This window comes from Ursus arctos, unplaced genomic scaffold (genome assembly GCF_023065955.2).
Source record: "Ursus arctos isolate Adak ecotype North America unplaced genomic scaffold, UrsArc2.0 scaffold_15, whole genome shotgun sequence".
NCBI classification, from domain to species: domain Eukaryota; kingdom Metazoa; phylum Chordata; class Mammalia; order Carnivora; family Ursidae; genus Ursus; species Ursus arctos.
This window is the reverse complement of record NW_026622819.1, coordinates 62,993,067-63,247,500: the sequence shown is the minus strand read 5'-3', so window position 1 is coordinate 63,247,500 and position 254,434 is coordinate 62,993,067. Positions and strand designations below refer to the sequence as shown.

The 254,434-nt window shown below is 52.0% G+C and overlaps 6 protein-coding genes and 1 long non-coding RNA gene across 44 annotated transcripts; 4 read left to right on the top strand and 3 right to left on the bottom strand.

Moving 5' to 3' along the window:
* Positions 1 to 134,576: 134,576 nt before the first annotated feature.
* FAM193B (family with sequence similarity 193 member B) lies at positions 134,577 to 166,242 on the top strand. Of its 13 annotated transcripts, XM_057312373.1 has the most exons (12): positions 135,863 to 135,959; positions 140,894 to 140,954; positions 146,894 to 146,956; positions 148,400 to 148,642; positions 149,473 to 149,701; positions 150,929 to 151,316; positions 154,489 to 154,690; positions 155,594 to 155,833; positions 161,902 to 162,913; positions 163,075 to 163,150; positions 163,943 to 164,040; positions 165,862 to 166,242. In XM_057312373.1, exons 4-11 carry the CDS (start codon positions 148,529 to 148,531, stop codon positions 164,037 to 164,039), a joined length of 2,358 nt encoding a protein of 785 aa, XP_057168356.1. In that variant the 5' UTR covers positions 135,863 to 135,959; positions 140,894 to 140,954; positions 146,894 to 146,956; positions 148,400 to 148,528; the 3' UTR covers position 164,040; positions 165,862 to 166,242. The 13 variants fall into 13 exon arrangements, 11 of the variants coding, with proteins under 11 accessions (XP_026366889.1, XP_026366888.1, XP_044244551.1 ...); XM_026511110.4 differs by lacking the exon at positions 146,894 to 146,956; XM_026511104.4 differs by lacking the exons at positions 135,863 to 135,959; positions 140,894 to 140,954; positions 146,894 to 146,956 and adding an exon at positions 134,577 to 134,880 and having other exon boundaries at positions 154,492 to 154,690.
* Positions 156,084 to 187,693, bottom strand: LOC123001704 (uncharacterized). Of its 3 annotated transcripts, XR_008959283.1 has the most exons (4): positions 187,593 to 187,693; positions 181,206 to 181,429; positions 168,633 to 176,447; positions 156,084 to 162,051 (listed from the first exon to the last, which is right to left on the bottom strand). It is a non-coding gene; the product is annotated as an uncharacterized LOC123001704 (long non-coding RNA). The 3 variants fall into 3 exon arrangements; XR_008959284.1 differs by lacking the exon at positions 156,084 to 162,051 and having other exon boundaries at positions 176,339 to 176,447; positions 187,563 to 187,693; XR_006410894.3 differs by lacking the exons at positions 156,084 to 162,051; positions 168,633 to 176,447 and adding an exon at positions 179,301 to 180,999 and having other exon boundaries at positions 187,563 to 187,693.
* Positions 176,294 to 181,195, top strand: DOK3 (docking protein 3). The gene is made up of 5 exons (XM_026511102.3): positions 176,294 to 176,377; positions 177,344 to 177,649; positions 179,800 to 179,899; positions 180,011 to 180,183; positions 180,286 to 181,195. The coding sequence occupies exons 1-5, from the start codon at positions 176,312 to 176,314 to the stop codon at positions 180,982 to 180,984; spliced, it is 1,344 nt and encodes a 447-aa protein (XP_026366887.1). The 5' UTR covers positions 176,294 to 176,311; the 3' UTR covers positions 180,985 to 181,195.
* On the top strand, positions 187,133 to 203,095 carry PDLIM7 (PDZ and LIM domain 7). 19 transcript variants are annotated; one of them, XM_057312376.1, is made up of 14 exons: positions 187,133 to 187,233; positions 188,193 to 188,293; positions 191,847 to 191,998; positions 192,079 to 192,109; positions 192,578 to 192,696; positions 193,082 to 193,102; positions 193,342 to 193,478; positions 193,640 to 193,676; positions 194,597 to 194,667; positions 194,812 to 195,058; positions 196,002 to 196,182; positions 202,270 to 202,390; positions 202,484 to 202,599; positions 202,749 to 203,095. In XM_057312376.1, the coding sequence occupies exons 2-14, from the start codon at positions 188,198 to 188,200 to the stop codon at positions 202,833 to 202,835; spliced, it is 1,416 nt and encodes a 471-aa protein (XP_057168359.1). In that variant the 5' UTR covers positions 187,133 to 187,233; positions 188,193 to 188,197; the 3' UTR covers positions 202,836 to 203,095. The 19 variants fall into 19 exon arrangements, with proteins under 19 accessions (XP_057168359.1, XP_057168358.1, XP_048080233.1 ...); XM_057312375.1 differs by having other exon boundaries at positions 194,582 to 194,667; XM_044388612.3 differs by having other exon boundaries at positions 187,134 to 187,233; positions 188,188 to 188,293; positions 194,606 to 194,667.
* Positions 203,096 to 210,505: 7,410 nt separating this feature from the next.
* On the top strand, positions 210,506 to 225,450 carry DBN1 (drebrin 1). Of its 3 annotated transcripts, XM_057312372.1 has the most exons (15): positions 210,506 to 210,758; positions 215,439 to 215,494; positions 216,095 to 216,207; positions 216,377 to 216,451; positions 216,570 to 216,716; positions 216,861 to 216,938; positions 217,210 to 217,361; positions 217,446 to 217,509; positions 221,245 to 221,304; positions 221,387 to 221,510; positions 222,245 to 222,382; positions 222,703 to 222,867; positions 223,315 to 223,979; positions 224,246 to 224,348; positions 224,565 to 225,450. In XM_057312372.1, the coding sequence occupies exons 1-15, from the start codon at positions 210,673 to 210,675 to the stop codon at positions 224,633 to 224,635; spliced, it is 2,097 nt and encodes a 698-aa protein (XP_057168355.1). In that variant the 5' UTR covers positions 210,506 to 210,672; the 3' UTR covers positions 224,636 to 225,450. The 3 variants fall into 3 exon arrangements, with proteins under 3 accessions (XP_057168355.1, XP_026366865.2, XP_026366866.2); XM_026511080.4 differs by lacking the exon at positions 222,245 to 222,382 and having other exon boundaries at positions 210,508 to 210,758; positions 216,570 to 216,776; XM_026511081.4 differs by lacking the exon at positions 222,245 to 222,382 and having other exon boundaries at positions 210,509 to 210,758.
* A 373-nt stretch (positions 225,451 to 225,823) lies between these two features.
* On the bottom strand, positions 225,824 to 239,019 carry PRR7 (proline rich 7, synaptic). Its single transcript, XM_026511086.4, has 3 exons — positions 235,447 to 239,019; positions 226,532 to 227,184; positions 225,824 to 226,302 (listed from the first exon to the last, which is right to left on the bottom strand). Exons 2-3 carry the CDS (start codon positions 226,941 to 226,943, stop codon positions 225,905 to 225,907), a joined length of 810 nt encoding a protein of 269 aa, XP_026366871.1. The 5' UTR covers positions 226,944 to 227,184; positions 235,447 to 239,019; the 3' UTR covers positions 225,824 to 225,904.
* A 90-nt stretch (positions 239,020 to 239,109) lies between these two features.
* On the bottom strand, positions 239,110 to 254,112 carry GRK6 (G protein-coupled receptor kinase 6). Of its 4 annotated transcripts, XM_057312371.1 has the most exons (17): positions 253,938 to 254,112; positions 250,177 to 250,272; positions 249,081 to 249,193; positions 248,886 to 248,963; positions 248,438 to 248,538; positions 248,021 to 248,113; positions 247,852 to 247,915; positions 247,574 to 247,714; positions 247,093 to 247,283; positions 246,262 to 246,299; positions 246,077 to 246,166; positions 244,920 to 245,128; positions 244,702 to 244,839; positions 241,131 to 241,268; positions 240,914 to 241,048; positions 240,721 to 240,722; positions 239,110 to 240,244 (listed from the first exon to the last, which is right to left on the bottom strand). In XM_057312371.1, the coding sequence occupies exons 1-17, from the start codon at positions 253,987 to 253,989 to the stop codon at positions 240,136 to 240,138; spliced, it is 1,788 nt and encodes a 595-aa protein (XP_057168354.1). In that variant the 5' UTR covers positions 253,990 to 254,112; the 3' UTR covers positions 239,110 to 240,135. The 4 variants fall into 4 exon arrangements, with proteins under 4 accessions (XP_057168354.1, XP_044244542.1, XP_026366869.1 ...); XM_044388607.3 differs by having other exon boundaries at positions 239,110 to 240,722; positions 253,938 to 254,110; XM_026511084.4 differs by lacking the exon at positions 240,721 to 240,722 and having other exon boundaries at positions 253,938 to 254,110.
* Between the last annotated feature and the right edge of the window lie 322 nt (positions 254,113 to 254,434).

Genomic DNA, 254,434 nt, shown 5'->3' with positions numbered 1-254,434 from the left:
GAACCTTAACCCTAACCCTAACCCAAACCCAAACCCTAACCCTAACCCTAACCCTAACCCTATCCCTAACCTGAATCTAAACCCTAACCCTAATCCGAACCCGAACCCTAACCCTAACCCTAAACGTATCCCTAAAGCGAACCCTAACCCTAACCCGACCCTAACCCAAACCTATCCCTAACCCTAACCCTAACACTAAACCGAACCCTAACCCTAAACTGAACCCTAACCCTAACCCTAACCCAAACCCTTACCCTAACCCTAACCTTAACCCTAACCCTAACCCTAACCCTAACCTGAAACCTAACCCTAACCCGAACCCTAACCCTAACCCTAACCCTAACCATAACCCGAACCCTACCCTAACCCTAACCAAACTCACCGGAACCCTAACCCTAACCCATATCCAAACCCTAACCCTAACCCAAACCCTAACCCTAACACGAACCCGAACCCGAACCCAAACCCAAAATCTAACCCTAACCCGAACCCTAACCCTAACCCTAACCGTAACCCTAACCCTAACCCTAAACCGAATCCGAACCCTAAACCGAACCCTAACCCTATCCCTAACCCTAACCCTAATCCGAACCCGAACCCGAACCCTAACCCTAACCCTAACCCTATCCCTAACCTGAAACCTAACCCTAACCTTAACCCTAACCCGAAACCTAACTCTAACCCTAAACATAACCGGAACCCTAACCCTGACTCGAACCCAAACCCGAACCCTAAACCTAACCCTAACCCAACCCGAAACCTAACCCGAACCCTAACGCTCACCCGAACTCTAAACCTAACCCTAACCCGAGCCGGAACACAAACCCTAACCCTAAGCCTAATCTAACCCAAACCGTAACCCGAACCCTAACCCGACCCTTACCCTAACCCTTTCCCTAACTTGAACACGAACCCTAACCCTAAACCTAACACTAACCCGAACCCGAACTCTAACCCTAATCCTAACCCTAACCCTAACCTGAAACCTAACCATAACCCTAACCCTAACCCGAACCCGAACCCTAACGCTAACCCGAACCCTAACCCTAACCCTAACCCGAGCCAGAACACAAACCCTAACCCTAACCCTAACCTAACCCGAACCGTAACCCGAACCCTAACCCGACCCTTACCCTAACCCTTTCCCTAACTTGAACACTAACCCTAACCCTAACCCTAACCCTATCCCAATCCTGAACCCTAACCCTAACCCAAAGCCATCTCCGAACCCGAATCGTAACCCTAACCCTAACCGTAACCCTAACCCTAACCCTAACCATAATCAGAACCCGAAACCTAACCCTAACCCGAACCCTAACCCTAACCCTAAAGCGAACCCGAACCCGAATCCAAACCCTAACCCTAACCCGAACCCTAACCCGAACTCTAACCCTAACCCTAACCCTAACCCTATCCCGATCCCTAACCCGAACCCGAACCCTAAATCTAACCCGACCCTACACCTAACCCTATCCCTAAGCGGAACCCTAACCCTAACCCTAACCCTAAACCGAACCCGAAACCTAACCCTAACCCTAACCCTAACCCTGATCCGAACCCTAACCCTAACGCTAACACGAACCCTAACTCTAAACCTAACGTGAACCCGAAGCCAAACACTAACCATAACACAAACGATACCCGAACCCGAAACCTAAACCAAAACCGATCCCGCACCCTAACCCTAACCCGAAACCTAATACTAACCCCAACCCTAACCCTAACCCTAACACGAACCCTAACCCAAAACTTTACCCTAACCCTAACCCTACTCCGAACCCGAACCCAAACCCTAACCCTACCCCGAACCCTAACCCGAACCCAAACCCTACCCCTAATCCGACCCCTAACCCTAAACCAAACCCTAATCCTAACACGAACCCAAAACCGAACCTGAACCCAAAATCTAACCCTAACCCGAACTCTAACCCTACCACGAACCCTAACCCTAGCCCGAAACCTAACCCTAATCCTAACCCTAACCCGAACCCTAACCGTAACCCCATCCATAACCCGAACCGGAACCCGACCCGAACCGTCAACCGAACACGAACCCTAACCCTGACACTGACCCTGACCCTGATCCTGACCATGACCCTGACCCTAATCCTAACCCTAAACCCTAATACCTGACCCTGACCCCAACCCTAACCCTGACCCTGACCCTGACCCTAAACCCTAAACCCTGAACCTGACCCTGACCCTACCCTAACCCGAACCCTGACCGGAACCCGAACCCTAACCCTGACATGAATCTGAACCCTAACCCTAAGCCGAACACGAACCCGAATCCCTAACACGAACCAAAAGCCGAACCCATAACCCGAACCCTAACCCTAAACCGAACCCTAGCCCTAACGCGAATCCCTAACCCGAAGCCAAAACCGAACCCCTAACCCGAACCCTAACCCTAATCCGAACCCTAGCCCTAACCCGAACCCTAACCCGAACCCGAATCCTAACCGGAACTCTAACCCTAACCCTAACCATACCCGAAATATAACCGTAAACCTAACCCTAACCCGAACCCGAACCCTAACCCTAACACTAACCGTAACCCTACCCCTAACCCGACCCTAACCCGAAACCGAACCCTAACCCTAACCCTAACGCTAAACCTAAACCGAACCCGAACCCGAACCCTAAACTAACCGAAACCGAACCCGAACCCTAACCCTAAACCGAACCCTAACCCTAACCCGAAACCTAACCCTAACCCTAACCTAACGATAACCCTAACTCTAACCCTAACCCTAACCCTAACCCTAACCCTAACTCGACCCTAACCCTAACCCTATCCCTAACCTGAACCCTAACCATAAACCTAACCCGACCCCAAACCCGAATCGTAACCCTAACCCTAACCGTAACCCTAACCCTAATGCTAACCATAAACCGAACCCGAAACCTAACCCTAACCCGAACCCTAACCCTAACCCTACCCTAACCCTAACCCTAGCCCTAAACGGAAACCTAACCCTAACCCTAACCCTAACCCTAGCCCTAAACGGAAACCTAACCCTAACCCTATCCCTAACCTGAAACCTAACCCTAACCTTAACCCTAACCCGAAACCTAACTCTAACCCTAAACATAACCGGAACCCTAACCCTGACTCGAACCCAAACCCGAACCCTGAACCTAACCCTAACCCAACCCGAAACCTAACCCGAACCCTAACTCTAACCAGAACCCGAACCCGAACCCTAACGCTAACCCGAACCCTAACCCTAACCCTAACCCTAACCTTAACCCTAACCCTAACCCTAACCGTAACCCGAACCCAAACCCTAAACCTAAACCGAAAGCGAACCCAAACCCAAAATCTAACCCTAACCCGAACCCTAACCCAAACCCAAACCCTAACCCTAACCCTAACCCTACCCTAACCCTATCCCTAACCTGAAACTAAACCCTAACCCGAACCCGAACCCGAACCCTAACCCTAACCCTAAACGTATCCCTAACGCGAACCCTAACCCTAACCCGACCCTAACCCTAACCCTAACCCTATCCCTAACCCTAACCCTAACACTAAACCGAACCCTAACCCTAAACTGAACCCTAACCCTAACCCTAACCCAAACCCTAACCCTAACCCTAACCTTAACCCTAACCCTAACCCTAACCCTAACCTGAAACCTAACCCTAACCCGAACCCTAACCCTAACCCTAACCCTAACCCTAACCATAACCCGAACGCTACCCTAACCCTAACCAAACTCACCGGAACCCTAACCCTAACCCTAATCCAAACCCTAACCCTAACCCAAACCCTAACCCTAACACGAACCCGACCCGAACCCAAACCCAAAATCTAACCCTAACCCGAACCCTAACCCTAACCCTAACCGTAACCCTAACCCTAACCCTAAACCGAATCCGAACCCTAAACCGAACCCTAACCCTATCCCTAACCCTAACCCTAACCCGAACCCGAACCCGAACCCGAACCCTAACCCTAACCCTAACCCTATCCCTAACCTGAAACCTAACCCTAACCTTAACCCTAACCCGAAACCTAACTCTAACCCTAAACATAACCGGAACCCTAACCCTGACTCGAACCCAAACCCGAACCCTAAACCTAACCCTAACCCAACCCGAAACCTAACCCGAACCCTAACGCTCACCCGAACTCTAAACCTAACCCTAACCCGAGCCGGAACACAAACCCTAACCCTAAGCCTAACCTAACCCGAACCGTAACCCGAACCCTAACCCGACCCTTACCCTAACCTTTTCCCTAACTTGAACATGAACCCTAACCCTAAACCTAACACTAACCCGAACCCGAACCCTAACCCTAATCCTAACCCTAACCCTAACCTGAAACCTAACCCTAACCCTAACCCGAACCCGAACCCTAACGCTAACCCGAACCCTAACCCTAACCCTAACCCGAGCCAGAACACAAACCCTAACCCTAACCCTAACCTAACCCGAACCGTAACCCGAACCCTAACCCGACCCTTACCCTAACCCTTTCCCTAACTTGAACACTAACCCTAACCCTAACCCTAACCCTATCCCAATCCTGAACCCTAACCCTAACCCAAAGCCATCTCCGAACCCGAATCGTAACCCTAACCCTAACCGTAACCCTAACCCTAACCCTAACCATAATCAGAACCCGAAACCTAACCCTAACCCGAACCCTAACCCTAACCCTAACCATAAAGCGAACCCGAACCCGAATCCAAACCCTAACCCTAACCCGAACCCTAACCCGAATTCTAACCCTAACCCTAACCCTAACCCTAACCCTAACCCTAACCCTAACGCAAACCCGAACGCGAACACTTACCCGAGCACTAACCCTAACCCGAACCCTAATCGAAACGCTAACCCTAACCCTAACTCGAACCCGAACCCTAACCCGACCCTAACCCGAACCCTAAACCTAACCCTAACCTTAACCCGAACCCGAACCCAAACCCTCACCGTAAACCTAAACCTAACCCGAACCCTAACCCAAACCGTAACCCTAACCCTAACCTGAACCCTAACCCGAACCCTAACCTGAACCCTAACCCTAATCTGAACGCTAACCCTAAACCTAACCGAACCCTAACCCTAACGCTAACCTAACTCTACCTTAACCCTAACCCTAACCCTAACCCAACCCTAAACCTAGCCCTCACGCGAACCCTAACCCTAACCATAACCCTAACCCGAAACCGAACCCGAACCCTAACCCTAACACTAACCCTAACCCTCACCCGGCCCCTAACCCTAACCCTAACCCTCACCCTAACCCGAACCCTAACCCTTACCCTAACCCTAACCCGAAACCAAACCCGAACCCTAACCCTAACCTTACCCCTAACTTTAGCTCTAACACTAAACCTAACGCGAACCCTAACCTGAACCCAAACCCTAACCCGAACACTAACCCTCTAACCCAAACCCGAACCCGAACCCGAACCCGAACCCAAACCCGAACCCGAAACCCGAACCCGAACCCTAACCCTCTAACCCGAAACAGAACCCGAATCCGAACCCGAACCCGAATCCAAAACCCAAACCCGAACCCGAACCCGAACCCGAACCCAAAACCAAAACCCGAACCCGAACCCGAACTCTAACCCGAACCCTAACCCTCTAACCCGTACCCGAACCCGAACCCTCTAACCCGAACCCTCTAACCCAAACCAGAACCAGAACCAGAACCCCTAACCCGAATCCGAACCCAAACCAGAACCCTGAACCAAACCCTAACCCTCTAACCCTAACCCTCACCCTCTAACTCGAACCAGAACCAGAACCAGAACCCTGCTGGCCTCCTGGGGGCTAACCCTAACCCTAGGTCGGTCCCGGATGGGTCCCCCCAAGAGGCTTGGAGCCACAATGCCGGGGATTGTGGACCCCCGAGCCCCAGCGTTGGTCTCACCCTGTCGCCCCACCGCCACCTGGGCCGCTTGGGGCATCACCGGTCATTCAGGGCAGGAGAACAGTCAGGGCCCCCAGAGCCCCCGGCGACCTTCAGAGGCCCTCGGTGCCAAAACACTTGGCCTGAAGCTCAAGCTCGCCCCTGCCCACACCTAGGCCCGCCCCTCCGCTCACCGTACAGGCGGCAGATTGGGCCGGCTGGCCTCTAGGGTCTAACCCTAACCCTAGGTTGTCCCCCGACGGGCCCCTCCCAAGGGGCCTGGTGCTGCAACGCCGGGGATTGGGGACACCCGAGCCACAGCGCCGGACTCACCCTGCCGCCCACCTCCACCGGGGCCGCTGGGGGCGCCGCCGGTCATTCAGGGCGGGAGAAAGGGCAGGGCCCTCCGAGCCACCCGCGACAAAATGCTTGGGCCCCCGCTCCCGTTCGCCAGCGCCCTCATCTCAGCCCGCCCCTCCGCTCGCCACACAGAAAGCGGATCGAGCCTGCCGGCCTCCTGTGGGCTAACCCTAACCCTAGGTCGGCCCCCGAGGGGCCCCTCCCAAGGGGCCTGGTGCCGCAACGCCAGGGATTGAGAACCCCCGAGCCCCAGCGCCAGACTCACCCTGCCGCTCCGCCACCACCCGGGCCGCTAGGGGTGCCGCCGGTCATTCAGGGCGGGAGAACGGGCAGGGCCCTCCGATCCCCCAGCGACCTTCGAATGCCCCCCGTGCCAAATCGCATGGGCCCACGCTCCCGCTCGCCAGAACCCTCACCTCCGCCCTCCCGCTCCGCTCGCCACACAGCCGGTGGATTGGGCCTTCCGGCCTCCAGGGTGGTAACCTTAACCCTAGGTCGGCCCCTGAGGGGCTCCTCCCATGGGCCTGGCACTGCATGCTGGGGATTGGGGACCCCCAAATCCCAGCACTGGACTCACCCTACCGCCCCTCCACCACCCGGGCCGCTAGGGGCACCGCTGGTCATTCAGGGCGGGAGAACGGGAAGGGACCTCCGAGGCCCCACCGACTTTCGAAGGCACCCCCGTGCCAAAACACTTGGGCCCACGCTCCCGCTCCCCAGCGCCCTCACCTCGACCCGCCCCTCCGCTCGCCACACAGGCGGGGGATCGGGCCTGCCGGCCTCCTGGGGCTAACCCTAACCCTAGGTCGGCCCCCAAAGGTCCCCTCCCAAGGGGCCTGGCACCGCAACGCCGGGGACTGGGGACCCCCGAACCCCAGCACCAGACTCACCCTGCCGCCCCGCCACCACCCTGGCCTCTAGGGGCGCCGCCGGTCTTTCGGGGCGGGAGAAAGGACAGGGCCCTCTGAGCCCCCGGCAACCTTCGAAGGCCCCACGCACCAAAACGCTTGTGCCCACGCCCACGCTCTCCAGTGACCCATCTTGGCCCGCCACTCTGCGTGCCCCACAGCTAGTGGATCAGACCTGCGGCCCTCCTAGGGTCTAACACTAACCCTAGACGGCCCCCGAAGGTCCCCTCCCAAGGGGCCTGGCGCCGCAACGTCGGGGATTGAGGACCCCCGAGCCCCGGTGCCAGACTCACCCTGCCGCCCCACCGCCACCCAGGCCACTAGGGGCGCCGCCGGTCATTCAGAGCAGGAGAACGGGCAGGGACCTCCAAGCCCCCAGCGACCTTTGAAAGCCCCCCACGCCAAAACGCTTGGGCCCACGCTCCCGCTCGCCAGCGCCCTCGCCTCGGCCCGCCCCTCTGCATGCTGCACAGCCTGCGGATCGGGCTTGCCGGCCTCCAGGCTGCTAACCTTAACCCTAGGTTGGCCCCTAAGGGGATCCTCCCATGGGGCCTGGCGCTGCTATGCCGGGGATTGGGGACCCCCGAGCCCCAGCACTGGACTCACCCTGTCGCCCTTCCGCCGGTCATTCAGGGCGAGAGAACAGGAAGGGCCCTCTGAGCCCCACTGACTTTCAAAGGCTCCTCACGCCAAGACGCTTGGGACCATGTTCCCGCTCGCCAGCGCCCTCACCTCGGCCCGCCCCACCGCTCACCGCACAGCCAGTGGATCGGGGCTACCAGCCTCCTGTGGGCTAACCCTAACCCTAGGTCAGCCGCCAAGGGACCCCTCCCAAGGGGCCCGGCCCCACAACAACAGGTTTGGGGACATCCGAGCCCCAGCGCAAGACTCACCTTGCTGCCCCGCCGACACCTGGGTGGCTAGGTACGCCACCGGTCATTCAGGGCGGTAGAACGGGCAGGGCCCTCCGAGCCCCTGGCGACCTTTGAAGCCCCCCCGCGCCAAAATGCTTGGGCCCAAGCTACAGCTCGCCAGTGGCCCACCTCAGCCTGCCACTCCGCACGCCGCACAGCTAGCGGATCAGGCCTGCTGGCCTCCTGGGTGCTAACCCTAACCCTAGACGGCCCCTGTAGGTCTCCTCCCAAGGGGCCTGGCGCCACAACGTCGGGGATTGAGGACCCCCGAGCCCCGGTGCCAGACTCACCCTGCGGCCCCACCACCAACTGGGCCACTAGGGGCCCCGCCGGTCATTCAGAGCGGGAGAACGGGCAGGGACCTCCGAGCCCCGGGCAACCTTCGAAGGCCACCCGCACCAAAACGTTTGGGCCCACACTCCTGCTCGCCAGCGCCCTCACCTCGGCCCTCCCCTCTGCGTGCCACACAGCCGGCGGATAGGGCCTGCCGGCCTCCTGGGGGCTAACTCTAACCCTAGGTCGGTCCCCGAGGGGCCCCTCCCACGGGTCTGACGCTGCAACGCCAGGGATTGGGGACATCTGAGCCCCAGTGCAGGACTCACTCTGCCGCCCCTCCAACACCCAGGTGGCTAGGGACGCCGCCGGTCATTCAGGGCCATAGAACGTGTAGGGACCTCCAAATCCCCGGCGACCTTCGAAGGCCCCCCGCGCCATAACGCTTGGGCCCACACTCCCACTAGCCAGTCCCCTCACCTTGGCCTGACCCTCCGCTCGCCGCACAGCTGGCAGATCGGGCCTGCCAGCCTCCTGGTGGCTAACCCTAACCCTAGGTCGGCCCCCGAGTAGCCCCTCCCAAAGGGAGTGGAGCCACAACGCCGGGGATTGGGGACCCCCGAACCCCAGCACCAGACTCACCCTGCCAACCTGCCACCACCCGGGCCGCTAGGGGCGCCGCCAGTCATTCAGGGCGGGAGAATGGGTAGGTCCCTGTGAGCCCCCGGTGACCTTCGAAGGCCCCCCGTGCCAAAATGCTTGGGCCCACGCTCCCGCCTGCGAGCAGCCCACCTCTGCCCATCACTCCACACACTGTACAGCTAGCGGATCGGGCCTGCCGGCCTCCTGGGTCTACCCTAACCCTAGACTGCCCCCGATGGTCCACTCCCAAGGGGCCTGGTGCCACAACGCCAGGTTTGGGAACATCCGAGCCCCAGTACAGGACTCACCCTGCCGCCTCACCGACACCCGGGCCGCTAGGGATGCCGCCGGTCATTCAGGGCAGGAGAACGGGCAAGGACCTCCAAAACCCCAGCGACCTTCGAAGGCCCCCCGCGCCAAAACGCTTTGGCCCACGCTCCCACTCGCTAGCGCCCTCACCTCGGCCCACCCCTCTGATCGCCGCACAGCTGGCGCACTGGGCCTGCCAGCCTCCTGGTGCCTAACCCTAACCCTAGGTCGGCCCCCAAGGGCCCCCTTCCAAGGGGCCTGGCAATGCAACATCGGCGATTGTGGACCCCCGAGCCCAAGCGCTGGACTCACCCTGCCGCCGGATGCCACCCGGGTCGCTAGGTGCGCTGAGGTCATTCAGGGCTAAAGAACTGGCCCCTTGGGAGGGGTTGCATTTTGGCGCGGGCCGAGGTGAGGGCGCTGTTGAGCAGGAACATAGGCCAAAGCATTTTGGGGCGAAGGGCCTTTGAAGGTCACTGGGCGCTCGGAGGTCCCTGCCAGTGTTCCCTCCTTGAATGACCGGCCCCTCAGGGGCCGACCTAGGGTTACGGTTAGCTCCCATGAGGCTGGCAAGCCCGATCCGCCAGCTGTGCGGTGAGCAGAGGGGCGTGCCAAGATGAGGGTGCTGGCGAGCGGGAGAGTGGGCCCAAGCGTTTTGGTGTGGGGGGCCTTCGAAGGTTGCCAGGGGCTCGGATGGCCCACCCGTTCTCAGGTCCTGAATGACCGGCGGCGCCCCTAGGGGCCGGGGTGGTGGCGGGTGGCAGGGTGAGTCCAGTGCTGGGACTCGGGGGCCCCTGCCCGTTCTCCCTCCCTGAATGACCTGCGGCGACCCTACTGGCATGGGTGGCGGCGGGGTGGCAGGGTGAGTCCAGCGCTGGGGCTAGGGGGTCCCCAATCCCGGCGTTGCGGCGCCAGGCCCCTTGGGGGGGCCATTCTGTTGCTGACCTAGGGTTGTGGTTAGCCCCCAGGAGAACAGTAGGCCCGATCCACCAGCTGTGCGACGAGCAGAGGGCGGGCCGAGGTGAGGGCACTGGCAAGCGGGAGCGGGGGCCCAAGCATTTTGGCGTGGGGAGCTTTCGAAGGTGTCCGGGGGCTCAGAGTGCACTGCAAATTCTCCCGCCTGAATGACCGGAGGCGCCCCTAGCGGCCCAGTTGCGGCAGGGCAGCAGGGTAAGTCCAGCGCTGGCGCTAGGGGTTTCCCAATCCCCGGCGTTTCAGCGCCAGGTCCCTTGGTAGTGGCCCCTCGGGGGCCGACTTAGGGTTAGGGTTAGCCCCCAGGAGGCCGGCAGGCCCGATCCGCCAGCTGTGCGGCGAGCAGAGGGGCGGGCCGAGGTGAGGGCGTTGGTGAGCGGGAGCGAGGGCCCAAGCCGTTTTGCACGGAGGGCCTTCGAAGGTCGCCAGGGGCTCGGAGGGCACTGCCCGTTCTCCCGCCCTGAATGACCGGCGGTGCCCCTAGTGGCCCGGGTGGTGGCAGGGCAGCAGGATGAGGTGGTGCTGGATCTCAGGAGTCCCCAATCCCCGGCGTTGTGGCGCCAGGCACCTTGGGTGGGCCCCTCCGGGGCCAACATAGTGTTAGGGTTAGCCCCCAGGAGGCCGGCAGGCCCGATCCGCCGGCTGTGCATCTTTCGGAGAGGCAGGCCAAGGTGAGGGCGTTGGCGAGCAGGAGCGTGGGCTGGAGCGTTTTGGCGCAGGGGCCTTCGAAGGTCGCTGTGGGATCGGAGGGCCCTGCCCCTTCTCCAGCCGTGAATGAGCGGCGGCGCCCCTAGCGGCCCGGGTGGCACCGGGGCAGCGGGTGATTCTGGCGCTGGGGCTCAGGGGTCCCCAATCCCCGGCGTTGCGGCACCAGGCACCTTGGGAGGGACCCCTCGGGGGCCGACCTAGGGTTAGGGTTAGTCCTCAGGAGGCCGGCAGGCCAGATCCGCCAGCTGTGCAGTGAGCAGAGGGGCGGGCTGAGGTGAGGGCGCTGACGAGCGGGAGCATGGGCCCAAGCCTTTTTGCGGGGGGGGTCTTCGAAGTCGCCGGGGGCTCGGAGGGCCCTACCCATTCTCCCTCCCTGAATGACCAGCGGCGCCCCTAGCGGCCCAGGTGACAGCGGGGCGACAGGGTGAGTCCGGCGCTGGGGCTCGGGGGTCCCAAATCGCCGGCGTTGAGGCACCAGGCCCCTTGAGAGGGGCCCCTCAGGAGTCGACCTAGGGTTAGGGTTAGCCACCATGAGGCCGGCAGGCATGATCCACCAGCTATGCGGTGCGCAGAGGGGAGGGCTGAGGTGAGGGTGCTGGCGAGCGGGTGCGTGGGCCCAATCCTTTTGGCGCAGGGGGCCTTCAAAGGGCACCGGGGACTCAGAGGGCCCTGCCTGTTGTCCCGTCCTGAATGACTGGTGCCACTCCTAGCAGCCTGGGTGGTGGCGGGGTGGCAGTTTGAGTCCGGCGCTGGGGCTCGGGGGTCCCCAATCCCCGGAGTTGTGGCGCCAAGCCCCTTAGGAGGGGCTGATGGGGGCGGACCTAGGGTTAGTGTTAGCCCCCAGAACACCATAAGGCCCGATCCTCCAGCTGTGCCTCAAGCGCAGGGGCAGGCCGAGGTGAAGGCTCTGGCGAGCAGGAGCGTGGGCCCAAGCGTTATGGCATGGGGGGCCTTCGAAGGAAGCCAGGGGCTTGGAGGGCCCTGCCCGTTCTCCCGCCCTGAATGACCGGCGGCGCCCCTAGTGCCGGGTGGCAGCGGGGCAGCAGGGTGAGTCCGGCACTGGGGCTCAGGGGTCCCCAATAACCGGCGTTGCGGCACCAGGCCCCAAGGATGACCCCCTCGGGGGCAGACCTAGGGTTAGGGTTAGCCTCCAGGAGGCCGGCAGGCCCGATCCACCAGCTGTGTGGCGAGCAGAGAGCCGAGCCGAGGTGAGGGAGCAGGCGAGGTGTTGCGTGGGCCCAAGCGTTTTGGTACGGGGGGCCTTCAAAGGTCGCCAGGGGCTCAGAGGGCCCTGCCCGTTCTCCCGCCCTGAATGACCGGCGGCGCCCGTAGCAGCCCGGGTGGTGGCAGGGCGGCAGGGAGAGTCCGGTGCTGGGGCTCAGGGGTCCCCAATCCCCGGCGTTGCGGCGCCAGGCACCTTGGGATTGACCCCTCAGGGGCCGACTTAGGGTTAGGGTTATCACATAGGAGGCCGGCAGGCCCGATCTGCCGGCTGTGCGGCAAGTAGAGGGGCAGGCCGAGGTGAGGGCGCTGGTGAGCGGGAGCGTGGGCCCAAACGTTTTGGCGCGGGGGGGCCTTCAAAGGTCGCCGGGGACTCGGAGGGCCCTGCCCGTTCTCCCTCCCTGAATGACCGGCGGCCCCCCTAGTGGCCTGGGTGGCGGCGGGGAGGTGGGGTGAGTCCAGCGCTGGGGCTCAGGGGTCCCCAATCCCCGGCGTTGCAGCGCCAGGCCCCTTGGGAAGGGCCCCTCGGGGGCCGACCTAGGGTTAGGGTTATCCCCCAGGAGGCCAGCAGGCACGATCCGCCGGCTCTGCGGCGAGTTGAAGGGCGGTCCGAGGAGATGGCACTGGCGAGCGGGAGCGTGGGCCCAAGCGTTTTGTCGCGGGGGGCCTTCAAAGTTCCCTGGGGGCTCGGTGGGCCCTGCATGTTCCACCGCCCTGAATGACTGGGGGCGCCCCTAGCGGCCCGGGTGGCGGCGGGACGGTAGGGTGAGTCTGGCGCTGGGGCTCGGTGGTCCCCAATCCCAGGCATTGTGGCACCAGGCCCCTTGGGAGGGGCAATTCTGGGGCCGACATACGGTTAGGGTTAGCCCCCAGGAGGCCTGCAGGCCCGTTCTGCCAGCTGTGCGGTGAGTGGAGGGGCGGGCCGAGGTGAGGGTGCTGGCGAGTGGGAGCGGGGGCCCAAAAGTTTTGGCGTAGAGGGCCTTCAAATGTCGCCAGGGGCTCAGAGGGCCCTGCCCGTTCTCCTGCCCTGAACGACCGGCGGCACCCCTGGTGGCCCAGGTGGCAGCGGGACGGCAGGGTGAGTCCGGCGCTGAGGCTCGGGGGTCCCCAATCCCCAGCGTTTCGGCGCCAGGCCCCTTGGGAGGGGCCCCTCGGTGGCCGACCTAGGGTTAGGGTTAGCCCCCAGGAGGCCGGCAGGCTAGATCCGTCGTCTGTGCGGCGAGCAGAGGGGTGGGCCGAGGTGAGCGCGCTGGCGAGCGGGATCGTGGGCCTAAGCGTTTTGGCGTAGAGGGCCTTCGAAGGTTGCCGGGGGCTCGGAGGCCCTGCCTGTTCTCTCGCAATGAATGACCGGCGGCGCCCCTAGCGGCCTGGGTGGTGGAGGTGCGGCGGGGTGAGTCCGAGGCTGGGGCTTGGGGGTCCCCAATCCCCAGCGATGCGGCGCCAGGCCCCTTGGGAGGGGCCCCTCGGGGGCCGACCTAGGGTTAGTGTTAGCCCCCAGGAGGCTGGCAGGCCTGATCCGCTGGCTGTGTGGTGAGCAGAGGGTCGGGCCTAGGTGTGGGCACTGGCGAGCAGGAGCATGGGCCCAAGCGTTTTGGCACGGTGGCTTCAAAAGTCGCTGGGGTCTCGGAGGGCCCTGCCCATTCTCCTGCCCTGAATGACCCGTGGCTCACCTAGCAGCCCAGGTGGGGGCGGGGCGGCAGGGTGCCTCCGGAACTGGGGCTCGAGGGTCCCCAATCCCTGGCGTTGAGTTGCCAGGCCCCTTGGGAAGGGCCCCTCGGGGGCCTACCTTGGGTTAGGGTTAGCCCTCAAGAGGCCGGCAGACTCGATCCACCAGCTGTGTAGAAACTGGAGGGGCGGGACAAAGTGTGGGCGCTGGCGAGCAGGAGCATGGGCCCAAGCGTTTTGGCACAGGGGGCTTTCGATAGTCGCCGGGGGCTCAGAGGGCCCTGCCCATTCTCCTGCCCTGAATGACCCGTGGCTCACCTAGCGGCCCCGGTGGTGGCGGGGTGGCAGGGTGACTCTGGACCTGGGGCTTGGGGGTCCCCAATCCCCGGCGTTGAGTTGCCAGGCCCCTTGGGAAGGGCCCCTCGGGGGCCGACCTAGGGTTAGGGTTAGCCACCAAGAGGCCGGCAGGCTCACCACCTGTGTGGCTAGCGGAGGGGCGGGCCGAAGTGTGGGCACTGGCGAGCTGGAGCATGGGCCCAAGCGTTTTGGCGCGGGGGGCCTTCGAAGGTCGCTGTGGGCTCAGGGTCCTGCCTCTTCTCCCGCCCTGAATGCTCTACAGGGCCCAGAGGAGCCTGGGTTGCGGCGTGGCGGCAGCCTGAGTCAGGTGCTGGGGCTCAGGGGTCCCCAATCCTAGGCGCTGTGGCGCTAAGGCCCCTTGGAAGTGGGCCCCTTGGCAGCTGACCTAGGGTTAGGGTTAGCCCCCAGAAGGCCGGCAGGCCCGATCCGCAGGCTGTGCGGCGAGCATAGGGGCGAGCCAAGGTGAGGGCACTGGCGAGCGGGAGCGTGGGCCCCAGCATTTTGGCGCAGGGGTCCTTTGAATGTCGCCTTGGGCTCGGAGGGCCCTGCCCGTTCTCCCGCCCTGAATGACCGGTGGTGCCCCTAGCAGCCCGGGTGGCGGCGGATGGCAGGGTGAGTCCGGCGCTGGGGCTGGGGGATTCCCAATCCCCGGCGTTGCGGCGCCAGGTCCCTTGGGATCGGCACCTCGGGGGCCGACCTAGGGTTAGGGATACCCTCAGGAGGCCGGCAGGCCCGATTCTCCTGTTGTGCCGCGAGCAGAGGGGCGGGCCGAGGTGAGGTCGCTGTGGAGCGGGAGCGTGGGCCCAAGCATTTTGGCGCGGGGGACATTCGAAAGTCCCCAGGGCTCGGAGGACCCTGCCCGTACTCCCCCCTTGAATGACCGGCAGCGCCCTTAGCAGCACTGGTGGCGGCGAGCCGCATGGTGAGTCCGGCACGGAGGCTAAGGGGTCCCCAATCCTGGCGTTGCGGCGCCAGACCCATTGGGAGGGGCCCCTTGGGGGCCGACCAGGGTTAGGGTTAGACTCAAGGAGGCCGGCAGGCCTGATCCGCCGGTTGTGCAGCAAGCGGAGGGGCGGGCCGAGGTGAGAGCGCTGTCGATCTGGAGCGAGGGTCAAAGCGTTTTGGCATGGGGGGCCTTCGAAGGTCGCCGGGGGCTCGGAGGGCCCTCCCTTTCTCGGATCCTGAATGACCGGCAGCGCCCCTAGGGGCCGGGGTGGTGGCGGGTGGCAGGGTGAGTCCAGCGCTGGGACTTGGGTGTCCCCAATCTCAGGCATTGCGGCGCCAGGCCCTTTGGGCGGGGCCCCTCAGGGGCCGACCTAGTGTTAGGGTTAGCTTTAGGAGGCCACCAGTCCCGATCCGCCAGTTGGGCGGCGAGTGTAGGGGTGGGCCGAGGTGAAGGCGCTGGCGAGTGGGAGCGTGGGACCCAGCATTTTGGCGCGGGGGGCCTTTGAAGGTCACCAGGGACTCGGAGGGCCCTGCCAGTTCTCCCGCCCTGAATGACCGGCAGTGCTCCTAGCAGCCCGGGTGGTGGCGGGGTGGCAGGGTGAGTATGGCGCTGGGGCTCGGGGGTCCAATTCATGGTGTTGCGGCGCCAGGCCCCTTGGGAAGGTCTCCCTGAGGGCGGACCTAGGGTTAGGGTTAGCCCCCAGGAGGCCAACAGGCCCGATTCGCCAGCTCTGTGGCGAGCTTAGGGGCGTGCCGAAATGAGGGCGCTCGCGAGCGGGAGCGTGAGCGCAAGTGTTTGGCGCGGGTGACCTTCGAAGTTCGACCAGGGCTCAGGGGCCCTCTCCGTTCTCCAGCCCTGAATGACCTTTGGCGTCCTAGCGGCCCGGGTGGCGGCGGGCTTCAGGTTGAGTTCGGCGCTGGGTCTAAGGGGTCCCCAATCCCAACGTTGCGGCACCAGGCCCCTTGGGAGGGGCCCCTCGGGGGCAACCTAGGGTTAGCGTTAGCCCCCAGGAGGCCAGCAGGCCCCATCCGCCGGTGTGCGGCAAGCGAAGGGGTGGGTCGAGTTGAGAGCGCTGGCGATCGGGAGCGTGGGCCCAAGAGTTTTGGCGTGGGGGGCCTTCGAAGGTCGCCGGGGGCTCGCAGGGCCCTGCCTGTTCTCGGGCCCTGAATGACCGGCGGCGCCCCTAGCGGCCCGGGTGGCGGCGGGTGGCAGGGTGAGTCCAGAGCTGGGACTCGGGTGTCCCCAATCTCAGGTGTTGTGGCGCCAGGCCCCTTGGGAGGGGCCCCTCGGGGGCTGACCTAGGATTAGGGTTAGCTTTAGGAGGCCACCAGTCCCAATCCACCGGTTAGGCAGCGAGTGTAGGGGCGGGCCGAGGTGAGGGCGTTGGCGAGCGGGAGCGTTGGACTCAGAATTTTGGCGCCTGGGGCCTTCGAAGGTCGCCGGAGACTCAGAGGGCCCTGCCCATTCTCCCGCCCCAAATGACCAGTGGCGCCCCTAGCGGCGCGGGTGGCGGCAGGTCGGCAATGTGAGTCCGGCGGTGGTTCTCGTGGATCCCCAATGGCTGGCTTTGCGGCGCCAGGACCCTTGGGAGGGGCCCCTCGGGGGCCGAACTAGGGTTAGGGTTAGTCCCCAGGAGGCCCCCAGGCCTGATCTGCCGGATGTGCGGCCAACGGAGGGGCGGGCCGAGGTGAGGGCGCTGGTGAGCGGGAGCGTGGGCGCAAGCGTTTGGAACGGGTGGCCTTCGAATGTCGCCGGGGGCTCAGAGGGCCCTGCCCGTTCTCCCGCCCTGAATGACTTTCGGCGCCCTATCGGCTCGGGTGGCGGTGGGGCATCATGTTGAGTCTGGCGCTGGGACGGGGGTCCCCAATCCCCGGCGTTGCTGCGCCAGGCCCCTTGGAATGGCTCCCTCGGGGGCCGACCTAGGGTTAGGGTTAGACCCCAGCAGGTCGGCAGGCCCAATCCGCAGGCTGTGCAGAGAGCGGAGGGGTGGACCAAGGTGAGGGCGCTCCGAGCGGGAGCGTGGACCCAAGCGTTTTGACGCAGGGGGCCTCCGAAGGTCGCCGGGGGCTTGGACGGCCCTGTCCGGTCTCCTGCCCTGAATGACCGGCGGCGCCCCTGGCGACCCAGGTGGCGGCAGGGGGGGCAGGGCGAGTCCAGCGCTAGGGCTTGGGGGTCCCCAATCCCAGGTGTTGCGGCACCAGGCCCCTTGACAGGGGCCCCTCGGGGGCAGACCTATGGTTAGGGTTAGTCCCAAGGAAGCCTGCAGGCAGGATCTGCCAGCTGTGCAGCGAACGGATGGGCGGGCCGAGGTGAGGGTGCTGGCGAGTGGAGTGTGGGCCCCAGCGTTTTGGCGCGGGGGGCCTTTGAAGGTCGCTGGGGGCTCGGATGGCCCTGCCCGTTCTCCCTCCCTGAATGACCGGCAGTGCCCCTAGGGGCCCAGGTGGCGGAGGGGCGGCAGGGTGAGTCCGGTGCTGGGGCTGGGGGTCCCCAATCCCCGGCGTTGCGGCACCAGGCCCCTTGCGAGGGGCCCCTCAGGGGCCGACCTACGGTTAGGGTTAGCCCCCAGGAGGCCGTCAGGCCCCATCCGCTGGCTGTGTGGCGAGCAGTGTAGGGGGCCGAGGTGAGAGCACGGGGTAGGGGAATCGTGGGCCCAAGTGTTGTGGCCCGGGGGGGCCTTTGAAGGTCGCTGTGGGCTCAGAGTGGCCTGCCTCTTCTCCCATCCTGAATGCCCTACAGCACCCAGAGGAGCCCAGGTTGTGGCGTGGCGGCAGCCTGAGTCAGGTGCTGGGGCTCAGGGTCCCCAATTCTAGGCGCTGTGGCGCTAAGGCCCCTTGGGAGTGGGCCCCTTGGCAGCTGACCTATGGTTAGGGTTAGCCCCCAGAAGGCCGGCAGGCCCGATATGCCAGCTGATGGGCGAGCGGGGCGGTGGACCAAGGTGAGAGCATGGGGCAGGGGGAGCATGGGCCCAAGCGTTGTGTCCTAGGATGCCGTCGAGGGTGACAGGGGTCTTGGGACCTCTGCCGGTTCTCCCACCCTGAATGCTCGGCGTCACCTCTAGGGATTCAGGTGGCCTTCTGGTAGTAAGCTGAGTGCTGCTGGGGCTCGGGGTTCCCCAGTCCTATGTGGTGCTGCGCCAGGCCCCTAGTAAAGGGCCCCTCAGCCCCCAACCGACGTTTAGGGTTAGGCCCCAGGATCGCAACAAGCCCGATCTTCCATCTGGGTGGTGAGCAAGGCAGCTTGCCAAGGTGAAGGTGTCGGGGAGGGGGAGCGTGGGCCCAAGCGTTGTGGCATGGGGGGCCATCGAATTTTGCTGGGGGCTCGGGGGTCCCTGCCATTCTCCCGCCCTGAATGCTGGGCAGCACCCCGAGGGCCCCAGGGGGGCTGCACAGTGGCAGGCTGAGTCCAGCGCTTGGGCTCAGGGGTCCCCAATCCCTGGCGCTGCGGCGCCAGGCCCCTGGGGAGGCTCCCCTTGGTGGCCAATCTAGGGTTAGGGTTAGGCCCCAGGAGCCCGGCAGGCCCGATCCGCTGGCTGTGCTGCGATTGGAGCGGTGGGCAGAGGTGATGACGCAGGGTAGTGGTAGCATGGTCCCAAGTGTTGTGACGCTGGGGGCCGTCGAAGTCGCTGGGGGCTCGGGGGCCCTGCCGGTTTTCCTGAATGTTCGTCTGAACACTGAGTCCTGCATGCTCGGCGGCGCCCTGAGGGGACCAGTTGGCTGCAGGTGGGCAGGCTGAGTCCAGCGCTGTGGTCAGGGGTCCCCTATACCTGGCACTGTGGCTCCAGGCCCCTGCGGAGGGACCCCTAGTCGACTGACCTAGGGTTAGGGTTAGGCCCCAGGAGCCTAACAGGCCCGATCCGCTGGCTGTGCGGGGAGCAGAGCGGCGGGCTGAGGTGAGTACGTGGGGGAGGGGGAGCATGGCCCCCAGTGTTGGGGCACAGGGGGCCTTCAAATGTCCCTGGTTTTTTTTCTCCTTCTGTAAAGCTCTGGATTTGGACTGCTCACACTTGCTTTCAGATTTTATCATCTACATTGAGAAGAGTTGCTCTGGAATTCCTTTCCCTATCACGGGTTGCTGGGATGGCATCAAGATCCTCCTGATCCACTGAGAGCAGTGTGGTGTATTCCCTTCGTGTGTTCTGTGTATGAGTATGGACAAAATTGTCATTCAGAAACAGTCCAATTTTCTGAATTTAGAAGCTATTTAAGGAAGCCAGTTTCATTGAAAAATCAAAATTAACTAATATGGAAAACCTAGAATTTTCATCTGAAACTGTGGACAAATTGGAGTGTGGAAATGAAAAGAAAAATTTAAAAAAGAAACAAATTTCTCTAAAAGTGAGGCAGCCAACTTGAGAGAAGGAATTCAGAAAATTGACACGAACATACCTGTAGAAAAACAGTTCAGATTTCCCATCGTGGGGAGCTTCACACCTGTTAACCAAACTGCAAGGGCTGGGCTCACAGAGTGACAGTAGAAATGGAAGGGAAGGTGTGCATCATCATCAGGTTGCCGTGGCGATGGCTCATGCTAGAACTTTCAGAGCCCAAGGCAGCTCTGCACACTGTGCATTGATAGAGGAAAGTGGGTCGGGGTTGGGTAGATGGATGATGGGTATGAAGGAGGACACAGATCAGCACTAAGTGTTGTATGTAAGTGATGAATGACCAAATTCTACTCCAGAAGCCAATACTGTACTGTATGTTAACTAACAAAAAAAAAAAAAGATACCCCTGGCAGGGACACATAGGAGACTTAAATTTTCTTTTTACATCTGCTATTCTATAAAACTTTTATTAGTAAAACACTGTTTAAAAAAGTCTTTCCTGGGTTTCCTGGGTGGCTTAGTGAGTTAAGCATCTGCCTTCAGCTCAAGTCAGGCTCCTGGACTCCAGGGATCAAACCCAGCATCAAGCTCCCCACTCAGTGGGGAGTCTGCATCTCCCTCTGCCCCTCACCCCACTTGTGCACTCTGTCTTGTTCTCTTTTGCTCTCTCAAATAAATAAGATCCCCAGGATGTCCCTGTTTTCCTTCCAAGGAGCCCTTTGAAGCCAAGAGTGACACTAATGTCTCAGGGGAGGACTGCCTGAGCCACAAGCTAAGTATGCAAACATATCTCCCTCATTTTCCAATAAATTTCATTAATTTGGATTCCAAGTTTCCTTTCTGCAGGGGATAGAAAGACATTCTTGGAAACACTGGATTTCTCCTGTGTTTCAGATTATAAAGGTCCTTAGTGCATTGACCTCCCTCTCTCCTGCCCTCCATCCTAAATTTCCATTGTGTAATGTGGATAGTTCTGTGTGGACAGCAGGTCCTCCCCACCACTGGATGGGGCCTCCCGTGGTGTGTGTGCAGGTCATGGGGCCAGGCTACTCTTGCAGTGGGTGTCCTGCATGGACTCATAAGATGAGGCAGGTCCCAGCTGGGCAGGACCCTCTGGCTGCTGAGGTCAGTCTGTGCACTCTGAGTGTTTGGACCCCACACCTCTCTGCTGGTTTCACCCCTTGTCCACCCACTCCCTAGAGCTGTCATGCAGGGGACCACATAAATTGTAACCATCTGCCAGACCAGCAACATGCTCTGTGTGATCCCTTGCAAAATGAAAATTCAGAACCCTGTGGGCAGAAAGCTAGAGATAATAAGCAGTTCTAGGCAAGAAAGATAGAAATGATTTTCTTTAAAGTATTTTATGGCTTAGATAACATAATAGGATTAAAGAATCCATGAGTAACAGCATAAATTTACACATGACGAAGCCATCCTTTTGCTTCTAGGGGTAATGCAATCATGCCATTTTATCCAATTGATACCTAAACAGATCATTTTTCTGGCACAGTTTTGTAAAACTTTATGAAATATGTCATTAAATGGATACTTTTAAGAAGTTAATTTTTGGATAATATCATCAAGTAATCGCTGTCACTTTGGCAAATGTTGGATAACAACTATTCTTAGTTTATGCCTTTGAGAGGATTTTTGTTGGTGGTGGTGGTGTGAATGTAAGTATAGGTATTTAGAGTACCTTATAGGCTGTGATGGATCACAATGAATGGATTTCTGAAGTGATGTCAAAGTATAAATTATATTTATAAAACCCAGAGCTGATTCTTGTGAACTAAAGTTTCCACAAAGATTTATTTGTTTTATTTTTATTTCTTTTAGATGTTATTTATTTATTTGACAGAGAGAGAGATAGCCAGTGAGACAGGGAACACAAGCAGGAGAGTGGGAGAGAAAGGAGCAGGCTCCCAGTGGAGGAGCCCCATGTGGGGCTCGATCCCAGGACTCCAGGATCACGCCCTGACCTGAAGGCAGATGCTTAACAACTGAGCCACCCAGGTGCCCCTCCAAAAAGATGTAAATGGAAACAACTCAATTTCAGGAACCTCAATTTAACTTGAAGTGTACTTTGTCATTTTCATGTTTCCTCTGGTATTTGCCATAACCTGATGATGTGTCAATAGCCTCGAGTGGGCTCTGCATTTGCACATCATTCGTGTCCATCAAGAGTAGATGCTGGAAAACACCTGAAACCTCAATTTGGGGAAGTAGGGACGGTCATCTGGGAGACAAGGATTGGTGAGAAATCTGGTGTGCCCCTTATTTTCAGCAGGGAGAGCAGGTCTATGAAGGAAAAACACAGGCACTTGTTTTGAAAGAACTGTGGTGAGGGCTGGCCGCTAACAGTTGTTACATTGTCTCTAGTTCAGTCCAAAGTAGAAGGCTGTGTTGGAGGAGGTGGTCCGGTTGTAGCTGAGCAGTTACAAGTGCCAGGAGTCCACAGTTCGTGGTGTTCAGAAACTGAAAGAGGAGATGTGCAGATGCATTACTTCTGTGTCCTCGTTTCCACTCTAGTTGGAGTGGCTCTCTTAGCAAAACTTACTTCATTTTGAATCTTTTTTAAAATTTTTTATTGTGTTATGTTAGTCACCATACAGTACATCCTTAGTTTTGGATATAATGTTCCATGATTCATTGTTTGCGTATAATACCCAGTGCTCCATGCAATATGTGCCTTCCCACTCACTCAACATACATACACTCTCCTTACTCTTGTTCCCTCTTTCATCCCCCCTCCCTCTTAACTCATCCCTGTTTACCTTATACATTTAATGTACACTTGGTATTTCCTGAGTACCTGCTATCCTCCCTAGAATGTAAGGTGCCCCAAGGCAGCGATTTCGTTCTTGCTCGTTGCTCTGTCCCAGAGCTTAGAACAATAACATAACACGTGCCGTGAAGGGTTGTTTAAGAAATGAGCAAACAGGGGCGCCTGGGTAGCACAGCGGTTAAGCGTCTGCCTTCAGCTCAGGGCATGATCCCGGCGTTCTGGGATCGAGCCCCATATCAGGCTCCTCTGCTATGAGCCTGCTTCTTCCTCTCCCACTCCCCCTGCTTGTGTTCCCTCTCTCGCTGGCTGTCTCTATCTCTGTCAAATAAATAAATAAAATCTTAAAAAAAAAAAAAAGAAATGAGCAAACAGAGCTTAGTTAAGTGTTTGGCTTAACGTTACACCTCATTTTTAAGGCTTAATTTATAGTGGGGTTAACACTGTTTACCTCACAATGGATATGTGATGCAAAGAGATGGAAAAGCATTCTTTCAACTCTCTATTGTCATAGTCTGTGAAAATAAAGAGAAGCCTTGTCAAAGCGAACTCGGGGGAAGCTGGAAGGGACAATCACAGCACTCAGTGTCAGTTACAGGAAGGATTGTCAATTACAGACCCAACAGAAGAATCCTCAACAGGAAAGAATCATCAATTACAGGCCCCAGCAGGAAAAGATGTACATTGCATGTCCTATAAGAAATTGACTACCCCTGCAACCCAGACAATGAGAAACTGTCATCACCCCCAATTCTTGCTTTTCTGCAATGGACTTTCCTTCAAAACAGCCTCTCCCAACTTCCTCCTTCTTTGCCATAAAATAAGTCCCTCTCCTTTGTTTGTTGAACTTGGCTATGGTTTTGCCATAGCTTGCAGGTCCTGAATTGTAATCTCTGTTAATCCCAAATAAATGCATTTTTGCTGGTAAAATATCTGATTGTTTTATTTTTAGGTGGAACAATCCAAACTCAGGATGTCCCAAAGGGAACTGTCTTCATTTATTTAAAGAAAAAATAGTAGATGCCTCTCACTCCCCTGCTCTCATATAACTTTCATGCTAGTTAGAAAGACACATATTCAACAATCACAGAGTTACAGAATTCAAAATTGTTATAGATGACATAAGAAATAACGGCAACAATAATAATAATCAGCAACAATAATACTGAGTTTAGGCATCCACAAAGAATATTGCCATTAGGCTGGCAGAGTTCTTTTGTAGATATCTGCCCTGGGAAATGCTGGAATGTAGGGCGTGCAACAAACCTCTGCCTGCAAGAAGGAAGGAGAAAGCTTCTCTTTAGCCAAGATCAGGGACCTGACTCATTTTTCATGGTGGGTCAATTAGTGAGTGCATCCTAATATCCATGGGTACCTGCTGTCTTTAAAAACAGAAAGAAGCTGGGGCTCCTGGGTGGCTCAGTTGGTTGAGTGTCTGCCTTCAACTCAGGTCATGATCCCGGGGCCAGGTCATGATCCCAGGGTCATGGGATTGAGCCCTGTGTTGGCCTCCCCGCTTGGAGGGTAGCCTACTTCTCCCTTTCCCCGGCTTGTGCTCTCTCTCTCTCTCTCTCAAATAAATAAATGAAATCTTAAAAAAAGAAAAAAGTAGTACAGCATAGTGACAAGGCCTCCAATCTCAGTCTTCCTGCCCATTAGATCACCTTTCTGGTCTCAGTGTTTGCATCTATAAAATGGGGATGATAGTAAGAGCATTTGCTTCTACATTGGTAGATGGTTGAATGAGATAATACATGTAAATGACATGATGCATTATGAGTGACTGAGATTATTCTGGAATTATTTTGGAAAATACATCCTAGAAAAGTGGGCTTAAAATGGACCCTAAAAATCATTATAGTCTACCTAATAGTTCGTGGATTATTGCAATGCCTAGCTTTATTTTCTTTCTTTAGCTGCCATATCATTTAACCATTTCAGTTTAAACGCATACACACTTCAATAAAAGGATTAGGGAAAAAAGGAGAATAAGCTATTATTTAATGTACCGTGTGTAATAATGCCCCAGGCACTTCGGCCTCATTTTTGTTTTTCTGCTTCAGGATTTTTACTGTTCCCTTTGCCTGCAATGCTTTTCCCTGGGGCATGTGCACAGAAGGCAGCTATACACCACTGAGGCCTCCACTCAAGGGTCTGTTCCTCAGAATGCCCTTTCCGGAGCCCCCGACACAGCCTCCACACTCAGCCCACCTTCTCCTATAGTTGTCATTACTATATCAAGTGATTCTGTTCTTTAATGTTCCCCTGCTGTTGCCTGTCTTCCCTCCAAACTGTGAACTCCATGAAGGCAGGACAATGTCTATCTGGTTCACCCCTCTGCCCCTGGTGCCTGGAACAGTCCTGGGAACAGGAAAGTTTTCTCAAATGTCTGTCAGGTGGAGGTGGAGCAATAATGTGGAGTACGCAAAAGGGCCAGGGGAGGAAGAAAAACAATAAAAATACTGAAAATAGGGGGCGCCTGGGTGGCTCAGTCATTGGGCGTCTGCCTTCAGCTCAGGGCGTGATCCTGGAGTTCTGGGATCGAGCCCCATGTTGGGCTTTTCCGCTGGGAGCCTGCTTCTTCCTTTCCCACTCCCCCTGCTTGTGTTCCCTCTCTAACTGGCTGTCTCTATCTCTGTCAAATGAATGGGTAAGATCTAAAAAAAAAAAAAATACTGAAAATAGCCTGTTTTCTCCACTTAGTAACTTCACATATATTTGTACAGTACTAAAATAGCAGGCCATTTACAATTAAATATAATAATTTCTACCTCCAAATTCTCACAACCCTTGACTTTTTAAAATGATTTTTTTATTTATTTATTTATTTATTTATTTATTTATTTATTTATTTATTTGAGAGAGAGAGAGAGAACAGGCAGAGGAAGAGGAAGAAGCAGACTCCCCACTGAGCAAGGAGCCCAATGCAGTACTCGATCCTAGCACCCTGCGATCATGACCTGGGCCAAAGGCAAATGCTTAACTGACTGAGCCACCCAGGCGACCCACCCTTGAACTACTGATGCTCAGCGTATTGTACTTCATTTTCTGGTGACTTGTGAATGTCTTATTTCTCTAACTGGACTATAAATTTCTTCCATCAGGAGTGCAGGACATTCATTTAATTTTAATTTCACATAAACAATGAATAACAATTAGTAAAAGGACATTCCTAATATTGCATGGGATATCATATTTGTTGCTTATTCAGAGAAGCCAAACGAGGGCTCAAAGCCTGAGTCAGTCTGCCAAATTCCTGTCCCCTAGTGGAGAAAGATATACTCTGGGGCCTGAGCTCAAGGACTGAGTAAGGCAGAGAGAACAGGCAGGTCTCCATAACTGCACTTCTAATCCTGACCCGCCCTCCTGCTAGATGTCCAGGCCATTCGAACAGGCAGCGCCTCTTTCTCTTTGGACTGACTCTACCAAATTACTAGACTCCTAGAGGACTTGCATCAAGCCTCGCTCTGCAGATGTGAGACACATGGTGTATTTAGTCTTTGTCATCACATAGAAACTAACACACATCAATACAAATTCACATCCTTACTATAACGAACTGCACAGTCTGGATGAAGGCTAAGCATACCGCTGGCCCAGCAGTGAGTTCCAGGTCTGGGAAGTACTCGCCATGCAGAAGCATCATCTCATTTAGCCTTTGCAACAACCCTACAAGGCAGAATATCTATTATCACACCCATTTTACAGAAAACGGACCTGAGGCCCACAGAGATTAAGTCACATAGCTAGAAAGAAGCAGAGTGAGAACTTGACCCCAAGCATCTTGGCTCAAGCGTCTATGCTTGTAACTACCTCATTCTACTTTTGCCTGGAGCAGTTCAGGGTACAGAGAGAGGAAAATAAACAGATTTTCCAAAAGGAAAGTTAGAAGCATGTGGTAAGGAAAATGATGGGGTCGTGGCGCTTTTCCAGACCCTAGAATGTACAGAGAAAAAAAACTGGCTTCAAGTCACATAATCCAAGCATGAAGCAATCGCTTGTGAATTCTGCTGTATCGCAAATGTCTCATTTAACCCCTTCAGATCTAGAGTTAAGTGTGCCCTTCAGTCCCCATTTCAGTGGAAGTGTCAATACTAGGGTCTTGAGGCAAAGACAAGTTACGTGCCACAGCCCCTAAGGAAATACTGAGCATCCAGCTAATGTAAATATCAGGGTAATTTTTTCAAGGATCCTTTACCCCACCCTGCCCTCTCCCTGGGCAAGAGTGCACCCTTTCCACACAAATTCCAAAGCCTAGAAAATGAGACAAATGAACTTGTGTTTGTTTCCTATAGATTGGGGAAAAGTGTTTGGTGGCAGATTCCAAATGGTTTACTTGTTGCCGGAGTTAGTTCCTGGTCTTAACACCAACTCTGAAAGGACATTATTGCAACAACAACAAAGCAGCAGCAGCTTCATTTGCACAAAAAACTCCCTGGCCAGGGACACAAGTCTCTGGAATACAGTTGTGACTTGGTGTCAAACAAAATATGTAACTTTGGAAACGCTCAAAGTAGGTGTGCTCAGATGGGCAGAAGGTAAAAGCTGCCAGAGTTGATGGTTTTAAAATGTGAACAGAACTAAATTTCACCTTGTCTCAGGACACAAGAGCATAAACATGATTTTGTTTGAGGGAAATAAAAAAGGCAACATCGGAACATTCATCAACAACGGAAGGCACAAATGGTGCAGGAGAAGACCTTTGTTTCTCTTCCCAAAATGTAGCTGAAAATATACATTTTGCAGCTGTATTTTAAAATACATAACATTTTTGGAAGCCAGTCCCTTGTCATCAATCTGACAGTCCACTTCTGCCGGAGCTTTAACATTTTCAAAACGTAATCTTCAAAGCCCAAACAAGAAAAAGAGTCTAAAGGACATGAAGGATCCCTGGGGGGATCCCTGTTTGATGATAACACACACTGCCATGAATTGCCCCTGTCAGAGGGAGGAGGCGAGAGAGCAGTGTTAGCTGACCAGACAGGTGAACAACAGAGACAGCCATTCCGTTTGCTCAGGTGACTGGAGTACTTCTTCCACTCAGGTTTCTCTGGATCCACCATGTGTCAGGACCCTTTCGGGTGAAAATCACAGCCACCCAACTCAACAAACAAGCTAAAGCAAGAAATGAAATCGATTGGCTTACATGACTGCATGACTGCACGTGAGTTCCACGTGACTGCAAAATGTAGCCCAGGAGTCCCAGGCTAGATGCTCAGTGTCACGAGACTTCCACTGTTTCCATCACTGTGGTCCTCTCAGATCTCTTTCCTTCCGTGTTGACTTCATCATCCCAACAGAGACCCAAAATGGCCTTCAACAACTCAGGCAAAAAAAAGGGGGGGGGGCTTTGGTATAATTCCCATTGGTCTAGCTCTGAGTCACATGCTCCAGGTTCTGAACCAATCACTGTAGCCAGAGGGATGGCTGATGCTGATTGGTCACATCTGGGGCATGTGTTCACTGGTGGCGCTAGGAATGAGGTGTGTTACCTTATAAACCTGGAAGGATGGTGACTCCACCCCCCCCCCGGGTCACCTGCTATAACTGGTAGGAGGGGAATAGATCCTGGGCAGGCAAGAGCAGAATTCATTCTATCTTCACCATGGGATGTCCTGAGCCTTCTTGCACATCTCCAGTGATTCTTCAAATGTTCACTTCTTGTTCAGAACTTCTCCCATATGTTTTCCTATTACCCTTGGTGATTTCCTCAACACTCCTGAGGCCGGGGTTATAGGTTTAGGCTGAATCACCTCAAACATCTGACACGACCCCCCTTCCTTTATTGTCCAAGATGCCCCTATTATGCATTATTGTGCATAATCCCTGCTATGGTCTGAATGCTTATGGCCCCTTAAATCCATATATTAAAATCCTAACTCCCAATGTGATGGCATTAGGGGGTGGGGTCTTGGAGGTGTTTAGGTTATGAAGGTGGAGCCCTCATAAATGGGATTACAAAAGAGATCCCACAGGGGAACCTGGGTGGCTCAGCCTGTTGGGCATCTGCCTTCAGCTCAGGTCATGATCCCAGAATCCTAGGATTGAGCCCCACACTGGGCTCCCTGCTTGGCTGGGAGTCTGCTTCTCCCTCTCTCTCTGCTCTGCTCGTGTTCTCTCTCAGTCTCTCTCTCAAATAAATAAATAGAACCTTTTAAAAATTAATTAAATTAAATTTAAAAAAGAGAGATCCCACAGAGTTCCCTTGTCCCTTCCACCATGACAAAGTAAGAAGGTACCAGCTATGAACAAGGAAGGCAGAGCTCACCAGAAAATGACCATGATGCCCTAACAGCACTCCTTCTGGGCTTAAGGGGTAACTTGCTTCAAGTGAACACAGTCCTTACTTGCTGACCTAAGGCTCTTGACCTGTAACAGAACTAATTGCCTTGCTTTGAGGTTTGCAGGCCACTCACCTTAAGGAATGAAGAAACAGAACTTTCCCAGGCCACAGAGGTCAGCAAGTCTGTTTGAAGCCACCTAGGTTTTCTGATCAGCCTAGCAATTTTTTTTTGACCAAAATGTTTTTCTTTCTTTTAGGTCACACAAATGACTTTACTGACCTCCCTTGGCATGCCCTCCTTTGCAGAAAGAACAGAGGACTCCTGCACATCATGGAACAAGAACCAGATCCCCTTGCACAACCCCGGAGCACTGAAGCAACATTTGTAGCTGGCATGGAGTCTGCACATGATGAAGAAATGTTGCAGGCCACTCTACCCCCTTTGCTGATGAATGACCCTAAACCCCTTTAAAAATGCCTGGGCCAGGCGGAAACCTCAGAGTTGGCTTTTGGATAGGAGCCCACCTTCTCCCAAGGTTGCCGGTCTCTTGAATAAAGCTCAAATTCCTTTCCAATCGAAACTCTTCTATGATGATCTTTCAGGTGACGTGCAGCGAAACTTGGGTTCACTAACAATGCTGACTTGATCTTGGACTTTTCAGCCTCCAGAACTGTGAGCGAGCATTTTTGTTATTTACAAACTATCTAGGCTATGGTATGGACTAAGGACTTGGGCAGGGAGTGGGTTTGGAATTAGAGCATATCACAGAAAATCAGAGAACCCCAAATGCCAGATAGCACTGACGGTCCATCTTATGAGCCTTCTGATGCCAGAAGGCTGGGGTCAACTTCCTCCCCACACAGCCATTCTCCCAGCTCTTGTATCGTGCTCCCATCTCAAGGCCTCCGCCATGTGTTTTTCAAGCACCAGGTGAAAATCAGAAATTCAGATGATTTTGTTATTGGAGCAGTTTAGCTTCTTTTGTCTTCAGTTCTCCATTCCAGGCTATGCTCTGGGCTTTGCCTTTCATAACCAAAAAGGCCGCTGAAGTATTTTCCTAAATCACAGTCATAAAACACTTCTTTCCTAAGTTAAGACTGGCGCCTCCCATATCTTGGCTATTGTACCACAATGCTGCAGTCAACATAGGGGTGTATGTATCTTTCCGAATTAGATATACACACCTTATGTTTATTGTGGCACTATTTACAGTAGCCAAGCTATGGAAGCAGTCCTAATGTCCATGGGTAGATGAATAAAGATGTGGTACTTATATACAACAGAAAATTACTCAGTCATAAAAAGGAATGAAATCTTGCCATTTGCAATGACATAGGTAGAACTAGAGGGTATAATGCTAAGTGCAATAAGCCAGTCAGAGAAAGACAAATACCATATGATTTCACTCCTATGTGGAACTTAAGAAAAAAACAAATGAACAAAGAAAAAAAAGAGACAACCAAAAATCCAACTCTTTTTTTTTTTCAAAGATTTTTTTATTTATTTATTTTAACAGAGAGAGACAGCCAGCGAGAGAGGGAACAGAAGCAGGGGGAGTGGGAGAAAAAGAAGCAGGCTCCCAGCGGAAGAGCCTGATGCGGGGCTCGATCCCAGAACTCTGGGATCACACCCTGAACCGAAGGCAGATGCTCAACGACTGAGCCACCCAGGCGCCCCAAAAAAACAACTCTTAAGTATAGGTAAGAAACTGATGGTTGCCAGAGGGGAGGGAGGGCAGGGAACGAGTGAAATAGGTAATGGGAAGTAAGCTTATCATGACGAGCACTGAGAAATGTACAGAACTGTTGAATTGTAGGGCATCTGGGTGGCTCAGTTGGTTAAGTGTCTGACTCTTGGTCTCAGGTCAGGTCTTGATCTTGGGGTCATGAGTTTGGGCCCCACATTGGGCTCCATGCTGGGCATGAAGCCTACTTTAAAAAAATAAATAATTGTTGAATTGTTAAATTATACAATGAAACTAATATAACACTGTATGTTAATTGTATTGGAATTAAAAAATAAATATAATTAAAAAAAAAAACTGGTGCCTGTTAGTGGAAATCAAAACCACAATGATATATGACTTTAAAACTACTAGGATGGGGGTGTCTGGGTGACTCAATCAGTTGGGTGTTGGACCTTGATTTCAAGTAGGGTTGTGATCTCAGCATTGTGGGATCAAGCCCCATGTTGGGTGTAGAGATTACTTAGATAAATTAGACTTTAAAAAAAGAAATATATATAATGGAATATTTTTCAGCCACACAAAGGAATGAAATTTTGAAGTATGTGATCATATGAATGGACCTTGAAAACACTATGCTTAGTAAAATGAGCCAGACACAGAAGGACAAGTATTAGATGGTTCCATTTACATGAGGTACCCAGAATAGTTAAGTTCATAGGGACAGAAAGTGGAATAGAGTGACTGGGAGAGGGGAGAAGGGAGAGTTATTGTCTAATGGGTAGAGTGGTTTAGTGGAAGATGACGAATAAGTTTTGGATATAGATAACAGTAATGGTAATTATACAACATTGTACATTTATGTTGAATTGTACATTTATGAATGGTAAAAATGATAAATATTATGCTATGTACATTTAACCACAATATTAGTTGATTGATTAATTGGCAACACCCCAAAATTTGTCATTTTTGCTTTTGTTGAGGCTTCTGCAGGGAAAAACTATAAATAGAAATGTATCACCTGAAATGTAGGGACTTGGATATCACAGATAAACACTACAGTCTGTGATCATGCAAGCATTCAGAAACACATCCAGATGCTAGGGTTAAAGACATAAAAGATGAGCTAATGAGCAGCTGTTGGAATTTACTAGCGAGAGAGATCGCCAGCTCACCATCTTTTCCAGTTTTTATTCTTTCTACTCCAGTATCAAGAAAATGATTAATTTGAAATCTTGCTTTTAGCAAATGTTTTTGAGCTGACCATAATTCATCGTCGTATATTTTTTCTTTTTTTATTATGAAGTATAATTGAAATACATCCAGTATAATTGATATACACGTGATGTTATATTAGTTTTAGGTGCACAACATATTGATTTGATAATTCTATATGTTACTGTGTTCACCATGACGAGTGCAGTCACCATTTGTCACCATACAGTGTTACTAAAATATTATTATTACTTATTTAAAGATTTTATTTATTTGTCGAAGAAGGAGAGGTAGAGAGAGCAGAAGCAGGGAGGGTGGCAGGCAGAGGGAGAAGCAGGCTCCCTGTTGAGCAAGGAGCCGGATGTGGGACTTGGTCCCAGGACACAGGGATCATGGCCTGAGCTGAAGGCAGATGCTTAACTGACTGAGCCACCCAGGTGTCCCAAAATATTATTGACTGTATTCCCTATGCTGTACTTTTCATCTCCATGACTTATTTATTTTATATTTGGAAGTTTGTACCTCTTAATCCCCTTCATCTATTTCACCCATGCCCAACCCACCTCCCTTTGGCAATCACCAGTTTGTTCTCTGCATTTGTTCTCTGGTTTATTTCTTTTGTTTTTTTATATTCCACATATGAGTGAAATCACATGGCATTTGTCTTTCTCTAACTGACTTATTTCAATCAGCATAATACCCTTTAGATCCATTCATGTTGTTGCAAATGGAAGATTTCATTATTTTTTTTATGCCGGAGTAATATTCCAGTGTGTGTGTGTGTGTGTGTGTGTGTGTGTGTAACCCATCTTCATCTATTCACCTATTGATGGACACTTGAGTTGCTTCCATATCTTGGCTATTGTAAATAATTCTGCAATGAACATAGGGGGTGCGTATATCTTTTTGATTTAGTATTTTTGTTTTCTTTGGAAAAATACTCAGTAGTGACAGAGGAAGGAGGGCCTGGAGGATTATCAGAGTCCTGGGGTGGTGTGGAGGGTTTGCTCTAAGACGAGATGGGCTCTGTCCCCTGCCACTGCAGGGCCTAGGGACAGATGAGGAGCCCATGGAGCCTGGATTTTGGAGGGGAGGGAAGGAGCAGAGAAGGTGACCACTCAGAGCCAGTGCAGCCCCTGTCCATTGTCAGCCAGATCTTAGTCCAGGCTGCTCGGATGGCTGCTCAGATCAATAGTCAGACATTGAGGGTCCCAGACTCCATTCATTAAATTATCAGAGCACCAGCCTAGATGGCCATTTTCCCAGTTAATTGACAGGAACTGCTCAGCCAGGGTTGGTCAGTTGAAGGGAAGATAATTCTTGGCAGAGCTGACATGTGAGAGTTGTTTAGGAGTGTCCTGGGTTCCGAGTCAACCTGTGAGCTGAGCAGACCACTCGCTGGTCACTGAGGGTGGTCAGCTGGTCACCAGGAAGGCTCCAAGTGAGGAGGCTGATAGTGCAAAGATGCTGGGGGAGGACAGCCACAGTTGGGCTTCCCCCGGCCCTTCAGAGGGGCTTCACTTTGGGAGCATCTGCATTGGATTTTGGGTCAGGGATTAAAATCTAGAGGCAAGAGGCTAGGTCAGGGTTTGAGGTCTTTCCTCAGCCCAGGAAACTCTTTCAGGCATCAACTGTCTCCTGCAGAAATCTTGGGGCAGGATATTTTGAGAAAGAGTGAGAAGAGCCCTTGGTTTGTGTACAGGGCATGACCTAGTGGTCCCAGGTGTTCAGGGACCTCTGTCCTCAGGGAACCAACTACATTCCTGTCCCAGATGCATCACACGTCCGTGTTGTGACTCTGGACAAGCCACTTAAAATCTCTAAATTTCAATGCTGTGAACTCTATGATGTGGGTTACAATCCACAGGGCTGACGTGGGGACTGCAGGAGATGAGAACAGATCTCCAGACTGGCAGCCAAGTACAAGCAGAACCAGGTAATCCTCGCTTTCTTCTTTCTTGTATTACAGGTCTGGGAGAGCCTCCAAGTTTCGTCTCGGTGACACCACACACCACCTCCTCTGTTCTGATCCAGTGGCAGGTAAGGGCTGGGAAGGGCGGGGTGTTTCCTGAACTGGTGTCAGGAGCTGGGACCTGCCCGCCAGGCCACGTGACAGCATCCGAGGGTCGGTGGCAGGTCAGAGGACACGACGTGGTTGGTGTGCCTACCTGGGGGGAGCACCACGGACCACCCGAGCCCAGCTGTGGGAAGGAGCCTGAGCTTGGCTCTCTGAGGAGGGCCAGTGTGATGGCGTGGCTGGTGCAGAGCCTCCAGGGCTGAACGTTGCAGGCATTTGGGGAAGGGCGGCCCAGCAAGGCCTCCATGGTACACACAGAACTGGGTGTTGTACGACAGGGCCAAGAAACCATAGCCTGGGGAGTGATCTCTTCTACAGTGATCATCTCCTATCAGACAGAATACCCACAGGGTTACATGTGTCCTCCCTACATTCCAGGTGTTAATCCTCAGTGAAAGTCCTCTCAAGGCACCTCTATCCTAGATAATGAAGTAGTGTTGGTGGGCCATGGACAGCACCGGACACTCTGACCTCTCTTTGCCTTATTTCCAATTTGGGTACTTTTGCCAACAGCAACATGCATTGAAGACAAAAGTCACAGAGGGGAGAACTGGCAAGGAAGGCTGCCCTGTCCCAGCAAGGGTGTTCACCGGGTCTGTGGAGAGGGCTCAGCCAGGCTGGGGGGTTGGGTTCAGAAGCCTAGCTGGAGCTGGGCCAGAGAGGCACAACACAGCAACAGGCGGGCCAAGGGCAGCGATGAGAACGTCATGGGAACTCTGGTCAACAAGGGAAGTTCCTGAGGCCAGAATGGGGCAGCCTTCCTGGGGAGAGGGAGGGCAGTGCCTAGGGCAGAGGGTCATGGGGTAAGGAGATGGGAGCAGAAGCCCTGGTCTGTGTTCATGGCCACAGTGAGGTGAGGTCTGCCTAGAAGTGGCCACACTGGGCTAGTGGTCCACGGAGGGGTCTGTGCAGCTGATCTTCTTCCTCCAGGTTGATAAGATTGTCCAGGAGAGTGCCAGCATCACATCCAGACCAGGAAGGAGAGAGGGGATGGTTTGAGGTCAGGAGATGTAGGGGCCCTGGTGATGATGGAATCCAAAGCAAACTGTGGTCTAGACATGGCCTTGGAGAGGCAGATGCCATGCCTAGCTGGGGGCAGAGCCTGGCAAGATGGGAGGACTGGAAGGGACTCCGTTAAAAAGGGAGGGGCTGAAGGGCATGCGTGGGCATGCCAGGAAACCCAGAGGAGGCTCTAGGGGACCCTGTCCTAAATGGACTGCCTCCATGGGACTTGTAAGCCAGGACAGAACATGATGGAGACCCCTCCAGGCTAGAGCTGCTGCCCAGCAAGGAGCAAGGGGGAGAAGAGCCAGGTCAGGGGCACTCCCCAGCCATCCTGGTGCTGCTAATGGAGCAGGGGTGCTGGGTGGGAAGTCAGGACAGGAAGGCCACGGTTGGGGTGTGTACACCAGCCATGAGGGGGCTTCCTGAACTCTCAAGTGGTGGCCCCTAACCGCTGAAGGTTCCTGCTGCCTCTCCTTATGTGGCAGCTCAGTGGCATCAGTAGGTATTAGCTCCACTCGCGTGCAATTTGACCATGAGTGAGGAGCACGTTTAGAGGTTCTATGAGGGTTAAATGGACAGACTTGGGGGGGGTGGGGGAATGGGATAGACCGGTGATGGGTAGTAAGGAGGGCATGTATTGCATGGTGCACTGGGTGTTAGATGCAACTAATGAATCATTGAGCCTTACATCGGAAACCGGGGATGTACTGTATGGTGACTAACATAATATAATAAAAAATCATTTAAAAAAAAGAATTTACAAAAAAAAAAAGGACAGACTTGACACGGTTGCTCCAGGAGGGACGAGAGTGGGGCTTTCATAGCCTGGGCTCTGTGAGGCATGCAGAATGTGCAGGAATTGACGAAGTGGCTGTGGACCCTTCCTTCACTCCACTGCCAAGTGACACATCTCAAGAAGTGAAAGAACCCTTAAAGGTGACAGTTCCAAATGTCTTCCAATGAACATGGAAGTTTGCTGCCTGGTGTTCTGTAGTTTCCAGCCTCACCAGTGTGGGGACATGATGGGAACTGGCTCCCACCCCTGCCTCTGGGAAGCTGTATCCCCTGAGCTTGTCTCAGGGCCCCCACCGGCTCTAGGTCTGTGGACCCCAGTTTGCCAGTGGATGACGTGTCCCTGTTAGGCATGGCTGCCTCCCCATTCTTCCTCTGTAAAAATAGGAGGTTAAAGGTGAACTTCAAGATCTCTGATGTAAGGCCCATTAGGTCTCACAACCCCAGCTTCCTGTAGGGCCTTTGGTGGGAGGTGGGAGACTTTCAAAATGGAGATTCAAGGTCCCAAGAACTTCTGTTTCCCACCCTCCACTAACTTAATCAACCCAAAGATTGGTCTTCTCTACTGTGCTAAATTCTACCAGAAATTTAGCATTTCCTTTGTAGATGTGGCATTTGGCTTGCCAGTAACTAAGTAAGCTCTTTTCTATAAAGACATCTCAGAGCCTTGGAACAGACCATCACCTCTACAAAGTGGCTTTTGTCCCGTGCTGTCCTGGCCCCTGAGCACATGGGGCTCGGAGCCCCGTGGTTGCCATCGGACAGCTCTGTGACTGGCGGACGGCTGTACCAAAGGAACTTGGCATTCGTGTCCATCAGCTGTCCCCGTTCAGAGCCCAGTAGAACAAACTAATCGCAAGAAGCCCAGAGCAGGAGGTGGTCAATAGGATATATTGTAGAAATAAATACCTGTCAACTGCCGGGTAACTGAAGTATAAAAAAAATATGAGTAATTTACTAAATCAGAGCAAACAAAACGAAGAGACTATTTTTAAATATAGATTTGCATTCCAAATGAAATGCTTCACCTGTAAACCCCCTTCTTTCCCGTAATTTGTTTAAAAATGTGAACGCCACCTGTAATTTCAAGGCTGCTGGCCCACTTAAATGTCTCCTCCATTAGAAAATGTCAAGTTTGATTTTTCCTAGTAGGATAGTCAATCCCTGCCTTTCATGGGGCCCAGCATTATCTGAAATCTAAGGATTTGAGTGTGTTTTCTAGACAGTGGCGGTATTGTGGTCACACTGAGTACAACTCATAACAGACACCAGTGTTTCTCAATTGGTCACAACATTTAATCTGGCTGTTCTGAAACTTGCAGTGGCTCATACAGTCTGTCACTCAAGTGTAGTTCCCTTTGTGTGGCTATAGACTCTCCTAAGTGGATTTTGAGGCCATTTTTAAGCAGCAGCAGCAACAACAACAACAATAACAACAACAACAACAAAACCCCAAACAAAACAAAACAAAACAAAAAAACCCAAAAAACAAAACAAAACAAAATCTTAGCAATAGATCACATCACACACATTGGCCTCAGCAGAGGGTGGACCCAGTGTTGTATTAGGCACCTTCCTAAGAGGAGTGCGACTGCCACCTGGACGGGGGGAGCAGCAGCAGGGCCTTTTCAGGATGTATTTGGGGTTTGTTTCTTCTCTCACGTGGGCTCCATCACCTGCAGAAGACCAGGTCCTGTGTAGGGTGCCGATCACCCAGAGGTGGACAAGACAGACGCCAGGCCTTAAAGAGCTCCTGTTTCCTGGGCTGAGCCCTAGGACACATCAATGGGAAGACAGTGGAGAAGGAGCTGGGAGGAGACCCTGAGCAGGTTTGTTCACCTTCCTGAGCCTCGGATTTCTCACCTATACACAGCACCCACCCCTCCAGAGTCACAGGGGACTGAATGGCAATGTGGCCGTGGGGCGCATATAATGTGCCCTGCATGGTGTGCTCTCAGGGGACAGGTAAATGCAGGTGCTGGTAATGCTTCTGGTAATGGGCTGCTTTTTTCCACCTCTTTTTCCCCACAGGGCCATCCAGGAGATCCTGCTCACCAGCTCAGAAGGCCTGTGCCCTGGAGCCTCGAGTGAGAGGAGCCATTTCGATAGCGACTCGCAGCAGGCCATGGAGCTGTCTGCCAAAGAGCTGGAGGAGTGGGAGCTCCGGCTCTAGGGGAGGAGGAGGAGCTCCAGCAAGTCTTACAGCTGTCTCTCATGGAGAAATAGACATTTCTGCTCACGGGCTGCACAAAGCAGGGCTTCTGGGCTGCACGCGGGTGCTGCGTCACTCGTGCCCTGGGGCTGAAACAAATCAACAAATCATAAAATGGGCAGAAGATATGAACAGACACTTTTCCAATGAAGACATACAAATGGCACAGACAGACACATGAAAAAATGTTCAAAATCATTAGCCATCAGGGAAATTCAAATCAAAACCACACTAAGATACCACCTTACGCCAGTTAGAATGGCAAGAATTGACAAGCCAAGAAACAACAATTGCTGGAGAGGATGTGGAGAAAGGGGATCCCTCCTACATTGTTGGTGGGAATGCAAGTTGGTACAGCCACTCTGGAAAACAGTGTGGAGGTCCCTTAAAAAGTGAAAAATTAAGCGACCCTATGATCCAGCAGTTGCACTACTGGGTATTTACCCCAAAGATACAGACATAGTGAAGAGAAGGGCCATATGCACCCCAATGTTCATAGCAGCATTGTCCACAATAGCCAAAGCGTGGAAGGAACCAAGATGCCCCTCAACAGATGACTGGATTAAGAAGTTGTGGTCCATATATACACTGGAATATTACTCAGCTATCAAAAAGAACGATTTCTCAACATTTGCTGCAACATGGATGGCACTGGAGGAGATTATGCTAAGTGAAATAAGTCAAGCTGAGAAAGACAATTATCATATGGTTCCCCTCATCTATGGAACAGAAGAACTAGGAAGATCGGTAGGAGAAGAAACGGATAAAGAAAGGGGGGAATCAGAAGGGGGAATGAAGCATGAGAGACTATGGACTCTGGAAACAAACTGAGGGCTTCAGAGGGGAGGGGGTGGGGGAATGGAATAGGCTGGTGATGGGTAGTAGGGAGGGCACGTATTGCATGGTGCACTCGGTGTTATACGCAACCAAAGAATCATGGAACTTTACATCAAGAACCAGGGATGTACTGTATGGTGACTAACATAATATAATAAAAAAATATTCTTATAAAAAAATAAGTGCTCTGTAAGTGTTCAACTAGCTGCTGCCTCTAGAGAGGGGGCTTCAACGGCCACAGAGCAGGGAGGGTAGAGGTGTACTTCTCATCCTTTACGCGGGAGGATGCATTACCGCTCCTCAGGAATGCCAGTTCCCTCCTGGTTCTGGTGAGGAGGCAGGACCAGAGACTGGCTCGGGGGGTTGCTGGGGAAGCAAACCGGCAAACCAACATGCTGGCCTTGGCCTCCCTTCCCTGTGGATGCCCTTCTCTGCCTGTGGAGCTTGTTTCTGCCAGGATAGAAGGGACCAGATTCTGATGCCGATGACAAGATAACATCACACCTTTATCCCCCCCACCCCCCTGCAGACCCACATGGAGACACACAAAGGCGCTTGGCTGTCTTCCCTGGGAACCCTCTGGGGAGACTTCCTGCTCTCCCACATCTTCTCAGGGGCACACACCCATCCCTGGAGGAGAGGCATCATTTATTGGAGGGACTTAATTTAAAGAGGCTCTGAACAGGATAGAGGGTCAACCCAGGCCAGAGTGCTCTTGGTTTCAGACTCTAAGGGAGGGAGGCTGACTTCTGGGGGTGCAGGGACAGCTGCATGTTCCGGGCAATGGTGGGGCTCAGCTCTGCTCTCTGAAGGGCCAAGGTCATTTTGGCTCTGCCTTGGCCGTGCCCTACACGCTGGAAACTCAGTCCTGCACCATCTGTCTTGTCCCGCGGGCCTCCTCAGACACCCCTTCCCTACCCCTGCTCCCACTGAACCCAAAAGGCATACTGAGTTGGCCCTTGCATGGCTGCCCACTGTAAGATCCTGAGACGGTATATCAAATGTTTGGCAAGAGTCACTGAGTGGAATGACTGAGGCTGTTCTCCCCACCCCATACCCACTTGACTATCTGAGACTTGGCCTCTTGGTCACCTGCTCTGTGAGTCTCCTCTGCACCTGCCAGGGCACCCAGCACCGGGGACATGGCGGTATCAGCACACCTGCAGCCCCCCATCCTGCCTTCTGGGGAGCCCTCTACTGCATGTTCTCTGGCCTCCTGTTGGTCTGTCTGAAGTCCATGGTAGACCCTTACCTAGCTTTCCAGATCACACTGGATTGATGGCCTCTCAGTATCCCAACCACCATAACAAGAAAATGTTTATCAGCAAACCACCCACACATGGAAAGCCCCCCCACCGCCCCACCCCAGCCCAGGGCCCCCCAAGCCCCGGAGTCTGTGCAGCTCAGTGGCTCTGTGGTTCTGGGGGCGGTACCATGCAAACACAAGGCAGTCAACTGTGAAGAGAAACTGCAAATCTTTAAGGAGGAAGGTAACAGGATAGGTGCATCAAAAGAAAGGATTTAAATATCAAAGGATTGAGACAGGCTTTAGGAACCTGGAGAGGCCCTTGAATGTTTTTGTTTTTGTTTTTGTTTTTTCCAAAACAAGCCAGGTCTGCTGGAGCCTGAGCCTTGTAAGGGCAAAGGGAGTCTGCGGTGTCCTGCTCACTGGCTTGCAATTTCCTCAAAAACTCGGCAACAAAATCAGCTTGCTGTGTTTGCTTCCATCTGCTAAAAATCAGTGCTACTCCCAAACAGAACCCCAGCTGTGTTAAATGTAAGATTAAAATATGAGCCACAGAGACAACCAGTTTCACTGGGGGTCTGTCCTGGCGACAGGCGCCTTGCGTGTGCAGAAGAGGAATCTCTGCATAAGGCCGAGAAGCTGGAAGGGTCCCCCTGAACCTCTCTGTTGGTCCCCAGCTCACCCAAGGACTCACGTTAGGACCCATGCTCCCAGGTTATAAAAGAGGAAGATGGAAACGTGGGGAATGAGTACCCAGTGCTGCTGGGTGAGCTGAGGTCTCAGGTTTGCAGCCTGGGATCTGAGCCCCAGCATCTTGAAGCAAGAGCGACCTTCCTCTCCTAAAAGTTGGCCTGCCACTGGGCCTGGCAGGATCGGCACCCAAAAGCACAAGGGATCTTGGGGTCTGCTCCTGAGGTGGGAAACAATGGGTAAGAACCACCTGGAGCTTTCAGGGGATCTCAACTCAATCACTTCCCTGTGCTTTTGTCAAACGGCAAAACAGAGGAGTGGTTCGTGAATGAGAAAAATGGGGAAACCTCTCAAAACCCAGTATAAACTGAGGGCTTCAGAGGGGAGGGGGGTGGGGGAATGGGGTAGGCTGGTCATGGGTAGTAAGGAGGGCACGTATTGCATGGTGCACTGGGTGTTATACGCAACTAATGAATCATGGAACTTTACATCAAAAACTAGGGATGTACTGTATGATGATGAACATAATAAAAAACTATTCTTATAAAAAAAAACACCCGGTTATCCTTTGACCTTATAAATTATTCAAGTTCTAGGATGCTAATGAATCGTAGGGGTTTGGAAGCCAATCAAAGGAACCTCTGTTCCACTTGTGAGCCCTTGAAGTAGATTCACAGAGAGAAGCTTCGGAGTGCTCCGAGCTGTCTGCTGCTCACAGAACCCCACTGCTCAGCAGCCACTGCCCTCCCTCCCCAGGGTGACCCCTTCCTGGCTCGGGATGAAGCGGGGCCTCTCTGTGGGAGCCCATGTCTGCGGGTCCAAAGGCGGCAGCTATGGAAGATGCCCGTGTCTGCACGCCTGCCTGGGTCCCAGCTGGCTCACCGTCCTGCAGCATCGTCACCTCGTCCATCTCCGCACTAAAGTCACTGTCCCCAATGTCATTGGTGGCTTTCAGGCTCAGCTTGTAGGAAGTAAAGGGCCTCAGCCTGAACCACAGAAGAGCCACGAGGGCCTGAGCCCCTCGCCTTTGTCCTGCTCCCAGCTCTGGTCACAGGGAGCGGGCAGCCAGGAGGAAGAGGCACTCAGGGACCACGGGATCTGTCCTGCCCAGGGAGGGGCCCTCAGGCAGCCAGCGCTGTCCTCACAGCCTGCCCCCAGGAACAGAGGGCTTTCTGGGTGGAGGGGAGTGGGGAACGTCCAGGCAGGCCCAGGCTGGCGGTTTTACTCGGGGCCCCTCCTGTCATTAGAGCTTCTCCGGCAAAGCAAATCACCGCTCTCTGAGGGATGCGAGAATTTCTCAGGAGGAGCTGATTACCACAGCCCTCCCAGGATTCAGAGCCAGAAAAGAGGGCCCGCCTAACCACTTCCTTGCTCACCCAGAAGTGCCCCTTCGTGGGGGTCTGCCCTGGCCAGGCCCACCTGGCTCCAAAGACCATCTCTGCCTGCCCCTCGTTTCTGCACTTGTCCGGCTGGCAAGAGCGCCACGCCCTAGACAGGCAGTGCCCGGGTTCACTGCACAGCAGTTCTGTCTGCTGGACTTCCTGTGATTCCCATTGCAAGGACAAGAAAATCGAGGCCCAGTCCCATTAAGGCCCTTGCCCCCTACCAGAGGACTGGCCAGAGGCTTGGCTGGGGCTGGAAGAGGATCTTGTGTTGGGGCAACCTCTCCGCCGTACCTGAGACGAGGTAATGCCAGTTGTCCATGGGGGAAAATGTCCCCGCCTGCCTGCTGATGGGAATTTAAGGGGCACGAATACTCTGGGTGCGTGGCTCGTTGCCACCGCTCAGGCCTCCCTCCTTCCCTCCATTGAGCAGGTCCATGTTGATGGTCTCCTGTGCTGAGCTCTGTACCACACACACTCCAGACAGACTTCTAAGCAGAGGACATTCCAGTCTTCCTTGGGTCACTGGCTGGCCTGCTCCTGTGGCTTTCCTTGCCATTACTTCTGAAGGAGCAGATGAGGAGACCCCCCCCCCACCCCTGCCCCACTGGCAACAGCTCTGTTTCAGGTGAGGCTCTGCCCCTGTGTCCATCTCCCAGACCAGGAGAGCAGGAGTGGCTCTGGACTCTGCCTCCTTCCTCAGCTACCAGTGGGCAAACCCTCACCGCCTCTATGCTGGGCCTCTGTCCTCCCTCCCAGGCCAACCTGTAAACTCATGGGTTTCAAACCGAGCACCGTGGAACCCCCGGAGGCTCTAAGGGATCCTCTAGGAGACCAGAGGGTTCCCATGCCCCCCGAGTCAGACAACAGCAGCCCCACTTCCATCTGATTTGCAAATGGGGTCTGGGTAATCCTTTGCCTAGAGGAAGGTTCCTGTGTTTTCAAAGACTGATAACTATCTTTGGACACTGGATCAGAAGAATCTTCCTCTAACTGTTTTCATATGCCCTCCTGCCTAAGATGGAAGTACAGTGGTTCTCTGTCGGCCAGCACCTCAAAGGATGCTCTCATGCCTGCTTGCCCTACTACGGCTGGTCCGCGACCACAGGTCTGTCTCCTGACCTCTCTGTGCCCCCATTCCACAGCTGGAGAAGGCATGCCAGGTGACCTTGCTTTGGCCCTGGCTGTCCTGGGGGTGCTTCCAAAGTTCCATCCTTAAGAATGCTCTTTGTTCCTGGTTTCTGGGGGAGCTATCCTTTATAAAGTTAAAACAAATTGTTTCCTATCTGTTTCTGGCTTCCTAGGAACTATTTTATCTAATTCTGGTGACAACCACATGGTTTTCTCCTTGGGTTCCTGCCTCAACCACCTGAGGCCCCATATTTGCATTAGCTTCTCCTTCTTAGATTAGATGGTGGCCCAGGGTGGTTGTCAGGAACGTGCACTCTGAAGCCCAACAGCCTACATGCTGACCCCCACATAGCCTTGGGCAGGTCAGTGAGCCAGAAGTATCTCACCTGGGCTGACAGAAGCACTGAGATCATGAGGCGGTCATGCAGATTCCGTTCAGAAGCAGCACAGGAAAGAGACTCTAGTACCCAAGGCGCACTCACTGCATCCTGGCTGCTCTCCTTATCATCAGGACCCTCTGGCAGCAGCTCAAGTGTCTCCAGGAAGAGCCTGTGCCCTGCACACTGTCCTCTAGGCCCATCCATCCCCTCACCAACCCCACCATTATTTGTAAGTAACCGTTCCCCTCCTGGACAAGTGTCTGCCTTCCCCCACAGGGACAGGGACCGAGGTGGTCTCCTTTACTGCTGTGCCCTGAGCACCAAGAACAAGGCCCCGCACCTAGGAGGCACTTGGTGAGGAAGGGAGGAAGAGAGGAAGGAAGGGGAGGGAGGGAGGAAGGAATGGGGGTAGGACTCAGGAGGGGTGAATGAGAGGACGCTCGTCACCATCAACATGGTGTCTGGCACATGTCAGCGTGCCAGAAACGACCCTCGTCCTTGTATTTAGTGCTCGTGTTCACTTAGCATGTTACCTTGAGGACATGTGTCAGACATGTCATTGATCCCTCCATGTTTAGCACCTACTGTTCTCTAACGCTTTGTTTTGGAATCTGAGGCAGGGCCGCCTCCTCCATTCCCACCCCAGCACACACAGCAGGGGTGCAGTTCACACACTTCAGACAGCTGGAAGCTTCCGCCAGGGTCTGAGGTCAAGCAGAGGGTTCACGGAGAGCAGGAAGCAGAGTTCCCAGCTTTAGGCCTGTTTCCCGGGCTCATGTCATTTACAGGACTGTTAGCTGTCTCGGGGGCCACAGGGCACACCCAGGGGCTGAGCTGCAGGAGCACCCTCTCCTCGGGGTAGGAAGCCCACTAGGTGCCCTAAAAATAGACCAAGAGGGACCCAGCAGCAGTGAAGGGAGCTCCATGGGAGGTGACAACAGTCCCAGTGTCCCCTCTCCTGGGCCCCAGCCCCTGCAAGCTCACCCAGCCCTTCCTCCTCATCCCTGCATAGCCAGTCCTTTAGACCCCTAGTCTACCTCCCAGTCCTGAACTGGCCTCCACCCGCCCCCGGGCTCTTGCCGTGCTCCCCCCTGAGGCAGAGCAGGACTTCAGTGCTGGTGACCTGTGAAGAAAGGCACAAACCATCCTAGACCCTCTTCTTCAACCCCTCTCATTTCCCCCAGTTCTGTTCTCTGTTCACACGCCAGGCCCACATCAGGGTCGGCCCAACCAGAATCCAGAGTCTGGTCCTGGCATCCGAGCCTGGGCCAGTCCTCAAACTTCTCTGAGCCTCCCTTTATTCATCTGTGAGAATGGCAGTACCGGTACCCGGCCCTCCCAGGGCTGCCATGACAGTCACAGGACATGACCCCCTCATGGAATAGGCAATTCCTACATGTGACCTCCTCTTTCTTGTCTTCCCAAAGTCCTCCTCTACCCCTGCCCACAGTGACCTCGTTGTCCCCAGATGCATCTGCCACGCACAGACTCCCTTGGCCTTTTCCCACTCAGCACCCTCTACCTGCCAGCTTTCTGCCATCCACACTCGAAACTGGCTGGATTTAGGTAAATGTTTGAGGTAACACCTTTTCTTAAACTACAGCTGTCTGGGGAGGGAACAGGTCAGTGGCTCAGGACGCTCACTGTCCAAGCTCACAGGAAGCAAGCACAGTCAGAAACCAATCTTGTGCTTGACCTGCTGTTCAGCTCCACAGCCAAAGTACTCGGGTGAGGGTGGCACGGAGGCGGCTTCCCGTCCCTGTCCCTGTCCCTGCCATGGAGCTTGAGGCAGAGTCTCATACACGGAAGGAGCTCCCTACATTCATTTGCCCGGTTTGGTTATGAAAATAAAGCCTGAGTCCTGATCATTTTAGAGGCTACTTACCGCTGCCTTTATGCCTCATCTATTCAGAACTCGTGATTAGCATCACAAAGATCAAAGAATATTGAACCCATGCAGGATATCCCTGGCCATTTAAATTAACCTGACTTTTCACATGGCTTTATTTTTTTAAATGGCATGGAAGAAGCAAAGGAAGAACCCCGTGGAGATGGGGCCAGCATCCTGACTTGAACTGAATCCCTCTAGTTTCACACAGTAATCCCCTTCCGGCCCTCCTGGTTGGGTCCATCGCGTCGCCCTGGGGAAACGCAGAGGAACGGCAGGCCCTGTTATCGGTGGATACACAGCTGTCAGCTGAGCTCACACTGCCGCTGTCCCATCCTAGTAACACCCAGAATGTCTGTGTGGCTCTGGGCCCACGGGCCTTCTCCTCCTCTATGGTACTGCATGTCTGCGGGATGCAGCCCCGATATGTCCCTCAACCCAGAACCTCCCTCCTGCTCCAGACCCACACCCTCTAAATGTGGGGACGGCCACTTGATGTAGATGGCAAAACTTTTTGCTTTGAACTTTGGTTTAAACTTTTATGTTTTCTGGTCATTGGCAGATTTCAAGCAATCGGCAAATGTAAAATGTAAAAAGAACATCGAGAAAGAGGAGGATAAAGTTGCTCTGAGGCTGTTGAACAGGAGGGAGGCCACACCACGGCCATGTGCAAAGCGCTGCTTTCCTAGAAACTCGGCCCACGGCGTGTGTCTCCTGACGAGTGGAAGAGACCCTGGAGGGGACGGACCACAGCGTCTCCCACACCAAATCAAACTGTCTGCCGGGAAACATGGACCCCTCCTTTCCAATGTGACATCCCCTGCTCACCATTGTCTGTTTGATCTCAGGAAGCTCCAGGACAGAAAAAGCCATTGGAATTCCTTTTTCTCCTGTCTTTCACATGGCTACCCAAAGGGGTGACTCCCTGTGATGCCCAGTGCTGACCACACCCACGTGTGCATCACGTGGCACCCCAGTCACATGCTTACACCTTGAACCCAGGAGAGGGAGCTCCTTTTCTCTCTAAACTTTGCTGTTGCCACATGTCAGAGGCAGAGACAGAGTCACATGCCAGCCCCCACTCCTCCCCTACAGCTTGGGGAGAGGGTGCCTGAGGATCAAGGCCGGTGCAGGAGCTCCCCCACCCCGGCTGCTCCTTTCCCTTGGCTGAGGTTCAGCAGCATGCAGAAGCTGAGCTGGGCAGCCTTGCAAAGGAGGAGGGTCAGGAGGTGCACCCGTGGGTGGTGCTGGGGCTGCAGGCAAATATGACCTTTGCAATCCTCAGCTCTCCTCTGTAGAATGGGGACGATGATCTCCCCCCACTGGGCTATCATGTGGGTTCAATGAGAAATGTGAGATTTCACAGCACAGTGCTCAGAATAGGGGGGGAATCAGTACATGGTGTTCTATCTGAAAGGTGAGAGGAACATTGGCCAGCCTGGGAATGGGGTATAGGCCTCCTCCATCATCCCAATGAGAGGTGCTGGCCAGGGTCCTGGAACCCTCAGAGCAGGTGGGACACGCTCCTTCGTGGCCCCCTCACAGCCTGACGTGAGCTTCAGGGAATGTGACCACGGTCAGGGCCAGAGGAGGAGGACAGGAAAGATGTGAGGCCAGCTCCCCAGACAGGCCTGCCCACCAGAAAGACCCAGGGGGCTTCTACAGGGTGGCGTGAGCCTGCACAACCCAGGCCTGCTTGTGGAGACACGAGGCCTGAGGTCACTTCTGAGAACCCTCACCTAGATGGTTAGATAGCCCTGGTCTCCTATGAGCCATCATAAAGGAGAATGCCCTGGTCTCCAACCATAGCACGGGGGGGGTGCCCTCATCCCTCACTGCAGAGGGGGCTACCTTGGTCCCCCACTGTAGAGGGGGTGCCCTGCTCTCCCGCCATAGAGAGGGGGTGCCCTGGTCCCTCACTGCAGAGGGGGTGCTCTGGTCCCTCACTGTAGAAGGGGGTGGGAACATGAGGAGGGGCCCCAATGAGGCTGTAGGTGCCAAGAACTTAGCTGTGGTGGTTGGCACCACTCCCCTCTGCCTTTGCTTGGTGGTTCCCTCAGCAGCTGGATAAATGCTGGGTTCTCAAGGTGCGGTGGGGTTGCCTCTCCCATTTCCCTCCTCAGCCATCACTAATGGATGACAGAACAAGTCTGCCTTGCTGACTAGGACAGAGAGCACAAAGAGAAGGTGCAACTCTCTCAACCTCCCCCTCCTCCACATCTGCCTCTCAGGGGATAGGGCACTAGAGCCCATACTTCCAGGCTCCCTGGCCCCATCATCTGTGCCTCATCCATCTCTGGGTCCTGGGGTATGCACATGACATGCACAGGGCATGCCCAGAGGACAGACCCAGGGCAGAGGCCAGAGCGGCTCCAGGAGGTGGGAGACCTGGTCCCTGGTACAGGGAGTGTGCACTAGGAGAAGAGAGCTCAGCGGTCCAGGTGCATCTCTGGCCCACACATATTCCCTGCTCTGTTTCCTGGGGAAGGCGCGCCTGGCGCTGGGTACCTTTCAACAGCACAGGCTTTGGCCTTGTGGCGGATGGATGAGGAGTAGGTCTGCTGCTCTCCCCGGGGCAGCTCTCGCACCTGCACAGTGAAGTAGTGGATGGTGGTGGTGGTGGGGGCGTCGCTGCCCGTGATCCTCTGGAGCCGGAAGCTGTGCGCAGTCACTTCTGCCAGTGACACCAGGAGCTCTCGGGGGGGGGGGGGGCACTGGACGCTCTGCAACCAAAACAGAACAGACTAGGGACACGTGACCGGCTGTTTCTCCAGGAAGGCACCATGTGAGCTCAAGCATGAGGATGCGGGCTGCCCATGAGGGCAGAGAACAGGGAGCTCATTCCCAGTTCTTCAGGCACCTGCGGCTCCCTCACAGCCGACTCTGGACCTGCCCCAGCCTGGACCTCACAGGAGACCCTGGCTTGCTCCCAAAGCGCTGCTCTCTCCTGCCAGAGACAGTCGGACAGACAGGAGGATGAGCCCACACATGCTCCGTGGCAACCACACGTCCCTACAACATCTCGAAGTTGACACCTGGGCTCTGCTGAGCACATCCAGGCCCCTATGGACTCTCCCTGTGATCTCAGGCTCAGTGCATCTGTCATGCTGACTCCTTCTTCCTGGAAGCCAGCCCGAGCCTGAAACACAGACTGTGTCCCACTCGGCTCCTCCGGGGCGTGTCACCGCCACTCTGTCCCCACAGTGCTGGCGACTGGGAGTTCAGAGCGCAGGGAGCGGGGACCTGGCTCCCGAGCGTGGATCGTTCGCAGCATGCATCTCCCCGTCCCATCAATTGCAGCAGAGGAACCCCACAGAGGAAGGAATAATTGTTTATCATGAAGATGATTGATCCTGTTGAGAATGTGTGGTGAGTAATGAACAGTGATGATCGCAGACCCTGAGGTGATGGCGGGAGGAGCCCTTCCACCTGACTGTGGTCAGCACTCCTCTGGGAGCACACACTTGGGCTGTCGGGGTCCTCCTCCCTCAAAGAGCCCTGCATCCCCTCACCAGCCACAAGGACCACCCTCCTGGGCATACTGGCAATTGGTGAAGCTCTGCTGGGGGGGTCTGCAGGCCCTGGCAGACATCCCCTAAGCTCTATGGGCCCAAGGCAGGTGGTGCGGGTGGTTGGCATGTGGGCTGAGGTGTGGGCATGCATCCCCCAGCCCCAGCAGCAGCAGCCCCGCTGTGGACCAGGGTGCCTCCTGGAGGGCACTCCTGATAATGCTTCCATCTGGATTTAAGTCACGTCACACCTTTAGCAAACCTGGCTTTCCCTGTGCCTTAGAAAGTGCTGAATTTCCCTACGGGGCTGCATCAACTCTGAGGAAGATGGCAAGAGTCTTTGGGAGAGGCACTCAGGGCCCTGAGCATGCCCCGGACAAGAGGGAGCCTGAGGACCTGGGCCAAAGCTGCAGGAGGGGTTCTCCTGGTGCCTGTCCCCGGTCTTGCCAACCCCACCCCTGTGCTGGCAGCTGCAGGTCAGACAGCGCTATGTGCCAAAAGCCAGGGGCCAACTATGCATGGCTGTCTCTCCACCCACCTCAAGCTTTGGCATCTCCAGTGACTTCAAGGCTTCCTTCCTCCAGTTAGCAGTAGAGGTAACCTTTGTCAGAGAAGGGGCTGTGCATTTGTCTTCATCCTTGGGGGACTGAGGCTTGGCGGTTGAGGTCGGGGGACTCACAGCAGGCTATGGCCTTCCCCTGGAATGTGTGGGGCCCTGGAAGATCTGAAGCCACAGATGGGGGACACCAGCGTCCCCCCGTTGGCCATCACAAGGGTCAGCCGTGTGCCTGAGCCGAGCAGCCCTGTCCTGAGCAGCTGGGTGTTCCAGCCGGGGCGGCCTCCGAGCAGGTGCCAGAGCTCATGGGCCCTTCCACCTTGTGGGGCATCAGCTTCCCCAGATGCTCAGCCTGCTTGTGAGGGAATTTGAGAGAGCAGTGAGCCGCAGTGCCTGGAAGGTGGCCAGAGCGTGGTACGGGCTCAGTGCATGCTAGGCTCCTTTGCCTTCTACCTTTTGTAGGTTTCAGATCGGCCCTTGGGATGGTTTTCCAAGCACTCTGGGCTCAATTCATGCCTCCCTAAGACTGTCTAGATCTTCTCCTAGAGTGATCCCGCAGGCCACGGGGTCACTGGCTCACATTCTGAGTGCAGCCATGGCACCAGCTCTGTCCCTGGAGTTCTGCGGACCATGCTGGCCCTCAGGCTTCCCAAGAGGCCACCAGGTGAGTGCAGGGAACAGAGAGGGGAAGGGCCTTGCCTAAGGTCACACGGCTCCAGAGTCTGATGCTTGGGGACTCCCAGAGCCCACCTGTTTACTCTGTGCACAAGCACCTTCCTGTCATCCTCTTCCCTGAGACCTCTGGGTCAGGTCCTGATCTCCCAACCTGGAGCTGGGGTGGCCCTGGGGAGGGAGTCTTCTGAGGCAGATTCCAGAGTGAGCCTGGAGGGCATGTCAGGCGCTCGCTGAGATGGGAACCCACAGCAGATTTCTGTAGGTGGAGGAGACTGAGTGTCTGTGGAGGGTGTCCACGTCACGGCCTCACAGCTGTGGCCCCAGCAAATGACTGAATCCGTCTGGGCCCCACTTCTGTAGAACTGGGGCTCACAGCGCTTTGTTCCCCAGGCCTTTGTGAGGATAAACCAAGACAATGTACAATAAGCATCTCACCAGTGCTTGGAACGGAAGCAGCATCCATGGAGACAGATCTCCCTATGACTGCTGGGTAGAAAACTTGTTTATTGAGCCCCTGCTGAGCTGGGCACCTGGTTTTGACCATCAGCGATCAAGTGCCTGGCTTCAGGGAGCTGCGCTCCAACAGGATGACTCAGAGCCACCCTGGGCCAGTTACACAACCTCGCTGAGCCACGTCTCCAGCTTTAAACCTGGGACATTCCTGTCTTTCTGGTAAATGTCAGGCTGTGCAGACATGCAACAGTGCAGGGCCTGACCCAGGAAGCCGTGGACCCAGCAAGTTCACGGCTCCCATTTAGGCCCAGCTCTCCTCCCCACAGGACCACAACAGTGGACTTGGGCCCCGGGGTTGTACGTCTCTTCTCAGTGGTGATGACAGCGGCCACCAGCGGCAGCCCCTAGTGGTGTTTCGTCTTGGCCAAAAGCCTGAAGATGTATGCCGACTCCAGGGCCAGCTTGGCTGCTGTGAACTGCCTCACCGTGGTCCCCACCTCCACCGTCGTGAACGTGCTGGGGCTGTTGCTGGCCAGGCGGTAGGGGATCTGGTACCCTGTGGACAGGGCAGGAGGACCACACATTGGTCACGTCACCCCCTTTGGACCCCGCATTCCCGCCACCCTGCCACCACCACTCTGCTTTCTTTCCCCGACATTCTTCCTCCTCTGCCAGCATCTGAGAGGGAGGGCACAGCCGTGGTGATGGATGGAGACTCTGAGTGCTGGGCCCCCATGACCCTTGTTCCCCTTCATCCTTCCCACCACCAAGATGTGAACACAGTTTCATCTTCCCCAGGGCTGTTGGAGCTGAGAGAACATGGCGGGAACCAACCAGTGCTCCTGAGGGGCAGGCCCAGTGCTCCCTGCTTTTTCTCTTCCTCCTCACCCCTCCTGCCACCCCCCCATCCTCCCAGGGCCAAGGGCAGTGCCTCCTCCTAGAATGTTCCTTCAAGTGCGCCCTTCTCCCACGGTTACATGTCTTTCCCCTCAGTCATCCTCCCCATCTGTCCACAGATCCCAGCTTTGGGAATGGGAGCTGGTGCCAGCTCAGCACTGTCCCCTGCTGTCGGCTCCTCCTCTGCGCCCACCCCCAGGAAACCCCAGCGTGGCCCCCATCCTGGGGGTTCCCCTGCAAAGGAAGCAGTGGGGTGCATGTTATCAGTTCTGGGGGGCTTCTGCAGCTCTGAATGGCTCCTGAAGTTCCTTGGTTTTCAAGGGATTGCAGTTGATGAGATGTTATGAATGACCAAGCCTCCCAACCAGGCTGCGCCAAACCGCCTCCACGCATGTATGAAGAGGCAATGCCAACTGTCAGACCCAGCCCGGGACCCAGCTGTGCTCCTGCCCTGATTAAAACCAGAGCTGGTGGGGTGCGGTGGCATCCACAAACACAGAAGACAGCCAACCTGCTCATTGACAGATGATGTGGGCCTCAAAGTCGGGAAATCGTGGGGTCCAGAAAGAACTTGTGTTTACTCAATAGATGTGTGCCCCACAAACCCAGAAAGCTCTGGATCAGCAGAGGGGCTTCTTGGGTCCGTGACAGCAAGGGCAGAGTGGTGACAACGGTTACTGACCCCCTGGACTGTGTTCAGTCAGCCTCCAGGCCTCCCGGGTCCCTTTCTGCAGCCACCTATCGCAGTCAGTCCCTCCCAAATGTCCCCTGGGGGACACACTGCCCCTCCTGAGGACCATGGCTCCACAGTCGGACCCGCAGCACTTGCCTCCCCTGGGCCTCTCTGCTCTGCACTCTCCTCCCTTCTGTTCACCAACAGGCAGGAGCCTCTTCGGGTCCATCCAGCCAACTCCTGGTGGACCTGCAATCCCAGAACTGACCTAGGAAAAATTCCTCAGCCCCTCAAACTGCGAGAAGTGCCCTCCACTCTCTGTTCTGCTCACCACCTACTTGTTTACAGGCCACATGCCTTGATGAGACCCTGGACTCCCTGGAGACCTGGAAGGCATCTGTCTTGGCCTCCCCGCAAAGTCCTTGGAGTGGCAGGGTTTCAGGGCCCTGAAGTGGAATCATGCAATATTGGTCTTTCTCTCTGTGCTTTATCTCACAGAGCATAATATGTTTTCAAGGTCCGTCCATGTTGGGGCATATTTCAAAATTGAATTCCTTTCTAGACCTCCAGTTAATAAAAGTGTATCGATATTGTTTTGCTAATTATAACAAATGCACCACATCCATATAAGATGTTATTAGTGGAGGAATTGGGGTCGGGGGGCGTGGGTTATGGGAACTTTCTATGTTATCTGTTCAACTCTTAGATTTGTCTAAACCTCCTGTTGTCAATAATGCCTATTAATTTTTTAAAATCCGAGAACACTCTTTCAGGGAGCGATCTGTGTCAGCCAATATTGGTTCGAACATCAGCTAAAGGTCTGTACGTTAGCTAAAGATGTTGTTTACTGGTAAAGGTGAGCCCATTCTTGAGTTAGAAATGCCCATTGACTGCTGGAGTTACAGCGATACTGACTGACTTGATCATTTGCCTTTGCATACAGAAGAGAAGAATGTGGCTTCACATTTTGATGGTTTTCTCTTACATATGGGTCACTGAATAAAGTAGCATCATTCTTCTTGAATAAACCTAATGAGTTCATTCCCACAGTACCTTCAACTGGGTCATTGGTAGGGTGCCCCCTGTTGTTTGGCCAGAGGCAGAGTTTTCAGAATCACTGCTTGGGGTCAGGTGATACTCTTGACTTCAGGCAGGAGCCGCGAGCACCTGAGAAAGTTACGTAGACCCCTCTGTGTCTCATTTTCCTGTTCTGAGATGTTGAAATGTGACTGTGGCCTACTTATTAGAATTATGTTATGAGGCTAAAAGTAATTAAACACAAGGAAAGCCTTAAGAAAAATAAAATAAATGACTGGTGTTTCATAATCACCCTAAGTGTTCAATCACTGAGCGACTGCAAGAATAAGGTAGACACTTGGTGGTGGTGGAATCCAGAGAGGGGACGTGGATGGCTCCACAGCAAGAGAGGATGGACACTCACTCTTAGCTTTACATGGGAAGGATGCTTTACTGCTCGTGGACAATACCTGTTACCATCTCCTGTAATCCTCAGGTCAGCCCTATTGAGGTAGGTGGGGGCAGAGCAGGGGCTGTAAGCCATATTCTAGTGGGAGGCACTGAAACGTAGAGAGATTAAGTGACATGCCAAGAGTTACCAGTCACTTTTGCCAACATTAGAGATAGGTTTCTTACAGGCTTTTTCTATTTATGCACTTCCCACCAAAGGGAACACTGTTCTAATTTGGGGCATACGTAGTAATTCCCCCAAGTCGTGTGCCTGAATCATCAAAAGTGGCCTCGGTTTGGAGTTGACACAGGAGTTGGAATTTCCAACCTTGGTGATTCATTTCATTTGATGAAATCGGAAGTTCCCAGAGGGACTTACCATGGGGGGGTCCGTAGATGGATGGCACATCCAGCAGTCAGAAACCCAGGAGTGACGTCAGGGATGTTCTGACCTATCAAGGGTAATAATTAGTAGAATGAATAGAATAAGAAAACAGGAGTAAAGGGGTCATTCTGGGTGAATGGCAACAAGGGTTTATAGAAAATGAGAAGAATTATTTTAACTGAGCAGATACAAAACAGAAAAAGAATTAAATGGGAATCTTGACCCAATATCTTGTGTGGAAACTGCCCACTAGCAATCACAGTTTGCCTGTTCTGAAAATCTTGGGGCAACTGCCTGCTTCTGAAGACCGGCTATTTCCAGAGGATCTCTGAGAAGCTTCAGTTTGAGTAGCCCTCTAATTGTGTGAAATTCTGATTTTTTAAATTATTTTACTTATTTTAGTGGAGACATATGAAGCCAAGAGTGAACCCCCAGGAGTTACACTGCTTTGTTTTTAAACAGTACCTGAAGGGGTCCCTTCAGGGGATGTGTAAGGGCAGTTTTTCTCCGATGTCTCTTCCTGAGGTTGAAGATCATGAAGAGGCTTCTAGGAAGATTTCAGGAATGGAGGCCTGAAGCTGTTGGTGAAAAACTTGGGCACTATTACAAGAGCTCTTTGCAATATGCTGCCATGTCTGCACGTAGTAGGGTAGTGCAATCTAGTCTAGGTAGTGAAATTCCTAGAGATAAGGAACTTCCAGATACTCATTTAGTGGGAGAGCCCGTGTGTTCCCAAGGGAATGGACTGGAGAAAGTTTTGCTACTTTAAATGGAAGGATGAAAATGTTTTGCCCACTTGAAACAGTTTATGTCTTAAATAATGAACTGTGTTCCAGCAAAATTGTAATTTCTTGTGAAACTCTATTTCTTTTTGGCCAAGGTTGAGAGCAAGTAAAGAGAACCCTTTTTAGAGTCTTTTTTGTTCTCTGGACAAAGTCGGAGATCATTCACACATTGTATAAGAACTGAATTACAAGGGAAACCTAGATTTCCTTTTTCAGTCTTGATTGAGCACATGGGAAAAGGAGAGGGGCCTTCAGTGAACTCCTGGGCCATGACTGTCCAGGTATGCCACTGTTCTGTCCAGGAGAGAACAAAAAGGATATACCCTTCTGGTCTCTTAGTGAAACAACTTTGGATTCAGAATTTCTTTTGGAGGCCTCAACATAGCATCCAAAATGTGCTGCCCATTGGGCTTCCTCCTTTCCGATGATGCTTCTCAAATGAATGATTTCACTCCAATCAGGTTGTCTAGAGTTGGCCCTGAAAACCCAAATCATCGTTGGTGAAGTCGTGGGGAACAAGAATTCGGATTGTGATGAATGTACACATGAGCATCAGACATTTTTTTCTGGAAGAGGAGAGGGGTTAGGTTTAGAGGATTCCCAAGAGAGCTGGTGACAGTTGGTAGAAATAGAACATTTGTGCATCTCATGCCTTGAGCCCGAAAAATGACAGGGCTGAAGAGAGAGATGATAGATTTGAAGATCCAAGAACATCAAGTGCCTGGAGGAGCCCAGGTCCTGCAGGAGGAGGATCATAAAAAGCAGGAAAGAGGAACTTGGCCAAAGCTACAAAAAGGACCTTATCAATAAGAGAGAGGAGAGGGGTGCCTGGGTGGCAAAGGCGGGTAAGCATGTGACTCCTGATTTAGACTCAGGTCATGATCTCTGGGTCCTGGGGTCAAGTCCCATGTCAGGCTCTGCCCTCAGTGGGGATTCTGCTTTGGGGTCTCCCTCTCTCTTCCTCTGTCCCTCCCCCACTCGTGCCATCTCAGTCTCTCCCAAAATAAAATAAATAAATCTTTACAAAAAAAAAAAGAGTATAAAAATGAAAGAGGAAATAAATTACATGCGGATGGTGGATCTATGGGTCCGAGTCTTTGCAACCTGCGAAGTCGTCTTCCTTACGGATGACAGTGGGCATTGTCATGGCCTGGTCTTGGGAAAGGAAAGGGGACAATCAGGGTGAAGTGAGGACTCAGGCCACTGCCCCCGGGATTATGTCCCCAACCCCAAAACTCAATGCTGCCCTCAGCTCCGCAGTCCCCCCACCTCACCACCCATGGGGCTGTGATCCCTTTACCTCACTGATGAGAAAGGCGTCCAGGGTCTCTGGGCCCTTCCCAGCCCTCAGATTTCATAACTGGGACCAGGAAGCAGTGCCTGTCAGCCCATTCTTTCAAGAGGCAGCCACGGTGGTGCCCATGACTTTCTGTCCCCATGATTTCCTACCTTCCTCTGCTCCCTCCTGCTACCCTCCCTCCTCTCTCCCAGAACCATTAATTTCTTATTTCCCTTCTCCTGTCACCTCCAACAACCAGACTGTTCTCTGCAATGGGAACAGTGGAGGAACGATCATGGGTTTACTGACATGCTCCCTAGTCAATCAGTTGATCAATGAGCCAATGCAGCTAACATGGAGGCGGCTGCCATGGGCCTGGGGTGATGCTGGGCCATGAGAGTGACCATCAACTGGGCAATCAAGTGACTGCCCCGTGCCTGGGCTCATCTTGGGAACTTGAGACACACTTCCTATTGATGACAGCCCGTAAGTGTCCTAGCCCAGAGAGGAGATGAATGTGACAGTAGAGGTAATGGTACTTGTCCAAATTCCCCTAGTCTGTCAGTGGGGGGACGGGCATTCTCCAGCTGGTGTGGCCACATAAACACCAGTACCTGCAGTGTTCACCAAAGACCCTGAGACCTGGAAGGACTAGGGGCGGCCCTGAGCAGATGGATGGAAGGTCCGAGGGTGGGCCGTGACCACGATGTGGGGACCAGGCCCATCGCTGTCAGTGGGATCTGACAGGAGCAAAGACCCTGGCCACGCTTCCCAGAGCCTCTGTCCTGGGCCCAGTCAGTCCCAGGAGACCAGCTCAGAGGGACCATGAGAGCCAGTGTGTGCTGCCAGCCCAGCAGCCTTCACACAGGCCTCTAGAATTCCCGTCAGCCAGGGAGGGTCTCCGGGCAGCTGCATATGAGCCTCTCCCCCATAGAGCCAAGTGAAGGTCTTGCTCTGGTCCCAGTATAAGGGATGTGGTGAGGAGAAGAGAGAAATGTGCTCCAGGATGTACCTCTCACCTCACCTCTGCAGCAGAATGCCTCGGGGAGTACTGCTCGCTATGAATGGGATTAGAGCATATGGAGGCATTTGGTTCCCAGGCATGAGCTGAGGGCCACCGCTTGGCCTCCCGTGGTAATAGGGCTATAATATGTGCCCTGTGACGAGATTTCTTTATCTCGTCTTTTCGTTTCGTTTCTTTACTTTTAAATTCTTTTCTTTCTTTCTTTCTTTCTTTCTTTCTTTCTTTCCTTTTTCTTTCTTTCTTTTTCTTTTTTTTTTTTTTTGAGAATATGGACAATGGGAATTGTGTAGTGGCAGTGGGATACACCTCCTGGAGACATATGCAATCTCTCTCCCACTCTTTCCATCTCTCCCTCTCCCTCTCTGCATCTCTCTGTCTGTGTCTGACTCTCCCTGTCTCCCACACAAAATCACACACTCACAATCACACCACATAGAGCCACAAAAGACACCCCAACCCCAAGCCTCACGCACACACACCCACACCACACACAGGGAATACAATGGCTTCCTAGGACTATAGACACTTCTTCACCTGGGAAATCTACTGTCCACCAAGCCCCCACAACCCAATCAGGGCGGCTCGCCAGACTAAGGATTGGAAGGATGCCCCACCTGCATTAACATCTAGAGTTTTGTCTCAGGAAGAGGCTGATTCCAGAATACGTACCGCATTCACTGGATGGTGCTGTCACCTGCAGGTACAGAAAAGAGGACACCGTGAGGCTCAGGTCATGCTACACAATGTCTTTCTGCGTGAGCTTTATTTCCCTCAATGACTTTAGGAACCCAGATGGAACACAGTGGTTGAGTCCAACGACCCCAAAGTAAGTGAACTGGTTGCCTTAGGAAGTTGTTTTTCCTGGGGGACATGTCTGTCCAGTCCATTCAGGATGGTGACTACAAAATGCTTCATCCAAGCAGGAGAAAGTGTTACTGAGGGACAGGATCCTACCACAGCATTTAGAACCAGGTTTGGTGTCGCCAATGGTAAATGTCCTCTCGAATCAGCTAACGGTTGGCAGAGACAACCACTCGATGCTCTCCCAAAAAGGAAAATTGTATGAGATCTATATGTATAATCTCAAATATACATTGTCTGATTTTCATCTGAATTTGATTGAAAAGAAACCAAGAAAGCAACATCTGTTCCTGGGACAAAGAACTTCTAGCTCATCATGGTGAGAGGTGTCCCTCCAGCGCTGTCTCCTTTGATGGGATCGATGTCTTCCTCCAAGGCATCTAGGACACAGAGTACCCGTCAGCACATTCCTCTTTGCTCAAGAATATTCATGGAATGTTGCTTGATATGGACACGAGGCTGGGGTATATGGAGCCAGCTGGTTTCCAAGCATGGACTGAAGTGCCCCTGCTGGGCCACCCACTGCAGTAAGGCTCTAAAGTGCGCAGTGTGATAACATGGCTTTCAAGAAGGGTGACATCATGCAGTATCTGTCTGACATATCTCCTGGAGAAACACCTTTCTCTCCCTCTCTCCCCCTCTCTGTCTCTCTCTCTCTTTCTCGGTCATCTCTCTCTGTCTCTGTCTTTGTCTCTCTTTCTCTTGCTCTCTCCCTCTCTCTCTCTCTCTCTCTCACACACACACACACACACACACACACACACACACACACACTCACAATCACACTACACAAGACACCTAACCCCCAAGCCTCACGCACACACACCCACACCACCCAGGGGGAATGCATTGGTTTCCTAGGACTGGAGACACATGCACATAGTTTCTCACCTGGAGTCTGCTTTTCCCCACACTCCCAAGCCTCAGTCCTACCAGGAACCTGGAATCAGATGGCTCTCCAGACTGAGGACTGTGAGGACATCCCCCCAACCTGCTTTACCATCTAGAGTTTTTCCTCAGCAAGGGACTGATTCCAGAATACGTACCACCTCCACATGGTTCTGGGGCCACCTGCATTTACAGAAAAGAACACACCCTGAGAGTCAGGTCATATGCATACTGTGTCATCACTGGTTCTCTTAGTGACTATTGAAAACCAAATGAGAAACAGCAGGAAAGACAAAGGCCCGGAAAGGAAGCACAGTGTGCACCCATGGAAAAGGCATGAGCTTTTCCTGGGGGATGGATCTTTCAAATTCCCTGAAGCACAATTACAAAACTCTTAATTCAGGGAGGAAAAACCGCTTCTGAGTAAAAGGTCCCCTACCACACAGTTTACAACCTCCCCTCCCAACACCCCAAGAAAATGGTACCTCACGTCTAAAAACTACACTGTCATGTTGTCATAGCTGAACTCACTTCAAAAAGAGGAAACTCAAGTAAGAAACATTTCTTTCTCAGGCAAAGACAGCCAAGCTTACCCTGGATGTGTTGGGCCACAGTGCTTTCTTGCCAAGGTCCTCCTTGGTAGACTCTAAAAGGACACAGAGTAAGTGTCAGTCCATTGTTGGTCCTACTCCGGAATTACTCTGTGATCACTGTTGATATGGACATGGGACAAGACTGTATGGGAGTGACTGGTTAAGAAGCATGGGCTGAGCTGCTGCTGGGCCATTCTCCTTGGTGGGTGAGGAAAAGCAAACAAGAGGATGAGAAAACGAAGGAGAAACAGACCTTTGACTTTCTAGCTTAAGGCAACCTGGTCGATGTGAGTCAGTTAGTCTACAAAGAGGTCGCCTGGTTGCACACTGTGGTGTCGTGAGGGAGCCCCACCCCTCCCTCTGCCCGTAGTGAAGTCTCTCTATTTGTTCTGCCAGAACGAAGCTCATCCAACTGGCCATCCGAATGGGAGACAGACTAGAGGACACAGAGTACCTTCCCGCCACGGTGCTCTATCTCATGAATGACTCAGAGTGCTCTGCTTGACTTGAACGACAGAACAGTGGAGATGGATGTGGTTGGTTAAACAGCATGCAGTTGCCAATGGCAAGATTTGATTCCTTCTGATGGTTGAGTAATTTACAGTGTATCTACATTACAAACTGAGGGCTGCTGAAGGGGGGGATTGATGAGGGATGTGGTTGGTTTAACAGCATGCACTTCCCAATGACAAGATTTGAGTCCTTCAACAGTTGAGTAATATTCCCGTATATCTAGAGAACACACTGAGGCTGCTGAAGTGGGGGGATGGGATAATTGGGTGATGGGCCTTAAGGAGGGCACTTGATGGAATGACAACTGGCTGTTACCACAACAGATGAACCACTAAGTTCTACCCCTGAAACTACTAATACAGTATATGTTACCTAATTTGAATTTAAATTAAAAAAAAAAAAAGGCTGCAGTTGGCTATTGGTGAGCCCCCTTCTTCATGGAAGGAGATGCAGAGAAGAGAAGCAGCAAAGAAGGGAGAAACAGAGTCCCGGCTTTGCCATTGAAGGCAAAGGTATACCTGAAACGAATGGAATATGGTGTGTCAACTCAACTACTTCCATTAAAAAATAATAATGATGAAAAATAAAGACACCCTTAAGACAGAAGATAGTCCAAAAATTTAAAAATATGAAAGAAATAAAAATAACATCATTAATCTTATGGTATTTTCCTGTCCAGGGTGTGTCTCATGTATGTGTTCACTGAGTCGGGTGGCTCTCCGTGCTAGCAGTAGTCATCCACTAATGGGATGGTCCTTTACAGTGGGAGGCCTGGGTTCCTCCCAACGTCCTCTACCCCAGCTCTGTAAGAGAGGTGCAGGAAAAAGAGTGGACCCTGGGTTAGTAACCAAATGTTACTTGGAGTTCTTGTTTGTCCTTGTTGCTTGGGTGTGTCATTGCCAGCACTGGAGGCTTTCTGGGGCTCAGGGGGATCACGCAATCAAAGAGCACTAAACTATCTCTTGATTCCCGTTTGGGGCCAGCCTCTGAGAAGTGACCCAACACTGAGAGAGATTTACCAGGTTTTTCAATGTTGTGTTTCCCAGTCTCAAAATCTGTGAGCTGGGCAGACAGTTTAGACCTTCTGTGTGCTTTTCACACTAAGGGCTATGCCCAAGTATGCCCTCCATGTGACCACTGAGGCCACCTCATAATAGTAGACAGTACTTGGGATCTCTGTAGACTCATGCAGTTCAGATATATACACAGGCCTTGGAAAGATCCTGCATGGTTTCTGTTGAACCCATGGCTCAGAGCTATGCTTGTCAGTGTGGTAAGTGCAGTTCAGTATCTCAGAGTAGCAGCATGGGCCCAGCCACCTGGGTGCACATTTTGGCATTTCCACTTAAGAGCTGTGTGCTTGGGCACATTCAGCTCTGTGCCTGTTTCCCCATCTGAAGAGTGCCCTTAGCAAGCAAAGTACTGCATTGGTGGTGAGGGTTGAATGGTTAGTGTAAGTAAAGCATGCCGTGGAAATGCTCAGGAAGGTTCCTTGGAGGTGAAATGTCTCATCTGAGATGCCATAACTTCACAAAACTCAGAGCTGCAGTCAAACTCTGCTGTCCAAGCTCCCAGGCCAGTGCTTTCTCCACGACACACACCTGCTTTGTCTAAAAAAGGACTCCTTTATGTTAAGCCAGACCTGGTGTTTAAGGAGTCACATAAAGGTCTCAGAAATGCTTTTGCTGACTGCCTGAGGACACACTAAGTGGCCATTTCCCAAAATAATGTGCATGATGCTTCCAGAATGAATTAGTTGCCTGACCTGACAGCTATCTGGTCAAACACGACAAACACCAGTTTACTGGTGGGAGAGAGCTTATGTACATAACATACTCGTGTTCTACAACGTGTGAAACTCTATCATCTTGTGATTTCCTCCTCCTACATGTGAGCACCTCAAGCTAAGACCTGTTGCCCAGTCATGCAAATGACCAGAGCTTCGCCTTTGAACAGCGCGCTGGATGCAGACTCAGGGGACCTGACCTGTGCATTACCTCACAACCACATGAATAGAGGCTCATGCTTTTCTATGTGCACAAGGATGCAATTGTCTACATACAGAAATTCATATGTCTCTTCATCTCAAAACGTTACCTTTTCTTTTTTCTATGTTACTAACTCCCTATGTACATGCATATCTATCCATCTCTGTCAATGGGTTTCTTGGTCTGTCATTGTGTGTGAAAGGCTGGATATATGTAAAGACACATATATTCTCTATTTTCACTAGTCCATACCTCTGGGAGGGTAACACGTTGAGTGAAAGCATATGGCTGATATTTCTGTAAACCTCTAACTTAGGATAACAGCCAATGTAACAGGTGGAATGTCAAAGAAAACGTGTGTTTTGCTACGTAAGCTGACATCTAGACACAGGCTTCTTGGCAGTTTTTGGAGACCTGGTTATATGAATGGAAGCAGTGTGTGCCCAAATATCTTGAAGTCAAGACACATTTCAGGAGAAGGGAGATTGAAGGCACATGAAGACAAAAGTAGAGGGCTCCACATGCAAGGATCATGGAAATCACTGTCCACCCTACGAACAAGAAAAAGCCTGAGGACACTGAAAAATCAACCACTCTCAGATCCATGGAGAAGGGAGGACACAGGACAAACCATGGCCCTGAGGAGACAGGAAAGGGAACACAGGGAATCCAGGTTTCCTGGAGCACAGACTCTCTAGCAGAATATACTGTTTCTCCAGCTCACCTGGAACATTCAGCAAGAGACCACATTCTGGGCCATAAAACACACCCCAACACATCTCAAAGGGTAGAAGCAATACAACAGCTGCTCTCAGACCTCTATGAAATTAAACTAGAGCTCACCCACAGCAAGAAATCTTGGGAAATCCCCAAATAGCTGGAGATTTTAAAAAATGGTCAAAGAGGAAGTTTCAAGAGAAGCTTGAAAAGATTTTGAACTAAACGAAATGAAAATATACGTTGACAAAAATGTATGCAAAGGCAGTGCTTGGGAGAATTTATACTACTGAATGTCATCGTGTTGGAAAGTAAGAAAGATTCAAAGTGAATAGGCTTCCTCCTTAGAAAACAAGGAAAAAAGAGTCATGTCATATAAAGCAAGTAAGAGAAAAAAATAATATAATTGCAGATACCAATGAAATGGAACACAAAAAACTCTCAGACAAAATCAACCAAACCAAGACAAAAGCTGGTTCTTTGTAAATATCAGTAAAATGGATAAAGCTCTAGCCTGACTAACCATGAAGAAAGAGGGAAGACACACATTAACATGAGATGAAAGAGGAGACGTCACGTTGAAAGGATTCTAAAGGAATACATGGAAAAATTCTAGGATTCCTGAGAGGAAAGAGGCCAATTCCTTCAAAGTCACAAAACTACCAAAACACACTGAAAGGAAATAGATGATCTGAACAGGCATGTATCAAAGACATTTAACCGATCGTTAATACATTTCCCAGAAAGGAAGAGCCGGCCCCAGATGGTTTGACTGGTGAATCCTATCAAATCTTACAAAGCAAAGCACAGTCTTGCTGTGTCATCCAGCCATCTCACTCCTAGATATTTACCCAGTTGAGTTGAAAAATGTGTCCACATGAAAACTGGCCCAGGAGTGCTTCTATCGGCTTGATTTATGAACACCAAATCTAGAGGCGACTAAGCTGTCCTACACTAGGTGAACGGAGAAACAATCGGCAATACACCCTTACAATGCAATACGATTCGGTAATAAACATAGCTGAGCTACTGGAGCACATAGCTGGCTCACTTAGTTAAGCATCCAACTCTTGATTTTGGCTCAGGTCATGATCTCAGGGGCATGATATCCAGCCCCACGTCAGAGGGGTTCCCTGGTGAGCGTGGAGGCTGCTGAAGATTCTCTCTCCCTCTTCCTCTGCCCCTCCCCACACACCTTCACTCTTTCTCTCAAACAATAATACAAAGGAGATTAAAAAAAATAATTGAGCTATCAAGTCACAAAAAGACATCGACGAATGTGAACTGTATAGATGAAAGTGAAAGAAGTCAGTCTGGAAAAGCAACATGCTTTACGGTTCCAACTAGATGACATTCTGGAGAAAGGAAAGCTATAGAGATGACAAAAGGTCAACGGTTGTTAAGATTTCTAGAGAAAGAGCAAAGGCATGAATAGGTTAAACACAGGATTTTCAAGGCAGTGAAGTTACTCTGTACATGGTGGATACATGACTTTAAGCATTTGTCAAAACCCATACTCCCGCACAACACAGAGCAGACCTTCCTAGCGATGCTGGCCTTCAATGAGTATTAACATCGCTACACTGGTTTGTGATTCGTGACATGTGTTCCACACTGATGAAGCTTTTAAGGATTGTGGAAATTGTGCGCCAAGGGATAAGGGTGATAGGGAAACTTTTTATATTATCTGCTCAATTATTATCTTAATCTAAACCTATTCGAAGTAATAACGTCTATTCATTAAAAATAATAAAGATATATTTTTCCTAATATTTAACAACAGACTAATGTCCATTCGTTAGCTTCACTATGCCCACCGTGAAATGTGAACAGAGTTGAGTTGCAAATGCCATTTGACTCTTGTGGTTATAAACTAATGAGTGACCAGCTAAATTAAAATTTTCACATGTGAAACAAAAATAATATGGCTTGGCATTTTTGTCTTAAGTATGGGACACTGAAAACTAGTGTAATGATTCTTCTTCTTTTTTCTTTTAGAGACAAAGAGAGAGTGTGAGCAGGGGAGGGGCATAGGGAAAGGGAGAGAGAATCTGAAGCAGGCTCCATACCTAGCATGGAGCCCAACACGGGGCTCAGTCTCATGACCCTGACATCATGACCTGGGCCAAAATCAAGAGTTGGACACCACCCAGGTGCCCCTAGAATAATTATTCTTGAATCAACTTAATGAATGAATTTCCACAGTACCTTCAACAGGGTCAGAAGTGGGGTGAACCTTCGGCTTTATTCTCCTGGCCAGCTTCCGGAGACCTAGAGAAAATATGGATTTTTTTTCACTTTTGTTTTTTGTTTTCTCAGAGACCGTGGGAAATGCATGACAACAGAAAGAGCTGTTGACATCTTGCTATCAGAAGACCATAGAAAAAGGGGTAATAAGTTCATCAGAGTTCAAACTTTTGATCCCATGGTTCATCATTTGCCTAGCAAAGCCACCTGAGTCAGAGAGGGCTTTAGGAAGGTCTTAGGGTTCATATAGCCTTCAAATACCCCACAGAGAATGTAAACTGATGCAGTCACTATGAAAACACAATATGGGACTTCATCAAAAAAATTCACAAAAGAACTACCATTACACCCAGCAATCCCACTCTTGGATAAGAAATCCATTTGAATTCAAGTCTAGATTTCAGAGAAATATCTGCCCATGTTCAGCAGCACTATTTACCAAAGCCAAGCTATAGAGACTACTTAATGTTGAGTGGGGGAGCCGGGACAGGAATGGAGTTGTTTCCTTGGGGAGAGAGGTCCCGGAACATCTGACACCTGCCCAGACACCTGAGATCCAGCCCTGTAGCCCTGAACCAGGGCTCCCTCATCTCTTTCTTATATCCTCCAGCCCCAAGTTGTCTGTGGGAGACAGTGGATGCCCTGGGGGAGGTGCCTGAGCCAACAGCAAAGTCCAAATCCTAGCTCACCTTCGCACGTCTAGGTTTCAACCCCTGACCCAGAACACAGTGCAGATGCCCCTTGACAAGCCCCTCTGAAGGGCCAGGGGAAGCCCAACTGTGGCCATCCTCCCACAGCATTCACCCTACTAGCTGTCTGACGTGGAGCCTTCCCCGGGACCAGTTGAGCACCCTCAGGGACCAGTGGTCTGCAGGGCTCCCAAGCTGATTCAGAACCCAGTGACCAGCTGTCACATGACAGCTCTACCAAGAATTAGCTTCCCTTCAACTGACCAACCCTGGCTGAGCAGTTCCTGTGAATTAACTGGGAAAATGGCCACCTGGGCTAGTGCTTTGCTGGTTTAATAAATTAAGCCTATGACCTCTAGTATCTTACTGGTATTGATCTAAGTAAGTCTCCAAACTGCCTGGGCTAAGGCCTGGCTAAGAGTGAACCGAGACTGCACTGGCTCTGAATGGGCACCTTCCCTGTTCCTTCCTTCCTCCCCCAGATCCAGTCTTTATAGACTCCCCATCCTTCTCTAGACCCTGCAGTGGCAGGGCACCAAGCCCCACCTCCTTTGAGAGGGACCCCTCAGGGGCGCCTGTGTGGCTCAGTGGGTCACGTGTCTGACCTGGCTCAGGTCATGATCTCAGGGTCCTGGGATCGGGCCAGGCCTGTTTCTGCACTCAGCTTTGTGCCTGCTTGTCCCTCTTCTCCCTCCCCCCCCCCACATCCCCGTTACTCACCGCTTCTGCTCATTATCTCTCAAATAAAATCTTTTTTAAAAAAATCAGGGAATATACAAAGGACACATAGAGAGGAACCCTTCCATACCCACACCCTGGAGAAGCTCCCCTGTCACGACTCTCCGTAAGGATCACCCAGACCTGCTTTTGCATTTAAATCTATCATCTGCTGTATACTATTTTGCACGTGATAATAAGCAACCTTTTATTGAGAGACTTAGATTCAGATCTAAGCATGACTTTCTGTTGCATTTCATCTCACATTCTTTGTGAGGAAGCTCATCAATTGTTGATGATTTGTCAATAATGAAGTTCTATCATTGAAAACCAAGCACCATTATTCATTTGATGCTGTTTACTTCTAGTCTTGCTTTGCAAGGCTATGTGTATATAGTCATGAAGCATGGCCTCTCTCCATGCTTGCACTTACTAGCCAACAATGGGAGAGCTCCGGAAGGAGCAAAGGCCCCCACTGGAGCATGGACACTCCCTGGCCCAGCTGGACAAGCGCATCCAAACAAGGATGATGGACAGCAGGCTGTTACGAGTGTTTGAGTTCTTGTTGGTCACTGTCCCTAAAGTGTGTAGTTCATGGCATTCAAGCATTTTTTTAGGGCTCATGGGGAGAATGTTATCAAATCTATAACACTATGTCCCCGATTCTTTTCTCTCTGTTTTTAAAATAGGCTCCATGCCCAACATGGGGACTGAACTCACAACCCTGAGATCAAGAGTCAAATGCTCCACTGGTGGAGCCAGCCAGGCACCACCCAGCATGCTCCCTATTCTTATTCTATTTGTGCCATGCCCTGAAGAGTGACCATGCCATGACACTGATTGGCCAGGCCCTGACCAGCTCTGGACAGAAGGTTAATCATGAACTGGTTCTTTGAGTCTTATTTTTCCTTGTCCCAGGAGTGTCCCTAAGCTCACAGGATTTCAGCATGACTAGGGCTTACGCATACTGACAATGCCATCAAATACCATGAAAGGGTCTCCTCCATTCTGACCAGATTGAGGTCAGTTGCTGAGGAGTAGCCCAGCGTTTAAACAGAGTTTGACTGGCTTGTCCTAAACGGTGCCTCCAAACCCTCAGAATCTTTGAACTGAACACAATCATGGCTTCAAACGGACCAGGCTTTCTACATCCTTTTCAGATGAATGACTATGGCAAGATCTGGACTTCTATGGCTCAAGAGCTTCCCTGGGCATTGTAACCACCGAGCTGACCTCATAATGACAGTGTTTGGGATTCCCCTTGGCTCAGAGAATTCCTGACATCCACGCAGATGCTAAAGCTTCTTTGCACAGTAAATACTGATCCCATGGCTGAGTCATAAGTGCAGTTCAGTTCAGTAGTTAGAGCACGAGCACTGGACTGCAGGCCTGGGTTCACCTCCTGGCTCCTTTCCTTAGAGGAGTTCATGAACCTGGTCACATTCATCTCTGTGCCTCCATTCCTCCGCCTGAGGAATAGGGAGAGGAAACAAATCATCGCATAAGTGTGTGATGAGCATTTAATGAATGAACACCTGTCACGTGGTCAGAAAGGTGAATTAGAGTGTCTAGATCTTGTTTGAGATCTCACAATTTCACAAGTTCCAGAGCTGGATTCAAATCTGGGAGTCTGAGTTCCCAGACCATTGCTCTGTGACACACAGCTGCTTTGCCTAAATACAAGCATTTTATCCCAACACAATTTCTTTTGGACAGAATCAGAGGCAAACAACAACAACAACAACAACAACAACAACGACAGCAACAACAACAAAAAGCAAACGAGCAAACCTATTGCTGTCTCCCTGAATCCACTCTCTGGGGCCCTTGTCCACAAATATCCATGACTGTTCTCTAGAATGTTCCAGTTGCCTGTCTTAAGGTCAGCAGATCAAATGAGATGAATCCCAGTGTAAAGGAAGGGAGGGTCACTGTTACAAAGTCTTGTGTTTTCAAACATGTGAAACAATGCCATCTTGCATTATTTATTCCTCGCACAAATAGAAGTGCCTCCAAACAAACTAGGAGTTCCTGAGACCCTTGTCAACTCATAGAAAAAAAAAAAAACATAGCTTAGCTTTTGGGAAGAGATCTGGATGAAAGTTCAGGAGAACTAAGAAACACATTACATCAAAACCACTTTAATGTAGACACGTTCTGTTTTCAAGCTACAATCCTATGTGCAAATGTATGCAATCATCTATATATACATATATACTTACATATATAATGTGTGTGTCTCTGTTCTTGTGTCTACATCACCTATTTTTCTTTGTGCATCACTAATAATCTGTGTACTTGGTTATCGATCACTCATTAAATCGATCCATTAACCAGTTACCCATCTTTCACCATACATTAAAGGCCGGCTATTCATTACATCACTGAGAAAAGAAGGTCATGCTATTGTCACCATACTTACGTCTGGGGCGCTGAATGGGATGGGTGGTAGCATACCATTGAAATCTCTAGAAAATGTCATTTTGGATAACACCCAAAGTTCTTAGAAATGGAAATGTGTGTTTGGGGGTCATAAATTGAAACGTAGACTCTCATATTCTGAGGATCTCTTTGGGACAACTATTGATAGGAACGAACCCACATGTCTCCAAAATCCTGAAATCGATACCCCTTTGGGGATGAATGGTATAGGGCAGACGTTGTAAGACACTGAGAAAACAATGATAAATGTCCTCCATATCAACCTTTCTGGGTTCACTCTAAATTTCAGAAATGCATAACGTGAATATAGAATTTAGGATGCTTAAAAAAGCTTAAACGAGGGGCACCTGGGTGGCACAGCAGTTAAGCGTCTGCCTTCGGCTCAGGGCATGATCCCGGCATTATGGGATCGAGCCCCACATCAGGCTCTTCTGCTATGAGCCTGCTTCTTCCTCTCCCACTCCCCCTGCTTGTGTTCCCTCTCTCGCTGGCTGTCTCTATCTCTGTCGAATAAAAAAAAAAAAAAACTTAAATGAACATAGACACTGCCGTATTTTCCCCCCCTGAGAACCTAGGGGTGACAAGTGAGGGGTGCAGGATATCATAGGAAGTAGTCCATTGTTCTCCATGGAGGACAAAAACCAAGGCGGCTGGCTCAGTAGAACCACCAACAGTAGAAATCAAGGGATAGAACAAAACTATAAAACATATGTAGATGAAATTGGGAGAGAGGAAATTTTCAATGATGAGAAAAATGGTTTGAGAAAGAGTGAACTGAGTCATAGCAAACAGCATTCAGAAGATCATTATGAACATACCATCACAGAAGGAACCACAGCAGGAACCACAGCAATTTCCCATTCTGAGTTGGAGCAGCAGAGCAAACAACAATCCGCAGGAATGGGTCAGCTCAAAGAGTCCCAGCTGCAAAGGACAGCAGAGGTGTGGCTCAAGTCACCATGGCGACGGTGTCATCATAGACCTTTCAGAGTCAATGCAGCTGCACAGCGGCCAACTTCTGGTGTCAACAGGGGCCTGTCTTCACAGACAAGGGGGGCATGGGAGAGTAAACGCTTTGTTTCAAAAGTTGAACCCCAGTCTCACACATTCTCACTCTTTTTTTTTTTTTTAATAAATGACATGAGGGGGGATAACCTGCCATCCCCTCAAATAGAGTCACTAGCCAAACTTCAGGGTGAAGAGGGAAAAGAAAAACAGATTGAGAATAAATAGAGGTCCCACTCTTGATTTAAAACACCATCCTCACCCATTCTATCCTCCGGAGTCACCAGACATTTCCAGAACAAAGTTTAAAATGGGTCCCAGATGAAATGAAGAGCAGTGTTCACAGAAATTCCATTCTTCAAATCATATTTCTCTAAGCATATACTAATGAAATTATGTCATTCTCTCACCGTCTATGCATACTACCTGATTTTTCTCTGTGTATAGCTGAGAGGATGTACTTAGTTACCTCTCAACTTTGTGAATTTCTTGGTCAGTATGTGTATGTAAAGCAGACTCTTCCCTGAATAATGAGGGGGAAATATCACTGTATTTTCACCACTGCATTTCTGTAATAGTGAACGGGTTGAGGGCAATACATACAACTAGTACTTTTCTAAATGAAGTATTTTAAATACTCCCCAAAATGCAGGGTTCAGTGTGTGTTCTGGCTCATGGATGGGCACTCAATAGACACAGGATTTTGATCTGTTCATGAAAAGTAGCAATGGAAACGGAAGGAACCAGCTCCAAATATACATAAAGAAGGAAACCTTTTAGAACAAAACCAAGTGCCATGGACTTAACCAAGCAACTACAATACATGGTAAAAAAAAAAAAAAAAAGTGTATGTAGTCGGGGAACCTGGTGAATCCTTAGACTCTGAATTTTGGCTCAGGTCATGATCTCAGATTCGTGAGATCAAGCCCCAGAAAATAATGGCATAAAACAACCCCATTACTTTGGTAAAGTACTACTTTGGTAAACCTGGTCACAAGGTTAGGAATTCATCCAGGACACAATGCTGATGTTAGAAAATGAAAGGTTTCAAATATCCACACCCAGGATGATCCCCACTAGGTAGAACTTGGGGTCCATGAAAAGAGCAGCTCTAGGCCCAGTGCCAATAAATAAACGAGGGCTTTCTATTTCTCAAATCCACAATCCAGAATCCAAGTTTTGCAGGCAGTTGGAACTTCCTGTGTTAGTGAACAGATTCTTTGCAAATGCCCACATCTATTCTTTGCATGTTCCCCAGATCTACCTCCCAGTAGGGTGGCCAGAGGGCAACCAAGGGGAGTCCATGATGCCAGTTGTGTAGCACCTCTTTCGGATTCTATCTGAACCAAATACCCACTTTGGACACTCCTCAGGGTAGCAGAAATCATGAGGTTGTCATTGGGTGTATCTACATCTGAGGTCATACCCATTGGAGAGAAAAAACAAATTCAGCCACTGGTCAGAATGCAGAGCCTGGACATAGAAGAGGCCCACACATTCCTTTTGCATTTCAGTGGCTTATCTCTGTTTTTCCACAGTCAATAAACCTTCCCACAGAAATCTGTCCTGAACATCAAACTCAGGACTCAATTAATGATGCCGATAAGAGAGACCTTGTCTCACGATCATTAAGCAGTGAATCAGTAAAAATGTTGTAAGGAGGGAAATAAGCAAGACCAGACATAGGGGGCAGTATGATTTTTGAAGCCTTTGCTTTTTTTTTGCACTCTGGGGTAGCCACACCCTTTTCCATATCAAAAGGTTAAGACACACATTAGTAGTATCATTCTCCCCCCCCACAAAGCCAAGAAAAAGGACGAGACTGTGTTACATGTCTTGCGAGGGAAATCAAGAGACGAGGCAGGTGCTGTCCATAGGGAATAGATTCCACCTGAGGTTTGGCATGGCAGGGAGACCTTCCACAAGGGCACCAATCAAGAGCGCAAAGGAGGTGGGGAAGCAACAGGAAAGGAAGAGTGTAAGAGGCAATCACTCCTCCAAAGAATAGATGTCTCACAAGAAACTGATCTGTCCTGATAATGGACTCTGTCGGGTGGCTCACTTGTGTCCAGAGCAGGACTCAACCGTCAGTCTTTATCAGAGACCTACCAGATCACTCTACTCTGCACTTGGGACTGAGGGGCACAGGCCCATAAAATGCCCAAAGTCAGATAATTCCCACCTTTTGTGGGGAACCAACTGTGATATCACAATCTCTGAGTCCTTAGTGAGGAAGGGGGCAGTGGGGTCACTTTGGCATCCATGGCTTCACCTAGGTCTCAGCTAGGCTCCAGATCTTTGATCTTGGAAACCAACTTCCCCTACTGCCAGTTGAACCTGACTCCATTCTTCCAAGAGACCACAGAGCACAGAGGACCCCCATGGGGGGGCTTTATGCAGTCAATTGGTGCAGTGGAGGGAGGAGATGTGTTCATGTTTCAAGTACACCCGTGTGCTCTATTTCCTGACACCAACCACAACCAAATCGCCAAGTTCTCCAACAATTCAATTCATACTCCACGGATTTCAGGGCTCAGTCCCACAAGTCTGTCCCCACTGCAGAGGCCAGTCACAAATGGGGTGTTCAAGCTACCCACACTTCTGCCCAACCACAAGGTCAGGTATTCCTGCAGACCCTCTCCTTAGGGTTGATAATTTCACTAGAATGACTCACATCCACAAGTGGATGGATAAAGAAGATGGGCTCCATGTATACAAAGGAATATGACTCAGCCATTCGAAAGGATGAATTCTTACCACTTACATCAACCTGGACGGAACTGGAGTGTATTATACTGAGTGAAACACAGCAGTCAGAGAAAGACAAGTATATGGTTTCACTCATAGGTAGACTCTAAGACACAGTGCAGAAGATCATAGGGGAAGAGAGGGAAAACTGAACTGGAGGTCATCAGAGAGGGAGAAAAACCATGAGAGACATTTAAGTATATGAAACAAACTGAGGGTTGCTGGAGGTGAGGTGGGTGGGGGGATGAGGTAATTGGGTGATGGGCATTAAGGGGGGTGCGTGATGCGATGAGCACTGGGGGGTATACGCAAATGATATATTATTGAACACTACATCTGAAACTAACGATGTACTATATGCTGCCTAATTGAATTTAAATTTTAAAAAAGGAAAAAACAATTATAAATACACTGTAATAAAAGTTATGTGAATGAAGGGGGAAAAAAGATCGACTCAGAAGTCAGGAAAGCACTTTACTTACATCGACCAGTTTATTATAAAGAATACAACTCAGGAAACGCCCAATGGAAGAGATGCGTATAGCAAGGAAGGTCTAAAGGGGGTGGGGAGTGGTGGAGAGCTTCCACGCCATCTCTGGGGGAAAATCACTTTTCCAGAATATTAATGTGTTCACCAACCTCTTGTTCAAGACTTTTTATAACCCAATCTTCAGCCCCCTCCCCTCACAGATGGCCAGTGGCTGGGGCTGAAATTTCCAATCCTTGACTCCCAGTTTGGTCCTTCTTGTGACCAGCCCCACTGCAATGCCATTTCTGGGCCCCGCCCTATGTCAGCTCTTTAGCCTAAACTCTGGAGAGGTCTGTTGGAGATTTTATGACTAACAGAAGGCTCTCCTATCCCTCAGGAAACTGCAAGGATTTTAGGAGTCCTGTGCCAGGAACCAGAAATAAATAAATAAATAAATAAATAAATAAATAAATAAATAAATAAATTTATTTATTTATTTATTTATTTATTTATTTATTTATTTATTTATACATTTTCCACAAAGCACTTCTCCAGAAAGGCTAGGCAGACAGGACATTGGCTTGCCTCTTCAAACTACTTCATGGTGGCTTCCCAGAGGGAGATCACCTGGACAGCTGAATGGCAGGATCATCTGTGATTTAAATGCTATTGTTTCCTGAAATCCTTTCATCCTTAAAGTGGAAATACCTAACGGGTCCTAACTAAATGTCCTTTCTAGTGTTAAGGAATGAACACACAAAATCAAGGGCACATGGTCCAAACCGAGAGAGATCTGAAATGCCGATTGGAAACCAAGTCTAGAATCCTCACTGGGCTTTGAGCTGAGATGGAAGAAGGATCCGAACTTAGGTGGATCCCCAGCTCTGCCTGCAGGTCCTGCCTGGCCCAGACACTAACCCAGAGCAGGGTTGAGTTTAAGATGTCCTGACAGTGCAGAATTCTCCACCTTCTAGATCAGGGCTCTCTGATAAAAACCTAATGCAAGACACAGACATTGTTTCATGTTTTCTAATAAGCACACTGGAAACAAGAGCGATGATTATGGTGAAGTAAATGTAAATGATGTTTTGGGTTTGGTTTGGTTTTTTAAGGAGGCTCCTGCCCAGTGTGGAGTGCAAGGCAGAGATTGAACACACAACCATCAAGACCTGAGCTGAGATCAAGAGATGGTCTTTTAACCAACTGAGCCACCCAGGCACACTAAACAATGTATTTTTAATTCACTATCCCCCAAATGTTCACATTTCCACATGTGACACAAGAAAGGTGGCCACATTTCAAGGGCTCAAGAGCCACTCCGAGCTGGTGCTACCATATTGGACAGGGAAGACAGAGATTGTTTACATCACGGAATCCTATTGGCCAGTGCTGTTCAGGCTGTCTCAGGCTATACTGCACTTTGATTTATGAACATCCTGAAATAATCCACTTCTTCAGACTGAGTGCTGAGACTCACATCTGTGCCTGGGATTCTCAAACCCAGAGTCAATGTGGGACAAAATTACGTACATGTTGCCAGACATGGGTGGTAGTGGCTCAGTAACAGTTTAATCAACCTCGTCTAAACTCTCCATCTTGCTCTCACCTTAGCCACCCTCTGTAGAATGTGAGAAACCCATGAATGGAATGAATGATTATCAATCATTTTAATGAATGAAAATTAATGTAGGGCTCCTCTCTACTCGCCTTGAATCCTGGCCTCCAGGCATTTACACGGTGATGAGGCTTCCATTGGTGTTCTCGCTCTCCCTGTATTTACATCCCGTCAATGTCTCTTCGGTCTGAGATTATTTTTACTACATTAAGGGGTACATAATAGAATATTATACCCAGAGGGTGTATCTTCCCAGTTCTCTGGACACATTATATTGGCTTCCAGTGGTCCCCAAGCAGGGAGTGCTTTGGCCCCCAGGGAACACTTGGCAATGTCTGGGTACATTGAAGGTTCCCAACTGTGGGGCGGGTGCTACTGGCATTTGGCGGGTAGAGGCCGGGGATGCTGCTCCACACGCTACCAGGCTCCCTGCAGCTCCCACAAGAGTTCCCTTGCCCCAAATGTCAACAGAGCCGAGGTTGAGAAGCTCTGTCTTAAGCCATGTCTGCTAACACCCTTTAAGAAAAATGGGGGTTCCTAAGGGAGCCCCACATTGGGCTCTGCATTCAACATGGAGTCTGCTTGAGATTCTCCCTCTCCCTCTGCTCCTCCAACTCACGCTGTCTCTCTCTCTCTAAAATATACAAATAAGTCATTAAAAAAAAAGAATGAAAAATGGGGATTCCTCCTGATCTCTTTTAACCCAATATTAAACGGTCAATATCTATCTCTATGGAATTAGTCACAGACCCCACTGATGTAAAAAGGAATATACCTATTCTTATATTCAATTTTTTCAAAGTAGCGAAAGTGTTTTGGGAAGTGTTCTCTCAAAGCTCACTCTCTGGACCCAGTCATTTCTCCCCAACTGTTTTTCTCCATGATTGCAAATATGTATTTTCAAGCATTGTTAGACAAACTGGAACGGGCCCCAGACCACCCGAAATTGGACAACAGCCTTTCCTTTTTGAAAATTTTGCAAGAGAGCATAATAGAAACGAGACATCTAAAGTTGCAGTAAATCATATCGTGTCTTTTATCCAAACTAAAATTCATATTCACAGAACAATTATTACTGATCAGCCATTTCACACAATTTTTCACCCCTTGTTAATGCTAATAAAGTGTATGAGTTTTGAATCTGCGGGTGGCTGACCAAAGTGTGACCCCACAGCATGTATAGCCTGTTAGAAGGTTGTGTGCCTCACAGTCAAATCCAACCACCATTTCTAAATATTGCAACTCATGAGTTTCATATTTGCTTTCTTTTGTTCACCACAAATTTGGATACATTTGAAAATGTCCAAGAATAATGAGAATTGTAGACTTTACTTCTGAGATGGGAAATTACAAATAATTTTCATAACATCTTCATATTTCCCTTCTTTTCTTTTTAAAGATTTTATTTATTTATTTGACAGAGATAGAGACAGCCAGGGAGAGAGGGAACACAAGCAGGGGGAGTGGGAGAGGAAGAAGCAGGCTCATAGCGGAGGAGCCTGATGTGGGGCTCGATCCCATAACGCGGGGATCACGCCCTGAGCCGAAGGCAGATGCTTAACCGCTGTGTCACCCAGGCGCCCCCATATTTCCCTTCTTGACATCGTACCACAACTTAGGTAAATGGCCTTTGGTTTATTCTTTGCATAATGTCCAATCAAGTTTTCTCCCTTCAATTATGTTATATTGTTTTACATTACTCCTAGATAAGCAGGAAAGTGTAGGGAGCATGAAAATCAAGAGATAATATAAGGGAAATCAGATTGATTTCAAGTTATAAAATTAAATTCTACATCAATCCAATAATAACTATTTGTTGTCTACTTTTTGCTGGATACTCCTTGTAGTTGATATCCAAAATCAAGACCACAGACCCAGCTATTAAATTTGTCTCATTAAAAAAGAATTAAGACCACACCCATCCCAAAAGAAAAGAATAGTAACCAATTCTATTAGAAATGTTTATAAGTTGGGTACCTGTGTGCTTCAGTCAGATGGGCGTTGGATTCTTGGTTTCATCTCAGGTCATGATCTCAGGGTCCTGGGATCCAGCCCTGTGTCAGTTCCACACTCAGGAAGGAGTATGTTCCTCTCTCTCTCTCTCTCTCTGCTCCTTTCCCTGCTTGTGAGTGCTCTCACTCTAAAATAAATAAATAAAATATTTTTAAAAAGAGAGAAGGGAGAAAGAAGAAACAGCAGCATTTATAAGTTGTCCTGGGAGAGCAACATAAAGAAATTATTTGTCTTGGGACAAAAGGAAAGGTTCCTACAGGTAGGAATAATTGAGGGGAGACTGGATTTAGCCGAGTTTTGCCATGTCATTAAGGTTTAATGGGGCGCCTGGGTAGCTTAGTCACTTCAATGTCTGACTCTCGATTTTGACTCGGGTCATGATCTCAGGGTGGTGCAGTCATTAAGTGTCTGCCTTTGGCTCAGGGTGTGATCCCAGAGGTCTGGGATCGAGCCCCCCCATCAGGCTCCTCCGCTGGGAGCCTGCTTCTTCCTCTCCCACTCCCCCTGCTTGTGTTCCCTCTCTCTCTGGCTGTCTCTTTCTGGGTCAAATAAATAAATAAAATCTTTAAAATAAAACAAAATAAAAAAAGATTCTCTCTCTCCCTCTTCGTCTGCCGCTCTCCTCCCTATAAAAAGGATAAAGGTTTCCAGAAAGAAGGCAGGCTGAACATTTACCTATGAGTTTAAACTGCTCTAATTTTTAGTAGTCTTGTGAGGAGTGGGTGGTGAAGATACCCCTCATTATCAAGAGACAGAAATGTTTACTAAACTGAGCAGTTGTGGAATCAGATGGGTCCTTGCCCTCTGCTGGGCATTTCAGATAGTAGAATGGAGGAGGGGGTAAGCCTGGGTGGGGACAGGGAAGAGGGAAGAGCTGGCATAGTTTCAGACGCAGCACCACCTAGCGGCCGGCTGTGTTTACAACCACTGGACTCACCAAAAGTTCAGGTGTCACTCAAGCCCGAAAATCCACCAGGGCTTTCTCTATTTGAAGAGAAAAACACAAAATAAGTGAGGCACAACAACAAAAACCCCTCAAATTTCTCTGAGTGTTCGCCAAAAAGGATATTTAAAATACATATAATTTATGAACTGTTGTTATGACCTTCCCATATTTTGAATCTCACATATATTTGGCTCCATGGTTTTGATACACCTGTATTTTTATATTTCACTGTGCAATAAAACATGGTAGCAATAAGAGATTTCTTTTTTTTAGTCACTGAGTGGCAATAAAATCAACGTGAAGAATCTATCTCAGAGGATGGGAACGAAGCAGAGCCAAATGCCATCCCCCTTGCTTGGTTCCCCATGATTCCTTAGCAAATAGGTTGTGTGTCCATCAGTCTGGACCTGCATGTTCTAAATAGCTGAGCTAAAGTGAAAGAGAATTTGTACCGATATTAATGATGGGTGACTATTAATTAGTAAAGCTGAAGGCTTTAATATAACAAAATATGAGTCAAGTTGAAATTGGAATTTTACCTTCCATGGTGTGGATTAATGATGAAGCATGAATTTTTACAAGTATATGGAGTAATATATATGGAGTAATGTTGATGAAATTAAATACATGACTGATTTTGTCCAGAAGACAAGAAAAAAATTATACTTATTGGCCACAGGCAATTCTTGAGATTTGTAAATACTCAAATTCAAATTTTCTGAACGTGTAGCTCCCTTTGAAATTTTGGTCAATGCCGAATAAAACCATTTGTGGCACAAGCTTTCTGTCATCAGCAAATCGCTTTTCTCCTAGAATTAAATTAAAATGAATCAGATTCAAGAGGTGAATGCTGGTATGGTAGAAGAGAACACTTTCACAGAAAGTGCCCCTTGTGGATCATTCTTGTTCCAGAACCAAGTCACCTTTGGAGGGAGTGGGAGACCCGAGAAGAATCTCACAGAGGACACACCCAATCTTGTGCAATTTTGTTTTTAACTTCTCAGGGTTCTACAAAAGGCAAATACGAGAGAGCAAAGTCTGGGGAATGAAGTATTTTACTAATACAGCAAGTGTTTCTGAGCCCAATTCAATTCCAAGCACAGCATGTGCACCTAGAGACACTGGGGGCACTCAGGCTCTCTGCTCCTGGAGCTGTGGGCAGGACTAGATTTTCAATACCCACGCTGGAGAGATGACCAAGTCTTCCTTTTCCTTAACCAGATCATAGCTTGGACTGTGCCATGAGATGCTGAACTGAGCTCCCCATCGACTGCTTCCACCCCTCAGCTGCTGCTCCGGGTCTGAGTGGCGGCCAGGTGGGACCAGCTCCCTGAGCTGGAGGCCCTCTGAGCTGAGTCTGGCAGCATCTGGCAGACGTCTAATGTGACCCACCTGCGTCAATCATAACTTTTCTAGTAGCCACATTACACACAGTAAAAGGAGAAAAGTCAAAAGAATTGTAATTGGAAAAATGGTATCACTCCAACATGCATTTACGTCAATGAGACAGTGTTTTAAAAATCTCAATAAAATAATTTAAGTTCTCTTTCTTATTCTGGTTTCAGCATCCAGTGTGCATTTTACACTCAGAGCACATCTCAATTCAGGTGAGCTGAATTCCAGGTGCTTGAAGGCCACAGGTAGTTGGTGGCTACATTTTCGGACACCCCAGATCTGGTTCATTTCACCAGCTCAGGTCAAAGCTGAATGACCAAATGCACCATTTATTCTAAATAGCATCTCAGATATCAGAAGTTCTGGGCCAAGAGTCATTTATTTATATTTATATTCATATTCATATTTGTATTATGCTGTAGGCCATATCCTTGTAGAGGGATGAGAAATACTAGGTACGTGACAGGTCTATGCAAGCAAAGAGGATAAAACCTCAAGCCCTCATGGTCATTTGGGTCATTAGGAAACTCCAGTATACTTGTTATTCCCGAGAGTGGGTCTGGCTGAACATTTTAAAGAATGAAGCAAATGTCTCATCTACCTAGGTTATCTAGAAAAAGCTATGTACCTAAACTGTGCTTATATCCGCAGCCACTAGTGCATCAATTCATGGCTGAGGGAGCCCCATGGGAAAGGTTTGTCGTGTCCCTTCTGCTCTGTGGTCACTCAGAAGAATGAGATCAAGACACAGGGTCAGTTGGGGGAGCTGGTGTCCAAGATCAGGGATCTGGAGTCCTGGGTTCTGGGACGCACATCCAGGGACAAGAGGAAGGAATTGGGCCCTGCTAAGTGAGCTGCTGAAACACAGAGTCTAACCCAACCTTCCAGTCCAGAAACTATCCTGTGGGCAAGGAAGCTTCACCACGGTCCCAGGGGAAGGCAGGGAAGCTCCTCTCTATGCAAAGCTCCCACTGGGGAAGTTAATGTAGGTAACTCCAGGTGAGAAAGGCCAAGTCCCACCCTCTGGGCCTGTGAGGAGAGGGAGTCTGATGACAGAGGCTGAGAGTGGGGACCCTGCCCCCACCCCACCTGCAGTATGACCCATTCTGACACCAGCACCTGCACAATGGACAGAGACCTGAAACTGCCCTCTTTTCCTTGCTCACATTCCTTCTTCTTCCTCACTCGTCATCAAACCCTGCCTGTGACTTTCAGGTAAAAGCCAATCAGTACACCTCATGTTAGCATCATTACTCTTATGCCTTTATATATTCCCGCAAGAAGAGGGGGCGGAAGACACTGCTTTTTCAACTATAATACAAGTTGCATTTGTTTTATTTTTTTTTACAGAAGTGGAAAGTGAAATGTATGCAATTTTAATCCTAACTGCTTAACATATTCTGAATTCGCACTGCATGGAATTTCCTTCCCATCTGAGTGCTTCGTTTGGTTCTCATGTACATGAGTCATCTCCAGAGCCTGAGAAACGCTGCCGCGAGGTGACCCAAACCCTCCATATGTCTCCACAGAGGTGAGAAAGGAAACTAACTTGTCCAAATTCCTCTCCTCTGTCAGGGGGGTGACAGGGGCTCTACCACAGGTGCGGCCCCACCAACACCCGTGCCTGCCAGCGTTTGCCCCGAGAGCCGAGCCCTGAAAGGACTGGGGAGGCCCCGGGCAGGCCTGAGGGGAGGACCCAGGGTGGGCCGTGACCACGAGGTGGGAAGCAGGCCCATCGCTGTGTGGCTGGAGCAGCAGGTTGACAGGAACAGGGACTCTGGCTCTGGTGCTCAGAGCCTCTGTCCTGGGCCTGGCCGGTCCCAGGAGCTCAGTGAGACCATGAGAGCCATTGTGTGCAGCCAACCCAGCAGGCTTCACACAGGCCTCTAGAATTCCCGCCAGCAGGGGAGGGTCTCCAGGCCGCTGCACCCGGGCCTCTCTCCCACGGAGCCAAGTGCAGGTTTTATTCTGATCCCAGGACCGGGGATGTGGGCGAGGAGAGGAGGAGAGAGATGTGCTCCAGGGCGTGCCACCCACCTCACTTCTGCAGCAGGACCCAGGAGCAGTGAGGGAGCCCCACAGGGAACATTCTCTGTGCCGCCCTCCCTGGCAGCGCCCTTTCCCCTAGGGCAGACCTGAGGGCGGCCCCTGCAGGGGCTGGTCCGAGACCTGAAGGTGCAGAGAGAGAGGGTCCCCGGCGCCTCCCGCACCTGGCTCGAAGGGAAGCACTCTGTCTCCAGCTCAAGTGTGCAGGACAGACTGTATCCCACCAGACCGCCTCTGGCAGGGGTCATACCACACCCGACCCAGTAACTCCCCTGCTCAGTTCCCAACACACGAGATTCAAACATGAGCCAGGTTTGCTGCTTGGCAGACGCAGAGCAGAAAAGAGCAGGTCTTGGGGAAAGATCATCTTAAATAGCAGAGCACACCTGAAACCCATCCACATAATATCTCCTACTATTTTGTCATTGGTATATGAAGAAAACAAGACAAACATCACACATATTTACTTCTCTCTGATTTCACAACCCCAGTCTCCCACCTCAGTCTGCAAAGCAGCCGGTGAGCCAGACTGCTCCCGGAACCCTCCTCCCTGGATTCCTACCTGAATGTAGCTCTCTTCGGGAGGAGGGGGCAGCAAGCAGAGAGAGGAGTTGAAATGGGAGAGCACAGCAGGGGAGAGGGAGGGAAGAAGGAGAGATGAAGGGAAGGAAGGTCAACCACCAGTTTTGATTTTGTGCTTCCTAGTGTGGATGACACAGAGGTGATCTGTCAGCCCTTCTCACTTTCCAGAAAGTGAATGGAGACTGGATTGTTTGCCACAGCTCGCTGACATTATGGTGACCACATTAACTCCAGTAGGTGTAATCTGAGCGCTGAGCACGGGCCAGGCTCTTTTCACAAATCAGCTCCTTAACCCCCAAAAGGCCCTGTGATCTAAGTTCCCAACCTACCCACAAGGAAACTGGGTCTCAGAGGTGAAGTGACCTGCCCAGAGCTGCACAGCACATAACTAGACAGGCTGTATTTCAAACCCAAGTTCCCAGATTCCAAATGCCAGAGGCTTGACCACCACACTGTCCCACTCTCCAAGGAAATTGCTATTTACTGAGCTCTTACTATATGCTGGGTGCTGTGTGAGGCATGAGGGATACAGGGATGAATAAGACAGAGCCATTCTATGGGCAGCTTGTCATGTGTTGTCTGCACTGGGAACCTCGAGGATAGAGCCAACTTGTTCCCAATATCTAATATGGAGCATGGCCCACAGTGGGGTCTTAGTTGATGTTGGCTGAAGAAATGCACCCACATGTGCCCTTGGTTTCTTTCACTGATGGAGTCCCATGACTGCTGCCCATTTCAAAACCAGCAAAATAGCGCGACCAGACTGAAAACCAGAACTCCAGTGCGCTCACTGGAACCAGACTGAGACCGGGAGCTCCGGGAGCACGTGGGGGTGGCTGGCAGCTGGCAATGTTAGAAACACAAAGAACAGAGACACGCCGGCCCTGGAAGTGAGGGCTGGGACACCGGGTGTGGAGCGCACATCCCGGGACACTGCAGGGTTGAGCAGCACCAACAGAATCAGAGTTAAAGTGGCCAAAACATCAGTGGAGAATGGTCCACGATCCCTCTGTTCTGAGACAGAGGCTGAGATTCGGCCACTGCTGCTCTGACTCTCAGAAGAGGCATAGCAAACCGCCAGGGAAAGCCGCCAGAGAACAAAAGCCTGGAAATACTGGCTCAGTGTGCCCATCCCCATCCCCCCTCGCAGGGGACATGGAGGCACTGCCCAAACAGGGTTGCGTGAGTATCGGTGCGGCAGCCCCCTCCCCCAGAAGGTACGCTGAAAAATCAAGAAGCCCACATCCCTAAGATCCCTATAAAACAAGGGCACACGGCCTGGGTCCCAGTCAATAATTTGGGCTCTGGACAACCCCGCAACGTCTCCTCATCAGAATGAAGAGAAGGAGAAATCCCCCCAGCAAAGAAAAGACAATGAGTCTGTGGCCTCTGCCACAGAACTAATGGATACGGATATAACCAAATTATCAGAAATGGAGTTCAGAGTAACAATGGTCAAGATGATGTGTTGACTTGAAAAAAGTATTAACGAAAATGTTAATGAGAATATAGAATCTCTAAGGGTGGAAATGAGAGCGAATCTGGCAGAAATTAAAAATTCTATGAGCCAAATGCAGGCAAAACTAGAGGCTTTGACGGCCAGGGTAAATGAGGCAGAACATATCAGCGAATTGGAGGATGGGTTAGTAGAAGAGAAAGCTAGAATAGAATCTGGACTCAAAAAAATCCACGCTCAGGAATGTAGCTTACGGGAGATTCCTGACTCAATGAAACATTCCAATGACAGAATCATCAGCATCCCCGAGGGGGTGAAGAAAAACAGAGGTCTAGAAGAGATATTTGAACAAATTGTAGCTGAAAAGTTCCCTAATCTAGCAAGGGAAACAAACATTCGTGTCCAAGAGGCAGAGAGGATCCCTCCCAAGCTCAACCATGACAAACCTACGCCACGTCACGTCACAGTGCAATTCGCAAATATTAGAGCCAAGGATACACTATTGAAAGCGGCCAGGGCAAAGAAATTTCTCACATACCAAGGCAAAGGTATCAGAATTACGTCAGACCTGTCTACACAGACCTGGAATGAGAGAAAGGATTGGGGTAAAGCTCTTTCAGAGAAAAACATGCAGCCAAGGATCCTTTATCCAGCAAGGCCGTCATACAGAATTGATGGAGAGATAAAGACCTTCCAGAATCACCAGTCATTGACCAATTTCATAACCAGGAAACCAGCCCTACAGGAGATATTACGGGGGGGTTCTATAAAAGTAAAAAGGCCCCAAGAGTGATACAGAACAGAAAGTCACAATCTATAGAAAAAAAGACTTTACTGGCAACATGGCATCCTTAAAATCATATCTCTCAATAATCAGTCTCAATGTAAAGGGCCTAAATGCTCCCATAATGCCACAGGGTTGCAGATTGGATAAAAAGACATGACCCATTCATTTGCTGTCTACAAGAGACTCATTTTGAACCTAAAGATACATTCAGACTGAAAGTAAAGTGATGGAATACCATCTTTCATGACAATGGACCTCAAAAGAAAGCTGGGGTAGCAATTCTCATATCAGACAGATTGGATTTTAAACTAAAGACTATAGTTAGAGACACAGAAGGGCACTATATTATTCTTAAAGGATGTATCCAACAAGTGGATATGACAATTATAAATATATATGCCCCCAACAGGGGAGCAGCAAGATACACAAGACAACTCTTAACCACAATAAAGAGGCATAGAGATAAAAATACGCTAATAGTAGGGGACCTCAACACTCCACTATCAGCAATAGACAGATCACCAAAGCAAGAAATCAGCCAAGAAACAGGAGCTTTGAATGCCATACTCGACGAGTTGGACCTCATAGGTATATATAGAACACTACACCCCAAAACCAAAGAATACTCATTCTATTCTAATGCCCATGGAACATTCTCAAGAATAGACCATGTTCTGGGTCACAAAACAGGTCTCAACTGATAACAAAAGACTGAAATTATACCCTGCGTATTCTGAGACTGCAACACTCTGAAATTGGAACTCAACCACAAGGAAAAATTTGGAAGAAACTCAAACACTTGGAGACTAAGAACCATCCTGCTCAGGAATGACTCGATAAACCAGGAAATCAAAAATCAAATTAAACAATTTATGGAGACCAACGAGAATGAATACACAATGGTCCAAAACCTATGGGATACTGCAAAGGCAGTCCTAAGGGGGAAATACATACCCATTCAAGCCTCACTCAAAAGAATAGAAAAATCTAAAATGCAGTTTTTATATTCTCACCTCAAGAAGCTGGAACAGCTGGGGCGCCTGGGTGGCACAGCGGTTAAGCGTCTGCCTTTGGCTCAGGGCGTGATCCCGGCGTTATGGGATCGAGCCCCACGTCAGGCTACTCCGCTATGAGCCTGCTTCTTCCTCTCCCACTCCCCCTGCTTGTGTTCCCTCTCTCGCTGGCTGTCTCTATCTCTACAGAATAAATAAATAAAATCTTTAAAAAAAAAAAAAAAGAAGCTGGAACAGCAACAAAGGGACAGGCCTAATCCACACACAAGGAAGCAATTGACCAAGATTAGAGCAGAAATCAATGAATTAGAAACCAGGAGTACAGTAGAGCAGATCAACAGAACTAGAAGCTGGTTCTCTGAGACAATCAATAAAATTGACAGACCACTGGCAAGACTTATCCAAAAGAATAGAGAAAGGACCCAAATTAATAAAATTATGAATGAAAAAGGAGAGGTCACAACCAACACTAATGAAATTGGAAGGATTATTAGAAACTTTTATCAACAGCTTTATGCCAATAAATTAAGCACTCTGGATGAGATGGAGGCCTTCCTGGAAACCTATAAACTACCAAGACTGAAACAGGAAGAAATTGATTTCTTAAACAGGCCAATTAATTATGAAGAGATTGAGTCAGTGATAAACAACCTTCCAAAACACAAAACTCCAGACCCAGATGGTTTTCCTGGGGAATTCTACCAAACATTCAAAGAAGAAATAATACCTATTCTCCTGAAGGTCTTTCAAAATATAGAAACAGAAGGAAAGCTACCAAATTGATTCTATGAGGCCAGTATTACCTTGATCCCCAAACCAGGCAAAGACCCCATCAAAAAGGAGAATTACAGACCTATTTCCCTAATGAATATGGATGCCAAAATCCTCAACAAGATCCTGGCTAATAGAATCCAACAGTACATTAAAAGGATTATCCATCATGACCAAGTGGGATTCATCCCTGGGATGCAAGGGTGGTTTAACATTTGCAAATCTATCAGTGTCTTAGATTTTATCCAGAAAGAAAAATTCAAAAATCATATGATTCTCTCAATAGATGCAGAAAAAGCATTTGACAAAATACAGCATCCTTTCCTGATTAAAACACTTCAGAGTGTAGGGATAGAGGGTACATTCCTCAATCTCATAAAAAACCATCTATGAAAAGCCTACAGCAAATATCATTCTCAACGGGGAAAAGCTGGAAGCCTTTCCCTTAAGATCAGGAACACAACAAGGATGCCCACTCTCGCCACTATTATTCAACATAGTACTAGAAGCCCTTGCAACAGCAATCAGACAACAAAAAGGGATCAAATGTATCCAAATTGGCAAAGAAGAAGTCAAAATGTCTCTATTCACAGATGACATGATACTCAATATGGAAAACCCAAAAGAATCCACTCCCAAACTATTAGAAGTTATAGAGCAATTCAGTAATGTGGCGGGATACAAAATCAATGCTCAGAAATCAATTGTATTTCTATACATGAATAATGAGACTGAAGAAAGAGAAATTAGGGAATCCATCTCATTTACAATAGCACCAAAAACCATACGTTACCTTGGAATTAACTTAACCTGAGACGTAAAGGATCTATATTCTATAAAGTACAAATTACTCTTGAAATACATTGAAGAAGACACAAAAAGATGGAAAAATATTCCATGCTCATGGATCAAAAGAATTAACATAGTTAAAATGTCCATGCTTCCCAGAGCAATCTACACTTTCAATGCTATCCCGATCAAAATACCGAGGACATTTTTCAAAGAACTGGAACAAATAGTCCTTAAATTTGTATGGAAACAGAAAAGGCCCCAAATCGCCCAAGGAACTGTTGAAAAGGAAAAACAAAGCTGGGGGGCATCACGATGCTGGATTTCAAGCTGTATTACAAAGCTGTGATCACAAAGACAGCATGGTACTTGCACAAAAACAGACACATAGACCAATGGAACAGAATAGAGAACCCAGAAATGGACCCTCACCTCTTTGGGCAACTAATCTTTGATAAAGCAGGAAAAAACATCCGGTGGAAAAAAGATAGTCACTTCAATAAATGGTGCTGGGAAAATTGGACAGCTACATGCAAAAGAATGAAACTTGACCACTCTCTCACACCATACACAAAAATAAACTCCAAATGGATGAAAGACCTCGATGTGAGACAGGAATCCATCAAAATCCTAGAGGATAACACAGGCAGCAACCTCTACGACATCGGCCAAAGCAAACTTTTTCATGACACATCTCCAAAGGCAAGAGAAACAAAAGATAAAATGAACTTGTGGGACTTCATCAAGATAGAAAGCTTCTGCACAGCCAAGGAAAGAGTCAAAAAAACTAAGAGGCAGCCCACGGAATGGGAGAAGATATTTGCAAATGATGCTACAGATAAAAGACTTGTATCCAAGATCTACAAAGAACTTCTCAAACTCAATACACGAGAAACAAATAAATCATAAAATGGGCAGAAGATATGAACAGACACTTTTCCAATGAAGACATACAAATGGCTAACAGACACATGAAAAAATGTTCAAAATCATTAGCCATCAAGGAAATTCAAATCAAAACCACACTAAGATACCACCTTACGCCAGTTAGAATGGCAAGAATTGACAAGCCAAGAAACAACAATTGCTGGAGAGGATGTGGAGAAAGGGGATCCCTCCTACATTGTTAGTGGGAATGCAAGTTGGTACAGCCACTCTGGAAAACAGTGTGGAGGTCCCTTAAAAAGTTAAAAATTGAGCTACCCTATGACCCAGCCATTGCACTACTGGGTATTTACCCCAAAGATACAGACGTAGTGAAGAGAAGGGCCATATGCATCCCAATGTTCATAGCAGCATTGTCCACAATAGCTAAATCCTGGAAGGAACTGAGATGCCCTTCAACAGATGACTGGATTAAGAAGGTGTGGTCCATATATAGAATGGAATATTACTCAGCTATCAGAAAGAACGTGTTCTCAACATTTGCTGCAACATGGACGGCACTGGAGGAGATAATGCTAAGTGAAATAAGTCAAGCAGAGAAAGGCAATTATCATATGATTTCTCTCATCTATGAAACATGAGAACTAGGAAGATTGGTAGGGGAAGAAAGGGATAAAAAAAAGGGGGGTAATCAGAAGGGGGAATGAAGCATGAGAGACTATGGACTCTGAGAAACAAACTGAGGGCATCAGAGGGGAGGGGGTGGGGAAATGGGATAGACTGGTGATGGGTAGTAAGGAGGGCACGTATTGCATGGTGCACTGGGTGTTATACGCAACTAATGAATCATCGAAATTTACATCAGAAACTAGGGATGTACTGTATGGCGACTAACATAATCTAATAAAAAAACATTAAAATAAAAAAAAATGACAAAAAAAAAAAAGGCGCCGGGTGCTCGGGGTGCCCTGCCCATTCTCCCGCCCTGAATGCTCAGCGGCGCCCCGAGGGTCCCGGATGGCGGCGCGCAGCAGGCTGAGTCTGGCGCCGGGGCTCAGGGGTCCTCAATACCCGGCGTTGTGGCGCCAGGCCCCTGGGGAGGGGTCCCTCGGCGGCCGACCTAGGATTAGGGTTTGGCCCCAGGAGCCTGGCAGGCCCGATCCACTGTCTGGCGGCGAGCGGAGCGGCGGGCTGAGGTGAGGGCGCTGGGAGCTGGAGTTTTGCCCAAGGGTTGTAGAGCAGAGGTCGTCGAAGGTCGCCGGGGCCTCTGGAGGCCCTGCCCATTCTCAGGCCCTGAATGCTCCACGGTGCTCCAAGGTGCCTGGGTGGCAGTGCGTCAGCAGGCTGAGTTGGCGCGGGGGTTCGGGGGTCGCCAATCCCTGGCGCCGTGGCCCCAGGCCCCTGGGGAGGGGACCCTCAGTGGCTGACCTAGGGTTATGGTTAGGCCCCAGGAGCCCGGCAGGCCCGATCCACCAGCGGTTTAGCAAGCGGACCGGCGGGCCGAGATCAGGGCGCGGGAGAGGGGGACCATGGGCCCAAGGGTTGTGGTGCGGGGGACCGTCAAAAGTCCCCGGGGTCTCAGGAGGCCCTGCCCGTTCTCCCACCCTGAATGCTCGGTGCCGCCCTAAGGGGCCCGGATGGCTGCGCAGTGGCAGGCTGACTCCGGCGCTGAGGCTCAGGGGTCCCCATTCCCCAGCGCTGAGGTGCTGGGCCTCTGAGGTGGGGCTCCTCGGCAGCCAACGTAGGGTTAGGGTTAGGCCCCAGGAGCCCGGCAGGCCGATCCGCAGTCTGCCATGAGCGGAGTGGCGGGCCGAGGTGACGGCGCAGGGGAGGGAGAGGGGGAGCCCAAGGGTTGTGGCGCAGGGAGCCGTCGAAGGTCACCAGGGGCTCGGGGGGCCCTGCCCATTCTCCCGCAGTGAATGCTTGGCAGCTCCCTGAGAGGCCTGGGTGGTGGCGCGGCGGCAGGCTGAGTCTGCGCTGGGGCTCGGGGGTCTCCAATCCCCTGTGCTGCAGCTGCAGGCCCCTGCGGAGGGGAACCTCGGAGGCTGACCTAGGGTTAGGTTTAGGCCCCAGGAGTCGGGCAGGTCCAATCCGCCAGCTGTGCAGGGAGTGGAGTGGGGGGTCCGAGGTGAGGGCGCGGGGGAGGGGGAGCGTAAGACCAAGTGCTGTGGGGGTGGGCTGTCGAAGGTCGCTGGGGGCTCGGAGGGCCCTGCCCGTTCTCCCGCCCTGAATGCACAGTGGCGCCCCAAGGGGCCCGGGTGGCGGCGCAGCGGCAGGCTGAGTCCGGCCCTGGGTATCGGGGGTCCCCAGTCCCTGGCGCTGGGACGCCAGGCCCCTGGGGAGGAGTCTCTAGTCGGCCAACCTAGGGCTAGTGTTAGGTCTCAGGAGCCCAGCAGGCCCAATCCGCCGGCTGTGCAGTGAGCTGAGCAGTGGGCCAAGGTGAGGTCGCGGGGAGGGGGAGCGTGTGCCCAAGCGTTGTGGCCCAGAGGGCCATCGAATGTCGCCAGGGCGTCGGGTTCCCTGCCCATTCTCACGCCCTGAATTCTCGGGGGTGCCCCGAGGGGCCCAGGTGGTGGCGCGCCGGCAAGCTGAGTCCGCCGCTGGGGCTCAGGTGTCCCAAATCCCCGGCGCTGTGGTGCCAGGCCGCTGGGGAGAGGCCCCTTGGTGGCTGACCTAGGGTTAGGGTTAGGCCCCAGGAGCCTGGCAGACCCGATCAGCCAGCTGTCCAGTGAGCGGAGCGCTGGGCCGAGGCGAGGGCGCAGGGGAGGGGGAGCATGGGCCCAATTGTTGTGGCACGAGGGGCTGTCCAAGGTCGCCAGGGGCTCGAGGGGCCCTGCTCATTCTCTTGCCCTGAATGCACGGCGGCACCCCGAGTGTCCAGAGTGGCTGCACGGCAGCAGGGTTAGTTTGGCGCTGGGGCTCAGGTATCCCCAATCCCCGGTGCTGCGGCACCAGGCCCCCTTGGAGGGGCCCCTCACCAGCTGACCTAGAGTTAGGGTTAGGTCACAAGAGCCCAGCAGGCCTGATCCGCCAACTGTGCGACGAGCTGAGCAGCGGGACAAAGTGAGGTCACAGGTTAGAAGAAGTGTGAGCCAAAGGGTTGTGCCGCAGGGGGCCGTCGAAGGTTGCGGGGGGGGGGGGTGTTGGGGGGCCCTGCCGGTCTCCCTCCCTGAATGCTCAGCAGCGCCCCGTGGGGCCCGGGTTGCTGCGGGGTGGCAGGCTGAGTCTGGTGCTGGGGCTCAGGTGTCCCCAATCCCCAGCACTGTGGCACCAGGCGCCTGGGGAGGGGCGCCTCGGTGGCGGACCTAGGATTAGGGTCAGGCCCCAGGAGACCAGAAGGGCCGATCCACTACCAGTGCAGCGAGCTGGGCGGCCGTCGAGAGAGAGCGTGGGGGAGGGGGAGCGTGGGCCCAAGGGTTGTGGTGCAGGCAGCCATCGAAAGTCACTGAGGGCTCGGGGGGCCCTGCCGGTCTCACACCCTGAATGTTCGGCGGCACTCTGAGGGGCCCGGGTGGCTTCGAGGTGGTAGGCTGATTCGGCGCTGGGGCTCAGGTGTCCCCAATCCCTGGAGCTGCGACGCCAGGCCCCTGGGGAGGGGCCCCTTTGCGGCCGACCTAGCGTTAACGGTAGGGCCCAGAAGCCTGGGAGGCCCGATCTGCTGGGTGTGCGGCGAGCTGGGCGGCTGGCCGAGCTGACAGCGCAGGGGAGGGGGAGGGTGGACCACAGGGTGGGAGCACAGGGGGCCACAGAACGTCGCAGCTGGATTGGGGGGCCCTGCCATTTCTCCCACACTGAATGCTCGGCGGCACCGGAAGGGGCCCAGGTTGTTGCACGGCGGCAGGCTGAGTACAGTGCTGGGTCTTGGGTGTCCCCAATCCCTGGCACTACGGCGCCAGGCCCCTGGGGAGGGGCGCTTTAGCGGCAGACCTAGGGTTAGGGTTAGTCCCCAGGAGACCGGCAGGCCTGATCCGCCAGCAGTGCGTTGCATGGGTGGTGGTCTGAGGTGAGGGAGGGGGAGAGGGGGAGCGTGGGCGCCAGGGTTGGGGCGCGGGGGGTGATCAAAGGTCGCCAGGGGCTCAGGGGGCCCTGCCTGTTCTCCCACACTGAATGCTCAGCGGCACCCCAAGGGACCCGGGTTGCTGTGAGGTGGCATGCTGAGTCCGCCTTGGGGCTCAGGTGTCCCCAATCCCTGGCGCTGTGGTGCCAGGCCCCTGGGGAGAGGATGGGATAGGCTGGTGATGGGTAGTAAGGAGGGCACGTATTGCATGGTCCACTGGGTTGTATACACAACTAATGAATCATCGAACTTTACATCAAAAACCAGGGATGTACTGTATGGTGACTAACATAATATAATAAAAAAAATATTAAAAAAAAAAAAAGAAATGTCGTTTACTAAACTCTGACCACCAAGCCTCTGTATAGAGAATGCAACTTCAAACATCCTGATATATGAAGAGAGAAGCTTTTTCAAATATCTGTGTTGAACCCTAAGAGAAGTGCCATACACTTAACACTAAGAAACAGCACCACCTAGAGACAACCTTCCAAATCACATCTACCTTCATGAAGATGGATGTATTTTCCAAAAGTGTGTATGAAAACAAGGAACATGCTGTATGCTCAGGTAAGAACACCCTTTGGAAAAGACCTTCCAACTCACAACTTCTGTAATGAAGATGGAAGTACTTGCAGAAGTGTGAGTGAAAGCATAAGGAGAGGTTCTGTCTAAGTAGTTGTGAGAACCAAGTCTGTGTTGATAGAAGGCAACATCGAACTAACATTGCGACCCATGAACATACACACGGTTTCCAATATGTGTGTGGAACCTTAAGGAAAGGGCAATATATATAAATCTCAGTCAGAACACCGAATAGACACCATCTTCCAAGTCATATCTTCTGTTAGGAAGATGGCAAGTTTTTCTTCTTCTTTTTTTTTTTTTTTTAAAGATTTTATTTATTTATTTGACAGAGACAGCCAGTGAGAGAGGGAACACAAGCAGGGGGAATGGGAGAGGAAGAAGCAGGCTCATAGCGGATGAGCCTGATGTGGGGCTCGATCCTATAACGCCGGGATCACGCCCTGAGCCGAAGGCAGACGCTTAACCGCTGAGCCACCCAGGCGCCCCAATGGCAAGTTTTTCAAAAGTGTCTACGAATGCATAAAGAAAGTGTCACCTACTTTACTCTAGGAGAGAACACTCTATATAAAAGTATCTTGCACTTCAACAAGATCCTTGCTAATAGAACCCAACAGTACATTAAAAGGATTATCCATCATGACCAAGTGGGATTCAACCCTGGGATGCAAGGGTGGTTCAACATTCGCAAATCGATAAGTGTAACAGATTTTACCAACAAGCAAAAAGCCAAAAATCGTATGATGCTCTCAATAGATGCAGAAAAAGCATGTAACAAAATACAGCATCCTTTCTTGATTAAAACACTTCAGAGTGTAGGGATAGAGGGTACATTCCTCAATCTCATAAAAACCATCTATGAAAAGCCTACAGCAAATATCATTCTCAACGGGGAGAAGCTGGAAGCCTTTCCCTTAAGATCAGGAACACAACAAGGATGCCCACTCTCACCACTATTATTCAACAAAGTACTAGAAGTCCTTGCAACAGCAATCAGACAACAAAAAGGGATCAAAGGTATCCAAATCGGCAAAGAAGAAGTCAAACTGTCTCTTTTCGCAGATGACATGATACTGTATATGGAAAACCCAAAAGAAGCCACTCCCAAACTATTAGAAGTTATAGAGCAATTCAGTAATGTGGCGGAATACAAAATCAATGCTCAGAAATCAGTTGCATTTCTATACAAGAATAATGAGACTGAAGAAAGAAAAATTACGGAATCCATCCCATTTACAATAGCACCAAAAATCATACGTTACCTTGGAATCAACTTAACCAGAGACGTAAAGGACCTATATTCTAGAAACTACAAATCACTCTTGAAAGACATTGAGGAAGACACAAAAAGATGGGAAAATATTCCATGCTCATGGATCGGAAGAATTAACATAGTTAAAATGTCCATGCTTCCCAGAGCAATCTACACTTTCAATGCTATCCCGATCAAAATACCGAGGACATTTTTCAAAGAACTGGAACAACTAGTCCTTAAATTTGTATGGAACCAGAAAAGGCCCTGAATCTCCAATGAATTGTTGAAAAGGAAAAACAAAGCTGGGGGCATCACAATGCCGGATTTTGAGCTGTACTACAAAGCTGTGATCACAAAGACAGCATGGTTCTTGCACAAAAACAGACACATAGACCAATGGAACAGAATAGAGAACCCAGAAATGGACCCTCACCTCTTTGGGCAACTAATCTTTGATAAAGCAGGAAAAAACATCCGGTGGAAAAAAGTCTCTTCAATAAATGGTGCTGGGAAAATTGGACAGCTACATGCAAAAGAATGAAACTTGACCACTCTCTCACACCATACACAAAAATAAACTCCAAATGGATGAAAGACCTCGATGTGAGACAGGAATCCATCAAAATCCTAGAGGATAACACAGGCAGCAACCTCTACGACATCGGCCAAAGCAAACTTTTTCATGACACATCTCCAAAGGCAAGAGAAACAAAAGATAAAATGAACTTGTGGGACTTCATCAAGATAGAAAGCTTCTGCACAGCCAAGGAAAGAGTCAAAAAAACTAAGAGGCAGCCCACGGAATGGGAGAAGATATTTGCAAATGATGCTACAGATAAAAGACTTGTATCCAAGATCTACAAAGAACTTCTCAAACTCAATACACGAGAAACAAATAAACAAATCATAAAATGTGCAGAAGATATGAACAGACACTTTTCCAATGAGGACATACAAATGGCTAACAGACACATGAAAAAAGGTTCAAAATCATTAGCCATCAGGGAAATTCAAATCAAAACCACACTAAGATACCACCTTACGCCAGTTAGAATGGCAAGAATTGACAAGCCAAGAAACAACAATTGCTGGAGAGGATGTGGAGAAAGGGGATCCCTCCTACATTGTTGGTGGAATGCAAGTTGGTACAGCCACTCTGGAAAACAGTGTGGAGGTCCCTTAAAAAGTTAAAAATTGAGCTACTCTATGATCCAGCTATTGCACTACTGGGTATTTACCCCCAAGATACAGACGTAGTGAAGAGAAGGGCCACATGCACCCCAATGTTCATAACAGCATTGTCCACAATAGCTAAATCATGGAAGGAGCCGAGATGCCCTTCAACAGATGACTGGATTAAGAAGTTGTGGTCCAAACTAATGAATCATCGAGCCTTACATCGAAAACCGGGGATGTACTGTATGGTGACTAACATAATATAATAAAAAATCATTATAAAAAAAAAAAAGAAGTAAAAAGAAGTTGTGGTCCAGGAAGTTAAGATGGCGGAGGAGTAGGAGACACCTTTTTCAGCCGGTCCCCCAAGTTGAGCTGGATAGGTACCAGACCAGCCTAAACAACCACGGAACCAGCCTGAGACGCAGGAAGATGCATCTCGATCTCTACAAATGAACATCTCCAGCGCTGAGTATTGAGGTACGAAGCGGGAAACCATGAAACCGTGCACAGATATCGGAAGATAAACGGAAGGGGGAGGGAGCCGCCGCGTTCGGGCGCCGGGAAGTGGTAGCCACTTGCACGGCAGAGCGGGCGGGGCTCACGGACTGCAACCGCAAAACAGCAGACTGAGACCGTGAACCGGGTGCGCGCGCCACCAGGCATCTCGCGGAACACCGGAATCCCGGTGCGCTCACTGGATCCAGACTGAGACAGGGAACTTCCGGAGCACGCGCGGGGTGGCTGGCCGCTGGCGGCATTAGAAACACAAAGGACAGAGACGCGCCGGCCCTGGAAGTGAGGGCAGGGACGCCGGGTGTGGGGTGCACATCCCGGGACGCTGCAGGGTTGAGCAGCACCAACAGTAACAGAGTTAAAGTGGCCAGAACATTAGTAGAGAACGGGCCGCAATCCCTCTGTTCTGTGACAGAGGCTGAAATTCGGCCGCTGCTGCTCTGACTCTCAGAAGAGGCACAACAAACCGCCAGGGAAAGCCGCCAGAGAACAAAAGCCTGGAAATACCGGCTCAGAGAGTGCCGATCCCCATCCCCCCTCGCAGGGGACACGGAGACTCTACCCAAACAGGGTTGCCTGAGTATCAGCGCAGCAGGCCCCTCCCCCAGAAGGCAGGCTGAAAAATCAAGAAGCCCACAACCCGGGCGCCTGGGTGGCGCAGTCATGGAGCGCCTGTCTTCGGCTTAGGGCGGGATCCCGGCGTTCCGGAAAGGAGTCCCTCATCGGGCTCCTCCGCTTGGAGCCTGCTTCTTCCTCTCCCACTCCCCTGCTTCTGTTCCCTCTCTCGCTGGTTGGCTGCCACATAAATAAATAAATAAAATCTTTAAAGAAGAAGCCCACATCCCTAAGATCCCTATAAAACAAGGGGCATGGCCTGGGACCCAGTCAATAATTTGGGCTCTGGACAACCCCTCAACCTCTCCTCATCAGAATGACAAGAAGGAGAAGCCCCCCCCCCCAACAAAGAAAAGACAGTGAGTCTGTGGCCTCTGCCACAGAAATAATGGATATGGATGTAACCGAAGTATCAGAAATGGAATTCAGAGTAACGATGGTCAAAATGATGAGTAGAATTGAAAAAACTATTAACGAAAAGGTTACTGAGAATATAGAATCCCTAAGGACAGAAATGAGAGCGAATCTGACAGAAATTAAAAATTCTATGAGCCAAATGCAGGCAAAACTAGAGGCTCTGACGGCCAGGGTCACAGAGGCAGAGGAACGGGTTAGTGAATTGGAGGATGGATTAATAGAGGAAAAAACCAAAATAGAAGCTGCTCTTAAAAAATCCAAGCCCACGAATGTAGGTTACGAGAGATTACTGACTCAATGAAACGATCCAATGTTAGAATCATCGGCATCCCCAAGGGGGTGGAGAAAAACAGAGGTCTAGAAGAGGTATTTGAACAAATTGTAGCTGAAAACTTCCCTAATCTAGCGAGGGAAACAAACGTTCGTGTCCAAGAGGCAGAGAGGATCCCTCCCAAGCTCAACCACGAAAAACCTACGCCACATCTCGTCATAGTGCAATTCGCAAATATTAGAGCCAAGGATACAGTATTGAAAACGGCCAGGGCAAAGAAATTTCTCACGTACCAAGGCAAAGGCATCAGAATTACGTCAGACCTGTCTACACAGACCTGGAATGAGAGAAAGGGTTGGGGGAGCATTTTTAAAGCTCTTTCAGAGAAAAACATGCAGCCAAGGATCCTTTATCCAGCAAGGCTGTCATTCAGAATTGATGGAGAAATAAAGACATTTCAGAATCGCAGTCACTAACCAATTTCGTAAGCACGACACCAGCCCTACAGGAGATATTACGGGGGGTTCTATAAAAGTAAAAAGGCCCCAAGAGTGATACAGAACAGAAAGTCACAATCTATAGAAACAAAGACTTTACTGGCAACATGGCATCATTAAAATCATATCTCTCAGTACTCAGTCTTAATATTAATGGCTTAAATGCTCCCATAAAACTCCACAGGGTTGCAGATTGGATAAAAAGAAATAACCCATCCATTTGCTGTCTACAAGAGACTCATTTCGAACCCAGATGCATTCAGACTGAGAGTAAGGGGATGGAGTACCATCTTTCATGCAAATGGACCTCAAAAGAAAACTGGGGTAGCAATTCTCATATCAGATAAATTGGATTTTAAACTACAGACTATAGTTAGAGACGCAGAAGGGCACTATATTATTCTTAAAGGAAGTATTCAACAAGTGGATATGACAATTATAAATATATATGCCCCCAACAGGGGAGCAGCAAGATACACAAGCCAACTCTTAACCAGAATAAAGAGACATATAAATAAAAATACATTAATAGTAGGGGACCTCAACACTTCACTCTCAGATATAGACAGAACACCCTGGCAAAAACTAAGCAAAGAATCAAAGGCTTTAAATGCCATACTCAACGAGTTGGACCTCATAGATATATAGAGAGCACTACACCCCAGAACCAAAGAATACTCATTCTATTCTAATGCCCATGGAACATTCTCAAGAATAGACCATGTTCTGGGACACAAAACAGGTCTCAACCGATACCAAAAGATTGAAATTATCCCCTGCATATTCTCAGACCACAATGCTCTGAAATTGGAACTCAACCACAAGGAAAAATTTGGAAGAAACTCAAACACTTGGAGACTAAGAACCATCCTGCTCAGGAATGACTCGATAAACCAGGAAATCAAAAATCAAATTAAACAATTTATGAAGACCAATGAGAATGAAAATACAACAGTCCAAAACCTATGGGATACTGCAAAGGCAGTCCTAAGGGGGAAATACATAGCCATCCAAGCCTCACTCAAAAGAATAGAAACATCTAAAATGCAGTTTTTATATTCTCACCTCAAGAAGCTGGAACAGCAACAGAGGGACAGGCCTAATCCACGCACAAGGAAGCAGTTGACCAAAATTAAAGCTGAAATCAATCAAGCAGAAACCAGAAGTACAGTAGAGCAGATCAACAGGACTAGAAGCTGGTTCTTGGAGAGAATCAATAAAATTGACAGACCACTGGCAACACTTACCCAAAAGAAAAGAGAAAGGACCCAGATTATTAAAATTATGAATGAAAAAGGAGAGGACACAACGAACACCATTGAAATTGGAAGGATTATTAGAAATTTTTATCAACAGCTATATGCCAATAAACTAAGCAATCTGGAAGAGATGGAATCCTTCCTGGAAACCTATAAACTACCAAGATTGAAACAGGAAGAAATTGATTTCTTAAACAGGCCAATTAATTATGAAGAAATTGAGTCAGTGATAAACAACCTTCCAAATAACAAAACTCCAGGCCCAGATGGTTTTCCTGGGGAATTCTACCAAACATTCAAAGAAGAAATAATACCTATTCTCCTAAAGCTATTTCAAAAAATAGAAACAGAAGGAAAGCTACCAAACTCATTCTATGAGGCCAATATTACCTTGATCCCCAAACCAGGCAAAGACCCCCCTCAAAAAGGAGAATTACAGACTGATTTCCCTAATGAATATGGATGCCAAAATCCTCAACAAGATACTTGCTAATAGAATCCAACAGTACATTAAAAGGATTATCCATCACGATCAAGTGGGATTCATACCTGGGATGCAAGCGTGGTTCAATATTCGCAAATCAATCAGCGTGATACATCATATCAACAAGAAAAGACTCAGGAACCATATGATCCTCTCAATCGATGCTGAAAAAGCATTTGACAAAATACAGCATCCTTTCTTGATTAAAACCCTTCAGAGTGTAGGAATAGAAGATACATTTCTCAATCTCATAAAAGTCATCTATGAAAAGCCTACTGCAAATATTATTCTCAATGGGGAAAAGCTGGAAGCCTTTCCCTTAAGATCAGGAACTCGACAAGGATGCCCACTCTCGCCACTATTATTCAACATAGTACTAGAAGTCCCTGCAACAGCAATCAGACGACAAAAAGGGATCAAAGGTATTCAAATCGGCAAAGAAGAAGTCAAAATGTCTCTCTTTGCAGATGACATGATACTCTATATGGAAAACCCAAAAGAAGCCACTCCCAAACTATTAGAAGTTATAGAGCAATTCAGTAATGTGGTGGGATACAAAATCAATGCTCAGAAATCAGTTGCATTTCTGTACACGAATAACGAGACCGAAGAAAGAGAAATTAGGGAATCCATCCCATTTACAATAGCACCAAAAACCATACGTTACCTTGGAATTAACTTAACCAGAGACGTAAAGGACCTATATTCTAGAAACTATAAATCACTCTTGAAAGACATTGAGGAAGACATAAAAAGATGGAAAGATATTCCATGCTCATGGATCGGAAGAATTAACATAGTTAAAATGTCCATGCTTCCCAGAGCAATCTACACTTTCAATGCTATCCCGATCAAAATACCGAGGACATTTTTCAAAGAACTGGAACAACTAGTCCTTAAATTTGTATGGAAACAGAAAAGGCCCCGAATCTCCAAGGAACTGTTGAAAAGGAAAAACAAAGCTGGGGGCATCACAATGCTGGATTTCGAGCTGTACTACAAAGCTGTGATCACAAAGACAGCATGGTACTGGCACAAAAACAGACACATAGACCAATGGAACAGAATAGAGAGCCCAGAAATGGACCCTCGGCTCTTTGGGCAACTAATCTTTGATAAAGCAGGAAAAAACATCTGGTGGAAAAAAGACAGTCTCTTCAATAAATGGTGCTGGGAAAATTGGACAGCTACATGCAAAAGAATGAAACTTGACCACTCTCTCACACCATACACAAAAACTAACTCCAAATGGATGAAAGACCTCGATGTGAGACAGGAATCCATCAAAATTCTAGAGGAGAACATAGGCAGCAACCTCTGCGACATCAGCCAAAGCAACCTTTTTCATGACACATTCCCAAAGGCAAGAGCAACAAAAGATAAAATGAATTTATGGGACTTCATCAAGATTAAAAGTTTCTGCACAGCCAAGGAAACAGTCAGAAAAACTAAGAGGCAGCCCACGGAATGGGAGAAGATATTTGCAAATGACACTACAGATAAAGGACTGGTATCCAAGATCTACAAAGAACTTCTCAAACTCAATACACGAGAAACAAATAAACAAATCAAAAAATGGGCAGAAGATATGAACAGACACTTTTCCAAAGAAGACATACAAATGGCTAACAGACACATGAAAAAATGTTCAAAATCATTAGCCATCAAGGAAATTCAAATCAAAACCACACTGAGATACCACCTTACGCCAGTTAGAATGGCAAAAATAGATAAGGCAAGAAACAACAATTGTTGGAGGGGATGTGGAGAAAGGGGATCCCTCCTACATTGTTGGTGGGAATGCAAGTTGGTACAGCCACTCTGGAAAACACTGTGGAGGTCCCTTAAAAAGTTAAAAATTGAGCTACCCTATGATCCAGCCATTGCACTAGTGGGTGTTTACCCCAAAGATACACACGTAGTGAAGAGAAGGGCCATACGCACCCCAATGTTCATAGCAGCAATGTCCACAATAGCTAAATCGTGGAAGGAGCCGAGATGCCCTTCAACAGATGACTGGATTAAGAAGTTGTGGTCCTTGGTATCCAAGATCTAAAAGAACTTCTCAAACTCAATACACGAGAAACAAATAAACAAATCAAAAAATGGGCAGAAGATATGAACAGACACTTTTCCAATGAAGACATACAAATGGCTAACAGACACATGAAAAAATGTTCAAAATCATTAGCCATCAAGGAAATTCAAATCAAAACCACACTGAGATACCACCTTACGCCAGTTAGAATGGCAAGAATTGACAAGCCAAGAAACAACAATTGCTGGAGAGGATGTGGAGAAAGGGGATCCCTCCTACATTGTTGGTGGGAATGCAAGTTGGTACAGCCACTCTGGAAAACAGTGTGGAGGTCCCTTAGAAAGTTAAAAATTGAGCTACCCTATGATCCAGCCATTGCACTACTGGGTGTTTACCCCAAAGATACAGACGTAGTGAAGAGAAGGGCCATATGCACCCCAATGTTCATAGCAGCAATGTCCACAATAGCTAAATCGTGGAAGGAGCCGAGATGCCCTTCAACAGATGACTGGATTAAGAAGTTGTGGTCCATATATACAATGGAATATTACTCAGCTATCAGAAAGAACGAGTTCTCAACATTTGCTACAACATGGACGGCACTGGAGGAGATAATGCTAAGTGAAATAAGTCAAGCAGAGAAAGACAACTATCATATGATTTCTCTCATCTATGGAACATAAGAACTAGAATGATCAGTAGGGGAAGAAAGGGATAAAGAAAGGGGGGTAATCAGAAGGGGGAATGAAACATGAGAGACTATGGACTATGAGAAACAAACTGAGGACTACAGAGGGGAGGGGGTGGGGGAATGGGATAGGCCGGTGATGGGTAGTAAGGAGGGCACATATTGCATGGTGCACTGGGTGTTATACACAACTAATGAATCATCGAGCCTTACATCGAATACCGGGGATGTACTGTATGGTGACTAACATAATATAAAAAAATCATTATTAAAAAAAAAAAAAAAAGAAGTTGTGGTCCTGGGGCGCCTGGGTGGCACAGCGGTTAAGCGTCTGCCCTCGGCTCAGGGCGTGATCCCAGCGTTCTGGGATCGAGCCCCACATCAGGCTCCTCCGCTATGAGCCTGCTTCTTCCTCTCCCACTCCCCCTGCTTGTGTTCCCTCTCTCGCTGGCTGTCTCTATCTCTGTCAAATAAATAAATAAAATCTTAAAAAAAAAAAAAAGAAGTTGTGGTCCATATATACAATGGAATATTACTCAGCTATCAGAAAGAACGAGTTCTCAGCATTTGCTACAACATGGACGGCACTGGAGGAGATAATGCTAAGTGAAATAAATCAAGCAGAGAAAGACAACTATCATATGATTTCTCTCATCTATGGAACATAAGAACTAGGATGATCAGTAGGGGGAGAAAGGGATAAGGAAAGGGGGGAGGTAATCAGAAGGGGGAATGAAACATGAGAGACTATGGACTATGAGAAACAAACTGAGGGCCTCAGAGGGGAGGGGGGTGGGGGAATGGGATAGACTGGTGATGGGTAGTAAGGAGGGCACGTATTGCATGGTGCACTGGGTGTTATACACAACTAATGAATCATCGAGCCTTACGTCGGAAACCGGGGATGTACTGTATGGTGACTAACATAATATAATAAAAAAATCATTAAAAAATAAAAGAAGTTGTGGTCCATATATACAATGGAATGTTACTCAGCCATCAAAAAGAATGATTTCTCGACATTTGCTGCAACATGGACGGCACTGGAGGAGATAATGCTAAGTGAAATAAGTCAAGCAGAGAAAGACAATTATCAGATGGTTTCTCTCATCTATGGAACATAAGAACTAGGAAGATCGGTAGGAGAAGAAAGGGATAAAGAAAGGGGGTAATCAGAAGGGGGAATGAAGCATGAGAGACTATGGACTCTGAGAAACAAACTGAGGGCTTCAGAGGGGAGGGGGGTTGGGGAATGGGATAGGCTGGTGATGGGTAGTAAGGAGGGCATGTATTGCATGGTGCACTGGGTGTTATATGCAACTAATGAATCAAAATTTACATCAAGAAATAAAAATAAAAATATGAAATTTAAAAAGTAAAATAAAAAATAAAAAAAAGAGAAACGCCATGTAAAAGTTGGAAGATAATTTAAGAAAATCTCCCAGAAAATAGAGCAAAGGAAAAGGGATAGATGAGAAAAGATAGAGCAACTTTCCTCAAACATCCAAATGAGAAAATGGAAGGGAGGAAATAATCAACAATCACAACAAAAAATAATATTTGAAGGAATGTTGCCAGAACTGAAGATCTTAGAAGGCTGGAATGTTGGAAGAACCCTTCAAAAATCTATAGGTCCACAACAGAGAAAGTTACTATGAAGTTTCAAAATATTGGGAACAAATGGAAAATTCTAAAACTTGAAGAGAGAGAGGAAAAAACAAGTCACACACACAAAAAGATTAAGAGTCAGAATGGCTTTAAATTTATCAACAACCACACTGGAGATAAGAAGACAAGGGAATAATCATTTCAGATATTGAAAGAAAATTATTTCCATCCTAGAATTCTGTATCCAAGACAAACCATCCACCAAGTGGGAAGGTTGAATACAGATGTTTTCAGGCATGTAAGGTCTAAAGAATGGACCTTCCAAACACCTTTTCTTGAAAGGCTACTGAGAGATGTTCTTCACCAAAACAAAAGATATAAACAAGAAAGAGGAAGAGATGGGTCAATGGAACCAAAAGATCCAACAAAGAGGGACGTGAAGGAAACCCCCAGGAGAATGTTGGAGGAGAATCCCCGGGTGTCCTCCTTCACTGCATCATCTTATAACCAGAAGACATATGCCCAGCTGAGCCTGATCCGAACTTTCATCTGTACTTGGTTTATATAGAAAAAGTTCCTGCTCTCCTCTCCATGCCCAGCTGGGGATGCTCAGCCCACTGCATAGAAATACCCCTCCTCCCATCATATTGCTACCAGATGAGCAGCACCTGTGAACCCTGTTAGCCCTGTGGGATATCCCAACTACCGTGAGACCACCCAGGCCTCACTCACGATCTTGCCAACTGACTTCCTCGGAGGGGCCCTTGAAAACTCTCAAGGACAGAGAAGTCAAGGCTATGCCCCAGAACCTCTGCTCAGTTTATCTTCTGGAACTTTATCTGACAGTGACCATACTGCCTTTTCCTTGCACAGATGGGTGTGAGTTTGCTTCTGAGGTTTTCAAAACTATATAGTGTATTATTTAGAAGTACATTATTTGTAGTGAAACTACAAAGAAAAGCAAAGAAGACTAATACTAATTAATAAGTGAGGCTAGTGGTTATATGGGAGGATGTGGGGGACATGGAATGCTTTGTGGTTTGCCCCTAAAAACCTTACTTAAGGTTCTAGGACCAGCCTATTTCCTAACCTGAGTGATGGGTATGCAGCTATCCACATTATTTCTCTTCTGACTGTAAATATTCATTTTACATACTTGTCTCTATGTATGATACACTTCACAATAAAGTTGTTTGAATTTTTACATACATATATGCGATATTCCTTGCATACTATTTTACCCAAAAGTTATAATTCCAAAAAAAGGCACTTAGCAGATAGTAATTGCTCAGTTTCCTTCATAAAGGGCTATGCTAGTACAAACAAGTATACAAAACAGACAGGGCTCTTAACTTTCAAATATAGGTGCCTGTCATTGTTCATGGAGAGATTGGGGGCTCAAAAGGAATTAAGGCATAAGCCTCTGGTTGTTACATTTACATTCCCTGGTGAAATGGCAGCAAGAAATGGGCCAAGATCAATTCCACCCCAACATCTCCACCTCTGTATGCATCACCAGGCTAAAGAAGAAAAAGCACATGATCATTTCAATAGGTACAGAAAAGGATCTGACAAAATCCAACACCCATTCATAATAAAAACTCTCAGAAAAACAGATAGAGGGAAGCCTTCTCAACTTGATAAAGGTTTTACAAAAAACCTATAGTTACTGGGGCGCCTGGGTGGCACAGCGGTTAAGCGTCTGCCTTCAGCTCAGGGCGTGATCCTGGCGTTATGGGATCGAGTCCCACATCAGGCTCCTCCACTATGAGCCTGCTTCTTACTCTCCCACTCCCCCTGCTTGTGTTCCCTCTCTCGCTGGCTGTCTCTATCTCTGTCGAATAAATAAATAAAATCTTAAAAAAAAAAAAACTAGAGTTACTATCATTCTTAAGGGTGAGAAACTCAAAGCTTTTCTGCTAAGATCAGAAACAAGGCAAAGATGTGCCTTCTCACCACTGCTTTTCAACATTGTACTGAAATTCTCGCTAATGCAATAAAGGAAATTAAAATAAACATACTGAAAAGGAAGAAATAAAACTTTATTCAATCAAATGAACTTGGATAGTCTATGTAGAAAATCCAAAAGAATCAACAAAACAACTCTTGAAACTAATGAACGATTATTACAACTCTGTAGGATAAAACATGGATATACAAAAGTCAATCACTTTCCTATATACCAGCAGTGAAAAGTGGAATTTGAAATTAAAAATAGAGCATAATTTACATTAGCACCCCCAAAAATGAAATACTTAGGTATAAATCTAACAAAATATATACAGTATTTTTTTAAGATTTTATTTTTAAGTAATCTCTACATCCAACATGGAGCTCAAACTTAGAACCCCAAGATCAAGAGTTGCATGCTCTACCGACTGAGCCAGCCATCTGCCCCAATATATACAAGATTTATATAAAGATATCTACAAAACTTTAATGAAAAAGTCACAGAACTTAAATAAATGGACAGATATTCCATATTTATGGGCAGCAAGACTCAATATTGTCAAGATGTCTGTTCATCCCAACTTGATCTATAGATTCAATGCAATCCTGATCAAAATTATTTGGTGGATATCAACGAAATGATTCTAAAGTTACTATGGAAGGGCGACAGGGCTGGCCAGAGTAGCCAACACAATATTGAAGGAAAAGAACAAGGCTGGAAGATTGATCCTCCCCATCTTTACTATAAAGCTACAGTCATCCAGACAGTGAGGTATTGCTGAAAGAACAGACAAATATATCAGTAGAACAGAATAAAGAACACAAAAATGGACCCACATAAACAACATCAACTGCTCTTTGACAAAGGAGCAAAGACAATACGATGGAGGAAAGATAGTGCTTTCAACAAATGGTGCTGTAACAACTGGACATCCATATGCAAGAACAAAACAAAACAAAAACAAAAACAAATCTAGCACAGGCATTACACCCTTCACAAAAATTAACTCAAAATGGATCACAGACCTAAATGTAAAATGCAAAGCTATAAAACTCCTTGAAGATAACATAGGAGAAAATCTAGATGACCTTACATATGGCAATGACTTCTTAAAAACAACACCAGAGTCATGATCTTTGAAATAAATCATTGATTATAATTTAATCTTCATTAAAATTTAAAATTTCTGCTCTGCAAAAACCACTGTCAAGAGCATAGAAAGACAGGGCACAGAGCAGGAGAAAATACTTGCAAAAGACATAGTGATAAAGGATTGTTATCCAAAATATACAAAGAAATCTTAAAACTCAACAATAAGAAAACTAACAGTCCAGGGATGCCTGGGTGGCTCAGTTGGTTACGCTCCTGCCTTTGGCTCAGGTCATGATCCCAGGGCACTGGGATTGAGTCCCACATTGGGCTCCTTGCTCAGTGGGGAGCCTGTTTCTTCCTCTGCCTGCCGCTCCCCCTGCTCCTGCTCTTTCTCTCTCTCTCTCTGACGAATAAATACATTAAAAATCTTTTTAAAAATCTATAAAAAATAAAAATAAAACTAGCAATCCAATTAAAAAATGGGGGCAAAAGACCTGAACAAACAACTCACCAAAGAAGATATACAAATGGCAAATAAACATATGGAAAGATGTTCCACATCATGTCATCAGAGAAATGCAAATTAAAACAACAATGAGATACCACCACACAACTATCAAAATGGCCAAAACCCAGAACATGAAAACACCAAATGCTTGTGAATATGTGGAGAATAGGAGTTCTCATTCTTTGCTGGTGAAATACAAAATGGTACAGCTACTTTGGAAGACTGTCAGTTTCTTACAGAGCTAAACATACTCTTACCATACAATCCAGCAAAATCATGCTCTTTGCTATTTACCCAAACAAGTTAAAAACTTACATCCACACAAATATAGGCACATTGGTGTTTATAGTAGCTTGATTCAAAATTACAATACTTGGAAGCAACCAAGATGTCCTTCACTAGGTAAATGGATCAATAAACTGTGGTACATCCAGACAATGGAATATTATTCCATTGCTCAAAGCCATAGAAAAAACATGGAAGAACTTTAAATGCATATTGCAAAGTAAAAAAAGCCAATTTGAAAAAACTATATATTGTATAATTCCAATTACATGGAACTCTGGAAAAGGCAACATTGTGGAGATAGTAAAAAGATCACTGGTTGTCAGAAATTGGGAGGGAAGAAGGGATGAATAGGCAGAGCATAGAGGATACTTCCAGTAGCAAAACTGTTCTGTATGATACTATAATGATCGATACATATCATTCTACATTTATCAAAATCCATAGAATGTACAATACCAAGAGTGACCCCTGATGTAAACTATGGACTTTGGGCAATAATGATGTGTCAGTGTAGGTTCATTAATTATAACATTATTCCCACCTTGGTGTAGGAAGTTGAAAGCGGGTGAGACTATGCATGTGTTGGGGCAAGAAGGTGTATAGTAACTCTGGGCACTTTTCACTCAATTTGCTGTCAATCTATTTTCTAAAAATAAAGTTTATTTTTTAAAAAAAGAAAAACATTGGAGCGCCTGGATGCCTCAGTCGGTTAAGAATCCAACTTGATATCAGCTCAGGTCAGGGGATCAAGCCCCACTTCAGGCTCCAAGCTCAATGCAGAATCTGCTTGGGATTCTCTCTCTCCCTCTGCCCCTCCCCTCTCTCTTTCTCTCTCTCTAAAATAAATAAATAAAATCTTTTTTTAAAAATATCTAAAATGGTAAATTTTATTATATATATATATATATATATATATATATATATATATATATATATATATATATTACTACAATAAAAACGTCCATTATTATAACTTCATTTAGTTAAAGTAAAATTGTATACATATCATCTTTCATTTAAAACAAGTTATGGAAACAGTGGTAACTTACTTAACTCATAAAATCAATCAAGAAATTTAGAAAGTTTAGGAGGAGGAGTCCAAGATGGCGGAGGAGCAGGAGGCTTAAATTTCGTCTGGTCCCAGGAATTCAGCTAGATAGAGATCAGACCATTCTGAACACCTACAAACTCAACTGGAGAATGAAGAAAAGAAAGCAGCAACTCTATGAACAGAAAAGTGACCACTTTCTGCAAGGAACCCAGTTTAAAACAGGAGTTGAGCTCCAGCTTGGCATTCCAAGATGGCGGAGGAGCAGGAGACCTAAAGTTCGTCTGGTCCCAGGAATTCAGCGAGAGAGCTACCAAACCATTCTGAATACCTATGACTGCAACCAGAGAATGAAGAAAAGAGTAGCAGAAACTCTATGAAGAGAAAAGCAACCACTTTCTGCAAGGAGGAGAAAAGATGGCGGAGGAGTAGGAGACCCTTTCTCAGCTGGTCCGAGTCGAGTTGGATATCTACCAGACCATCCTGAACACCCACAGAATCAGCCTGAGATGCAGGAAGATACACCTGGATCTCTACAAATGAATATCTCCAGCGCTGAGTATTGAGATATGAAACGGGGAGCTGTGAATCCGCGCACAGATATAAGAAGATAAACAGAAGGGGGAGGGAGCCTCCGCACTTGGGCGCCAGGAAGCAATAGCCCCTTGTGCTGGGGAGCGGGCTGGACTCACAGACCAGCACCTGCAAGAGAGCGGACTGAGACAGTGAGCCTGGGAACACGTGTGTCCAAACTGAAAACAGGAGCTCCAGACCGCACACTCGAACTAGACTGAAACCGAGAGCTCAGGAGTGCACGTGACCAGACCGAAAACTGGCACTCCAGAGTGCACGCGAACCATACTGAAACAGGGAGCTCGGGAGCGCATGGGAACCGGGGCGGCGGTTAGAAGCACAAAGGACAGAGATGTGCCGGCCCTGGAAGTGAGGGCTGGGACACAGGCTGTGGGGTGCACATCCCGGGTTGCTGCAGGGTTTTTAGCAGCACCAATAGAAACAGAGTTAAAGTGGCCAAGAGAGTTCAGTGGAGAGCAAACTACGATCTCTCAGCTCTGAGACACAGGCTAGGATACGGCCACTGCTGCTCTGACTCTCAAAAGAGGCACAGAAAACCGACAGGGAAAGCTGCCAGAGAACAAAAGCCCGGAAATACCAGCTCACATTGTGCCCATCCCCATCCCCCCTTGCAGGGGATGGGGCAACTCTACCCAAACAGGGTTTCCTGAATATCAGCACGGCAGGCCCCTTGCCCAGAAGGCAGGCTGAAAAATCAGGAAGCCGACATCCCTAAGGTCCCTATAAAACAAGTGCACACTGCCTGGGTCCTGGTCAATAACTTGGGCTCTGGGCATCCCAAAACCTCTCCTCATCAGAATGACGAGAAGGAGAAATCCCCCCAGCAAAGAAAAGATAATGAGTCTGTGGCCTCTGCCACAGAACTGATGGAAATGGATATAACCAAATTGTCAGAAATGGAGTTCAGAGTAACAATGGTCAAGATGATGTGTAGGCTTGAAAAAACTATTAATAAAAATATTAACAAGAATATAGAATCTCTAAGGGCAAAAATGAGAGCGAGTCTGGCAGAAATTAAAAATGCTGTGAATCAAATGCAGTCTAAACTAGACGCTCTGACAGCCAGGGTAAATGAGGCAGAAGCACGAATTAGTGAATTGGAGGATGGGATGGTAGAAGAGAAAGTTAAAACAGAAACTTGCCTCAAAAAAATCCAATCTCAAGAATGCAGATTACGGGAGATTACTGACTCAATGAAACGTTCCAGTGTCAGAATCATTGGAATCCCTGAGGGGGTGGAGAAAGAGAGAGGTCTAGAAGAGATATTTGAACAAATTGTAGCTGAGAACCTCCCTAATCTGGCAAAGGAAACAAACATTCGTGTCCAGGAAGCAGAGAGGACCCCTCCCAAGGTCAATGAGAACAGACCTACACCATGTCACGTCATAGTGCAATTCGCAAATATTAGATCCAAGGATACAGTATTGAAAGTGGCCAGGGGGAAGAAAATCCTTACGTACAGAGGGAAAAATATCAGAATAACGTCAGACCTGTCTACAGAGACCTGGCAGGCTAGGAAGAGTTGGCAGGGTATTTTCAAAGCTCAATCTCAGAAGAACATGCAGCCAAGGATCCTTTATCCAGCAAGGCTGTCATTCAAAATTGATGGAGAGATAAGGACCTTCCAGGATCGGCAGAAACTGAAGGAATTCGTAACCACCAAACCAGCCCTACAGGAGATATTACCGGGGGGGGGGGGGTTCTATAAAAGTAAAAAGGCCCCAAGAGTGATACAGAACAGAAAGTCACAATCTATAGAAACAAAGACTTCACAGGGAACATGACCTCATTAAAATCATATCTCTCAACAATCACTCTCAATGTGAATGGCCTAAATGCTCCCATAACGCCACAGGGTTGCAGATTGGATAAAAAGACATGACCCATCCATTTGCTGTCTGCAAGAGACTCATTTTCAACCTAAAGATACATCCAGACTGAAAGTGAAGGGATGGAAAACTATTTTTCATGCCAATGGACCTCAAAAGAAAGCTGGGGTAGCAATTCTCCTATCAGACAGATTGGATTTTAAACTAAAGACTTAGTGAGAGATACAGAAGGACACTATATTATTCTTAAAGGATGTATCCAACAAGTGGATGTGACAATTATAAATATCTATGCCCCCAACGGGGGAGCAGCTAGATACATAAGCCAACTCTTAACCAGAATAAAGAGACATATAGATAATAATACATTAATAGTAGGGGACCTCAACACTCCACTCCCAGCAATAGACAGATCACCTAAACAGAAAATCAACAAAGAAACAAGAGCTTTGAATGACATATTGGAACAGATGGACCTCATAGATATATATAGAACACTACACCCCAGAACAACAGAATACTCATTCTTTTCTAATGCACATGGAACTTTCTCCAGAATAGACCGTATACTGGGTCACAAAACAGGTCTTAACCGATACCAAAAGACAGATTATTCCCTGCATATTCTCAGACCACAATGCTTTGAAACTGGAACTCAATCACAAGGAAAAATTTGGAAGAAACTTAAACACTTGGAAACTAAGAACCATCCTGCTCAAAAATGATTGGGTAAACCAGGAAATTAAAAATCACTTTAAACAATTTATGGAGACCAACGAGAAAGAAAACACATCAGTCCAAAACCTATGGGACACTGCAAAGGCAGTCCTAAGGGGAAAATACATAGCCATCCAAGCCTCACTCAAAAGAATAGAAAAATCTAAAATGCAGTTTTTATATTCTCACCTCAAAAAGCTGGAGCTGGAACAGAAGAATAGGCCTAACCCACGCACGAGAAGGCAGGTGATCAAGATTAGAGCAGAGATCAATGAATTAGAAACCAGGAGCACAGTAGAGCAGATCAACAGAACTAGAAGCTGGTTCTTTGAAAGAATGAATAAGATCGATAGGCCACTGGCCAGACTTATTCAAAAGAATAGAAAAAGGACCCAAATTAATAAAATTATGAATGAAAGGGGAGAGATCACAACCAACACCAATGAAATAGGAAGGATCATTAGAAACTTTTATCAACGGCTTTATGCCAATAAATTAAACAACCTGGAAGAAATGGATGCCTTCCTGGAAACCTATAAACTACCAAGACTAAAACAGGAAGAAATTGATTATTTAAACAGACCAATTAATTACGAAGAGATTGAAGCAGTGATCAAAAACCTCCCCAAAAACAAGAGTCCAGGGCCTGACAGATTCCCTGGGGAATTCTACCAAACATTCAAAGAAGAAATAATACCTATTCTCCTGAAGGTCTTTCAAAATATAGAAACAGAAGGAAAACTACCAAACTCATTCTATGAGGCCAATATTACCTTGATCCCCAAACCAGGCAAAGACCCCATGAAAAGGGAGAATTACAGACCGATTTCCCTGACGAATAAGGATGCCAAAATCCTCAACAAGATCCTAGCTAATGGGATCCAAAAGTACATTAAAAGGATTATCCATCAAGACCAAGTGGGATTCATCCCTGGGATGCAAGGGTGGTTCAACATTTGCAAATCGATCAGTGTGATTGATCATATCATCAAGAAAAGAGTCAAGAGGAATGGAGTTAAGATGGCGGAGGAGTAGGGGACCCCTTTTTCAGCCGGTCCCCTGAGTCGAGCTGGATAGGTACCAGACCAGCCTAAATAACCACGGAATCAGCCTGAGACGCAGGATGATGCATCTGGATCTCTACAAATGAACATCTCCAGCGCTGAGTATTGAGGTACGAAGAGGGAAGCTGTAAACCGTGCATGGATATCGGAAGATAAACGGAAGGGGGAGGGAGCCGCCGCGTTTGGGCGCCGGGAAGCGGCAGCCACCTGCACGGGGGAGCGGGCGGACTCACAGAGGGCACCCGCGAGAGAGCGGACTGAGACCGGTGAGCCGTGAACGCGCGCGCCACCAGGCATCTCCCGGAACACCGGAATCCCGGTGTGCTCACGGGATCCAGACTGAGACCGGGAACTCCCGGAGCGCGCGCGGGGCGGCTGGCGGCTGGCGGGCCACCTGCACGGGGGAGCGGGCGGACTCGCGGTCGGCACCCGCGAAACAGCAGACTGAGACCCTGAACCGGGTGCGCGCGCCACCAGGCTTCTCACGAAACTCCGGAATCGAGGTGTGCTCACCGGGCATAGACTGAGACCGGGAGACCCGGGAGCCTGCGGGGCGGCCGGTGGCTGGCGGCATTAGAAACACAAAGGACAGAGACGCGCCGGCCCTGGAAGTGAGGGCAGGGACGCCGGGTGTGGGGCGCACATCCCGGGACGCTGCAGGGTTGAGCAGCACCAACAGTAATAGAGTTAAAGTGGCCAGAACATCAGTGGAGAACGGGCCGCAATCCCTCTGTTCTGCGACAATGCAGCCTCTGCTGCTCTGACCCTCAGAAGAGGCATAGCCGGCCGCCAGGGAAAGCCGCCAGAGAACAAAAGCCTGGAAATACCGGCTCAGAGAGTGCCCATCCCCATCCTCCCTCGCAGGGGACACGGAGACTCTACCCAAACAGGGTTGCCTGAGTATCGGCGCGGCAGGCCCCTCCCCCAGAACACAGAAGGCAGGCTGAAAAATCAAGAAGCCCACAACCCAGGCGCCTGGGTGGCGCAGTCATTGAGCACCTGTCTCCGGCTTAGGGCATGATCCCAGCATTCCGGAAAGGAGTCCCTCATCGGGCTCCTCCGCTGGGAGCCTGCTTCTTCCTCTCTCACTCCCCTGCTTCTGTGTCGTTCTTGCTGACTGTATGTCTCCCTCTCTCAGATAAGTAAATAAATAAAATCTTTAAAGAAGAAGCCCACATCTCTAAGATCCCTATAAAACAAGGGGCACGGCCTGGGACCCAGTCAATAATTTTGGGCTCTGGAAACCCCGCAACCTCTCTTCATCAGAATGACAAGAAGGAGAAGCCCCGCCCAGCAAAGAAAAGACAGTGAGTCAGTGGCCTCTGCCACAGAAGTAACGGATATGGATGTAACCAAATTATCAGAAATGGAATTCAGAGTAACAATGGTCAAGATAATGAGTAGACTTGAGAAAAGTATTCAGGAAAATACTACTGAGAATATAGAATCCCTAAGGGCGGAAATGAGAGCGAATTTGACAGAAATTAAAAATTCTATGAGCCAAATGCAGGCAAAACTAGAGGCTCTGACGGCCAGGGTCACGGAAGCGGAGGAAAGGGTTAGTGAATTGGAGGATGGGTTAATAGAGGAAAAAATAAAAATAGAAGATGGTCTTAAAAAAATCCACGCCCACGAATGTTGGCTACGGGAGATTACTGACTCAATGAAACGATCCAATGTTAGAATCATCGGCATCCCCGAGGGGGTGGAGAAAAACAGAGGCCTAGAAGAGATATTTGAACAAATTGTAGCTGAAAACTTCCCTAATCTAGCAAGGGAAACAAAAATTCGTGTCCAAGAGGCAGAGAGGACCCCTCCCAAGCTCAACCATGACAGACCTACACCACGTCACGTCATAGCACAATTCGCAAATATGAGATCCAAGGATACAGTATTGAAAGCGGCCAGGGCAAAGAAATTTCTCACGTACCAAGGCAAAGGCATCAGAATTACGTCAGACCTGTCTACACAGACCTGGAATGAGAGAAAGGGTTGGGGGAGCATTTTTAAAGCTCTTTCAGAGAAAAACATGCAGCCAAGGATCCTTTATCCAGCAAGGCTGTCATTCAGAATTGATGGAGAAATAAAGACATTTCAGAATCGACAGTCACTAGCCAATTTCGTAACCACGAAACCAGCCCTACAGGAGGTATTACGGGGGGTTCTATAAAAGTAAAAAGGCCCCAAGAGTGATACAAAACAGAAAGTCACAGCCAATACAAACAAAGACTTTACTGACAACATGGCAGAATTAAAAGCATATCTCTCAGTACTCAGCCTGAACATTAATGGTTTAAATTCTTGCTTTAAACGCCACAGGGTTGCAGATTGGATAAAAAGAAATGACCCATCCATTTGCTGTCTACAAGAGACTCATTTCGAACCCAAAGATGCATTCAGACTGAGAGTAAGGGGATGGAGTACCATCTTTCACGCAAATGGACCTCAAAAGAAAGCTGGGGTAGCAATTCTCATATCAGATAAATTGGATTTTAAACTACAGACTATAGTTAGAGATGCAGAAGGGCACTATATTATTCTTAAAGGAAGTATTCAACAAGTGGATATGACAATTATAAATATATATGCCCCCAACAGGGGAGCAGCAAGATACACAAGCCAACTCTTAACCAGAATAAAGAGACATATAGATAAAAATACATTAATAGTAGGGGACCTCAACACTTCACTCTCAGAAATAGACAGAACACCCTGGCAAAAACTAAGCAAAGAATCAAAGGCTTTGAATGCCATACTCGACGAGTTGGACCTCTTAGATATATATAGAACACTACACCCCAGAACCAAAGAATACTCATTCTATTCTAATGCCCATGGAACATTTTCAAGAATAGACCATGTTCTGGGACACAAAACAGGTCTCAGCCGATACCAAAAGATTGAAATTATCCCCTGCATATTCTCAGACCACAATGCTCTGAAATTGGAACTCAACCACAAGGAAAAATTTGGAAGAAACTCAAACACTTGGAGACTAAGAACCATCCTGCTCAGGAATGACTCGATAAACCAGGAAATCAAAAATCAAATTAAACAATTTATGGAGACCAATGAGAATGAAAATACAACAGTCCAAAACCTATGGGATACTGCAAAGGCAGTCCTAAGGGGGAAATACATAGCCATCCAAGCCTCACTCAAAAGAATAGAAACATCTAAAATGCAGTTTTTATATTCTCACCTCAAGAAGCTGGAACAGCAACAGAGGGACAGGCCTAATCCACGCACAAGGAAGCAGTTGACCAAAATTAAAGCTGAAATCAATCAAGCAGAAACCAGAAGTACAGTAGAGCAGATCAACAGGACTAGAAGCTGGTTCTTGGAGAGAATCAATAAAATTGACAGACCACTGGCAAGACTTATCCAAAAGAAAAGAGAAAAGACCCAGATTATTAAAATTATGAATGAAAAAGGAGAGGTCACGACGAACACCATTGAAATTGGAAGGATTATTAGAAATTTTTATCAACAGCTATATGCCAATAAACTAAGCAATCTGGAAGAGATGGAATCCTTCCTGGAAACCTATAAACTACCAAGATTGAAACAGGAAGAAATTGATTTCTTAAACAGGCCAATTAATTATGAAGAAATTGAGTCAGTGATAAACAACCTTCCAAATAACAAAACTCCAGGCCCGGACGGTTTTCCTGGGGAATTCTACCAAACATTCAAAGAAGAAATAATACCTATTCTCCTAAAGCTATTTCAAAAAATAGAAACAGAAGGAAAGCTACCAAACTCATTCTATGAGGCCAATATTACCTTGATCCCCAAACCAGGCAAAGACCCCCTCAAAAAGGAGAATTACAGACCGATTTCCCTAATGAATATGGACGCCAAAATCCTCAACAAGATACTTGCTAATAGAATCCAACAGTTCATTAAAAGGATTATCCACCACGATCAAGTGGGATTCATACCTGGGATGCAAGCGTGGTTCAATATTCGCAAATCAATCAGTGTGATACATCATATCAACAAGAAAAGACTCAAGAACCATATGATCCTCTCAATCGATGCCGAAAAAGCATTTGACAAAATACAGCATCCTTTCCTGATTAAAACCCTTCAGAGTGTAGGAATAGAAGATACATTTCTCAATCTCATAAAAGCCATCTATGAAAAGCCTACTGCAAATATTATTCTCAATGGGGAAAAGCTGGAAGCCTTTCCCTTAAGATCAGGAACACGACAAGGATGCCCACTCTCGCCACTATTATTCAACATAGTACTAGAAGTCCTTGCAACAGCAATCAGACAACAAAAAGGGATCAAAGGTATTCAAATCGGCAAAGAAGAAGTCAAAATGTCTCTCTTCGCAGACGACATGATACTCTATATGGAAAACCCAAAAGAAGCCACTCCCAAACTATTAGAAGTTATAGAGCAATTCAGTAACGTGGCGGGATACAAAATCAATGCTCAGAAATCAGTTGCATTTCTGTACACGAATAACGAGAACGAAGAAAGAGAAATCAGGGAATCCATCCCATTTACAATAGCACCAAAAACCATACGTTACCTTGGAATTAACTTAACCAGAGACGTAAAGGACCTTTATTCTAGAAACTATAAATCACTCTTAAAAGACATTGAGGAAGAAATAAAAAGATGGAAAGATATTCCATGCTCATGGATCGGAAGAATTAACATAGTTAAAATGTCCATGCTACCCAGAGCAATCTACACTTTCAATGCTATCCCGATCAAAATACCGAGAACGTTTTTCAAAGAACTGGAACAAATAGTCCTTAAATTTGTATGGAACCAGAAAAGACCCCGAATCTCCAAGGAACTGTTGAAAAGGAAAAACAAAGCTGGGGGCATCACAATGCCGGATTTCGAGCTGTACTACAAAGCTGTGATCACAAAGACAGCATGGTACTTGCACAAAAACAGACACATAGACCAATGGAACAGAATAGAGAGCCCAGAAATGGACCCTCAGCTCTTTGGGCAACTAATATTTGATAAAGCAGGAAAAAACATCCGGTGGGAAAAAGACAGTCTCTTCAATAAATGGTGCTGGGAAAATTGGACAGCTACATGCAAAAGAATGAAACTTGACCACTATCTCACACCATACACAAAAACTAACTCCAAATGGATGAAAGACCTCGATGTGAGACAGGAATCCATCAAAATTCTAGAGGAGAACATAGGCAGCAACCTCTACGACATCGGCCAAAGCAACCTTTTTCATGACACATCCCCAAAGGCAAGAGAAACAAAAGATAAAATGAATTTATGGGACTTCATCAAGATTAAAAGTTTCTGCACAGCCAAGGAAACAGTCAGAAAAACTAAGAGGCAGCCCACGGAATGGGAGAATATATTTGCAAATGACACTACAGATAAAGGACTGGTATCCAAGATCTACAAAGAACTTCTCAAACTCAATACACGAGAAACAAATAAACAAATCAAAAAATGTGCAGAAGATATGAACAGACACTTTTCCAATGAAGACATACAAATGGCTAACAGACACATGAAAAAATGTTCAAAATCATTAGCCATCAAGGAAATTCAAATCAAAACCACACTGAGATACCACCTTGCGCCAGTTAGAATGGCAAAAATAGACAAGGCAAGAAACAACAATTGTTGGAGAGGATGTGGAGAAAGGGGATCCCTCCTACATTGTTGGTGGGAATGCAAGTTGGTACAGCCACTCTGGAAAACCGTGTGGAGGTCCCTTAAAAAGTTAAAAATTGAGCTACCCTATGATCCAGCCATTGCACTACTGGGTGTTTACCCCAAAGATACAGACGTGATGAAGAGAAGGGCCATATGCACCCCAATGTTCATAGCAGCAATGTCCACAATAGCTAAATCGTGGAAGGAGCCGAGATGCCCTGCAACAGATGACTGGATTAAGAAGTTGTGGTCCATATATACAATGGAATATTACTCAGCAATCAGAAAGAATGAGTTCTCAACATTTGCTACAACATGGACGGCACTGGAGGAGATAATGCTTAGTGAAATAAGTCAAGCAGAGAAAGACAACTATCATATGATTTCTCTCATCTATGGAACATAAGAACTAGAATGATCAGTAGGGGAAGAAAGGGATAAAGAAAGGGGGGGTAATCAGAAGGGGGAATGAAACATGAGAGACTATGGACTATAAGAAACAAACTGAGGGCTACAGAGGGGAGGGGGGTGGGGGAATGGGATAGACCGGTGATGGGTAGTAAGGAGGGCACATATTGCATGGTGCACTGGGTGTTATACACAACTAATGAATCATCAAGCCTTACATCGAAAACCGGGGATGTACTGTATGGTGACTAACATAATAAAAAATCATTATTAAAATAAAAAAAAGAAATAAAAAAAAAAGAAAAGAGTCAAGAACCATATGATCCTCTCGATTGATGCAGAAAAAGCATTTGACAAAATACAGCATCCTTTCCTGATTAAAACACTTCAGAGTGTAGGGATAGAGGGTACATTCCTCAATCTCATAAAAAACCATCTATGAAAAGCCTACAGCAAATATCATTCTCAACGGGGAAAAGCTGGAAGCCTTTCCCTTAAGATCAGGAACACAACAAGGATGCCCACTCTCACCACTATTATTCAACATAGTACTAGAAGTCCTTGCAACAGCAATCAGACAACAAAAAGGGATCAAAGGTATCCAAATCGGCAAAGAAGAAGTCAAACTGTTTCTCTTCCCAGATGACATGATACTCTATATGGAAAACCCAAAAGAATCCACCCCCAAACCACTAGAACTTATAGAACAATTCAGTAATGTGGCAGGATACAAAATCAATGCTCAGAAATCAGTTGCATTTCTACACGCGAACAATGAGACTGAAGAAAGAGAAATTAGGGAATCCATTCCATTTACAATAGCACCAAAAATCATACGTTACCTTGGAATCAACTTAACCAGAGACATAGATCTATATTCTAGAAACTACAAATCACTCTTGAAAGACATTGAAGAAGACACAAAAAGATGGAAAAATATTCCATGCTCATGGATCGGAAGAATAAACATAGTTAAAATGTCTATGCTACCCAGAGCAATCTACACTTTCAATGCCATCCTGATCAAAATACCAATGACGCTTTTCAAAGAACTGGAACAAACAGCCCTTAAATTTGTGTGGAACCAGAAAAGACCCCGAATCTCCAAGGAATTGCTGAAAAGGAAAAACAACGCTGGGGGCATCACAATGCCAGATTTCGAGCTGTACTACAAAGCTGTGATCACAAAGACAGCATGGTACTGGCACAAAAACAGACACATAGACCAATGGAACAGAATAGAGAACCCAGAAATGGACCCTCGCCTCTTTGGGCAACTAATCTTTGACAAAGCAGGAAAAAACATCCAGTGGAAAAAAGACAGTCTCTTCAATAAATAGTGCTGGGAAAATTGGACAGCTACATGCAAAAGAATGAAACTTGACCACTATCTCACACCATACACAAAGATAAACTCCAAATGGTTGAAAGACCTCAATGTGAGACAGGAATCCATCAAAATGCTAGAGAAGAACATAGGCTGCAACCTCTTTGACATCGGCCAAAGCAACTTTTTCCATGACACATATCCAAAGGCAAGAAAAACAAAAGATAAAATGAACTTGTGGGACTTCATCAAGATAAAAAGCTTCTGCACAGCCAAGGAAAGAGTCAAAAAAACTAAGAGGCAGCCCACGGAATGGGAGAAGATATTTGCAAATGATGCTACAGATAAAAGACTTGTATCCAAGATCTACAAAGAACTTCTCAAACTCAATACACGTGAAACAAATAACCAAATCAATAAATGGGCAGAAGATATGAACAGACACTTTTCCAATGAAGACATACAAATGGCTAACAGACACATGTAAAATGTTCAAAATCATTAGCCATCAGGGAAATTCAAATCAAAACCACCTTGAGATACCACCTTACACCAGTTAGAATGGCAAAAATGGACAAGACAGGAAACAACAAATGTTGGAGAGGATATGGAGAAAGGGGATCCCTCTTACACTGTTGGTGGGAATGCAAGTTGGTGGAGCCACTTTGGAAAACAGTGTGGAGGTCCCTTAAAAAGTTAAAAATAGAGCTACCCTATGATCCAGCAATTGCACTACTGGGTATTTACCCCAAAGATACAGACGTAGTGAAGAGAAGGGCCATATGCACCCCAATGTTCATAGCAGCAATGTCCACAATAGCTAAATCATGGAAGGAGCCGATGCCCTTCAACAGATGACTGGATTAAGAAGCTGTGGTCCATATATACAATGGAATATTACTCAGCCGTCAGAAAGAACGATTTCTCAACATTTGCAGCAACATGGACGGGACTGGAGGAGATTATGCTAAGTGAAATAAGTCAAGCAGAGAAAGACAATTATCATATGGTTTCACTCATATATGGAACAGGAGAGATCGGAGAATCGGTGGGAGAGGGACGGGAGGAATGAAGGGGGGTAAACAGAAGGGGGAATGAACCATGAGAGACTGTGGACTCTGGGAAACAAACTGAGGGCTTCAGAGGGGAGAGGGGTGGGGGATTGGGATAGGCCGGTGATGGGTATTAAGGAGGGCACATATTGCATGGTGCACTGGGTGTTATATGCAAGTAATGAATCATGGAACATTGCATCAAGAACTGGGGATGTACTGTATGGTGACTAACATAACAAAATAAATATCATTTTAAAAATATAAAAATAAAAAAAGAAATTAAAAAAAAGAAATTTAGAAAGTTTAATTCATGAGAAATCTAACCTTGCTCTTATACAAACCAAAATATTGTGCTAACATTATTTTTATACGGTAAACTACTTTTTAAAGACTCAATCATGCCAAAAAGCTGTTTCAGCTTGGAATTAAAGCTTTTTCTTATCTTGCGACAAAAGCTATTCTGAACATAAATTTTTGAGTGTCCACACACACATCAAAAACTACGATCGATAACCTTGTCTTTCTTTGTATTAGATCTCTTTTGCTGTTTTGGAGGGTTAGATATTTCTAGTGTGCACATAACTAAGAATGTTCTGGGGGTTTTGATTTTTGCAGGTTTTTTTTTTTTTAATAGCTAATCTTTAGAATTTCCCAAAAGAGAGAATAGAGGAGAGGAACAAAAAGAGTGAGAAGCACCTGGCTTTGGACCAACATGAAATTGTCATTTTAAAAGTCTACCTACATTTCCTCTGCAAGGGGAGAGAAGAAACTTTAGATGTAGAGAAACAAAAGAAACCTTGGGGCATCTGAGTAGCACAGTTGGTTAAATGTCCAGCTCTTGGTTTCAGCTTGGGTCATGGTCTTAGGGTTGTGGTCTCAGGGTTGTGGTCTCAGGATCGCGGTGTCAGGATCGCGGTCTCAGGATCGTGGGATCAAATGCTCAGTGTGAGCCCAGCTCACGTTGGGCTCCATGCTCAGTGTGGAATCTGCTTGAGATTCACTCCCTCCCCCTCTGCCCCTGCTCACACACACTATCTCTCTCTCTCTCTCTCAAAATAAATAAATAAAAATTTTTTTAAAAGAGAAGAAAAACAAAAGAAACCACATTACAGCTAGTTCAGACAGTAACTTGGGGCTTGACTATTTTCTCAAGCCATACAATTAGAAAGCCAGCCCTTATTAATCCCAAGGTAGGGAAACAAGGAGTGGTATGCTTCCTACATTAAATAAAACTATCTTTTTGATATGCAAGAGATCTTTTCATGAGGGTTTCTTTGCTTTTTGCCCTCAGATATGAACAATGTTTGTTCTAAATCTTCTGTCCTAAATGAACAATCTTTTCAATGTCAAAATCTCCCCAAGTGGCCACTGCAATTCCAACTGTCACTGGTGAAACTGCACCACTTAGAGAACTAAGGGTACAAGTTGGTGGTATTAGAGTGAGAAAACATGCAGAAAGGAATGTGGATGTGGAATAGGCATAGTTTTAATTGAGAAAGAAGCCATGGAACTGAATGGTCCAAAAGGATGGTGCATGTGTAACTCTATTTTTCTGGAGCTTGACCAAAGGCCTATCAGTCAGCATCTACCAGGGCCAGCCCAACCTCCTAAATCCAGGCAGACTAAACTGAACAAAATAGTTCTCAGCGACATAAGGACAAGGATCAAAGAAGAAATCTTTACGAGGTTTTAAAATGATGACCTAAGGGATGCCTGAGTGGCTCAGTCGGTTAAGCATCTGCCTTCGGCTCAGGTCATGATCCCAGGGTTCTGGAATCCAGTCCTGTGTCAGGAATCCTTGCTCAGTAGGGGGTCTGCTTCTCCCTCTGCCTGCAGCTCCCTTGCTTGTGCATTCTCTCTGACAAATAAATAAACAAAATTAAAAAATAATAATAATGATGACCTAAGACAAAGCACGTCCAGAGAACCACAGGGCCAGCAGGAAAACAGATTTATCTGGCTTATGCCCACCTTTCCCTATAGAATTTCCATCTTCAAGAAATAACAGGTGCTGGTAAGGTTGTGGAGAAAAGGGAACACTTGCTCAGTGTTGGTGGGAAGGCAAGTTAGTGCAGCCACTATGGAAAACAGCATGGATGTTCCTCAAAAAATTAAAAATAGAACTACCATGTGATCCAACAATTCTACTACTGGATATTTATCTGAAAAAAATGAAATCATTATCTCAAAAAGATATCTGCACTGCCATGTTCGCTGCATATTATTTACAATAGCCAAGACATGGAAACAACCTAGTGTCCACCATGGATGAATAAATAAAGAAGATGTGGTATATTCATACAATGGAATATTATTCAGCCATAAAAAGAAGGAAATAATGCTATTTCTGACAATATGGATGGACCTAGAAGGCATTACAGCATTACGCTAAGTAAAATAAGTCAATTTTGTATGTATATATAGCATATGATCTCACTCATTTGTAGAATTTAAGAAACAAAACAGAGGGGGTGCCTCAGTGGCTCAGTCAGTTAAGCGTCTGCCTTCCACTCAGGTCATAATCCCAGGGTCCTGGGATCGAACCCTGCATCAGGCTCCCTGCTCATTAAAACTTGTCAATAACCACAGCAATTGTGTAGAACTTAGATCTGCAGAAGATATTTTTCAGGGGGAGGGGGAGGGGTAGTACCTTATATGACATCATTTAGAGTTGCCAGCATGGCGATGATAAAAGGCAGACCAACTTATAACCGGTCTTACTATTTTTAAATTATCTGCAGACACACCCTTTATTGCCTACATTCTGGGTGGAAGCTTCCATTACCCATCCTTGGTCAACCGCCACATTCCTTGCAGAAGGCCCCAGGGTGGAAGCATGCAGAGCAAGGGGCCAAGTGGCTGAGACAATGACAGCAAGGGGGAGTAGAGGGGCTCAGAAGTAGAAGAGGATGAGGTAAGGCCATATAGACCCCAATGAGGATTTCAGCTTTCACTCTGGGTGATGTGCAGAGGTCTAGCTGAGGACTGACATGTCTTGGATGTATCTGAGGAACAGGGAGAACCAGAGGACTCATCCATGGGAGATAGGGTATATAAGAAAGGTCCAGAGAATAGGCAGTGGTTGCCAGATGAGACAATGAGAAAATGCCTCCTCTGTGAAAACCTATCTTGGATGTAGAAATCCTCAGCCCTGGAGGACAAGGCTAGAAGCATAGGGCATTTCTACCACAAGGTGCTCTCCAAGAAAAGATTTCTGAAAGAAGGTTGTCACCCTTGTAACTAACCACAAAGACTTATCTACAGAGAAGAATGTAGCCAGCTTAGTTTCCTCTCATCTCTCCAAGGGATGTCCCAACTCTGGGATAGGAAATGAGGGTGGGCTTTGGAATGGAGGAAAAGAAATGCCCCAAATTCAAGGCCGCCAGTGTGGTCCAGCCCAACATCAGAGTCTCTGGAGGCTCTAATGGAATAGAACTGCTTTTCTCCTCAGGGAGATGGCCAGGGTGAGCCAGTTCCTGGACCTTCCCACTGCTTTCTCCCTCCCGTAGCCACTGATGGTACAGAAGTGTAACAGTCTGAGCAATGGTGGCAGAGCCCCAGCTTCCTAAGGGCACTCCAGTCACACAAGGACACACTTCCTCACCCCTGGTGGATTCTGGCTACACAGTGGGGCTCTGGCAGCAATAACAGCCAGAGAAATCAGAGTGCTTCTGGAGATTCCTCAAGCTTTCCAGGGTCCTATCCTGCAAACACCTGCACCCAAGACTGGTCAGGGCACCTGAGTTGTGGACCTACTGTGGGAAGGAGGACATTCTTGGGATGGTGATAGGACCCCAAGCCAATTAATTAATAGGAACATTAAAAGACATGGAACTCTTTTTTTTTTTAATGGGGAGGAAATTAAGCTGTTCCTGTCAGCAAGACGTCCTCCATTTAGTAGATCAGCATAATGCCCTGTAGGTCAAGGTCCCTGTACACTAAGTTGCTGCCCAGAGACAGGATATAGCCTATGACAGCATGAGGTGAGGTGTGAACTCTAGGCCCTAAAGTTCATTCATTCATTGTTGCTCACAGGCTTTCAAGGCTTACTTGCTACAATGATGTGCCTCTTTCTCCTGGCCCTGAAGATGCCCCTTCCTTCTTCTCAAGCTGAAAAATGTATCTACATTTCATATAATACTTTGTGTTTGGAGTGGGGGACCTCTTCTCTTCTCCATCTTGGTAATCCAAGGACGCATGAGACAGCAGCCCTGTAGTGGCCAGCCTCCAAGATGACCCTGAATGATTCTTCCTTACTGGTATTCACGGTCCTGTAGAGTCCGTCGTCACACTGAGCAGCATCGACCTGTGTAACCAACAAGGTGCTGCAGAAAGGAGAACATGTGATCCCTGCGGCCGGTCGTAAAGGCTTACACTTCCACCTTGCCCTCACTTGGGTCGCTTACTTGAGGGAAGTCAGCCGCCAAGTCAGGAGGGCGCCCAGCAGCCCCGTGGAGAGGCCCACAGGGGGAGGAACTGCCTCCTGCCAAGAGCCAGATGAGTGAGCCACCGTGGGAGATCCTCCAGCCCCATCAAAGACTTCAGATGATGTGCCCTGAGTGACATCTTGACTGCACCTCATGCTAGACCCTGCCCAGAACACCCAGCTGAGCTGCTTCAAATTCCTGACCCACAGAGAAATAACATGAAATAATGTCTATTTTTGTTTTAAGCCACGAAGCTTTGGTGTAATTTGTTACTAAAACAGATTAACTACTCCGGAGAAGCCACCTTTTTACAGACCAACTTTTAACTGGTGGTGTTTTTTTTTTAATTCTCTGCAGACACACCCCTTATTGCCTACATCCTGGGCAGAAGCTTCCATCACATACCCACTGTGTGGCTCCACGGAACCCACCCTGCATTAACTACTCTTCAAGAAGCCAGTGTCATGGGCATTGTGGATGTAAGCAATGTAGGATCCCCACTCCCCACAGACTTGGATCCCTGGGTGTGGGCTCCAAGCCCATTGGAGTTCACATCCCTTGGAAACTACTAGTCCTTTCCTCTGTTAGCCCCACTTTAAGCCAAGAAATAACAGTGGGACTAGGGAGTACAACAGTGGGCTGCCACCTGAAGATTCCCCATCCACACTCTGCCCTAATCTGAATGATTCCCTACCACTACTATATATTCTCAAGAACGTGGATGAGACCCTTCCTCATTTCCAGTGATGGAGAAGAATTCTTCCTATGACTTCGGTTTGTCTGTTTCAGTAGGAAACCGGGAAGAGCATAAGTCAAAGGCACAGACCTGGGATGCCACTTTGGAAAAGGAAATTACTAAAACCCTGAGTTACAGGGCACCTGGGTGGCTCAGCTGGTTAAGCATCTGCCTTCAGCTCAGGTCATGATCCTGGAGTTCTGGGATCGAGCCCCACATCGGGCTCTCTGCTGAGCGGGGAGCCTGCTTCTCCCTCTCCCTCTGCCTGCCACTCTGCCTACTTGTGCTCTCTCTCTTTCAAATAAATAAATAAAATCTTTAAAAAACAAAATATAAAATAAAATAAAACCCTGAGTTACAACATTATCACACCTATTAGAAAATTATAGGGCAGTGGATGCCAGGGGGCTGGAGAGGCAAACTCGGAGTCATAGTGCACTGCAGGGGAGCTATTATTGGCCAACAGAATGGTGATGACCTCATTGTCGTGATGACTTCATTGTTGCGTCCATAATAAATCACTGTGTTAGCTGACTTCTGACAGGGCAGGCTGTATTAGTTATCACAGTATTTCAAGATGCCCTGGACTTTAACTCTCTCTTGGCCAAGGCCTTCTTAGGACGCCCTTGTTTACAAACACCCTATGGTACGTGCCAGGCTCCGTGCTGAAGGGCAGCAGAATATCCCACCCCCAAAATTCACCTCTTTGACACAAGGATTATTGAGCTAAAGTCACTTGAAAAACAGAACGTACAAGAAAGGAACTTTGAACTCCCCTTTACTTACTGAAAGCAGGAGATAAAAATCCCATGTGAAAGATGGTCTCTCTATACCAGGAGGAGAGAAATGTTGTTATCACCAGAAACAGAGAGTCGAGGCCAAGAGAAATCTGTACAAATAGATTTTGTTAAAATAATTCTTATCTTTAGCTTCCCCATATATTTTAGTTACTTTTCCACAACTGACTCTCTTTGTTCAACCTAGTATATAAACACTTAGGCCTGGCCACTTCTCTGGGTCTCCGTTTTCCTGTGGGGGCTCCCATGCACATGTAAAAATCTATATGCTTTTCTCCTATTAATCTGTCTTATGTCAATTTAGTTCTCAGGCTCAGCTGGAGATCCTAAGAGGTTGGAGGTGAAGTTTTGCCTCCCTACAGTGCTATGGTCTCTGTTTGTATGTCACAATCCCATGGGACACTGCTTTTATCCCCATTCTCTACATGATAAAACTGAGACCCAGAGAAATTGAGGACTTTCCCGAGGTCACATAGCCAGTAAGTATCAAAATCTAAGTCTGTCTGAGTCCCATGACTTTCTGCTACAATGTACAGGGGAGTGAGTCAGATGGATTCAAAGAAGAAGAGACCCTTGGACTGGCCGTCCAATGATCAGCACAAGTTCATCAGACCCAGGAAGAGTAGAGGAGAGAAAACAGTGCCGAGCACCTCACAGCTGTAAGATGGGGTGGAAACCCACGGCTCAAGGGAAACAGGTGAGGGAAGAGGCTGCTGCAGGCAATGGCCAGCTCACAAAGGGCTGTAAATACCAGGCTTGGGGGTCTTGGAACTTACCCTGGGGGGGTGGGGGGCGCCTGATTGTTCTCAGCTTGTAAGATACTGTCAGACTCAGCGTTTGAAATCTGGGGAGAGCATGGAGGCTGAATTGGAACAGCAGTTCCCAGCATGGGTGTGGATCAGAATCATCCAGGCTCCTCATAAAACACACCTCAAACCCACACTCAAAGTGTGTGATTCAGCCAGGCTGGAGAGAGGCCCAGGGATCTGCATTTTAACATTTTCCAAGGGATTCTAAAATGAGTCATCACTTGAAGAAACACCAGTAATCCAGAGGGAGAGAAGCAGCAAGGAGACTAATTATGAGGTTGTCGCCAAAGACAAATGATGAGTTCTGAACTCCAACAGTGGTAAGGAAAATGGAAACAGCCTCATTGCTATGGCAGGATAATGTTTTTATAATGTTACCCTTTGTTTTTCTTTTTTCTGGTAATTCATCCCCCAGCCCCTTTCAAATTGCTAGTTCATTATGTGCTCATTGTCCCTCGGGAGTGGGATGTGACAGGACAGAAAACAAGTCTTTCTACTATGATGTATTGGGCTTGTTTCAATTAATACGGCAGTTGCGGGTGGGGGACAGTTATAGATGAATCATAATTGGCCATGAGCTGATAACTGTGGAAGCTGGATGATGGCTGCAAGGGATTCGTTATAGAATTCTGTTTACATTTGTCTGTGTTTTTAAGTTTTATTTAAACATTTTTAAGTATTGCTAGATTTCAGTTCAAAAAGGACATAGGGACAAGGAGAGACATCTCAGACATAGCTGAAAAGTTTTGAGAAACTTCATGAGCTAAAGGAGATAAGGAGGCTCTGCCAGCAGGATACTTCTGCACCTGGGAGAGAGAAAAACTCATCTGATTTGTGTATTTGTGAAGAATACAGCGCATGTTCTGCTCAGTTCCGCTCTTCTTCCTCTTCAGATCTGCCACATCCATTGCCCTACAAGGGGCTCTGGAGGGAGGCCCACCCAGTTGAGCACTGCCATGACTGTGGACAAGGCGGTATCTACCCAGCTCAGGGGTTCGGTTGCCCACCCTGAGTGAATGCTCTGCCCTGGCCTTTGTCAGAAATAAGGCAATGTCCTGGTCTTCACCTGTCTCTCCTTTGCTTCATTTTCCAGTAAGTTTAGAACCCTCATCAATGAGACAGCTCCAACTATTGGGGGTCCTCCAGAGACCCCAAAACAAGGGCTTCCAAGGACTGGAGAAAAGGGAATGCAAAAGAGGAGGATGGAAGGAAGTGATGAGAGTTCACAGAGACGGGAGTACAGGGCAGAAAACCCAGGAGCAGAGAGGAACGTTGCTCTGGGAAGCAGCAACACCTGTCAGGGAGATGGCTCTGAGGCACATCTAGCCAAAAAAAAAAAGGACTTAGCTAAGCTCAGCAAGATTCCCACAGGCAAGAGTGGCACACAGCAGGAAGAGAGCTGGGGTCTCTAGCAGACACGTGAGTGAGAACAGCCAGGTCTCAGTAGCAACCTGTGGGACCAATGACATTTCCACGAATATCTGTATAGAGAGATGACATTGAGAACTAGATTCCCCCAACACACACACACACACACACACACACACACACACACACACAGAGTCATATACACACTCACACCCAAGTACTAGATGAGGCTCCAGAGCCTTAAACGCAAGCCCCAGGGAAGGGGGAAAACCCTCAATTAGCTGAGATGAAGTTTCTGCCACTCCAGCAGAATGTGAGTTCAAAATATAAATTAAGTTGAGTTATTAAAAAACGTTAATTCTATTTCTTGCACAGGTGCATTTACGAACAGAGGCTCCTCCTTGCTGGAATAGATATTTTGGAAGCAGAATCAACAAGACTTGGGGGTCAGATGGATGATAGGGTGGTGAGGAGGAGGAAGTCTCTCCTCCCTTTGAGAGATTTGTTTCCCAAACACCCCAGGCTAATTCAGGTTCTACAATACTGTCTACAAAGTTTTCCCTCCTTCCCTGATGGCCTTTTCTCAGGGCCCTGTAACATAGGTTCAATCGTTCTTGCCTACTCAATGATTAGGAACAATAACCAACTGCTCTAATAAAGCCACCTACTTAAGCAGCCATTTTCTATTTACTACCTAGAAAAAGTATCTGTTAGAATTGCACCATGCAGACTCTACTATAGTCACTCTAACAATGAGGCCTGTAGGGCCTGGAAAACGTCACAGCAATACACTTCCCCTCCCAGGGCACCTCATCTGGATCTCCCTATTTCATTCTGCCCCGTGCCAATGCTCCACCACCCTCACGGACAGTCCAAATCTCAACCTGGGATTCAAGACCTTTCACAGTGGACCCGATCTCTTATCCTCTTCAATTTTATTCCTATGCCTCTAAACCCCCTCTCCCTCTCATGAGAAGTGGGGAGAGTCAGTCCCAGGCTCTCCTGCCCAAAGGTGCAAGCCCATTCCCAAGTTTAGAGGGAGAAGGATTGAGGGAGAAGGAACGAGAACTTCCCTGAAAAAGGTTATTACCTCCCTCAAAAAATGCTAAGAAATCCTTAGTTATGGGGCACCTAGGTGGCTCAGTCGGTTAAGGGCTTGCCTTCAGCTCGGGTCATGATCCCAGTGTCCTGGGATGTAGCCCAGAGTCAGGCTTCCTGCTCAGCGGGGAATCCGCTTCTCCCTCTCCTTCTGCCTCTCCCCCTGACCCCGGCTTGTGCTCTCACTCACTCTCTCTCTCTCTTAAATAAATAATCTTTAAAATTAAAAAAAAAAATTTAAGTCCTTAGTTAGTTTGAGGCCCAACTCCAAGACTCAAGGGGAGGAAGGGGCCCTGATCTCCTTTCCTCTGGTGGAACCACTTCTTCCCCAGAAGTCAGCCAGGATGAGGGTGGTGAGCTGGATGGGACTCAGTAACTGCACTGCGGCTAGCTCAAGCCCACATCTATAGAAGGCCCAACATCACCTGTGTGGATTAGAAACAATGCCAAGATGGTAATCTAGTTTGCACCGCCCTTAGAATTCCCCCTGCCCTCCTCTCCACTCAAGCAACTAGTTAGTTCTGCACCCACCACATTGGGTGAAAGGGGAACTAAGTCACAGAGTACTGCTGGCAAACCACCTGGATTTTGTGTTCCACACCCAAGCCCTTACAGGCCTGAGTGATGAGGCCAGTGGCCTTCATACTTTTGACTGTATGCCCCCGTAAAAGTAGTTTGGAAAACTACACACCGTCTTCCACAGGACCAGCTAAATAAGTTGTAGCACCCCATGCAAAATGAAAACGTGGGCTTCTTGCTCAAACCTGAATAAGCATGTCAAAGGGATTAAAGACCACACTGACCATGATAAGCACTGAGTAACGTACAGAATCGTTGAGTCACTATATTGTACACCAAACGAATATAACCGTATGTTATCTATACTGGAATTAAAATTAAAATCTTAGTAAAATGTAAAGAAAGGATTTCAAGAAGACAAAGGCAAGGCATTAAGGCAGGCTCAGAGCGCTTCTGAATGTGGTGTCCTGAGCGGCTGCAAACGCTGTGCATCCAGGAAGCTGGCCCTGCCTTCATACATTTTTAAGTTAGCACGTGAAAATAGATATATAAATAAACAGTTGCAAAAAATACAATTTCAGTATATTGTATACTTGATTTAAAAATCTTTTCTTCCAGTTCTCAGAGCGGCATAATAAGCTAATTGAATGTATGAGAACTGTTTGTCCTGACGGCTCATCAGTGTGGAATGGGGAAGCAAACTGTGGAACGTGCACACGATGGACTACTACTCAGCAGTAAGAAAGAATGGGTGTGGGTCCACACTACAACACGGACGAATCACAAAACAATCATGCTGAGGGAAAGAACTCAGGCAAAACAGTTCATACTGTATGAAATGCAAAATTTCACAGAGACAGAAAGCAGATCAGTGGTTGCCTGGGGAGAGGGGATGGAGTGGGAGGGATGGATTACAGTCCATTGGAGCCATGTGGCTAACATCGCACCAACAGAATGTGAGTGAAAATGATGTATAGTCATTTCTGTGTATTTTTCATAAAACATCCCATGCAATCCTCACTCTATCTTCTTCCCCATCCTCTAGACGACTGGAGAGAATACAGATGAAAGAACAGTTACAAGATAGGAGAGGACTGGATCCCTGAATGACTGCATGCAGCAAATCCCCTTTGCCTGGCATGGGACTGTGACATGAACAAGAACTAAACTATTATGGTATTAAACCCCTTACATGTTGGGATTGTTTGTTACAGCAGTTGGCCAACCCTAACAAATACGTAGTCCAATGTAACCTCTGCCAGAAGACAGCTGGCCAGTCTTCTCAAAGTCAGGTTCTACCCCAGGGCTTAGGCTGGTTTCCTGAGGCTGACAAACTGGACTCAGCAGTGATGGTGGCGAGGCCATCTATGGGAGGGAGGAGTCTGTGTTGTGGGCCAGTTTTGTCATAAACCTGATGAGAAAGTCCCAAAGTGGCTGTGAAAGGGGACTGCCTGATAGTCACAGTGTCATTCTGCCCACCAGGTAGAAGAGCTTCTTCCATAGTGAGGACCTTTTGGTGAATGTCCATCTGAGACATAAATCACTTTATGCTCTGAAGCCATCCTGAGCAGTTTATGCAATTTTACCTTCCTCAAAATTTCCTGTCACTAACCTTCAGTCTGTTTCCTTCCAAATCTCTGACCAACAGACTAAACCATTATCCAATGCCCAGGAATCAGTGTGTCTATACTTCAGGCTTTCTGAGCACACTTCTCTTTGCTAGGTCCGTTAGGTCCTCTTGGAGGAAGATGGGAACACCCCAGTGACCACTTCTGGCTGAAGTCAACATACTGTGCAGAGCCATCTATAAACTGGGCTTTAGGTTTTTCTTCCTCAGGCAACTCATCATAAATAATTCTCCATGAGACCATGAATATCAGCAGGAGAGAAATGTAAACAACTTGCTAGGTAACCTACTGTACTTGTACCTTTAGGGCTTGCTTGGACCCAAGCCATATATGTCACTCCTCTTGGCAGTGGAGTGCTGCTGACCACCCCTGATTTTATGGCTGGGTAGATCAGATAACATGGTAGCTCAGGTCACATGATAACCTTGGTATGCCATGGTCAGGCAACCAATTTCACCAGACCCCTGGAGCAAGCCAGGAGCATCTCAAAAGGATAACAACTATTTGCTGAAGGAGGGCATAACTTTGTTCCAAAATCCAATGCCTAAATATAAAGACCAGAGGTAGAAGTACTTACTCTGCAACCTGATCCAATAAGAAAACCTTCCCTCCTCATACGGTCCCCCGTAAAGTTGACAGCTTTCAAGTGACCCCGTAATAGGTAAAAATAATTAAATACAGCATATTTTGCCACCCTAGTCTAAAGAAGCCCAGCAAGTACTGTACCTCTTTATTAGTGATAGGGAGTATGATGTACAGCAACTTGTCCTTCATTTTATTGGGAAGATCTCAACACACTCCAGACCCCTGCACAGTGCACCGAGTGGACAGACCACTGTATATATATATTTTTAAATTTGTTTGACAGAGAGAGAGCATGAGCGGGCGGGGCAGAGGGAGAAAGAGAGAGAATCCCAAGCAGACTCCACACCGAGCACAGAGCCCAATGCAGGGCTTTATCTCATGACCCTGAGATCACAACCTGAGCTGAAACCAAGAGTCGAAACACTTAACTGACTACACCACCCAGGCGCCCCCAAAGACAGACCATTGTCTTTTTGTGATATTTATTACCTGCCTTCTAGCACACACATCATGCTTACCAAGTCATCTGGGGCATCTCCTACTTCCCGTTCTCAAGGTCCATCAGGATGTCATCAGTGTCACAGTAGATTAGCCTGGTAGCCAATGGAATGGTGATTTGGTCAAAACTTCCTATAAAGTAAGTGTGTTCAGAGAGTGACATACCATTGAAGCAAGACAGTAAAGGTTTACTACTGCCCTGTCAGAGGCACACAAACTATTCCTAAAGTTCGGTATAGAAGGAAAAGCATTTACCAGACCTACAGTTGTCTATTAGAGGCCAACAACTGCACCCATATGCTCCAAGAATGACCACTCTGAAAAAGTGCCCACACCTGGGGTCCTTACCAGAATAAGTTTGCCATAATGCTCTGTCATTCTTCGGGACCATCTATCTTCTCCATTAATAAAGAGAATGTGGCATACACACACACACACACACACACACACACATATATATATATACATGTATATGTGAAAAAATAATATACAAAATACATAAGTGTAAGAATATATATTATATACAAAGCGTATGTATATAATATAGATATAAAGAAATAAATGTTAGTCATCCCTAAAAAAGAAGAAAATCCTCCCATTTCCAACAACATGGATGACTCTGGAGGACACTCTGCAAAGTGACAAAGCCAATCACAAAAGACAAATATTGCATGATCTCACTTATATGTGGAATATTAAAAAAAAAAAAAGTTGAACTCATAGTAACAGAAAGTAGAATAGTGGTTACCAGAGACTGGGGTATGAAGAAAAAGAGGTTGAGTTTTTTGGGCTTCTGTGTGTGTGTGTGTGTGTGTGTGTGTGTGTGTGTGTGCTTTAAGTAGAATGGGCGTTGCCATGGGCTGTGGAAAGAGAGAATGAGGAGTTATTTAATCAGTACGGAGTTTCAGTTTTACAGGACGAAAAGAGTTCTGGAGATGGATAGTGGTAACGATCGCACACAATGTGAATGTACTTAATACCACTGAACTATACGCTTGTAAATGGTTAAGATTGTTAAGTTTTATGTTAGGCATGTTTTAACACAATAAAAATAAATGGGAAAAAATACTATCTATCTTCTATTTGGGCCAAACTAAGAAGTATTGCTCAGGTAGTGGGAATCACCCTGAATCCTTCAAATCTTTGATGATGGCACTAATCCCTATAATGGGATGAAGTATCTTTCATTTAGGTTCTTGGTAGTTAAGGAAAGCTCCAGGGCAGTGCAGCCCTTCTCAAAATAGCCCTTGTTCCCATTAATTAGGCTAATGTCACAATTCTGCCCTGTTGATGATATCAATAGCAACTCTACATATAACCACCATATAGTTTCAGGGAACCACTGGCCCTGGCATGAGAGAATGCACTCGAAACTTGTTCTAAAAATTTGTACCACATGCATGTCTCATATATTCAAAAAAGGAGAGGGGGAAACTCATTTTAACGATTAAATACATAATTATCACATTTTTGAATGTTCCTTTGTGCACCACTCAAAATCCTCTCCTGCACAGACAACTTTTGCGGAAACACTGACCTAGTATGTGCCCAGTCATCTCATCTTCATCACACTGGTTGTAACTGTGTATTTAACTGTCCACTTTCTCCACCAGACTGGGGCCGGAGCTGGGTCTGAGCTCTGCAGTCCCAAGCACAGAACGCTGGACTCCAGTCGACTCCAGTCGATCATACGTTGCAAATAAAGACCTAGACCATTCCTTCATCCCTGTCACCTCAGGCCACCCACGAGCCCAGGAGTTCTGGCTGGCTGATGTTGAGGAGCCACTTCGCTTTCTGTAGCCTCGATTTTCTCCCCTGCAAAATGGGAACGACCGTACCTGCCTCGCCGCGTGAGTGCGAGGAGTCAGACGGTGGGTGTGGAAGTACTCTAGAAATCAATTAATTCACTCAGCCATTTAACATAAATTATTAAGCGCCCAGGGCCTTGCAGCACGGTTACCACAGCGACCACCCTTTCCTGGCGCAGGTCGCATCCCCCGCGTCCACCAGGTTCTTACTCTCACAGAACTTTAGGTGGTGACCTTATTCAAAATGGCGCAGGCGGCCTCGGGGGCTAGTGCGGCGGCGCGGACGCCGCGCCCTATGACCTGCTGGCAGCAGCAGAGGGGGGAGCCGGGCGCCGCCATATTGGCTGTTGTCCTGCGAGGGGAGCGGCGGCGGCGGCGGCGGCGGCGGCGGCGCGAGTGGAGCGAGGGAGCGGCGCGAGCAGCAGCATGACTCGGAGGCGGAGCAGGCCGAGTGGCGGCGCGGGTCGGCGCGAGCGGATGCGGGCCGCGGGGCAACAGAAGCCCCAGGCTCCCGAGCCCCCGCCGCCGCCGAGCCTGGAAGCGGGAGCGGGTGCAGGGCCCCCGGAGGCGCCCGTGGAGCCCGACCGCGACGGCCCCAGGGAGGAGGACGAGCCCAAGTTGGCGCTCGGACCGCAGGTAGGAGCGAGCGAGGGGAGTCCGGCTGCCCCGGCACTTTCACCTCCCGGGAGCGGGGCCGGGGTGAGCTTGGGGATGGACCATCCTCTACTGACTGGGGCTGAGGCTGAATCCCCTGAGGCGGGAGTGGAGGCTGGACCCTTCTGTCCAAGACGAAGCGTGGCCCGTCCTGTCCTGTGACCAGGGCTGCCTGCCCTCTCCCGCCGCCTCCGGGCTGGAGCAGGGGCTAAACCTTCTGGTCGTATACCCACACTGGGACTGGGGCTCTGCTCCTGAGGCCACAGCTCAGCTCTCTGCCCTTCACCTCCCCCTGGGCCCACCTGCTCCCCCACCTACCCACAGGCCAGCCTGGAGCGCTGTGGCCTGCACGGCTGCAGCCTCTTCCCTCTCCCCGCCCCGGGAGCCGCCCCACCCTTTCCCCACACTGCCTGCAGCCACTGCCCCCTCAGCAGCTGTGTGCCCCCAGCGTATGTCTCCTGTGGCCTCCCGCCTCTCCCTGCTCAGCCGAGCAGTTGGAGCAGACAGCCAGGCTGCCCAGAAGACTATTTGGTGGGGCCCCTGCACTGAAGCGTAAACCTAGCAAAGCCTGCCCTTTTCTTCCCTCTATACTTCTGACCCATAAGGTGGCCCACCCCAAACCCTGGGTTTGGTGAATCCTGCTGAGAGTGAGCTGTAGCAGGACTCAGCAAAGCTTCCAGCTTGCCACCTGGAAGAAGGTCACTTTCTTTTGAGCAAAGGAGATAATGGGAGGTACCCCGCCAGTGTTCACTGAGAGCCCGGGGTTGCATGAGCCACAGTTGCTCTGGGAGGGTTGTGGCACCTGGGGCTGGGTGGCTCGCCCTAAGCTTGCTCTGACGAAAGAGTTTTGAGTTGGTCTTTTGGCTGAGCCTGCCAAGGAAGGCAGGCTCCTGCAGGAGTCTTGGAGGGTCGGATGCAGCGCCGGATGAGGATGAGGCGTGGCGGAAGATGCGTTTGGCTCTGCAGACACTGCATCGGGCAGCAGGGGACTCTGGGAGGCTGGTGCAGCCAGAAGGCATGGCTCTTGACAGCCTTCTAGTAGAATCTCTGGAATTGTGCATGTGAGTGGGGATGCCATTTGGGGTACCATTCCCAGAAAGCCTTCCCTATCTTCCCAACTGCGTGAGGTGCCCCCTTTGTGCCCACAGCCCCGTCTGCTTCCTTTGGTAGCACTCCCCATTCTTCATTGAGACATTCTGTTGATGTATCTGTTCCCTGCACTGCACTGTGAACTCCACAGGGGCACAGACTATGTCATCGATCTCTGATCCTCCATGCCTAGCCCTGGGCCTTGCTGACACTGAGTAGAAATACCTAGGTGAATGAGAGAGAGAGTGAATCCGTTGAGAACCTGTGCTTATTGTAACCCAGTTTTAATGCTGGTCTCCTTTGTGTTTCAGATTACAATAAGATTTTTAATTAATGAAAATGTCACCACTTATTGAGTGTCAGAAGCCCCACCTTCATCCCCACCCCTACCCTGGGATGCAACTCCCCAGGTTGGACCCCACCCTTGCCTGGTCAGACTTTAGACCCTGAACCTGCTTCCCCCGCTGGCTTTCCTCTTTCTCTTCTCTGGGCCACCCTGGGAATGCTGTTTTCCAAAAGGGGAGCATTTAGGTCCGGAGAGCCAGGGGAGTTGTTGTCTTCTCTTCTTCCCACTCACCTGCAGCACTTTAGGGTCCCCTGCCACTTGGCTAGGATATAGTATTCTTGGCCAGAATTTTGGATAATGGCTTAACCATTTAGTTTTTATTTAGGACACAACTTTGCTAAGAGCTATAAGCTTCATTATCTGCTCCACTGCTTGACCTGCCAGTTCATTAATTTATTCATGCCTGACACTTTATATACCATACTTCTAATCTTCCCACCACCCCTGTTCTTTCCTCAGCATTTAGTACAAATGTGATGTGTTAATTATTGGTTTAATTATTGGTCTGCTTTTGCTACAGAAACTCTGAGAGTGCAGGAACCACGTCAGTCACTATTGTACCCCTATGCCCATGATTAACAGATGTTAAATGAATGAACTGAAGGATATAAATACTATTTCCCCATTTTTCAGATGAAGAAACAGAAACTCAGAGCAAGTAAACATTTGCTCAAATAACTCCCACTCCAGGTCTCAGGTGCCTTCTGCCCCTCCGAAAAAGGACACTCTTGTGTACTGTGAGGGATTTGACAAGGCTTTTTTTTTTTTTTTTTTTTTTAAACACTATAGCCGCAAAGAGGTGAAACAAATTGACAAACTGTCTTCTGATTGTACCCCATTTTTTTGCTGGGGAGGGTGTTTCTCAATGCCAGAAGCAGGTGCCCTGGTGAAAAACACCTGCTGAAAGGGTTGGGGTCATTGTTCTGCCCACTAGCGTGCCTTTGGTGAGAATCTCTGTCTCCCACTGCCGCTTAAAATTCTCTGTGTGCACAGAGTGGGTACATAAGGTGAAACTCAGTGTTGCATGCCAAACTGAAGCCAAAGATGGCAAGTAGGACCACTTGTAGTCCACAGACAGGTTCTAAAGTCCCAAGTCACACATTGTTTTGTTTTTGTTTTGATTTAAGCCGGTTTTTTAAAAACCAAAAGATTCCCACAAACTGGATTTGTGGCATTTCTTAAAACGAAAAATCTGGTGCTGCTGTGCCCACATTTCTATAAGTCAGTAATCTGCAGTTTCTGAATAGTGTCTTCCCCTGATATGAAGGACACCTGATCTGTGCCAGGCCCTGGGCTAACTGGGAATGCAGAAGTGAATCAGATGTGGTGCCTGCCCACAAAGGGCTCATGATCCAGAGAACATATGTACAGTAATTGCAGTTAGGCTGGAATAGCCATGGTTCCTGAGTTCAGGTTTGAAGGCCCCTCTGGTTCCATCCAGTCCCCTTTGCTCATTTGCATAACTTGTTCATATTTAAATGCAGAACCTTGAGCTAGCGTATTTGGGATTGCAAAAGTCCTTACTTCTAGTTGTTTCAGGTCACTAAACTATATTGATGTGTTCACTAACAATCCAAACCCTCGTTTACTAAATAAGACTAAAACAGTTACTGCCTTATTAGCAAAGGAAAGGAAAAAAACTTACAAAGCAGCTGAATAAGGCAGTAGTGAGAAATAGGGTTTAGTATTTCAGACTTGGGGTGGTCTCCCAAGTTCAGTCTCTAGCTTTGTGACCCTGAGCATGTTTTGTCCTCTCTCTAAGCCTCATCAGCAATATCTAAGAGAAAGTGGAGCAACCAACATAGCATTTAGAACATCGGGGCTTCTGAGGCAAGAGCAGGAGTCAGAGATAGTGGTAACTGTGCCAGATGGTCATTCAGAGCTTGAATGTTCTCACCTGCCAGTTCTGCTCTGTCTTTTGGTCTCAGTCTGCAGTCCAGGTGCATACTCAGTAAACCCTCAGGAGACTTGCCAGACTGTAAACCAGGATTTGGAGCTGGTTGAGCTCATCCTGCTCTTCCCATCTCTCAGCTCTCTACAGCACATGCTGAGACCTGCCCAGCCCAGTTTAAAGAGACTCTAGAGACCTGGTTCCCCACTGCTCAGAGTTAAACCTGCTCCTTCAAGAGACTGGAGCAGAGGATCAGTCAGTGTCTTTATTGAAACCACTTCATTATGTTTAATCCACTCAGCAAGCATTATGACCTCTGTGCCAGGGCCTTTATTTTGGGCACACGGATGACTAAGATAGTCCCTATACCTGGGGACCTCCCCCTTAAAATCACTGTCCACCCAGCCTGGCCACTTTCATTGCACGTAGTAGGACGTGATACCGAGAAGGGACTCCTGCCACCTCTGGTTTTCTCTGTAAGCCAGTAGAGATTGACTATGTAGAAATGCTAAAAGGCCTTTGAAGAGGAAGACTTACTTGGCTAATTTTTAATTTCCTTAAAATGTCCCAGAGCTATAAACTTTATATCTGGTATTAGATAGCCTATTAAGATCCTGACACCTTTATATACTGAACCTAGAATTTTTGAGAGCAGGGGCTATATTTTAATTCATTTGTGGGGTATTTATTGTGCATGGTCCTTTGTGCTCAATAAGTGGCCGTTAAACGAAATTATAGTAAAAGAAGTAAAATTTAGGTTTTTTTCCACTTTGTTCTTACCAGCCTCTATTGCTGGGCCAAGCTGTCCATCATTCATTTATTTAGGCCCATTATACACACACTGCACCCAATCTCCCACTCACCTGACCTGGTGTTAATTTATTCTGCAAACACTAATGGACACCTGCTCTGTGCCAGGCCCTGGGCTAGCTGGGGATGCAGAGGTGAATCAGTCCCTGCCCACATGGATATATTAATCGTAGTTAGGCTAGAAGAGCACCACTTCCTCTGAGTTAAGGTTCAAGTCCTAGATCCTAGTACGTGGACTTTGGAAGAGTTTTAGTCTTCTTAGTTTGTTTTCTCACGAGTATGACAGTGATGCCAGGCTCATGTTAGGGCAGCAAGTAGTGGTAGTCATGGTTATTACAGATACTTGGTACTGAAGATACACAGATATGATAGCCTAGAGAAGACTTCTCAGAACTCATGTTTCAAGGTTGAGTATAAGTTCCTTTAGAGAAGGTAGGAGAAAGTATCTAAACAAAAAAAGCAATATAGAGACCCAGAGGCGAGAACTGCCCAACCCAGGCAGAGTAGCATGGAGTCAGGCTGGAGTGGTTAGCAGGGTTCTACAAAACCACACCAAGAAGTTTGGGCTTTATCCTTCAGGCAGTGAAGAATCAATGAAAGCTTTTAAATAAAGTGAACATGATGTCCTTGGGTAAATTCTCTGATAGCATGAGAGGAAGCAATCTCAGTTGAAGAAGCAGCCGTGGTTGCTTGATTCTACCTCTCCCTCATCCCAGCCTAACTAATCATCAGATCCCCTGTGCTTCGCTAGAACCTGTCCCAGACCTACAGAATCAGAGTCTCTAGGTCTGGAGCCCAGAAATCTATGGTTGTTAAACGGCCCCAGGTGATTGTATTGTGTGGCTGGGTCTGGGAAATGCTGAGTTGAGGGTGGCATGGGGAAGCTTTGCGGAAGCCTAGGATATTCTTCAAAGAATGGGGCTTCCCAGAGAGGGGAGCTTTTCCATAAGCAGGAATAGAAACAGCCTTAGTTTTAAAAACAAAAAACAGACTTTCCCCAGTTCTCCAGTTGTTGCCCCATTAATGATATTCTTCAACTGCTAATCTTCCTTTGTGTATCCAAAGACTTACCCATGCCCATTTGATCCTGCCATCTCTGTTGAACTGTTGGGATGGAGTGAGTTATGGGGCACAGGTCCTGCCCTTCAGTGTTCTTAGTGTTGTGGAGAAGACAGATTTCAAAAACTGGGATACATATATGATAAGTTCCATTCAAGAGATACGTAAGAAATGTTAGGACGTTCCAGAGCAAAGCACAGTTAATTCTGCCTATGGACTTAGGAGGATGTAACACCCAAACTGTGCCTAAAAAGTAAGAGGCAGAGGGAACAACATGAGTGAAGGTGTGAGTGCTTTATATATTTGGGAAAGAAACGGATATTAGGGAAAGGGGTGGTTAATGGTTCTTCCTGGCAGGATGTGCAGAGCAGAAAAGGACTGAGGAGAAGAGGTCCTATGTCCCAGGAAAGGCACTGTATTTGCACCCTTTGGTTCTATGCCCATGCTCCCCCCTTCGTCCTTCAACCTGTAGGTAGATGAACATGCTGCAGTCCTAGGCCATCCACCTTAGTTCCTCCTCGAGACTCTCAGCCCTCCAGCTCCCTTTGTGGTTCCCCCTCCATTCTGAAATGAATAGATCTCTTCATCTACTCTGAAAAGTGATATAGGGAAACTAAGGCAGAAAGAAGGGCCCTAAAATACTGAAGGGTCTTACTAGGAAGTTGTAGCCAGAGATCGTGGATGGGGGGGGTACAAAGGGGCCTTGAAGGTCACCTGTCTAGTCCTCTGTCCTGTGCTTCAAGTAATAACTTTGGATTGGGCAAGTCTCACTTAGTAAGTTTCCCTGTCATTTCTTCCAGGACAGAAGAGGAAAGAAACTAACGGGTATTGAGCACCTACTGTGTGCCAGGCCCAGGCCAGGTACTTTACATAATTTATTTCCTTCTGTCCTCACAACTCTGTGAAGTATGGTTTTATTCTCATTTCATAAATGAGGAGATTGAGGCTCAAAGAAATTGAGTAATAATCCAAGATCATACTGAATGGCAGAACTGGGATTTGAACTCAAAACAGTCTGTCTCCAAAGTTTGTACTCTTCCACCCGTGAGAAATCCGTACTGGGGTGCCAGAGTAGGTAATATGGTTTGCCTGAAGTTCTAGGTTAATAACGGTAGTTTAGGCCTTCCGGTGGCTGATTGTACCCAGGAAGCAGGTTCAACAGATGAGCCAGCCTTGTGGGGGTGGAAGGCCACTGGGGTCAGAGAGACTCACTACCTACCCTGTCCTTGACTGAGCTTGTACAACCAGAGAGCATTCTCCACAAAGCAGCTGGTGTAAAACAGCTGTTCTTTCAGGAAGGAACTGAGCCAACAGCCTGAGTGGGAGTTTGGGTGAAAGTTCCAGGGCACTGAGGTGTGGTTCTATCTCCTCCTTAAGAATTACCTTTAGCGCTGATGCCGTTTCATCAGTGACCCAGAGTGACAGAACTATGCCGTTAGCATAGCATATCCTGGAAGGGGCTAGTTCGGCTGTGTCTTTAGATTCTATCCTCTGTGTAGAGCAACTGAAATGGAGCCAGGTGGGCTTTAAGCATTTATTCATTTATTCAGGGAATGCCTACTGTATGTCAGGTCCAAACCAAGCCTAGGTTCCTGGGCACACTTAAGTGACCAAGATGCACTCCCTGCCCCCAAAGAGTTCTCATTCCACCAGGGGTTTGAGGCAGACAGAATATGTCTGTGGCACAATGTTATAGGTGCTATACTAAAAGAATTAGTTCTGCTTAGCCTGGTCCAGCAAAAACTACATTAACCTATGACCAAGATACTAGGGTATGAGTACAAATTTGCTGAGGAGTAGAACTGAGATGCTGAGGTTTGCAGGGCAAGATGTATCAGAGGAGCAGTATGAATAGAACCTAAGATTGTCAGATGTTATGCGTGGAAGTGAAGCGTGGAGAGGTCAACTGGGGCCAAGTCATGAAACACAGGGGCCAGAAGTTGTCATGGTAGTGAGCTCAACCAGAAAGGAGCCAGGAGATTAAAGAGAGACCAAGGTAGGAAAGAGGAGCTAAAGGAAGGAGACCCTTAAACTGGATAAGTACCTGAGAAGGCACATAATAAGCTTACATGAACTAGAGAAGCCTAATGTCCTGGTTGGATGGTTGTTTTAATTTGTATATTATTTTGTTACATTAATTTTAATTGCGTGTTATTTGAATTTGTGTTCCTGCCTGATTCTCCAAAATGAGACGTCTGGGAGTTTGGGAGTATTGACAACCCCATGCGTTAACCTGCCTGGTTTATGCATGTGTTCTTAAGGCAGGGATTCTATATCGTTTAATGTTTCCCAGCACCTAGCACAGTGAGAATGGGCTCTGAGCATGTTCATTGAATGAGGAAATGAATGGGTGAATGGAAGAGTAAGTGGCAATGACTGGGCTGATGAGTTTTGCTAGGCTAGGGATTAATCATTTTTCTCTGCTTCTAGAAGGGAATTTTGGCTGCTTCTGTTGTCCTCTATCTGCCTTGGTGACAGGGAGGCTCTTGAAGTTGGGTGCCTTGAGGATAGAGTGCTCTAATGGGGTCATTTCAGAATAGAATTTGGAAGCTTTTGCAGGGCCACTGGTTAGATACAGCATATGTCTTGGGGAAATCCTCTACAAACATACACGAACTCCTGGGATTAAAAGGAATCCATGAGAGGAATGAGAGCAGGTTTAGTGCTGGATATTAGATCCCAGACCTCGATAGCTGCCTGTTTTGATGACCTGGATTATTCCCCAGCAATTCCTAAATTGTAGACAGAAAGGTGAGATGGAAAATTTATTCATGCCCCCAAAGAGCTATCCAGATTCACCATGAACTGTATCATTGTTAATCATTGCTGCTAATTGTGCACCCACCAGATGACAGGCACCATTAGAGGCTTTACATTAGCAGTTCTCAAAGTGTTTGGTCTGAGGCCCTTTTATACTCCTAAAAATTACTGAGGACCCAAGAGAGCTTTCTTTTGTTGGTTTTATCTACTGATATTTACCAAATTAAGTATTAAAACTGAGAAAGCTTAAAAATATTTTGTTAACTAATTCATTTAAGAATGATAATATTAAACCTATCATGTTAACATGAATAATTTTTTAATGAAAAATACATTTACCAAAAAAAATAATAATAATAGAAGAATGGTCTCTTTCTCATTTTTGCAAATTTCTTTGTCTGGCTTAATAAAAAGAAGCTGATGCTCATATATATTTCTGTATCCCATCTGTTGCAATATATTGTTTTGAAGTATATTCTAAAAATCCAGCCCCAAACAGATAATGTAGTTGGAAAAGGGAGGAGTATTTTAATAGCCTTTCCAGGTGATTGCTGATATTCTTCTTTGCAATATAAAATCTGAGACTATATTAATGAAGTCTTTGTACTCATTCACATTCAAATCTGTTGGTTTATCTAGCACTTTGAGTGGATATTTTTACCAATGCATGATTCTAAAGCATCATACTTTGCTCATTTGGAAAATAGGTTCACCGAGTTATGCAGCTCTTCCAAATGTTTTTCCATTTCATTTTGCAATATCAAAAGACTGCATTTGTTAAAATCACCACCATTTTCACCAGAAAAGTCTTTTAAGTATTGTGAAGCTGTTAAGTTTATGACGATGGATACAAAATTCTAATTTCCAAATTTCCGGAATTCTGATTTTTGCCTGAAAGCTCGAATTTTGACATTGGCCACAAATAAAAAGTTGTTTTCCTTGAAGTGATGGGCTCATTTTGTTCATTTTTTGAGAAAATGTCTGCCAGTTTCCAAGTCTGAATAACCAGTTTGTCAGTCATTCTTTCAAGTAAAAATGATGATCCATGAGAAAAATTGGCTTCCTTTTCCTTTGATTTTAACTACTCTTATCCAGAAAAATCTAGAATACCCTAGCATAATGTTTCTCAGGCGAAGACAGAAAAGTCTTGGGCCTGGTCAGGTGAGAGAGCAGAGATAATGATTTTAATGACTGCACCCGCCAGCCCCCTGGGCTGGGAGTGGCCACATCCTGGGGTTCACCTGGCTCCTTGACTGCCCTGGGGATGTGCATGCTAACACATGTGAGTAACCCCACATTCTCAGAGATGCTTGTTTTGCCTAGAGTGAAGCAGAATTTAATCTTGGAGCTTTTTCGAGCAGATCCCAAACCTAGAAAACCCCTAGAATCTTTCCTTGCTCTTCCCCCATCTCTTACGTAGGACTAGACCTTTATCTGGAGAGGCTCTGGAATTTAAACTGAAGTGAGAAGGAATAATTGTTGCCCAGGGCTGCTGGGTTTAAGGATCAGTTCCCTAGGCTTTGTGATGAAGAAAAATGGTTGGGTGTTTCATTCATTCGATAAACATTTATTGTTCATGTTCTTGTGTGGGAATACTGTGCCTGATGTTAAAAATGCAACTTGAGAACAGCTAGTTGAAAGCCTAAGTTGACTTCGGGGCATAAGAGGTCATGATTGCCAGGTATTTGAAAAATGGCAGGAGATGGCAGTCAAAGGGAATTCTGAACGAAGAGCTTCTCTCTGCCAAAGCAAAAATTTGCAGAAACAGTGGGAGTACTGACTGAATATAACATCTCCAGGTCTCGGGATTCTCACCACCCCCCAGGAGTAGAAATGAAAATGTCAGAGAAAGAAGTCCCCAGGCCCTACCAGGCATTGTATTCAGGGGCAGGCTCCAAGGCTTAGGGTTAAAACAGCTTTGGGGGTAGCCCCAAGAATTGCCTGGCCCAGAAAGAAGAACTCAGGTATACCAAACTCAGGACAGTGAATTAACTAGATTCCAATGTAGCTTTTTATTAAGAACAGAATGGCCAAAGGGCCTACGTATTAGATTGAGTGTCTACTGCATGGAACCCTTGGGCTAAGTTTTGCGTCTCTAATGTCACTTAATTCTCTGGGGAACCTTACGCAGTGTAGGTGGTATCATCCCTGCTTCGGTTAGGACATAATTAGCTTGCCAGGCCCTGTGGTTTCTTCCTTTAACTGGACAGACAGCCTGTCCTGTAAATTTGCTTCCATTGATGGCTAATCTCATTTATTATGTGGACCAGTTCGGCTCTAGGAAGAGCCACGTTATTTCCATGAATGAGGCCATCTCATTGTAGTCCCCAAGGAATGTGATCTTCCACTCTTCCACACTTGAGATTGGAACCATTCAGGGGAAGGTCCAGGGTAGGGAGATGGCCTTTCTCTGTGAGAAGCAAAAATTTCAAAATTTCAAGCAATGTCCTGCTAAGCTGTATTGCCATAGTGATACTTAACAAATCTGATTTAGCCACTATGTGCCCAGCTGAGCCCATGCCCTGTGCTACACTGTGAGAGATCCAGACAAGGATCAGACCTGATGCTTGCCCTCTAGGACTGCAACCTAATAGAAGGGACAGGAAATGTAGGTAAATAAACAAAGTGGAAGGCACAGATGCTGTAAGCAAGGCATAATGTGCCATGGAGATATGGGGAGGGGAGGAGAATTACAAGAGGGACTCTCTGGGAAAGCTTGGATGAGATTGGGTTTCAGCCCTGCCCAGCTACTTATTGGTAAACTTGGGAAGGAAGGGGGTTTGAAGCGGAGGATCCCCTTTAGCAAAGGCATGAGGTAGGGGTAGGAGAGTACAGAGAATATTTGGGGAACTTAAAGAATGGCTTTATGGGGTAGAGGGCAGAGATTAAGATGTCTAAAAGTCACCTTAAATTCATTACACATGAAAGATGCTTGCATTCTTATAAAATATAGTGACTGTATTTTCTGTATTTTTCAAGCCTAGTCCTGATTTTAAATGTTTCCCATCACTCCCATATTTGTAAGTTGAGGCAATGTATTATGGGTCTGGCACTGGACTAGGTGCTTTGTCCATCCAGTGTTCACAGCCAGCCCTACAAGTTAGGACTTAATCCCATTTTACAGATGAAGAGACAGAGACTAGAACTTTCCCAACATCCTACAGCTGGTAAGTGGGGGAGGCCCAAGACAGTGTTCTTTCCACTGCACCCTGTGTCTCCCACAGGTACTTTGGCACGAGGTACAATCACACTGATCATAGGTTTAACTTACAAGAATTCTGTATATGTTTTTAAAAGGAAAAAAACCCACTTATTGAACATTGCCATATATGGTATACGTATATCTCGGTTGTGCCAAAACTGTGTATACTGTACTTCACAGGCCATACAAAGAAATGTCAGAATAATTTTACTCAGACAAGATTTTCCTCTTATGTAGTAACTTGAGAACCTAATACCCAAATGAAATGAAACTCTGTTGTAGTAAAACTACATGTCCTGGTGTTTTTCTTAAGAATATGGTCACCATCAGTACAGGGAAAGGGACTTGGGGGTTGGCCTCACTTCCTCCGTCTGGATTTACTATGGCACCCTATGGCTGTGAAAAGTTTCCTGGGGACACTTCTCAAAAAGGCCTCCTTTGCCTTGCCTTCTCTGAATACCATCCTTCTCCATCAGTCTCCCACCCTTTCCATGAGATACCAGCAGTGGGTTAGAAGCTCTGTCCTTGTACAGTTGCAGTAAAGCAGCTGCCTTGTCCGCTGGAACATTCCCTTGACAGAAACCTTTTAGGCAGTATCTCACATAGGTTCCATGTATAAGATTTCTCTCTCTCTGGTACTCTTTTCCAACGTCCTTGTTCTTCCCCAGATGTTTCATTATGCTCCTGGTACTTCCATTTTGTTCCTTTCTTTTTCTAGAAACCAGAGACCCAGGTCAGTGTAATTATAACATTACAGATTTAAGGATACCCTGATGCCAATTTATTGTGAGAAGATGATTTTATTCGAGAAAGATGATGGCATTTATTTTCTTGTTAGGATGAGGATGATACCCTTATTCCTTTGCTTAGGCCTCTGCAAACACCTGTTACCTAGTGGTGGGTAAGTTTGGAAGGTATATCAGTTAATATAACTATTGCATGTAACAAACCACCCCAAAACTTAGTAGCTTAAAACAACACCATTTATTATTTCTCATGAGTCTCTGCGCTGACTGGGTGTTTCTGTCGATCGGGGCCGGCTTGGCTAATCTCAGCTGGGCTCACTCATGTATCTGATCTGCTGGCCAGTCAGCAAGGAAGACTCAGATTCCTCCACACGTCTCTCACATCCCTCCAGCAGCTAGCCCGGTCATGCTCTCATGGCAGGCAGAGGTGCAAGAGCGAGCAAGTCCAGCCATGCAAAGAAGCAAGTAGAAATGCATACATACTTTTCAAGATTATGCTGGCAGCAAGTTTGCTAACATCCCATTGGCCAAAGAAAGTGACATGACCAACCCCAGTGTCAGAGAGAGAGGGTTCTACAAAGTTGCAGAATAGCCCTGGTAGCAGTGGCGGTGGTGGTATAGTGGTGAGCATAGCTGTCTTCCGAATCTGCAGAATATAGGAAAGCCTCTAATTTGGGTCAGTCTCCCAATCAGTACCCCTCAATGTGACATAAAAACCTGTAGACTTATATTTCTATGTCATTTGTCCTAAAAGGAAAAAAAAAGTCCAAATAATAATTACTGTGTATTGGGCCTATGCTTTGAGCATGCACAGGGCTAGGCACTTTCCCTGTTTATGCACTGAGTCTCGCATCAACTCTGCAAGGTAGGCAGGAAGTCGGAGCTCAGGAAGTTAAATAACTTGCTCAAGGTCACCCAGCTAATGTGTGCTCAGGCAGGCATTAGAATGCGGGTCAGTGTGACCCCCAAAGTCCAGGTTCTTTTTGCCATACCTCACTGCCTCTTAGATGCACCAGGGTCTGCTTTACCCTTTCTCCAGCTCAGTTTTCTACTGAATTAAGGCTTTCTGATTAGCTATCCAAACCCGTCTTCTAAAATGCTGCTGTGATCCTAATGGAATTGTGCACCTCTCGGGAAAGCCACACATTCTCCCAAACTCAGCATTAAGTGAAAGGATCTCCCCAACCCCCAGATGGGGATTGGTCTGTGGACTGCACAGACAGCCCAAGAATTGTGGCTTCTTCCAGACATACCAGAGAAGAAAGGGGACCTTCCTTTAACCTTCAGGATTTGGACATATCAGGGCATTTAAGCATGAGCTTTGAAGTCAACCGGAGTTCAACTCCTAACTCAGCCACTCACTAGCTCTATAACCTTGGGCAAGTTACTTAACTTCTCGAAATTTGTTTCTTCATCTTAAAAAAAAAGGGGGGGGGGACTAACACCAAGTTTGCAGAGCTATTACAAGGACTAAAATTCTGTATAGAAAGTGCCTAACCCAGTGCCTGGCACATAAGTGAAGTTATTAGTATGGTTAATATTATTTCTAAGCAGAGCCTTTCCCCTCCTGGGAAACCCTGTTTCTGTCTGTTGGACAGGTTCCCCCCACCTCCACCCAGTCTGTGCAGACTTGCTGCCTGCTATGTCATCGGGAGCGCAAAGGCTGGGAAGAAGGCCCTTCCCAAAACGGACTGGTGTTGCAGGGTGAGAAGCTGCCCCCTGACTTCATGCCAAAGCTTGTCAAGAATCTCCTAGGCGAGATGCCTCTATGGGTCTGCCAGAGTTGCCGAAAGAGCATGGAGGAAGATGAAAGGCAGACAGGTCGAGAGCATGCAGTGGCGGTAGGTAACGGCTGAGAAGGGGGTCCCTGAATGCAGGAGGGCTGCCTGCCCAGAGAGATCAGGCTGTTGAGCTATTCCTTCCCTGCCCTCTCAGGTGGCTCTCCTCCGGCAGCCCCTGCACCCAGGCACTGAGGGGCTGCTGGGCTATATCCACACAGCAGTAGTGGCTTGGGTTTACAATCGGGGCAAGAACAGGGAGGCTGCAGGCAGCCCCGTTGACCCTGAGGAGAGTCTATGCAGTGTGAGGGCCTGCTTGTAGGTACTGTCGATGGAGATTCTGCCCCTTCTGTGTCACTGTGCTGCTTCAGCCCTGTGACAGCTTGAAAGCCAAACTAGTATGATACGGATGGCAAAGGTCGGTTTGCGGTTCTACCATGTGCCTCAGTTAGTAGGCCTCCAGGATGCCCAAGAGCCATCTAAGTGGCATCTCCTGACTCACAGCAGTCAGACTTTTCCTTGTTTCTCATTCCCCTCCAGCCCCTCTCTTTCACCCCAGGATCGTTTCAGCTTCAGGACTTTTGACTTAAAGACCCTTCCTTTCCTTGGCAGCTCTCAGGACTCCCCAAAGGCCCACAATTGACAGGCAGTCTGTGTCTCTACCAGAGTCTCTCTCACCGGTATCCACACACTTCACTTTACTGGGAGCATCCCTGCCCCTCCTGGCAAAGGCCTGATCCATGTCTGCCCGTGCACCTGGAGTTGTGGGAATTGCACTTTGGCCATGGCACAGGGCCTGGAGGAGGAGGCACTCCTGAATAAGCTAAGGCAGCAGAGGGTCAGCTCTGATGTTTGCTGTTTTACCATGAGCCTTTTTCTTCCCCCTTCTCCAGATCTCCTTGTCACACACATCCTGCAAATCACAGTCTTGTGGGGGTGACTCTCATTCCTCTTCGTCCTCCTCTTCATCGTCCTCGTCCTCCTCCTCCTGCCATGGGAACTCAGGGGACTGGGATCCCAGCTCCTTCCTGTCAGCACATAAGCTCTCGGGCCTCTGGAACTCTCCGCACTCCAGTGGGGCCGTGCCGGGTAGCTCACTCGGGAGTCCTCCTACCATCCCTGGTGAGTCTCTGAGCTCGGGAGAGAGCCAGGCCACATAAATGTAGAGAGCTATGTTTTTCTAACCACTTCATTAGACAAATCAGGGCAGTTATTAAAATAAATAAATAAATAAATAAATAGGTAAAAGAGGAACTGTTCGGATGGAAGCAGGGGGTACCTAGCCCTTGGCTGTCTCCATGGCACTCCTTTCCCTAGAACTCTGAAGTTGAAAAATATTGTCATTGGCTCTGATAGCTTTCCCTTCAGATTCAGGAGGGGACATGGTAAACAGTGGCTGAACAGAAAGTAGTGTGGAAGTGTCCCCAAGGAGTTCAGATGTCAGCCACCTAACACCTGACCCCTGCAGCAGCACAGAGGACCTGGGTGCTTTGTCTTCCTAGGCCTCCTTTTCTCCACCTAAGGAACAGTTATAAAAGCACAAGAAGTTGTGGTGCAAACTGCCAGGATTATTAGCCAAGTTCACAGCTATATAAGCCTTTTTTATGCCCTGAGTTAACCCTTAGATACCCAAAGAAAAAGTCTTAGGTTATTGAGGTACTATGTAAATATTCATTACTGTTTCTAAATTGAGGGCTTGAGATTAGCGTAACACTATATGTTAACTATACCGGAATTAAAATATATAAGAAGAAGAACAAAATTGAGGGCCTGAGTTCTCCAAAGGGGTGCTGCTCCCAGAATTGTGAGAGTTGAGTAGAATTCCATTTATTTTGATGGATAAGCCAAAGAAGACTCATCAAAGCCTTTTCCCACTTCTGTGATATTTGGGGCCACCCGGGAGTCTGGCATACCCTGTCTGCCTCAGTCCTCATGGCCCAGGGGCAGAGCTTTGGCCTGCTGCTCCACTGGCTTCTGTAGACCCCTTCCTGGGCCTGAGGAATGCCTACAAGCGTGCAAGTCCTAGAGAGACTCCCCAAGAGACAGAACACATATCTGCTGTTTATGCCACAACAGAGGTGTTGTGGCCTTCCATGGGGTGGGCATTCCTGGGTCCTTCTCTCAGATCTGGGCTCCTCAAGCTTGTCCAGCCAAGTTGCTCCCAGCAGGGACAATTGTCCAGCCCGAGGCACTGCTAGACTTTCCCAAAAGTTCACATGTTCCACTGTGCTGAGAGGCTGTCCCCAGACTGGTCACAGTAAGCAGGATGTTGTGACAGTGAGCACTTGGGCTTTCCTTCCCAGGGTCTTGGCTCTCACTCTGACCCCCTTCTTCCCCATCCATCCACAGGAGAGGTTTTCTCTATCTCGGAGCACCACCGGCACTCAGACCTCACTGCTCCACCTAACAGCCCCACTGGCCACCACCCCCAGCCAGCGTCGCTGATCCCATCTCACCCCGGATCCTTCGGCTCACCACCCCACCCACACCTGCTGCCTGCTACCCCAGCAGCGCCTTTCCCTGCCCAGGCTTCAGAATGCCCTGTTGCCGCTGCTGCCGCCCCCCACACCCCAGGGGCATGTCAGACCCCCCACCTGCCCTCCACCAGCATGCCGCTCCTGAAGATGCCTCCACCATTTTTGGGGTGCAGCCACCCCTGTAGCGGGCACTGCAGCGGGCACTGCAGCGGGCCTCTCCTTCCACCTCCCAGCTCTCAGCAACTCCCTAGCACTCACAGGTAAGCGAGTGGCATGAAGGGTGTACTCCCTGCTAACTTCAGCCTTTCATTCTGTGAAACTTTACGAAGCATACCTTTGGGGTAGCCTCTAGGGGTGCCGGGGTGGCTCAGTCAGTTGAGCATCCAACTCTTGGTTTCTGCTCGGGTCATGATCTCGGGGGCCTGAGATAGAGCCCCACATTGGGCTCCATTCTTAGGGAGGAGTCTACTTGAGATTCTCTCTCTCTTTCTCCTTCTGCCTCTCCCCCCACTCACACCTTCTCTCTTTCTCTCTAGGATAGATAAGTAAATCTTAGAAAATAAAAGGTAGACTCTGTGTCTTTTGTATAGTTTTTACAGTCATTAAAGAAATAGGTATTTATTGTTTTTTTAAAAACTTGGAAAAATTCAGAGATGTCTAATGAAAAAATTTCTTCACAACCTAAACTTTGTTTTTTAAGATTTACTTATTTATTTTGAGAGAGAGAGCACATGTATACAAGCGGGGAGAGGGGCAGAGGGAGAGAGAGAAAATCCACAGGCAAACTCCCTGCTGAGCGTGGAGCCCAACATGGGGCTCGATTTCACAACCCTGAGATCGTGACCTGAGCTGAAATCAAGAGTTGGACCCTTAACTGACTGAGCCACCCAGTGTGCCCCTAATTATAAACTTCTAACACTGCAGTATGTGTTTTTTCTGATGTCTCTGTATATAAATTAGGTCCATGTTTATACATTCTTGTGTAGTTATTTTTTTTAACATCGTAGATCATTTCCCCAGTTAAAATTCTTCAAAAAACTCAAGTGACCACAAAATGTCTTATTATATACCTCTAGCATAATTTATTTTATCATTCCCCTGTTCCTGGACATTGGGGCATTTCTATTTTTTTTTGGTTTTGTTTTTAAGATTTTATTTATTTATTTGACAGAGAGACAGAGCATGAACACAAGTAGGCAAAGTGGCAGGGAGAGGGAGAAGCCAGGTTCCCCATTGAGCAGGGAGCCCCGATGCAGGGCTCGCAGGACCTGAGCCAAAGGCAGACGCTTAACTGACTGAGCCACCCAGGTGCTCCCGGGCATTTCTAGTTTTTACCACTAAAAACAAGGCTGTAATAAACATTCTTTTTTTTTTTTTTTTTTAAGATTTTATTTATTTATTCGACAGAGATAGAGACAGCCAGCGAGAGAGGGAACACAAGCAGGGGGAGTGGGAGAGGAAGAAGCAGGCTCATAGCAGAGGAGCCTGATGTGGGGCTCGATCCCAGAACGCCGGGACCACACCCTGAGCCGAAGGCAGACGCTTAACCGCTGTGCCACCCAGGCGCCCCTGTAATAAACATTCTTGCACCCAAATCTGTATCTGAGTCCAGAATTATGGGCTTAAGGATTCCCTAAAATAACTCTAAGTACTGAAGAAGTTGATATTAATGTAGATGTGGAAGATAAAATTCTTTGGAGAAGATAAATATGCATTTTTGTACTATAAGTCAGATCTGTGTTTAGGATGCATTTATATTTTCGTATTCTAAAATCCCACCACCCCAATATCACCACTGTTGGCAGTTTTCCCTGCAGGTCTTTCCCACACAGTGGTGGTGGTGTCTGTAAAGTCTATACAGTTTTTCTCTGTCCTGTTTCACTCGGCATTCATTGTTTGGTTCCTGTGTGGTCTTCTGGGCCTCAGCTGAAGGCTGGAGAATGTTCTCCATGGTGTACTTCACTGTCTTCCGGTTGCTGATGATTTAAGTCATTCCAGTACTTTAACACTGTAAATAATCTCTCTAAAGATGCCTTTGCCTAAAGCTTTTTTCCCTCTTTTGGGTTTTTTTCTCCTTGGAATAGATCCCTCAGAATGAAAACAGTTCTCAGTTTAAGGGATGTCAGGATGTCTTTTTTGAGAAGGATTCTTAATACACATTGAAAAATTGCTTTTTAAAGGGCTCTCCAAATTGATGTAACCACCAATATTAGGGTGCTAGTTTCTTCATATTCTCAGGAGCAGTGGGTATTTTAATTTTGCTAATGTGGGTGAAGAATGGTCAGTTTGGATTAAGTTTCTGTGAGTACCACTGATAATGGTTCCTGCCCCTCCTTTTCTACTCCTTGCTCAACAGACTGCCCTAGGAGCCAGGCCTCCTCACTGCTCCTCATCTTGCCCTTTCTCCCAGCTCCCACCCCATGGCCCCAGCCCCAGGGCACTCCAGCTGCTGAGGGCCAATCCCGGGCTCTTGCTCTTCAGGCTCCAATTACGGGACTTTGTGGGCCCAAGTCTTTCCTTACCCTGGAAAAATAGGCTATATTACAGGATGCCCCCAGTGCTTCCTAAAGTCCAGAGGCAAAGCAGTGCAATGGGAGAGTATGGGGTTTGCACATAGGCAGAGGCTGAGTCCTAGCCACTCCTTGGGCAAAGTAGTTAAGCACTCTGACCCTTAAGTTAACTTCCACTGCAGGATGGGGATAGCAACATCTATTTTGCAAGACTTGGGAGACACTTAGAAATACTATGCTAAATAGAGTACCAGACCCAAACAGTAAAGTAGCTCTTAGAGTCTCACTCACAAGGCACATTTACTTTCCTAACTTTAAGGCCCCATACTAAGGCAGCTCCACCCACTGGGGCAGACTCGGTCAAGAACCTTAGAAGATGAAATTGACCTTGTCAGCCTCCTTCAGTTGCTCCAGGAGAGCCATCAGCCCACTAATCTGTTCGCTTAGCTACTTACTGAGCACCTGCTGTATACACTGTTGTTATGCTGCCCACTGGGACCTAAAAATAGAAGTGGCATGGTTCCTGCCCCTAGGGAATGCACCATCTGGTCTGAGACACAGGTGGGCAAACAGACCATCACAGTGAAGTGTGATATACAGTAGGATAGAGAGGTATATACACCAACTGTGTGACCCTTCTTCAGAGTTCAGGAGGGTCACACAGTGGGTGCGGGCACAGGAGGCATGAGTTTCCTACCTTTCCAGAATAATGCCATTGAGCTGGGCCCTGAGGGTCAGTGAGGGTGTTGGCCCTGTTCTTGTGACAGGCACTGATATGGTCTGACTGCTTTGGCCTTTGTGGGATGAGGCAGATAAAGGGTAGTTGGGACAACAGTGGTGGGGATGCTTCTCCAGGCTCCTGCTGCAGCCTGCTCCTGCCCTGCCCTCCCTCACGTGTGGGCTTATCTTTCTCCCCCATCAGCAGGGACCCTGGGTGCAAGGGGCACAAGTTTACACACAGTGGCCTGGCCTGCCAGCTGCCCCAGCCCTGCGAGGCAGATGAGGGCCTGGGTGAGGAAGAGGACAGCAGCTCAGAGCGCAGCTCCTGCACCTCATCCTCCACTCACCAGAGAGATGGAAAGTTCTGTGACTGCTGCTACTGTGAGTTCTTCGGCCACAATGCGGTGAGTGAGCCTGCCCAGGCCAGAGAGGGCTGGGGGCCAGTCAAGGTGAGCCAAAGGAACACCTGCTCTTCCTAGAGAGCCCCCCCCCCCCACCGCTCATGGGGATAATAACCACACTGGGACCCTCTGAGTCCTTGCAGCCTGTGTCCGCTTGCTTGATCCTTACAACACATTTGTGAGGTAGGGATGTTTAAACACCTCTACCCTTGCTGTTTTCATGGTTTCTCTTAAGATTGACTTTTTTTCCTTAGGCAAAAGGAAAGGAAATGGCAGAGAGCGTGCATACGTGTGTAATCACAGAGAAGCGAACACTTGTGCGTGATGAAGGCAGAGTGGAAGCGAAGGCTCTCAGTCCCCCAAGTGTGAGAGCCAGCGAGGGACAGGCCGTGAGCACAGACGGCACCAGGCAGGAGGCTCAGGGCAGAGTACATGCTGTCTCTGGACAGAGGGCGAAAGCAGCTCAGAAGTCTCATAAAGTGAAGAGGAAAGGGCCGCCGGCTAGGGTAGAGCAGTTGAGGACAGAAGAAATGAAAGTAATTACATTGTTAGTCACCTTTAAGCTAAGGGTTATTATTCTCATTTTAGAGATGACAAAATTGAGGCACACAAAGACTCAGTGACCTGCCCAAGGTCATACAGCTTCCAAGTGACAAAGCCCGGGCTCAAACCTGCTTTGCTGGCTCCCAAGTCAGTGTGCTCACAGTGCTGTTACGTACCTCTCGCTCCCTCCGCCCACCGCTGCCTCAGCTCTGGGCCTGACCGAGGCTGAAGCCACTTGGCCTTTGTGGCTATGGTAGAAAGAACAGTTGTCTCGCTTCTTGCCACATGTTCAGTGCCAGCGGGTGGGAGTGCTCCGGGCTTCCCAGGCCCAGGGTGTAACGTCAGCACCTCCCCCTCCCCCAGCCACCCGCTGCCCCGACGAGTCGGAATTATACAGAGATCCGAGAGAAGCTCCGCTCGAGGCTGACCAGGCGGAAAGAGGAGCTGCCCGTGAAGGGGGGCGCCCTGGGCGGGATCCCTGGGGAGCCCGCCGTGGACCACCGAGATGTGGATGAGCTGCTGGAATTCATCAACAGCACGGAGCCCAAAGTCCCCAACAGCGCCAGGGCCGCCAAGCGGGCCCGGCACAAGCTGAAAAAGAAGGTGGGTGTGGGGGGGGGAGCCTAGCTCTACCGCCTCTCCTCCCTGAGGAATCCCTCGCCCCAACCCCCCAAGACTTGTGGGGCATGAACGGTGCTGGCTGCCAGAAGCCTTGGCACAGCTTACTGCTATGGGAAGGTCTGAATTCATTTGGGAGGCATCAGGGTCAGGGAGCCTGGGGCCAGTGATTGGAGGAAAGACGAGTCCTGGCCTCAGAAGCTGCTTGCTGGATTCCTCAAAGCACAGGACTTGCTTCAGTCAGTCAGTCATTTATTCATTCAGCAAACACTTCTGCAAATACTGGGAGCCAAAGCATGACGCAGTTAAGTTCTCACCCTGGAGAAGCTCAGTCCAGTGGAGAGACTGATACAAAACTGGATGAGCACATTAGCATGTGACAAGCCCTGGGATGAGGGAAGCCCCCCATCCTGCCTGGGCACGCTGGAAATGGCTTACCAAGAGGCTGACTTGAGAGCTGAGTTGCAGGGAGTGAGTTCAGTTTCATCAGGAGAGTCATTCTGGCAGCAGGCGTAGCACATTCACAGCAGTTTGGGGTAGCCAAAGTTCAAATAGAGGAGAGGCAGGACAGCTAGTACAGGTGAGACAGGGCCTCATGGGTCCCGCTGAAGAGTTTTGACTTGATCCTGTAGCCGAGGGGGAGTCACTGCAGGGCTTTTATCAGAGGATGCACTTGGTCAGATCTGTATGTCACCATGACTATGTGGCAGTATGGAAAGTAGCCTGGAGGGGTAACACTCCTGGAAGGAATACAGAGGCCCAGGGAAAGCTGACTGATGGTGGGTCTGGAGTAAGGGAAGCAGACATGACTGGCTTTGGTGATCTGATTGTGGAACAGAGATGAAGGAGTCAAGGATGTCTTCCAGGTGTTTGCTTGGGTGACTGGCAGGATGGTGTGCCCTTCACCAAGCAAGGATGGGATTGGCAGAAGACAGGGAATTCAGTTGGGGCACATTGACTCAGATTCTCAGGAGACCTCCAAGTGGAGATGAAGGTGTGCGGCTGGGAGTTGCCAGCTTGGAGATGTAATTGAAGCCATGGGAATGACCCAGCCCTGGGCTGAGTGAGCTCCTCAGAGGGCTGAGGAGAGAACCCAGTGAGCTATTCCTGGGCAGCCCTGCTCCCAGGCAAGCCCCAGGGCGTGGCATCTCATCCCCTGCCACCTCATTACCTCTTCACCTGCCTGCCCCCAGCTGCGTCTGCACAGCGCCACACTTGGGAGCCCAGCAGCCGAAGAGTTGGGTTTGACAACGAGCTAGCTCCAGGTCCTGGGTGGTCAAACAGCCCTGGTGCTCTGGAAAGCAGCAGCAATTCGACATCTTTTTCCAGCCCAAAGGACAAACAAGGACCCTTTCCCTGCAGCCTGAAGTAGTGAGCCAAGGGGTCCCACCGCTGCCTTCAGAAAATGGTCAGCACTTTCTTTCTCCCATCCAGTGTTGCCTGATCAGAAGTGTCCACTGGGCAACAGCAGTCTCTTTAGCCTTCCCTGGCTTCTTAAGGCAGTGGTCCCCAGTTAGGTCCCAGCGAGCAGGGACACTTTGAAGTTCCCAGGCCTGGTGTGCTTTCCATAAATCCCTACACACCCCTACCCCTTCGCTGGTAATGGCAGTAACACTCTTCTCTCCCCTTCTTTTCCTCCTGGCAAGTTCCTTCCAAGCTCAGACTTCCTCAGGTAACTCCTTCCACAGGACTGCCACTGTACCTGGCACGTCTCTCTCAGCTGCCGTCCATCACACTCCATGCACTCATGCGGAAACTTGCTGCACAGCGGCTGTCTGCCCTGTCCAGTCTAGAGGCCAGAATACAACATGGCACCAGGCAGTTGCAAGGTCATGTGATAGGCAGTCATGGTCATTATCTGTTTATGCATCAGCCTTCTCTCTAGTGTCCTTCCTCTACCTCTCAGACTTAACCACAATCTGACTGTCCACCAAAAACACAACTTCCCCTGGGAGCCATCCGGTGGAGACTGCTCATTTTCTCCCACCTCAGGAGACCAAGAAAGCTGAGTATCTTTCTGCTCCCTTATACCATTTCCAGACCGTGACTGTCTGTCCTTCATGTACTAATTCCTACTCCTTTGAAACTGACCCTGGCTCTGTCATCTACAGCCCTCGGCCACTCCTCTTCATCCACTGAAGGCTGTCACCTGTCCCTTTCTCCTCTTCCCAGGCCATAGAGATCCCCTGACCATCATTCACTCACTGTCTTACCAATACTCTCAATTTCTCGTCCTGTGGCCCTTGCATTACACCACTCAGAAAAATCACAGCCCTGCGTTTGACCCCTCCCTGCCTGTCCCCTTCCACACCTCCAGGAAAGCGCTGGATCACATCTGTCTGTGGCACCCAGGCCATGTGGTCTCCCGCTTGCCTGAGCCCTCACATTGCCCAGCAGCCCTCTGGTCCCCTTGCTCTTCATCACTCCTGTTCACCACAGACCCTTTGTCAGACCTTCGGATTCTTCTCAAATCTCCAGGCTTTCCCCACCCCGCTTTTCTTTTTTGTTAGATCAGCTCGCTTCCTGTTTCAACAAGGAAAAAAAAAGCCAGTGAACAGGCACTCCCTCAAACATCTTACCATTCCACCTGCAGACTTTCTTGTCATGAGAGAAGAGTTATCCCTTCTGCTTAAGACCGTGCAGTCCTTTCCCACTGCTTCAGTCTAAGCTCGACTTACTGCTCTGGCTCCAGCCTCTCTTGGTCTGGCTCCCATCAGCATTGCACTGTGCCCAGTACTCTCTCTTCTGAAAGCAAACTGTGCCTTGAATGTACAGCCTCTCACCCTCACCTCATCTTTTTCCTCCCATCACAGCCAGATTTCTTGAAAACTGTTGTCTGCCTTCACTGTCCTTCCTTTCAGCTCATTGCAGACTGTTTTCCTCTCCCTCTCCTCCACAGAACCACCAGTGACATCTTTGTTGCCAAATCGTACCCTCCTATCCCATCTGCTCTGTAGCATCTCACATTTTGTATTGGTTATCTTTTTCAAATATGTCCTCTTCAGCTCCCCTGTCCTCGGCCGGTGGGGGAGGGGAAGAACAGTGCGATTGCCGTGTTCTCCAGATTTCTCACCTTCTCTGACCTCTCCTCTGTCTCCTTTGTGGATTCCTCTTCCTTTCTCCAACCCTCCCCCTCAAGGCCCTCTCCCTGGCAAAGAGAAGCCATCCAGATAGCGTTGTTCCTGGTTCACCAGGTCTCCCTGTTTCCTCCCTGCACTTCACACTGGTGACTCCTGCTGCTATGGGGCTCCTCCTCACAAATGTCCTACCAGTATTCAGACTGAGCATATCCAAAACTGAGCTTGTTCTCTTTCTCCAAGGAGGCCTGCTCTTCCTTCTCCGTTGTCTGTCTAGTTAATGGCGCCACCGTCCACCCAGTTGCCTGAACCAGAACCCAGGGTGCCATCCTGGGAGGAAAGCGTCATGGTGATTGAGAGCAGCGGGCCTTGGAATTGGACATCAGTTTGAAACCTGGCTCTGCCACACTTGCTGGATGACCTTGGGCAAATCACTTCACCTCTAAGCCTCAGTTTCTTCATCCACAACATGAGAATAACAGTAGAGCCTGACTCAGATGGTTGCAGGAATGAAACAGTGATGCACAGAAAGGCTCATCAGAGAGTGTGTGTGGTCAGGGAAGCGGCGGCAGCGCCAGTGGTCGTCAGTATTGTTTTCATGGCTCATCCCACTCTCCCCACCTGTCCCTGAGTCCTGGCCGTGTGACCTCCCAAGTAGCTCAAACCACCCGCTTCTCTCCACCCTACTGCTGCTATTGAAAAAGTCTTCAGTGGCTGAACATGGCCCTCAGTGTCAAACCCAGACTTGAACCTGGCCTGCAGGGCTCTTGAGCCCCTGCTTAGCTTGCCAGCTTCATCTCTCAGTCTCTCCTCCCTCGCCTTCCCGCCTACCAGTCCCCACCACTCCTAAAAGAAACCTGGGCTCCAGCTCTCCCTGTGAATGTTTGCATTCCCTAAAGATTATATGTGCCCATTCCCCAGTCACTTGCTCTTCCTTCTGCTAGTCTCACTCTGGGATGATCCCAGTCACCCTCCAGTGCCCAGTGAGATACTGCCTCCTCTGGGAAGCACCTCTGGTGTCCCAGTCTGAGTTCCCAGAGCATCTTGTGCTTTCTTCCCTGTAGCTCTTGTCACTCAGAATTAAACAGCCGGTTTGCGTGTGCATCTCCCCCAGCAGACTCAAGTCCGCAAGCAGACCTCTCATGCGCAGCTGAATCCCCCAGAGCCCAGCCCAGTGCCTCAGTCATTGGTCAAGATGTGATTGTCAGGATTGAAAGACCTAGGAACTGCGGATCACACGTGGGTGTGCTGTCCCAACTCTGCCACTTTCTAGCCATGTGGGTCAGTTCCTTTTTTGTGCCAAAGTCAAGTGTCCTCATCTGCAAATTGAGGATAATGGCACAACAAGGGCAATTGTGAGAATTAAACAAGACAACGTGTGGAAAGGATCAGGCTCGTGGCACATAACAGAAAGCGTGTGTTCTGTGCGCTCCTCTCACTACCAAATCGCACATGGTTCCATGTCACTCCCTCTAACTCATTATTTTCAGACTTCTTTGTTTGGCAGCAGAACTCTTTTTTACAATTGAAATCCTCCATGTAACCTCCATTCTAATAGAAAAGCCTGGGTTGGTACAGGAGAGAAGTGATGTGAAGGGCCTTCCAGTCCTTCATCCATCCCTGTGGCCTCAGAGCTCTGCCCATGGTCTTAAACTCCATGGCACAAGGCTGGAAACACTGCTCCAGACCGAGCTGCTTCCCTACTTGAGCCCCATGGTGCTAAGTCACAGCCTCATCGGCACCTGGGGAAAGGGGCACATGCCCTCTCAGGTGTCCTCCGGGCAACACTGAGGTATAGGTAGGCGGTTTTTCTCCCAAATACACCAACGGGGACGATTAGGTTCAGAGAGAGTAAGTGATTTGTCCAAGGTCCCACGGTGGTGGTGCTCTTCTGCCCCAGAGCGCTACCAGGGCACAGGGTTACCCTCTTTAAGTTGACTCTGAGGTGGTGGCACGCCCCCTTTTCTCTCCCGTTTCCTTTTCCTGTTTCTCCCCCTCCAATTCCCCAGTCAGCTAGAAATGTGGGAAATGGTAGAAGTCATCCAACCCCTGGCCCAATACCACCACCTCCTTCCCATGGGCTTTTGACATTGTCTCCCGTCTCCCTCTAAAGGCCACCTTGGTCTGCTGGTGTGTGGAGGTTGGGCAGAGGGATGGAGTGACTCAGAGCCCACAGACTTTTCACTTCCATTCTCCAGAACTGGGTCTGTTAACACTTGACTGACAGAGTCCAGTCCCCCAGTTCTCACCTGGGCAGAAGGGCTGCTTTTACATCTTGGTGTGGGGCCCCATGTAGCTGTCCTGTATGCCATCGGGCACACTTCAGGCATGGCCTTGATTACTTGAGGCAGCTGAGTGGTGAGTGGCTTTTATATGGAATTTCTCCTTCTTCCATAGCATCCATACACACATTCCTGCCACCCAGAGTAGTCTGACCTACTGTGGTGGTCTCACAGCCCTGTCTTACTTCTTGAAAGGTCTCCCATGATGTCACAGATTTTTTCCCCTACTACCAGCACAATTGGAGAGAATGCCTCTGTAGCTGCCATCTCCCTCACTTGTATCTGCACTTTGGTCTTCACCCCAGAATTTTTGTCCACCTTTTGCAGATGAGTCCGCTGAGACTCAGCAAATGAATGAATTGCTTAAGTTGAGGCCTGGAAGGCAAGGTGCAATTAGCTGCATTCCTATCCCTTTGAGTCCTACTGGTCTTATGCCCTAGGACTGACACTGGGGCTCTGAGTGAACAAGCTGTCAAAACCTATCCTCCGTGGGTCTGTCTCCATCCCAAGAGCATGCACCTGTTCAACTGCATTTCATCCTCCCTCCTGCAGGTTGGGTGAGCAGGCCCCGCATGGCCAGGGCCCTGCTTCTAGCCAGTTAGCTGCAAAGCCAGGCCCCAGGCTGATGTGTCAGGTGTCACACTGTGCCTGGCAGCTGCCAGCCTCCAGCTGAAACTGCTTCTTATATTGGCAGGAAAAGGAGAAGGCCCACTTGGCAGCAGAAGCTCTAAAGCAGGTGAATCGTAGTGTTTCCGGAAGCCGGGAGCCAAGGCCTGCCAGGGAGAGGCTCTTGGAGTGGCCTGACCGGGAGCTGGATCGGGTCAACAGCTTCCTGAGCAGCCGTCTGCAAGAGATCAAGAACACTGTCAAGGACTCTATCCGTGCCAGCTTCAGTGTGTGTGAGCTCAACATGGACAGCAATGGATTCTCTAAGGAGGGGGCTGCTGAGCCAGAGCCCCAGAGCCTATCCCCCTCAAACCTCAATGGCTCCTCAGAGCAACGGCCTGACATTAACCTTGACCTGTCCCCTTTGACTTTGGGGTCCTCTCAGAACCACACATTAGGAGTTCCAGGTGAGCCAGCCCCACCGTGGACAGAAATGAGAGGCTCTCACCCACCATGGACAGAGGTGAGGGGGCCCCCTCCCGGTATCATCCCTGAGAATGGGCTAGTGAGGAGACTCAGCGCCGTGCCCAACCTTTCCCGGGTGATCTGGGTCAAGACACCCAAGCCAGGCAACCCTAGCCCTGAGGAGCCAAGCCCAAAGGAGGTTCCCAGTTGCAAGCCGGAGTTGCCCGAGCCTGTGGCCTCAAGTGGGAAGCCGCGGAAAGGCAAGAGACAGGGCAGTCAGGCCAAGAAGAATGAGGCGAGCCCAGCCCCCCGGTCCCCAGCCAGCCTCGAGGCTCCCAATGCCAAGGGCCACACTCCCAGCTCCAAGCAGCCAGGCAAGGCCCTGGAGCCTCCCAAAGGGGGTAGCTGTGCCGAGGCTGGAGAGGGGAGCCAGCCAGGATCAGGCTGGGCTGGCAGCCCCAAAGCCGATGAGAAGGGCAGTTCCTGGCGAAACTGGCCAGGCGAGGCCAAAGTGCGGCCTCTGGAGCAGGAGTCCGTGCAGCCCCCAGGCCCAGCAAGGCCACAGAGTTTGCCACAGGGCAAGGGCCGCAGCCGCCGGAGCCGCAACAAGCAGGAGAAGACGGCCGCCTCCTTGGGTGAGTACACCAGGAACTGAGTGGTTAACGCCCCCCTACCCACCCACCCAGCCAGGCCACAGGGTGGAGGGTAGTCCTCGCGTGTGGGCAGTGCTGCCCCAAGAGCATGACCCGAGAGGCCTGGCCGTGGGCACTGAGCCCTCCTGGCTGTGTCTTCCTAGACGATGTGTTCCTGCCCAAGGACATGGATGGGGTGGAGATGGATGAGACTGACCGGGAGGTGGAGTACTTCAAGAGGTAGGTGTGGGGATGCCTCCTTGCCCACCCTCACTCAGGCTCACCCTCAGAGGGAGAGCCTTTCCAGGCTCTCTCCCAACAGTCTATCTGCTGGAACCCAGGTAGCCACATGGCAGGACAGGACATATGGGAAGGTGTAAGGCACAGGGAGAAGGAAGTACGTCGGGCCCCAAGAACCAGCGCTTTCTCCAGGTTTATTCACTTGCACTTCCTCTGCTCTGCCTGGGCTAAGCTCTGGGCTGGAGGCAAATCAGATACAGTCTAGATGGAGAGAGAGAGCCATAAACACACAGTCCAGTGATAGGTGCTGTTGGAGGAGTAAGGGCCTGGGACTGCAGACCAAGCTGAGACGTAGGGATGGGCAGCGCTCCCAGAAGAGGTAGGAACCAAGCTGAGACCTGAGAAGTAAGAATGAGTAGGCCAGGTCAAACAGGGCCTTTGTGACGGCAGAGCTGGTAGGTACAGAGGTCTGAGGCTGAAAGCAATGTGCAATAGTGAGGGGAGCAGGAGGCAGCCCAGTGTAGCCAGAGTAAAATACATCATGAGGAGCAATGCTGTATCCCAAGGCAGTGTCACTCTCTTCATATGCTGTTCCCTGGGCTCGTGGGCACCTGTCCAGAAAGCCAGCAAAGCTCTTATAACCTGCTAGACCCCAATACCCTGGAGCCAGAGGGGTTGTACAGAGCTGACTTGGTTCCTTTAGTGACCAAGACACATGGGTCTAGAAGTGGGGTCCAGCAGGGAGAGGGGAACCTCTGATTGTGCTTTTCTGGTGTCTCTCAAACTTAATAGGTTCTGTTTGGATTCTGCAAAGCAAACTCGTCAGAAAGTTGCTGTGAACTGGACCAACTTCAGCCTCAAGAAAACCACCCCCAGCACAGCTCAGTGAGGTATGGAGATCCCCAAGTGTTGCATGTACTTCTGCTCCCCACCAGACCATTTCATGCTCTGTGCCACACAGAGTTGGGCTAGTAGCTGGCCAGCCCTAGCCCCTGCGCCTCCACAGTGATAGCTACATGCTCCGGAGACACAGGCCCTATCTGTTCTCCTGTGGCCACTCACCCCTAGGCCTCTGTCCTTTCATCTCTCCTTCCTGGGCCAGACCCTCCTGGAGCCCTCCTGCCTTTGTTCATGAAGGGCCCTTCCTTCACTGCCATCCCTGGGCTATCTCCACCAGGCCTCTACTTCCCTTACCATCTGCCTCTCAAGTGCCTAGGCAGCCTTAATCCCCAGAGGCCTGCCCCCCTCCCTGACATTATTAGCCTCGGTTGAATCTCACTTGCTCAGCCTTGTAGGCTGCGAGGGTGCCTCCCGGCTGACGCCATGCAAGAAGGTAGGACCAGTGAGAGGACAGATGAGCTAGACCAAAGCCTTGGTGAGGTCATTTAGGCATGGGGGAGGTGGTAAGCGCTCTCCCCAAACAGGACAACCCCCATGAAGAGATTAATAGCTAAGCTGCCTCCTGAAGAAGAGACCTGGCCCCCAGCTGGGCTCGGGGCTCCTCTCCCAACCACCTACACAGGTCCTTTTGTGTGAAATACTGACATATCAGATGATGCTCTAGACTGAGAGCAGAAGACCAAGAAGACACTGGGCTGAGCACCATAGTGCAGGAGAGAAGGGTGGCTGGAAGGCAGGCCTTGGTGCTGGGTTTGCAACCTAATGGCTGTGCAGTGCCCTTATCTTAACCCTGTGCTCTGTCCCTGGGATCATGCCTTTTCTGGCTGGCAACCACACAACTGCCCTTACAGCAACAGGAAACTGGGGCAGGTGAGCTGAGCTCAGGGAACCCAGGAGGATGTCCTCACCTATCCTCCTCCTCCTTTTCTCAGTGCCAGGACCACAGTCTTCCTGGACCCTCAGCCAAGTCCCCTTGCCCACTTTTGGGTCAGAATTCCCCACCCTTGGGGCTGGGCTCCCCATGGCATCTTGGGCTGCCTAGAGTCAGGACTGTCTTTAGACTCACCTCAGCCCCTCTCTCTGAAGGGGCTAGGCTCTCTGATCTTTTGCCAAGCTGAAATGTCCACACCCTCGGGAGCCTCTGCCAGGGCCAGGGTGCCCTCCTGCCCCTTTTGTCCACTTCCACAGGATCCAGGAGGCATGGGGACCCCAGGCACTTTATTTGTTGCCTCTTCTGAGAGAAAAAGGGGCATACTTCCTCCTACAGCCCAATGCCCCTCTCAGCCAGGAAACCTCACTCAGCCATCTTCTCTCAAGGACTCCCTCTTTGGTTGATCTCTTTCCCAAGACAGGAGATGTTCCCTCCCTGCCCCACCCCACCGTAAGGGCTCTCCATTGGCCTTTTTGACCCTCCTCAGAGTGGGATTGGGAGCCCCAAGAGTGTGTGAAAAAACAGTGCTGGGACAGATTCGGGACCTAGCCTGGGCTGTGTACCCAGAGCCTGAGGCAGGAGTCAGAGTGCATATTGCTACCTCTCCCCTGCCTGTCAGCAGGAGAGCAAAGGCCAGAGTCCGGGCTCTTATAGCACCCTGGCTTGGAAAGATGTGTTCCAGGGCAGCTGTCCCCTGGCAGGGTCTTAACCTGCATCCTCTACTGGAGGTAGTCAGGGAAGTCTATTCAGTATTTTCAGCCTAGGCAGCAAAAGCAGCAGGCAGCTGCTCCTACCCATGGGGACTGTGGAAACGCAGAGCCAGCACAGGGAGGCTAGGGCAAAGGCGCACTCACGGTCTGGCCATGCTCTGTTTTCTCAGCCCCTGCCGGGTCGAGCTTCTTCAGGGTGTCCTGAGACCCCGACTGCCAGCTGAAGGTCTACAGTCTCTTCTCTACATCCCTTCCCACCTGCCCAAGATCCTCCCTGCTCCTCGCCATCCTGGACCAACCAAAAGTTGAATGGATGCTGTGCCGTGCTGGGGCCCCTCGGGACCTCAGCAGAGCCGCTTCCTGGTGCTATGCAGCCTCCTCACTCGGAGCCTGGGGGCTGGACTGGCCTGGGGGCCGGGGGCTGATGGTACTGCTGGCCCAACACTGCTCTCTTTGTGTTTGGTTTTGTTTTTGTTCTTGTTTTTCAATTCTTTACTTTTGATACTGTGAAGATCTTTCCTGCGAAAGATAAAGCAACATTTGGACACAGAGTCAGTGTGTTGGTGGTTTGCTGGTCTGGGGCAGGGGTGAGGTGAGGAATGTACTCAGAAGCATGGGATCTGCCTTGGTCATTAGCCTCACTGAGCACGTACTATGTGTCAGCAGTTTGGCAATTTCCACTTAATTCTCAGCAGTTCTAAATGGGACAGTTATCCCATTTTACAGATGAGGAAATTAAAGCTAAGACAGGAAAGTAACTTTAGTGCATTCAGTCTGGCTGAGCAGGACTAGAGCCTAGGCCTGTATAACAGCAGCATCTCTGCACTTTCTCCTGGTGGGAGGATTCTGGTATGTGACCTGGAACAGCCCCCTCCCCATGCCCTGTTTACCCTTCTGCGAGCTGGAGGAGTGAGATTCGGTCTCTGTGCAGCTGCTGTGAGAAGAGGTCTGGGAAAGACTTGAGGCCTTTACCGACTGTGCACCTATAGCCTGGGTTATTGACATTGTCAAGGGAAATGGAATAAATGGAGTTTCTATAAATTGGATCTGACTTTCCAATGGGAATGAGACATGTAGCCAAAGTATTTAAGAGTTGAGGATAATGAACCCTTCTGTAAAGTAAAGCAAACTACCTCATTCCTACCTCCCACCCCCTGCAGTAGATCTGGTCGTACACTGATTTTCATATAATAGGTTGTTTTTGTTTTAAAGATTTTATTTATTTATTTGACAGCCAGCGAGAGAGGGAACACAAGCAAGGGGAGTGGGAGAGGAAGAAGCAGGCTCCCAGCGGAGGAGCCTGATGCGGGGCTCAATCCCAGGACCCTGGGATCACGCCCTGAGCCGAAGGCAGACACTTAACGACTGATCCACCCAGGCGCCCCTTAATATAATAGGCTTGCTTAAAAAAAAAAAAAAAAAAAAGCCTCGCACACACTTGTGTTCCAACTCCTTGCTCCTATTGTCATTGTCTAAAAGTGATACTTAACTTGAGCTTGTGTGGGGAGCAGTGGAGGCTGTGGCCACACAGTCACTAAGATCCCTTTATAAAGTGTTGGGAAGCAGGATCAGAAACCATTCCCTACCCCTTCCCCCTTCTCCCAGGTTGAACCCCACCATAAGCAGTCAGTGCTAGCTTCCTCTTCTAAAGAAGTTAAAAAGCATCGCCCACAGGTTCACAATTCCTGGTTCCTGGCCTTTTCAAATCTCCAAGGTCTGCATTATGCCCCTGTGAAGCTTGTCTCTCTGTACGTATTGTCTGTGTTCCTCTTCCTTCAACTCTTGCACTAGGCTCCTGCCCTGCAGTTGAACTGGCATAGCTACCTAAAATTCTGCTTCATCATTCAAAACTTGCATGTCTGATCAAGGAGCTGCTTTACCTACAGAGAAGGACCTGTGGATGGCATTCAGAGCCTTCCATGCCTGGCCCCTGCCTCCCGGCACTTCATTCCAGCCACACCAGATGATCTCAGTCTCCCTCTAGGCCTGGCACTCTCAGGTCTCCCAACTTTTGCTCACATGTTTCCTTCTTCCAGATTAACTTTCCTTCATCATGTCCTGCATATCCTTCACATTCCAGCTGAAAGGCCACTTTTACTAGGAGAATCAGTTTGCCCTGCCTTGTGATGCTTCCAAAAGTACTAACTTTATCTGTCTTAGAATATTTCTCCTTAACCTCAAGACCCGTTATATTTTTGTCTCCTCAACTAATCCATAAACTCACAAGCCAGGTTTGTGTCTCGTTAATCTTTTATCTGCTTCAGCACTGGGCACAATGCCCAGCACGTGCTGATAATAAATATGTGAGTGAAGGAAAAAATAGTACTGATACATCACGCCTCTTTAGAAGTCCCCAGTGAAGGGGCGCCTGGGTGGCTCAGTCGTCCGACTCTTGATTTGCCCTCAGTTCATGATCTCAGCGTCGTGGGACCGAGCCCCACTCAGAATCCTTGCTCAGCATGGAGCTTGCTTGAGATTCTCTCTCCCACTCTGCCTTTGCCCCTGACCCCCGCCCACACTCCTCTCAAAATAAATAAAATCTTTAAATATAAATAAATAAAAGTACCCAATGAAGTTGAAGTTACTTTGACAGTCACAGCCCTGCATGCTCTGGGCCCACCCAGCCTACCAATCCAGCTTTAGCTCTGGCCACCCCAACCCCACAGCGGCTGGCCACGTGGTCTGTTTCTTGAGGAATCTGTACTTGCATGTGGCTAGCTAGGCCTTCACTCTTAACAGGACCCCCAGTCAGAAAGCTGCTCTTTCCTCCACTCCCCGTTCTGAGAGTCTACAGCTCTGGAAGTTCAGATGCAAGTCTCCTGGAAGCCTTCTCGGGTTCCCCAGGCAGTCAGTTACTCTTAAGCTCTAATACAGCATTTACGATAAAAATCGCTCCACAGACCCGCAGCAAAAAAACACTTGTCACCAGCATTTTATTTACCTTTCACCACTATGAACATACGTGTTGTCTCACATAGATGAGGACGCCCAGTCAGAGCAGTAGTGTTGATTCATTTTTCCGCAAGCCACACCCCATACCCGCGCCCGCGCTCGCCATGGAGGCCCGGGCGGGGTCCCAGGGGGCTCCGTCTCGGAACGTGCCGGATGACGTCAGACTCTGGGCGAGGCTCGGCAGCTGGCAGGCCGGCCTCTTCGGGATCAGCCGTCTCCACTCTGGGGACCTTCCATCAGACTCCGTTTGAGCCTTTTGCGCATGCTCCAAATCCTCCAGCGTCCCATAATGCATTGTCTGACGCTTTGCCCTCGCCCCTGGCAACAAATGCGCAGCCGCCCAAGGGGACTTTGACACCGCGCTACCTGACTGGGTCTCCGGGGAAAGTTTGTCCCTCTGCGCGATCCGGCACTCAGAGGTCGTTGCTAGGCGCCCACGTTCCGCTTTTTCACATCTGATTGGATTTCACTCAAAAGTTGAGGCGGGGTTTTACCGTAGCGCGCATGCGTGTTGCAAAGGATGGAGGACTCGGAACCCGAACGGAAGGTAGGAGCGAGGCAGGGGTCCGCGCGGGTGGCGAGCGGCAGTGAAAGCGGGGGTTTGAGCCTGACTCCTGTGTATCTCTAGCGGGCTCGCACCGACGAGGCGACTGCCACAGGAAGCCGCTCCGAGACGGAGGATGAGGACGACGAAGATTACGTGCCTTACGTGCCTTTGCGACAGCGCCGGCAACTGCTGGTGAGGGCCCCGGTTCGGAAGAGGAATGAGGGCGTAGGATCGGGATGGGGAGGGGGGTTGGCCGCCAGTGGAGCGAGCTGCCAGTACTCGGGACCGTGGCCCTCCGGCGAACGAGGGACGGGCAACCTGGTCGGAGGGGTAGGGCAGCTCCACGTCGCAGGGTGCAGGTCCCTCTCCCAAAGGCCAAGATCCTGACGCAGGCCCCCTGGGCCCAATGCCCCGCTCTGTTTTGGGCTTGGCTGGGAGGGGCGCTGGTGGAACCTCAGCTCCAGAAGCTACTGCAACGAAGGCGTAAAGGAGCTGCGGAGGAGGAGCAACAGGACAGCGGCAGCGAACCCCGGGGAGATGAGGACGATATCCCGCTGGGCCCTCAGTCCAACGTCAGCCTCCTGGATCAGCACCAGCATCTCAAAGAGAAGGCTGAAGGTGGGCTGGAAAGCAGCGGGGAAAGCTCAGCTTGGTGCAGTGCTTTGGTGTCTGATATCTGCTTCTGTTCTCAGCCCGCAAGGAGTCTGCCAAGGAGAAGCAGCTGAAAGAAGAGGAAAAGATCCTGGAGAGTGTGGCTGAGGGCCGAGGTATGGTTGTAGCCTCCTCCCCCTACCCCAGGCATGTTCTATCTCAAGGGCCTGGCCTCTGGGAAGCAAGAGCCAGCCCTGAGTCACGTCTGTCTCCTTAGCGTTGATGTCAGTGAAGGAAATGGCCAAGGGAATCACATACGATGATCCAATCAAAACCAGGTATGTTTTTCAGTCTGTGGGAAGGCAGTCACTTTTACTTGGAATGGTATGTGGCTGAGACCGGCAGGTGCACCCCAGAGCCAGCTGTGCCTGGGGCCTCTCTTGACCCCCACCACCCACTCACAGTTGGACACCCCCCCGTTATGTCCTGAGCATGTCTGAAGAGCGGCATGAACGCGTACGGAAGAAGTACCACATCCTGGTGGAAGGAGATGGTATTCCACCACCCATCAAGAGCTTCAAGGAAATGAAATTTCCCGCAGGTACCTGGGAACTTTAGTAGTCAAACAACTGTGAGGTTGTGTCCCAGTCTCCACAGAGTTTGGCGTCTGCAGCAATGGGTCTAGCCGTTGGAGATGGTGGGACTTAGGTTTGAATTTCAGTTGCCCCAGCTGTACCTGTTAGCTATCTTTTGCCATTAGGGAACTTCAGTGGGTAAGTGACTTTGGCCTTAAATGGACCTGGGTGCAAATCCTGCCTCTAGTTATCCTAGAGATCTTGGACAAGTCTTTCTTTTTCTTTCTCTTTTTCTCTGGGCCTCATTTGTAACTTGAATGGGGTAGTGCCCATTTTACAGCTTTGGGGGCCTGATAAAGTATCTGTGAGACAAGAATGATGCTGAGGTTGTTTTCCGTAGCCATCCTGAGAGGCCTGAAGAAGAAAGGCATCCACCACCCAACACCCATTCAGATCCAGGGCATCCCCACCATGTGAGTGTGGACCTGGGGGCCCTGAAGAGGGCGGTGATGGGAAGGAGCAGTCCCTAGGTGTCCACCTGGAGACTCATTCCCTGCATTCTCCTGAACCTGATCCTCAGGTCTCTCCTCTCCCAACAGTCTATCTGGCCGTGACATGATAGGTATCGCCTTCACGGGTTCAGGCAAGACACTGGTGTTCACATTGCCTGTCATCATGTTCTGCCTGGAACAAGAAAAGAGATTACCTTTCTCCAAGCGTGAAGGGCCCTATGGACTCATCATCTGCCCCTCGGTAAGACAGACCAGGCTGGAGGGCAGGGCAGAGACAGGACTGCCTTCTGGTGCCAACCTCTGCCCTGTGCCTACAGCGGGAGCTTGCCCGGCAGACCCATGGCATCCTGGAGTATTACTGCCGCCTACTGCAGGAGGACAGCTCCCCACTCCTGCGCTGCGCTCTCTGCATCGGGGGCATGTCTGTTAAAGAGCAGATGGAAACCATCCGACAGTGAGCACAAGCACCCCCACCCTGTGGGCCTGCCCAGAGCTCCTCGACAAGTTAAATGGCCCTTTGCTTTAGCTACCCCTGCAAATCCTTACAGAAGCCTCCTTGTCCTCAAGGAGTTCCTCGTCTAATGGGGAGATCAGTTGGGGTGGGACAGAGGGATGTGGTAAGATACCGTGGGAGCACAACAGATGGAATGGGGGCATCTGAGAGGTCAGGGCGTCGGGGCATTCTGGGCAGAGGTGGGGGACCCAGCATGTCCAGGAAGGTCGGGGTCATTCAGTGTGGTCCAGCATGGAGGCTGAGACACTAGGGCAGGGCCAGATCTGTGGCCTTTCCACACAGTGCAATCCCCAGCAGACAGTGCTGATTGCCCTGGACCAGGCTCTGGGGTCCTGGACAGGTCACACCCTTTCCAAGGCATTCCCGGTCTCGGAAGATTCAGATACAGAAAAGATTAATTTAGCGTTCCAGGAAAGTGAGCCCATCAATGCCTACAAAGGGAGCTGCGGGAGCACATACTGAGGCCTAATCTGGAGATTCAGAACCACCCTCATTCTAGAGAGGGAAGGGTATGCCAGGTAGGGTTGATTCATGGCTGGGGAGGAGCTCTGGAGCAGAGCAGTAGTTAAGAAGGCTGCAGCCCCTTCCAGAAGAGACATGTTTTACAAGTAGGGTAGGGTGGTGGAAGTGATGAGGGGACAGGTGAGGAGAGATAGGAAAGAGGGCAGAATGCCAGCCCTTAGGTGCAGGAATGGGCAGGTAGCCCTGACTGCAGAGTGTCCTCTTGATCCCCAGCGGTGTGCACATGATGGTGGCCACCCCCGGGCGCCTCATGGATTTGCTGCAGAAGAAGATGGTCAGCCTAGACATCTGCCGCTACCTGGCTCTGGACGAGGCCGACCGCATGATTGACATGGGTTTCGAAGGCGACATCCGCACCATCTTCTCCTACTTCAAGGTGCCCATCCCTAGGGCATTCCTGCCACCCTCCCCAGCACACCCCATTCAACTGTGGCAGGCCCTGAGGCCTGGCACTGCCCACCCACTGGCCCTGCTTTGGGGGGCTACATCCCAGCTACTTGGCCTTCCCAGGCCTCACATGCCCTCAGTCCTAGCCCTACTCTTCCTCAGGGCCAGCGGCAGACCCTACTCTTCAGTGCCACCATGCCTAAGAAGATTCAGAACTTTGCCAAGAGTGCCCTGGTAAAGCCAGTCACGATCAACGTGGGGCGCGCTGGGGCTGCCAGCCTGGATGTCATCCAGGTGGGCAGGCACTTCTGATGAGCAGGATCTCGTTGTGAGGGTTGGATCTGGCTAGGCCATGTTGAAGCTCTTGGAGTAGGGTTGAGGGGCCACCTTGTGGACAATGGGGTTTCATTCAAATCCCCAGCCCTTAGCCGGGAACATTCTTAGAGTGGCCAGTGCCTTATGGCAAGAGGCTTCTGGTCTCCTCCCGCCTGGGATTGGGGGCCCAGGCTCTGTGGCAGGGCCATGGCTGGTGAGCCCATTTGCAGGCCTACCTGATCTGGCCCCTGTGATGGCAGGAGGTGGAATATGTCAAAGAGGAGGCCAAGATGGTGTACTTGCTCGAGTGCCTACAGAAAACACCCCCACCCGTAAGTATAGCCCTCCAGGCTGGCCCAGGACCCCTGGGATGAAGGGGAGAGGGGCAGTGGGGGCAGCATGCTGGAGAAGGTTGGGCACGCCCCCATGACTGAAGTTGGCCTTCTTGGACAGGTGCTCATCTTTGCAGAGAAGAAGGCCGATGTGGATGCCATCCATGAGTACCTGCTGCTCAAGGGGGTTGAGGCAGTGGCCATCCATGGGGGCAAAGGTCAGGGGTAGTGCACGGATACTGCTGCCATTGTGGCCCCTCACCTAATCCCTTTCCCAGTCTGGTGGGCCCGCCACTACTCCCCAGACTCCTGTCACTCTAACAGCTCCTGCCTGACCCTCCCCAGACCAGGAGGAACGGACCAAGGCCATCGAGGCATTCCGGGAGGGCAAGAAGGATGTCCTGGTGGCCACAGACGTAGCCTCCAAGGGTCTGGACTTCCCTGCCATTCAGCATGTCATAAATTATGACATGCCTGAGGAGATCGAGAATTATGGTAGGGAGCTTGGATGTGGGGGGTCGGGTACGGGCTGGGCCCCAGCCCCTGGGCAGTAGGCCAGAAGCTCTGTTCCCTTTCTGCAGTGCACCGTATTGGCCGTACCGGGCGCTCAGGAAACACAGGCATCGCCACCACTTTCATCAACAAGGCCTGTGGTAAGGCCACCACCAAGGCCACCTCAGCTGTCCCCTGGGTCCTCTGCCTGTGGCTATCCAGGTCCTGGCTTCAGGGCCCGGGGTTGGGCCTGATGGTTCCCTCCTACCCCCACAGACGAGTCAGTGCTGATGGACCTGAAAGCCCTGCTGCTGGAGGCTAAGCAGAAGGTGCCCCCCGTGCTGCAAGTGCTGCACTGCGGGGATGAGTCCATGCTGGACATCGGAGGTGACTGTGCGGCAGGAGACACCGGTCCGGTGGGGCGGGAGGGGGAACATGACGGGAACACCACAAAACAAGTCCATGCCGCACAGCAGAGGACTTGGGGGAGGGGTCTAATGAGAAGCCGAGGTCTGGGATATGGGGCCTGGTCCTGTGCAGTCGTGCTGACTCTCATCCCCTTGCCCCCAGGAGAGCGTGGCTGTGCCTTCTGTGGGGGCCTGGGCCATCGAATCACTGACTGCCCCAAACTGGAGGCTATGCAGACCAAGCAGGTCAGCAACATCGGCCGCAAAGACTACCTGGCCCACAGCTCTATGGACTTCTGAGCCATCCGTCGTCCCTTGTCTCCCAAGAGACCTCAGTCTCCAGCCTCCTCCTACACACACCAGCCCCCTGGACAAAAAGCCAGCATCATCGGCCCAGCTGGCCTGGGCTGGGCCAGGCTGAGCCTGGCTGCCTGCGCCCTGTGTCCCCTAGAATGACAATTTTTGTTCCCCTTTACCCCAGCTGTCATTAAAGCACAAGCCTCTCTGGTCTCAGCCCAACCCTGCCTATGTGTTTCACCTTCCCTGATCCCTGCTTCCTAGACAGGCCTCACCCTCTGATCTCTGTAGCCCCTCTAAGGTGGGGGAACTGGCATCTCCCAGTGACACAGCCAACAATCAGCCTGCTGGGCCTTAGTTGTGGAGAGAGCCACGTAGTGGGGGCCCCCTGCTGGGGGCTCTGGGTATTTCCTCTGGGCTAGCTGGATTTGTCTCAGGGAGAGACTGCATTGGTGGGCCAAGGGGAAATGGCTGGGTTTTCTGGTCTCTGGTTGGTTCTTACAATCTCCAACCTGGCCCCAGCCTCCCTCTTCCTGTCAGTTGTATGAAGCTCCTGGGGCCCCTTGGGAGGCCACTTCCTGCCTCAGGCCCCCTGCCCACTTGCCTGCCCACAGAGTCCCAATAAGGAACCCTCTGATCCCCTCACTGAGGGGGCAGCAGATGCTACGGGACTGCCACTCGGGCCGCTAGCACTTACTGGCCTCACTCTATGCCTGGCTCTCTGTTGGGCTCAGGATCCGGGCAATCCAGGCAGACGCCTGCTGGGAGGCTTATAGGTAAGTGGGAAAGACAGGAGATGGGAATGATGGGGGTGGCACATGGTGCAGGATCTCAGCATCTGGCAAGGGACAGGCGGCAAATCCTCTGGGCCTGGCACTGCGCGTGCAAGGCCACATGCTTATCCCAGCGGGACAGCAGTTGCTCAAGCCATGTTTGTCACTTGGTTTTGGCCTTGGGCAAGTTACTTAATGTTTCTGAGCCTCGATTTCCTCATCATTGAAATGGCAATGAGAATGCAAAGGACAGGGTGTCCGGCTGCCAGCGCTCGGGGCTGCCAGACTGCAACGGACACAAAGCCAGGTGGAGAGGCCCTTGGAAAAGACTTCCTGCCCACATCCCATATGTGACCCCAAATGGTATTGCTCAGCCTGGTTACACATGCCTTCCTAAAGGTGGCATTGAATGAGTGACAGGAGGCTGTCTCCCTCTCAGAGCCCCAATGGTAGCCTCCAACAAGGTGAGGCAAAAAAAAAAAAAAAAATAGGTGCCTAGCAAGAAGCAAATTTACAAAGCATGTGAGCTCTCCAGGGACCCACTGGGGGCGTGCCACCCACGCTCACATGACTGTGCCGAGCCTTGAGGACAGGTTCACTGGTGGGGGCCCTTGTGCTCGGTGGGGGGTGGTCAAGGAGGGCCTCCCAGGGGAAGAGGCAGCCCAGTGCTCAAGTGGCATGGTGGTAAGAGGTTCTCTGGATAGACTGGGCTGAGGGGAGGTGGAGGCCACAACAGAGCACCTTGAGTGCAGGCCTGAGGAGCCCAGGCTACACCCCAGGGCAGGGGGGAGTCAGAGGGGTTTGGAATTGGTGGAAAGGACCACAGTGGGCCCTGTGGGGCAGTGGTTCAAAGGGGAGATAAGAGGCTGGTAATGGACAGACACTGTGAAGACAGAGAAGAGCAAGTGAATGTTAGAAATATTTCCAAGATAAAGACAAGCAGAGCAGGCCCGAGAGGGTACCAACCAGGGCTCAAAAGTAGGAAAGCAAGGAGTTGGCCAGTGTGGCTAGAGGAGGTCCTGGGGCAGGGACAGGGCTGCGGGAATGTCAGATGCCGGGGTGTCCGACTGCCTTGCACAGAGGAGAGGTTGGAGCTTATGACTCACAGCCAGCTGACCCAGGTGCAGGCAGAGGTCAGCTGCCCTCTGGGGCTCTGAGGCCCCTGCCAGGCACACGTGGGCACCTTGGGCCAGCTGGACCCCAAGGAAGAAATACGTGATGTCCCCACCCCCTATCCTAGCTCCTTTACTGAAGACAGGCTCCCCTCCCCCCAGCCCTTCAGCTGCCTCTCTGGACAGAGGGAGGGGGAAGTGGCCAGAAGGGGAAGTGTGAGGAGTTCCCCTCCGGCCTGTCACCAGTCTCCTCGGGCCCTCGGAGTGGCAGTCCTGGGGCCTGGCGGCGGCCATGGAACCTCTGGAGACTCCCATCAAGGACGGCATCCTGTACCAGCAGCACGTCAAGTTCGGCAAGGTGGGGACCCCGGCTGCCAGGCAGCTGCCCAGGACAGTAGGCGTTGGCCCCAGCCTCAGCTCACCAGGACCTGGGAGAATGGGGAAGGAGTCAGGGTGGGGGACGCAACCAAGGTGTTGGGGAGTAGGACGGAGCCCCATTCTCAGCTTGAGTGGGTTGGGCTGAGTGGGCCTTTCTGAGAGCCTGCCTTATTTACTGATGGGGAAGCCAAGAGTGGGAAGGATCTAAGAATCCAAACCTTAGGGCAGGGCAGAGCTGAGAGGCTGGCTACCTGAACAGCTTTCTGCCCTGTGCAGTAGAAGCACCAAGGCCCCTGTAGAGAAGGCCGGGGCTGAGTCGGAGGGGCCCCACCCTGCAGAAGAGGGCTCAGCACCTCCCAGCCCTGTGACGGGACATAGTTGGGGAGTTTACATCCCTCCGCAGGCAGCAGGCCCTGCACCCTCACAGCTCAGCTGCAGCTGCTGCCCAGGCAGATAAACAGTCTGTTTCCTTTGCTTTACGCTATTTGCATGTTTCCTTCCTTGCCACCGTGAGACTGACACCTCCCTCCTGCCTCAGCTCTTGTCCCATCGCCCAAGTGACCTTTTCTTGGGGGGGGGGGGCTTGGGGGCCCCAACATAATGGTAGTGTCAGGTGGTCTGCTTTGACCACTTCAGAGGCATGACCCAGAAGCCCCAACCTTGCGTTTTGATGGCTTTTGAGATATGAGGGCACTAGTCCTCGTAGGGGTCACAGTTAGGCAATTGGTGGGGTGGATTTGAACCCACAGCTGCCTGCCCCAAGCACAGACTCTTCCCCCTGCTGGGCTGGCCCTGGCAGGGCCTCCTTCTCTGGGGCCCTGAGGATCTGGGGGAAGTGGAGGCCAGCCGGGGTGGCCAGGAGCTCTTGCTGGGCAGCTTGTGCTGAGCTGAGCTATAGGGCGAACAGCCACCCAAGAGTCTTTTCCCCCATCCTCGTCTCCCACAGAAGTCCTGGCGGAAGGTATGGGGTCTGCTGTATGCAGGAAGCCCGTCAGGTGTGGCACGGCTGGAGAGCTGGGAGGTCCGGGATGGTGGCCTGGGGCCAGCAGGTGACAGGTCTGCAGGACCCAGCCGACGTGGGGAACGGCGGGTCATCCGCCTGGCTGACTGCGTGTCTGTGCTGCCGGCTGACGGTGAGAGCTGTCCCAAAGACACTGGTGCCTTCCTGCTCACCACCACAGAGCGAAGCCACCTACTGGCCGCACAGCATCGCCAGGAATGGATGGGCCCCATCTGCCAGCTGGCCTTCCAGGTGAGCATAAGACGGGTGGTGGGGGGCGCCTGGGTGGCTCAGTCGTTAGATGTCTGCCTTTGGCTCAGGTCATGATCCCAGGGTCCTGGAGTCGAGCCCCGCATCAGGCTCCCTGCTCAGCTGGAAGCCTGCTTCTCCCTCTCACACTCCCCCTGCTTGTGTTCCCTCTCTCTCTGTCAAATAAATAAAATCTTAAAAAAAAAAAAAAAGACACATAGGCAGGGCATCCAGGGGCCAGAGGTGGGCCACCTGATCCCCAACCTTGTTCATCTCCATGCTCCCTCACATCCTGTCACTCAGCAAGTACCTGCCAAGTACCCACGAGCCTTTGGGGCAATAGCCCCGAAGTCCACAGAGCGAACCTCAGATGGCCGTTCATGCTGTGGAGAAAATGAAAGCTGGTGGGACCAGGCATGAATGGCAGGATGTTAGATGGGAAGTCCTCTCAGGAAGGGACAGTGAGCTGTGAGTCCTCAAGGACAAATAAGAACCCACCAGTCAAAGATCTGAGGCAAGAGTGACCCAGACACTGAGGTCTGAGGAGTGTCTCGAACAGAGGGAGCAGCATGGGCAAAGGCCATGGTGTGTTAAAGGGACAGAAAGGCCAACATGGCTGGAGGGTAAGGAGTGGGAGGGAGCCCAGGAGGACGCAAAGGTGGAGAGTTTGGTGGGAGCCAACTGAAACTACTTTGGGCCACATTCAGAGTTTGGGGTTTTATTCTGAGTGAAAGGAGATGCTTTTGAGAGGGGGTTTCTTTGGGGCGCCAGGGACTGAGAGCTCTATGATGGACCAAAAGGAAATGAGCCTAGCAGTTCCTCAAAAAGTTAAACATAGAGTTACCATATGACCCAGCAATTCCACTGGTAGGTGTATACCCAAGAGAATTGAAACAGGTGTTCACACAGAACTTGTAGGAGTATGCTCAGAGCAGCAATAGTCACAATAGCTCAAAGGTGCAGACAACCCCAATGTCTGTTAACTGATAAATACACCAAATGTGGTCTATCCATACAACAGAACAGTACCTGACCATAAACAAAAGAAGAATGAGGTAGTGATACATGCTAACACCATACATGAACCTGGAGAACATTGCGCTAAGTAGAAGGAGCCAGACGCAGAAGACCACATGCTAGAACCGCTCTGTTTGTGTGCGACGTCCAGCATAGACAAATCCACAGGGACAGAAAGCAGCAGGGGCTGGGGGGGCTGGTAGTCACTGCTAACGGGTTTCCATGTGGGATGATGAAAAAATTCTGGAACTGGATAAAGGTGACCATTACACAGTCTTGTGACTATACTAAAACCACTGAATTACACACTTTAAAATGGTGAAATGGTAAATTTTATGTTCTGTATTTTACCACAATACGTTTTTTAAGATTTTATTTATTTATATTTATTTATTTATCTATCTATCTATCTATCTATCTATCTATCTATCTATCTATCTATTGACAGAGAGAGAGGGAGAGAGTGAGAGATCATGAGCAGAGGCAGAGAGCCCAACACGGGACTCGATCCCAGGACTGTGGGATCATGACCTGAGCCCAAGGCAGACACTTCACTGACTGAGCCACCCAGGCGCCCCTGCCACAATATTTTAAAGTAAAAAAAAAAAAAAAAAAAAAAAAAAAAAAAAGGAAATTGACAGGAGCAAGGAGACCAGTGGCTGAAGCTGTTGCAGTGGCCCTGGCCATGCTACTGTGGGCCAAGATGGTTGCAGTGGAGGTGCTGATAGGGCTCCAAGGATGTGAGGGAGATGGTGAAAGAGGCCTGGAGAAGGATGGAGAAGCCAGTTCACTTGCATGTCCCACCCCTGAAGCTCCTGCACCTTAAGCACTCCAAGCTGTAAGGGACACAATACACAGGGAGACCCTGGCCAAGACAAGTGCAGTGGGGACCTCCTCATGTGTGCTGCTACTTTACAACTCTCGGCACCCTCAAAGGGGTGCTGGGGGGCCACAGGTGGGGAAACAGAGGGGTCTCTGTGGTCGTGCAGTGTGTCAGGGGCAGAACTGGAAGTGACACCCTGGTCCCTGGATGTTCTTGCTTGGCCTGGAGTCCTGGGTTACTGGCCCCAGGGAAAGGATGTGGAAAGAAGATCGAGGGGGAGGGCTCTAACTTCTGACCTTTTTTCATTCTCCAGGGCACAGGGGAATGTTCCTCAGGCCCAGGGGAGGTGGAAGCTTCCAAGAGGGGTCTGGTCCCCATGGAGGAGAATTCCATCTACTCCTCCTGGCAGGAAGGTGAGTCAGGGAGGTACGGGGACAGCCTCAGCCGTCCTCCACCCAGGCCTGGGACCTTTGGGGGACCCATGCGGGCTATACCTGATACCCTTGCCACCCTCCTGCCTGCAGTGGGCGAGTTTCCAGTGGTGGTGCAGAGGACCGAGGCTGCCACCCGCTGCCAGTTGAAGGGGCCCTACCTCCTAGTGCTAGGCCAAGACACCATCCACCTGAGGGAACCCTCCAGCCCCCAGGCCCTCTACACCTGGCCCTACCGCTTCCTGCGCAAGTTCGGCTCTGACAAGGTGAGGTGCAGGGAGTGCCCTGCTGGGAAGGGTGGCAGGTGGAGGGGTGCCTAGTTTCCTCCGCTGCTAACCCACCCATACCACCCTCAATCCTGTGTCCAGGACGTGTTCTCCTTTGAAGCTGGACGCCGCTGTGACTCGGGTGAGGGTCTCTTCGCCTTCAGCAGCCCCCGAGCCCTCGACCTGTGCAGGGCCGTAGCCGCTGCCATTGCCCGCCAGCGGGAACGGCTGCCAGAGCTGGCTGGGCCCCGGCCCTGTCCCCTGCCTCGGGCCACCTCCCTGCCCTCACTGGACCCACCGGGAGAGCTGCGGGAGGTGCCCCCGGGGCTGGAGACTCCCAGCTCCTGGAGGGCACGCCTGGCTGAGCCTGGCCCCCAGAGCCTGCCCCCACTGCTGAGCCCAGTGCCCCACGATGAGCCAGTGTCTGGGCTCTATGCATCAGTGTGCAAGCGGGCCAGTGGGCCCCCAAGCAATGCCGAGCACCTCTACGAGAACCTATGCGTGCTGGAGGCAGGCCCCGTGCTGCCCAGGGAGAGGGACCCTGAGCAGGAGGGTCCCAGCCGCCGCAGCCCCCTGGCCAGCCCCATCTACCACAACAGTGAGGACCTGGGCTGGCCGGGCCCTGCACACGACAGCAGCCTGGAGGCCCAGTACCGGCGGCTTCTGGAACTGGAGCTCGGTGACAGTGATGAAGCTGGGGGCTCTGGCCGCCCCAGTGCTCACACGGGCTTCAAGGCCAAGCTGGTGACGCTGCTGAGCCGTGAGCGGAAGAAGGGCCCAGCCCCCTGTGACCGGCACTGAAAGCTCTGTGTGGCTCTGCGACAGGAGAGAAAGGCGCTCTGATGTTCCTGGCCCAGGGCCAACAATGGACATCCGGGACACAGCCCTGCCTCCACTCTGGCCTGTGGGGGTAAGGCGGGCAGGCCGAGGAGGACCCCTCCTGTGCCCCGCCGCCCCCAGCCCCCCTGTACAGTGTACAGATTTGCTGGAAATAAACCTCCCAGCGCTGCTCTTGGCCCCACCTTGTGGCACGTGGTGTACAGCTCCTCCCTTCGGCTCTTGGCAGCGGCCTTCACCGAGGCACACAGACACGCAGACCCTCACTCCCATGCACCCAGCACGCACCAGGGCCCAGTGCTGGGTTCCGGGGATCCATATAACCTGGACTTGACCTCTGCGACCGTGCGTTCAAGTCCACTTGAGCAGATGGGTGGGATGCAGATAATGATGGCCCATGGAGTCAGTCCTGTGCAGCAAAAATGACGGCGACAGTAAGGCAGGAGGAGAAATTGGGCTTGCCTACGGGTGAGGTGTCCTCTGAGTTAAGTGTGAAGGACAGGCGGAGCCTTACCAGGTGGGCAGCAAGCCCCAGGTCTTTCTGCACTGGCCCAGAGATGAAGGGAAAAGCACGGGGCTGACGGAGTTGGTGGCCAAGCCTGAGAGGCCTGAGCACCCTGCGGTGAGCTTGGTCTCACCCTCAGCAGAGAGACAGGGTCAGATTATGGAAGGAGCAGTGTGCAAAACAAATTTGAGGGAGCCCAACTGGTGACCAAGTAGCCTGAGCGGGGGAGGAGGTAATGGGTGGGGGTGGGGGAAGGGCAGGTGGAAGGGACTTCAAAGATTTGCACAACCAAAATACCGCCTGCTTCCCACTAAGACTCAAAACTATGCAGACACTTCTGGGGAACCTTGGGCCTCAGTGTCCTCAACTGTCAAGGATAAAGTTCAAATTACTTACCAAGCATGCATTCATTCCTTAGAGTTTTACTGCCTGCCTCCTCTGTGCCAGGCACTGGGGACATAGCCATGCTCAAGACAGCGAGGTCCTGTTTTTGTTTTTGTTTTTGTTTTAGAGAGAGAGAGTGTGTGAGCGGGGCGCGAGGGGGCGGGCGGAGAGAGAGAATCCTAGGCAGGCTCCATGCTCAGCACGGAGCCCAACACGGGGCTTGATCTCGTGACCCTGAGATCGTGACCTGAGCCGGAACCGATGTTCAGCCAACTGAGCCGCCCAGGCGCCCATGATTCAGTGAGGTTCTGTTCTCAAGGACCTCACATTCCAGAGGGAAATAAAGCAAGTGTCTTGAAGACTTTGGTGCCCTCACACCACTCCTGTCACCATCCCTGAGGCCTCCATGCACAAAAGCAGCATGCCCCCAAGAACCTTGCCCCCCTTAGGCTCTTGACCTCAACTCTGCCTTGGCCACCCATGCCATCGGCACATCCTGAACCTCTTCATGACAGTGATGATCCCTCTCCGCAATCTCATTTCCAAGCATCCACCTCTGGCCGCCTCCTTTGCTCCTTCCAGCCCACTTCCTCTGGCATGGCCCATAAAGCTCCTCTCCAACCACACTGGCCTACATGACCCTTTCCTTGCCGTCTGTGCAGTTGCTCGCCGCAACGCCATCCTCGTCCCACTTCGATTCTTTGCTCCGCCGATGGGGCAACCCCCTTGTGCTCCTCTCCTCTTCCATCTTATTTGTCTGGCAAAGTGCCCAGCCTCGGAGGAACCCAACTCCCCTCCATGCCTTCCCCTTGGCAGCTGCCCATGGCCAGAGACATTCACACAGCCAGGCTGACCACATTCTCCCGCGATGTGATCTCAAAACTCAGACAGGCTCTCCAGAGAGATCCTACATCCCAAGACCTTCTCACCTTCTCCTCTTCATCCCCACTCATTCTCATCTCGAAGGTATCCTGGAGAGATGGCAGTGGACAGCAGTGAGCCCCCTCAGCCTCCCACCCTTCACTGGCCAGCGCACCAGCAGCTGCACCGTGTCCGCCCTGCCCCGCAATGACAGAAGCGTCTGCTCCCCAACCCGCATGCTCTGACCCCAGCTCCTCTCCCCTCACAGCTTGGCAAAGAGCTGTCCCCTCTCCTCAGCCCATGAATTCCACCATCACCATCATCCTTTCCACCCACGTGCAAACATGCTCCAGAATTTCACATCTTTAAGGGAAACCTTTGATCTCACATTCTGCTTCAGCCACCTCCCCGTTCCCTTTTCCCCTTCACAGTGAAACTCCTCAAAAGAGTTGTTGATTACTTTCATTTCCACTTTCTCCTATTCTCCCTTTAGCCAACCCAAGTCTCCCCGTGGGCCCCACTGATCCATTACATCGCTCTTATTAGGGTCACCAACCTCCTTGTTCCCCAAAACAAAAGCAACGTGGTCTCCCCAACTTCTCAGCAGCATTTGACATCCCTCCCTAAAACACCGTCTTCACTGGGTTCTCCCTCTCACAGATCTCTTCTCCCCAGCCTCTGCCAGCACCTCGTCTGCCAGAGTTCTGCCTGGGGCTTTGGCCTCAGACACAGTGTAGCTCAACCCTGGCTGCACACAGAATCACCTGGAGCCTTTTTTAAAATGTCCACACCTGGGGCTGAGGTTTCATCAGTCTAGGTGGGGACTGGGCACCAGTGCCCAGTTTTTCAATTTCCCAGGTGATTTCAGTGTGAGTCCAAGGTGCAGAACCATTGCCGGAAGTGAGCCGATTCTGTCTCCAGATTCACAGACCACCTAAATGCTCACGGCCCCCACAGGTACATCTCAGCACAGACCTGTCCCCCTGAAGTCCAGATTTAAGAATCCAACCGCACACTAGATTCTGAATGTCTGAAAGACATCTCCAAATGCAATGTATGAAAGGAGGCTGTGGGCAGCGGGTGCTGCCTAGTGCTGGCTGCAGAAGGAAAAGCCTGGAAGGATGTTAGATTTAGGGGGAGGTAGATGTCAGCCCCGCTGATGGGTCGGGGAGGGGGGATGTCTTCCCTGTGACAGGGAAAGTCTTCCCATGATCAGTCAGGCTGCCTGCATAAAGCAAGCTAAGGCCAGGATGCTCCCCAGTCCGGCTGGCTGCAGCAAGGACCCCGTCACCCCACAGTGGCAAGCCAGCCCTTGACAGTTCAGCAAATCCCAGGACACACTGAAGGTTACCCAAAGAATTAGGGTCATGGCCAGAACTGGAACCTAGGACTCTGGGTCTCTGTTCTGGCATGCTTTTTTATTACAAATCTAAGCCTCTTTGCTTTACAGCAATTTTTGTGAGATTCCAACCAGTCTATAAAAGAGAAAGTCTTTGCAAATCTCCAGGATTCTAGGGCCCCGCCTTGGAGCTGCACTTGTCCTAGACACTAGGGGGCTCTGTGTCCTAGCCTGGGGCCTGTTCCTCCCCTTGGGCTGCCTTTGCGAGGAAACATTGGTGGCTTCATCCAGGCCTAAGCCTTGCACAAGCCAAGGAATGGGGCCCTGGAGTCCTGTGCTGGAGGATTGCCAGGACCCCCAGGCTGCCACTTGTTCCTTTACTCATTTGCTGTTTCACTTTCTCGATCCTTCCTTCATCTATTCATTCACATCCACTGTGTACAAACACTGGGGAAATGGTGGACGAGACAGGCAAATCCCTGCTCTAATGGGACTGACATTCGAATGAGGACAAAGGGCAATGAAGAAACAAGCACCTAATATAATGTCAGATGGTGCGGTTGTGCTATGGTGGACACAGTCAGATGACAGTAAGTTCTTTGGGGAAAAATAGAACAGGGTAAGGGACTAAGTGCCCAATGCGAGTGACATGTCAAGGGGCTACTGTTTTAGATAGGGTGATCAGGGAAGGCCCGTTGGAGGAGGCAACAGCTGAGCAAAGATCTGAACAAAGTGAGAGAGCCTATTGTTTACGTATCAGGGGAACTCTTCGGAGCAGAAGGAGCTTCAAGTGCAACATCTCTGAGGCAGCAATGTGCTTGATGTGTTGCAGGAACAGTGAGGAGGCTGGAGTGGCTGGGGTAGAGCGAGCAAGGATGGGAGCGGTGGGAGGTAGAATCAGCTCATTAATGTCATGTACATCGTGAGGACCTTTGTTTTATTTCAAGTGCACCATGAGCCCACTGGAATGCTAAAAGCTGAGGGTGAAGTGGTGTGACTTCCGCTTAAAAAATATCACAGCTGCTGCGTGGAGACTCTGGAGTAGGTAAGGTTGGAAGCAGGAAGATCTGTCAGGAGCCTGTTAAGGTGTCCGGGCACAAGACAACTGGCTGGGACAACAGTGGCAGCAGTGACTAGATGTGGGACATATTCTGAAGGTGAAATTTGCAGAATTTAGGGTATAACAGAGAAAGGAAGGGTAATGTCATAGTTTTTACTGGGTCAGGTGGATGAATGGTGATGCCATTTCCTAAGGTGAGGACGAAGTTAGGGAGGTGGGAAATCACAAGTTTAAATTGGGATATGATGAGGTGAGATGTCTAGTAGACCTCCAAACAGAGGTTGGATGGGATGTTGTAGTAGAGCCTGGGGTTTGGGGGTGGGGAGGTCAGGACTGGACAGATAACCTGGGAGTCCTTGGCATGTAGGTGTTATTGGTAGTCACAGGACAAGATGGGGTCCCAGCGAATTAATGTAGTCAGGGAACATTTCATGGCCAAGGTGGGCGGCAGAGGCAGAGCTGCCAAAGGAGGTGGAGAAGACTAGCCAGTGGCAGGAGGAGGCATGAAGCCAAGCGCGAGGGGAGGCCACCTGGACCAGTGCTACTCCCAGCAGGATAAAAGGAAAGCAAACAAATCACCACTGACTTGATAACTTGGAGGTCACTGGAGACCCTGAGAAGAGGGAATTAGTTTAGAGGACTGCTGGAAACAACGGCCTGACTGGAGTGAGTTCAAGAAAGAGCAGGAGGAAAGCAAGTGCAGACAGGGCTATAGACAACTCCTGTGAGAAATTTTACTCTCAAAAAGAATAGAATAGGGGGCGCCTGGGTGACTCAGTCTGTTGAGCATCTGCCTTCAGCTCGGGTCATGATCCCAGGATCCTGGAATTGAATCCTGCGTTGGGCTCCCTGCTCAGCGGGGAGTCTGCTTCTGCCTCTCCCCCTGACCCTCCCCGCTGCTCGGGCTGGCTCTCTCACACGCCCTCTCTCTCAAATAAATAAATAAAATCTATTTTTAAAAAAAGGAGTAGAAGAACAATAGTTGGAGGGGAGGTGGGGTCAAGAGAGGATTTCTTTAAAGATGACTCTTGCAGTGGTCTGTGTAGTGAGGAAATGATGTACAAGAAGAGAGCGATGTGATGATGGCAGAGGGGGGCACAGCAGCAGCCATGCCCTAGGAGGAGCTGAGGGGTACACGCCTCTTCACTCAGCCACACACTGCCATTTCTGCTGTTTCCCCTGCCCGCTGTGCTAGCTGCCCAGGATGACCACTAGGGACAAAGTGGGGACTCTGACACCCTTGCTAGAGTCACCCTGTTACATCCCCACTGCAGGCGCTGCCTTCTCTGGAGTGGGGTACCAGGCAACACACCATTTCAACAGTGTGGAGTCATTACAGGACAGAGGGCTGTTGGCTGCCTGGGGTCAGGCTCAGAGCCAAGCCAGGACCCCTCCAACTCTGTCCGCTCCTGCCATTATTTTCTGCCTTCTGTAGAGGGTTCTACAGACCTAGCTGCAAGATCCTCTGTCCCCACCTCAACTGACTCCACCTCGAGGTGCTCCACACCCGCAAGTCCCTCCGATTTAGAAATTCGGGAGACGCCGATGGCTTGCACCTTATGCCAAACAATGCCTATCCTCACGATGGACCTGCAAAGCGAGTATTATTGTCCCATTTTTCCGAGGAGGACACTAAGATTCGGGATATCCAGGTCTGTTTGGTTTCGAAGGCCGCTTTCTTTCGGCTCCGCCAGAGGATGGCGCAAGGGGCTGGGCGAGCTGCTAGCGGGCTCCTAGACGAGGCGACCTGCAGCCCAGACCCCGCCCAGACCCCGCCCAGGCTCCGCCCCATCGAGTGGTCCCGGGCAGGCCCGGCCTTCCAGCTCAAAGCAAAACGGGATTTCGTGATTGGGCGGGGCGGGCGGAAGGATTGGGTGGGGCTTCCCAGTCGTAGAGAGGCCGCTCGCGGGCGTGACTTTGACAGGGCGTGGCCTCTGGCTCCGCCCCCTTCCGCGGGCTCAAAGCGGACGGCGGCCGCGGGGGCGGGGTCAGAACACGGGTGGCCGATCCCAGCGCGGCTCCTTGGGGCCAGCCACCGAGCAGCGCCTCGGCGGGGCCGAGCAGGTACTGGCGACCGCGCGGGGCATCTCGGGCTGGGCCAGGCTGAGGGCAAGAGCCTTCTGGGGACCACGGAGGGTACTGGGGTCGGGGCCAGCGCTGCGCTTCCTCTTGCGATCCTGGGCCCCTGCCTCCGCCCCCGCCCCCGCCCCCGCCTTCCTGCGGCGAAGCCGGCTGCGGCAGGGCCGATTGGCGCCTGCGCTGCTTCCTGCGCCCGGGACTCGGCCAATGCATGGGGCCCGGGCGGAGGACGGGAGAAACTGAGTCACGTCGGGATGTTACTAGGCCTGTATGGGAGGCACCACCCCAGCTGGGCTCCAGAATGAATCCCCTACCTGGCCACGCTTTGGGGTCCTAGTCCTCACCGATTTCCATAGGGGCTATGGCCCCGCCCGGTCGCCCCCAGCGTCCGGGAGTCCTCATCAGCCCCGACCCGTCCGGGAATGGCTAGGACCCGCTCCAGCCGCCTCCCTTTCCACCCCTCCCCCTCGCGTCCCGAGCCCCCGTGTGCTCCGCTGGCTCCGCAGTGTCAGCTTACACGCCTTATATAGTCCGAGCAGGCTTCAGCGCTGCCTGCCTGTCGGGACCTGGGGGCGGGGGAGAGGAGCGCCGGCCCCTGACTCACCCGCCGTCTGTCCGAGGCTTAAGGCTGGCTTGGGGGGAGGCCGTGTCAAATTAGCCCTGCGGCCCATTTCTGAATGAAAAGAACCTCAACACTGAATGAGGGGAACTCTTCATCATCCCAGTCCCCGGGGGTGGGGGGTGTTACCTCTGCCTTTCCAGAGTGAGGTCTGCCAGCCAGAAACCCAGCCACACCTGACAAGGTGCCCGCCTCCCAGTGCCCTGGCCGAGTTCAGCGGCTGCTCGTGTCTGCCTGGCACCAGTCCAAGGCTAGTGTCCAGAGCTGGGCCTGCCTGCACACCCACCATGCTGTCCACTCACCTTTTTTTTCCTCCCAAGAGCAGGCACCATGGAGTCCTTCAAGGTGGTGCTGGAGGGGCCGGCACCTTGGGGCTTTCGGCTGCAGGGAGGCAAGGACTTCAATGTGCCCCTCTCCATCTCCAGGGTGAGCCAACGTTGGGGGAGGGGCTCCCCCAGTAGTCTTTGGGTGCTCAGGCCTCTGGTGGGTGATGGGAGGAGTCTGAGCTGGAGGTAGCCAGGTCCAGAGATGTGGTGAACACGCCCCACAAAGACTCCCAACTAGGTGGGTACTGGGAGAGGAGCAGCTACGGTTCCCCAGCACTGCCCTGTACTTGATGCCATTCCACAAAGCTCCTGGGGCCACCTTTGAGGCCCGAGGGGGATGCCCATTCTGCGGGAAGGGAGCCTGAGGTCTCCGGGAAGTATCTAAGCTGCTTGAAGGAGCAATGCTTGGAGCGAGGCCCTAGTCGGGGCACTGACTGCAGGATCTCACTTCAGCCTCATTGCCACCCAGGGACTAGCAGTTGTCATCCTGTTTTTCCAGATAAGGGAACTCAGAGCTCAGAGAGGTAGAGGGGCCTTTACAGTGATTCCTTGGCAAAGCAGGGATTTGAATTCAGGCACTGGGATGGTCTGCAGTTTGGTGGGGAGAGGGGGCACTTTCCAGCCTTTGAGAGATTTCTCCATCTTCACCCATTGGTTCTATTCAGGATGCAGTGGCCTCTGATCCAAAGCGGGGGAGTGGGATGGGGCTCTGGGGTTCTAACTTCAGCTCCTGAGGGCCTGCCCTGGTAGGGGCGGAGCTGGGGGCTGGCTCCTCCCTGTGGCAGGGGGATTGCCTTATAAGCCCAAGAATGCAACCCCATGCTGGGATGGCCAGCTGGTGACTAGAGTCCACAGAGCTGAAAAAAGCTGAGGTCTGAACCCCTAAGTGCCACTGGTGGGCCTCTCAGCTGGTGACCACGAGGACATGGCTCCAACTGTCGGGTCAGTTGTAGGACACAAAGAGGGTGCCCAGAGAGAATGAGGCCAGCCCTCGGACTGGTGTCTGTGGCCTGGGGGTCAGGAGGGGGCGGGGACTTCCTGCCCCCACATCCGCATCTCCAGAGAGGCCCACCCAGGCGCCCACTGGGCAGGCAGCTGTTGGCAGGAAGCCCAAGGCAAGCACAGCCTGGAGGGGGCCAGAAGGTTGTCCAGGCACTGCCCAGCCTGAGAGGGGCCCCAAGGCCAAGTCTGTCTACGGGAGTTGGGCTTGGTGGCCGGGGCAGGTGGGTGGACACTGTTCTTTCCAGGGACCTTTCCATGGGGTTCCCCTGGAAACTGTCCTGCCATCTGGGTAGCTTAGGTTCCCCTACTACACAAACCCGCCCCTCCACAATTGTCAAGCCTTGGTAGCCCTGGAAACGTATTCTATAGCCCCCTCTCTGGGAAAGTGCTAGCCAGTGTGGCTGGGGAGCGGTAGGCCTTGGCTGGGCTCTGAGACTCAGTTCTTCATTGATGAGGATGGGCAACATAATAGCCTGAGGGATGGACTTTAAGATGTGGCCTGTTGGGGGCACTCTAGGTCTGAGCTTAGTAGCCCCAGCTGTGGGTGAGGCCATAGGCTGAGTCCAGCACTGGAGTTGGATCTAGGCCCTGGTGGGTGGGCGGGTGGGGTGGTCTTTTCTGAGCTGGGCCAGCCCCTCCCTCTCCCCTGACCCCAGGGAGGAGGGAGGGGCTAGGCTGGCTATGGGCCCAGGCCTGGGAGATGAGGTAATGTCTGAGACTTGGGGGTTGGGCTGCTCATTAGAGCCCTCAGGCTGACTCACCCCCACCCTATTGCAGTGTCCAGCTCTCTGGCTTCCCCCTCCTTGACTCCTCAGGCCTCCTTGCTTCTCTTTCCAGCCCCCCACCCCACACCCAGGGTTTTCTCCTGCTTCCCTCTCCACCTCTTGGACTACTCTATCCCTCTGGTGCTTCCTGTCCTCCTCACTCAGGAAAGGAAGTAGTCCCTAAATCCCCACCCCTCACTGGGAGCCAGCTGCTCCTGCCTACCCCCAAGACCTCTACCTCAGGCTTAGCCCACACCTCCCAGGAGCCAGCTTGTGTGGGTAGGGAGTGGCTGGACCAGGTTTCCCTTCTACTGACTCACCATGACCTTGAGTAAGTCACTTCCTTTCAAGGGTGTCCCTTCTCTATGCTCGTTATAGGGGGTCGTTGGATTAAACTGAAATCAAGAGAGGAGATCTAGGCCCCAGACCCAGCCAGGGGTTTAGGGAGTTGTAGGTAGGCTGACCTCTGAGTTGGGTCCCAGCACTCAGCAGAGGTAGCCTAGTGTAGTGAAGCCTTGGGGTCAGTGGCAGACCTGGCCTTGCCTCTTGCTACCTGAGCAGCTTGAGGCAAGTTACATAAACTCTCTTTTTTTCCCCCCGTGTGTAAAATGCATGTAATCTCAGACTTCACTCTACGGGTTGTTGGAAGATTCAGTATTAGCACGTGACAGTACTAGGTTCTCCATAAATGTCAGGTGCTCATCTTACCATTTAGCAGATGAAGGAGGCACCCAGCTGTCTTGCCCTTCTAACCTCCCAAGCATGAAATAGAGCCAGCTCTCCCTTCTTGCCCCAGTGCTGCATCTGGTCTCTCTGCCTTCTGCATATCTCTCTAGAACCTCCTACCTCCCTTCTCCCTGCCTCAACTCAGTCTGTGCATCAGCCCTCCTGAGGAGCCTTGCAGTCGTACCCCCAACCTGTGAAGTGTGAATTGGCCTTCCGGCATTCCCCACAGAAGTGTACTTAGTGCCGCACCCCTTGCCAGATGTGCAGGCAGCTCTGTGGGCTTAGACCCACGAACAGCTGCACCACCCCTTTCTGAGGGACTAGAGGGCTGGGAGCGCCCAGTGGGGTTTGTCAGGGTTACCTCTATCAGGGCTCTGGGAAATACCCCACAGGGGCTTTCAAAGAGCTGATAGCCCCTCCTAACCTCAAGGCCAAGTCCTGGTTTCTTCATGACAGTCTCAGTTCATGCTGTGGTGACCATTACTGCCAGCCCACTATTACCCCTCCTTTGCCACAGGAACCAGAGATTCCCAAGGCAGAGCCCAAAGGACTGGGGAAGAGGGTGATGTGGCAGTTGAAGGCTTCGGGGTGACACTCATTTACAGCCCCAGCTGACACCTTGGGCCCCTTCAGTCACTTCATGGGGTACCTGGAGATGATGGGGGTCCTATCCCTGGCTCTCAGAGGGTCCTGGCAGATCCCTGCAGATGGCCGCAGGACAGGGTGCTGGGAGTGTAAGAGGGCAGTGAGAGCACCTAGCAGTGTCCTGGAGGAAGTGGCCATATGCACAAGCCAGCAGGTGGGTGAGACAGCCTGGGCAGGAGGCCAGCAGGGGGCTCAAAGGCTGTGGTTGGAGCTGAGAAGCTTGGGGCTTAACCTGAAGGTGGCTGTTTGGTGACATCACAGCAGTTCTGCACGGTGGGGAGGAGGGTCATGGAGGTGAACAAACAACTAAATAAATAGGGCGATTGGGGTGTTTGTGAAGTTCAGGTGAACCCCACCCTCCCAGATTGTTTTACTGTTCCGCAGCTGCCCCGAAATACGTGGAATGAAGAAGCCTCTGCGTTCTAGAAGTGGGGCAGCTTAAACAGGGTTGACTAATGTTGGCCTCAGTTTGGGCTGCAGAGGCTTGCGCCCCCGTGACCTTGCATCTCTCCACAGCTCACTCCTGGAGGCAAAGCTGCACAGGCAGGCGTGGCTGTGGGTGACTGGGTGCTGAGCATCGATGGGGAGAATGCAGGGGGCCTCACACACATTGAAGCCCAGAACAAGATTCGTGCCTGCGGGGAACGCCTCAGCCTGGGTCTCAGCAGGTACAAGGGCCCTGGCCTGCCTGGTGGGTGGGGGCGCCCTCAGGCTTGGCCTGCTGTTACCCCTTCCCCTTCCCCTCCAGGGCCCAGCTGGCTCAGAGCAAACCACAGAAGGTAGGCCTAGGACATCTGAGCAGGACATCTGGGCGGTGGGAGGGGTTGGATTGGACTGTTGAGCTGACTAGCCCTCCCCCGAAGCAAGGAGCCTTGATACCCCTATCCCTGGCGGGAAGTAGAGGGTGGGGGCCAGAGCTGGGAGAGTCTGGGAAACTGGGAGTCGGGCTGGGAGCTGCCGCACGGTCTGGGCACCACGCATGTCTGCCTGTCTGTCCGCTGCCTTCCGCTGGCCTGTGCTACAAGTCGCGTGCGTCTGCCCTTTGGCCCGCGCAGGCTGAGATCATCCCTCCCACAGGGGCCCCTTGAAACCTGAGTTCGACCCCCACCGGCCCCGCCCCCATGCCTCCGGTCAGATGTGTGGGTGTGGGGCTGGAGCACCCCTGTCCTCTCCACGCCAAGGGGGCATCCCCCTCTGGCCCAGCGTCCCTGCCCCTGCCTGCCCTGCCCGGCTCTGTCTCTGCCCAGGCCCTGGCCCCTGCCGCGGACCCCCCGCGGTACACCTTTGCACCCAGCGCCTCCCTCAACAAGACGGCCCGGCCCTTCGGGGCGCCCCTGCCCGCTGACAGCGCCCTGCAGCAGAATGGGTACGTCGGTCCTGCCCACCCACCGCCCACGCCCACACCATCTGTCAGAGGCCCCACGCCCCCGCTGCCCGCTGCTGCTCAGTCTGCATTGCGCCCAGCCTGGCTGGAACCGTGCGGCAGCGACCCCTGGCGGCCGGGGCAGGGCTGTAGGCACTGGGCCTCTCTGAGGGTGTGGCTCTTGCCCAGGTATTGCCCACCTGGGCACTCTGAGCCAGGCGACGCCCCCCAACTGGTGGCCCGGGGTTGGGGTGTGGTGTCGGGCGACTGAGCCCCAGACACTCAGTGCAGCCTTGCCCCTGGCTACTCTGACCCCTTGCCATTTTTCTTCTTCCTTGTGTCTGTCCCTTTGTCCCTTTATTTGTCCATCTGTCTATTTCCTTCACAGGTGCAGACCCCTGACAAGTCAGTGAGCCCCCTCTGCCTGTCCCTTTCTTCCTTCTTTTTGGCATTCTGGGCGGTGGCCCCTCCCCACCCTAGCTGCCCTCCTTTCCTCTCACTTAGCTACCCTCCCCCCCTCACCCTTCAGGGTCCGGGCCTTGCCTTCCCCACTCTCCCAGCACCATAACCCACATGCACCAATCCTGGGAGGGGCTGCCCCCACTGCCCATCCCCTGCATGAGGTTCTGAGCCACGCCCTCCCCACAGACAGCCGCTCCGGCCGCTGGTCCCAGACGCCAGCAAGCAGCGGCTGATGGAGGACACGGAGGACTGGCGGCCTCGGCCCGGGACAGGCCAGTCCCGTTCCTTCCGCATCCTTGCCCACCTCACGGGCACCGAGTTCAGTAAGTGCCAGCCCAGGGCAGGGCGGACTCTCCTGCTGGCCCCCAGCCTGGGCCTGGGCTCAGCTGGAGCCTGCTCTGGTGCCCTGTGACCTTCTGCCGGGGCCCAGGGCTGGGGTGGCCCTCTGTCTTCTCTTGGTCAATGCCTGCCTCTGCCCTCTCAGTGCAAGACCCGGATGAGGAGCACCTGAAGAAATCAAGGTAAAAGGACGGGCAGTAGCCCCTCTTTCTCACCTCCTGCCTCTCCTATTCCAGCCACCGCCCTGTGTCTGCTCCTGAGGGTCCCCAGCCAGGGCTCTCTGTTTTCCTTCCATCTTCCCTCCCTTCCATCTCTCCTTCCTTCTACTTCCCCCTCCTTCTCTCTCTGCCCCCCAGGGAAAAGTATGTCCTGGAGTTGCAGAGCCCACGCTACACCCGCCTCCGGGACTGGCACCACCAGCGCTCTGCCCACGTGCTCAACGTGCAGTCGTAGCTCGGCCCTCAGCGGCCGGCTGCCCTCTCTGCCTCTCTCTTTCTGTTCCTCCCACCCAGGGCACCCCCTTTGGTCGCTGCAGCTTCCGCCTACCTCACCCCCTCCTTTTCTGCCCCTGGACCGAGCCTCCTGCTGGCCTGGCAGAGGGCCTGGCTCTGTCTGACACTGCCTTCCCTCTTTGCCCTATGGTATTACTCTCTGCCAGGTCTGTGCTGGCTGAAGCATGGAAATAAACATTCTCAGCCCTGCTTCCTCTGCCTCTGCCTTCTATCTTTGTGGGCTTGGTTTGTGTTTTGGGTGTGGGGGTGTTAGATGGTTCAGACCCAGTGTGGGCCATGCCAGTCTGGGTCTCAATGAGGGGTGGTACCTGGCAAAGGGGGCCCTGCCGTCAGAGCGAGACCTCTGGGATGAGGAAGCCCCGAGAACTGCCTCAGAAGGGAGAGTGCCCTGCTCCACCCCCCAGCCCTGTATGACAGACCTGCCAGCTGGAACCTGGCTAGAAGCTGCCCTACTCACACCTACCCCGTGGGGCCTGGAGTCCAGCCCAGCAGCTCTCACACACCCAGGCATCTCCCATGGGGCCAGCAGGACCAAGGTTGGGGGTGGGGCCACACCAGGCACCTCAACCATACAGGGCCTTGAATGGCAGATCTTGCAGCCAGGTGCCCAGGACAGAAGTCCCAGCCCCAGCCTCAGCTACACCCCAGGAACCCTGGCCTGGTGAGAGAGAGTGGGCTTGAGCCTGGGAAAGGGTGGGTAGCTTACAGGGGCATGTGGGTGGTGGGGAGGGCCTCCAAGCTGCCCTGGGCTCAACCCCCTGACCTTTGGGGTCCCTGGACACCTCCCTGGAGCCACTTTCCTTAGCCCCGGCAGGCCCTACCACCCCCAGCCCCACTAGCCGCCCACCCTGGGCTGTGGACCCCGCATTTGCTGAGCGCTACGCCCCGGACAAGACCAGCACAGTGCTGACCCGGCACAGCCAGCCAGCCACGCCCACGCCTCTGCAGAACCGCACCTCCATCGTGCAGGCAGCCGCCGGAGGGGGCACAGGAGCAGGTGGTGGCAACAATGGCAAGACTCCTGTGTGCCACCATTGCCACAAGGTCATCCGGTGGGTGGCCCTGTCCCTTTTCCTACTCTGGCCTTTCCCATCCTAAAGCCTGGCCCTGGCATCTTTCCAACCTCTGCGCCCCCAACTGTCTCCCCACTCACCTCGCCTGTCACTGTGGGAGGATAAGGATTCAGTTCCCAGTTGCGGCGGGGGCAGGGACCTGGCCTAGGTCCTCAGATTCTGCATCCTGCACCCCTCCCCCCACCCCACCACAGGTCAGCCTCTATCAGTGTTTGTCCTGCTGACCTGGAGGAAGTGTCAGCAGCACACTCAAGCCGCACCCCTAGGATGGCCACTCTCTGGGTCAGGAAAGGCCTGCCCCTCCCAGCCCCTCTGCTCTCCCTCCTGTTCACTTGGTCTCTGCCAAACCTCTGCTCTCAGAACAGACAGGCCTGAGGCTCCTCCCTCTCTCCACTGTTCCCTAGGGCCCAGCAGGGTCACACAGCACCCCCGGAGTCAGCGTGAGAACCTAGTTCTGAGCGCTGGTCCCGCACTGCTCTTGACTCCCGTCAGCTCTTAGGCTCTTCTTTAGACATTCATGTGGGACCCCCTCCCCAGGCCAGATGGACTAGGCTAGTGGGACAGAGTGGGCACCAAGGTCGGCTCAAGTACCCACTGGTCTTCAGAGCCGATGGGCACTCTGGGCCTCCTGCCCCCAGGGCAGCAATTCCTCTGGCTTGTCTCATTAGGCCCGGGTCAGCGGCCCCCACCTAGTGAAACCCTCCCCCTCATCCCAACACTGCCTGTCACCGTTTCTTGTCATCAGAGCAGTGCAGCTTCATCCCTGTGTCATCACTTGGGTCACCTCCCAACCCAAGCCTGTTTCTCCTTTATTTGGAAAATGGGGAGAATGAATTTCCCTTCAAGGCTTCAGGACAAGCGTTCAGTAAGGTTACACAGAATTGGCGGACACTCCCTCTCACTGCCCTCGCCTCCCCCTCAGGGGCCGCTACCTGGTTGCGCTGGGCCATGCATACCACCCCGAGGAATTTGTGTGCAGCCAGTGTGGGAAGGTCCTGGAAGAGGGCGGTTTCTTTGAGGAGAAGGGTGCCATCTTCTGCCCACCCTGCTATGATGTGCGCTATGCACCCAGCTGTGCCAAGTGCAAGAAGAAGATCACAGGCGTGAGTGGGGCTGGTGGGTGGGCAGGGCAAGGGGGGGAGGGCGAATCGGACCTGTCAGCATGGGAGAGTACTGTGGAGGAACTCTTAGGCCTGGGGGCTCTCTCCTCAGGAGTCCTGGATCCCTAGCATCTTAATAGACAGGATGCCATATTAGCCTCATTTTGCCTTAGCCAAGATCCTCTTCACCAATGACCAAAGTCCTGCTCAGAGGGGCCCAAGCGAGCAGGAGTGTTGCAGGTTTCCCTGGCTCTCTGGAAGTGGAGCGTTCCTGTGAAAACCTTCACAAGCCGAAATGGCGTAGTGAAGAAGCAAGAACTGTTAATTTATATGGAAGAAAATTTGAGTGTTCCCAGACCCAAACAGTAACCTCATGTAGGCTTTTCTGGTACCTTAGGACGCATCTTGCTAACAGAGGCACCAAGTAAATTGACATAAAGCGCCGACGCCCACCGACAGGGCTCAGAGCTGTGGCGGCCTGGTGCCGGGGCGCACCTGGTGCCGGGCGCGGAGCGTGGCTCCCCAGGAAGGAGCCGGGCGCGGCCCCTGCTCAGTAAGGGGTGTGTGCCGCCTCTATAAGGGCTCACTGCAAAACAAATACTGAACGCTCTTTTTCACTTTCACATCTTTTTTTTGTAAAAGCAAAATTCCTTTTCAGATTTCTTTCAGTTAGCGGGTCTGTCATAAAAGTGAGCGGTATATCGTTAACTTTTGGAAAGCAGGAGATATGTGTATCGGCTCAAACACTCAGAAAGCCCGAGCAGCACTAGCTTCAGGCCCAGTTCAAGGCGGGTCCTGAGATCATGAGGACTTTGTCCACCACTTGCCGCTGTTTCCGTCTGTGTTGGCTTCGTTCCCTGCATACTTTTCCCTTAGAAGGCGGCAGAGATGACACCGCAGTGGCTCCAGCATTACCTCTCCCCAGCTTAGCGCTACAAAGAGAATAGGAGCACCCCGTGCCAGCTGACGCATCACGGGTCCCAGTGCTGATGCTCATTGGAATAGCTTGTGTCACGTGCCCATCTCTGGCCTCCAGCCGCAGGACTCAGATTAGCCGGGCCTGGGTGACACCCACCGGAGCAGGGGTCAGGCGGGCCCACCTGCACCACAGACAGAGTGAGGGAGGATTGGTTCCCCAAAATAAAACAAGATGACCTTACCCGAAGAGGGGAGGTCCACGTGGATCCTCGTGGCTGTGTCAGTGGGGTTGCAGTCAGCGGCAGTAATAAAACCTCACTACAGAGATTTCAGCAGAAGGGGTTATTTACTCCAGTCACAAGAATTCCAGGGCTGAAACAGCAGCTCAAGGGTGCCTTTAGGCTTTTCCTGCCTTTGGTTCCGAAATCCTTAGCATGTAGACCCTTGTCCCCAACCCTCTCATACCATGGTTACCCGAGGACTACTTAAGCCCCATGCTTTACATTCTTGTTGCCGGAGGGAAGGAGACGGAAAGGCCAAATGGCGTTACTTTAACAAGGTTTTGCTTTTGACTCCGGAAGAAAAACCAGGAACTTGCATCTTTCCCTCAGTGTTTGGACTTGTTATCCTCTGAGCACCTGGGCTGTAGGGGAAGTTGGCAAACCCAGTATCGTAGCCTTCATGTTCCATGAGAAGAAGGCAGAAAGGAAGGGGGTCATGACAGGCTTTGAGGAGGCTGACCCACAGTGTCTGCCACCTCCAGTGCACGAGACGACAGAAACTTTGAAGGATAATTCACCACGCCTGGAGGGCATAGGACTATGGAATGCCAGAGCCAGAAATCCAGACAGAAGTTTGTGATTCAAAATCCTGTTCTTCCCACTGAGGCTAAAGACGTGGCAGACCCTGGCCGTGTTTTCTGCAGGGCAGCCCAGCTGCCAACGGGAGCCAGGCTTGGGACTTGGCTCGGTGTGTCAGGAGCACAGAGTGACGGGCCATCTACCTTCGCCTGTTCGTTCTGTTTATTTGTGGACAGTGTGCCGGATAGTGTGCCCCATGCCCAAGATGCCTCATGAGGGAACAGGTTTGGGCCCTGCCCCCAGGAGCTCATACTAAGTGGGGAGGACTCAGAGGGTATCAGGTGGTCAAGGATGCAGCTAGAGGAAAAGGGGGCAGAACTGGCAAGGTGGAAAGCTAACGGGCTTCGTGTCACACATATGTGGAAACTGAAGCCCAGAGAGAGGCAGAAACTGCCCAAGGCTGCAGAGCATGAGGGCTGGGCTGGAGCAGCCCCGGGCACCGTTGACTCCCAGCTTGGGCTCTTCCTGACATTTCCTGCTTCTCCTTATTTCTGGATACAGAGGCAGAGCTGCCAGATGTGGCCAGATAGTTCTGTGGTGATGTTCATTTTAGTAAGGATTACCTTGACCATGAGCGGTAGAAAATTCAAAGTAGCGGCAGCTTATTGCCCACCTAAGAAAGTCCAGGGGTGGGCAGTCTGGGACTAATGGGCAGATCTAGGTTTCTGTATCTTGTTTCTTGGCCATTGTCAGCACAGGCTTAACACTCTTAGTCCAAGATGCCTCATGAGCCTTGGCCAAAACTGCCGTGTTTCAGACATGAAACGGGAAGGAGGAAGGGGAAGAAGGGATGGAAGGCCCATGGCAGCCATCTTGAGAACATGCTGCCACCCAACCCTGATGCTTCCGTCCCATTGGCTGGATCTCAGTCACATGACCATAGTCCCATGACCATACTGAGCTGCAAGAGAGGCTGGGAAAGACAGTCTATTTGGGGCAGCCATGTACCCAGCCAGAAAGGGAGATTATATCAGTAGATAGGAAGGGAGAATGGATATTATCAGAGTCTTTGTCCTTGTGTTGACAGTCTGTGTTGTGGGGTACGTACAGTGTGTGGGGTGTCCAGCCTCACAGTCTTATAGGAAGTCAGTGTGGGATTCCCATCTTCTAGATGAGGGAATTTTGCCCCAGATCACAGTCGTTTCCCTGCCTGCTTGGGCCACACCCCATTGGGCTGTTCTAAGAGAATGGGCTAGATCCCAGGACCTTTCTTGAGCTGGGCGTCTACAAATTAAGGCCCTACTGATCGATGACTGCTCTGTCTGCGTTACACTGCAGTCTTGTCCTGCTGCACCCCTGTCCTGAGTGGACAGGGTTATCACCCAGGCCACAGATGAGGAGCCAAGCTTAATAGGGCCTGGCTGGCTCCCAGGTCCTGGAGTAAGCCTTGGGTGGCAAACCCTCTCCTGCCCCAGCCCAGGCTAATGTTCCACAGAGGCCCAGGGACCCTTAGCTTCCCCTCTTGCAGGGACAGGGCCTGACAAACTCTGGGAAGCCCCCACCTCACCCTGGGAGAAAGTGGGGGGAAGCTTACCTCGCCAACCTGTCACAGGTTCAGTTTCCGTCTGTGCCCAGAGCTCAGAACTCTGCCTGCCCTGGGACATCAGTATGCAGCATAGGGAGAGAAACCGAGGGCAATCAGATTGTTTCAGTGGAGTTGGAGGGAAGCTGCACAGCGCGAGGGACACATTAGAGGGGACCTGCCCAGGTTTGGGAGCCCTCAGAAACCCTGTGCTTTTTAAGGGTTACCTCTCACCACTTGGCCCTCTCCAGTGCTACAGCCATGTGGCCCATCTCATTTTGCCAGTTGCTGTTTCCCTTACCACAGGGCCCTTGCACAGTCTGTCCTCTCTGCCAGGAATATTATTTTAGCACCCTCTTTACCTTGCCCCTTCTCATCTGGGACTCCTAACATTTCCTCGGGAACACTTTCCCTGATACCCACCCTTTCCACCAGACCAAGTCCCCCACAGTTTGCTCACTATTCCACAGTCCTCTTGTCCCATCTTTTCCCCAGGTGTGAACTCCATGGGCTGGGACCAGGGCTGGTCTGCTTTATACTGTGCTCCAGATAGAGGAGGTGATCAGTAAATGTTTGAAGGAATGGATAGAAGTGCCCTCTAGGCTGAACTTTAAAAATGAATAGGAATTAGCTTGGAGAAGGATCAGGAGAGAACACTCCAAGCAGAAGGAATAGCTTGTGTCACAAGGTAACACCCGGGAAGGGTGCAAGATGAGGTGGAAGAGGTGAGTGGGGGCTGTGTTAGGAGTTGGGAGCTGGGGCTGATGAGGTCAGCCGTGCTGCAGCAAGCTTCCTCTGGGCAAGGGGAGACAGCTGGAGAAGGGAACAGGCTGCTGGGGCCCGGGTCAGGACAGTGGAGAGGGGAGAGGCAGACATATTTAGGAAACTAGGGCATTAAATACTGATAACTGGCTTCCAGGTTCTTCTGAATACCGGCAGAAAGCTGCCTCCCCGCTCACACACACACTGGACTCTGCTCTGGGCTACCTACGCTCTTGCCCAAGCCCCCTGTCCCACCAGCTCGCAGCCAGGTTCCTTCCCCTGGAGGCTTTGTCCACTTCTTGAAAAGAGGCAGCACCAGGCAGTGGGAAGAGCCAGCTTTGGCGCTAGCTAGACTTGGGCATGAAACCCATTTCTGCCGTCTGTTGACTCTGTGACCTGCTGCAGGTCACTTTCCCTGGGCCTCACTCAAATGGTGGCAGACACTTCCTGGCCAGGGTGGTTGTGAGGCATATGTGAGATGTGACAGAGGTGCAGAGGGCGCCCACAGGCCGTCGGAGACCCAAGATGCTGCCCACGTGTCCTGCTTGGTCTACGTGTGCATTGTAAATTAATGGGCAATATTTGAAAATCAGATTTCACTTTAACACCTAGATTTCAACCTGAGCCTTCTAGGCATTCCTGCATGAACTGCTCAGTGCCATCCCTACAGGCAGAAACAGGCACTCCCCAACAACACCTTGCCCTGTGGAGTATACTGCCGGGCCCCAGCAGGCACAGGGTCTGGGACCCCCAGCTTCAAATGTGGGGCCATCCTTAAAACCTGCAAGGGTGGGATTAGGTTCCCAGTTCACAAGAGAAGCAACCAAGTGTCAAGAGAAGGTAATGCCGTTGGTCAAGTTAGCCAGCTAAGCAGCAGGGTCTGGTTGGACCCCCAGATCTGACCTACCTCGAGGCCCCACACTGCCCTCTGCCCGCTCTAGATCTGAATGCTGCTGGCCCTGGTTGGCCCCAGGGGCCCCAGGATTGACAGCCTGGGCCCGGTGACAGCACAGACCCTTCCTGCGCCTCGGCCTCGTCCCCAGGACATTTGTTGACGAGCACCCACAGGAGTGGGCACTGCTGCAGTGTATGAGCTACTAGAACAGTCATGTTCCGTTCCCTCCCGGGCCTTACATTTGAGCAGGAGGAAGGGAGGAGAGGGAATGCTAAGCAATAGACACAGTAAGTAAATCACCTGGTACTGTGTCAGTAAAAGCTGGTGAGGGATGAGAACAGAGTTAAAGGTATTAGGAATGTGGCACTGGAAGAGCAGATTGGAAGTATTAACTGGTGTTGTCAGAACAGGCGTCTGGAGAAGGGGACATTGGAGCAGAAACTGGAAGCAGTGAGGTGTGAGACTTGGGACACACCTGGGGTAGACAGTCTGGGCAGAGGGGACAGCAGGTGTGAAGCCCCTAGACCGGCATGCCTGGCGCATCAACCATGGCCAAGAGGCCACGTGGGGAGAGCAGAGGGTACAGAGGCCAGAGGGAAATGGAGCATAGGCAGGGATTCAAGCAGAGGGGAACGTGGACTCGTTTAGCTTGACATCCATCTCTAGGGGCAGAAGGAGGAGCTCAGAGGTGAGTTTTGTGCAGTCATCCGGGCCAAGGATGCCCGAGGCTCCCATCCTGCATCAGGGAGGCAGTGGGAAGTGGTCAGGATCTGGGTGCATGAAGGTGGACCCAACAGGGGTTCCTGGCCGCCTTGGTGTGGTGTGTGAGAGAAAGAGGGGCATCTCAGCTGAGCAGATTCGAAGGATGGAGTTGCCGTCAACTGAGCTGGGGACAGCTGTGGGAGAGGCAAGTTTGGGGTACAGAGGTGAGGAGCCGAGCTTTGGACGTGGCAAATCTGAAAGGCGTAGTGGCCATCCGTGGGAGATCGCAGGGCTGGAGGTAGAGCGGGAATAGGGGGTGTGCAGATGTAACATTTACCATGGGAAGGAAGAGGGCCCACGGCCAGCCTTCCTGTGTCCCCAGCTCTGGAGAGGAGGGGCCAAGCTGCCCGGTGACTGTAGCGTCCTCCTAGGAGATCATGCACGCCCTAAAGATGACCTGGCACGTGCACTGTTTCACCTGCGCGGCCTGCAAGACGCCCATTCGGAACAGGGCCTTCTACATGGAGGAAGGCGCACCCTACTGCGAGCGAGGTATGGGGGCCAGGGCAGGGGGGCACAGGTAAGGGGTGGGGTGTGGGGCAGGTGAGAACCCAGGGCCCCTTTCCTCTCTGCCTCCATCCTCAGACTATGAGAAGATGTTTGGCACGAAATGCCGGGGCTGCGACTTCAAGATCGACGCAGGGGACCGCTTCCTGGAGGCGCTGGGCTTCAGCTGGCACGACACTTGCTTCGTGTGTGCGGTGAGTGCCCCCCAGCGTGGACTCGGGTCCTGCCCCCTCGTCCTGTGCTCTTTGTCAGCCTCCCTCCCACTCCCTGCCTCTGGAATTCATGAGAGGTTGGGAAGGGGACTCTCCTGCCACCCCCCAACCCAATGTGGCTTGACCCTCAGATATGCCAGATCAACCTGGAAGGAAAGACTTTCTACTCCAAGAAGGACAAGCCCCTCTGCAAGAGCCACGCCTTCTCCCACGTGTGAGCCCCTCCCACCCATGGCTGCCTCGTCCAGCCCAGCCAGAGGGAGCTCCCATTCCAGAGTCCTTGCCCCAGGTTTCTGGATAGGGCTGGCAGAGGTCACCCCAACCCCAACTCCCGGCCTGAGCCTGGGGTTCCCTGGGCCCTGCCCTGTCCCCTCCATTTCCCCCCACTCCCTCCACCACTGTCACACACTGGTGCTGGCCACACCAGCCCTGTTCACATCCAGAGCCACAATAAACCTGTACGCAGCTGTGTCCTGCACGTGCTTCTGCCTGTGCGTTAGGAAGGGTGGGATGTGAGGCCCACAGCAGGGTGGGGATTAAGATGGGTTTTCCCAGGGGTGCCTGGGTGGCACAGCGGTTGAGCGTCTGCCTTTGGCCCAGGGCGTGATGGGATCGAGCCCCACATCAGGCTTCTCCGCTATGAACCTGCTTCTTCCTCTCCCACTCCCCCTGCTTGTGTTCCCTCTCTTGCTGGCTGTCTCTATCTCTCTCGAATAAATAAATAAAATCTTAAAAAAAAAAAAAAAAAAAAAAGGATGGGCTTTCCCAGGGTTTGCCATCCTGGTCATCCTTGTGATGGGGACTTAGACAGTTCATGGTCAGCAGGAGAAGGTCAATGGGGATCCCATGTGCTGGGCCCCAGCACCCACGGAAGTGGGGAGTGTCCGATCTGGACTGGCTTGGAGGTCAGAGAAGAGGAGTTGAAGGTGCATCTGCAGAGATGGGAGGTGGAAAACAGTGACAGCCGGAGTGACGGCCCACAGGTGTCCGCCAAATGCCACAGCAGAGGGTGGGGCTGGAGCACAGCCCCCGGGGGCCTGGGAGGCCACAAGTGCCCGGCCAAGGAGCTGGGACTACATTGTGAGCGTGGGGTTGGGGTGTCAGGGCACAGAAGAGCATGAAATAATGAAGCAGCCCTTTCAGATTTATATCGTAAAAGAGCTCCGAGCTGTGAGCAAGGTGGACGGAAGGAGGGGGACTAGGAGGAAGGGCAGGGGCTGTGGAAAGGGAGGAGCAGAGATGGGACCCAGTGACAAGTCCCAGGGATCCTAGAGTGGGGGTCTGAGGGACGAGGGGTGAGGAGAGGCGGGAAGGCAGCTCTGCTACGCATCTGGAATATACCAGTCATTGCTCACAACATCTCATGCCATCCTCCCAGCCACCCTGGGAGGTGTCTACCCTCACTGTGGAGACGAAAGGTTAGGAGACCTGACCGAGGTTTCATAGCCCGTGAGCCACAAGCCAGACTAGATGCCAGGCCTGAAGCTGGGCACACGGTCCTGGACTGGCTGGCACTGAGCACCCTTCATCTGTGAATGCCCCTTGAAAGCTCCCTCCTGCCTGTGTCTTGAAACTTGGAGGCTCTGGTAGTGGCCCCATCTTTCTCTGGGGCTTCTTGCTTCCCACCGATGCCCTCCACCCTAGGGGAACGGTCATCTCTCCCTCCCGTCTCAAGCCTGGACTAGAGAGACTGAGGAGAGGCCCAGACCAGGGCCAGGACAACCCGGCATGAGGACCTTCAGCATGTCTGAAGTTGCTGGCATTCTCAGCAGGTCCTTGGGCCCATCGTTTTCAAGAGAAGAGATGACCTCTCTGTCGTGTTCTCTTGAGGACCCATGGAGCATGAGGGCAGGGCTTCCTGTGTTATTTTCATCACACCTTGCCAGAGCCTAGAACAGTGCCTGGCACACAGTGGATGCCCAGTGAATGTTTGTTGAATGACTCAATGGGGTGCCTGTGGGACATTTATGTGACAAATTCAGGGGGCAGATGAAGATTCAAGTCCATATTCATCTCAGATTCAATTCAGGAATGAGTTTGGGACAGGGCCGGGGAGGTCACAGATGCTTGTAATTGGTGCCCAGAGAGAGAGCTGAGGAGTAGGCCCAGGCAGGTCACAGCAGGAGTGAAGCAGGTAAGATGCGGTTTCCTTTCAACCGAGACATCCCTAGCATATTAAACACAGTATCTTTCACCTCCACAAAGAAATATACTCTCTCCCACTTCTCTTGAACTGTGAAGCCGTCTCAGTCCATCCTTGGTTTCCATGGATACAGGTGAGCAAGAACACAGGGGAGGATGGTGAGTGCTGCTGGGAGCAGTCTTGGGGGAGTCTTCTGGGGGGCAGTGACTCTCGGCCTCAAGCAAGGGCCACGATGTAGGAATGCCCAGCTGTGCCAAATCTGACAGTTTACCAACAGCATCCAGAGATTCAGACTTTTATGTGAAATCTGGTGTTTGGAGTTTGGCAATTAAGTTTGATTCTTTTTTAACCTGTTAAAAAAATAATAAGCATGGAACAAATTCAGCGTGAGGACAGCCAGGGAAGAAATGAGAGGCCAGGAAGCAGCACCATCACAGCAGTGGGCAGAGGAAGCAGACAGATGACAGCCTCTGGAGAGCTCAGGGCAGGGAGGCAGGGGCAGGGCAGGAGTGTTTCCAGAAGTTGCCAACAGTGTCATCCAGGCAGATGAGGCCAAGAAGTCCCCTTCGCGTTTCGCAACAAAGCTATCAGTTTAGCAGAGAGCTGGGGCAGCAGCCAGGGTGAGAGGAACAAGGGGGAGGGCTGGTTGAATGAGAGATGAGAGAGTGTAGACAACTCTTTTAAGAGGCTTGGCTGTGGTGGGCCAGGAAGAAGCCGGACCACTAGCTGCCAGGGTCAGCTGGACAACCCAGATCGCTGGAGGGAGGAAGCTTGGGAGGCTTCTGCCCAGGGAAGGTGGTTGAAAAGGGGAAGTTGGGGGAGGGGGGGACAAGGAGGGGAGGGTGAGGAGTGGAGAGCTGGGGACCGAATCTCAGGAAAGAGGAGCTAGCCTGGAAGAAAGTAAACACAAGCATGGGGTACCTGCTCTGAATGCTCCCTCCCTCTGCCAGGAGCCACAGAGCAATAGCTTATATATAATTTAATCATAGAAAATCACTTAAGAGAGATGCCATTAAAGGCATGTTTCAGGGGCACCTGGGAGGCTCAGTCGGTTAAGCAGCTGCCTTTGGCTCATGTCATGATCCCAGGGGCCTGGGATCGAGCCCCACAAGCCTGCTTCTCCCTCTCCCCCTGCCTGCTGCTCTGCCTACTTGTGCTCTCTCTCTCTCTCTCTGTCAAATAAATAAATAAAATCGTTGAAAAAAGAAAAAAGGCATGTTTCAGATGGGGGAACTGAGGCTCAGAGAGTGAAAGTGACCTGTCTAGAGCCACCCAGCCAGAATGGCCTGGGTCTGCTGCTCAAAGGATCAAAGGCTGAGGTGCTCCCCACTGCACCTCCCAGCTGCCCCCACCCCAAGAGCTGCAGGGATCACGGTGTTCCAAAGGTGGGGTGTGAGGCTGTGCGGGTGGAGGCTATGGGGACTGGGAAACGTCCTTGTGCCAGGCAGGGGAGGCCATTAGCGCCCTAGGAGAGTACAGTCTCCAACCGAGGGGGCAGAGCCCGCGGCGGGGGCATGAGTGGGCAAGTGGAGAGGCGGCAGGCAGGGGAGGGGCTTTTGCCAGCTCTGAGCGGTTTGAGCTCATTTGAAGTCAGCGGGGAGAGAGGCGGTGCAGGGCGAGGGACTGTTTCACTGGAGTACAGAGTACAGAGAACTGATGGTTCTGGGGCTGCCTCCTCAGTGCCAGGTCCCACGTGGCCTTGGAACATTCACAGTCCCGTGGACCCCTCCAAGCAGCCCTGCTAGGGGAAGGGAGCTGAGGCCGTGGGCTGAAGCGCTGGGCCCCACAGCACACAGGGACTGGGACTGCAGCAACCCTGTGAGTGGAGGAAGGCCAACGGGGGCCAAGATGGGGTGGGGCCAGGGCTCCAGGGGCCACAGTGGAGCAAGAAGCTTGCTGGGAGTCTGGGAAGAACTCAGCGGCGGGCCGGGCCAGCCCCGGGAGATTGTGTGGTGAGGTCACCACAGAGTGGTCAGGGAGGGTCCTCCCTCTCAGGGCTGGGGCAGGGCGGGGCACTAAAAGGCCAGCTCAGCTCTCACCCATGTCCCTGCCTTGGACAAAAATGACTACTACTTGAGGACTGGGTAGATTAAGGAGGACTCTTTCAGCGGCCATTCAAACTAGTTTAAGCAAAAACAGGGATAATTTGTCTCATTTAACTGGAAAGGTCATTGACAGTGGGAATCTCTCTGAGCTTGCTTTCTTGCTCACTCGCCATCTCTCAGCTCTGTTTTCTGCGTGCTGGCTGTATTCTCAGGTGGGTCTCGCCATTCCTGGCAGAGATGCCCCTCAACCAGCCCCAGGCCCACATCTTGCGAGCTCAGTAGCCCCAGTGGAGCCTTTCTTAATGGTTTCAGCAATAGTCTCAGAGCTGACGTCCATCCCTGAAGCAGTCTCTGCATCTGACCACCAGCCTGGGCTACATGATCCCCTCTGGAGCCTGCCGTGGAAAAGCAGCCAGAAGACAGGGACAGGGATACCTAACCAAGGACATCCATAGCACTGGGCACACTTCCTCCCCTCCAAGCCCAGGACCCTCCCCGGTGAGTCCCAGCCTAGTCTCCACAGCGGTAGCCTTAGAACTACTTCCGACCAAACTCCAGACTAGGCCACCCACCCTGGAAATGACGGTGCTAGGAGGGAAAGCAGGGACAGCCTGTGGTGTGAAGTGACATGGGACAGACCTGAGTTCCCACCCAGACTTTGTCACTCACCAGCTGCACATCTCAGGGCAAGTCACTGCCCTTCTCTGAGCCTCAGTTTCCCCATCTGTAAAACAGCCAACACATCAATAGCACCCACAATGTGCAGCTGCCATTTTAAGCACTTTCTACTTTTTAAAAATCCTCAGACAGACCCTATGAGGTAGGCACCATCATGATCATTCCCATTTTATAGTTGAAGATGAGTGAGACAAGGAAGGTCCTGCAACGAGTCTAAGGTCACACAGTTGGCAAAGTCTGTGTGGTGACAGCAACGGACTTAGCAGGAGCAGAGCTCTTGTGGTCAAGTGGCTGGCCCCATGCCAGGATCCAATGCCTGGGAAATGCGGTGAGCACCGTAAGGATGGTGGGTACTGCTGAAGGGTGCTTGGTTGGAACTTGGCAGAGGCAGGATGCGGGCAGAGAAGGCTCTACCAGCTGGCGCTGAAAAAGTGCTGAAGCCAACATGTCAGCCTTGAAAGCTTCCCCGCCAGTTGTGGAGAAGCATAGAACAGGAAGATGGGCATGGGAGGTGGGGAGAGCCAGGCTTCAAGGAGGAGGGAAGGGTTTCTTACCTTTTAAGCCTCCATCCAGTCACAGTTTCTCCCTATAAGTCATCAAAGAGGAAACACAGAGAGGGAAAGCATTTTAGCCAAGGTCACACAGCAAGTGACCAGCTTCTGGATCTGAATCCTCCTTCTTTCTTGTCTTTTCTACTCCAGGGACCCAGCGTGGAGAGGAGCTTGTGCTCTAGGGATGGGAGAGACCCAATATGTTAGTGACTTGAAGAGTGATCAGGGCTGGGAGCGGGAGACATGAAAGCCTGGTGGGAGTACTCCGAGGAGGCCCGGAGACCTACCTACCAGGACTGGGCCCATGGGTTTGTTACGGGGGTAGCCAGTGGCTGAAGAAAGGCAGATTCACAGAGGAGAGGGTGATCAGTGGTCCCCTTCCTCCCACTGGTAAAGGAAATGGAAGACCATGATGGGGACACTAAATTTGGCAACTTAAGGGTCACTAGTGACTTTGGCTGCAGCAGTGTCAGGGACAACAGGAGCAGGAGGAGACAGATTGCAGATCTACAAATTTTAGGATGAAAATGATGTGGAGGGGTGAAGGGGAAGAAGACCAGAAGGAGTAGGCTCCAGGGCATGTAAACAGGGAACCCTCTTTCTCCCCTGAAAATAGAGAAAACAGGGCATGGGACATATGAGGACTCTGTACTATCTTTGTAACTTCTCTGTAAATTTAAAACTGTTCTAAAATTAAAAGTTTATTTAAAAATATAGATGGCAAAGAGGTGAGAATGGGGTGGCTGGAGAGTTTGTAGGTGGCTGAGGGGAAGCAAGAATTTGAGGAAGGGAGAGCATGCTCATTGGACTTCTGTTCTTTGGATATGAAATTGAGTGAGCAGGAGGCCGGGGAGGAGGAGGTGGTGGGGAGTTCTGAGCTGGGACACATCAAGGGAAGCAGGAGCGGAATGAGGCCTGGGAACCCTCTACCTACCCCTTCCAGGCACCCCTCGGCCCTACTGCAGTCTCCTCCCTCCCCAGAATCCCGCTGACTCTGCCTGGGCCTTGCTCCAATTGGGGGCTGTGGAGAAACTCCCAGGGCAGGGGGATCCATGAGCATAGTAGGTACAGAGTTCCTCAGGCAGGTATCTGTGAAATTTGGAGGGGGGGGTGTTGAAGAGGTTCTTCCTACCCTAAAGCACTGGGACTCACTGCTGATCAATGCACACTGATCTCCTCCTCTTGGTGTAATTGATTACCCAACTCAGAACTCAGAGGCCCAGCTGGGGACCACCTTCTCCTCCATTTCACAGACTGGACCAAGTAAAACTTGCTTGGTTCTGTCACCTCCCCCCAGAAGATGGGAGTGGGAGGCTTTGTAGGAGGTGGAAAAGGCTTCTTAGAGCTGGGAGGTAGGGGGATTCAGGGTCCCACCTCAGCAAGGAGTGGAGATGTTCCAGGAGGCCCTCGCAGCGGTGCTCACTCCCCTGTAGGAGATTTCTGTGCTCTGAGCTTTGGGAAATAAAGGTGCAGAAGGCTGGTCCTGTAGTGTCCTTGGAGGAACCCTGACCTGGGAGTCTGGGGTTAGATGCTGCTTCTGGAACTGTAGTTGGGATTCCTCTGAGAGGCCTGAGGCTTGGGGGAGAAGGCAAGGTTTCCTAGGCTGGCCCCATCTGAGCCGGCCCTGGGGGCAGCTAGTAAGGGAGGGGGTGCCCAGAAGAGGGCTGGGGCAGGGATGGAGAAGTTGGGAGTGCTGGGGTATTGAGCTGGGTTGGGGCTGGGCATGGTCAGGGAGGCAGGGATGGAGGGGTGTGGTTGGGAACTGGGAACCCCATGGGAATCCAGTAGGCTGGACTGGGGTGCTGCTAGCAAAGGCGGATTGTGACTGTGTGGAGGTGCGCACTGAGCATGGGGTTGGGAGTAGGCTGGGAAAGAAATGGGTTGGATGTGGGGTGGAGACACAGATGGCAGTGAATAGTGATGGGGATGGACTAGAAGTGGACCTTTCAGAGGTGGGTATGGGTTGCAGATGGGGCCAGGGTGGCTGATCCAGTTGGGTTGGGGGTTGGGACGGAAATGGATTTAACCTGGTTTGGGATGGACCAGGGATGGAGGTGAGGCTGGGACGGGGAGAAATTGAGCAAGGAGTGGGGCTGGGCCCGACTGGAATGAAGTGGATTTGGGACTGGGAGTAGGAGCTGGAAAGGAGAGGGGTGAACCCGAGCCTGGGCGGTGGCTGCAGACTGGAATCGCGCTGAGGTGGGGTCGCCGCGGGGTATGGGGCTGGGGAAGAGGGTGAGCGCCTACGCTGGGAACACAGTAGGCGAGGGTTTGGGACGTGGGTGAGGCGCGCCTGGGGAGCGGCAGGGCAGATCTGCCGCGGGGCGCGGCGCGCAGGGGCTGTGGGTGAGGGGCGTGGGGGCGCCCCGGGGCAGGCCGGGAAGGGGGGGCGGCCCTCCCCCTGGGCCGGGCCAGGGCGGCGCTAGGACCGAGCGCGCGGAGGGAGCGAGCCGGGCGGAGCCTGCGCCCCCCGCCCCCCGCCGGCCGGCTCCCCTCCCCCGGCCGCTGGCTCGCTCCGCTCGCAACGCTGCAGAGGCTTCGAGGCGGCGGCGGCGGCGACTCCTTCTTTCCTTCCCTCTTCCTCTGGACGTCCGTCTGTCTGTGCGTCTGTCCGTTCGCCCTCGGTCCGGCCAGCAGCATGGCCGGCGTCAGCTTCAGCGGCCACCGCCTGGAGCTGCTGGCGGCGTACGAGGAGGTGATTCGGGAGGAGAGCGCGGCCGACTGGTGAGCCCCCCGCCCCCGCCCCCCGGCCCCTTTGTCCCCGCGCCGCCGCCGCCGCCGCCGCGCCTTTGTTTCCACCCGGCTCCGCCGCCCTGCAGCCGGGAAGGGAGGGGGAGACCCCGAAATGGTGCAGCGGCCCGGGAGGGCCAGGGAGGGGCTGCCTTTGTGCGCGCCGGGGGAGGGGCCGGGCCAGGCGGGGCACCGCCGGGCCCCGAGCGCCCACAGGCGGTCCCAGTCGCGCGGTGGGAGCGGTGGCCGGACGCCGGCCGGGGAGACGCAGGGTCCAGCTGTGTGGCCCGGGGCCGCATGGCCCTGCGGAGCCCATCCCCCGCCCTCTGCCCTCCCGCCCTGGGCCCGGGGGACAGGTGTGCACGGGGCGGCCAAGGGCACCTTCGCCACCTTCGAGCGGGCGAGGACCGGGCGGGGACGAGGCGGGGACCGAGCCCGCGAAGCCAGCGCAGTCTGTCTGGCCCAGCCCGGCCCGGCCAGGCCACAGCACAAAGGAAAGCTAGGGCGGGGGAGGAGCGGAGCGGGCTGGGGGCCGGGGCGCCCCGCCCACCGGGGGCCTCTCGGAGTTGGGGTGTGATGGAAAGACGTTCATTGCCACATAGCAACCACCAAGCGACTCCTGTTCCCCTCAGGGGTCGCGGAGGAGGCAGAGGTGAGTCCTCCTCTCCTCGACCCCTGAGGGGATTGTGGGGACCAGACAGCAGGTCTGGGAGATGCCTGGGGACTGAACTGCCTGGCTAGGTGGCCAGCTGGGGTCCCTGAGGGGAAGCTCTCAGGCGCACAAGTGTGGAGGGAGCTCGGAAAGAGAAATGAGAGAGTAGGTAGATCCAGTGAGCCCCTAAGCCTCATGGCCCAGTGGCCAGAGGTTCTTAGCTCCCTGGTTGGGGAAAAGCTGAGCTCCCCTCTCCACCTTCCCCTGCTGTTGTCTTCCCCTGAGCTGTGGGAGGGAATGGACCACCTGCTCTCAGGCTGGAGTCTCAGGGTGGCAGGAAAGTAAAGGGGTCCCACACTGCCCCATTCAGGAATGCTCTTCCCCCAAAATACTCTCTCCTGGGACAGGTGCCCATTCTGTTCTCTAGGCCTGATCTTCTCTTGGCAGGCAGGAAACTGAGGCACAGAGTAAGGATAGGTCTGAGGGACTTCACTTGGGCTGGCTTCACCCTCATCCTAGGAGGGCACAGTTGGGTAGGGACACTGACCTGGGGGCTGGAGGCGGGGCAAGATGGCCAGGCGTCCATGCCATGGTACTGCAGCACTGGCGGGCAGCCAGGCCTGGAGGGATGGACGTGGGAGACAAGCTCTCATGTCCTGCAGGTCAGTCACAGGAGAGGCCAGCGCCGGCTAAGCTGGCAGGCGGCCCACCCATTGTCCCAGCCCTGCCCCAAGGGGGCTGAGATCATGGGAGGAGTTCAGGGCAAGTGGCCGGCTTGGCCCGGTGGAGGACCTAGGCTTGGGTTAGGGGCCTTGCCTGCAGAGAGGCACAGCCCACCTTAAAATCCCCCTCTTGCCCTCTTGTCTGCTGGTTACTGTCTACCATCACCCCATGTCCCTGTAACCTCCCAGAAGCAGGGCTCTGGCAGCCCAGTGCAGGGCCACACAACCACTGCTGGGCCACATCCTGCTTAGCAGAGGCCTGGGCTCCCACCTCCCAGCAGCATCCATGTGGCCACAGCAAGTTATTCATCATTGGCATGCGTCACCCCCCCATCTGGGTTGTGTGTGGGACACACAAACACACACACCCTCGCAAATACACACATTTGCTCACTCCCAAGGGCCTAGATAGCATTTTGTAAAAAGGATATGAGGGTCATAACCTGCAGAATAGGGCATGAGTGCCCCCAGCACCCAATACAGAGCCAGGGGCATGGCAGAGTCTCAAGCCCCAGGGGCAGAGTCTGCACCCAGAGACCAGAGGAGGGTGTCTTGGGTACAGCTGCTGTCTTGGTCAAGGGGTTTGGCACTGCCCTCCCTTACCTTGCCTCCTAAGGGGAGCTCACTCCTAGGTGGCAGAGCCTTTGAAATGGACCGTTGCCCTGAATGTGACACAACTCACTGTGTTGACCACACACAGGTGTCTGCCCCTCTCTGGTCTTCTTGAAAAGGGAAAGAGGGGATGGTACCGCACCGTATCTGGGACCCCCAAGGCCCTTCCAGCTCCAGCATGCTGAGAGTGGGATTGTCCTGAGGGGCCACCGGCCTTTCGTCTCCCACCGCAGCTGGATGCGGGATCTCCCTGCAGGGGCTACATTCCAGCCCCACTGCACCCTAGTCCAGTGTCTCTGGCCTGGGTGGTTTCTCAGAGTTTGTGTCAATATCACAGATACCTACGGGTGCTGCCCTGTGATGGCCCCGGGACCCAGTGAGTGACAGGTGTTGATTGACTGAATCAGATGTCTCCGCTTCACACAGCTTCCAGTTAGAGGCATCGTCTGTCTCTAGGGGTTGAAGCTGGAGAAACCTGTAGATTCCTGGGCTCCCCATCCTGATACCTTGTGGTTTCACCAGCTCCCACCCATTCAGGCCCGGGCTGCCCCTGATGTGTTTGAGAAGCGCAGATCTAATGAGCTCTGGGGTGGGCTCGGAGGCTTCTTGCCATCCCTGCTGGGGTATGGTAAGTGCTCTTGGGAGGTGCAGATTAGGGCAGGGCTTCCTTGGGAGCTGGTGTTTGTCCCTGAGGGATTTCAGCCACGGGTGGGCCATGAGGTAGAGAAGTAGGTCTGGCCCTCCTGTGGAGGGAACCACATATGCAGAGGCTCCCGGGTGGGAAACATCTAGAATTGTGTTTGGGATCCGGGGAGCCATCCAGCATCCCAGGTGTTTGGTATGGATATGGAGGTCTAGTTGGAAAGGCAGGCAGGGGCAGAGCTCAGGGTTTGAAGGCCTGCTGAAGGCTTTGAACTTAGGTATGGCTTCTGCCAGGCAAGGGCTGCGGCTGTTAGTGGGAAAAGATGGCCAGAGGTGGGTAGGCAAGCGTCAAGGATGGAAGGGGTGCTTAGCAGGGCTGGTGTTCGTGGGCCCTCAGAGAGGCTGACAAGTTGTCCCACGGAGGTGTGATATCTAGAGCAGTGTCTGGCAACCAGGATCTTTGAGTTCTGCCTCTGTTTCTGGTCTGTGGAATGGAGAGGGGCAGACCCCTGCTTCTCTGAGGGCCCTTTGTTCCCAGTGGTGGGTTAGGGTAGCCAGACAGGTGGTGGGACAGCTGTGCTGAGAAGCAGCTGCCAGGGTTGGGGCCCAGGCAACAGTTGGACCAGGAGCTTCCCAGCCCCACAGCCCACCTGTGTCCCTTTCCGGAGGGAGGGCTCCCGGAGAAGTGGAGTTGGGGGGGTGGGGGGGCTAGGGGGCCATTTGGCCCTGGCAATGACTTGTGCTGACCTCATGAGACTGGGCCAGGCCCTCCTTTTCCTTTCCTCCTCCCTCTCTCCTCCCTCCTCCTTCCTTCCTCCCTCCTTCCCTCCTCCTTCTCCACCCCCTCCCTCCTTCCTCTTCCAGCTCTCGCTTCATCCCTCTTCCCTCCGTCTCTCCCTCCCTCTTTGATTTTTCTCTTCATCCCTTCACTTCCTTTCTCTCTCTTTCTTCCTCCTCTCTCCTTGTTTCTCCCTCCCTTTCTCTTCTCCATCACCCTGCCTCCCCTTCTTCTAGCCCCAATACTCCTCCACCTTCCCTGGAAGTAGGGAAAGGAAAGCATGGGGAAGGGGCTTGAGACCTTCTGAGCCTCTGGGATGAGGTCCTTCTCCCTTGCCCCACTGGGTTCTCAGGGGGAGACGGCTCTGCCTTCCCTTCCATGAAATGGATGCTGTGCCAGTGCTGCCAGGGAGAAAAAGCCAGGGCAGAAGAAGCTAGGGAGGAGGAGCAAGGAGGGAGGCTGCTAGGGTCAGCTTTCTCGTGAAACTAAGGCAGAAGGAAAGGCCAGCATTCCCAGGAGGCCAGGGCCTCCTCAGCTCTGGCAGAGGCCTAGGGGCTGGAAGGCCAGGAGAACATGCCCAGCAGGGGTCTGAGTCTGGACAAGAGTGACAAGAGTGACCATGGTGACCTCATCCCCATTTCTGAGAGGCGGAGATTGAGGCCAAGGGCACGTCCCCAGGGTCCTTTGTGCTCAGGAGAATGTGGCTAGGGTGGGCCCATCATCTGCCAGTTGTCAGGTTGCCATGGTTACCGAGGGATGCCCAGCGAAGAGAGCACCAGGTTCTCCTCCCCCTCCCTTGCCATGGGGGGAGGGGCGGTGGGTACTGAAGAACACACCAGGTAGGTTCCCAGCGCTGGCCAATGGGGGCTGAGGATTGTGGTAGCCAGGGAACGGTAACCAAGGAACCGTCGCCTTGGAGTCTCCATCTCACACCCGCTCACTGGGTTGTAGGCTGCCAGGGCCTGAGCTCTGAGAACGGGACACATGGGCTCCCTCAAAGCCAGCGACCAGGCAGCGATTTCTGCCCCCTTGCCTACTCCCCACCTGACTCTACCGAGTCCCTCTACCAAGGCCCAGGCTACCCCCACTGGGCTCCAGCCAGAATTGGTGCCTAGCCCCGCTGTCATGATGACATGGCGGTGCTGAACCAGAACCCCTACTCCTGTCCCGCCTCCTCTGGGTCCCTCCTCCTTCCCCGGAGCCATCCCCACCCAAAATTGGCCGCCTGGGCCCAGTCAGTACTCTGAGCCACCCCTCCCTCTCCCCAGGGCTCTGTACACGTACGAGGATGGCTCAGATGACCTCAAGCTTGCAGCATCAGGAGGTACGAATTCCAGCCATTCCTTTGCCTTCCACTCCCCCCCCCCCCGTTGTTTTCCTCCCCACCCTCCTGGCTCCAGGCCATCTGCCTGCCTTCAGCCAGCCGACCCATACTTGTCTGCCAGTGTCCTTCCTCCAGCCATCTCGAAGATCCCCAGGGTGGGGCGGGAGGGAGCCTTGCTTGCCCTTTGAGGATGAGAAAACCGAGCCTCAGAGATGGAGAGTGATTTGCCCGAAGTCACACAGCGAAGTCACACAGCGAGGAGGGAAGGGGCGGGGCTGGCCCAGATCACACCCACTTTCTCCAGAGCCCAGCTCACCGGGCATAGCACTGTGTGAGCGGTGATGAAGCGCCAAGAGTGGGACACGGGGCGTGTGAAGAACAAACGCGTCCTCAGCCCTAAATCAGCCCGGGGGTTCACAGACAGAGCTTACTCCTGCCTGCTGTCCCTGTCTCGCGCCAGCACAGAGTGTGGGACCTCCAGCTCTCTGGGTGTGCCTGCAGAGCCCACGAGACGAGTCTTTCCTTCGGGTTCCGGGCCCTTTGCAGGGTAAGGGTTCAGGAGGTGGGGAGTCTTGCTTGATACCCTCCTGATTCCCCCAGATGGGGGTTTGCAGGAGCTCTCCGGCCACTTTGAGAACCAGAAGGTGATGTACGGCTTCTGCAGCGTCAAGGACTCCCAGGCCGCTCTGCCAAAATATGTGCTCATCAACTGGGTATGCGGCTGTGGGCTGGGGAGGCCCCAGAGCAGTCACCCGCCTCCCCACCTCACCTACTGACACCACCAGAGAGAGCCCACCAGCCCCCTGGCAGGGGAGCCCAGGGCCTCAGGCTGCTGCCCCCTCTTGTCCTTTCCCGACCCCCTCTCTGCTGGATACTTTGCAGGTTGGTGAAGATGTGCCTGATGCCCGAAAATGCGCTTGTGCCAGCCACGTGGCTAAGGTGGCTGAGTTCTTCCAGGTGCGAGTGGGGCCCGGGCTCGTGGGGGCGGGGCCAGACCTTAGCAGGGGCTGGGTCTCTGTGCTGGTGGTGGTCTTGGAATGGAGCCAGGCTGCCTGAACACGCCTTCTTGCTGCAGGGTGTCGATGTGATTGTGAACGCCAGCAGCGTGGAAGACATAGATGCGGGCGCCATCGGGCAGCGGCTCTCCAACGGGCTGGCGCGGCTCTCCAGCCCCGTGCTGCACCGACTGCGGCTGCGCGAGGATGAGAACGCCGAGCCGGTGGTCAGTGTGTGCCTCGGACAGGCCAGCCCTGCCGGGGCTTCACCCGCCCCGTCTCTGCCAGTCAGTCCTCACCCTTTGTGGATGGGAGCTCCCAGAGCACTCGGCCCGTTCTCCCCGCTCACGCGAAGCTGTTTGACTCTGCAGGGCACCACCTATCAGAAAACTGATGCAGCTGTGGAAATGAAGCGGATTAACCGGGAGCAGTTCTGGGAGCAGGCCAAGGTGCGGACCCAGGCCCCAGCTTTCAGGCTGCACTGTCCCTCCCTAATCCCTCTCCAAGGCATCGTTCTGGCCTCTGTCCCTCCTCAAACAGTGTGTCCCATCTTGTGTGCTACCCCAGCCGGAAGAGGGAGCCCTTCCGGCTTTATGGCCATAAGGCATAATTCCCAGACGCAGAACCTCCCCCGTCCCGGTCTGGGGATGGGCTGGAGGGGCAGTGGCAGAGGCGGGCCCCAGCTCAGGGCCTGCACTGCCTTGGCGTGGGGGGTTGCAGAAGGAGGAGGAGCTGAGGAAGGAGGAGGAGCGGAAGAAGGCCCTGGATGAGAGACTCAGGTTCGAGCAAGAGCGGATGGAGCAGGAGCGGCAGGAGCAGGAGGAGCGGGAACGGCGCTACCGAGAGCGGGAACAGCAGATCGAGGAGCACAGGTTGGCCCTGCCCCACCCTAGGCCACCTGCTCCAGGCCTGGTGCGGACCCACCCTAAGGTGTGCGTGCCGGCTTATCGTTCCAGGAGGAAACAGCAGACTTTAGAAGCCGAGGAGGCCAAGCGGCGGTTGAAGGAGCAGTCTATCTTTGTGAGTTTTTAGCCGGGGCTCCTGGTCTCCTGGTGAGGGGAAGTGAGAACGGTCCCCGTGTTCCTGGGCCTTCAGAGGGGAGTCTGGAGGGGGTTGTCATCGGCTTAGGGACAGTTCTGGGTGTTTGGAGCCTCTCTGCATGGGCATGGAGTGTCACAGAGTATTAGGCCTGTCACCCGACCATGTGGGTCTCTGTTCCCTGGCTGTGGAGAGAGACTTCCTTGAGGAAGTGTCTTCTGTAGACTGAAAGAGAAAATCTACCTTGACCCTGACCCTCACTGACCAGGCCCCCCTGCCCCTCCCAGTGGAACAGGAGAGGCTTGGGGTGGGTTAGACATGCTTCCTGCACTTCGGGGGCTGGAGGCCTGACCCCCACCACAGAGCCACATGAATGAGTTTGGCGTTTGGAGCATCTGTGCACACGTGTGTGTCATTCCAAGGGTGCTGGCTGACCCCCAAACATTGGGGTGGCCCACGAAATCATCTTGGAGTTGAGACTTCATGCTTTGACTGGAATTTTGTATTTCCACAATAGCTAAGGTCATTTAGGCTGGAGCGTGGTATAGTTCTGAATGGGAGGTGGGTGGTACTCATCTGGACTGGGACTGTGATGGCCAGTTGTGCCATGAGGACCCAGACAGGAGGCTGGGAGGGTGGACACCAGACAACCCTGCAGGCCCTGGCATGAAGTGGCTGTCATAGTTCACTCCAGCCACATCGGCCCTGGGAGTGGAGGACGTGCAGGTAGGGAGCTCAGCTGCAACTGCTCATTCAGCGCACCTTTGCCACCTGCCACGTGCCAGGGGTTAGAAACAGTGGAGAACAGGTGGGCAAGGCTTTTTACAAAAGTAATTGAGGGATCAAGTTTGTTTTGAATTGTGCCAAAATGTCCATAAAATGTGCCATCTTCACCATTTTTAAGTGTACAGTTTAGTGGCATTAAGAGTCCCAACAAATCCACATTGTACAACTGTCATCACTGTTCATCTCCAGAATTGTTTTTTCATCTTCCCGTATTGAAACTCTGCCCACATTAAACATTCCCTCCCCATTCTCTCCTCCCCTGGGCCCCTGGCAACTGCCTTTCTGCTTTCTTTGAATTTGACTACTCTTAAGTACCTCATTTGAACGGAACTGTAATTTTTTTTCCTTTTGTGACTAGGTTATTTCACTTAGCACACTGTCTTCCGGGTTCATCCAGGTGTCAGAATGTCTTCCTTTTCAAGGTTAATAATATTCCACTGTATGTATATACCACATTTTGTTTATCCATTCAGAGCAAGGTCGCTTTGAAAAAGCTTATTTTGACAGAAAATTTCGCACGCACACAAAAGTTGAAAGAATATTAGTATGGTGAGTCCCCTGAAGTGATCACTCATTTTCACCAGGTGTCAGCGTTTCAGGCAAAGTCTTCAAGTCTCACACCATTATATTATAGTCTCATCTGGCCCTTCAAGTGTGGCTCATGGGACAGTGACACTGATATTCTGGCAGGTCAGGGTGGTGACCCTACGAGTTCAGGCCCTCTAAAGAAGGTCCCATGTGAGCACTTTGGAATTTAGAACCATAAAGTGCTTTCTCGTTATTTAAGCTGTTGTTCTGCTTTCTCTTCTCTGTTAAGAATTGTGTTCCTTGTCTGAGTTCCCTTTTTGCCTGTGTTGCCAGGGAGCCCCCATATATCTGAAAAGGCTTAGGGACAGCAGTGCCTTGGACCCGATGATTAGTGTATTGATCTCGCTTTCCTACCCGTAGCCCCAATTTGTTTCAATGTTTTGCACTTTGTTGGTAGTTTAGGCTTTTGTGGTGAGCTTGCCTCTAGTCCTTTTTTTGAACGAGGCAGAGGAATCTAGTGAGGTCACCCAGGCAGGGCTGGAATACCAGCAGAGGCTGGTGGGATATAATTTATGGGAAGGCAGGGAGCCTGACTGGAGCCCAATGGGCTGAGGAGCAGGGGAAATTTGATTGGAAAGAGAGCTAGGTCAGAGGAGGACTTGAGCTTTCGTTCTGAAAGACACAGAGTTGTGGTTAGAGTGACAGCCCTCTCGGGGGTACTTGGAAGGGCCACTCTCTTAATGTATCCCAAGGTATGTGTGTAACTGCCCACCTTACTGCAGCTCGCTCTCCCCTCGGCGTCAGCCCCCTGCCCCATTCCTCACCCGCAGCTCGCTCTCCCCTCTCCCCTCGGCATCAGCCCCCTGCCCCATTTCTCACCCGCAGCTCGCTCTCCCCTCAGCGTCAGCCCCCTGCCCCATTTCTCACCCGCAGCTCGCTCTCCCCTCTCCCCTCGGCATCAGCCCCCTGCCCCATTTCTCACCCGCAGCTCGCTCTCCCCTCAGCGTCAGCCCCCTGCCCCATTCCTCACCCGCAGCTCGCTCTCCCCTCTCCCCTCGGCGTCAGCCCCCTGCCCCATTTGCCACACTAGCAGCAGGGGCAGCACTGGTTAAAAAGTTTGCTGTAGTGAGTTCAGTTGAACCAACGTGTGCCAACTGAACCTTGTGCTGGCCGCTCACACACAGACCTGACTTCTCACTCTGTGTCACCCACAGAGGGTGGGGGCAAGGATCCCAGAAAACGGAAGTTAGGATACAGTGTCATCTGTGGTGTGTGCCTGGACCACCTCAGGGAGACCCAGAAATGACCTGAATGGGCAAGGGACCTCTTCCCCGGGAGGCAGTGCCCAAGCTGAGGCTGGAAGCGGGAAGAGGTGGACCTGGGGTGGGAGATGGGCATTTGGGGCAGGAGACATCGAGCTCCCATGCGAAGGCGTGGGGGGGGAATGGTGTGCCTGTTCCAGGAACTGTGACTACACCGTGCGGAGACTTTGTGGCTGCATCCTACAGGGTGTGTGGGTGAGTCAGGGCAGGAGGCGGGTGTTAGAGAGGTGATGGGCTAGATCAGACAAGGGGAAAGGGAACATGGGACAAACAGGGGGCCCCATGCCTTTACTGCTGGCGTCGCAGCCTCAAAACTGCAGTGCAGTTAGCCGGTGCAGTGCAGTAGGGAATGGTGGGGACTGCAGCGAGCCGGGCAGCACGTGCCTGGGGTCAAGGCCCCTGCAGCACAGCTCTGGCCAGTAGTTGCTTTGGGGCATGTCTGTTGTGGCCAGGGCTTCTGGCATTTTAAGAGAAACCGGAGATCCTGGTTTTGGTATGAAACTCCTGATATTTAAGTGGTAGCAACTGATATGTTTTAAAAATACCACACTGGCAAAACAAAAGCTGCGTGTGGGCCACACTCAGCTAGTACTCACTATACTGGTGAGAAACCCCCTAAGGGATGTTAGGCTAGGAAAAATCGTGGTCTGATTTGGATTTTGGAAAGATCCTTGTACGAGAGGATAGCAAGGAGACAGGTGACTAAGGAGAAGCCCTCCATCATGATGCCAAGATCAGGGCAGCAGTGATGGCGGTGTGGCTGACTGGGTGCTGGGTGTCAAGAACAGTTAGCTACAAAGCAGGGAGCACTCCTGAATGGCCCTGGATGCCGGGTTGGATCTGGGGATGAAGGGGCAGGAGGAGCTGAGCTGGGTACCGAGGGGCCTGTCTGAGCTGGAGATGAGGTGACCTAGGGCCTTGCAGGTGGAGAGAAGGAGCTACATGACTGGGTGGCAAAGGGAGCAGAGGTTCCACCTCCAAGCCCCTTCCTGCCAGGTTGTGGAGAAAACATGGGGCCTGTAAGAAGGCCGAGAGCTCAGGGGGAGTGGGGAGCCCAGGACACTGTCCCTTTGGTTTCCAGGGTGACCAGCGGGATGAGGAGGAGGAGACCCAGATGAAGAAGTCAGAGTCGGAGGTAGAGGTGAGAGCTGGGAAGAGGGCAAGTGAGGTGTGCAGGGCTCGTCTCGGCTGGGCCCGCCCTGACCCTTTCTCTGTGCCTTTAGGAGGCAGCGGCCATTATTGCCCAGCGGCCTGACAACCCACGGGAATTCTTCAAGCAGCAGGAACGAGTTGCATCGGCCTCTGCAGGCAGCTGCGATGCACCCTCGCCCTTCAACCACCGGCCAGGTAGTCCCAGGTCCCACCCCCACCTGATCCCCACTTCTCAGGTTTGGGGCCTGAGCCTCTCTGCGACTCTTTCTTGGAAGGGAAGCCTTGCCCAAGGACCCCTTGGAGAAGGCAAGGCCATTCATCAAGGGTGCTTTCACCCACCGACTCCGAGGGGGCAGGACTGAGAGGGGCTCAGGCCAGGGTCGGTGTTGGCCTTGGCTGAGCAATGGGTAGTGCTAGAGGTCATCCGGGCAGCCCTGGCATGGACTGAGGCACCCCCATGGCTGCAGGGAGCGGCCCCGCTGGGGTTGAACTAGGTCTTGCCTGAAGGGCTGCGGGTGCATGTGGGACGGGCTCTGACCCTGGCCCTGAGTTTGAGCAGCCCGGAACCTGCATCCAGTGCTCGCTGCTGGGATCGTCCCTGTGCAGCTTCTGCCTCCCTCCACAAAGCACCCTCCCGCTCTGCCCGCTGCTCCGTGTGTTTGCCCCTGCTGTGTGCTTGGCCCCGTGCTGGGGTTCCAGGGGTGGGGCCCGCTGTCCCGTGATGCTCAGAGGCTGGCTTGGCGTGGCAGGCTCATTGCTGTGCGTGCCTGGTGCTGGTGGGAGTCATCTGTGGCTTGAGGCTGTGGCCTAGCTGAGGGCAGTTTGGACTTCTAGGGCCAGCTCTGGGGGCGGGTGAGGCCTTGGGGTGGGGGTGGGGGAGACTGACCCTCTCTTGTCCTCTGTCTCTCTCTGTCTGTCTCTCTCGGCAGGTCGTCCGTACTGCCCTTTCATAAAGGCATCGGACAGTGGGCCTTCCTCCTCCTCCTCTTCCTCTTCCTCCCCTCCACGGACTCCCTTTCCCTATATCACCTGTCACCGCACCCCAAACCTCTCTTCCTCCCTCCCATGTAGGTAGCAGCCCCAGGCTTCAGTGGGAGGGGTAAGGAGGGCCCCGCTTCCCAGCAGTGCCCCCCCCACTCCCCCAGCCTGACCGCTGATCTCTGGTGTTTGTCCCCAGAGCAGGTGCACCTGTCTCTTTCCCCTGGCCCTGAAGGGGCTCTGGCCCATAGGATCTGGAGCTGTGGTCTGGCCCCCGAGGGGCCTGGGGGGGCTCCCAGCCCCCACCCAGACTCCACACAGGAGGTGCTGGCCAGATCCCAAGGTGGACAGTCCTGGTCCCATCTGGCTCCCTGGCCCTCCCTGACCAGCCTGGGGGTTTGTTCCACAGGCAGCCACCTGGACAGCCACCGGAGGATGGCACCTACCCCCATCCCCACCCGGAGCCCATCTGACTCCAGCACGGCTTCCACCCCTGTCGCTGAACACATTGAGCGGGCTCTGGATGAGGTCACATCCTCGCAGCCTCCACCACTGCCACCGCCACCCCCTCAAGGTGAGTGAGGGGCTGCACCCTAGCTGCACCAGGGCTCCCACTAGTCCCTGGGCCGAGACCCCCACGTGGCCACAGTAACGGCTCCTCGGGGATCTGAGCCCGATGATCACCCAGATCGTACTGCACGGGCCATGGCTGTGGCAGGGAGGAGCCGCAGCTGTGGCAGGGAGGAGCCCTGGTGTTGCAGTGGGACCTGCCGTTTCTAAAGCTCAGTGTGTCTCCCTGGAATGGGGATCGGGCCTTCCTCCTGGGCTGCTGAGCAGATCAAAAACCCTAGGAGATAAAGGGGCAGCAGGGCCCAGGGGGTGTGCTGAAAGGTGCTCTTCTCTTTTGGAAGCCGCTGACTCCCCAGCAGGTGGGCAGAGCGGAGTAGGTTGGCTGCCCTGGGCCTGCGTCCTTTTCTGAGGGAGCTGACCCCATGTCTTTCCTCCATGTGTGCTATGACAGAGACCCAGGAGCCCGGGCCTGGCCTGGATGGCGAAGAGACCAGCCAAGAGGCCAGAGCAGCAGCCCCTCCGGCCTGGGCCGGCCCCGTGGAGGAGCCCCCGCAGGCCCCAGAGCCTCCGCCGGGGCAGGGCAGCCCCACGGAGGACCTGATGTTCATGGCATCTCCAGAGCAGGCTGTCCTGGCCGCCCCTCTGGAGCCTGCCGTGGCCAACACCGCCACAGCAGACACCCCGGCAGCCGATGCCATTGAAGCCGACACTGCCACTGCTGACACCGCTGTTGCCAATGCCATCACCCCCACCGCTGCCAGCCTCATTGACCTATGGCCTGGCAACGGGGAGGAGGCCTCCAGAGCCCAGGCTGAGCCTAGGGTCCCCACACCTCCCGTGGGTGCCGAGGTGCCCCTGCTAGATGAGGTGGCTGAGGAGCCACTGCCCTTGGCAGGCAAAGGCTGTGCCAACCTTCTCAATTTTGATGAGCTGCCTGAGCCGCCAGCTACCTTCTGTGACCCAGAGGAGGAAATAGAAGGGGAGCCCCTAGCTGCCCCCCAGGTCCCAACTCTGCCCTCGGCTCTAGAGGAGCTGGAGCAGGAGCCAGAGCTGGAGCCAGAGCCAGAGCCCCATCTGCTGACCAATGGCGAGACCACCCAGAAGGAGGGGACCCAGGTGGGGCAGGGACATCCTGGTGGGAGGGGTGGTGCTCAGGGTTCTACCAGGGGGTACCCGCTTTCTCTGTGACCCACGTTACTGGAGGGAAGCTCCATTCCGTCTTCCTCCTTGGGCCAGCTCTGCTTTTTTGTCCAAGGCAGGCATATGTTTCCCTGGAAACCACTGATGGAATCACTGGTTGCTGGGGAAACGAGCAATGGCCTGGTAGGTCAGCGCTAGTCCTCCTGGGTGGGGCCCAGTGACCTGGAGCTTTCCTCCTGCAGGCCAGTGAGGGGTACTTCAGCCAATCACAGGAGGAGGAGTTCGCCCAATCGGAAGAGCTGTGCGCAAAGGCCCCGCCTCCTATGTTCTACAACAAACCTCCAGGTAGTACTGGGGTGGGCGATGGGGGGGGGGGGAGATTCCTGCAGGGGTGCTGGGTTCAAGTGTGAACATGCGCGTGCACGCACACACAGTCACATAGCGGTGCTGGGTTCAAGCGTGTTTGCATACACACACAACCACAGCTTCCAGGGGTTGGGGGACACAGCCATGGATCTGCTGGGCCATCTCCTTAACTCCCCTCCCTTTCCAACATCACAGAAATCGACATCACCTGCTGGGATGCAGACCCAGTACCAGAAGAGGAGGAGGGCTTCGAGGGCGGTGATTAGCGGGGCGCCAGCCCTCAGGCTGCCCTTGCGAAGGCCGCCCACCTGTGCCGGCCTCTGGCCAGACGGCCCGTCGCGCCTGCACTCGCAGCAGCTCCGCCTGGCACCCACTCCGGATTCCGGCCCTGGCCCGGGACTTGGCCGCTTCCCTACCCACAGGGCCCGACTTTTACAGCTTTTCTCTTTTTTTTAAAGTTGATAGGAGACTTGTACAGTTGACTGGTTTTCCTCCCGTTGGTAGTTGAGACGCTGTTGCAAATTCTACCCCGTCCCCGCCCGGTCCAGATTGTAGCTTAGTCCTCCCTGCTCACTCAAGCTGGCCGGGGTGGAGGCCTCACCCTACTTGGGGCCTGGCGTCGGGGGAGCTCTGGTGGGAAAATGTCCCACCTCTTTTCCTAGTTTTATGTTTCTTGGAAAAATATCACTTTGTATTCTCTGTCCAGGGCTTCAGATATTTTGCACGAATTTTAAAACATGGCAATAAATGGCTCGTGGGCTCTGGCTCCCTGGGACCCCCTCCCCGCCCTTCTCTTGACCCCTCCCCGCCTGGCCCAAAGGAAGTAGGCCCAGCTGGGGCCCCTCAGCTTCCAGGCCCTTTCCTGCCCCCCTCCTGCTGGGCAGGTCCCAAGCTGGAGGCCCTAGGCGCGGATCTGGTCAGGGCTATCGACTATCGGTGGGGCCCGGGGCTTGGACGGCCCCTCCCCGACTCCTCCCTCTTTGCTTGGGTTCCTTTTTCACGTTCAGTAACTGTTTTTTGGAAAGCACAAACTTCTGTAACGGGTCGTGCTCATGTCTGTTAATAAAGAAATCCAGATCCCTTCGGGCCTGCTGCTCCGGGCCTCCACGGGCGGATCTGGGGTGTGCCGCCTGCCCTGACCCCTATTCCCAACTCTTCCCACCTACAAGGTCACTGGGGCCGCCCCTACCCATGATCTGACAGGCAGGGAAGGTAGGCCCTGGAGCTTCCAGGGGAACCAGCCTATGAAGTTAGGTTCCACACGCTCAGGCCACTTTGTAGCCAAAAGGCACACTCGGTTCTGTCCCACCAAGGCCCAGGCACGCCTTGCTACCAGAACCTTGGGCGCAAGCAGTGGGTGTCCCCTCCGCTTGTACCAAACCAGATCACACACCTTTATTATCCTCAAAATGTAACAAACGGGGTAAGAAATCCCTCCCTCCCCCCCCCCCCCCGCCAGTCCAAGGGAAGCATTTAAAAAGCCCCGCAATCAGGCCACGAGTCCGCGGGTGGGGCCCGGAACGCCGGGCGCCCCTCTATACGGCTGTAGTCCTCCCGAACAAGGGGATGGAGACCGGCAGACGCCAAGCTCCATGCTCCAGCGGCTCGCGGCTGCTGAGCTCCGAGTCGGTCCAGCTAGGGAAGACCCGGCGGCCACGGTCCGCCTGCAGACAGAGCGCAGGGCAGGGTGGCGCGGGCCGTGGAGCGCTGGGCAGGTGCAGCGCCGACGTGTAGCCCCGGTCCAGGAAGAGCGGCTTGTAGCTGGGCGGCGGCTGCTCCTGTTTCTCTGCGCTGTCGCGGCGGCTCAGAAAGGGCGTGACGATCTTGCGGTAGAGGCCGCGCGTGTCCGTGAGCACCTCACTGTAGGGCGGCGGCGGCTCAGCCATCAGCACCGCCTCTTCATAGCACGGTGGCTTGGACATGTCCGACTCCGCTGCAGAGTGGGAAGCGGTCCGAGGGGTGAGGCTACCCGTTCCCGGCCTCCCGCGGAGGCCTTGGCCCGCCGCCAACCCCAGGCCCAGCCCGCTCCCTCCAAGGTTCTCCCTCCAAGGTTCTCCCTCCAAGGTTCTCCGGGAGGCTGTCCAGTGGAATACCCGCTGGTCTGCAGAGATCCCGCCCACTCTGAGTAGCCCGCGTTGCCCCCGGCGGAGGTCGGGACTTACCTTGGCGCGGGTAGCTCCAAGGCCGCGGCGGCACTGAGAGGTGCGCCGGCGGCGGGTGCGGAAGCGCGTGGTGGTGTGCGTGCGGGTGTGCGTGCGGCTGCGCCGGCCCGTGGTGCAGCAGCGGGTGGACGTGCACGTGCTGATGCGCGTGCGCCGGCGCCTCGAGGCGGCCGCGCTGCGGTGGTGGTGGCGGCGCCAAGCCTGGGGGGCTCCCGGCCAGGCTGCCCTCGAGCTCCAGGGGCTCCAGCTCGAGGGCGCGCAGGTTCTGCTCACGTAGTCGCTCCTCCTGGCGCCGTTTGAGGCGGCGGCGCAGGAAGCTGCAGAAGCAGCAGAGTAGGACGATGAGACCCCAGATGAGCCAGAAACCGGCGAAGCACGTGAGGAACGTGTAGGTGCCCTGGGACATAACCATGGCGGCGGCGGGGCGGCGGGTCCTCGGCTGCTTCACTGGACACTGGGCTCCTCTACGTGGCCCCGGGCCCGCGCCACGCTCCCAGGCGCCGCCAGTGTCACTCGGGGACCTGCGGCCGGGGGCTGCCCGCGGCGGGGCTCAAGTCGTGCGCGCGCCGGCGGGGGGCAGCAGCAGCGGCGCCCGCTCCTTCCCATGGCGCCGGTGGGCGCGCGGGCAGGCCTCACCCGGGGCCGCGCGGGACCTGTAGGACAGACACAGGGCACGGTGAAGGCGCACTGCAGTCCCGGACGACTTCCCAGACGGCGCCCGTGCCCTGCGCAATTCCAGGGAAGCCTCTTCTGCGGGAACCCCCGCACTCCCCGGGGGGCCGGTGACGTCACCGAGGAGGATGACGTCACACCTCGAGGTTTCCCCGGTAGGGTTTTCCCGGATCTGAGAACCGGCAGCCGCCGCCGCCGCTGAGCCTAGGGGACTCCGGGCGCACCAGCAGAGGGCGTGCGAAAGCCAGACTCAGCTTCAGTGCGCACGGAAGGTTCGCCGCCCCAGAGGGTACCCCATTTCGTAAAGGGTTTCAGAGGCCCGTGGATAGACCCCTGGGGCGCTGAAGAGGCTTCTCGGCGCGGTTGCTGGGTGGCGGGGAAAGGGTGGCCCACGTCCTACAGCCCCACAAGCAGCCCACTGACGCCCAGCTTCAGGCCAGTGCATAAGCCCGGAAGCCCCTGGTGCTCTAGGCCTTGTACCGGCTCCTATCCCTGGCCGCCCAAAGCATGGAGCATCTAGGCCCGCACTGCGGCCTCCCGGCTGTCGCCGCTCGCGTAGAGGGGGCTCAGGCAGGGTCGTTCCTGCTGTTACTGCGTGCCACTGGCCTGCCTTTGTCTGCACCGCCGGGCGTGGGCCGTTCCCTCTTTTCCTTTCTTCTAAGCGCCTCCGCCTGTCAGATCCCAGCTCTGTCTCCGTTTCCCCAGCCTCCTATCAATTCGCAGCCCCACTTGGCCCTACCCTTCTAGCTCTTGTGCTCCGCATCGCTTCCCCTCAATTCCTTTCCGTTTCTGCAGAGGGTAGGAAAAGTAGCTCGTTTGCTACTGTATCACCTGGTCTCTCATCACTCCAGATGGGCACGTCTAGTTCTGCCTCCTCCTCTCCACAGCCAGGGTTTAGAGGGGAACCTTGCATCCTAAGAGGTATGTAGGAGGGAGCCCTGACTGCGGAGTGACGGGTGGCAGGCGACTGTTCCCCACCCCCGCAGAACAGAAGTGTGCCCTTCTTGAATGCCTTATAACTACCCGGGGCTTTCACATACAACCCTTTGGGGTAACTCTAGTTATTCCTATTTTACAGATGAGGGAGGGGGACAGCAATTAGCTGTGTAAATGGCAGATGGCAGTGCCTTAATCTGAACCCAAGCTTGGCCACAAAATCCTAACCAGGGTGGGAGAGTGCCGCTGCTTGAGCTACTTCGTGGGCCTCTTCCAAGAGCCCCATGGACATACCCCCCTTCCTCAGCATGTCCAGTGCACATACACATTTAGCTCTGGGGGCCATGGCGGGCCTAAGCCCCAAGCAGGGGGCTCCACATCAACCTGTCTCAGACTCTTCTGACAGCAAGCTGGGGGGAAGCCAGGCCAGGGGCCACCCCACACTTCTCCCCAGATGGCTCCTGTCTGATTCTGTGGCTGCCTTGTGCCATGTGCCACTTGGTCCCCGTGCCAGTCCCTTTCTCCTGGGCCTGTGTTCCAGAACAGACAATAGCAAGAACAATAGCTCCACCCGCCCCCTCCACAACCCTGCCATGAGGCTGCCATGGCGACGCGGCCCAGATAAAAACACGATGCTGCCAGTCACTGGGAGTTAATTAAATCTGTTGTTCTCCTTTTTCCTGAGCCCACAGGAATTTTCAGGAATGCTCTGAGGAAGCTGGCACTGACTAGGGGGCCCCTTGGCCTGCACGGCAGGAACAGCTCCAGATCAGAAAAGGTACTTCTGGGGCTGGAGGTGATGGAGTTTAGCTGAATTAGAAAGAGAAATACCTGCCAAGAACTATCTACTGCATGTCAGGCCTTGTTCTAGGCCTTTTCCATTCAGAATCTCATGTGACATGCAACACCACCTGCTCAGCGGGGGCCCACTTGATAGATGAGGAGACAGGCTCAGACAGAGAAATGACCTGCCCCAGGTCACACAGCTAGTAAGGGGAGGAGCTAGGATTTAGCCTGAGTCTGAATCCATAGTCAAAATACCTTCCCTCAGATGGCCACTGAAATGTAAATGAAAAGCCAGGTGCCTGTGAGCTCTTGATATGGAAGGACCTGGCAGCCATGGAGACACTGGGCTAACTGGCCAACTTGTAGCCAAAACACACCTTCCTGTTACTTCCCAGCAAGACCCTGGTGCTTCTGGCCACCAGCCCTCAGCTCAAGAGTAGGAAACGGCTATAGGGTAGAGAAACCGGATGGCAGCTCCAACGTTAACAAGGAACAAAGGACAGACTCAACGCTGAGGGGCCCAGCTCAGCTGAGTGGGAGTTAGGGTGGGTGACGGCAGGCCATACCCAAGATCCTCTAGGCGCCAATGTGGCTCCTCAGTCAGGAGGCAGGAACCACTGCCGTAGTTTACAGACTAGGCCGCTGCAGGTCCAAGAGAAGAAGGCTCTCTGTCATCACACTGGTGCCAATACCCAGTTTGAGTGGGCAGGGGTTTGACGCTAAACACTCCCTCCTGGGCTGCTACTTCACTCCGTGGTGCTCTGGCAGGCCAAGGGCATGGGTCCTGCCTGAGGCCTCCCTCCTGCCTTTGTCTAGCCCACAGGAGTTGCTCAGTACATCTCATCTAATCCACAGTAGGTGCTCGGTACATGACTGTTAGGAGGGTCATTCAGACCTTTGCAGATGCTCTTCCTGACAAGCCAGGCTTCTCTAAGCTTCCTCCACGCTTCTGTGCATGCTCCTGCCTATCTGGAGAACCCTTCAGTGCAGACCCAGCCTGCAGCCTCTTACAGCCTTGCACCTTCCCCATCCCCTCCAGAACAAATACTGCACTTGTCCAGCTCCAGCTGTGTGCTAGGGGTGATGACTCCAGATGGACTCATCCTCAAGTCTGCCATTTTATGATTTGTTTTGTTTCATCATTCTCTTTTCTTACCTTCTTGCAGGTTATTTGAACATTTTTCTGGATTCCATCTTGATTTATTTGTAGAATTTGTGAGTGTTTTGCTTTGTATGGTTTTCTTAGGCCACACACTCACTGGGAGTATAGCAGCAGGACAAAAGTGAAACCCTAGGAGGTTTCTTAAGCCCTGTGATGCCAGTTTCCTTGTCAGTGACCATGGTGAAAACTGAGCTAGTTCATGCAAAGGACTTGGAGATGCCCAGCAGACATCAGTGCTGATGATGGCTGCCTCTGAGCTGGGGACGCAGAGATGTGTGTGTCCTCAAGGCACTCTTAAGGCACAAACCATTCTCAGACATCCTACAAACTAGGTTAGCATTCCTCCCATTTGACAGATGAGAGCACTTGGCTCACAGGGATCCAGTGGTCCCCAAGGTCACACAGATCTCTTATTCTGGGGCCTGGCACACTGCTGGGGGCACCTACCACATTGCTTCTCTGCACAGAGAACCTCAGCATTCCAGTCTTAGACCCCAAAGATCTATTGGATACTTTATCTCAGTAAAGGGCCCAACATTTACTCCATCCACTAAATCCTGTTTTTTTATGGGGTGTCTGGGTCGCTCAGTTGGTTAAGCATCTGCCTTTGGCTCAGTTCTGATCTCAGGGTCATGGGATCTAGTCCCACATCGGCCCCCTGCTCAGCAGAGAGTCTGCTTCTCCCTCTCTCTCCAACCCTCCTCCCCACCTGTCCCCCCACCCTCAAAAAAAAAAAAAAATTAAATCCTGTTCTTTTTACCCTCAGTGCACTGTGCCTTCATCTGTCTACTTCCTTTGGTCCCCTGCCACTGCCTTGGCCAAGTGACCATCATCTCTCACCTGGGCCCCTATTGCTGTGCTTACTACTGCTCTCTCTACTTCCATGCTGTGCCCCTGCCCAGCCTACCCACTTTCCACACTGCCCATTTCCCCGAGGCCCTCTCCTGCCTGAACCCTCTGACAACTCCCCACAACTTCAGGAGGCAGCCCAGCTCTTTAAGACAGTTTAGATGGGTGCCTTTCTTTTCTTTTCTTTTTTTTTAAGAATTTATTTATTTATTTGACAGAGAGAGACAGGGAGAGAGAGAACACAAGCAGGGGAAGTGGGAGAGGGAGAAGCAGGCTTCCTGCTGAGCAGGGAGCCCAATGCAGGGCTCGATCCCAGGACCCTGTGAACATGACCTGACCTAAAGGCAGACGCTTAATGACTGAGCCACCCAGGTGCCCCTAGGTGGGTGCCTTTCAACCTTGAATGAGCATCAGAGCCACAGGGAGGGCTGGTTAAAAAAGGGTTCTGGGCTCTGCTCCCAGTGTTTGCTTCGGTAGGTCTGAGGTTGGACACGAGAGTTTGCATTTCTAACAAATTCCCAGCAGATACTGATGTTGTGGTCCAGAGAGCACACTTTGAGAACTGACCTAGATCATGGCTTCTGGGACGAGTGCCTGCCAAGGCCTCTTCAGCCTCACCTCTCAGTGCCCTTCCCTCTGCAACCAGCCTGTGTTCCCATCCTGAGCTGCCGAGAGTCCTGTTTTCTTCCCGCAAGGGGCCTGCAACACAGCCTCAAAGCTCTTGCCCCCACACTTACTCTCAGCTCCATGGCCTCACTGTCACTTTGCTGTACAGGTTAGCTCCAGGCCACCTCAGTCCCCAGGGCCGGACAAGAAGCCAGGGATATGACAGGGATAGGACTGTGCTCTGGCTGCCCGTGTGCAGCTCCAGCGGTTGCACCTGTCTTGTCATCTGGCACGCAACAGCTCCAAAACTTGTTAGGCTGCCTGGAGATGCCCCGTTCCCTGTTTGGTCTTTCAGCTGTAGGACAGGGAATACCTCAAGAGCTGGGTCTGCATCCCACTCACTCCTGGGAAGTATCAACCATTCACCAGAAAGGCCCTGAGAAAGAAGCCATCACCCAGCTCTTGGCCCTCGCAGGGTGGTTTGCAAACAAGACGAGGATCCATACATCCATGTGAATGACAGGAAACGGAAGCATGGGTCAGGGCTCTGGAATGGGCAGGGCGAATCCCAGACAGCAGGGGCTCCGGGTCATAAGGGTCTCTGGACAGAAGGCCAGAGCTGCTGGTCAAGTGAAGGGACAGGGACTCAGACCAAGGGATAGCAGAGGGAGGGAGAACGTGGTATACAGAGGATGGGGTGGGAGAAGTTACTGCGAACCTGTCCTGCATGCCCAGCACATGCCAGGCCCACTGCTGGCCTCTTCACATTCATTATCTCAGTGACACCCAGGACGTGGCTGCTGCCATCCCCATCCTCCAGATAAGGAGCTGGGGCCGGTTTGGGCCCAGTTTGGTTAGCCAGGTGGTTGTGAAGCCCAGACGACTGCAAAGCCCATTGCCCTGGCAGGAAGGGCATTTCAGGCAGGCCCTGGTAACAATTTTACACTCCTCGCACACCAAGACACATGAACTCAGGCCTGAGAGGGACTGCTACCACAGTCAGCCAGGCATGGAGCTGACCAGAGCCCCATCTTCAGCTCGGCTAATCCCCTGCCTTGGCACCCTTGCCTACAGGTAGCACCTCTGTGACCCAACCCTGACACTGGGCCAGGAACCCAGAGCTTGGGAACTGCAAACATGACAACAGAGACTGGGGTCTCAGCTTGTAGGCAGAGAGGCCCTATGTGGCTCAGTATCTACTGTACTCGTGTCTGTCCTTCCAAGGGAGTTGGCCACACCTCAGAGGCTGGGAGGAGATGAGGATGCCCTCTTCTGAGATGCAGCGTGGCATAACAGAGCACTGAAGGCAGAGCCCAGGGTTCAAATCCTGTGTCTACCTTGATAGGCTGTGTGGCCCCATCCCAGCTGTTCCCATGCCTGAGCTGAAATTTCTTTGCCTGTAAGACCGGGATGATGCGATCGCCCTAGCATTGCCAAGGGAGAAGCAAAACTGATGAAGGAAGTGAAAATACTTCAAGACTGGTGTACACAGCTGCACGTGACAAACCAAATGCCAGCAGTTTGCAGCCTCAAGAGGCTCAAATATGGAAACCAGCCCATGGCGCTCCATCTACATAAGCCTGGGAGCGGCCCAGCAAAACTGCCATCACTACCATGGACCAGAGGTCATGGCCTTGTGACTCTCAGGCTGGACACAGTTCATGGGCATGTTTTGTTGGCCCACAATCAATTTTTTAAAATATTCTGATTAGTTGTCAAATTTAAAACCTGGGAGATTTTACATAAAAGTCTGGATTCTTGGTTCATCTTGAAAATTATCTGGTCATTCCAAGTCTACATTCTCACATAGTGACATAGACTGTAGCTGAGTAGCTCCCTGGCCCACCTCACTCATTCCATTGCTCCCTGGGCCCTAGAGGCATTTGGGTTCCCAGCCCCCGAGCCAGAGTGAGCACCCACAGCAGCCAGCCTACACAGACCCATCTTTGCTGAATTTGACCACAGCCAAGGATGCAAGCTGATCAGGCCATGGAGGCCCAAAACCAAAAATGAGGGCCTTGGGGGTTTCCCAGGTAACTGAGGTAGCCCTCACTGCTCAGGTTCACCCAGAGAGAGAAAATGGAGGAAGGGAGCCAGCCCAGCGGCACCACAGTCCCACAGAGCACCTGGGTGAGCAAAAACCTAGCTGATTTTGCTGGAAGAAGGAAAGGTGTGTTAAGGCTTGAAAGACATGGGGAATTTCCTCACTGGAAGACTATGAAAGAAAGTTAAGAATGCTTCTCTAGAAGGCCCTCCAGTTCTTTTCTGTCTGGGTCACAAGAGATGGTGTGTGGCAGGCAGAGAGCAGCTGTGCCAGCAGAGAAACCTTCACTGGAAACCTAACTCCACCACTTACTGATTGTGTGACCTTGGGGAAGTCACTTTACCTCCCTGAGCCTGGCGAGTCTTCATCTCTAAAATGGGGGTAATAAACTTACCTTGTACAACCATTGAAAGGATTAGGGAATAATGGACGCAGAACACTCAACACAGGTCTCACACAGAGCAGGGACAGAACGAAAAGAGCCTGTGAATAATTCCAAAGGCACTCCTGCCTGCAAGGAGGGAGACTAAGGATTTACTCAGGGCACCGCCCATCTAAGGGCATCTTATGCCAAGGCCTCAAATGCCTGGGGTGATGGTCACCCCTGGGGCCCAGGACACCTTCCTGGATGGGAGAGGAAACCCAAGAGTGGTTGTGGTCACTGGGATGTTGAGTCCAAGATCTGCAGTTAGAGGCTGGTGTCTGCTGAGTCAGGTCTGGGAGAGCTGGCAGGAGGACAGTTTCTCTCCCCCAGCACCCTGCCGCTGCCGGCTGGGGGAGGTTGGGAGAGGAGCCAGAGGTCATTTCCTCTGACTCAGCGGCCATTCTCCTCCCAGAGGAGCTCCCTTGGAGGACAGAGCATCTCCATGTGGCACTCGCCTGCTTGCCAGCCAACCTGCATGCCACCCAGCACAGTCTAGGCTTTGTGCTCAGTCAAGAAAGGGACACTTGTGATCCAGACAATGGGCCAGGGCGCTCCCATTTGGCCTGAGCTTCAGCTTCCCTGGGTCAGCAATGTCCTTTCCTCTGCTCCTGCCCACTCTGCTCCCACCACTCCCTGGAGAATGGTGGCTTGGAATGCGGAGCAGAAACCCACGACCGGCCCTAGCCGCGGTTTGGCACATGCCCTGGCCATGAGGAGGGATGTGAGCTTCTTTCTTCTCCCCTGGTAAGGAACATCGCCTCTGTGGCACCCAACTCAGGTCAGGCCATTTCGCTGGCGAGAGGTGGAGCGGTGGTGGGGGTGTTGGAGCGCAGACGCTGGACCCAGCCTCCAAGCCGCCTCCTCCCGCGGCAGGCCCAGGGGCTGGGCCGCCCCCACGTTTGCAGCCACCCCAGAAGCCCTGCTGCGACGACTGCAGCCACGTGGGAGCCAGCTCGTGCCCACGGGGCCGCTCACCCCCCACCCCCATCTTCGAAGAGCTGTGGAGGCAGGCACACCCAGACTGGCGAAGTTACCCCCACCGCTCGAGGGGGAGTCCCCGCACCCCCTCTCCCCCTGTGCCCCTAGGCTGCGGCCCCGCTTGGGGTGGGGGAGGGGTGGGAGGGGGCGTCGCCGCCCCGCTGTCGCGTTGCCGGGGAGCGCAACCCCGTTGCTGTGGCAACTGTTTCCAAGCGAACCGGTGGCGGCTCGCGCCCGGCTTTGGCTCCCTCGCTTACTGGCGCCCTCCCTCTCTTTCCCTCCCTCCCTCCCTCCCTCCCTCCTCCGAAGGGGGCTGGGGAAGGGGCTGGCCGGGTCGGGGGTCCGGGGCGGCGACCCGGGGCCAGAGCGCGGAGCTGCCCGCGGGGAGGGGCTCAGCCCAGGATCATCTTCCTCCCGCGCTCCAGGCCCGCCCGGCCTGCCGCCGCCGCGGTACTCACGGGCCCAGGCATCCTCCTCGAGCTCGTCCTCCTGGCTCGGGGCGAGTGGCGCGGGCCCCGCGGACAGAGCCCCCGGCCTGGGGGAGGCGGCGGCGGCACCGGGGAGCTGACTGTGGCAGCGAAGGCGGCTGCGAGCGCTGGGTTGGAGCCGTGGGGCGCGCGCACGGGCGCGTACACGGCGCGTACCAGCCCGGCGTGCGCGCGGGCGCGCACGCGCGGCAGCCGGCAGAGGGCCCCCACCCTCAGCCGCTCGCCGCCGAGGAGGCTGTCCTGGGAGCGGAAGGCGGAGGACCTGGCGCCCACCTGCCGCGCGGAGACTCGCACGCAGGGCGCCGGGCTCACCCTGCACAGGGAATGCACGCGCCACGCCGCACAGCTCCTGGCAACAGGCTGTCCAGAACGGGGCGCACGCAGGCAGACGGGGTATACACAATCGGCCGAGCGCACAGGATGCTCAAGCCGAGCAGCTGCGGTCAAGGACCCTGACACACACACATACATACTTCAACCCGGAAAACACACACACACACACACACGTCCACGCCCCGGCCACATCCTGAGAGGCACTGCACACATGCGGTGGGTAAGGGTTGGAGCAGGCAGGCACCACAGTGTTGTTCCAACTCACCGATGGCCCCCTCCCAACTCACGGCCCCTGCCAGTGTGTCCCCAGTAAGCATACATCACCACATGTCTACTAAGTGGCACAGGAAGAACGCAGGGCTGGATTCATAGCCCTGGTCTTCATGGACCCTGCTCATCCACGGGGAATAGAGGAGAGGCCTAGTAAGGGCCCCACTGCCTAGGCTGAGTCTGAACCTGGCTGTTCATCAGTCTCTCTTAATTGGGTTCTCTGTTTCCAGTCCAACTTCTGTATCACACTTATGGTTATCTTCCCAAAACACCCTCCACCACCATATCAGCTGGGACATTTTGATTTGCAAGTGACAGAACCCTGAAATGAACAGGCTTGAGCCCAAGGGTGTTTGACTCGTAACTGGGAAGTCCAGAGGTAGATTTTAGCTGTGATTACAATTGGTTCCAGCTGTCCCAACAATGGTATCAGACATGTATCTGTTCTCTCCACTCTGCTTTCTTCTGTTTGCATCATTCTTGAAAATTCCCAGGTGGTGGCAAGAATGACCCCATGGCTCTAGGCTTATATCCTGCCACCCAACCCCAGAGAAGAGAACCTCAAATCTTTCCCAACAGTTCTAGCAAGCCCCCCAAAAGACTCTTTTTGGATTCATTTTGACTTAGTGTCCATTGATGAACCAATCCAGTTGGTCATGCCTGGGGGAGGGGATATATGTTCAGCCATCCAGTACCCATTTCCTTTTCTTTGGGTATAGGGACCCTATTTCATCAGGGGGACTCACTGCACACCATGGGTGCCATCGTGCTGGGCCTTTGAACCCAAGTGCCCTGCTCCTGTGGGCAGATTTCCAGCTGGGCCTTTTGGGTTCCTTGGGTTTTCGGTCAGGCTCAATGATGCAGACACAGACGTGGGAATGGGGTCTGTGACTAAGACCCTGGAGGTGCCCCAGTCCTGGTTCTTCCTATCACATTCCCCTATATCCTTCTAGGTGGAAAGTTCTGTCACTTGCAACCAAAGATCTCTAACAGCCTCACCCGGGTTACACACTCTAGGTATATATGTATGCAGGGGGTACAAACCCAGCCCCATCAAAACCACATGGACTGAGACAGGAGGTTCCCCAAAATAAACATGGGGTGCTTTTTGTACACACTAGGCAGACATCCCAACACAACCAGCTGAAATCCTTTAGGGATGCCCCTGCCTTCTTTGGCTCCAGTTGCTTCCTTCACCTACCCATCCCTACCCACCCCACCCCAAGCCATCCTGAGCCACTGGAGGCCCTAGACCATCCATCTGGCTCCTCCACCCAGGTACATCTGGTTCTGTATCCTGGAGGGCACCAATTCTGACACTTTTGTGGCCAAGAGGCCTCCCTGCTTGGTGCTGACCCCCAGCCCGAGCCCCTCAGCTCTAGAATCATCTCCGCCACAGTGCCGATCACACTGGGTCTTAACTGTTCCCATTTCTGTCTCCCTACCAGACTGAGCTACAAACTGGTGGGGGCCTTGTCTCCATCTGGGTCCCCAGCTCCCATCATAGAGCTGGACTCACTGTGCTAAGAGCTTGACGGTGAGCTGAACTGTAGCCAAGTTCCCTGGGTGCCTACCTAGCCCAAGGCGGAGCTTGGTGGGAGGTCTTGACCCACCTGCAGATGGAGTACTCCAGAGACCTACTGGTCCAACTGGTACCCTCTCACTCTTGTATATCTGCTGAGGGCTGGGCTTCAGCCAACTGATAACTAACTGCCCTCCCACCAACACCGAAGGGCAAATGCACCTCAGGCCCCAACATCACACATCACAGGCAGGACCCAGCTTCATCTTGAGCTGACTTCCTTGTTGCCATGCAACAGCCACTCACCAGCTGGAAGACCTTGGGCATGGCCCTCCCCGGTTTCCCTCAAGTTAACAGAGGCAGCAGCACATACTCCACATACCATCAAGAGCTGGGCCACCACCAGAGAGGCCCCTTCTAAGTCAGTGCTAAGAACCTTCTGGATGCCCTTGACATAGCTGTCAGCCTGGCACCCAGCACCCACTCCCCTCATCAGCAAGAGTCCTGTCAGTGACCCAGGGGCAAAAGGAGGTGACTGGCTGCTTTCATGGATTCTCACAACTGCCCTGTGAGGTGATGGGTATCACACCCATCTTTCTAGACAAGGGAAGGACCTATGCAAAGCCAGCTTGAAAAGTGGCCTGGCCGAGACTCGAATCCAGAACTGTCCAACTGCTTGTGGACCCTGTGGCACTGGTGCCTGGCCAGAGGCAAGGAACAAACCCTTACTGTGGTTACAGAGCACCCTTAGAGTGCTGGGGGCACTGGGAGACTATGGTGCAACAACAGATTTGTGAAGTCTGGGACAGACTTGCCAACAAACTGTCAACATCTTTGCACAGGCGGAATGCTATGGAATGCTCCTCCAATCCCTCTGTTCCCAGCTAGAGAAGTCTCCTTAAAGACCTGGCTCAACTCTTCAGAGAACCCTTCCTAATGTCCTCATGGCTGGTCCCCACCCACCCTAGCCACAGCCTAACTCCCAGCATAACCTCTATCTCATGTCTGCCCGGCCACATTTCCTGCTTCCAGGGCCAAGGGATGGCTCTAATTCACTGGCCCTGGGCCACACACACAACAGGTGTCCAGGTTAGGACAGAGTTGGCAGATGTTTCTAACGGCAGCTTCCACTTTGCTCCCCAGGCTGCTCCAAGCCCACAACTGGTCGCCAGACCATCCTGGCCTTGGAGGGGACCCTTCCAGCTAAACCTGCCTCACAGTACCAGTAGAGCCAGACTCACACCCTAGTGGGGACCCAAGGCTTTTTCCCTCAGGCCTCATCCCATTTAGGAAGCTGAGAAACCCACTGGATGAGCCCAAAGGCCACCAAGGCCTGGCTGCCTGGAGAGGCTACTCCAAGATCAGCTGTGGGGGGGTCAAGGGCATGTTGGAAGGGCAGCCCCCACCAGGCCCACCTCTGATCCCTTCCCACTTCCTTCCCTTCTGCGAGGGAAGCAGAAAGACCCCTGGAACACCAGGAGCAAGAAAGAGGCAGGCAGGGCGGCTGGCCAGGTTTGTGCTCGACTGTATTCACTCAGAGACACGTGGCAGCTTACATTGGACAAAATGAGTAATAAAAATTGGCTTTAAATACGGAAAAACCAGGGAGGGCCCTGTAATCCCATGCTACCCTAACACTGGGATCAGGACGGCCATCACAATGTGGGAAGGACCAGAACTGGGGCCTGGGGTGCAAGCACACACACACCTCAGCCTACCCCCTTCACACACACGCACTCACATACACACCCCACAGGCACACACAGGGAGGGATGGATTATTGCTGGGCACATGTGTCTATTGTTAAGAGGGGAGTCTGGAATGTTTGAGAGTCGGCCAGGGACAACCTCCTCCCCCCTTCCCATGGCCTGGGCTGGGGCGTTTCTGCAAGAGGTGTCTTCAGGACAGGGCCCAGCATGAGGGGCGAGGCACCCTGGGAGCTGGAAGGCAGAGGCAGACCCATCTGGGACAGCCTGGGCAGTGGACTGATGGGTCCCAGGGTCAGCCCAATCTCTGGTCACACTTTGGCACAGGCCTAGGGGATACAGAGGCCCCAGATCCAGCTTTGACAAGTGCTGAGAAGGGACAGCATTGGACCCCAGAGGTGGTGGCCTGAGCCCGGGGCAGCAGAGGCAGGCATGAGTCTCACTCGGAGGTCGGCGGTGGCGAGCACAGTGCTGGGGGCTCAAGGGCCTTCCTGGCCCAGTCTCGGCCTGTTCAAGCTGGGCCCAAGGAGCCTTGAGTTTGGCAGTGGCCCTGCTGCCAGCTCCAGGGTGGGTCTTAAGAACGCTCTGGTTGCTATATACATTCGTACAAATACATAAATACAGAAAGCCCCGAGCTCCACAGACAAGAGCTGAAGGGACGCACCTTTGTCCCAGGGACAGCCCAGGTCTTGCCCGAACTCAGCCAGACCAGGGGCTGAGGGGCAGAGGACACCGGGGACAGCTCCGGCTGTGTTCCCCAGGCCACAGCTTGCGTGGGCAATGGGGAAGACCACTGTGCAAAACTGTAAACAGCGCTCGGAGTAGCTGCTACCGCCAACCACCGGTGGGGGCCTCAGGCTGGGGGCTAGAGGCGGGTGGGGAGCTCGAGGCGGGTGGGGAGCTCTTCCTCACTGTCGCTGCAGTTTCCACAGCAATCCTGGAGGGATGGGGAAGACACGGAGGGAGAGAGGCAGAGCGAGTCCCATTAGCCACCAGTGCCACCACCCAGGCCGGCCCTGCCAGGAGCTGCCTGGAGCCATGCTCTGGGCTGGGGGCTCCCCACGAGGGGCCTGGAGCAGCAGCTCAGGCCAGACATGTGTGGACATTGGTGCAGAGGCTACTGGCAGCAGGCTGAAGTAAGAGGGTCCAGGTGGATCTCGGGCTTTGACAGAGCAAGGCCCTGTCCAGACCCTCTCCCCTGGGGATGGTGGAGGCGGAGCATGGGGGGACAGATGGCTAAGCAAGGCTAGCAGCTTGAAGGTGCCAGGGTGCAGGGAACGGAGTAGTTGGGGGAAGGGGGGAGCGGGCACCAGACTTCTTTCGCCCACATCTCGCCTCTGCCATGGAAGGGCTGCCTGTGGCTCCCCGAGGCCGGGCAGCAAGGCCAACCCACGGGGAGCCCACACTGCTCACCTCTGGAAAGAGAAAAGAGGCCGTGAGCCCAGCCGGGGTAGGGGACCGGCGGGAATGAGGCCAGAGACCCTGGGCACACGTGGCACGGCTGGAAGATGCCCCCTCCCAGCGCACGCGGGCACCAGCTCTGCCTCCCGCCCACCGTCCCCTAGAGCCAGGAGAGGGGCCAAGACAGGACAGTGCCGGGGGTTACCTGGCGGCTGAAGAGTCTCTGCAGCAGTCCCTTCTTGGGGGGTGCAGGTGGCTGACCCTTCCAGTCCAGATCTGGCGGAACCGAGCCATCCAGCCCAAAGACATTGAGCTCCTGGAAGCACTCGGTCTCCACCATCTGCCGAAGCACAGGCAGCCGTGAGAGCCGGCTCCGGGGCTGCCCCTCTGGAGCCCGGCCCACCAGCTGGCCAGCTCCTTACCTCATTCTGCCAGGGGATGGGCACACTGCCCGTGGCAAACTTCTGGTAGAAGTCCTGGTCAGTGGGCTCCAGCTCCACACCCTTAACTGTGGAAAACTGTTCGATGTCCAGAACATCCTTGCAATAAATGGCCTGGGGCTGGTGGGGACGGAACAGCAGTCAGACGGGAGCAACAGACTCCCGAGCAAGCACACACGCATGCCTGGCCGCCTACGCGCCCGGGCAGCTCAGCCCCGGAAAGCCCTGCAGCCTTGGCCTGGCTGTGCCCCAACCCTTGCAACTCTCTGATCCGAGTCAGAAACTAGGTACCCCATGCACTTCCTAAGCACAGCAGTCCCTTCTCTTTGAGGCAATTTCCCCTCTGTAAACTGGGGATCATTACCCTTCATTGCTTCTGACTCATGAAGCTACGTAAAGGCCATGCCTCTCCAGGTCGATGGGAGCCGACCTGCTGCAGCCAACCAGCCCCCACAGTGCCTTGGGGAATCAGTGGCAGGTACCCCCTTCAACCACACATGGCTGTTGGGGGTATCACAGGTGAGGTGCGTGCAGGTAGATCTTAGCTGGTCCTTTCATCTGACCATCCCCATGCAGGGCCTGGAACGGATAGGTCCTCTGTTCCAGGATGTCCAATGGCCTGCTCCATCCCCTCAAGCTTCATGGCCAACCAGAGGATTAGAACAGTCCTCCCAACTCCCCACATCCCCGGAAGCCCCTCCTGGGAGCCCACCTCACTCCAGAAGGCCACTGTCTCTTTCATCTTCACATTGTTTTCTAAATCCTACTATTAAGGACGTCAATTAAAACAACATCGTTATGTAAAATGGTACAGCTGCTTTGGAAGACAATCTAGCATTTCCTCAAAAGGTTAAATGTAGCATTACCACATCAGCCAGCAATCCCACTGCTAGGTATACATCCAAGAGAAATGAAAACATATGTCCCCACCAAAACTCGCATGTCAATGTTCATAGTAGAAGAATTACTCATAATAGGCCAAAGTGGAAACAACTTCAATGTCCATCAACTGATAAATAAACAAAATGTGGTGTATTCACACAATGGAATATTATTCAGTAATAAGAAAGGAACAAAGTAGGGGCGCCTGGGTGGCTGACTTGATTAAGTGTCTGTTTTCGGCTCAGGTCATGATCCCAGGGTCTTGGGATCGAGCCCCACGACCCTGGGATCGAACCCCACATCGGGCTCCCTGTTCAGCAGGTAGTCTGCTTCTCCTCTCCCTTTGCCCCTCTCCCCTGCTCGTGCTCAAATAAACAAAATCTTTAAAAAAAAAAGGGGGGGGTGGCGCGCCTGGGTGGCTCAGTCGGTTAAGCAACTGCCTTCGGCTCAGGTCATGATCTCAGGGTCCTGGGATCGAGCCCCACATCAGGCTCCCTGCTCAGGGGGGTGTCTGTTTCTCCCTCTCCCTCTGCCCCTCCCCACCACTCATGTGCTCTCTCTCAAATAAAATCTTCAAAAAAAAAAAAAAAAAGGAACAAAGTACAGGCTACAATATTGATGAACCTTGAAAACGTTATGCTAAGAGAAAGAAGACAGTCACAAAGGACCACGTACTGGATAACACCATTTGCATGAAATGTCCAGAACAGGCAAATATACAGAGACAGAAAGTAGATTAGTGATTGCCAGGGCCACAGGGAGAGGGAAATGGGGAATGAGTGCTAATGGGCATGGCGTTTTTGTTGGGTGGGTGGAAAGGGGTGATGTGAATGTTCTAAAATTGATTATAGTGATGGTTGCACAACTCTGAATATGCCAAAAGCCACTTAGTTACACATTTTAAGTGAGTGAATTATGTTATGTGCATTAAATCTCAACAAAGCTATTAAAAATGACATCAGCATCAAGCTTGCTTCTCATCCATTCCATCTAAAAAGTTAAATTCCGGGGCACTGGTTTTCTAACTTTGAAGACTTGGGGCGGTGGGATGATTTCGAGGTTAAATGAGATGATATGCACTGCAAGCAGGAGTACACCTGATGGGGGGGCCAGCCCTGAGGCAAGCTGCTCTCAGTTCAATCACTCCCAGCAAAGCCCACACCCCAGGGTGCTGGTGAGGCCTACAAGGCACGATGCTTCCTAAGCAACGGCTCCCTAGCTGGCCTCCGGCTTCTACTCACCCCTCCAGCCCTGCCCCCACACCTCGCAAGCCTGCTCAACATTCCCCGAAGGCCCCCTGTCACACTTAGAATAAAACCGTGCGCCTCTCCCAGCCCATGCTCGCTCTGGCCACACTGGCCTCCTCGCTGGTCTATCACACTCGAGGCTTCTCCTTCTCCCTGGAATGCTCTCACCCCAAAACTCGGCACAGCTCTCTCCTTCACATATTTTAGGCTTCTGCTTAACCGTCACGTCCTCACAGACCACCCTGTCTAAAAATACTCCTGCCCTCCATCATTCCCTATCTCCCTCTTAGCCGGATTTATTTTTTTCACACTACCTGATATTCTTTTTCTCTTAGTGCTTTCTTTCGCCATGCTCCCCACTACGACAGGAAGGCAGGACTGGGTCCTGCTGACCTCTTTATCTCAGGTCTGGCACTTACGGGCACTCAGATATTTGTTGAGCGAATCAACAGTCACTGTGTGGGTGACAGCTATCAGCCTGGCCTGCTGGTAAACTGTCAATGCCAGGACCGAGTCCTCTTACACATGGGAAGGGGGCAAGCACCTAACTTCATCTTGGCCAGTCACAATCTTCCCTGTGACTTCACGCACAGAAGCCCGAATTCAGACGGGGGACGATTAACAGGTTGAAGCAGAGCCAAAAGATGAAGCCTGGCAACATTGCATGACCCTGACATGGGCCCTATACTAGGACCTTCTGGTGAAATGAACCAATAAGCTCCATGTTGGACATAAGTTTTAGCTGGGTTTCTGCCACTTGGAATATGAGGACTCGAGGATGTCTCCGCCCACAGAACGCCTGATCCACTGAGCTGCTCAGTAAATGGGTAAGACTCTACGAGGGTGAAGTCCGCACTGCTTGGTGCGGTGCGCAGCCGATATTCAGCTGCCTACCCCTGCAGGCAATGGCATGTTGGTTTTCCTTCAGGAAACTGACCTCCCCCACTGTCAGTGGCTCAGGTGGGCCAGTGATCCAAGTGTGGCCACCGAAGGGCCTCCAAACAATCAGTGGAAGTAAGCGCTAGCCTTAAGACTTTTCTTTTTCCCTTTTAGGACTTGCTTTGAAATGACTGGGCAAGAAGTACACTGTGCCTCCTGGGCTGGCTGAGCTGGTAGGATGAGGACCTGAAATGCTGGGTCCACACCATGGCCACACCCTAGGGGAAGCAGCCAGAAAGTAAAGACTGCACACTGGCCAGTACAGTGGGGAGGGAGAGGAAGAGAGAATTCCTGCAACGTTGTCGGAGCCCCAGATCCAGGGATGCCAAAAGCTTTCCATCTGTGTGAGCCCACTGAATTATGTTCTGTAGGGCAAGCCACTTGAGTTGGGTTTTCTGACACTTGCACTGAAGGTGTGCTGAGCGCGCCTCCAAGAGCCCCGAGCCCCCCTCGGCCCACCCTCAGCACGAGTGGAAAGCACTCACATCAGGCTTGAAGGGCGGCTCCAGCATGCCAGCTCCCAGCCGCTTGAAGTTCAGCTTCTTGAAGAGGGGGTGTTCCTTCACCTCGCGGGCACCACCTCCCCGACACCCCAGGCGCTCAGCAGGGTCCTTGCTTAGGAGCTGTGGCAGGGCAGGGGCGGTCAGGGTGGCCCCGGAGAGGTGCCCGCTGCCCCCGGCCCCAGGCCTGACGGCCGCCTTACCTGGGTGCAGAGCGAGCGCGCCTGTGGGGAAAAGCGCTCCGAGTATTCTTCGGGCACCTCCTTCACCAACCGCTCCACCTCCTCTCGCTTGATTTTCTTTTTCCTCTGCTGGAAGGGGGACTGGCCTGCGATCATCTCGTACAGGAGGCAGCCTAGCGCCCACCAGTCTGGGCTGAATGTGTACCGCTCATTCTTCACCACCTCTGGGGCTGGGCAGGGTGGAACAGGAGTGAGGGCTGGGCAGGAGGGAGGAACCAAGCCCTGGGGCCCTGGGAATGCCCAACACACACCAAGTGGGGTGTTTGTTGTTGTGGCCGCCTGCCGGCAGGCGCTCCCCCCAGCCTGGTAGGGACTTCAGCACATAGGACAGCACATGCCCCGTCAGAGAGCCGATGTGGCCCTGCAGGGGGCCAGTTCTTCTGATTTTTCAAGAGAAGTCAGCAATCCCTGTTTTTAATGTGAAGCTGTCTGGCCTATCAAATGTTGGCAACCCATTCCAATTGTTTTAAAAACAATTTGATTTAAACACAAATATAGGCCACATCAGCCCTGTGTGGTTACCAGTTCGCAATCTCTGGATTTAATACAGAAAGAAGAAAGAAGAAACTCCTCTGCTGCGTGCCCGCACCAGCCAGGGTGGGCACACGGGAATGGCTGCCTCTCCTACCTCTGCACCTTCAAGGCAACGCCGGAGCCAGTACGATTGCTTTCCAGTTGGGCAAAGTGAGGCTGGGAGCAGCAGTACGTGGCCCAAGGACACACCACAGACCAGAGGTGGGTCCTGTACCTGGGGCTCTGTCTGCCGCGTCACACGGTCCCAAGGGGAATACGGGGGCACATCTTGGCACTGCAGATGGGCACTCCCTCTTGGAACCTGGGCAGTTCAGGGGAGGGCAGGACCAAGGCCCTAAAATCAGCCCCTTCTCATCCCTCTCTGGCAGCCACCTGCAAGCCCAGCCAATAGCAGGAGCTCCGTAAGTACTTGGTAAATGAGTGTGTGTTCGCAGGTGTGTGGGGCCCCGGCTGAGTCTCGGTCCTAACTTATAAAAGAGGGATATCAGCTCTTTCTACTCCCCGAGACACAGAAGAGGTGGAGCCCAGCCCAGGACAGCAAGGGGACCCAGGAAGCAAGGGGGTCAGGGTGGAGGGAGACTCACCCATGTAGCCCACAGTGCCCACACGACCCTTGATGGTCTGGCCCTCTGGCACGTGCACAGCCAGCCCCAGGTCAGAGATTCGGATGTGACCTGAATGTGGGTGGAGAAGCAGGGGGCCCACTAAGCAGGTGGTCCAGACCCTGCCCTACTCCACGGCACCCCACCTCTGTGGCCCCCCCACCCACCGTGGTCATCCAGTAGGATGTTCTCTGGCTTCAGGTCCCTGTGGGGAGAGAAAGGTAGGGTCAGACGTTGTTCAATTTGCAGAGGAGCCAGACGGGACGCCACCACCTCCTAGCTCACTCGTCTCCTGGGGTGGAATACGCAGCAAGGTGCGGGAGCCATTTATTGCCAGGGTGAGAGACGGCCCTGCCCTCGCCCACAGCAGCCTCGACCTGAGGGAGCAGCCCAAGGATCTGTCCAGCCAGGACCCTTCCTGGGAGGCCCCAGGCAAGTGGAGAGCAGCCCCCACCTGGGGGGAGAGCACCAGTAGCCTTGCTCACCACTAGTGTTGAGGGAGCCCCACCCTCCCCCCCAACTCTGGTGGCTGACTCTACCTTTCCTGTCAAATGGGGCTACTCATCTGTCCCTTCATGGGGCTGCGGCGAAGTTCAAATGAAATCACTGCCAATGACAAAAGGCAGAGCCGTCCGCTGCCAAGCCCCGCACGCCAGGCTCTGTGCGCTCTACCCCATTATCTCATTTGGGTCCTAAAACCACCTGCGAGGCAGGAATTATAGTCTCTGCTTCCCAGAAAAGGAACGAGGGTAAAGAGCAGGGAGCCGACTGGCCCAGGGTCACACAGAGAGGGGTGACGACACCGGCATTCACGTGAGTGAGCCAGACCCGGAGGCTCTCAAGTGCGGCGGGCACAGCCAAGTGTGGAGCCCCAAGCCCGCGGCCGGCAGGGCTCAAACCGGCTTCTGCGTGCCCTGGCGGCCCTGGCACCCAACCTCTTTCGGCAGCCTCCACCCATGCCCCGCTGCAGTCCCCGCGGGGAGGCCCAGGCCCGCCACCTGTACACGATGCGCTCCCGGTGCAGGTCCTCCAGGCCACAGCAGATCTCCGCGGCATAGAAGACGGCCCGAGCCTCGGGGAAGCCGGCCTGGCCCATGTGGTAGATGTGGAACTTGAGGTCGCCTCCGTTCATCAGCGTCAGCACCAGGCACAGCGCGTCCTTGGTCTCATAGGCATAGGCCAAGCTCACCTGTGGCCGAGGGGAACCGAGCCCTCAAGCAGGAGCCAGGGGCCACCCGGTGGCAAGGCTGGCACCAGCCGCCCAAAAAATCCTTCTCAGTGCCACTCCTTGGGACCCAGCCTGCTCCCCAGGCCTGGTGTCAACACCCCAAACCCGCCCTTCCCAGGCATCTCCGAGGGCGGGAAGGCAATGCCTGGAGGGGACGGGGCAGGGCAGGAAGAGACCTAGCGCGGTGAGTGGGGAGGGCAGCGCAAGCGCGTGACCAGGGGGAAGGGAGGGGGTCTCCTGTCTGTACTTACTACAAACCTACTGTTCACTTTCTCCAGGATCTGCTTCTCATTGAGCGCCATGGCTTCCCCTTTCCGCTTCTTGATCCGCTTCTTCTCCAGCTTCTTGCAAGCGTACATCTTGCCTGTTGCCCGCACCTGGCAGGCACACACCTGGAGCCGAGGTAGACGAGCAAATAGGGACCAGCTGTGCCCTTCCTGGGGCTACAGGAGTTCGGGGAGGGGGGCTGGTCCAGGGCTACTGTACCCCACCTCCCCACTCCATCAGGGGCTCTGGCCCTGCCACTTACCTCACCAAAGCCACCTTTGCCCAGGACCCGGTACTGCCGGAAGGTGTTTTTGGTCACTGGCTGCCTGTGGGTAAGGGATTTCAGAGCAAACACCGGCTGAGCAGGGGCCCAAGGCCCGGGAGACTCCCAGCAACTTGGCCTAGTGTGACCCAGCCCTCAAGGAGCTCACCTTTCCAGCCACTTCCACTGTAGGAAACGGTTGAAGTAGACGCTGTCGAGGTAGTCGGCAAAAGGAGCCACGCTCAGGTACTCGTGGGTCAGCCTGTTGGGAGGGCCGGCCACGGTCAGCCCCTGACCCCCCAGGTTCTCGGCTCGTTGGGCCGGACCCCTGTTATGTGCACGCTCAGCCTGAAAGGCAGCACCCTCGGTCGACCCTCTTGCTCACCCGACCAGGCAGGAGCCACGCACCCATGCAGAAGCGGAAGATGCTACAGAGAGGGAAGGCAACCTGCCCAAGCCCACGCACAAGGCCAGGGTGAGAGGCTGAGCTCCCTCACCGGCTGCTGAGCTGTTCACAGCCTTCCGGGCCCACAGAAGCCCCCTCCTCAGGACACAATTCCAGGCCTGTGGGCAGGGAGAGGCTTACCGGGTGAGCTCCTGGAAGAGGTCTTTGCAGGGCCCCTGCTCCAGCCGCTGGGAGCAATTAGTCACCAGCTGCCGGGGGACCTCAGGGATGAGGTCAGGACCCTAGGAACAGGCAATAAAGAGGTCAGTGCAGGGGGCTCCCTTGGCCAGCTGCCCCCTCCCAGGCACAGACAGCTGATATCTTGGGCCCGGGCTAGGCGCAGCTGTAGGCTAGTGGTATGCCAGCCTGCCCAGTTGCTGAACTCGGTTCCACTGTTACCCCTGAGGTAGGGTGAAGCCGAGCCACTGGCAGGCTGCCCGGCCTAGCCCACCCTCCTGGGCTCCCTGCCCGCGGTGTGCCTGGTGAACCTGGAGCAGCTCCAGGGCCTCTCTGCCCAGGCTGTGGTCATTGCTCTCCCCATCATGGAGCTCTGCCCACTGCTGTCATCCCTCCATCACTGCTCACTCACCGTGTGGCTCAGAAAATTCTGCATTAGCCGCCGCCCACAGGCCTTCCGCTTCTCATCAGGGGTCACTTCATACTCGGCCTGCAGGGTGGAAGGCAGAGAAGCCTGAGGTTGGGGCAAACAACAGGTGTGGGGAGATGGAACACATTTGACCTGGGGACTCTGGACACCCTCAGGGCTGGCCTGGGCCGCACTCACCACTCCATCCAGGAAGGCAATGCAGCGGGTCAGCTCGGGCCTCGTCGCGCAAAACTCTCGGAACAGCAGGCGCCCAATGGGCTGCCGCTCGCACAGGCTGTGGTAGTCACGCTCTGCAAGCAGGGGTAGGAGCTACTGGGTTCCCAGACCTGGAGCCTGCCAGTGGGGCACTCCTGTCCATACTGCCAGGCCCTGGGCCCCAACAGCGGCTTCCAGCCCTGTAGTATGGAAGCCATTATCTCCTTTAGAACCCTTACCACAACACTGAGGTGGGCATTACTCTTCTTTCCATCATAGCTTGGGACTCTGAGGCCCAGAGAAGCCAAGTAATTAGCTCAAGGTCACACAGCCAGGAGTATGGCTCCAGAGCTGGGCCCTCACCTCCCCCTGCTATCTCCTGGTTCACACCACCTACATACGTCACAGTGCCGGGCTTGGGTGTGGTCTGTGAGGTTCCGGCCTGGCCCAGGCTAGGCCCAAACCTGCTGCGTGCCTGGCGAAAGTGCAGGAGGAAGCTGTGGCTTCCGGCAAGCTCGAGGCTAGGCCTCCTTCCCAGGCGGTGGAAGCAGCCATAGTATACTCCTTGCCCACGTGCAGGCTGTCAGAGGGGCCTAGGCCACCTTGGGTGCCGCGCAGACCTGGGGCCTCGGCCAAGATAAGCAGGAACTGGGGTCCTGGCTCTTCAGGTCCAGGTTTTGGTGCTCCCCACCTGCCACTCACCCTGCTCCGGGCTGGGCTGTGCTAAGCACGGGCTTGGGGCTCCTCATACAGTCCACTCGTGGGCGGACTCCAGCCTCCCCTGTGCCCTCTGTCCCTCAGACCCTCGGCCTGACCCTCCTTTGCTCTGCATCTCTCAGACTGCCCCCAATCTGACCCTGCCCTCCTCCCCACATCCACCCACCCCCAACCACCTCAGCTGTCCTGTTTGCACTGTGCTCTCCACCCATCTCAAGCCCCGGAACTGAAACTGGGTTGGGTGGTGCAGCCTCAATCTTCCTGCTCCCCAGACCCCCCAACCCCGCCTGCCCCTCTGCGCCCGGGGTGAGGTCTCAGGGGAGGCTCCCCCAACACCCCCGGGTCTCCACCCGGGCCTCACCGAGGCGGAGCCGCAGCTCTTCACACTGGCTGATGTGGGGGAACTGCAGCATCTGTCGCCATTTCTTGCTTTTGCCTTTCCGATTCCCGCCACCACCTATGGGAGCAAACGGGCGCTGGGTCTCCAGTCCCACCGCTACCCCGCTTCCCTCACCACTTGTGGCATCCAAAGGCCTTCTGGGCTCAGCCCGGGCACAGCCCACTCTAGAAGGCACCTCAGGTCTTCATTCCACATGCTTCAGCATGCTCTTGCTGGGCTCTGGGACACACAAGGTCCCCTGGGCGCTCTTGCTGGGGGCTCCTGGGCTGGAAGATCCAAGAGGGGTGGTAGGGACAGGTCACCGGGAGTAGGAATGGGGGTGGTGGGTATGGAGGGGGGGCTTCCGGGAAGCCTGAGCTGCTTCCTACCAGGTAAGAGTTTCCCAGGGGAAGAAAGTAGAGGACATGACAGTGGTGGGAACTACCTAAGTCAGGGCACGGAAGGGAGAGATTCCAGGACATGGGGACATGCCTGAGACACGCCAGAGGCACAGGACAGGCTAGGTCCCTGGGAAGGCTTCAGGCCCCCATTACCTGGCCCTGTGCCAGAGCTATCAGAGACTCGAACAACGTGGTGCCAAGAGGACTGGCATTCGGGGTGCCCACTGCAGTACCAAGGGCTTCTGTGACCCCGATACCCGCCTCATTTTACCTAGCTGACTCCCTGTGTGTAGCTGCTAAGACTAGACTAGCAGCCTAGGTGCCTACAGAGCCAGACGGGTATGGTAAAAGTGGGCCAGATGTGAGACAATAGGGAGTGGTGGGGAGTGTGGTGAACTGCGCTGCGCATGCCCCTTTCAACAGGGGCAGCTGCAGCTTGGTTGTCGCCAGACAGGAATGCAGGCTCAGTGTGCCCGGCTGGGAATCTGAACTGTTATGTGAAAGACTGGTTCATATTTTTTGTAAAAGCCCACTGCAGCCAAATGAATTAAACATGTTAGAGAGCCAGATGTGGCCCATGGGCCAAGAGGTTAAAAATGGAAGGGCCCGAGTCTTGGAGCCCCACAGACATAGATCTGAATCTCCAATTCACGCTTTAGGCCCATCACTTGCCCTCTATGTACCTCAATATCCTCATAGGCCCTTTGGATCCAAAGCCACCTCTTAAGGTGTCGACAGGGTGACTGGGAGAGTCTGTGTCTAGCATTCTGCAGGGCGGGGCAAGAGGTGGGCCTCAGCTCCAACAACCATGGCAAGCTCAGACAGCCACTTTCCCTTGCCTGACCTCAGTTTCCCCTCGGTTTAGCCAGCCTTATTTCCATCTGGCCTGGCTGAAGGCAGGTGGCACAGGAGAAGGGGCTGCGCCAGGGAGGGGGCAGAGCTGGGTGCCTCCCTGGGTTCTGTGACCTAAGCCACCTGGAGGAGGAAATGTTGCAGGACACCCATTGGGAAACCTGCTAGCAACCCTGCTGCAGGCTGCCCCCAGCATACCCCACAGTCATTGCTCCACTGTGAATGAGCAACAGACCCCCACCCCCAAGCCGGGGCAAGGCCTCCCCAGAAGGGGAACTCCTCCCCCACCCCCACAGGTCCCTCACCCAACCCTCCATCCGCTGGCCTCCCCCCACCAGTTACTTCCTCCTCCCCCTCCTCCCAGCCACATCAAGGCAGCAAGAGTCACATGCAAATATCCTGTCCTGGAACTGCCACCAGAGTCAGTGGGGCTCCTCCCCGGCCTGGCCTAGCCTGGCCCCCTCCCTGTGCCTCTGGGGCAAGGAAGGAGGATTAAACAAGGGCCCCCCCCGCCCCGCCCAGTGCTGCCCCACTTCATCCTCACAGCAACGCTGCTACGCTAGGCACAACCTCAGGAGAAAACGGAGGCCTTGAAACGAGGAATCAATTTGTCCAAGATCACAAAGCCTGGAGGTGCCAGAGGCAGGATTCAAACCCAGCTCCCTAGGACCACAACCCATGCTCCTTTCCAACCCCAAACATTCCACGCCAGTCATCCCAGGGTTCCCAAATCACTTAGGGCCTCAGATCCCTTCGGAAGGTGGCAAAGGCCTGGCCCCAAGCTGTCAGCCAGCTAATGAAGGGATTCCAATGCAGCCAGCCACCTATCACAGGGTTTAGGACCTAGTGACAACCGGGATTTCTTTTAGTTCTCATGTCCCATCCCCAACCATTCCACAAAAAGGGTTACTAAAGTTTAGAGAGAAGAGACTTCTCTAGAAGCATGCAGGTGGGAGGGGCAGAACCAAGTTGGGTAAGGGTTCTCCAGGGGAGGCATCAGTCCAGGTCTGGCCGTACCCCACTACGCCTCACCCACCGCTTGAGGAAGCCTGTCGGGAGATGCCACCCTCCCTGGCCAGGCAAGGCAGTGCTCTCGGCAGGCCTGAGGACTGAACTGGCTACAGCCCTAGGGAGGGAGGCCTGGCCAGGCTCTCCCCACCCCTCCTCCCTAGCTGGCTAGATGACGAGGCAGAACAGACTCGGCAGATGCCCCCAGAGGCTAGGAGGAAGGCCTAGCCCTGAGACTCAATAAAGGACAAGAGATAAGGAAGGCTCTGGGCACTAAGGACCCAGCCTGCCATGCCAACTTCCAGGCAGCACCTTCCAGGGGGCAACACACACTCAGCACGCAGAGGGTTGCAGATGCCGTGCCATCTGAGGGCTCCTCTGGGCTGCCTACAGACTATATTAGGGACATCCTGTGTCCTAGGCCTGGGTCAACCACAGCCTCACTGTATGACTTGGAGGCTAGTCCCTAGTCTGAGCCTGTTTCCACCTGTAAAATGGAGCAGAAAAGTGAAACAGATGACTCAGCCTGGAAGCCCAGCAAGAGTGGAAAATGACAATGTCATGACCTCCCTACCCTAGAGTTCAAAAAAGAAGGGTCTTGTTCACTTGCTGGTCCCCAGCAACCTAGACAGGACAGGGCACAGAATGAGTGTTCCATGATTATGTTACTGAGGTGGACAATGGCAGATGAAGGCCAGACTAACCACAAGGCAGTGAGGGCCAGGTCTGGTTCTGTGTGTTCCCCAGGACTCTCAGAGAGCAGGTGCCTTGTAACATTTGGGGTGGAAACCCTGAGGAGCTCAATACACACTCACCAAACTTGCTCCCTCTGCCAGGCCTTGCACTTACAAGTCCTGCCAGCCCCACATGCTCTCTTCCTTCAAAGCACAGCTCCCACTTATTTCTGTGACCGTTTAGCCCGCTAGACCGTGGGCTTCCTGAGGGCAAAAACCATGACCCATTCGCCTCTGTCCCCAGTGTCCTGAGGGACGGTGCAACATATGTGATCAGCAGTTTCCCCAAACCGGGTGGGCTGTGGTACCGCAGTGGCTCCGCTCATTCATTCTCCCAGCCTTTATCCTGCACCAACTTTGTGCGGATCCAGGCTGGGCGCCAGGGTCTGGGCCTGAGGCACGTGGGGTAGGCTACCCTTTCTTGGGGCATCTTCTCACCTATCACCTGCGAGAGGCCTCAGGCTCTCCAAGGACCCAGGTCCCACCCTTCCCTCTTCCTTCCTCTCTCTTTCCCTCACCGCACCCCCACCCCCCCGCGCGCGCCGCGAGGGCGGTGGCCTGACCCCCGCCCCTTCCTGGGCCCCGGCACCCCGGGGCAGGTGCGGAGGACTACCGGCCGGAAGGGCTCGCCTCTGCGCGGGGTGCGGGGCGCGCTGCCCTAGGGGATCTGGCGACTGGGGCGCCCAGCCGAGCTCGGAGGCCGCGCGCCCGCGTTCCCCGCACCCGGCCGCCTGCTCGGCCGCCTCACCTTCCCGGGCCTTGAGTAGCACCGTGTTCGCTACGATGTTCTCGAGCTCCATGGGCTGCGGCGCCGCCGGGCCCGCCGGCCCGCGCCGCCGGCCGGGATCGCTCGCGGGAGCCGGGGCCGGATGGCGATCGGCGCGGCTCGGCTCGGCTCGCAGTGACCGCGCCGCGGCCTCCCGGGCCTCCCCGGCCGCCGCCGCCCGCCGCGCACACTCCGCCCCCTCCCGGGGGCCACCCCGGCGCCGGCCCGCCCAGCCCTGCCCTCTGTTTACTTTACGCGGCCAATAACCAGGCGGGCGCTCCCCGCGCCGTCTTGCCATTAAGCGGCCCCTTCAGTAACCCCCGCCTTCCGAGCCAGGGATTCGCTCCGAGGAGCGGAGAGGCGGGACTTAATACGTCATCTCTTCCTGGTTGGTCTGCGGTGGTGTTCAGCCCCTAGGTTCGAATTTCTGGGCCTTCGTAGGATAGCGAACTGCCAATTAGGGCCGAGCCCTCTGCTGG

Coding starts and splice junctions, on each gene's coding strand:
- FAM193B (XM_026511103.4), top strand. CDS start 134,671: ATGACTCGGAGGCGGAGCAGGCCGAGTGGCGGCGCGGGTCGGCGCGAG. Junction 151,317..154,488: donor CAACTCCCTAGCACTCACAG/GTAAGCGAGTGG, acceptor CTCCCCCATCAG/CAGGGACCCTGGGTGCAAGG. Junction 154,691..155,593: donor AGTTCTTCGGCCACAATGCG/GTGAGTGAGCCT, acceptor CCCCTCCCCCAG/CCACCCGCTGCCCCGACGAG.
- DOK3 (XM_026511102.3), top strand. CDS start 176,312: ATGGAACCTCTGGAGACTCCCATCAAGGACGGCATCCTGTACCAGCAG. Junction 176,378..177,343: donor AGCACGTCAAGTTCGGCAAG/GTGGGGACCCCG, acceptor CGTCTCCCACAG/AAGTCCTGGCGGAAGGTATG. Junction 179,900..180,010: donor CTACTCCTCCTGGCAGGAAG/GTGAGTCAGGGA, acceptor TCCTGCCTGCAG/TGGGCGAGTTTCCAGTGGTG.
- PDLIM7 (XM_057312375.1), top strand. CDS start 188,198: ATGGAGTCCTTCAAGGTGGTGCTGGAGGGGCCGGCACCTTGGGGCTTT. Junction 192,110..192,577: donor CTCAGAGCAAACCACAGAAG/GTAGGCCTAGGA, acceptor GTCTCTGCCCAG/GCCCTGGCCCCTGCCGCGGA. Junction 193,677..194,581: donor GAGCACCTGAAGAAATCAAG/GTAAAAGGACGG, acceptor TCAACCATACAG/GGCCTTGAATGGCAGATCTT.
- DBN1 (XM_057312372.1), top strand. CDS start 210,673: ATGGCCGGCGTCAGCTTCAGCGGCCACCGCCTGGAGCTGCTGGCGGCG. Junction 216,452..216,569: donor AGGTGGCTGAGTTCTTCCAG/GTGCGAGTGGGG, acceptor TTCTTGCTGCAG/GGTGTCGATGTGATTGTGAA. Junction 216,717..216,860: donor ATGAGAACGCCGAGCCGGTG/GTCAGTGTGTGC, acceptor TTGACTCTGCAG/GGCACCACCTATCAGAAAAC.
- PRR7 (XM_026511086.4), bottom strand. CDS start 226,943: ATGGTTATGTCCCAGGGCACCTACACGTTCCTCACGTGCTTCGCCGGT. Junction 226,303..226,531: donor TTGGAGCTACCCGCGCCAAG/GTAAGTCCCGAC, acceptor CCCACTCTGCAG/CGGAGTCGGACATGTCCAAG.
- GRK6 (XM_057312371.1), bottom strand. CDS start 253,989: ATGGAGCTCGAGAACATCGTAGCGAACACGGTGCTACTCAAGGCCCGG. Junction 245,129..246,076: donor GGGCACTGTGGGCTACATGG/GTGAGTCTCCCT, acceptor CACCCTGCCCAG/CCCCAGAGGTGGTGAAGAAT. Junction 244,840..244,919: donor CGCGCTCGCTCTGCACCCAG/GTAAGGCGGCCG, acceptor GCCCTGCCACAG/CTCCTAAGCAAGGACCCTGC.